The sequence below is a fragment of the Monodelphis domestica genome, chromosome 2 (assembly GCF_027887165.1).
Source record: "Monodelphis domestica isolate mMonDom1 chromosome 2, mMonDom1.pri, whole genome shotgun sequence".
NCBI classification, from domain to species: domain Eukaryota; kingdom Metazoa; phylum Chordata; class Mammalia; order Didelphimorphia; family Didelphidae; genus Monodelphis; species Monodelphis domestica.
Genome location: NC_077228.1, coordinates 482,906,214 through 483,174,417, shown reverse-complemented (window position 1 = coordinate 483,174,417; position 268,204 = coordinate 482,906,214). Strand labels below are relative to the sequence as shown.

General features: G+C 38.8%; 3 protein-coding genes and 1 non-coding gene across 7 annotated transcripts; 2 read left to right on the top strand and 2 right to left on the bottom strand.

The window, feature by feature from the left end:
- Positions 1-8,477: 8,477 nt before the first annotated feature.
- Positions 8,478-8,584, top strand: LOC130457654 (U6 spliceosomal RNA). Its single transcript, XR_008916946.1, has one exon. It is a non-coding gene; the product is annotated as a U6 spliceosomal RNA (small nuclear RNA).
- Positions 8,585-49,473: 40,889 nt separating this feature from the next.
- On the bottom strand, positions 49,474-113,684 carry CAPZA1 (capping actin protein of muscle Z-line subunit alpha 1). The gene is made up of 10 exons (XM_001372931.5): positions 113,508-113,684; positions 82,573-82,636; positions 80,849-80,900; positions 57,349-57,412; positions 56,756-56,962; positions 55,824-55,903; positions 55,265-55,343; positions 53,533-53,604; positions 51,598-51,660; positions 49,474-51,182 (listed from the first exon to the last, which is right to left on the bottom strand). The coding sequence occupies exons 1-10, from the start codon at positions 113,682-113,684 to the stop codon at positions 51,042-51,044; spliced, it is 999 nt and encodes a 332-aa protein (XP_001372968.4). The 3' UTR covers positions 49,474-51,041.
- A 551-nt stretch (positions 113,685-114,235) lies between these two features.
- Positions 114,236-189,965, top strand: ST7L (suppression of tumorigenicity 7 like). Of its 4 annotated transcripts, none has more exons than XM_056819213.1 (16): positions 114,385-114,437; positions 116,877-116,959; positions 117,123-117,357; positions 120,147-120,309; positions 127,166-127,220; positions 128,661-128,776; positions 142,058-142,136; positions 145,937-146,091; positions 147,476-147,573; positions 147,933-148,047; positions 149,205-149,277; positions 149,954-150,056; positions 159,675-159,825; positions 161,967-162,059; positions 169,353-169,492; positions 174,471-174,654. In XM_056819213.1, exons 6-16 carry the CDS (start codon positions 128,704-128,706, stop codon positions 174,519-174,521), a joined length of 1,131 nt encoding a protein of 376 aa, XP_056675191.1. In that variant the 5' UTR covers positions 114,385-114,437; positions 116,877-116,959; positions 117,123-117,357; positions 120,147-120,309; positions 127,166-127,220; positions 128,661-128,703; the 3' UTR covers positions 174,522-174,654. The 4 variants fall into 4 exon arrangements, with proteins under 4 accessions (XP_016284574.1, XP_007485211.1, XP_056675191.1 ...); XM_056819212.1 differs by lacking the exon at positions 114,385-114,437 and adding an exon at positions 114,607-114,789; XM_016429088.2 differs by lacking the exon at positions 117,123-117,357 and having other exon boundaries at positions 114,236-114,437.
- Positions 189,966-203,732: 13,767 nt separating this feature from the next.
- Positions 203,733-220,174, bottom strand: WNT2B (Wnt family member 2B). Its single transcript, XM_001381979.4, has 5 exons — positions 219,972-220,174; positions 214,053-214,273; positions 210,741-211,018; positions 208,509-208,773; positions 203,733-204,470 (listed from the first exon to the last, which is right to left on the bottom strand). Exons 1-5 carry the CDS (start codon positions 220,172-220,174, stop codon positions 204,241-204,243), a joined length of 1,197 nt encoding a protein of 398 aa, XP_001382016.2. The 3' UTR covers positions 203,733-204,240.
- Positions 220,175-268,204: the final 48,030 nt, after the last annotated feature.

Genomic DNA, 268,204 nt, shown 5'->3' with positions numbered 1-268,204 from the left:
TGTCAAAAATTGTTTCTACATGTAATTGAAAAAAAAAGAAAATCTTAAAAAATTTTTTCAAATATCTTTTTTTTTTAATTACATTCTTTTAATAGTTCAATTCGTAATCAAACAACATCTGGTTACAGTCACCTGACTTTCCTGGCTTCCTGTCAGTGTTTTGGGAAAGAGACATCATAAACCCTGTGCTAGTTAGGCTGTTTCCTTGGGGACCATGAGAGATTCTCATCCCGAGAGTTGCCAAGTGTTTGGAACTGATGGGATTGGGTCTTTGCATCCAGAAAAAAATGTCATAACACATAGCTTTCATTGGACCAGACCGAGGGACTGGATGAGATTGCTAAAAGGCTACTTCCTTGTTTGCAGGATTCTCTGGGTCTGAGTTGGCCAGTAGAGATGCCATTGGAAACAAGGAGGAGGAGTGATGGTGAGGACAGGATGAGTGTGCTTGGGTACAGAGAGAAGGTTCTGCTTTCTGAGCAGCTTGATTGTGTCTATGAACAGGGGGAGTGCCTAGTCTTAAAACAGCCTGCATGTTCACATCCACATGGAACCGATGCACCCACTGCACTCCAAAAATCCATTAATGGTATGCTGATTGTTATCGAGGAGGTAAACTCATGATACCATCGCAGAGTATCCAGGGAAGCCAATAATAACATTTAAAGCTGTAGATTATGAGCCCCCACTGATGTATTTGCCTTTATTAGTCAGAAGATATAATTAGTAGACATTTAAAGAAATGGTCTAGAAATTTAAAAAATAAAAATTAAATTAAAAAATAAAATAAATAAATGAATGAATAAAATAAAAACAAAGATAAAACATTTCTCTTTCCAAAGTTGGGGGGTACTCTCTCACAAATATCCCCACTATCCTCTGGAAGAGTAGACCTATGGCAGCAGTACCCTTAGAAATAGACTCAAATAAGAGATATCCAAGGCCAGGGGCACACAGGGAATAAATGGGATCACCATAAGTGCACAGAGAGGCACATTCTGGAAGAATAGGCAGAGATGGGACACATGCATGGAGGGGCAGCTCCAGAGATGGCCAGAGCACAGAAGCTAGTGTCCTCCTCTACACCAGTCACACATAGAAGGTCATGCTTGGAAGTCATACACATAGAATCGTCTATGGCCAGGGCACACATGAAGAATGGCTATTTAAGGCCCTGAGATTTAGGACTGTTGATGTCTTCAGGGATATCCTTGTGCTTCTTCCACCAGGAGTTCTTCTTTTCTATCTCTTCTAGGAAGGCAATATTCACTGGATGCTACTTCACCAGACTTATTATCTCTGTAAGATGTTGCTTCTCCAAACATAGAGTCTCTGCTGCCTGCCAAGCATAACTCCACTAGGCACAGGTTTATGTAGATTTTCTCTGTTTCCATGCTTTGCTTATAGTTAAGTACTCAATAAATGTGCTTTTATTCATTCATTTATTCCAGCTTTGGGCTTCATCCTTGGCTACCCCATTCCTTAGGAGCAGAGTGGGCCCTATCATTATATATTTTTAAACCTTACTTTTTTTTTTTAAAGAATCAACACCACATATTGGTTTCAAGAAGGACTAGGCAATGAGGGTTAAATGACTTGCCCAGGGTCACACAGCTAGGAAGTGTCTTAGACCATATGTGAACCCAGGATCTCCCATCTCCAGGCCTGGCTCTCAATCCACTGAGCCACCCCGCTGTCCCCCTCTACCATGATTTTTAAATTTTAGTTTAGATTTTTTTAGTTTAATTTAGTTTTAGTTGAAAGCCTTGACACTTTTTACAGTTCCTTTAGAGCAGCAGCCCTTAGTTTTGGACTAGGAGGAGTCTTCTTTAGTGGGAGAAACCCAAAGTTCTTTTCCTGCTTTCTTCCTTAAGCACTGATATGTTTGATTTGTTTCAGAGTTTTGGCTAAAAGGCTTTTTTCCCCCAGCAGGAGACTCTTTGTTCCAAGTACTGAACTCTTTAGAACACAGTGGAGGGTCATTTCTAGGTAAACAATCTATCTTTGGATTTAACTTCTTAGTTACCAAAGGCTTGGGTTTCTTCCAGAAAGTATTCTGAAGTTTAAGGTTAGCCAATCTATATGGTTCATTGTTTAATCAAAATGAAGGATCCTGTGCTCCCAAATTCGTGTCAGGGGGGACTCTGCTACAGGAACCTCATGGAGACATCTAGGTTTGATTCAGTCTCTTCAGGGATCCCAAAGACTGGGCTTCCTACACAAAAGAAACATAAAAATTAAGTTCAAGGGTGATAAGGACTATTTCTTAACCTAGGCATCATTCCCATCCTTTCATACACTGATCCAGCTGCAAAGTCTAAAGCCTCTATGTGGTGTTCCTTTATAACTCCATTTAAGTCTCCTTATATATCTTCATATTTGTCATTGCTTAAAGCAATAATATTGTTGTGGGGGGGGCTTGAGGTGAACCCCTGGGGTTTGGGACGAGTACCTTTTTCTTTTTATTTTATTTAGTCAATTTAGAACATTATTCCTTGGTTACAAGAATCGTATTCTATCCCCCCCTCCCCCTCCCTCCCCTTCCCGTAGCTAACACGAAATTTCACTGGGTATTACAGGTGTCCTTGATCAGAACCTATTTCAGTTATGTTGTTTGCACTAGGATGTTCATTTAGAGTCTACCTCCCCAATCATATCCCCTTGACCCATGTATTCAAGCAGTTGTTTTTCTTCTGTGTTTCTATTCCCACAGTTTTTCTTCTGAATGTGGATAGTGTTTTTTCTCATAGATTCCTCCAAGTTGTTCAGGATCGCTGCATTGCCACTAATGGAGAAGTCCATTACATTCAATTGTACCACAGTATATCCATCTCTGTGTACAATGTTTTCCTGGTTCTGCTCCTCTCACTCTGCATCACTTCCTGAAGGTTGTCCCAGTTCCCATGGAATTCCTCCACTTTATTATTCCTTTGAGCACAATAGTATTCCATCACCAACATATACCACAATTTGTTCAGCCATTCCCCAACTGAAGGGCAGCCCCTCATTTTCCAATTTTTTGCCACCACAAAGAGCACAGCTATGAATATTTTCGTACAGGTCTTTTTTCCTTATTATCTCTTTGGAGTACAAACCCAGCAGTGCTATGGCTGGATCAAAGGGCAGACAGTCTTTTAGCACCTTTTGGGCATAGTTTCAAATTGCCCTCCAGAATGGTTGGATCAATTCACAACTCCACCAACAATGCATTGATAGGATGAGTACCTTTTGCAAGGATGCAAGACTCCTAAACTTAGCTTTGAAGTGAGGTACTTCACAAAAGGAGTCCAGACACCCAGAAGTTCAGTTATTGGAACCAATATTTATTTATTAATCTATTGATCAAAAAATGTAGATACAGACTTCCCTAGTGGAAGCTGCCCCAATTTGAAGTTACAGGTGGTTTTTTATAGTGTTTCATATGTGCAAAATGCAGTGTAAGCTTAATTAACAGTGACAGTGACAGATATATTGCTTTATACAATTTCATTAAATGAGTGATGTAGCCTTGAAGTTACTGAAGCAAGCCTTATCTTCCAGAAACCAGATGTATTGTTAGCATTTGAATACAGAAGAGTCCATAGCATATCTTATCCCATGCTGGATTCATCTTTTCCCTGTTAGGAAGAGAACATTTTCCTATGTAACTTGGCCATATAACTGACTTTCCCATGAGAAAATACATTCCTAATGTACATAAGGAGAAACAGGTTATCTGAGTATGTTAACCAATGGATCAATGACTCAGTTTACTCTATTTCAATCCCTCCTTTTTTTTTTTGCGTGAGTCAAACCCTTGACTTCTCATTAGTGGGCACAGGTGGGTAATGAGAGTGCAAGACCAGCAAATTGATGACTTGTAAGTGCCAACTAACATAGGTTATAAGGCAGTTAAACAGGGGCCCTGCAATGGCAATGAGTAGTGTGGTCAGCCAAGGGGACCAAGAGAAAAAGCAAAAATACCAACTGGTATCCGCTTGGGCATTGGTTTGTTCCCACTCCTGAATCCTACTGAGGAGCACTGCGAGAGATTCTGCACCACCCCAGAATGATTGGCATAGAAACAGCAGGCCTTTGGGGAATATGTTTGAAAAGTGGTGACAATGATGACACAATGAGGGGCAAGAAATGAGCCCCTGAGGTCTACCCCCAAATTCACAAAGCAGGTGTCACTACCCCGCAAGTTTCTGAGAGTGAGGATCAGCTCATGTCCCCATTTACATTGGGACTGGGCCTGAACCTCTGTGTTAAGGTCCACAGATCCATGTGCCCCAATATGGATATAATAAGGAGGTTGTCTGGGGAGCACTGGAATTCAAAAAGTTAAAAATCGTTGAGAGCATGTTGAGGAGGAGGGATTGTTTACGAGAGCTCTCCTGCCATGGTCTCATACCAGAAAACTTGTGAGTGGTGTTACCACTTTTTTTCCCAGGAGTTCACAAAGATCAAAATGAATTTTTTGGGCTTATGGGCCCCTATCAAGTTGACATGGCCAGTTCCTTCCCATCCCTCCTTCTATTGATCACCCAGCAGTGACTTAGCTGGAAAGCTCAACCCTCCCATATCCCAAAAACTATGAGCCCAAACATAACCCTAACCCATCAATCCCTCCCCATATTGTTCTTTATCAATGGATCTTAATCTTCAAGGAGTCCTGGGTTCTGGTGACCTTCTGCTCTGCTTCCAGCACTGCAACCTGTGGTGTGACTGATTTTAGTTGAGACACGTGAATCCAGTGCTTCTTTCCTGAAACTTTGATAGCTGTTGGGGTGGTTAAAATACGTATGGCCTGGTCCACCAGAGCTCGAGAGTTCCTGCCAGGATCTTCCAAACCCACATGAGGTCTCCTGATTCACCTAAAAAGTGGGGCAGGTTATGTTCGGGGGAGGGGAGGAAGGGTAGGCTGCTTAGACAGTTTGGTTAATGGTTTTCTTAAGCCTGTCCAAAGCCTTCTGGGATGAGAATAAATATTGCTTATCCTATTCAACCAGCCTTTCTAGGCCCAATTTAGGAAGGATGGAAGGAGGCCGGCCAAACAGAATTTCAAATGGGGTAATACCTTGTACATAGGGGGTGCATTAAGCCCTCAGAATGGCAAAGGGGAGGAGGCTTATTCAGTTTTTACCGGACTCTAGTGCCAATTTGGTCAAGGTTTCTTTCAACGTGCAGTTCATTCTTTCAATCTGTCCCAAGCTTTGGAGCCAAAATGCAATTTTCAATTTCCAATTTATGCCAAGGACCTTGACCAATTGTTGAGTTACCTTTGCTATGAAAGCAGGGCTATTATCTGATGCTGTTCTAAGAGGAAGCCTGAATTTAGGAATAATCTCTGATATCAATTTCTTTACCACTACTGAGGCAGTCTCATGCTTTGTTGGTTATGCTTCCACCCAGCATGAAAAAGTGTCTACCATGACCAACAGATATTTATACCTATACTTTCCTGGTTTGATTTCTGTGAAATCCATCTCCTACTGTTCCCCTGGCTCCAACCCTCTCAATCTGACCCCCCCACCCCAGTTCTTTAGGTCTCCCTTTTTGATTGACTCATGTGCATGTTTCACATCTGGAAGTGATGTCCTTGCAGATTCGGTCCTATAAGCCTCCATAAGGTCCTCAAGGAAAGCTGAAGGTCTTTGGACCATCAGGCCTTTGGAACACTTCACTCACCTTGGATAAATTAGTCGGCCCCATGGCTGCAGCCCGGAGACCCCTTAAGAGAGTCTGGTTATACCATTTGAGAGCCTCCTTACCTTGATCCAAATTAAAATTCCTGTCTGGCCTTCCAGACAGAAAGACAGTCTTTATGAGGTTCAGATTATCAGTTGACTGGCCATCCCACCTTAGGATAGTTTTGATGGCCTCCTGCTTGATCCGATCTCTCCCCTCAAAAGTGAACAGAGAAATCAGACCTTGAGGCCTCTCAGAAAAAAAAAAAGGGAGCCTGATTTCTCCATTTGTAAAGATCTGTTGAAGAGAAAGAGGCATAAACCAGAAATGACTGTAAATCAACAACCATTCCAGGTCCCACCTGGCGTAAGGGCAATTGGGATGACGCAGCCTCTTTTTCTTCAACCTGACTTGAATCCTGGGTAGAATGGTAGGGGGTTCCCAGGTGCGTGTGAGATGGGCTGATAATGGGAGGGATCCCCGTTGGGTTGGGGGGGAAGAGGACTGGGAAGGGGTGCTGATGGAGAGGATGGGGGTTCTGGGGAAGAGGATGGTAGAGAGGTTGCGGGAGGTAAGGGCTCCCTAGCAATGTAGGGAGGTGGATCTTCTGGATCCCTCTGAAGCACCAGAGGAATTTACTATTTTCTGAGAGAGAGAGAGAGAGAGAGAGAGGAGGGGAGGGGGGGGAGAGAGAGAGAGAGAGAGAGAGAGAGAGAGAGAGAGGGAGAGAGAGAGAGAGAGAGAGAGAGAGAGAGAGAGAGAGAGAGAGAGAGAGAGAGAGAGAGAGAGAGAGAGAGAGAGATAGTGAGGTAGTTAGCAAGGCAGCCTCCACTTTAGCAGAATAGCTTAGGCAAGCTTGCAATTTCTTTGGAGTATCAGTGATTAAGTCAATCCAAATATTAATAGACGGGATCTGATCAGGGTGACCTGGAGTTCCATGCACTATTCTCCAAACCACATAGGCTACAGAGAGGTTAGGAGATCCCTCTGGGGCTGTGCAATCCCGAAGGTGGGTCACTCCAATTCACACAAGGTACGGAGCGTACCAAGAGAAACTTGAACTCCATAATCAGCAGATGCCTTTTTTAAAAAACTGAAAGTTCTTAAGGATACATGCTAATGGGGTCTGAGAGTCCGATGATGAGGACTGACCCATTAGAGCAAACCACACAAGAATAAAACAAAGACCCAACAGAAATCTACACAACGTGCATTCAATTACACACTCATACACCTGAACCCAAAGGTTCCTGTGCAGTCCCGGAAGATGTCTCTTCCTGGGACCAGGCTGTGGGATTAGTGCCACATCTGGCAACCCAACAGCTTCTACTGGATCCAGATTTCCAGAACAGAACAGACTTCCAGAGCAAAACAGAACTCCAGGGTGAAACAGACCCCCAGAGTCAAAAACAGACCCTTGGAGCTAAACAGAACTCTGGAGCAAACAGAACTCTGGGAGCAGAACAGAACTAATGTACCGAAAAACAGAACAGAACTAATGTACCGAAATACAGAACAGATGATTCCAATCCTGCTTAAAATTTATCCGAGATCTCAAATAACAGAACCAGGGGCAGACTCTGGAGAGGGCATCATTCACTTCCTCAGATTTCCAACCTAGGCCCTTGTGGGAACTGCATACAGAGAAACAGGTTTTCTGAGTATGTTATCCAATTAATAAATGACTCAGTTTACTCTATTTCAGCTTAAAAATAAAAAGAGAAATTTATTAATTTCCAAGGTAATGCTGAATCTGGCCAGGAGGACAGCACAAGTGGAAGACTGCCTCCTAGGAGGAACAGCATAGATGGAAAGATGTTCCCAGATGACATCAATTCTGGGGTCTTTATGTGACTCTAGAGTGATGTGCACTGAGGCATGGGCAGGGGGGAGGTTTGCCTGAAGACATAGGGGGTGACCCTCATAGTTTAGAGGACAGATGGATGTCTCAGATACAACTTGATGATATCAAGGAGCTGTATCTCTCTGTCCATCTAAAGGAAGATCCAAGAAGGAGAATTCTATCAGGGTCTTATAGGAGTTATCAGATGTTTTAGGATAGGAGTCACAAGGATAGAAGGGAGCAAAGGAATTTCCCTGCCTATAGTTTGCCTGAAAGATTTCTATAGTTTTGGGCGTACAATGCCCATGCCAATATTTCATTACATTCACAAACCCCTAATTTTTTAGCTATTTTCCAATTGTTGAGTATATATTTTATTTTGAATTTTTGTTATTATAATATCTGTGCTATGAAAATTTGTTTAGAGAAGCCTTTTTCTTTGTTATCAATAACTCCATTGAGGTATAAATCAACGGTAGGATTAAAGGATCAACAGGGTATGAATAATTTTATTACTTTTCTTGTATAATTCCAAATTGTTGTTGCAGTTTTCCAAAATAGCTAGATCAATCCACAACTCTATAGTAATGGATTAGTGTATCTGTTTTCTTTCATCCCCACCTATGCTGAATTTTTCAGTTTTCTACTCTTTTTGTCAAATTGACAGGTTTAAGGTGACATCTAATTTTTGTTTTAATTTCCATTTCTCTGAATATTAGTAATTTTGACCTTTTTTGTGGTTGTTAATTAAATAGTTTGCATTTCTTCCTTTGAGAACTATTTGTTTAAATTGACCTTGTCAACGTGGAATCTAGAAACCCCCAAACTTGTAGCCTAGTGAGATTTGATGAACCCCAAGTTTAGGATTAGCTTGTAGGCAAAGACCCCAAATTTCCATGAGAGTTCACTCCAAGGGAAGTTTCAGATTTAGCTAGACTCAGGCTGAACAATAGACTAAAAAATGGTGCTTGCTTCGGCAGCACATATACTAAAATTGGAACAATACAGAGAAGATTAGCATGGCCCCTGCACAAGAATGGCACACACATTTATGAAGTATTCCATATTTTTAAAACAATATGGTACTGGCTAAGAGACAGAAAGGAGGATCAGTGCAATAGACTTGGGGTAAGGGACATCAGCAAGACAGTCTATGACAAGCCCAAAGACCCCAGCTTTTGGGACAAAAATCCACTATTTGATAAAAACTGCTGGGAAAATTGGAAGACAGTGTGGGAGAGATTAGGTTTGGATCAACACCTCACACACTACATGAAGATAAACTCAGAATGGGTGAATGACCTGAATATAAAGAAGGAAACTATAAGGAAATTAGTTGAACACAGAATAGTATACATGTCAGACCTTTGGGAAGGGAAAGATTTTAAAACCAAGTAAGACTTAGAAAGAGTCACAAAAGGGGGGAGGGGGGAGGGAAGAAAAGAAAATGATCTTTGTTTCCAATGAATAATGTTTGGAAATAACCAAATAAAACAATGTTAAAAAAAAATAAAATGAGCTGGAAAAGGAAAAAAAAAGAAATTCTTGAACTAAAACTACATTATCTAAAATTCCTTTCTGTTTTACCTAGAATCCTTTTCCTTTTTCCTGTGTCCTCCCGTTTATGTGATTGTATTTATGTTTGCCATAACTGTTCCCTCACTCTCTTCTCTTGTGACTGGGCTGGATTTAGGTAGTTATTTTACTTTAGTTATTATTAATAAAACTTTTAAAATATAAAAAAAAGTCACAAAATGTAAAATAATTTTGACTACATCAAATTAAAAAGTTTTTTTTACAAACAAAACCAATGTAATTAAAATCAGAAGGGAAGCAACAAATTGGGAAACAATCTTCATAACAAAAACCTCTGACAAAGATCTAATTACTCAAATTTACAAAGAGCTAAATCAATTGTACAAAAAAAATCAAGCCATTCTCCAATTGATAAATGGGCAAGGGACATGAATAGGCAGTTTTCAGACAAAGAAATCAAAACTATTGATAAGCACATGAAAAAGTGTTCTAAATCTCTTATAATCAAAACAACTCTGAGGTATCACCACACACCCAGCAGATTGGCTAACATGACAGCAAAGGAAAGTAATGAATGCTGGAGGAGGTGTGGCAAAGTGGGGACATTAATTCATTGCTGGTGGAGTTGTGAATTGATCCAACCATTCTGGAGGGCAATTTGGAACTATGCCCAAAGGACGCTAAAAGACTGTCTGCCCTTTGATCCAGCCATAGCACTGCTGGGTTTGTACCCACAAAGAGATAATAAGGAAAAAGACTTGTACGAAAATATTCATAGCTGCGCTCTTTGTGGTGGCAAAAAATTGGAAAATGAGGGGCTGCTCTTCAATTGGAGAATGGCTGAACAAATTGTGGTATATGTTGGTGATGGAATACTATTGTGCTCAAAGGAATAATAATGTGGAGGAATTCCATGGAGACTGGAACAACCTCCAGGAAGTGATGCAGAGTGAGAGGAGCAGAACCAGGAGAACATTGTACACAGAGACTGATACACTGTGGCACAATCAAATGTAATGGACTTCTCCATTAGTGGCAATGCAGTGAACCAGAACAACTTGGAGGGATCTATGAGAAAGAACACTATCTGCATCCAGAGGGAAAAACTGTGGGAGTAGAAACACAGAAGAAAAGCAACTGCTTGACTAAACATGGGTTGAGGGAATATGGTTGGGGATGTAGACTCTAAATGAACATCCTAATGCAAACACCAACAACATGGAAATAGGCTCTGATCAAGGACACATGTAATACCCAGTGGAATTGCTTGTTGGCTACATTAGGGAATGGAGGAATAGAATATGATTTTTGTAACCAAGGAATAATGTTTGAAATTGACCCAAAAAATGGAAAAAAAAGAGACTAAGCAAATGCTATGCCAGACTTTTCCAATTTTCCCAGTGGGTCTTACTCAATAAAAGGTGCTTTTCTCAGTACATTATGCTCATGGTTTTATCAAAGAGTAGAATGTTAGTAGTATTTCTCACTAAGTCTTGCTTATCTAATTGATTCCACTCATTCATTCTCCCCATTTTTAATCCAGCACTAAATAGTTTTGATGACTGCTGGTTGATAATGCCATCTTGAAATCTAGCCATGACAACCTCTTGATGCAAAGTCAAGTCCTTCTCCCAGAGGGAGGGAGGAGAGCGTGTAGACAAAAAAACTGTATCTAGGTGACTGATGAATTTATTCACCATTTCATACCAAGGGATTTATTTATTTCTTATTGATCCTTCTCTGAATTTCTGTTGGTGGGTATATTCAAAAGGAATTTCAGTCGACTTCCTCTAGACTCCAATTCCCATTGTCTGCTTTACCATAAAACTGCACAACCCCTAACAACCTGAGACCATCTGGAATCAATCTCTTGTCTGACTAGAGTTTGCTTGGGTAATGGCTTGAGTTGCAGGTACTGAAGTGTGTAGTCTCTTTTTCCAGAAATAGATGAAAGTTGGCCTTGGGATAGTGATGTGATATTTAATATATTCTTTTTGTGTAAGAGTGGTTTCTTTGTTATCATTACATCTTGTAGTTAGTTTAAAGGGAGTGTGAATTTGTCTCTGTTTCTTGAAATCCCAGCCCTGACTTGAAATTAAAGCCCTTACCTTCTGTCTTGGAATCAATACTGTGTATTGGTTCCAAGGCAGAGGAGGGATAAGGACTAGGCAATGGGGGTCAAGTGATTTGCCCAGGGACACAAACTAAGAAGTACCTAGGGCCATATTTGAACCCAGATCCTTCTCTCTCTAGTCCTGGCTCTCTATCCACTGAACCACCTAGCTGCCTCTCATTCCAATATCTTTGCCATGAAAATCCCAAATAAGGTCATGAAGACTTGGATATGACTGAAAATCAAGATTATATGTTATCTCAATTGGTCATGTCCACTATTTTCTTTATTCCTCTGACTAGAGGACTAAATGGTGAAGCAATCATGCAAAACTTGTCCTAAAGTTCCTCTTGAAAGAGGGTCAAAAGCCCTGTCAACTCTTCCTTTTCCACCAGCTTGGTTTTGACTCCACCAGGCACTGACTACCCTCTCCCCATCCTTCTTTTTAGCTTACTTTTGTTTATTGTCTTCCTTCGTTATATTGTAAACTCTTTCAGGGGAGGGATTATTTTATTCTTATTAGTTTTTCAGCACAATGCTTGGCACATAGTAGAGCTTAATAAATGTGTGTTGTATTGAATTATTATCAAACATAACAATCACATACTAAATAAAAACCCTGTTTATAATTATACTATAGTCTAAGATAGTCTCATTGACCATATTTAAATGATATAAATTTGTTCTGTATGCCTATGCAACAATAGGGCCCTCAAATTTTTCTCTAGGGAACTCTGAAACACATAGGAAACCCAAATAGGGATTCAGACAAAATCTTCAGATGTCTTTTCTGTGCAGCGTACACCAATATTTTCTTTTATTTTCTTTTTTTAATTTTAATTCTTTACCCCGATGGTTACATGATTCATGTTGCCTTCCTCCCCTTTTCTCCCCCCTCCTCCCATAGTTGACAAGCAATTCTACTGCATTATATATGTATTATCATTCAAAACCTATTTCCATATTATTCATTTTTGTAATAATCTTTTAAAACCAGGAAAGCTGGGTAGATCAATGAATTGAGAGCTAGTCCTAGAGACAGGAGGACCTAGGTTCAAATCTGGCCTCAGCACTTTCTAGCTGTGTGACCCTGGGCAAGTCACTTAACCCCCATTACCTAGCCCTCACTCTGCTTTGGAACCTTATTGGTTCCAAGACAGAACGTAAGTTTTTATAATAAAATAAATAAATAAATAATCTTTTAAAACCAAAACCCCAAGTCGCATACCCATATAAGCAAGTGATAAATTATATGTTTTCTTCTGGATTTCTGCTCCCACAGTTCTTTCTCCAGATGTAGTTAGTGTTAGATTTAAAATGGTTGAAGGCCTTAAACTGTAACAGTTAAAAGAGTGATGTTGTAAACTGTAGTGAGTTAAAATGATGGAAGATATAAATTGTGATAGATATAAGAGAGAGTGAGTAAATTTGACCGCAGAAAATATGTTTCACTACAGTGTCTTGGTTTTTAAATCAAATATAAGGTGGTCACCAGGGAAATATTCCCAATTATTGAAATACCCAAGTCAACCGGGTTTTATAGAGATTTTAATTAATACAAATGTGGAATTAAAGAAAAGAGAGAAAGAGAGGAAAAGGAAATAAGTATGAAGGGCCTTAAGCCAACATGGCCTAGACCTGAGTCTTAAGAGAGAGAGATCAGTCAGTCAGTCTTTTAACACTCACCACAAGGTCTGTCTAAGCAAGGATTCTAGGGACACCAGGCCAGCTCCATCTCAGCTGACTTCACCAGAGAGAGTTCCAGCCAGAGTCCTCCTTAAAGAGCCTTCCATCCAGAGACTTCCAAAGGGCCTCTCTCCAGAGCCTCCAGAGGGACAGAGTCCCCTTAGAGGAGCTCCAGCGAGACCTCCTTAGAGATTGTCCTCCAAGAACTTCCCTTCTCCAGAGCCTCTCTCAAGAGATTCTTTCCAAGTGATCCTCATCAGAGATCCTCCAAAAGGATTTTTTTCTTTTTTTTTTCAAGAGATTCTGCTTTTTCTTATATAGGGGTTTTTCTCCTATGTCACCTCCCCTAAGTCCTTACATCTACCAATCACTGTAGATGTTTTCCAAAGGACTGCCCATCTGAATTCCTGCTAAGTCGACTAATCTCCTCAGTAAGTCTGAACCAGAAAAAATGTTGCTGTGTCGACTAATCTCCTCTGTAAATCTGAACCAGTGAAAACACAGCTGAGTCAACTAATCTCATTAAGAGAAAACTTGCCCGACCCTTTTAAGTACCTAGCATCTCATTGTATCAATTCTAAAAAACAGGCATGGCTCAAAGAACTCCTTGCCTTATTATAAGCATGGGTCCAAGTACTTTCATTGTTTAGCAAGGATTTTTCTCCCCTAAAGCAGTCTTAAGTACTGGTAGAGTAGGGGTCCTCCCATAGCAAGGAGTTTTTTCCCCTAAAGCAGTCTTAAGTACGGGTGGAGTAGAGGTCCTCCCATTTCTGATCCTGGCGAGTTCTCACATCAAAATGGGGAATGTTTCTCAGTAGGGAATTTGTTCCAATGGAGGATTCCTCAATGTGGAAATTTTTAACATTCACAAGTCTGAGAAATTTCAAGATTTACATTAGCATGCTTTTCATAAGTTTCAGAATTGTCCTGGATCATTGCATTGTTATTAGTAGCAAACTCTATTACATTTGATCATCTCACAATGTTTCAGTTACTGCATATAATGTTCTCCTGTAAATGAACATGTTCTAATGGATCTCTACCATTATAAGGGCAATCCTTACAGAATTCTAAATCCACCCAAGAATAGGACAAACTAGGTCAGTGTGAAAAGAGAATAAGATCAGGTAAGTCTAGAAGAAGTATGAAGAACCCTTAAAAGATGAAGGACTTAATCAGGATTTCTGTTGTTGTTCAATTGTTCAGTCATGCCCAGTACTTCATGACCTCATATTGTCTATGGGGTTTTCTTGGCAAAGATACTGGAGTGGTTTGCCATTTCCTTTTCCAGTGGATTAAGGCAAACAGAGGTTAAGTGCCTTGCTCCAGGTCACACAGCTAATAAATGTCTGATGCCAGATTTGAAATCAGGTCTTCCTGACCCCAAGCCCAGCGCTCCATTGGCTGACCTAACTGCCAACAACATGTAGTCCATAAGGATCTCACAATAAAGCACCTATTACAATGCACATCATCACACATTTCCAGAAACAAGTTCCCTAAAGCCTCCATGGAGATCTTTACCAAGCAGAGCACAGCATGGATGCCCCTAAGGGTTGGGCTCTCCTTCGGTGGTCCTTCCCATTCCCCAACTGCATTTAAGACTGTGTCCCTATCAAGTACAAGCATGCATGACTTTCCTGTGATAAAGACAGATACCATTTCTTCATTAAAAGGAGTGTTTTAACATCAGAAGACATCCAGAATCACAACTGGCCATTGTGCTTGAATTGAATTTTGTTGTCTTTTATGGAAACCTCATTTATATTGTAAAAATTAAAATTAATATGCAGTAATTAAAAATGTTATATTTTTAGAGATTTATTAATGATCATTATAAGTAAAGGAATAAAAAGGAAACAAATAAAAATCATGTGCCCATGGCTAATCTACCTGTTGGAAACCCCCATGCTCCACCACAGTCACTAACAGGAAGCAAAGAGAGCAAGACTAGGAACCCCACCCAATATATCCCCCTGTCTACATCAGCACATAACAATAGGAAGTCAGTGGGCTCCTGGGAAATGTAGTTTTTAGGGTAACAGAATTTCAATTACATAATATTATTGTAGTAGTCATTGTTAATATTGTTCTTTTGGTTCTGCTTAAAATTTTTTTTTCATTTAAAAAAAATATTTTCCCATTGTTACATGATTCATTTTTTCCCCTCCCCTCTTTCTCCCCTACTCCCAGAGCTGATAAGCAATTCCACTGGGTTGTACAAATATTATCACTTGATACCTATTTCCAAATTATTCCTTTTTACCCAAGGGCCAAAATCCAAAATCATATGTCCAAATAAACAAGTGATAAGTGATGAGTCATAAGTTTTTCTTTTGCATTTCTGCTCCCATAGTTCTTTCTCTCAATGTGGGTAGTTTTCTTTCTCATAGGTCCTTCAGGAATGTCCTGGATTATTGTATTGCTACTAGTAGTAAAGTCCATTACATTGAATCCTTTCACAATGTTTCACTTTCAGTGTTCAATGTTCTCATGGTTTTGCTCCTTTCACTCTGCATGAGTTCTTGGAGGTTCTTCCAGTTTAGATAGAAATCCTCCAGTTTATCACTCCTTACAGCACAATAATATTCCATCATCAACAGATACCACAATTTGTTCAGCCATTCCCCAATTGAAGGGCATCCCCTCATTTTCCAATTTTTTGCCACCACAAAAAGTACAGCTATGAATATTTTTGTACAAACATTTTTCATTATTATCTCTTTGGGGGTACAAACCAAGTAGTGGTATTCCTAAATCAAAGGGCAGGCATTATTTTAAAGCCTTTTGCCCATAATTCCAAATTCCCCCCCAGAACGGTTGGATTAATTCACAATTCTACTAGCAATGCATTAGCATCCCAGTTTTGCCACATTGGTTCTGTTTTCTTCATTGTCAGTTCTTAGAAGTTTTCCTAGCTTTCTCTGACTTTTTCATACTCTTTACTCTTTATGGTGCAGTCATATTCAGTTACATTTATTTACCCCAATTTGTTCAGCTATTTTTTTCATTTGATGTGTATGTGTTTCTAGTTTTTTTTGTCTACAATAGAGGACTGCTACATCTCTTTTGGCATATGTACTAACTTATGAGCTTAATTTTTGCCAGTGACATTTTGAGTATAAACATAATGAGACTGTTAGATCAAGTATTAAAGATCATTTAATAAATTTCCTCATATTAATTCTAAATTGTATTCCATAATTTGATATTGGATAACACCAGGCACCCCCTTACTCTTTTTTTTTCAATTGACATTGCAGAACTTCTGTTCCTCCAATTAAATTGTATTGCTTTGTCTAGATCTATCATGTATTTCCTTGCCTGCTTAATTGGAATAGTACTAAATTTGTAGGTTTTAGTAGAATTGTCATTTTTATTATGTCTGCATGCCTCTTCTGTGAATATTAACCATCTCATCAATTATTTTTATTTTATTTTTGTAAATTAATTTTATTTCTGTTAAGACTTTTTTGGGGGAAGTTTTATTTACATATAAGTCCTTCAGGGATCATGGTAAGTAGACTAAAACCCAGGTAGTATATGCCTTTGGTTCTTATTTATTTATTTTTACGTCCATACCTTCTGTCTTAGAATCAATACTGTGTATTGGTTCCAAGGCATAAGAGTGGTAAGGGCTAGACAATGGGGGTTAAGTGACTTACCCAGGGTCACATAGCTAGGAAATGTCTGAGGCCAGATTTGAAACCAGGACCTCCCATCTCTAGATCTGTTTCTCAACCCACTGTGTTCTTATTATGTTCTTTATAGCCATTGCTTATTTTTCTTAGATTTTAATTATATTTTGCCTTTATATTACTTATATTTTCCCCTCTGTATTGATCCTTATCTTCTAACCCAGAAAGCAATCTTTTTAAAAAAAATATATAAAATGAGTAATTTAGACATAAAGGGTGATAACTTACCAAAAGTAAGTTAGGGGAACCTAGAATAGTTTACATATAAAATCTATGGAGAATGGAAGAATTTATAAGCAAACAAGAGATAGAGAACATTAGAAGATATAAAGTGAATAATTTTGATTATATTAAATTTTAGAAGATTTTATACAAACAAAACCAATGTAACCAAGATTAGAAGGGAAACAACAAACTGGAAAAAATCTTATAAAAACTTCTCTTAAAAGGTCTTATTTTTAAAATCTGTAGCTAAGTCAAATTATGAGAATACAAGCCATTCCCCAAATGACAAATGATCAAAGGATATGAATAAGCAGTTTTCAAATGAAGAAATCAAAGCTATTAATTATCATATTAAAAATGTTATAAATCACTCTTGATTAGTGAATGAAAATTAAGGTATCATCTCACACCTATCAGATTGGCCAGTCTAAGATAGTCAAGTAAAAGTGGTAAATGTTGAAGGGGATGTGGCAAAACTGGGTGGAGTTGTGAACTGATCCAACCATTCTGGAGGAATGCCCAAAAGATTATAAAACAATGCATGTTTTTTGATCTCGTAATACCACTACTAGACCTATATTCCACGGAGATAAAAAAAAAAGGGAGGTGGGAGGACCTAGCTATACAAAAATATTTATAACTGTTCTTTTTGTGGTGGCAAAGAATTGAATACTAAAGGGATGTTCATCAATTGGAGAATGATTAAACAAATTATGGCATATGATGGTGATGGAATACTATTGTGCTATAAGAAATGATAAACAGAATGATTTCAAAAAGAGCTGGAAAGACCTACATGAAATGATGCAGACAAAATAAGAACCAGGAGAGAACAATATACAGAATAACAGAAATAATGTATAATGATAAACTGTGAAAGACTTCACTACTCTCAGCAATACAATGATCCAGGACATATCTGAGGGACTTTGGACAAAGAATGCTCTCCACCTCCAGAGAAAGAACTGTTGAAGTTGGGATGTAGATCAAAGCATGCAATTTTTCACTTTAATTTGTGAATCTTAAAAATTCTCAGACCCTACTTCATAAGATTTGGTCAAGACCATTCCCCATTTTAAACAATGAAGGGACTTAGAAATGTGAGAACTCTACTCCACCCATAGGTAAGCATACTTTAGGGGAAGATAAAGTTGCAAACTCTTTACTGAACAATGAAAAGTACTTAACCCATACTTAAAGTAAAGCTAAAAAACCTTAAGCTGGGTCTATTTTTAGATCTAATACAAAAGGGTGCTAAGTACCTATGAAGGTCAAATTAATCACTAAAAGGTCAGGCAGCTTGCAAACTTACAAAGGGCAAAGAGGTGAGAACTTACTCAGAGGTTTTTAGTCTACTCAGGTGTGAATTACTCAAAAGTTTAGTCTACTCAGGTGTGAATTAAGTATGGTCTGTCCTTTGGAAAACGTCTACTGTGATTGGTAGATGTAAGAACTTAGGGGAGGTCACATAGGAGAAAATTTGCTTTAAAAAGGAGCTGAGAAAGGGCTCTGGAATTCATTCAGCTGGAGATTCAGCTGGGAGAGGTTGAGCTGGGAGATTCAGCTTGCCAAAGCTGAATTAGAGAGAGGCAGCTTGCCAGAGCTGCCTTGAAGGGCTTGGTGGCTGAACTTAGTTCAGCTTGCCGAAGTTATACTGGAGGGTCTCTCTGAACACTAGAATCTTGCTTGGGACAAATTTTGTGGTGAGTGGATAAAAGACTGAATGATCTCTCTCTTAAGGCTTAAAAGCCTAGGCTGGCCTATCTCTTTTCTCATTGTTTCCTCTTACCCTCTCTCTTTCTTTAATTCCTTATTTGTATTAATTAAAATTTCCATAAAACCCAGCTGACTTGGGTATATTTCATATTTGGGAATTTTTCTCTGGCGACCACTATATTTTTGATTGAAACCATATTTACGCAGTCACAATTTAAGGCAACCACTCTTTTATCTGTAACAGTTTATGCCATACCACTATTTTAATTGTAACAAGTTCAGATGGGCTTTTATTTGGTGGTTTTGGTTTCATATGATTATTTTCTTACACAAATGAACAATATGGAAATGTTTTGCATGATAATACATGTATAACCCAGATGAAATTGCTTGTCAGTTTGGGAAAGGGAAGGGAGGGAAAGGAAGGAGACAATTTGGATTGTATAACTTTGGAAAACTTATATGGAAATTTGTTATTATATGTAATTAATAATATAAAATAAATTAAAAAGTAAGAAGTAAAAATAATTCAGCCAAAGACATCAATAAATAAGAAAATTGACATTATATACCATATCATCAATAACTTAATAACAATATATAATTTATTACATTTAGTTTCAATTCAGCAACTTCAGCACATTAGCAAAGTTGCAGAAAATAAACCCAGACTTCCAGGCTAAGATGGTTGCAGTGTAGAAGCAAGACACTTCCTCTCCTCACCATCTACCAATATAGAACACCTCAAAGGAACAAAAACCAAAATCAGACAAATAAAGGGGCTCTTCTGTAGGGCACGATCTTGAAGGTAGGCAGGGTTTGGGCATTTCCACACTATAAAGGTGTAAAATTACTCCTACCAAACCATGAACTGATCACCACTCCCCTACTCCACTGACAGTGCCAGAGTCAGAGCTAGCATGGGGAAATTGCTAGGTTCTTGGGTGGGTGGTGAGGGTGCTAATTGAGGACACCACAGACTTAGCCCAGAGAGCAACAAGACTTGGGACATAGGAGGTGAAGGAACAGAGATTGGGCACAGAAATAGGGCAAAGAGGGGCTGCACACAACAGATACTGTGGAGACTGAAAAGTGGCCTCTGTATGGGATTTTCTAATCCCATACAAAGACCTGCCTACCCTCCTCACTCAGACTTCTGACTGGGAAGGGAAGAAAGAACTGGCACAGAAATGACCACCAACACCCAGGAACTACAATCTGCAACTAACAAAAAAAATAAAATAAAATAAAAAAAGAAACTTGACCCTGGATAATTTCTATGGTGAAAAACCCCAGACTTCTGAAGAGATAGCAGAGGAGGACAAACAAGCAAACACATCTAAACCTTCAAAAAATAAAGAAAATTGGTCACAGGCTCTTGAGGAGCTCAGATTTGAGATTATGAAACAAATGAGAAAGATAAAAGAAACTTGGCAAGAAAAGTGGGAAAGCTCAAAAAGAAAATAACAATTTAAAAGAGAGAATTTCCCACTTGGAAAAAGAAGCCTAGAAATAAAATGAAATGATAAGCAATTGAAGACCAAAAATGACCTGCTAGAAGCCATGAAAAGCAGGATAGACCAAACCGAAAAGGAAAATCAAAAGATCATAGGTGAAAACTAGTCTTTAAAAACTAGAATTGGGCAAGTAGAAGCTAATGATCTCACAAGACAGCAAGAATTAATAAAGCAAAGTCAAAAGAATGACAAATTAGAAGGAACCTTGAAATATCTCATTGAGAAGATGACAGACTTGGAAAACAGGTTAAGGAGAGACAATTTGAGAATCATAGGCCTACCTGAACTCCTGGAAATAAACAGAAACTTTGATATCATACTACAAGAAATTATCCAAGAAAACTGCCCTGATATTCTTGATCAAGAGGATAAAATAGACATTGAAAGAGTTCATACATCACCTTGTACATTAAATCCTCAAAAGATGACCCCCAGGAATGTAATTGCCAAATTCAAAAGCTTCCAAGCTAAGGACAAAAATATTACAAGAAGCCAGAAAGAGACAATTCAGATATCAAGGAGCACCAATCAAGATTACATAGGATCTGGCAGCCTCCACACTAAAGGACCACAAGGCTTAGAATATGATATTCAGAAAGGCAAGAGAACTGGGTCTACAACGAAGGATCACCTACCCATCAAAACTGACTATATACTTCCAGGTGAATTTATGGGCATTTAACAAAATAGAATGTTTCCAAGTATTTGGAAAGAAAAGACCAGAACTAAATGGAAAATATAATGTCTAAATACAAAATTCAAAAGAAACATGAAAAGGTAAACAAGAAAGGGGGGGGGGGGATTTTTAAGGGCTTCATAAGATAAAATTGTTTATATTCCTATATAGAAAAATGATATTTGTAACTCTCAAAAACTGTATTAATTAACATAGTAGTTAAAAATTATTTATAGGTAATGGTTGGGGTATATAGGAATGATATTAGAAATTAAGTCTTGTGATATTAGTTTAGAAATAAGTGAAGAAGTTGGCTTGAGAAAGAATTGGAGTTTGAAACAGAGTTAACACAGAGTGTCAGTTTCAAATGTTGACAGTATGTGTGGGAGGGGTAACAGTTTTTCTGTGACACTTGGTCTCTGGGAGTTATACTTTCTTGGAGTTCTGGAAGCAGGTGCCATCTTTTCTCTCTCCTCATTGTCTGAGGTAAAAGGAATGAAGGGACAAATCTGAAGAAGCTAAGTGATTTTCCTTTCCCATCTTGGGAAACAGTAACGACTGTCTATTGCTGTTACATAAATTGTTTTTATATCTGAGAAGACCAAAAAAAGACCTGGTCTTTAGTTTGGACTCTTGAGTCTGCTAAGGCTCAGAGTTCTAACGTGGTCCTTTTTTGTTGTTGTTGTTGAAAATTTTATTTAATTAGTCAATTTAGAACATTATTCCTTGGTTATTTAACTTGGTTCTTGCTGAAGTTCAGCCACTTGGCCTTTGTTATTTTATAACTTGGAGACAAAGTAAAGAATTATATACTTCATATGAGGATAATAGTGTTTATTTTATTGTAGAGTAGTGAAAATTTGGGTTACTCAGATCAAGAAGGATTCATGTAGCCTGTGGAAACAGGAGAAGCCCTTTCTTGAAGAAACAGGGAGTTTTATTTGGGTGGAGTTAGAATCTCTTAGAGTTAGAAATCCTTTTTTATCCTTATATTCTCTAATAAATAGTTTATTTTTATATAACAAGAGTATCCTTAGCATCCTTGTGCCTGGCCCTGAAGAGATGTTCACTTAAGAGCTTCACTTCACTGATATAAACTGAAGATACTTTGTAAGCACAAGAATCAGAGCACCTAATCAGTTTATTTATTTTTTTTTTTTTAATATATTTTATTTGGTCATTTCCAAGCATTATTCGTTAAAGACATAGATCATTTTCTTTTCCTCCCCCCCCCCAACCCCCCATAGCCGACGCGTAAGTCCACTGGGCATTAGATGTTTTCTTGATTTGAACCCATTGCTTTGTTGATAGTATTTGCATTAGAGTGTTCATTTAGAGTCTATCCTCTGTCATGTCCCCTCAATCTTTGTATTCAGGCAGTTGCTTTTTCTCGGTGTTTCCACTCCCATAGTTTATCCTTTGCTTATGAATGGTGTTTTTTTCTCCTGGGTCCCTGCAAGTTGTTCAGGGACATTACACCACCACTAATGGAGAAGTCCATTACGTTCGATGATACCACAGTGTGTTTGTCTCTGTGTACAATGTTCTCCTGGTTCTGCTCCTCTCGCTCTGCATCACTTCCTGGAGGTTGTTCCAGTCTCCATGGAACTTCTCCACTTTATTATTCCTTTTAGCACAATAGTACTCCATCACCAACATATACCACAGTTTGTTCAGCCATTCCCCAATTGATGGGCATCCCCTCATTTTCCAGTTTTGGGCCACCACAAAGAGCGCAGCTATGAATATTTTTGTACAAGTCTTTGTGTCCATTATCTCTTTGGGGTACAGACCCAGCAGTGCTATGGCTCATGGATAGGACGAGCCAATATAATAAAAATGACCATCCTACCCAAACTTATTTATCTATTTAGTGCCATACCCATTGAACTACCAAAATACTTCTTCACTGATTTAGAAAAAACCATAACAAAGTTCATTTGGAAGAACAAAAGATCAAGGATATCCAGGGAAATAATGAAAAAAAACACATATGATGGGGGCCTTGCAGTCCCTGACCTAAAACTATATTACAAAGCAGCAGTCATCAAAACAATTTGGTACTGGCTAAGAAATAGAAAGGAAGATCAGTGGAATAGACTGGGGGAAAGCGACCTCAGCAAGACAGTATACGATAAACCCAAAGATCCCAGCTTTTGGGACAAAAATCCACTATTCGATAAAAACTGCTGGGAAAATTGGAAGACAGTGTGGGAGAGACTAGGAATAGATCAACACCTCACACCCTACACCAAGATAAATTCAAAATGGGTGAGTGACTTAAACATAAAGAAGGAAACCATAAGTAAATTGGGTAAACACAGAATAGTATACATGTCAGACCTTTGGGAGGGGAAAGGCTTTAAAACCAAGCAAGATATAGAAAGAATCACAAAATGTAAAATAAATAATTTTGACTACATCAAACTAAAAAGCTTTTGTACAAACAAAACCAATATAACTAAAATCAGAAGGGAAACAACAAATTGGGAAAAAATCTTCATAGAAACCTCTGACAAAGGTTTAATTACTCATATTTATAAAGAGCTAAATCAATTGTACACAAAATCAAGCCATTCACCTAATCAGTTTATAATCAATACATTTACCTATTATTTTTACACATACTAAATGGTTTAAGACAATATGTAAAAAATAGGAAGAGGGGAATAGAAGATGGCAGCAAGAAAAACTTGAAGGAACAAGAAAAATAGTATAAATTATACTACATAAAAAGGTTCATGGAAGGGGGAGGGAAAGAATAAGAAGGCAAGGAAGAGAGTGCTAACATGTAATACTTAAACTTTACTCTCAGTGGAATCAACACTGAGAGGGAAGAGTATCTAGATCCATTGGGGTATCAAATGCTATCTTACCCTACAGAGAAGTTGAGAGGGAAAAACCAAGGAGGGAGTAGAGTGGGGAGTACCAAAATGGAGGGAAAGAGAGGGGGGAGGGAATTTAATAGACTCTAAGGAAAAATAAGAGAGTAATAAGAAGGGAGGGGATATGAATGGAAGTAAAATAAGGGTGGAAATTAGGGGGACTGATTAAGAGCAAAATACTGGTGTAGAAGGAAATAGTGAAAGAAAGGTGGAACTAGAAGAAGAAATCAAAATAATGGGGAATTGTGACAAGGAAATCACTTTAAAAGACTGATATATATTAATTTAAGGTCACCAAGGAATTCAGCTATGTAATTCCTAAATGAAAACTCAAGTCAGCAGTTAATCTTTTATGGAGTTTAATTACAATAGGAGGAAGAAAGGAATTAGAGATAGAGAGAGAGAAAAAGGGAGAGAAGGGAATAGGGCTTAAATACCCCTTCTGTTTAGGCTGGGCCAAAAGGCCCAAACCCTTAGATAGCTGGGCAAAGAAAAGAGATCAGTCCCTATTACTCACGTGACCAAAATGGAGAAACAGTCTCAGAGGCCCCCACCTTCAGCTTCCTTCAGAGCAAGCTTCTCAGAGCACACACCAACCACACCGACCAACTTCTCCACCCTTCCTTGAGTCTTCAGACTCCCCTATCTTTAAGGAAACCATCCAAGTTGCCTCCCCTCAGTCCTCACATCTACCAATCACCTGTCCATCAATTTCCCTGTGCCAATGGAGGCTCTAGCTTAAACCCAGGACTGCCCAGAGGTCTCTGGCTTTTGCACATGTCTGTTGAAGGTCATATTTTCAAATAATTAAATCTTTGATCCTTTGCTACAGCCCTTTCTAAATCCTGTTAACCTGAGTAGGGTAGAGATTGGAATAATTAAATTTTGATCTAGGCTGCAGCCCTTACTCAATCCTGTTAGGACTGAATAGGGTGGAGATTGATTCCAAGTATCTCCATTGTATCAATTCTAAAATCAATCATGACTCAAAGAAATTCCTGTTCTATGCTTAAGCATAGGTCAAAGTCCTTTCCATTGTTCAGCAAAAGGTTTCTGTCCTAAAGTAATCTTAAGAAGGTAGGAGAAGGAACCTCCCATGCCAATTGGGTTCACATTCCAATAGTCAAGACCCACTATCAATAGGAAATTTTTCAAGTATGAAATTTCCCAATGGTGAAATTTCCAACATTTATAAGTCTAAGAAATTTTGAGGTTTACAGAATACACAGGTGGTAATCATAACTCTGAATGTGAATGGGGTGAACTTACCCATAAAATGGAAGCAAATAGCAGAATGGATTAGAAACCAAAATCCTACCATATTTTGTCTACAAGAAACACACATGAGGTAGGTAGACACACACAGGGTAAAGGTAAGAGGCTGGAACAAAATCTATAGGACATCAATTGAGAAAAAGAAGGCAGGAGATGAAATCATAATATCTAACAAAGCCAAAATAAAAATAGATCTGATTAAAAGAGACAGGGAAGGTAATTATATCCTGATAAAAGGCAGTATAGACAATGAGGAAATAGCAGTAACATGTATATACCAAAAGGTATAGCATCCAAATTTTTAAAGGAGAAACTATTAGAGCTTAAGGAGGAAATATATAGTAAAACTATACTAGTGGGAGACCTGAATCTTCCTCTATCAGATCTAAATAAATGAAACCAAAAAATAAATAAGGAAGAGGTAAGAAGTATGAATGAAATCTTAGAAAAATTAGAGTTAATAGACATATGGAAAAAAATAAACAGGGACAAAAATGAATACACCTTGTTTTCAGCAACACATGCTACATTCACAAAGATTGACCATGTACTAGGGCATAAAAACATGGCAAACAAATGCAAAAGAGCAGAAATAATAAATGTAACTGTTTCAGATCATAATGCAATAAAAGTAATAATTAGTAAGGGTAAATGGAGAAGCAAATAAAAAATCAATTGGAAATTAAATAATATGATTCTCCAAAAGTGTTTGGTTAAAGAAAAAATCACAGAAATAATTAATAATTTCATTGAAGAGCATGACAATGAGGAGACATCATAACAAAATTTATGGGATGCAGCCAAAGAAATACTTAGGGGGAAATTAATTGGGCATGCAAATTAAAAAACTAAAAAGAGAACAAATTAAAAATCCCCAGATAAAAACTAAATTAGAGATCCTAAAAATGAAAAGAGAAATTAATAAAATTGAAAGTGAAAAAACTATTGAATTAATAAATAAGACTAGAAGCTGGTACTTTGAAAAAAAACAAATGAAATAAAGTACTCATTAATCTAATAAAAAAAGGGAAAGAAGAAAACCAAATTAACAGTATCCAAGATGAAAAGAGCAACCTTACCTCTAATGAAGAGGAAATTAAGGTAATTATTAACAACTATTTTGCCCAATCATATGGCAATACATATGGTAACTGAGGTGATATGGATGATTATTTACATTTAAATTGCCTAGGTTAATATAAGGAGAAATAAAATAACCAGATATCAGAAAAAGAAATTGAATAAGACAAGAACTCCCTAAGAAAAAATCCCCAGGGTCAGATGGATTCACAAGTGAATTCTATCAAACATTTAAAGAACAACTAACCCCAATACTAGGCAAACTATTTGACAAAATAAGCAAAGAAGGAATTCTACCAAATCCCTTTTATGAAACAAATATGGTACTTGTTCCTGTAAAAAATAGACTCGAATACAGGACTACAATCCCCACAAGCCTTTGCTCCACTTCCCCAAAATGCTTTGTAATCTCACGGGAATTCTGAGGTGGGCCGAGATCAAGGAAGGTATTTAAGCTGATTCAAAGGCTTTTGAAGGGCTCTCGGACTCTTGGACTTCCGTTTTGGGGTAGGCCTGGCTTTTTTCATAATGTAGGTGAGGTTGTGTCTAGGCCACTCTATGGCCTGGACACATGTTTCTTATCCTGTATTTTCTTTAATCCTTAATCTTCAATAAACCTCTAAAAAATATAATACTCCTTACAGAGAGAAACTAATTTCTACCTGCCTCAGTCTCCCCATATATTCCTAAATTTTAATCTTTACATTCCAAAGCCAAGAAGATCAAAAACAGAGAAAGAAAACGACAGACCAATCTCCTTAATGAACATAGATTCAAAAATCTTAAATAGAATACTAGCAAAAAGACTTCAGCAAGTGATCACAAGGATTATTTATTATGATCAGGTGGGATTTATACCAGGAATGCAAGGATGGTTTAATATTAGGAAAACCAACCACATAATTGACCATATCAACAAACAAGCCAACAGAAATCACATGATTATCTCAAAAGATGCAGAAAAAGCCTTTGTCAAAATACAACACTCATTCCTTTTGAAAACACTAGAAAGTATAGTAATAGAAGGGCCTTTCCTAAAAATAATAAACAGTATATGTTAAAAACCATCAGGAAGCATCATTTGCAATGGAAATAAATTAGAAGTCTTCCCAATAAGATCAGGAGTGAAGGGGGCAGCTAGGTAGCTCAGTGGATTGAGAACCAGGCCTAGAGACAGGAGGTCCTTGGTTCAAATCTGACCTCAGTCACTTCCTAGCTGTGTGACCCTGGGCAAGTCACTTGATCCCCATTGCCTAGCCCTTACCATTCTTCTGCCTTGGAACCAATACACAGTATTGACTCCAAGATGGAAGGTAAAGGTTTTAAAAAAAAAAGATCAGGAGTGAAACAAGGTGCCCATTATCACCTCTATTATTTAACATTGTACTAGAAACACTAGCAGTAGCAATCAGAGAAGAAAAAGAAATTGAAGGTATTAAAATAGGCAATAAGGAGACTAAACTCTCACTCTTTGCAGATGATATGATGGTCTACTTAAAGAATTCTAAAGAATTAATTAAAAAGCTAGTGGAAAGAACCAAAAACTTTAGCAAAGTTGCAGGATACAAAATAAACCCACATAAGTCATCAGCATTTCTATATATTTCCAACACATCTCAGCAGAAAAAGTTAGAATGAGAAATTCCATTTAAAATCACTCTAGATAATATAAAATATTTAGGAATTTATTTGCCAAGAAAAACACAGGAACTGAACTATATGAACACAACTACAAAACACTTTCCACATAATTAAAACTAGATCAAAACAATTGGAAAAACATTAATTACTCCTGGTTAGGATGGGCTAACATAATAAAAATGACAATCCTACCCAAATTAATTTACTTATTCAGTGCCATACCTATCAAACTACCAAGAAACTTTTTTACTGAATTAGAAAAAATTATAACAAAGTTCATTTGGAAAAACAAAAGAGCAAGAATATCAAGGGAAATAATGAAAAAAATGTGAAGGATGGGAGCCTAGCAGTACCAGATCTTAAATTGTACTATAAAGCTGTGGTCATCAAAATAATATGGTACTGGCTAAGAAACAGAAGGAAGGATCAGTGCAATAGGCTTGGGGTAAGTGACCTCAGCAAGGCAGTCTATGATAAACCAAAGATCCCAGCTTTTGGGACAAAAATCCACTATTTGACAAATGTAAGAATTGGAATAATATTTCTACACAGATATAGATTTTATAAAGTTTATTAGGAAGCGTAGACAATCATTTCTAAGTAACCTGACATCATGATTCCTAGCCTGCCAGTCTCTTTCTTCTTTCCCCCCTCACCTGCCTGTTCTGTCCCCGACTTCTTCCTTCTTCCTTTTCTTCTTGATTCTCCTGATTCTCTCTCAATTCTCCCGCGAGAAGCCCCAAACTTTGATCTTTATTGACACACAACACATTGACCAATGCAAAACTGGTGCAACTCAGGAATGTTTGATAGACAGGTAAAGTTACTCAAGTGGGGGAGGGAATAAACTTCCTTGACACACAAAAACTGCTGGGAAAATTGGAAAACAATTTGGGTTTGGATCAACATCTCACACCCTATACCAAGATAAATTCAGAATCAGTGAATGACTTGAACATAAAGAAGGAATAGACTTGGGGTAAATGACCTTAGCAAGACAGTGTGACATATATAAAATCAGAATGGGTGAATTACTTAAATATAAAGAAGAAAACTATAAGTAAATTAGGTGAACAAAGGATAGTTTACCTGTCAGATCTATGGGAAAGGAAGGATTTTAATACCAAGCAAGAGATACAGAATATTACAAAATATAAAATGAATAATTTTGATTACATTAAATTAAAAAGTTTTTGTACAAACAAAATCAGTGCAACCAAAATTAGAAGGAAAGCAACAAATTGGGAAAAAAATCTTTATAACAAAAACCTCTCACAAAAGACTAATTACTCAGATTTATAAGGAGCTAAATCAATTGTACAAAAAATCAAGCCGCTCCACAATTGATAAATGGGTAAGGGACATGAACAGGCAGTTTTTAGATAAAGAAATCAAAACTACCAATAAGCACATGAAAAAGTGTTCTAAATCTCTTATAATCAGAGAAATGCAAATCAAAACAACTATGGGGTATTATCTCACACCTAACAGACTGACTAATATGACAGCAAAGGAATGTAGTAAATGTTGGAGTGGATGTGGAAAAATTGGGACATTAATGCACTGCTGGTGGAGTTGTGAATTGATCCAAGCATTCTGGAAGGCAATTTGGAATTATGCCCAAAGGTTCCTAAAAGACTGCCTGCCCTTTGATCCAGCCATACCACTACTGGGTCTATACCCCAAAGAGATAATAAGAAAAAAGACTTGTACAAAAATATTTATAGCTGCAGTTTTTGTGGTGGTAAAAATTAGAAAAATGAGGGGATGCCCTTCAATTGGGGAATGGCTGAACAAATTTTGGTATCTGTTGGTTATAGAATACTATTTTGCTAAAAGGAATAATGAACTGGAGGAATTCCATGTGAACTGGAATGACCTCTAGGAATTGATGCAGAGTGAAAGGAGTAGAAACAGGAGAATCTTATACACAGAGACTGACACACAGTGGCACAATTGAATATAATAGACTTTTCTACTGGCAGCAATATAATGAATGATCCAGGACAATTCTGAGGAACGTCTGAGAAAGAATGCTGTCCATATCCAGAGGAAGAACTGTGGGAATAGAAACACAGAAGAAAAACAACTGCTTGATCACATGGGTCAATGGAGATATGATTGGGGATGTAGACTCTAAATGATCACCCTGGTGCAAATATTAACAATATGAAAATAGGTCTTGATCAATGACACATGTAAAACCCAGAGGAATTGCTCGTTGGCTATGTGAGGGTGTGGGAGAATGGGAGGGAAAGAACATAATTCATGTAACCATGGAAAAATATTCTAAATCAATTAATTAAATAAATAAACAAAAAATAAAATAAAATTATGGGGTTATTATTTAAAAAGGACAATAAATCTACATAAATGATGAGCAGAACCTTAATATCTATAAAACCCAGCAAGAAGAAATAAAAAGAAAATCTTTATTTACAATAAATACAAAATATATAAAATATTTGAGGTCTACCTACAAAATAAAAATAAGGATTATATACACACAGCTATAATGTTGTACTGTTTAGAAAAATAAAAACAGAACTAAATAACTGGAGAAATATTAATTGCTTATGGGTAAGTCAAACCAACATACCAAAATTACAATAGTACCTAAATATAATTCAGTGCTTTACTGAATTCACCAAACAACAGCTTTAAAGGATTAGATAAAAATAGAAAAAAAATCCATCTGGAGGAACAAAACAATTAAGGATCTTAAGGGAAATAACAAAAAAGTGAAAGAAAGAAGTGAGGTGGGTCTAAAGCACCAGATTTCAAATTATACTATAAAACAGTAATAATCAAAACTCTCTGGTACTGTTTAATAAAGAGACATTGATTAGTGGAACAGATTAGGTACACAACAGACAAAGGCAAACAAACCTAGTAGCCTAGTTTTCAATAAACATAAAGGCGCTAGCACTGGAATAAGGACTCACCATTTGTTTTTTTGTTTGTTTGTTTTTTTCACTGCTAGGAAAATTGGATAGCAGAATGGAAGGAATTAGATTTAGACCAACAGCTCAAGCCTTATATCAAAAGAAACTCCAAATATATATCTGACCTTCATATAAAAGGTGACAACATCCACAAAAAAGAAAAACAAGGAAGATATTATCTATCAGGTCTCTGAATGACCAAAAGAGAGAAAAGATCATGAAAGATAAAATGGTGCAGCTAGGTGTGAACCTTAAAAATTCTCAAACCCTACTTCATAAGGTTGGATTGTGAACCTTAAAAATTCCCAGACCCTACTTCATAAGGTTGGATTAAGACCATTCCCCACTTTAAATAATGAAATAACTTAGATCAGGAATGTGAGAACTCTACTTGATCAGGAATGTGAGAACTCTACTTCACCATACTTAAGCATGCCTTAGGGGAAGATGAAGTTGTAAACTCTTTGCTGAACAATGAAAAGTACTTAAACCCATACTTATAGTAAGACAAAAAGTTCTTAAGCTATGCCTATTTTTGGATATAATACAAAAGGGTGCTAAGTACCTATAAAGGTCAGGCAACTTGTGAACTTACAAGGAGCAAAGAGGTGAGAACTTACTCAGAGATTCTAGTCTACTCAGGTGTGAATTACTCAAAAGATTAGTCTTCTTAGATGTGAACTAAGAATGGTCTGTTGTTGAAAAATGTCTACTATGATTGGTAGATGGGAAAACTTAGGGGAGGTGACATAGGAAAAAATTCCCTTTATAAGGAGATGATCTAAGAGCAAAAAAACAGTCTGTTGAAAACAGTCTCTTAAAAACGGTCTCTTGAGGACAGTGTCTTGGGACAATCTTTTAAGATTTTCTCTTGAAGACAGTCTAAGGGAGGCTGACTCTGGCTGGAACTCCCTCTAAGGAGACTCTGTCCCTCTGAATCCTTGCTTGGACAAATCTTGTGGTGAATGATAAAAGACTGACTGATCTTTCTCTTAAGGCTTAGGCCTGGGTTGGCCAGGGCTGCCCTGGGCTGGCCTATCCTTTTCTCCTTATTTCCTTTTTCTCTCTTTCTCTTTTTCTTAATTCCTCATTGATATGAATTAAAATCTCTATAAAACCCAGCTGACTTGGGTTTATTGAATATTTGGGAATTTTTCCCTGGCGACCACCTTATATATTGATTTAAAAACAAGACACTGTAGTGAAAACATATTTTCTGCAGTCACAATTTACTCATCCACTCTTATATCTACTACAATTTAAGTCTTCCACTATTTTAATCACTACAGTTTATGACAACCAACTATATTTTAACTCTTACATAGGAAGCACAGTAGACAGAGAGTCAAGCCTGGAGGCAGGAGGTGCCTTATTCATATAACCTCAGATACTTCTTAGCTGTGTAACAGCTAAATGGACAAGTCACTTAACCCCAATTAATTGCCTGGCCTTTGAGGCTCTTTTGGTTTGGAACCAGTACTTAGTACCAATTTTAATAGAGAAAGAGTTAAAAAAAAAAGATAAAATGGGTAATTTTGAATACATAAAATTAAAAAAGGTTTTGCCCAAAGAAAACCAACACAACCTACAATTTTTTTTTTGTGATTAAAGGTCTCATTTCCAAAATATATAAAGAATGGATTCAAATTTCTAAGAATAAAAATCATTCCCCAATTGCTAAATGGTCTAAAGACATAAATAGGCAGTTCTCAAGAGAAGAAACTCAGATTACTTATCAATAGTCACATAAAAATGCTCCAAATCATTAATAACTAGAAAATTTAAAATTAAAGAAATTTGGCCTTCTATCCATTAGATTGACCAAATGAAAAAATAAAATGACAGATCTTAGAGGGACTATGGAAAAACAGGCACATTGAAGCACTGTAGGTGGAGCTGTGAATGGATCCAAAGCAATTTGGAATTATGCATCAAAAATTATCAAGCAGTGCCATACCCTTTGTACCAGACATACCACTGCTAAGTCTAAAAGAAGAAGGAGGAAGAAGAGGTGGAGGAGAAAGTCTTATAAGTATAAAAATATTTATAGCAGTTCTTTTTTTTGTGGGGAAAAAAATACTGGAAACTAAATAGATGCCATCACATAATCAAATGTAATGGGCTTCTCTCCTAGCAGCAATGCAATGATCCAGGCCAATTCTGAGGAACTTCTGAGAAAGAACACTATCCACATCCAGAGGAAGAACTATGGGAGTAGAAACACAGAAGAAAAACAACTGCTTGATCACATGGTTTGATGTGGATATGATTGGGGATGTAGACTTTAAGCCAGGGGTCCCTAAACTATGTCTGTGGGCCACATGTAGCCCCCTGAGGCCATGTATCTGGCCCCCACTGCACTTCCAGAAGGGGCACCTCTTTCATTGGTGGTCAGTGAGAGGAGCACTGTATGTGGCGGCACCTCAAAGCACGGTGTCACTCACCTACAGTACTAATTCTGGTGACATAATCCTTTGCATGGCTCCTTAAAAGGAGGTACCACACAACAGATTATGTGGCTGCACAATGGAAGGTGTCAGCATGGTGAACGGTGATGGGGGGGAGCGGATTCTGCACTGTGCATACTGCTGCCTAGTTAGGGTTAGGGTTAGGCTTTTATAGTCTGGCCCTGCAATGGTCTGAGGGACAGTGAACTGGCTCCCTGTGTAAAAAGTTTGGGGATCCCTGCTCTAAGTGATCACCCTGCTGCAAATATTAATAATGTGGAAACAGGTTTTGAACAATGATACATGTAAAACCCAATGGAATTGCTCTTTGGCTACAGGAAGGGGGTGGGAGGTGGAGAGGGAAAGAACATGAATCATGGAATCATGGAAAAATACTCTAAATCAATTAAAGAAAGAAAGAAAGAAAGCAGTTCACCAAAAAATTAAATAAAAAATAAAAAGATGCTCATCAGTTGGGAATGGCCAAACAAATTGTGGTGTATGAATAGAATGGAGTACTATTTTATGGTAAGAAATAAGGGAAAAGATGACTTAAAAAAATACATGGAAAGGAGGCAGCTGGGTGGCTCAGTGGATTGAGAGTCAGGCCTAGAGATGGGAGGTCCTAAATTCAAATCTGGCCTCAGACACTTCCCAGCTGTGTGACCCTGGGCAAGTCACTTAAGCCTCATTGCCTAGCCCTTACCACTCTTCTGCCTTGGAACCAATACACAGTATTAATTCTAGGATGGAAGGTAAGGGTTTAAAAAAAAATACATGGAAAGATCTGTATGAATCAATGCAGAACCAGCAAAATAATTTCTGCTATACATCAATATTATCTAAATTTATAATTTTAAGATTTAAGAATTTTGTTTAATTAAATAATTAACCAGAATAAGAGTACATTTTTAGAATGTCACCTGGGAATTCTCCCCCAACCTCTGCAAAGGATTAGGAGAAGTATATTTTCATAGTTTTTTCTCTAATGCCAAGCTTGTTCTATATAATTTAATATACTTTTTTCTGTCTTGTCTTTTTTTAAAATTAATTTTATTGGTCCCTTATTTTAAATTGTTTAGATGTCTCCCTGTATCTTTCCTCCTTTAACTATACCTTTTAAAAAAGAGAAATCTTTTTTTTTTAAAGAGGGATAAAAAGAAAAACCTCAAAAAAATCAGTCAATACATTAAAAAAATCATTCTTAGTGCTTGGAGCTCCCAGTTTCTGGTCATCCAGAATAGATCCTGGATAATCTCTGACCCAGGAAGGCAGCACGGAGCCATCTCACTGAGGCATGGGGATTATAAATTCAGAACAGAAAGAACTCTGAGGCAGATTAGCATTGCAAGGTTATCCATAACAGATCACCAGAAGAATGACCCTATATATATATATATATAACAGAGAGAGAGAGGAAGAGAGAAATATATATATATATATATATATATATGTAAATATATATGTAGGAAGATGGAGAAGGAGGAAGAGGGAAAGGGAGAGAGAAAGAGAGAGGGAAAGAGAGAGGAGACAGAGAGAGAGAGAAAGGGAAGGAGAGAGAGAGAAAGAGAACAGAGATAGAGAGAGAGGAAGAGAAAGAAAAGGAGAGAAAGGAGACAGAGAGAGAGAGAGAGACAGAGTGGGAGAGGGGGAAGAGAAAGAGAAAGAGAGAGAGAGAGAGAGAGAAAGTGAGTGAGAGAGAGGAGACAGAGAGAAAGGGAGAAACAGAGAGAGAGAGAGGAGACAGAGAGAAAGGGAGAAACAGAGAGAGAGGGAGAGGAGAGAAAGAGAGGGAGGGGGAGAGAGAGGAAGAGAAAGAGAAAAGCAGAGAAAGGAGACAGAGAGAGAGAGAGAGACAGAGTGGGAGAGGGGGAAAAGAAAGAGAGAGAGAGAGAGAGAGAGAGAGAGAGAGAGAGAGAGAGAGAAAGTGAGTGAGAGAGAGGAGACAGAGAAAGGGAGAAACAGAGAGAGAGAGGAGACAGAGAGAAAGGGAGAAACAGAGAGAGAGGGAGAGGAAGAGAGAAAGAGAGGGAGGGGGAGAGAGAGGAAGAGAAAGAGAAAAGGAGAGAAAGGAGACAGAGAGAGAGAGAGACAGAGTGGGAGAGGGGGAAGAGAGAGAGAGAGAGAGAGAGAGAGAGAGAGAGAGAGAGAGAGAGAGAAAGTGAGTGAGAGAGAGGAGACAGAGAGAAAGGGAGAAACAAAGAGAGAGAGGAGACAGAGAGAAAGGGAGAAACAGAGAGAGAGGGAGAGGAAGAGAGAAAGAGAGGGAGGGGGAGAGAGAGGAAGAGAAAGAGAAAAGGAGAGAAAGGAGACAGAGAGAAAGAGAGACAGAGAGGGAGAGGGGAGAGAGAGAGAGAGAGAGAGAGAGAGAGAGAGAGAGAGAGAGAGAGAGAGAGAGAGAGAGAGAGAGAGAAAGAGAGAGAGAGAGAGAGAGAGAGGGAGGGAGGGAGGGAGGAAGAGAGAGAGAGAGGGAGGAAGAGAAAGAGAAAAAGAGAGACAGAGAGCACCAGTATGAGACAAAGAATATCCAAGACAGAAAGCCATAAGGGGAGAAAAACTCCAAAATATCTAAAAAAACAGAACCTCAAAGAAAAATACACATTTCTCAGAAGATCAACTGGAATTCCTAGAAGTGAATTAAGAGTTTTAAAATGGTATTGTAAATGAAATGAGAATGATAGAAGAAAGAATTCGAAATCAGAATTTTGGAGGAGAGATTTGAAGGAAAAGTGATATATATGAGGCACAAAACTTTGTCAAGGTTTTGGACTCCTTAAAAAACAGAATGAATCAAACACATAAATAACTCCATGAGACAATAAGAAATATTAAATAAAACAAAGTCAAACCACTGGGGGGGGGGAGAAGAAAATGTGAGGTATTGTGAGGAGTGGGCTATGTGTTATTCTCAGAATGATGCCCTCCCCACCCCGCCCCCCACTGAGCAATGTGCTATTTCCAAGCATGACAGTTGTGTCACTCCTGGAAACCCCTAACCATGACCCCCACCCTGCTTTTCCTGGGCTGTGCCCCAGTTAGGCTGCAGGTGTTATAAGTCGTGGTTACACTGTTTCCTGATTAGAAAAAACCTTTTCATTAGATTGAAGTTTTGGCTCACCAGGCCCTGGAGGGGCAGACAGAGAAGGGGTTGGGGCTTGTGGTTAAATTCTATAAAAGGCTGGGTTCAGCCATAAGAGGGTGCATTTATTTGCCCATGACCAGAGGGCGATGCCCTTTCTCATGAGAAAGAAATAAAAGCTCTGCTTCTTTTACTCCTACCTTCTGACTCTGAATTTTCATTGGGAAGAGGGGGATCTCCAGGAGGGATCTAAAAAAGCAATTTATTTGGAAATAGATCAAGGGGAAATAATTTCAGAATCAGGGTACTACCTGAAAGCATGACTGAAGCAGGAGCCTGAATATTGTGTTTCAAGAAATCATAAAAGAAAACTTTCCAGATCTCTTAGAATCAGAGGGAAAAGTGAAAACAGAAAGACTAGATCTATGGGTCATCTCCTAAAAGATACCCCAGAATGAAAACTTCCAGGATCATCCATGCAAAATCCTGAGCTTCCAGATCAAAGGGGGAAAGAGCAAACTGTAAGATGCCCAAAGGAGTTTATGTACCCAGGGACCTGCCAGGATTACACAAGCTTTAACAGCTACCCACAATAAACAAGGCTGGAACACTCTATTCCATCAGGCCAGAGATAAAGGCTTATGACTAAGAAAATCTGCCCAGAAAAATGGAGTATAATCCTAAAGGGGAAACAAAAGGCTTCCAGACATTCCTGATGTAAAGACTAGAGCTTCGTGGAAACTTAGAAATATCAACAAAATAGTAAAGAAAAACACAAAATGATAAATACAAGTGGCCAATCAGAAAAGACTTTAGAAGGATGAAGTGTTTGTATTCTAATTCTGTATTTTAGGAAATGATGCAACCAGGCTTTAAAAACAGGAGGGTCAGGGAGTGATTTTTCTTATGTTTTGATTTTTTTTTAACCCTTACCTTCTGCCTTGGAATTAATACTAAGTATTGGTTCCAAGGTAGAAGAGGCATAAGGGCTAAGCAATTTAAGTGACTTGCTCAGAGTCATCCAGCTAGGAAGTGTCAGAAGTCAGATTTGAACCCAGGATTTCTTATCTCCAGGCCTGGAGCTCTATCCACTGAGTCATCTAGAAGCCCTGTTATGGTGTTCTTAAAAAAAGAGAAAAATACAGGAGGGAAGGATTTACCAGGGGAAAAAAAAAGGAGGAATGGAAGGATTTATCTCCCATAATTGGGGTATACAAATAGAAGTGTACCTGAACAAGGAAAGGTCAGGGGAATGAGCATATTTTGAACAGATGCAGAGTGAAATAAGCAGAACCAGGAGAATAATTTACACTATGACAATTATTTTATAAAAATGAATAATTTTGGAAAGACTTAAAACGGATAAATGAAAGCAGGATTCCAGAGAACTGGTGATTAAAAATGTTGGCCATCTCCTAGGAGAGTGGTAATGGACCAGATATGTCTCATCTGGGGGGCATAGACAAGGTGGGAATGCTATTTGTTGCAGGGGCTTTGTTTTTTCTTTCCTCCCACAGAAAGAGAGAAAGGAAGAAAGTGAAAGGGAGAGAAGACTTTACTAACTGGGAAAAAAAATTAATGTGAATAAACAGAAAATACACACATACACTCATAATCATGGCTTACAGGGGCATAGATTGATATAACCTGAAGACAGAGGAAGAGAAAGAAGGGTTTGGACTTGCATTCCCAGAATGCTAGCTGAGAATGGTGGTGGGAAAAGAGAAGAAGAGGACCACCAAGAATTCTGCAAAGGTGAGTGCTCTTTCCTGTCTACAAGAGGGATATTGAGCTTGAATTCTCTTTCCATTTCCCTCAAATACCTCTGGAAAATGAGGGACAGGAGTCTGAGTTCAAAAGGAGAGCCATATCCTTGGGGACTCACAAGGGGCCAGGAAAGCTTATAGCTTATAACTTGTTAGTTTTGCTCCTTCTCACCAGATCCTGGTTCCACAAAAAAAAAAATCACAAATAGCAAATTGTGAGTAAACCCTATCCTGTAAATCTTGAAATTTCTTAGACTTGTGAATGTTAAAAATTTCCACATTGAAGAATCCTCCATTGGAACAAATTCCCTACTGGAAACATTCCCCATTTTGATGTGAGAACTTGCCAGGATCAGAAATGGGAGGACCTCTACTCCACCCGTACTTAAGACTGCTTTAGGGGAGAAAACTCCTTGCTATGGGAGGACCTCTACTCTACCTGTACTTAAGACTGATTTAGGGGAGAAAACTCCTTGCTAAACAATGAAAGTACTTGGTCCCATGTTTATGATGAGGCAAGGAGTTCTTTGAGCCATGCCTGTTTTTAGAATTGATACAATGGGATGCTAGGTACCTATAAAGGTCGGGCAGGTTTTCTCTTAATGAGATTAGTCAACTCAGCAGTGTTTTCTCTGGTTCAGATTTATTGAGGAGATTAGTAGACTTAGCAGGAATTCAGATGGGCAGTCCTTTGGAAAACGTCTATAGTGATTGGTAGATGTAAGGACTTAGGGGAGGTGACATAGGAGAAAAACCCCTATATAAGAAAAAGCAGAATCTCTTGAGGAGACAATCCTTTTGGAGAAAGCTCTTATGAGGATTGCTTGGGAAGAATCTCTTGAGAGAGGCTCTGGAGAAGGGAAACTCTTGGAGGACAATCTCTAAGGAGGTCTCGCTGGAGCTCCTCTGAGGGGACTCTGTCCCTCTGACGGCTCTGGAGAGAGGCCCTTTGGAACAGTCTCCGGCTGGATCTCTCTTTGAGGAGGACTCTGGCTGGAACTCTCTCTGGTGAAATCAGCTGAGATGGAGCTGGCCTGGTGTCCCTAGAATCCTTGCTTAGACAGACCTTGTGGTGAGTGATAAAAGACTAACTGACTGATCTCTCTCTTAAGACTCAGGTCTAGGCCATGTTGGCTTAAGGCCCTTCATACTTATTTCCTTTCTCTCTCTCTCTCTCTCTCTCTCTCTCTCTCTCTTTCTTTGATTACTCATTGTATTATTAATTAAATTCTCTATAAAACCCAGTTGACTTGGGCATATTGAATAATTGGGAATATTTCCCAAATATTGAATAATTGAATAATTCCCAATTATTCAATATTCCCTTATATTTGATTTAAAAACCAAGACACTGTAGTGAAACATATTTTCTGCGGTCACAATTTACTCACCCTCTCTTATATCTAGCATAATTTGTATCTTCCAACATTTTAACTGCTACAGTTTATGGCCTTTGACTACAGTTTAAGGCTCTCAATCATTTTAAAAGTTACAATCCTAGCTAGAGAATAAACTAAAACTGTTTAAATTTATTTGAATTATACCAGATTAAATATACCAGAAAGTACACAAGAGGAATGAGCTTTTGTGTTCTTATTAATCAATCAATTAATTAATTAATTCATTTATTTATTTGTTAATTTATTATTCATTTTTGGAACAATCTTTTAAAAACAGAACCCCAAATCATAAACCCATATAAACAAGTGATGAATCATATATTTTCTTCTGAATTTCTACTACCCCCATTCTTTCTCTAGCTATGAATCCTGTTCTTCCTCATGTCTCAGAATTGTCCTTGATCATTGCATTGCTATTAGTAGCAAAGTCTATTACAATTGATCATCCCACAACATTTCAGTTACTATGTATAATGCTCTCCTGGTTCTGCTTATTTCACTCTGCATCAGTTCATAGAGATCTTTCCAGTTCTTAATGAAATCCGAGCTTTTTAGTTCTTAGCTCAAACCAAAAAGAGTGGTTCTCATCTTACCCAGGAAGGTCAAATAATATTTTTCACTTTGTATTGGTTCATATAGATCTTTTCAGATTTTTCTCTAAAGCTAATTTCTACTAAGCTTCTTTCTAGTTTTCTGATTATTTCTTATTAAATAGGAGGTTCTTCTCTAAGTAATTGATATTTTGGGGGTTCATTATTTCATAGGGAACAGAGTATGTTTAATTATTCCTTAAATGATGGATATCTACTTTGTTTCCATTTATTTGCTACTATATAAACTGCTATTATACATATTTTGTGATATATTGGATCTTTATTTCCATCTTTAGCTTCCTTAGGGTATACCTAGCAGTTATGTGGGTGAGTATCAATTTTAAAGAGTTTTATTAATGCCTTTTGCCTTTGCACAATAGTCATTTCTGTAATAGGAGGGGGAGGGATTAAACTCTTGCCTTGGTACAAAAATAATTAAGCAAAACCATCAAATTTAGTGACTACTTCTGGGAATGTATATGATATTTTATATACTATATTTCATTATCTGGTCTTTGAGATCTTCATTGTCTTTATTGAATGTTAAGCGTTTTCTCAGCAAACCATTCTATTTTTTACAAAAAGGGATGATTTTACCATCTCTTTGCTGATGATACTATATAATTACAAAATTTCAGAGTTGGAAGACATTTCAAAGGCTTTCCCTGCATTTGCAAAAGGATTCCTTCTGCAATAAAGTGTTCTGTACGTGAAAATGAAATCCTTTGGTTTTGTTTCTGACAGTATGGTTCCTGAAAACACTTCATGAAAGAGAAATGACACTAAGGAAAACCAAAAAAGGAAGAACAAATGGATAACACCAACCATATACACAGGAGGTGGCACAAAGCCTTTACAAAAATAATCCACACAAGGGGGAAGCTGGGTATCTCAGTGGATTGAGAGCCAGGCTTAGAGATGGGAGGTCCTAGGTTCAAATCTGGCCTCAGCCACTTCCTGGCTGTGTGACCCTGGGCAAGTCACTTGACCCCCATTGCCTAGCCCTTACCACTCATCTGCCTTTGACTCCAAGATGGAAGGTAAGGGTTTTAAAAAAAATAATCTACACAAGTATCAAGGGCATCTTTGATAAAAATATGAGATGTTAATAGGTAAATTTTCTATAGTAGACCATATTTTTATAGTCATGATTGACTGAAAAGTGCAGAAAATATAAGATGCCTCTATGGTTTGTTGATAATTAAAAAGCACTTCATGGGACAGCTCGGTGATTGAGTAGATAGAGTGCCAGGTCTGGAATCAGGAGGTCCTGGGTTCAAATCTAGTCTCAGATACTTCATAACTGTGTGACCCAGTTCAAGTCACTTAAGCCCCAATTGTCTAGTCCTTAATGTTCAATACTTGTTGAATTGAGAGATTTTTGAAGTCTCTACTGTGTGTAAGACACCGTACTGGGCATTGCAAAACAAAGACAAACATGCAAAATCATCTCTGCTCTCCAGGAATTTACATTCTATTTTAAGATTATAAAAAACTCTGATAGATGCAATAGCAAGATAACATTATTTAGAACCTCTAAGAATACCAAATAGTGTCTCAAAATAAGGACAGGCTAGTTCCAGCAATACCATTGAGTGTCACTCTAGGCAAGCTACTGGGTCAGGTCATGGGGAATCTTGGGTCAGGGAAGGAAAGAAGGATCACTGGTCCCAAACTTCCCTGAGCAAACATTTCTGTAACATTCCTGTTATCTAGCTTCCAACAGAACACAATTAATGACAGGGATTCTCCAACCTCAAGAGGCAGCCTCCTATGTTTAGGAAGTTTCCTCCCTTATATTTCAGTTTGTAGAATCAGGACTTTAGATATGTCTTTATTTTATTGAACTTCCAGAGCCTGATTACTGTAAAGGATTGTGGGTAAACTACGTGTTGATATCCTGATCAATTACTGGAAACTGTCTGTCTCTGCTAAGGAAGAATTTGCTGCCTCCAGGAGGAACAGTCTAAAGCATTTGCTGTACCCAATTGTCTTGTTAATATTTTACCTTTTCCTAGAATATTCCAAATCACAATTTGGTCGATAAGCTTGGCTGACTCAACTTTCTATAGCCTCATTTATTTTCCAACTTTGTACAGTTCCTCTGTGTGTGTGTGTGTGTTTTGTATTCAAAACATTGTAAAAATGTTCAGCCTTGTGCAGCTCTGAGAATAGTTACTTTAAAGATGAGTTTGAGGCTCAGAAAGGTTGAAGTATCTTGTGAATGAATGTCAGAAGTCCACTCTATTAATAACCAAGTTCCTTTTATTCTAGACTTTTTCCCTCTTCTACTCCTTCCTTCTTAGAAAACTCAGAGAACTGCCCGCCTCCTGTCCCATCCCCAGGCACTGCATCCTGGCCATCCTTGCCAGTATTAACTGTCATATCTCTCATGTACCTCTTCCCTTTGTGTAATTGGAAATCTTGTGCCTTTGAACTACATTTCCCAGGAGCCCACTGACTTCCTGCTGAAATAGACAGAAGATAAATAGGGTGGTCTTCCGTGGATAGGCCTCTTTCCTTCTTGGGTCAGCACACTGATGAGAACAGGCTGTTTGAGCAGGTATATTAGCCATGGGCACATGGTTTTATTGTTACCTTTTTATTTTGTTACTTCTAGTATTATTAATAAATCTTATAAAATATAATATTTGAAGTTATTGTATATTAATTTTAACATCTCGATAATGGCTCCCTATTGATGCCCCTTATCTATTCCACCTCCCGCAACTTTTCATTCTTTAGTGATTATTAATACATCTTATAAAATATAACATTTGAAATTACTGCATATTAATTTTAATTTTAACACCTTGATAATTGCTCCATACTGATATCCTTCATCTTCTATTCCATATACTGCAACTTTTAATTCTTTGGGGCTAGTTATGTACCAGATTCACTGGTCATCTACCCTCCTTTCTTTTTCTTCCCTTTATCTATCAATCATGAAAAAAAAGAAAACCTTCCCTTCCAACTTAGAATCAATAGTGTGTTGGGGGTTAAGTGACTTGTTCAGGGTCATCAGGTAGGAAGTACCTTAGGCCAGACTGAACTCAGGACTCTTGTCTCTAGACCTGGCTCTTCATCCAAGGAGCCATCTAGCTGCCCCACCTCTATCATTCATTTTTTAAGAAATTTTAAGAAAATTCAAATTTAAGAAATGTTCCAAATTCTCTTTCTCTCTAGTCTTCCTGATTCCAAGCCCAGTCCTCTATCCACTGCATCACCTTGCTCTCAATTGGCACATAAGGGGGGGGGTCCTAATAAAATGCCCGTTTCCTGCCTTTTTTCACCTAAACTTCATTGTTTGTAATTACTATGGTCTCCAATTTTCCTATGCTCTGCCTTGGAACCAGTCCACAGTATTGATTCTAAGATAGAAGGTAAAGGAGTAAAAAAAATATTTTGTGATTTGTTTTCCAGTTGTTCAGGGTGTCCAATTCTTCATGATCCTGTGGACCTGTCCATGGGGTTTTCCTGGCAAAGATATTAGAATGGTTTACTTTTCCTCCCCAGTCTCAACCCTAAAGTTAACTAATTCAATTATATACCATCCCAAGACCTACAAGGTTATCTCCACCATCTGCTTTCTGTTTTTACTGTTGAATGGTGCTGAATGAACTCACACAACTATGCTAAGTGATCTTATCAGCTCAAGAGGATTAAATTACTCACCTCTATGTAAATGACTTCCAGATCTATGTAACCAGTCTCTTAAGCTTGTCCTGAATTACTGCCTACATAATGGACATTTCCAAAAGGATAGATGTTCTGTAGGCTCCTCAAACTCAACAATTACAATAGAGAACTCATCTTTTCCCCAAAACACAACCTCTTTTCTATTGAAATAAAAATAATTCTATTTCTGTCAAGAATACCAGCATCCTTCTAAATCACCCCAAAGTTTGCAAACCTAGGGTTATCTTTGGTTCCTCACAGTTCCCAACACCACTGTCAACTGAGTTTTTGGAAACCTCAAATTTATCCCTGAGAACTCTTCCAGAGGGAAGTCCCAGACTGAACAGCAGACCTTAAAGGACTTAATGATCCCAGTTTATTTGGGACCAGTAGATCTTAGATGTTTCACCCATTTTATCAGAGATCCTTCCCAAGACCAAACCTGTGCAGGACCCATCTTTTAGCATCCATTGTAGTAGACCACTCCCAGGTACTCCAGCCTCTGGTTACAGCCTCTTTCCCAAGCTGTTTACAACAACCTGCCAATGTATGTTTGATGCCCTGAGTTCCTCAAAAGGTATACAAGATCCCTCTGTTCTCTTCGGAGAATTTCTGTAGTGATCCTCTCAGAGCTACTGTTCCTAGAGTCTCAGAGCCCTTGGTCCTGTGTGGTTTTTAGGTGCTTGATTATGTGACAGCCAAATATTGAGCACTATCTCTTTCTGGATTAAAGATTTATCTGACCACTTTAATAGTTCTGTTTTTCCAGTTTGACACCACATAGCTAATTAGTTGGCAAGTTTTGATTTTTCCTCCATAGCTCAATTATCTCTATCTACTTTACACTTATAGGTTAGTTCAAGCTATCATCCTTTCTAGTTGGGAGTATTTGAATAGCCTTTTAACTGGTCCTCCATTTTTTCAATCTGCATTTTATATTTCTGCTAGTTGCTGAATTCCTTTATTTCAAAATATATTTTATTTCATGAAATATTTTCCAATTAGATTTAAAAAATTTGTTCCAAATTCCCCCCTTCCACTTCTCTCCCCTCCTTGAGAAGGCAATTTGATATCAGTTGTGAAGTATGCAAAACATTTTCATATAAGCCATGTTATAAACAACCAAAAAGAATTAAAGGGGACCTTCACCCAGATGTCACGTCTCATTGGAGAGTCCTATGATATATTAAATTTAGAAAAAAGCCCTTCTACTCAGTATTGCTTCCCTTAAGACCCTTATTAAATAAAGCAAGCTGGGCTGCCTAAATAAGAAACTAAAGTGGGTCTATTGATAAAGCAGACCTGATGATAAAAGTGGGTGGCACAAAAGAGGGGGAGGATGAGCTAATTGCCATACATCCACCTACCTGGTAGCAATCTGACCAGGGAGTGTACCAAGATTTTGGAGTTCCATGAGGTCACTCACTGATGCCTGGACTGACCAGCCATGAGTGGACAGACTGTGTGGAAGGTCTATTTGTTGGAGGGGGCCAAGTCCCTCTAATAGCTACTGGCTTGGAGCTCTGCCTCAATTGCTTGTGGACTGGACAGATTTCTGGCATTACACAGTTCACAACTCCACCAACAACACATTAGTGTCAGTTTTTCCATATTCCTTCCAGTATATCATTTTCCTTTTTTTGTCATGTTAGACAATCTGATAGGTATTAAACAGTATGAGAGTTGTTTTTATCTTGTAATAATTAAAATTATGAGGCTGATAGCAGCTTAATAACTTTATTAAATCAAAGTAGTAGTAAAGAGGGAAAGGTAGGAAAAGAGGTAGAGATACTTAGCTTTCTAATCTATTGGCCACCATGATGGGCCTGTAACTAAACTCCGATGATGGTTCCTTCTACTTTCCATGCTCCTGGTCTGACCTTATAAGCTCTTTTTTCTCCATCCACCAGCTCTCACCTGTCACATCTCAAGAATCAATCATAGTTTCTTAATTTCCTGTGGAATCAGTTTCTGGTCTTGTTGGTTCCTTGGTTCTTTAACTTCCTTTCTCTGAGGGCTTATCTATACCTGAATTTACTCAGTGGTATTTGACCTTCAGGTCACTGAGAGATGTCTTTAAAAATAAATGACATGATGGAGAGAGGAATTTGCTTCTGACAATCTGCATTGATTTGGAGCATTTTTTCATGTGACTATTGATAGTTCTGATTTCTTTAGAAAATTGCTTGTTCATATACTTTATCAACTGGGGAATGGATGAAAAAGAATAAAAAAATTGGCTCAGTTTCCTTTTAAATGTTTGAGAAATGAAGCCTTTATCAGAGGAACTTGAGGCGAGTCCCACTCCCCTCAGCCCCAGTTTCCTGTTTTTCTTATTTTGCTACATTCGTTTTGTTTGTGCAAAAGCTTCTTAATTTCATGTAAGCAAAATGATCTATTTTAATTCCCATGATCTTATCTATCTCGTTTGGTCAAATTCTTCCCTCAACCATAAATATGACAGGTGCATTTTCCAATGCTTCTCTAATTTTACGTATATCAACTTTTATGTCTAAATCACTGATCGATTTTGACTGTATCTTGGTATACAGTGTGAGAGGTTGGTCTATGCCTAATTTCTTCCAAACTGCTTTCCAGTTTTTTCAGTGACTTTTGGCAAATGTTGAGTTCTTATCCCCAAACCTTGGATCTTTGGGTTTATCAAACACTAGATCACGATGGTCATTTACTACTATGTACTGTTTACCTAATCCGTTCCACTGATACACCACTGTTTCTTAAGTCAGTACCAGATTGTTTTGATGATTATAACTTTGTAATATAATTTGGAATCTGGAAGTTCTGCCTTCCTTTACATTTTTTCCTCATTGATTTCTGAAGGGATATATTCCTAAAGCACAGGTCTGATGATGTCACTCTCCTGGTTCAACAGACTCCAGTGACTCCCTATTACCACTTGAATCAAATATAAACTCATTTGGCATTTAAAATCCTTTATAAGCTAGCTTCAACTTACCCTTCTATTATGGATCAGATCCTTTATTCTTCAGTCTAGTAAAAATGGTCTTATTTCTCACATGACATTCCATCTCCCATCTTGATCTTTGCACATGCTGATCCCCAGGTCTAGAATGCAATCCTTTACTTCTGCCTCTTGGAAGTATCTTCTTTTTTTGGAAACTTTAGTTTTCTTTGAAGCTTAGCATAAATGTCATGTCGTACATGAGTTGCCAGTGTCTCCCCTTGTATAATTAGAATCTGCTTCCCAGGACTCAGTATTTCAGCACCTCATTTTCATTCTCACCATAAGTCCTTACATTTTGGAGATGAAATTTTCTGTAGCTTCACCCCCCCCCCCCCCCCTCTCTTTTCCCAGGAGTGGCTGGGGAAAGTTTTCTTTACTTACTCAGGCTTTTATTTTTTCTACTTCAGGTGATTATAATAAATCTTGTAAAATGTGGAGTTATTGGATATTAATTTAAATCTTATACCTCCTACCACTCAGATTACTTGGTATTTATTTTGCACATAGGTGTACATGGTGACTCCCTTAATAGAATGAAAGCTCCTGAAGGGTCGGATTTTCTTTTTTTTGCCTTTGTATCCCCAGTACTGAGTACAATGCAGAGCATAAAGTAGATAATAAAGTTATTGATTTGCTTGGTCAGGGCAGGATACAACAGGGCTGTGTTTGCCCTGGCTTTGAAGTGGGTTTGTTGTTTTAAATTTTCAGACTTGATTTTAAAAGCTAGCTAGCTAGTAGCTGTCTATGAGGAACTTTTAATACCAAAGCAGACCAATAATTTCTCTACAATTTAGTCTCAAGAGTTGGCTGGAGGCATTGAAAAATGAAGGACCTTGCCCAGGGTCTAGGTTTCTTTTTTCACCAATAGCAAGTCCCTGGACCTTTGGAGGAATAGGCACTGTGACTTAGTTTTACAAAGGAATATAGGCCTACAATGCTCAAATGAGTTGTAAAAGGCTAAGAGTAACAGAGCTGGTCAGAACCTAGGTCTTCCAATTTCAAATCCAGTCCTCTCCCATCCAAAGGTGAACCCTAGAAAAGTGTGACTTATGAAGACCTGGTCTTCAACCTGTAGAACTGAGATCAGGATTTGAATAATGTTCCTAGTTGTCTGGACCAGGACCATGTCCTTGAGGTTTTAACCCTGCCATCTCTTGAACTTCCGTGCTTCACTTAAAATGCCATTCTCTAACCATCTTCTTGCTAACCCTATTGCTGCTGACAGGTCCCTTTTCTCTCCTTTTCTGGAACCAGGATCAACTCTGCCAGTGCTTCTGGAAGAGAGGATAATCTACTTCCCTATGATCTCATTCATCATCACTGTAATTTTCCATACCAGAGTGTCCTTCCTTGGCCATCATTAACTGATGGAATAGTCTGCCTTTATTATAGTGTTAGTCCTAAACTGTCTTTGCTTTTGTACATATTCCTGTGCTTAACACATGGTAAAGGCTTAATAAAATGCTTTCTCATCATTCATTTATTAATTTATTTTACCAAGATATAATTATATTCAGGCCCTGGCTAACTAAATAGCTTTCAACATCAGTGCTAAAATCTTAAGTGTAGGGGTAAAGCCTAGGTTTGTGGTTTTCGTCCCAAAAGGAAATCGTTATTTTATGGGTTTTGCCACAACTAGTTCTGTGAACATGAGGAAATCATTCAGATGCTCTGAGTAGCCTAAAGAGGGTTAGACCTCAGTGCTTAGATGAAAATATAAAGCAATTGTTTTTGTTTTAAAATAGGTTTAATTCCTATCTTGCATCAAAGTTTCCTGACCTTTTATGTCATAAACATTCCACATATCTCAAACCAGCATAATGGACTCTTGGTACATTTCTGAATTCCAAAGAGTTCCCATGTGCAAATCAGTTTGGCAATATTTTACCAGCTGTTTTCTACCTTTAAAATTCTATATAGAATAAGTTCATTACCTTAGAATATCATTGTGTAGATTACTTTAAGGATGTAAAAAGTATGCTGAAGGAGATAAAAGGAAACAATAAAATAGCAACATGTAATAAAAAAGCAGAGGGTCGAGTTTCTCATTAGGGAGGGCTTTAAGGGGTTGTCCCTGCAGTTCAAGAGTTCTTACATGAGGTACTGCCAAGGTAAAGAGGAATTAATGGGGCATCCTGGGGCAGGCTGACATGGAGGAATGCAAAGCCAGTGGTAGAAATGTTTGAGGTCAGCACAAGTTACATGTTGCGGAGAGTTACTTTACTAGAAGACATGAAGATCAGAACTGGCCTTGGAATGAGTGAGGCCCAGAAACTCCCCTCTAGTGCTTGTTTGTGAAACATGATAAAAGCAATTCCCATAAATCTGTAGCTAAAGCAGACTGGGAGGGGGGTGAAAACAACCTTCTGAGATAAGCCCATTGTTTACAAATTTCAAAGATTCAGGGACTTATGATGTCAGACCAGAAAGGGCAGGCTATTGAGGTTATCTAGAACAACCCCCACATTTCACAGCTGAGGAAATTCAGGCCCAGAGAAGTGGGGTTAAGGGAAGAAGGAAGGGAATAAATATTTGCCTACCATGTGCCAGGCACTGTGCTAAGTGCTTTACAATTATTATTTTTTTTAATCCTCACAATAACCTCATCAAGTTATGTGCCATGATCCTCATTTTTGCAGCTGAGGAAATTGAGGCAAAGAACACTTAACTGACTTGTCCAAGGTCACAAAGTGAGTCAATCTCTTGGATCTTTCAATTCAGGTCTTTCTGCTTCAAGGTCCTGCAATTGATTTCTGTGCTACCAAGGTCGCACAATTGGCTTTGTCCTGTCCTTTAATAGGAGTTAAGCTATTTAGACAGTTCCTAACTATCCTCAATCAGGGCTAGGTTGATTTCTTTAAGTCTTTCAAAGTTCAGCCAGGGTATAAATATTAGGGGCAGGGATCAGATACAGATAGTCTGAAAATTTTTCCCAAGCTAGATCCAAAACAAACATTTTTATTTCCCAACCTGAGAGCAAAACTGAAGAGATTATAAAGGAGAGACTCAAACAGCTTTAGAACAAAACAGTTGTATTTCTACTAGTAGGTACAGAGAATTTTGTAATATGGATGGATATTATGAATGGCAAATAATACAAATATATTTTATTTTGGAAAAAAAGTTTACGTAAGTAATGGGACACTTTGGAAACACTCTTGCTTAACCATATTACTAAACAAAAATGATGCCACTTTCAGCACAAGCCTCCTCTTCAATGTGTGTTTGGAGATAGAAAGACAGCACTTGTTTTTTTTCCTTTTTAAAAAATGACCTATTGTTAAGGCCTGGTCACCTATGTGTAAACAATGTAGAATAAATTCACCATACATAGTTCTGATACTAACTATAACAAATCCATGGTGGCTCTGTGTTTGGAGAGCTATGGAACACATGCCTTCACTCACCCTCATGGAAGGGCTGCTGCATCACTGTCTGACTTGAGTTCTTGGCAGCAGGACTGAAGAAGAATGTCAAACAAGCTTTACAAACTATTTAGAGTAAATTGCCAGTGTTCCCTTTAAGTACATTAAGAAACAGTTAACAATAGAAAGACACTACTTAGAAGTTATTCCTCTCACTTTGGTGCAAATCTTTTTTGTTTTTATTTGTGATTTATGCACTTGTCTGATTCATACACTTACAGTACAAACTCTAGTCATCTGCCACAAAGCATTAAAGCACAATATGCCTATTATTATTCTTTAGGCATCTGCATTTTTCAAGTTTGAATATTTATTCTTCTACATCCAGACTGTGTCAGCAGTTCTTGAATATAAAAAAATATATAAATGGGGGTAACCATATTCTAAAAATGCAGATGCCTATAACAACCATGTTACTAGGGGGGAAAGGAAGAAAGCAAACAAGTTCACTTGGAGGGAATGTGGTTCAAGTCTTTGGATTAAAAAATAAACAACAACACAAAACCCCCAAATTTTCCCCAGAGAAACTGGTTATCATGGAATTTCCAGAAAACTCCCCTTCCACTAAAGGGACCTTAAAACCCCATTCCAAATATTTAAAAATCTACAGTTACCAGGATGCCATCAAGTGGCAATCGGCATTCAGAAGAGGAAGGATGTATGTAGATATATTTTATAGCATAGCATCTTTAGCTATCAGTTGATCAGTAAAAACCACTGATATACCAGAAGGGCTATTAAGGGTAAGGGTGGGTTAAGTATTGAAAATATTGCCTGCCTGTTTGTGAGAGGGCTTTCATGGCTAGGACATTTTCTAACCAGTATATAAATTCCAGGACATATCTCTTTCTCTTTCTTTTTACAATGTTAAAAATAAATGAATTTTAAAAAATCCTAAAAGTAGATACAATCACAATAGGAAGTTACATGGCAAGGACCACACACACACAAAAAAAAAACCATTAAGACAATGCTATTGGTTCAATAGTATCCCAAGAGGTTAGAAAACCTGTTAACTTTGAAAGCCCTAGCAAAATACCGCACTTGTTTATAAATTGCCTACTTATAAGAGGCCATACTTTGAATCTTTTATTTTTCCTTTCCTTTCTTCTTCTTCTTTTTTTTGCATGTTACAATTGGAGAATTTCACATCCAGCTTTAAGCATTTTGCATTTCTTTGCCAATCTTGTAGCTGAGTATCTTGTTCCAGTCAATTTTGGTGCGGGTGACTGGAAGTTGACGGCGCAAGGCCTTGAATGTGGTGTCTGACATTGTCTGATAGTTTTCACTAATGGCGGTCTGAAATAGATAATTGATTTGTAGATAAGTGTCTAGAACAGAAACTGAAGCTAAATCAGATGGCATTAAAAAAGTAGCTCGAGTAATAAAGGAGGTGCTTGGGTAGCCTCCAAATGACCGGACTTTACTTTTTTTGAGTGTTTCTTCTAATCACTGAAGCAGTTCAAGGAAACATGCTAGTCAGAAGAATTTAAGAACCCCACTTAACTTTATTTTTAAAATGGAGCCAAGGGGAAATACAAACCTAAGAGTTTCAGAAAAGTCAAGATCCTCAAGTCTTAGACTACTGCATTTATGATACATATTAATATTAAAGAAAACAGATGCATGGTAAGGTATTAAGACATACAGATTCAATGTCTCTATATAAATTACTAAAAAAAAAACCCAAAAAAATCCAACAACCTAATCTTACCTGATATTCATTTTCAGCATGCTCTATGATTTTAATAAATTCCTTGGCAGTTTGTACATCATCCTAATAAATGGTGAGAAAAAGCATGAATAAGTTTATCATATATAAGTAGTACATAAAAAATGAATAAAGGAATTTACTCTCCAAAGGAAGAGATCATGAATACACCTTTGTAAATAAATACCCTTGGTTCAAGAAACTGTGACAGAGCAATCAGTTTTTTGAATTAACTTATTAAATCCCAGAATTGCTGCTTATGGTTGATGACAAACAGTCAGATAAAAAAATATGGTGGGGACAGGTGGGTGGCTCAATGAATTAAGAGACAAGGCTAGAGACAGGAGGTCCTAGGTTCAAATTTGACCTCAGATACTAGTGGTGTGACTCTGGGCAAGTCATTTAACTCCCACTGCCTAGCCTTTACCACTCTTCTGCCTTGGAACCAATACACAGTATTGATTCCAAGATGGAAGGTAAAGGTTTTTATTTTTTTTTAATGGTTTTTCTTATCTTTTCATTTTCTTGCTGCCACTGAGTAGAAAAGGACAAAGGTAAAAGATTGAGAATTTGGTCATTAGAGTATTATGAGATTTAGGGCTGGTGGTCTTGAGACTGCAATGACAATCTCCCCTTACGGGAGGCTGTAACTTATAGAATCTCTTCATGGAAAAATCCATGGGGGAAAAAAAAATCATATTTAAGGTTAGTACAGTGGTGGATCTGAAAATATTATCTTTCCAACAGCTTGCTTTTCTCCCTGCACTTGTGTACCCTCAAAATCCTGTATGCATCTAACTTTGACATGTAAAATGGCTTAGCTCCAAGTGTCCACCAAAGTCAGGTAAAAAGTATCCAACTCTCAGAAAAGCCCCTTGAAGCATGTCTTTCCAGCTGAATGGACCTAGGTTTCTGTTTCCTAATGCTATGTTGGCACCATTACATAAGCCTCCATGTTAATGTGTGTGTGTAAGACTTGTATATAGGGTCTCTTCCCTTTCCCCTCCACCCTCTTCCCCATTGCTTGTCAATTAAGCCTTGCACTGAATTGTCTCCCAATTGTTTTACATATTATTCTCAGCAGCCAAACTCATTAAGGGGTTGTTTCCCACAATATCTCTGGCTGGTCCATGGGCTTTCCTTTTAACTTAAATATAAGGAGCAGCTAGGTAGTGAAGGGGATAGAGTGCCAGGTCTAGATCTGGGAGGACCTGTATTCAAATCTGGCCTCAGAAACCTCCTACCTGCGTAACCCTGAGTAAGTCAACTCATCCTGTTTGTCTAGCTCTTGCCCTTCTGTCCTAGAACTGTTACTGGGATAGAAAGGAAGGATTAAAAAATAATTAAACAAACTGGTACCTGGACAAGGACTTAAATTGTTGGTAGCCACACCTAATGCTAGGGGAATAATCGATGGATACAACACTTGTAAAAAATGATTCTGGTTCCCCAAGTCTTTCAGAAGAGTTCTGGGGGATGTAGTTAGTGCTTTGCACATAACAGGTACTGAAGTTTTTTGAACTGAAGAGCAGCTTACTATATTAGTTACCATGTATTTCCCAGTGAAAGGCATTACTGCTTTCTAGCAAGCAATTCTGCTATCTCACTAGTCAACATTTTCTAAGTTTGGCTATGATGGAGAGAAGAGATTTCTGGATTTGTAACATATTGTATGATTATCTCACAGAGAGAAAGAACATCATGTTCTCTAGAGTCATCCCTACTGCTTTAGGTCAAAGATTAAACTGGCAACTGGTGCAACTGGTTTTATGATTGTCCCAGGAACTTTGTGATGCTCTATTCATGGAGACTTCCAAAGTCAAAATCTCCACAGAAAACTTTGTGTTTAAATTTTACTTTTAAGGTCAGCAATGAAGCAGAATACAGATTCCTTCAGGGACAAGAGCAATATTACGAGAGGAGGCATTCCTTACTTACAGTAACAGTTACTGAATCCTGTACATCTTTGTGACTAACCAACTGGACATTGCCATCTTCATAGTAATGCACCTGTAAGAGGGAATGATTGAATAAATTAAACAACAAGCAGTTCATATGGGAACACCATATCTGAGCAAGTTATTCACAATACTGCAAATGGAAATACTTCAAATTTCAAAAGATCTCTGATTTCATTGTTGTGGGGTACTTTCTCAATTGAGGCAGGTTATACCATGTTAGTAGATTAGTGGTCTTTATGAGTTTCTGTGGCTAATATTTGGATGTTTACTGCTGGGTGCAAACTCTGAAATCTTTCCAAGATGGTAGGACCCACTAGAATTTGTATTTGTTCTACAGATTCAAAAAAAGAAGACCCAGAGTTGTCTCCATACCATAATCAGAAATGAGAGAAGCACTTTATTGGAAGCAACTCTTATTAGGGAGTATTGATGAAGCAAAAACATTAAATGACATAACATGCTATTAAAAAAAGACAACCTTGGAATAACATTTAATGAAATATATTTAGATATGTGCACAAGAGCCTTTTCTCTGACCCATAACTGGATAAATTATTGCTTTTTTCCCTTCTTTTCTTGAAAGTGAATCTCCCTATGTCACTCTGATCCTTCTAGGGGCACTTTGACTTGCTCTGTTTCTGAAATGGATGAGTTTGACTCTCTTAAGGCAGCCTAGTACCTCACACTTTAAGAGACTTGCCCTACTGGTGCTAGATTTAGTGAGAATACCTGATTGGCTTTAACTTTCCTATATTTCAGAACTCCCTAGCTCAAATGATTCACCAGCCTCAACCTCCTATTTAATCTAACCCTTGTTTTATCCTTATGCTCAAGCAGAAAATAACTGATGTTGAATCCTTCTTGACACAGACCCTTACTAGGATGGCTGGGGGGAAAAATTGGCTGATCTCAAAAAACCCAGGGCAGCTTTGTCCTTTGATGATTTTTTTTTTTAATTTTATTTACCCTACCTTAGCTGAAGCCATATTTTACCAATTTCTTAGGACCCCTTGCTATTTATACCCTAATTAAATGGCTATCCTTGCCAATCCCATCAAGTTTTTTGCTCTCATCTACTTGGTCCTTTAAGTCTCTTATTATCTGAAGATTTGTTTTTTTCCTCTTTGCATTCCTTACAGCATCTGGCCCATAATAGATACTCTGTAAATATTTACTTAATGAACTCAAAATCTCCCAGTTTTGAGTTTTAGCTCAAAATTAAGACCTCTTTTTATAGTTTCTTTTCTAATTATGGATTAGATATTATTTGCCTATTTATCCTAGGAAAATCTTGATATTCCTTAGAGCCACAATCCATTCCTTCATTACTAAAAATACCTAGATCATTTTCCCCCATAGGCAGAAGTATAAAGAGAAAAATTGGGAGTATGTTCCCTGATTGGGAGTATGTACCTACATTACTATGCTTTTCTCATATGATTCCAATGTTTCCCTAGGAAAGAGAGCTACACTCTCTTGGCTTTCTAGTTGCAACTATTAAAAAAACTAATCCCCACATCAAGAAGCTCTAATTCAGACATAATACAAATTTGCCATTTTCATTCTAAAAAGTCTACACCTATTTTCTTATTACAAATCGAAACTCTGGAATAACTTAAAAGCATATTTAAATATAATTAAATTTCAAAGCAAAGTTACGAAGATGTTTCATGTCCCGAGTTCATTATCATTTGGCCAGCTGACCTCACCTGAATCTTTAGCACTCCAACCACCTGAGCTGTAGGTGGTGTAATGGTAAACTTCCACTCTGATCTCCATCGACCATTCCTATGCAGGACCAAAATTCAATTAAGAGAACAAAGTGAACAGAAAATAAACAGAAAAAAAGGCTGAATTGCCAATGGATAAGGCAAGAAACTTTCTATATTCTATCAGGATTCAAAAAGATTAAGCCATAAATATCAAGTTGCTTTAACACTTCTTTGTGGGGAGCACTATTTAAAAAACTCAAAAAAAAAAAAAACCCACAACTCCCTCTAACCAGTAACTTTGGCATTAGTAACTTTGGTAAGGCATTAAAAACAGAAGACAGCCTCTACCTCCTTCCCCTTGCCTGCCCCCATCCCTCCATGTCCTGTCTTGGAATCAACTCTAAGATAGAAGAGTAGCAGGAGCTGGGCAACTGGGGTTAAGTGACTTACCCAGTGATTTACCCAGTTAGGGAGTGTCTGAGATATGACTTGAACCCAGGTCCACCCCAATTCAAGCCTGGTGTTACTTAGCTGCCTCCAACCTCTATATCCTTACCAGAAGTTTTTAGGCTGAAATTGGTGACTCTCAATACAGGCAATAATAGTCTTCTGCCCATCTATAATTTTAGCATAAACCTATTTGTGAAAGGGAAAAAACAAAAACAAAAACAAAAACCAGACTTTAGAGGCTATATAAAGCTCACCTAGGTATTACCCACATGGTGCTACTTTGGATGTATAAAACTGAAATGACAATATACCACTAAGGCCAAAATATGACAAAAATATTATAGCTAAAAAAAACAGGGGGTCACTAAAACCTCTTCTTCAGGTCTTAAAATTTTATTGCACAACTTCTGGCCTACTGGAATCACTCACATTTATGTAGTATGTTAGATTTCCTCATAATGAGGATACAAGGTAGGTGATACAACAAAATATTTTTACTCCTGATGAGGAATTTGAGATTCAAGGACAATTATTAAGTGATAGAAGTGGGATTCAAAGACTAGGTCTCCCAAATCAATGTCAAGGTTGGATTTCTCTATGACAGCTGTAATTTTAAAATTATTCTTATCACCACCATGTTTTGAAAATACATATAAATAAGATTCTTTTCTGAATAAAATCCTTTTATTTTATCAAGGACAATTATCCTTCAGAGAATTATACATAGGGTCAACGCCTCTTCCAACCTTATTTTGACATATTCTCCATGTCCAAGTATTTTTTAATTTTAGTTAGGGTCTATTAATACCAATGTCAAAATAACACTAATTTGATATGGATTTAAAAATTAATGCAGAAACAAATGTAGTGGTGCCAAATAATTCATACCATTTGTCTCAAAAGTGAGTTGGGTAACAAAAACAAGACTCCTAAATAAGAAGAAATAATTGATATATAGTAAATTATAGTTCCAATGCATGAAGTAAATGTATATGTAGAGAAAGTATTTTATATAAGTAAAATAAACAGATACTTAACAGTACAGAAGCCATTGGAATAATGATCTTTCACATAGGTCCTTAATGTGCTGTCACAGGATTCTCTCCAAGACTTTAGAGCTCCATCTATGTCCTCAGGTTGGGGGTCACCTGCTTCTTTTCGTAAATGATCAAACTTAAAGGAAACTTTATTTCTTGGATCTAAAAATCTGCCACTACCCAGGTCACCATGTTCTGTAATTAAGACCTTTCAAACACAACAAAAATTTATATATATAAGTATATAAAATGAACATTTTGCCCAAAATTTATTTTTGAAAATTCTCATGGGTGCAAGCTAAATCTTTATTATTTTCCAGTTATTCAAGACTCATTTTTAATGGTATATAAGTAGATGGTTAACTAGAAAGTAGACAGTGTTGCAGGGATCCATATCTCTCATCTTACTCATTACTATGGATGTTTCCAGTAGATAATTTGTACAAGGAGTCACAATTAAACCTAATTTTCAAGGAATAATACTGTATGGAGGAACAAAATTTTAGTTTTGCCTAATTTAGGCTGTCCTAATGAGTGACTTTCAAACATCTTTTGCTTTTATCAAGATCTCTCTTGGTCAGGAACAGACATTACCTGATCATCATATCCTTCTATCTTCACTGGAGTGAATTGATCCATATTATATTGGGCAAATGCACTGTTAAAAAAATATAAATAAGTAAACTCAATAAGATTAAGTGCATCACAAACTATGTTTAATAAAGGAAAACTTACTTTTGAAAAATATTGTAATAGTAAAAGCATTGTATAATGCTCTTGCTATCTAAGTCACAGACTTAAGTCTTATCTTTAACAATAATATAAAAATATCAAAGATAAACTTTCAAGCATCTACAATGTGCCCAGGCATTGTGCTAAGCTTAGTTGGTGACAAAAATATAAATAAAAAAAATTTTGCTCACATTCTAATGAGGGACACAACATATGGAAGGTTTCAGTTTTAAGCCAGACGGAAAGAGTTCCATGATCTTTAGGGCACAGAAGCAAAGCAGATAGTAATATCCCATCTCTCCTTCAGGATGCCCCAATGGCTTTAGTTAGTTTGGCTTGACTAATATGTAAGTGGTGGTTGGTCAGAAGTTTGTGGGGATGGCTAAGCCTTTCTCTATAGAACTACCCTAGATCATGGTTACAGGGCTAGAATGTAAAAGAAGAGAGGTCTTTGGTTAAAGGTCCTGTAATGCCTCCTTCTGGAACTCAAGGGAGGTGGTAGTAGCTTCACTTCTCTAGGCACAAGTTTATTCTTGTTTCTCTTGGAATGTTTTTAGGCTTGCTTGCCTGCTCTATAGGTTGTTGGGATAGCTGGCCCCTTCTCCACAGCAAACTGTGCCTTTAATTCCCTTCTTCCTACTTTCTCTATCCTCCTTTGCATTAATCTTCAATTTCTCTCTTTCTTCTGGCTCCTGTTCTGCTGCCCACAAATAAGCTCCAAATGACTAATCCCACCCAAATATCCACCTCTTTTCCATTGAGTAAACACCTAGAAAACAACATCTAAGCTCACTACATCTACTTTCTTTCCTATCTCTTCTAAATTCCTAGCAATCTGGCATCTGATCAAATCATTAAATTGAAATAGGGGAAACCAGCCCTTGAAGGGATGGGTGGTGGTGGTGTCCCAAGATGGTGTGAGGGCTTAGGGGAAAGAAGAAAAGATGGGAGACAGTTAAAGTTTTCGCCAGAAGCGGTCATGGGCATTGTATCCCCAGTAACTCAGGTAAACTATTATCAGGAAAATTCCTCTGCTCCCTTAGGCCTTCATGACTCCCAACCCAAAACACTTGACCTTGAAGATTAAATCTCCTTTGATTGCCCCATAGAATTGAGATGACAAAGAGACACACTTTGTCCATTCATCCTCCAAATCAGGAGAACCATACCCATGCCCTTGGGCTAATCCCCTAGAGTTCCAGAGTCATGTCCCCACAGCTGTAGAAGACAATAAAAACCCCAGAATGAAGGTCTTAGGCAATTGCTGTCTTGTTGGCCAAAAATTCAACATTAGTAATAAATCTCTCTCTTTACTTTTAAGTTAAGTTTTGGAGTCTTGCATCCTTGCAAAAAAGGTGTCCTTCCCGAGCCCCCGGGGTATACCTCTACACCCCACAACAAAGCCAGAGTCACAAGAACTGATTTTTATTTTTATACCTTCAAGTGAATATATATCTACTTGGCACACAGTTTCATTTCCAACATACATGCTTCCTTACAGGTAATGGAATAAGTTGTACATTAACTTTTTTTAAAAAATATATTTTATTTGATCATTTCCAAGCATTATTCGTTAAAGACATAGATCATTTTCTTTTCCTCCCCCCCACCCCCCCATAGCCGACGCGTAAGTCCACTGGGCATTAGATGTTTTCTTGATTTGAACCCATTGCTTTGTTGATAGTATTTGCATTAGAGTGTTCATTTAGAGTCTGTCCTCTGTCATGTCCCCTCAACCTCTTTATTCAGGCAGTTGCTTTTCCTCGGTGTTTCCACTCCCATAGTTTATCCTTTGCTTATGAATGGTGTTTTTTTCTCCTGGATCCCTGAAAGTTGTTCAGGGACATTACACCGCCACTAATGGAGAAGTCCATTACGTTCGATTATACCACAGTGTATTAGTCTCTGTGTACAATGTTCTCCTGGCTCTGCTCCTCTCGCTCTGCATCACTTCCTGGAGGTTGTTCCAGTCTCCATGGAACTCCTCCACTTTATTATTCCTTTTAGCACAATAGTATTCCATCACCAACATATACCACAGTTTGTTCAGCCATTCCCCAATTGAAGGGCATCCCCTCGTTTTCCAGTTTTTGGCCACCACAAAGAGCGCAGCTATGAATATTTTTGTACAAGTCTTTTTGTCCATTATCTCTTTGGGGTACAGACCCAGCAGTGCTATGGCTGGGTCAAAGGGTAGATATTCTTTTGTCGCCCTTTGGGCATAGTTCCAAATTGCCCTCCAGAATGGTTGGATCAGTTCATAACTCCACCAGCAATGAATTAATGTCCCTACTTTGCCACATCCCCTCCAGCATTCATTACTTTCCTTTGCTGTTATGTTAGCCAATCTGCTAGGTGTGAGGTGATACCTCAGAGTTGTTTTGATTTGCATCTCTCTGATTATAAGAGATTTAGAACACTTCTTCATGTGCTTGTTAATAGTTTTGATTTCTTTATCTGAGAACTGCCTATCCATTTCCCTTGCCCATTTATCAATTGGAGAATGGCTTGATTTTTTGTACAATTGATTTAGCTCATTATAAATATGAGTAATTAAACCTTTGTCAGAGGTTTCTATGAAGATTTTTTCCCAATTTGTTGTTTCCCTTCTGATTTTAGTTACATTGGTTTTGTTTGTACAAACGTACATTAACTTTTAACAAACTGTTTGATTGACATTCTATAATTATTCTACATATTTTGATTCCACGGATTCTAACAACAAATGCAAAGCTTGGAAGATATATGCCATGGGGTAGGCTTAACTAGAGGTCACTTTCTCATTAACCGGTGAGGTACCAGACATGCGTTAAGCTAAGAACACTAATGAACTACATAATCAACCAGACTTCAAAAGATACAATTAAGACAACATTGTTACATTGTTGCCTAGTCTTCAGGGTCAAAGGGTATAATCAACATAAGCCAGTTTGAATATTATTCCAGTAATAATTTTTCATTCTCCAATGTTTTACTAAGGTATCCAAGATATATTGCCTTGCCTGCAGAGTTAACAAAACAATCCAGTTAGGTGGGGTGGAGCATACCAGCCTTTCTATGAAAGGTAATTAATATACAGTACAGTTTTGTTGGGGGTACATTCCTAAAGGGGGTTTCCATCTATGTATGATTCCTTATCTAAGTGGGTACATAGGAGTCCTTAGGTCTGATTTTGTAAGTAGAAATCTCTTGGCAATATTCTAAGAGGAATTTCTGTATCATTACATATGTCAACATGGAAATCTAGAGATCCCCAGTTTATTTAGTTTGAGTGTAGAAACCCCAGGTTTTAACCTTGTCACAGGAGAGGTTTCCCCCTGAGGGAAGGTCCCTCTTCACCAGACAGTGAACTTCCTGGTAGTTTGGGTGGGAACAGCTAATCCCATCCAATATTGAACATCCCTATAGTCCCAATGGTTTCTTCCCCCTAGGCTATGGTCCATGACCAAGGTGACCCAGCCCTAGGCTGAGTCTTTCCCTTTTGTGTCCATTGTAGGGCCTCAGCCCCTCACTATTATTCCTGTCTGGAACTCTTCATTTTTCTTTCTTACCATTGTAAAGTCAATCAACTGTCCCTCTATTCCTAAAGCCCCCAGGTCACCTAGAGTGGTATATAAGTTCCCCAAGTTCTTTTGTTCCTCGGAGTCCATCCTGAGTCGGTGGCACTCCCAGGGGCTGGTGACCAGGGCGTCTTGACTCTGTGCAGTCTTGGAAAGCAGCTCTGTTGTTGTATTAGTAGCGCTAACCCCTTAAAGAGTGATTTAAAGAGTGATTTTTGACTATTTAATAGTTCTGTGTTTTTTCTAGTTGACACATATAAAGGTAGAGGTTTCCTGGAGCTGAGTGAGAATAATATTTATAACAATTCCAATAACAGGGGATGTTAATGAGAGAGAAGTCACTGGGGTGGGTGTGGGTGTGGGTAGGTGGGTATTTCCATCCTTCCTGAGGGCCCCTATGCAGTCCCTGGTTTCTACCTGTGACCTGGGTCAGACAGGGTGGATTTGATGGCTCCAGGCAGAAATGGTTCTCTCCAAGGATACCAACAATCCATAATTTATCTAATGGCTTTTTCTCAGTCCTTACACTCCCTAGCTTCCCTTGCAGCATTTGGCCCTGCTAATAACCCTTTTCCTCTTGGGTTATTTTTTTTTCTGGGTTTTTGTGCCTCCAATTTCTCTTGGTTCTTCCCCAACCCGAACACTTTTTCTCAGACTCCTTTGTTCATTCAGCATCCACATCACACCCCATATCTATGGGTATATCCAAAGACTATTTTCAGGACTTTGATATCTCAATGCTATTTTTTTTTGGAGGAGAGTGAATGATCATTTCTATGCAGACTTCCAAATCTATAGAGCTGGCCCTAGTATCTCTCTTAAACTTCAATCTTCAAGCAGTTATCAGATATTTTAAACTGGATGTACCATACACACCTCAAATTCCACATGTTCAAAACAGAACTCACTTGTCTTTTCTCCAAAATCAATCTCTCTTCCAAACACCTTTTTTTTTTTAAATCTTGGACACTCCCATCCTATTAGTGATCTAAGTTCTCAACTGTGGTCTCCCTTCTTGTAACCAATCAGTTGCCAGATCTTGTGTCCACCACTATAACATTTCTCATATCTCTCTCTTCTTTCTCATGGCCACCATCTCAGTTCAATTCTTTCTCACCTTTGGACTGGACTAATGAAATTATCTAATTGATTTCCCTGCCCCAAGTCTATCCTTTTAAAAATCCATCTTCCCTGTATATCACAAAATGATTTTCTTAAAGTACAGATTTGACCATGTCATTAGTCTAATCAAGCTCCATTAAACACCTAGGTTTAAATAAAAACTCCTTTGGCATTTAAATACATTAAAAAAAAAACCCCTTATCTTCTTAGTAGCAATTCTAAAACAGAAAAGCAAGGGCTAGGCCACTGGGGTTAAGTGACTAGAAGCCCACTTAAATGCTTTCTAAACCTGGCCCCACCCTCCATCTCCAGACTAATAATGTTATATTCCCTTCAGGCACTATTCAGTCCAGACAAACTGTTTTCTACCTACATACCTAGCCTCAGTAAGGCTATTCTCGGCCTGCTATTTGCTTCCTTATTTCCTTAATAACTGGAGTCACCTTCTACAGGAAGCATTTTCTGATCTTCCTGATGTGTGGCCCCATCAAATTACCTTGTAATTTATCTTGTATACTCTCACCCACAAAATAAATACTGATGGTATTTTAAAGTACTTGTTTTATAGTAGGCACTTAATTAGATACTTATTATGTGCCAGGTAACCTGATAAATGAGTAAACAAACTTAATCTTTGTTCAGTTACAGTCCCCACCTCCTGTAACAACTGGCGTCCCATGCCTCATGTGCCACAAACTTTGCGCCTCAGTCTTTGGACTCCAAAGCCATATGAGGGTACACCGTAGATGAAAATGTACAAAGACAATTGTCATTCTTGGACACCGAGAGACTACTACTATAGTTACAGTCCTCACTTTTAGGAACAGTTGAGGAAACTGACACAACTTACTCCTTTGGGTGAGATGATTCTTGTAACAAAGGAATAATGTTCTAAATTGACTAATAAAAAAATGAGTTGGGTGAGATGAACAACTATTTTGATATCAGGTAGAGTAAAATAAAATGTGTGTTAATTAATACCCCAATTAGCCCAATAGGGAAAAGTGTGGCTAGTCTTGGAATTTCAAAAGACCTTGTGTTGATTGTTTGTAGAAAGACTCTAAGCCTGGGGAAGAGACTGATAAAAAACAGAAGGCCCCAGGTTCAAGGCCAATAAACTACTCAGTTGCTCCCTTTATCTCTTAAGAATGTTAAATAAGACTGCCTCCAGATTCTTAGTTTGCAATAAGGGGTGGGTAGTCATTTTCATCCCACTCCAGGTGTCTACTACACATGGGTTTGAAGGTCTAGGTGATAGTTATAACTTTATTAATACCTTGAATGCCCTCGCTTCCTCTTACTCCAGAGGTCCGACTCCCTTCCTGCTCCTCTTTTCAAAAGAAAAAGAAAGAGCAAGTTCCTGGTCTGGATGAGGTAAGAAGTGTGATTGCTTTGGACTAGGCTAATTGTTTTATTTGGTATTGGAAAACTCAATTCACTGGCCCCTTCTATTTGGGTCCTTTTCTCTCCCAAGGAAGGAATAGGTGGCTGGTTCCTAGAACTGCCACAAAGAGATGGTCTTTGTATCATTTCCTAGTCAATTCCCAAGGAGCTAGAGATGGTGCTCACATGCTGCCAACCTTCAGTTTTATGCATCATATAACTTTTACTACTTTCTTGTATCTTGTTTGCATACTTTTATACAATTAAAAATAGATTTTGTTTAGCTTGTCCTTCACCAAAAAAGTGCTCCCAAGTTACAAAATGTCCTTTTTCTTCACATCTCACTAGCAAAACTCATGTTCTTAATATACTTATAGCTCCATTGCCGAGGTATTTGATTATCTGATAAAAGTAAAGTAGTTTCAGCCCTCCTGCAGTGTATTTACATTTTAAAAGAGAAGAAATAGGAATAAATCTAGCTGGTGGTTAGAATAAGAAAACACTCTATTCTAGTAGTAGGGGGTGAAGACTTTGTAGTTTTAAAAAACAGAACAAAGAGATCCCATCCTCTCTCCCCCAGTCCTTAAATCTGGTTTGTAGTGAAGAGTGGGACAAACAGGAATGGTCCTATATGTAAAAATTATAAATAGCCAAAATTTACTTTGGCACTCTTAACTCTATCTACATTCTTTCTTACCTCCTACCCACTTACAAAATAAAGTATAAAATAATGACACTGATTATAATGACAAAATTCTAAGTATGAAAGTTAAAGTTCTTAATATTCTTATTTCTTTACTTTTCTATCTTTACCACACGAGTTCAGGCCTTGATAACTTCCCCATTGACAGTCTGGATAAAGAGCCTATTAAATGTACCCCCCCTCTCCCTTCAGTGTATTGGCCTGATAACATTACTCATCTCAAAAGCCTTCCATATTGCCCTATTTAAAAAAAAAAAAGTATAAACTTGTTAGTGTGGTTTTCAAGGTCTTCCAAATTTTGACTCCAGCTACTCTGATGGCTTTCCATTTCCCTTTTCTCCCTCCATGCATCTACACACATTTTCTTTCTCATGCCTGAAGAGTTCTTCCTTCTACTCCCAATCTAAGACTTGTCAACATGGAATCTAGAAACTTTTGGGACTGGATTGTGAGTTGGAAAACCCAAAGCTTGAACTTGTTTCCAGTTCCTGTGAGAATCCACCCTGAAGAGACGGAAGACAATCCACTTAAGGTGGAGGCTAAGAGGAAGCCCAGATACTCTTCTTGTCTCCAGAGGTCTTTTCCAGTATATCACACCTAGATGGAACTCCCCACCTTCTGAGACTGACCTTGCAGTCACTAGGCTTGAGTTTAGCCTTCACATCAAGTGGATTGTCTTTTACCTAAGGGTCCATTATCCAGTCTGAAACTGCTGGACTTGAGATCCCCTTCAGGGTGGATTATTTTGGGAACGGGGAACAAGGATAAGCTTTGGGGTCTCCAACTTACAAGCTAGACCTAAAATTTGGGGTTCATCAGATCTTACTAGGCTACAAGTTTGGGGGTTTCTAGATTCCACGTTGATAAGTTCAACCTTTTCTTTTTACAGTTGAAAAAACTGAGATCTAGAGGTGTGGGATTTGAGCTCAAAGTCCTCTGACTCCAAATCTAGGACTTTTGTTACCATGTCACTTAAATATATTCCTCGTCTCTGCTTCTAAACTGTAAGGACTCGGGGGCGAAGACTTTGTAGTTTTAAATTTAAATCTTTTAAATCTATCCAAAAGTCTCTAGTACTTTTATTTTGGGTCCAGACTTATGATTTCAATAGTTTAGGGAATTCCTAAGTGCTGAATGCTGAGCAGGGAACGCCCTAATGTATAATTTTAGAGAAGCTCTTACTGTTAACAGGGTAGGACCAGATCCCTCCCTTCTAGATTCCTAGGCTGTGCCATGCTGCTTTAAGCTTACAGAGAGCAGTCACTTAAATGCTTGCTGTGTAAAACCATCAAACTTAAATAAATACAAAAGTATTGAACAGACAAGTGGTAAAGGGTTATCAGATAGAATCAAGTTTGAGCTAGGTATATATGGTAGCGAGTGGAATGATAAGGATTTGAAGAAATGCTAAATTTCATCTGTGGGTGTAGGGATTGCTAGTGTCAGCTTGAAACCTAGAGACCCCAAGTCTGCCCCAGTTCCCTAAGAACTGTCCCAGACTTGCCCATTTCAGACAAAACAACAGACCTTTAGGTAGACCTAAATCAAATGTTAAGTACCCTTTTGTCTTAGTAGTTTCTCCCTGGGTACCTCTCCCAGGTAGTCCAGCCTTAGGCTGGACCCTTTACTTTTGTATCCATTATAAAGCATCAGCCCCTCCCAGATAATCTGGGACTTCTCATTTCCTGGTAACCATGGTAATGTCATTCAATCATACTTCCCCAAGTTCTATTGTTCTTTGGAGAAATCATCTATCACAGTGCATTCTCCCAGAGCCCCAGGGTGTGAACTTTTGAGTTAGTTTTTGGCACTTGGCTCTGGGATAGTTAGTGGTAGTCTCTCGGTGACCAAGAATGATGATTGTCTTTGTGCATTATTATCTATTGACGTATCCTCATGTGGCTTTGGAGTCCAAAGGCTGAGGCGCACAGTTTGTGGCACATGGGGCCTGGGACGCCAGTTGTTACGGGAGGTGTGGCTGTGGCCTGGTGTCGGCGTTCATGCGCAGCAGCAAGATGTCGACGCTCATCTTCAAAGGTGGCGGCGGCATGGTTAATGTGGGTTCGCCAGCTGCTTCTGTCAGAGGCAGCAGGTTCTAGTTGCTTTGGTGTAATGCCAGCCCACTTCAAGTTGGACTTTAGCTGATCCTTGAATCTTTTCTTTGGTCAGCCTTGTTTCCTGAGTCCAGCTGGCAATTCACCGTAGAATAGCTGTCTTGGTATTCGCTGTGGGTCCATGCGGATGACGTGTCCAGACCATCGTAGCTGGGCTTTGAGGACTTCGATGCTGGTGGAGTTGGCTCTGTCGAGGACTTCCTGGGTGGTGATTCGGTCCTGCCATCGGATCCTCATGATTGACCGGAGGGAGCGTTGGTGGAATTGCTCCAGCTGTTTCATGTGCTTCCGGTACAGTGTCCATGTCTCACAACCGCACAGGAGCGAGCTAAGGACCACTGCGTTGTACACTTTGAGCTTCGTTGCAGTGCTTACACCGCTGTGTTGGAGGACTTTGCAGCGCAGCCGCCCGAGTGCCTGGCTGGCCTTTTGGATCCTGGCTTTAATCTCATGTTCTAGGGACCCGTCGTTGGCGATGGTGCTGCCCAGGTACTTGAAAGTGTTGACGTTAGAAAGCTGCGTGCCGTCGATTGTAATGCACGGCTGGTTAGTTGGCCTCCCTGGTGCAGGTTGGAACAGCACCTCTGTTTTGCTGAGGCTGATAGTCAGGCCAAACAGTTTTGTTGCTGTAGAGAACCTGTCCACAATGGTTTGAAGATGATTCGACAGGCCGGCTAAACCTTGTGAGGGTAGCCATCAGGTCATCAACCCCTGGTGAACCAGGGCTTTGCTCACCCAGCATATGAAGACTGCTTTGGTGGAACAGGCGGAAGAAACCAATAAGTAGGTTCAACGGCTGAGATGGCTCTGGGATAGCAGTGGATAAATGGACCTATCTCGTTCCTGATTAAAGACTAGGTTTTTCTGACTACTTTAGTAGTTCTGGGTTATTTCCAAGTTAACATTAGCTTAGCTCTATGCTAGTCTGGAAATGGAAGTGATGGGATTGTACAGTGGGAAAGAATGGAAATCTTTGTACAGAAATTGCTCTGAAAATTTCTTGTCATTTCATTGTTATTTTTAAATTCAGATGGAAGAGTTTGTTTTGAGATCAGCAAGCAATTAACAAGTAAAACAGAAGAGATAACTTGAATTATAGAAGGAAGAGGCAATTAAGCACTAAGGTATTTCATAGTCAAGGAAAAGTGTTTATTTGGGCATAATACAAAAGTAAAAATACTTAAGAGTGAAGTTTCTTGAATTATGATGGTGAAAGCATGTAGAAGGTGAGAGAAGTGCTGGATCACTATGTGAAAGAAATAAGTTATTAAGGGACTTTGACCATTTGAAAGTTAAGGGCCTTTTAATTAAAGTCCTTTGGGGGAAATGTAATGTGCAAGTTCTAAATAAAAAAGTGTGAAGAGTTAAGGTAGAAAGTAAGTTGTAATCTGCTTTAAAACATGGTTTTGAGGAAAAAAGGTTTGAATGTTTTAAAATGCTAAAAATAAGTCTGATTTAAGGTTAATTCGTGAATGCCTACCTATTTTGTGATTTATTTGAGTTTTATGAACTGTCTTGTTTCCCTACTACAAAAAGGGAAACTTTTTGAGGGTAAAAGAGGGGTAAAGTCCAAAATCTCCTAAGAATTCCTAGACAGATGGATTGTGATACCATGGGGTACTCAGTTGAGTCCATTACTGAAGGATGAGACTTGGTAAGGAATGGAACAATATGGGGGGGGGTGGGGGGGGGGAGAGGAAGGAAGAAAAGAAAGAAAGATAGGTAACTACGGTGTGGAAAACTAAAGGAAAAATAACTCTGGATATATTTATCTGTTAAGTCTTTGATCTGTGTAAAGCAAGTTCACTAGTCCTGTGAAAAAAGCTTGTTTGAGTTATGGAATTTCTAAAAAATGCAATTAGATTACTGAGAATGTACAAATTTGTTTATAAAACAGGACTGATTTCTAATAATTGGTCTTTAAGTTGGGATGAGTAATAATTTAAGAAGAAAAGAAAAAAAGTTATGGAATGAAATCTCTTCTATGTATGTGAATCCTAGAACATTTTCAGTTCTAAATTATGAGTAGTGAGATTTGCCATTTGAGGGAAAAGCTTTTGGGAATGCAACTAATATTATACTGAGTTTTGAATTCAGGTATTGTTATCTGATGGGTCATTGATAAATCAATTCAAGACAAAAATCAAAGAGTTGCTCAGAAGGAATGTGATTCTGAACTGTCACAGGTAGAGATCTTTATCTGGCAGAGGTCAAGGGGACAATTCTCTGCCCATCTTAGGGTAGGATCTCTTTGTGACTCAGTATCCCCATTTCTACCATTTTTTTAATAGGAACGTTTCCCACCTAATTATTCTTGAGTCTGGCTGTGAATTGGGATTATTACTTTATGACCGACTGATAATTCTGACTCTTACCTGAAGTCAAGCAGTTAATTACTCCATATCTTTGAGGCTTATGCCTAAAAGGACCATTGTTGTTATAATTCTGTCCCTGCTTTCCCCCTATAACATTTTTATAATTGGAGTGAATGACTAGTGGAAGAGAGGAGCATAATGCAAAATTATAAGATTTGACTGTTTTCAATCTAATGTGCAGACATTCACAAACAACAAAGTGAACTGATAACTGAACTATCTGTTAACATTAATCATGTAAAGATCCATGAAATCTGAATGTGGTTAACAACCAAATATGTTTTACTATAGGCAACTCAATAGATATACACTTTTCTGTATAAAATTGGGAACTAATTACTTAAGTATATCTACGCCCCACCCCCAATTTTTGTTTTAAATTAGAGTACTTCATTTTGTGGAATTACTGAACCTGGGAGTGGAGAAATTTATTTGCAAAAAAGTGTTGATACTTATGTATTCATTAATATGTAGAATTAGGTCCCCGATAAAGAAAAAGGGAATTAAATGAAAAATTTTGAGAAAGCAACAAGTTAAATAATCCTGCATGTTAAATGTAAATGATTCTAATGGGATATGTAAAAACCTAAAGTTTCTGAATTTTAAGTGCATGGTGAGTTCCTGGTAGTTTAATGATATTTGAAAAGTTGTACTTATCTCTATTGAGATTTGCTTTATAAAAGATTTTAGCAGGACCATCTAAAGAATCTACACAAGCAATATGGAACCAAGAAGCAAATCTATTAAGGAGACCTATCCCTGACTGTCAGAGAAAAGGTTTTTGGAGTCCAAATAACTATGTGAGACATCTCAGATGGAATTTGTTGACATTGGGGATGGGCTACTAAATTGCAAAGAAGCCTAATGTTAGCTAATGATGTTGACTACTACTGTATTACTGTATCTGTATACTAATTTCTTCTGTTTACAAGCTGAAAGGAAAAAGTGACACTCAAGCCCAAAATCCACCTCAACTGGCCCGATATTTTGCCTTAACTACTCTTCTACCAGAAGTAGAGACAAAAAGAGGGATTGGTGACAAAGGAGTTTCTCTAGCAAGAGCAAGGTTAAGTAAAAAGGGAAGTCAGACATTCATTAATTTGCCTGTCCATCAGAAAGGGTGGAGAAGTAATCCCTAAAGTCCAAGTTGCCTGCAGGTTCTCACACTTCTTGTGAGCAACCTTTATAAATTGGGGAAGTGCCAGAGAAACAGATTGAATGGCAGTTCTGGACCCTTATGGAGCTCCTGTTTACTTTCTATCTGCGCCACCTCTGGATTTCTTTATTGGATTCCTTTATATATCCTCTTCCTGATTTTTGGTCCCTGTCTCCTGAATCTACTATTTTATTTCTTTTTGCTTACATTCTGTTAACTTTCAGATGATGATAGCCATTCGATTATCATCTCTGGCTGCTCTATACTCCCTGGATCAAGTCCCTCAATCCTTTCCCAACCTCAATGAAGGACACTTCTATGCCCCACTTCAGCTTGAAGAAGTTCTAAAAGAAGAGAACTTTGGCCTATATCCCTAGATATAAGGAGGGGAGAATGATGGGACTGTGTGATGGAAAGAATGAGAAATGGTGCTTTAAATAATGTTTTGAAATCCTCTCTAAATGGTGCCTTGAGATCCTAGCTTTTTTTTACTAGTTAGCAGATATTGCCATTTAGAAGTGTAGATTCTAACCCTGTGCTTTCCTCCTGTGTCTTTCTCCTTGCTAATAAGAGTTTGCCTGACATTCCAAGCCTGAAAGGGGGAGGGAACGACAGGGACTATCTGGAAGGTTGACAGATATATGACTTCCTCCCAGCAGATAAGAGCTAGTAAGGCTGAGAGGGGAGGACACCCAAGCAACCTTCAAGGTTGACAAATAGGACATGGGAAGGAATACCACACATGTGCATTGGGGACCTTTGCAATTAAGGGAAGATCTTTATGATTAGAGGAAATCCCCCAAGCCTTGCACATACCCTCTTTCCCTTTTTGTGCCCTAGAAAATTCACGCCATGATGTGTCAGCCCTTAAAGTATACCTCTACCTAAAGATCTTGCCCCTTCTCTAATTTTTGGCCTGGATCACCCAGGGGAAGAATCATCTGAGGAAAGGCAGAGAATTCCCAAGGATGGAGGAGAGAATCCCTAGACACTGTAAGATTAAAATTATATTCAATAACTCCAAGTATTATATTTTATAAGATTTATTAATAATCACTTGAAGTAGAATAAAAGGACAAAAGTAAAAGCCTAAGTAAAGAAAACTTTACCAACCTCATATGCCTGAAAAGAGAAAGGGGCAGAGCCAAACAAAACTTTATCTCTAAAGCGTGAGAACAAAAGTGGGATGCTAGGGATGATTTGGAGTCCTGGGGAGCAGATAGATCCTAATTATACAACACTCAACAAAAATCTAGAAACCTGAATTCCAGCAGCGCAGTGCTCTTTTACCCCCCTCCCTCCAGCAACATTCCCCCCCAGCAAGTTTAGTTTTTCTTCTATCCCTCTAGCCATTCTAAATTTAACTACTACACCCAATAAAACTATAGTGTCTGTCAGAGACAGAAAAGTTAGAGTTTTCATTCTTGGGGCAGACCCATCTTTCATCACTCCCATCTCAACAGAAGCACAGAGAGGTGGATGATAACAGTGAAAAGGGCAAGTTACCACACTAATTAAGCAGAATAAACTACAATCACCAATCAAACGAATACAATTTAAAAGGTATCCTTTGGGGAGAAAGCATGCTGTCTATTTGCTTAGTTGATTTATGGAATTCAATCTGTCCTAATTCTCTTGGCTATCTAGTAACCACTGTAAATGGTGGTAACAAAATCAGATCAATTGATAGAAATAACACTTATGCTCTGAACTGTTTACTGGCAAACACCAGTCCTTTTTCAGAATTCAGTCGTCAAGAATTGCTCTTTTTGTTCCCATTCCTACTCCTACACCCCTCAGAAATTTCTATTTCCTAAAGTCAGTCAGAAGAAACTTAAGGCAATAAATTTTTCCAAGAAGATATTTCTACCTCATCTCTTCTTTAAAAAAGTCTTTATTTTCCCCCCACAGAAACCAATTACTGCCCAAAACATCAAAAATTCCAAACCTTTTAAGTAGGCAAAAAATCAAACAAAAAAGTGATTATTCCATATACATTATTATTTACCAAATGATAAAAGACCCAAAGACCACATCTAGCACCTTCTAGGGTAGGGGTCCCCAAACTTTTTACACAGGGGACCAGTTCACTGCCCCTCAGACCGTTGGAGGGCCGGACTATAAAAAACAAAACAAAACTATGAACAAATCTGTATACCTCTGTCTGGGATAGCAGAGGCTGCAGCGCTGGCTATATAATGGCTTGTCACACCTTGCACAGGCCCATCACCACCACCACTATACTGGGCAGCAGTATGCACATTGCGGAATCCCCTCCCCCAAATCGCCACTCACCATGCTGACTTCTTCCACTGTGCAGCCACATAATCCTTTGTGTGGCATGTTCACCTCTTTCTCCTTCAGTTACTCTCAGAACAAGCCACCAAGCAAAGAATTATGTCATTGGAAGTAGTACTGCATATGAGTGACCCTGTGCTTTGAGGCGCTGTCACATACAGTGATCCTCTCACTGACCACCAATGAAAGAGGTGCCCCTTCTAGAAGTGCGGTGGGGGCCAGATACATGGCCTCAGGGGGCTGCATATGGCCTGTGGGCCATAGTTTGGGGACCCCTGTTCTCGGGTGTCTGTCTCACACCTAAACCTGTTAGTATGGCTTCTAAGCTCAGCAAATTTTAGGGTTTCTACATGAATAATTTAATTTCACTAACCCTAAACAGTAAGCAGAAATGGTCTATAGTATAAAGGAAAAAAAATACAAAAGGGGCCTCAAACACAGCTGCCTTCAAGAATACTTTGTGATAAATTTCATCAAAAAAAGGTGAAAGAGGAATGAACATCAACATTGTTTAAAGCTACAGGAACAGAAATTGATTTTAAAAAATGGTGCTACCCAGGTTATGTTCAAATACTATTTTTGAACATACAGTTTAAATACATCTAAAAATGTGTCTCAACAAGGTATACTTACTATAGGAGCACAGCCTGACAATAAATAGTCTGGCTCCAGCTGAGTTACATGCAACTAAGACTAACATTAAATTTGTACATTACAACCTCAAAAAAAAAATGGATTGAGTCTTATGTTCAAAATTTATTATTTCTCTCTCTTCTCCCCTAAAATTGCCAACAAAATACAAATAACTCCTCAAATGTTAGAGCTTTGCCTGACACAGTGGCTGTACATATATATTGGTTGACTGAATGCAATTCCATACTCATATAGGACCCCACAGAAATTGTTCCACTTGAAACCAAACAACTGCTGACAGGCCATACTAACAAGCCAGATGATATGGGTGGGGGAGAGAAGCACTGATTTCTCATTAATTTAAAAATGTATTTTGTTTGATTGACCCTCATAGCTTATTCTGGTTAATTACTGTGGCACTTTGCCCTTTTCACTGTTACCATCCACCCCTCTGCCTTCTCCTTTGTTGTATTCTTACTTAGCCCAGTTCTACAAGCCCAAAAACACTAGGTCTCTGCATGTTGCAAGAACTATGGGGTTTTGGGAAGATTCTTGGCTTAATAAGCCAGAACCACTGACCAAGTTTTTAAAACAACAACTGTTTTCCATGTTATTAGTTCACCCCTTCTGTGAAATTATTTAAGATAATTTTGAAATGTTTTTAAAACCATATTTGAAAATTGGATTCTTTCTCATTATCTGTGCCTTATTTTTATTATGTTATTTCTTCTAGATTTTACTAGAATCAATCCCTCTAGTAACTTGAAAAACAGAAGGTAGCACCACATGGACTCTCAAGATCCTTCACTACTCTACCCCTAGAAATGCCTATGATATGCTCTTCCACATTTTGGAAGGAAGTAATATGGCAGAAATTCTATACCATAGCTCTATAGCAACTAAACAGACAGTGTTCTGACAAGTCATATTGCTGTGTCATTTGAAATATGCATTGTCTTTTGAGTCTGTTAGGCTCTGGCACAGGAAACTCATATTCAGGGTGGCCCGAGACTATTGAAGTACCTCATTTCTTTGTTTCCTGTCTCTTGCTTTCTCTGACAGGGTCCCCTGCTTCTGCATCTGGACCCCTATCACTATAAACCCATAGTACACTGCCAATGTGGGCAACTAGCTGACAAGAGCAGCTTGTGGGTGGACAACAGATACCACACTCAGGCTCCAGATCCTAGAATGAGTTGTATCAAAGCCTGAGCTGCAGCTGACTGGTACTAGCAACACTAGTCGTCACCTCCAAAACACAGCTGATCCTATTTTGGCATTATCCACATTTCATTGGCCAAGAGGCTCCATAAGGCAGCTAATCTTACCAGCTGCTGGGCTGGCTTCCAGGGTCCCACTATAGAAAACAGCATGACGAGTTGGTCCTTCTCTCTTAGCAGGACCTATAAAAGCTTGGTATACCAAAGGGAAAGGCCTTTCTGTAACACCTAAACATAGGTTGCATTCTCATACCATACCTGATCAATACCATTGTGAGAAGCCATCAAGTCCTGCTGTCTGACATGGTCACACATGAGTTCCAGAGTTGCAAAGTGACTTTCTGGAAAAATGGGGTCCCCATTGATCCCCCTCTGTGACCTCTCTCTTTACATTTACTCCCATTACAAGCCAGGCAAGCCAAGAACATCAATCACCTTCAAGACACACTCCATTGAATTCTGTATATGGATAGAAACCAGGCAACATTGCCAGGTGCACAACACAAGAAAAACAGAACTTATAAATTGAGGAAAACCCCAAATCTGGTTTGTCATTAAATTACCTCCTAACCAGGTACCTAGCTATGAAATGTTTTGTTACCCATCTCCTATATAATTGTGATTGATTGTGAAAGCTGAACAAAAGTAACAACGATTCTCCTAGGTCAGAAGAACTAACCTCTAGATTACTCTGTCTATGTCATTCATCTACAGCAACAATGTTTCATTGACTATCTCCTTAGGCTACACATCTGTTGTTAAGTACTATAGAAACATAATGTACAAAACTGATTGTGTGCCAAAGAAGTATGTAATCACCAGCCTATATAATAAACGAACCTCCATGCTATGGTAGAACACTGTGCGATGCCTATGCATGTGGGACTGAGCTCATTGTGCTTCTCATCTTCATTACTCCACTGGATTGTCACATCTAGACGGAGCAAGCCTGGGTCCTCAGACTGCTGGACAGCTTTCAAAGTACCATCTACTCTACTTGGTAACATCTAGATGGTCCTCAAGTATATGAAGAGAGCAAGTCATTGCTCTCCTGATATCTATTTTGGGTACTATGCTGAGATATCTACCACCATCTGGGCAAACCAGACATATTTACTTGATCCTGTCAGCAGCATCTCCCCTCCCTTTCATGTCACCTACTACACTATAGTCAAATCCTGGCACTATTGGCTTCTTTCTGAAGGAACCCCATTCTGCCCCCACCTGTGTCAGGTGTGGATTCCTGGTACTCAGTCAACTTTATCCTAGGCAGTATGATCATGGGAGCTATAGGCACTAGTGCCCTCCGGGGCTGTCAAGACCCTGCACAAAGCCCAATTGGTCAAAGCACAAGGAATGGTTATACAAATGAATCAAATATTTGTTGCTTTATGTCTACTGGTTGAGGACCAACAAATCATGGGGACTATGGTTTTCAAGAATTACATGGCCTTGGACAAGAATTACATAGAAGATCAAGGTAAGAGCCTGCAAAATGATAAACTCCTTGTGCTCCATGTGGAGTGATTAGACCTGGGAAGTACTAGCCCCAAATATGGAGCTCTGGGAGGAACAACTGCTAGGGATAGGTCACAATTACAGAGGAAACTAAAATCCTAAGTTTCTCTGGAGTCATCAGTCAACCATTCTCATGGAACTGGGGAGCACCATGTGGAATCTTCTTAATCCTGGTTACCGTAGTTGTGGTCCTAGGTAGTAATCTATGTACTATGGAAATGGCTTCACTGCCAAATTTGGAAGCAAACCAGTGACCAAGTAGCTGTCTTGTGTCGTACCTTCAGGACCAAAGAGTGAATTAAGGAAACGTACAGGAATAACAGATAGTTGAGGTATTTATTACAGACCTTGAGCCTGTTCTGTCTTGAAGGTCTTAAGTGAGGTTGTTATAAAAGCTAACCTTTTCTTGGGATGTGGCAAACTACTTCTTTCAAATCAAACCCCCACCCCACTAATACTGAGTGGACACTATAGCCAATGGATAGCTTGTGATATGAAAATTTCAGAATGCCTAGACCTCTAACTCTGTTAAGTAACTACATGTCCCTGGTGTATACCTATAGGAATTTCTGAAACTGCAATCTCTGCATGTCAAACAAGATTAGCATATATATATGTACCCTTTTTTCAGTTCTTCCTATATTGCAAAAAGGAATAATTCTTGACATGGGTTGTACCTTCCTGAGAGAGACTCAGCTATCTTTAGCCTTACTGCAAACAAAGCATATTCTTGCAGGTGGCTTGGCTCCCTGCAGCCAGAATGGGTATACGATCCATGAGAGAGATCATTCCCCCAAAGAGACAGATGGCTTAGCATCACCCATGACAGTAACCTCTCTCCCTGTGAATATGATCATGTAACTTTGACTATTTTTGTCTTTGTAGTTTAGTTCCTTGAGGTTGCCAGCTATACCCTAGGCTTCAACCTCAAGATTCCTACCTCTTCCCCTGATCCCACTGCCAATAAAACGCTTGCTGAAGCATCAAGCATCAATCTAGCAAGTTTCATTTCAGGGAAATCTTGAACCCCTTTGGACTTTCCCCAAAATACTCCTCAGGCTTCAAGAGGCTCATGTAGAAAGGATGACTCTCAAGATGTGGCTTAGACAATCATAACAGCCAGACATAACCTTTTTTATCAAGTCTGTGAGATAGGTGCTATTATTGGTCCCAGTTTGAAGATGAAATGAGTAAATGTCTGAGGCAGGATTTAAACCCAGGTCTTCCTGACTTCCAGGTCCAGCACTGCCTAAGTAGAGCTCCCAATATATAGAGACCAGCTGGGCTCTAGCTAAAGATAATCCAGGAGTTTTAAGCCTTAAAACAACAAAAGACATCTCCATATAAAATGTCTTGGCTAAGATCTAGGGCTCAATTGTTCATAGTGATTAACTAACATGTCTAGTTGTGGTGGGGAGATAGATCAAACTAGGTCTGTAGTTACTGTGGGCAGTTTTTTGACCATTGTTGTTGTTGTTTCCAACTCCATTTAAGGTTTCCTGGGCAAAGATACTAGAGTGGTTTGTGATTTCCTTCTTTAGTTCATTTGACAGATAAAGAAACTGAGGTAAATGGTTAAGCTATTTGCCCAGAGTCACAAAACTAATGATGGTCTGAGTCTGGACTTGAATTTAAGTCTTCCTCACACTAGCTACTGAGCCACCTAGTTGTCCTCTCTTGTTGAATTAAAGTTGATAGTGCAGTTCTGTGGCCAAAGTCATATTAACTTGTTGCCTACTGTGGAGTTTGGTCCTAGAATTAGGGAAGGAGAGGCAAGGGGCTAAAGTAGCTATCATGATATCTCCCTGAAACTTCCTCCACCATTTCCTTTTTCTGTGTGTAACCTTGCAAACAGTCTGGAGAAATTCAGGGCTGGAGTCAGAGAAATCTGGTTCTATGTATAGGCCAGTGTAATTGGGAGGAAAAAATATAGTTTTTGAAAACTTAGAAAAAGCAAACCAGTATAGGTTCACTAAAAATAAGTCATGCCAAATTAATTTCCTTCTCCATTTTAACTGGATTAACAAACTGATAGATCAAGGAAATGAAACAAGTTGTATTTTGATTTCAGCGAGGCATCTAACAACACACAAACTTATTTATAGATAAAATGGAGATGTTTGCATTAGATGATAGAATGACTGGAAAGATTTACAACTATTTAAATGGCTTTTCAAAAGAAGCGGATACTAATATTCAAAATACTAATATTCAAAATAACCTGGAAGATTGTAATCTCTAGAGGCATATCAAATGACTTGGAAAAAATAAAAGGTATAATCAATTCAGCTTAGTTCAAATCACATCAAATACCTAATAAACTTAAGCACTGTGTGAAGTATTAGAAATAAAAAAATTAAAAAGGACAGTTTATGCCCCTTAGGAGACTGTATTACTTTGTAGGGATGCTACATGTTCACAGACAAACAGTGTAAAAAGGGCAATCTCCCCAACACTTTCCACAGGGGGTACCGGGGTAGATTTTATTGATGAAGTTGAGTTGAATGCTGAAGAGAAGGATTTTGAAAGACAGAGATGAAGAGGGAGTACATAACAGATTTGTTTGTGAATTTATGGAATGCTCTCCACTGAGTAGTAAACTTCTATTTTCTCTGTATGAGAGAGTTGCCTGATAACATTCTCCTGCAAAGAGTTTGAGGGGTCTATCAGAAATAGGAACTATTACAACCACTGAAGAGTTGGGATTTCAGATTTTTATTGGAGCAGGTTACCAGCCACTGAGGAATTTTAATGCAATTTTTAAACTTCATTCAGTAAATGAACTTTAGATCTATAATGTAAACATATAATCTTTTGGGTAGCATGAAGTTGGGAAGGAAATAAGAAGCTTAATGAATGGAGCATTTTGATATAAAACAAGTTATTAAGTGACAAATATCTATGAAGTAGCTACAATAGGGAAGATACAGTGCGAGGATCAGGGGATTCAAAAAAGGAAAACAAAACGATCCTTATTCTCAAGAAGCTCATATATGTTAATCTTTGTACTTTCAACACTCTCAAAAGAGAACCCGGAAGTGGGAGAATCTAAAAGTTGGGCTAAGCCTTTGTGAGTGGGTGAAAGGAACTGGAGCAGCTTTGAGCACCACCTGGTGATGCAGGGAGAAACTGCACTTTTAGCAGTCAGGGAGGATCATAGTCCTACACTTTAACATAGGATGGAAAGGAAGAACAAGAAGGCTAGTTTGGCTAGAATGTAGAGGGTGGAAAGAAAAGTAACATGAAAAATAAAACTGGAAAGTAAACTGAAACCATACAATGGAGTGCCTCAAGTAGGAGCACTAAGGAGTCACTGAGGACTTTTCAATACTGGAATGGCATGATCAGAGTTGTCCCTTAGGAAAATTATTTTGGCAGTTCTGTGAAAGATGGGTTGGAGAGAGAGACTGAAGGTAGAGAGAGAAATTATGAAATTATTTTAGTTCAGGTAGGAGGTAAGGAGAATATGATGTTAGAGGTGTTATAGAGACAACAGGATTTCACAATGAACTAATTGGATATAAAGGAAAGAAAAGAGTTTTCTGAGCTTATCAAATGTACAAAAGACACAAAGCTGAAAGGGACAACAATGAATTACTGAATCAAGATTTTAAAGGATTTCTAATGAGTAGGAAGAGAATAAAATTCAATAGGAAAAATGTAAAATTTTTACTTGGGCCCTAAAATTTACTTTGTATAGGACCAATTATAAGAGCAGATATTTGAAAAACACCCTGTGAGCTAAGAAGCAGTTATTGTGACACTGTAGACAGAGCTGGGCTCAAGAGTTGGCAAGAAACAGATTCAGCACTTGTCTCTTAAAACACATAGCTGCCAAAATAGCTGTATATCAAGGCTATTCTACTAGAAAGTTTCCAGAACAGAAGTAATACTTTTGCTGTACTCGGTACTAACTAGACCACATCTGCAACATATACAATTCTAGTAGATACTTAAGAAGTAGGAGTGAAAATAGGGAGCCCAACCAGAAGAATACTATAAGGATGGTAAAGAATCTCTAAGAATGTTTCAGGAGGAAAGGTCAAACAAAGTAAAATTTTAGCCTGGTAAAGAGATCACAAAGAGGACAGAGAACATAATAGATGTTTTCAAATACTAAAAAATTATTTTGTGACATATCTCTATGACTGAAGATAACTTTACATGGCAACAGTTCTCAGATTAAAAAACACATGTAAGGTAATGTTACTACTAATTAAAGTTAAAGCACATTATAATTTTATTCTCTAGTTTGTATATAATGTAATAGCAAAAGCTTTTTTATTTGAAATAAGGATCGACAAATTTCAATAAATGAAGATGAAGGTTGGGGGTGGATTATTCCATTAACAGGGATGTTGTAAAAGATTTTTTGCACTGTGTGAAAGGTTCTCTAAGGCTTATTTCAACTCTGCAATTTTATGAAATCAAACTTAGGTGCTAAAGTTTGAGGTCATTGTGTTCTGTGCCTGAGTTGTAGTGTGTCTTGATGATGATATCTTTAGTGACTCTTTGCAAGGTCTTTATAAACTCTTAAGTAAATGAACAATTTTTAACAGGAATTGCTGAAGGACAATTATCTAAAATGTTTTTGATAGTCTATGTCTGTGCTGGTAAACCTATGGCACTTGTGCTGGAGCATACCAGAGGGGGCTGCTCCCCTCCCCCTCTCCATGTGAACCTGAGACCATTTATCCCATCACCAGTTCCTCTGCACAAAAGAAGCACTTCCTTCCTCCTCTGTCTGGGGTAAGGGGGTGGCTCACACTTGGAGTGAGGGTTACGGTTTGGGTCTCTAAAAGGTTTGCCATCACTTGGTCTATGTGTTACAAGTACACTAAAAGTTCTAGATTTAGTAGTCAGGAACTTTGGGGGAGGTTCTTTAGGAAACTTTAAAATTCTTCTAGATTGAGGAGTAACATCCAATTTTTTCTAAACTAGTAATATAATAAAAAATTTACACTTAAACTAAATATAGTACACAATAATTCACCAGATGGAAATTAACTACTCTCTCTTTAGCCCTGTGCTTGGCCCATAGTAAGTACTTAGTAAATATTTATTATTTACTAATGTAAATGAGAAAAAAAGGGTGGTGCTTATTAAGTTTTTAGTAAATATTCTCACCCTCACCACCCTCCCCATACTGTTTAGTGGCAGACAGATGCTGAAAATCTGCTTTATTTTGTGTAATTTTAGTTTCCCAGAGATCTAGTTCTCTACAAATAATGTATTTAACATTAAGGTGATAGACTAAGGTAGGTTTTGAAAAGTACTTACTGAGCTGCCCCTTCCCTGAGAAGATTGTCATTGTTAAGCAGTAACCGGACATCTGGGGGGGAAATATTAAAAGGGTTGAGCAAATGACAAATATCCTGAATTTTTAGTGATGTCTAAGTTAGTTTGTTAAGCATAAAAAAGGTTATTTATACAGATATGTGACCAGATATGAACAAATATAAGAAAATTTTAAGCATGGGGATAGGCATAGACACTGGATTTGTAATTTTATGTAGGTAAGCACCTTATTTGTAACTTAACAGTTTTAAAAAGTTGACTAAAGCACTGAGTTTAACTGACTTACGAAGGGTCACACAGCCAGGATGGGTCAGAAGCAAGATTTGAACCACGTCCTTGATCTACTATCCCACACTGTGTTTTAGACTCTGTGCTTATTACTTACATAGAAAGTATTGTGTAAATAAAAACCAGCAAAGGCTTCTCTCAAAGGATTTTACAACCAAAGACATTAATACTAGAATTACTTTGCCAGCATGTTATATTGTTCTTGGTCCTCGCATCTTAGAAGATCATGATACAGTCACCTAGATGAAAAAAACAAGATCTTCTGAAAATACTAGGCATAGATTAATGGCAATAATATTGCTCAATATTTTTCTATGCAGGGGTCAGCAGTCTTTTAAATAGGTGTGCTCCAATTCAGCTTACTTTCCTTTGGGTATGTTGAGGAAGGTATTTGTGGATGATGATCTTGGTTGTTCCTGGACTCTTAAATGAGACAGAGGGACTGATTATAAACCCAGAGGCTTAAAAGTTCTTAAGATGTAGGAATTAAGAATCTAGCATGTCAATAAAAACCAGCACTCATGCCACAGGAAAGCTGATAATCTCTGGACTATTATTTTGGACTCATTTATCTTTATGATATTCTAACAAATTAGGTATAACTGAGCTATCAAAAAGGGGACTAAAGAAAGTTTGTTTCAAAAGATTAAGGATTAAAATGAATTAAAGTCAAAGGCTAAGTAGCATTTTCTAGTTTTGCAATTAGTTATTTTAAATTTACATGTGGAAATGATGAAGAGAACTTGGAGAAATAAATATATACTGTTCCATGCCCCTTTTCCCCTTACTATAATCAGCAAATAGTCATGGATCCTAATTCTGCTTTGATAGACTAAGTTGATTCATTCAGTATTAATGAACTGCTGACATGCTTACTAATTTTTTTACTGGTTACATTTTGGCATTCTAATATTATTCAATCCAGAATACTGAAGGAGCTGTGTTGGACTAAGCACTGGAACTTAATTATAGTCAAAGTGCACAGAAAATGCTGGAATTTATAACAACACAGGCTGGTTTGTTTTATTATTATATTTGGATCTCAAGAAATGATCAGATAATGAATTAGTGCAAAGGCATATGCTTTTGTATTACATAATTTATACTGTTTACAGTTTGGGTCCATATTTTGAGTTTCATGTTTTGAGACCAATTATTTCTTTCTGATCCTTGTTAATATCTGATTTTAGCCCGAGTTCTGGTTCTCATTCAATCACTATTTTAGAGATTAGGGTAGTAGGAAAGATGATATAGAATCCTGGTATATGGGTAGTAAGGGTTATAAAATATTTTGACTTAGAGGATTTAAAGTTAATGACTTGTAATGATAAAGAGAAACATACAAAGTCAAGTCATTACATTCTTCTCTAATTAAGCAATCATTAAACAATTTAACCATCTTATGTTTAATTACTCACCATTAAACACTTCATTAAATTCTCCTGGGGGAGCATGAGTGATGAACTTAGCAGCTATCCGTACCTATAGGAAAAGTAGAGAATTAATGATTAGTGATTATTAGTAGTAAGGGTCAAGGTATTAATATACATTTGAATTATGAGTTTGTCTAATCATTCTATCTTTATGAGAAAAGATAAATTTTCATCATAGAATAATAAGCTCAGGAAAATGAACTTCTATTCCTTTTTCTCTTAAGTCTCTAGAACATCATTGGTAAAGGTTTTTAAGTTTGCATGCTCAAACCACAACTTCAAGCTGCCTGTGAGCCCCCTGTTTTTAAGTTTGCATGCCCAAACCACAACTTCAAGCTGCCTGTGAGTCCCCTGCAATATGCCATAGAGTAGAAGGAGGAAGTGCTCATTTTGGACAACTAGACAGAGGGGTGGGGCATGTAAAAAATTTTCCTCCAGCACTGGGAAAACAGGGAACAGAGCATCTCCTCTGTGCTAGCCCCAGCATGCATGCCAATACTTCACCAACACTGCTCTAGAAGAAAATTCCATGTATAACTTTATCTTTTATTTCTTAGGTTTTAAATTTAGAAAATGTCCATAAGTTATTAGTATCCAAATGAATCAGGTACAGTGAAATCCAAGGAATACATTGCCTTCTGCTGTTTGGAAACATTTACTTCAATAATATGCATTTACCATTTTTTTTCCCCAATGAAGTCAAGCTGGGCAAGTATAGAATCCTCCTTTCATGTGGCAGCTTTTCAATTACTTGAAGATAATATATACTCCCTAAGTCTATTTTTCTTAAAGATTGACCTCCCTTTGTTCCTTAACTGATCCACACATGGCATGATCTTTAGTGTTCTCATTCTCCTGCTCATATTCTGCCAACATCATTTTTTTTATTTTTGAAACCCTTACCTTCCACCTTGGAATCAATACTGTGTATTGGCTCCAATGCAGAAGAGTGGTAAGGGCTAGGCAATGGGGGTCAAGTGACTTGCCCAGGGTCACACAGCTGGAATGTGTCTGAGGCCAGATTTGAACCTAGGACCTCCCGTCTCCAGGCCTGGCTCTCAATCCACTGAGCTACCCAGCTGCCCCCTGCCAACATCATTTTTAAAACATGAAACTCCAAGTTTAAGAGACAAGGTCTGACCAAGGCAAGGACTACTATTAGGAGAAAGGGAGTGTGCCTTCCATGCTGGACACAATACTTCTTTTCAGAAGTACATCTGAATGAGAAAGAAGCACTGTTTAAATCTCAACAACTTTCTGGTCTCAAAAACAACTGTAAGTACTGGTTGAACTTCACCAAGTAGGTGTATTGCTTATAAAGTTAAAAACTTTTCCTAATCAGAATGTACACATTTGTTAGGGAGCAAGGTTGGGCATAGTAGCAATGAAGAGTCTTAGGGAAAGGCATGCTAAACATAAACAGAAGACTGTAGAGGACAGAGAAATTTCCCAAACTAGAAGTCCCTGAGTTGATAAAAGTTGAATTCAATAAGCATCCATTCAGTTCTTACTAGGCACCATGCTACAATTGGGGATATAAAGCCAAAAAATAGTGCTTGTCCTCAAAGAACGTATATTCTGTTGGCAGGAAGGATACACAAAAACAAATGAATATAAAATAATTTCAAGAGGGAGAGAGTAGCGATAATTAAGGGGATCAGAGAAGGTTTATTATCAAAAGAGATCACAACAGACTTTAAACTTTGGAGGAAGCTAGGGGTTTTCAAAGGAAGAGATGAGGATCATAGGCTCTTAGTTCTAAATCTGAAAGTCAATTCAAATGCCATTTTGCCCAACCCACACATTTTACAGATGAGGAAACTGAGGTCCAGGAAATTTAATTGAGTTGCTCAAGGTCCCACAAACAGTAAACACCAAATGACAGAATGTTAACTTCTGACTCCTGCAATTGGTTGTTTCCAATCTACTGCACTGTTTTTCTATATTGACTACAACAGTTTAGGGAAGGGATGATATGTTTAGTTAAAGCTAGGAAGAATTTGGTTGGAGCATAAATTGCATGAAGGGGAGTGATAGCACCATTACCTTAGAGCTGCTAGTGCCTTCCCTTCTAAGATTACCTTCTACCTTCTCTGTGTAGTAGATGCTGCCTCCCCCATCAGAATATACATTTCTTGAAGGCAGGTGTTATGTTTGCTTTTTCTTTATATCTCTAGTGCCTGGCACATAGTAAGCCCTCAATAAGTGCTTGTTGATTGATTAATATGAAACAAATCTGGAAAGATACATTGCAGCTAGATTGTAAAGGGCTTTTAAGTACCTGGCTGAGGAGTTTGTTTATTTTAGTAAACTGTCTGATTTAATTGCCACCTTTTCATTAGAGGCTTGAGTTCTCTACCACTGCCTACTCTATATCAATGGGCCCTGACTGGGTATCTTTCATCATGAGGACCAAGAGGAGTTATGAGAATGGTCACTGTTGATGGAAAGCTCATTTTGCTTTCAGTCATACCCTGTTCACTTAGGTATGGCACATTAAATCACATTTCCTCAAAAAGTAAAACATAAAGAGGGCAGTTGGGTAGCTCAGTGGATAGAGAGTCAGGCCTAGAGATGGGAGGTCCTGGGTTCAAATTTGACCTCAGACACTTTCTAGCTGTGTGACTTTGGAAAATTCACTTACCCCCCATTGCCTAGTCCTTGCTACTCTTGCTTTGGAACCAATACATAGTATTGATTCTAAGGCAGAAGATAAGGGTTAAAAAAAAAAGGTAAAACATAATCAAAGTGGCTGAATCATATGGTGTTCTTACTAGTTAGGCAAAGTATTTGGTTTCAACATCAATTAGAACTGCTCTCATGTTCTGAACTTCTACTTAATTCACTTACTGCCCCCTAGAGTTCTTCTCTGGCCATATGAGTTCTTGCCCAATGCTGAGTCACAGAGCCCACCCAGGGTAACTGAGTCTAACTACAACCTACCCTATTCACCTCAGGCACTATTGGCACAATGTTGGCGTTAACACTGGATTGAACACGATCAGAATTGGAATAATGTTTCTATGTAAAACTATTTTAAAGTTCCAAATAGTCAATTTACAAATAAATTGCAGCCCTTTCATAAAAAGGAATTCAATCATTTAGCTTATCCTAGAATCTATCAAACAATTTGTACACTTTCCTTTTCTGCCCCTCATGGTACCTACTGAAGTGGGCAGAACCAAGAGAATGTTGTACACAGTAATGGCAATAATGTATGATAATTGACTGTGAATGAATGAACTATTATCAGCAATGCAAGGATCCAGGGCAACTCTGTCCACTGCCACAGAAGGAACTGATAGTCTGAACAAAGATTGAAGCATGCCATTCTTCACTTTATTTCCTCCATGAGTTTTTCTTTAGTGTAAATTATATGTCTTCTTTCACATGCTGAACATGGAAATATGTATTGTTTGAGAATACATGTACAACCTGTATCATATTACCTGCTGTCTTGGGGAGATGTGGGAAGGATGGAGAACATGATTGCAAATATTAGAAAATGATTATTAAATATTTATTGATGTCTTTTTAAAAATGATAATGATTTATGTGGAAACAGGACCCTAGGCTTGTTGTTATTGTTATGCTTCTAGGAAATTTGACATTACTGTAAAATCTATGGCTAGATCAGTATCACTTAACCTAAAGACCTGAAGAGAAATCTTGCTTCTTTCTAGGTAGAAAAATAAAAGGCTTGTACTACTCACTAATGTAATTTTTGACATCATTTGTTAATATTTTACCTCTTTCTGAACATTCTGGAGAAGGTTATTAAGCCTCAGTCATTCTCCCAAACATCTATGCCCCACTTCTCTCACTACACATTTTTTGATTTTGCATTGTTTGATTTTGCATCTTCTATCCTTTGATTCTCTTTCCACAAGATTATAAAAAGTTTTGCTTTATACCTCTTATGGAGAGATTCGTCCTGTCCTGACCAGACTTGAGATTGATTGAGGTGGGTCTCTCTCATGTACATGTAATCAATAAAGGAAATCTTTTGGCTATTCAGTTAACAGCTATTGGTGAATTAGTTCCTCAACAAATACTTAAAAGGAGCATCATGCTGATAATCACATTTTAGTATTTAAAAAAAATAGTATTTTATCCCCTCCCTCCCAACCACATATAAAAATTCTTAACTTAAAATTTTGGGTTTCAAAATCCTCCCAATCTCCTCCCTGAGAAGGTAAACAATCTGATAAAGAGTGTATACAAGCAACCATTTTCTGATATTTTGAAACTAGGCTAAAAGGTGTGACTTTCATTCTTACAAAGAAGTAGCCTGGGTTAGGGATGGGAGGACACAGTTTGGGACCCAGAAGACTTGATCCCAAGTCCTGCCTCTCTGTCTCCTAGGGTCTATTCATCTGTGTACATGTACACACAGACACATACAAATATATCCAAAGGCCAGAGATAAATCATTTAACTTTTCAGTGCCACAGGCAATTCTATCAGACCACAAATCATAGATGAGTTGTTAATCACGGAATAGTTTTCACACTGGGAATTAGTCAAACTGATGAAATTGCACATCATATAAAGCAGAGAGGCAATAAAAGGTAAAACTAGTTTAAACAAAGTTTTGCAAGATATTCAACTAAGCTAAGCCATCTCAAGGGCATTCAAGGATGGAAATGGAATGAAGTCTACAAATGACAAATGTGATTGGTGAAAATCATTAAAGCAACCATCAAGGAGAGTGGAACCATCACTCATGGTCCTGGATATGTTTAAAGAGGAGGTAGAAATTGCACTGAAGACAACAGAGACAGAATTACAACTAACTTTTCTCCATTAAAGTAGATGGATTAGACCAAGTATATATAAAGAAAATCTGTGGTGGAGGAAACAGTTTGTGAGGATGTCAAGAGACTGATAAGTAAGGCATCTGAATATTTAAACTATGAGAAAAGAGATCTGAACCTCATTTACCCCTTCCCTCCACCAAAAGTAAAAAAAAAGGCAATCAAGAGTAAATTATTAAGTAATATCAGCAATGTTCACTTCTAACCTGGCTGGACTCCTAACTCTGAACTACTTTGCCACCTTTTTTCTAGAAGCTTTCTCATGCAGAAGAGATGGATTCTATCCATAGTTATCCTTAGCTTTTAGCCTACTTAGTTTAGTGAGCTCCTCCCCAGAATCTCCATTTAAGGGAATACCTATACTAGTCATGTTCATTTCTAACCTCCTGACTCTACTTCTTCACTTTCTCTTTTTCATCCTTTAGCTCCATTTTATCTTATTTCTTTAAAATTTAATTAAGAATACTTTTCCATGATTCACATTCTTTCCCTCCTCTCCTCCCTCCCCTGTCCTGTAGCCAAAGAGCAATTCCACTGGGTCTTATATGTATCGTTGATCAAGACCTATTTCCATACTATTAATATTGCACTAGGGTGATTGTTTAGAGTCTATATCCCCAATCATGTCCCCATCTACCTATGTGACCAAGCAGTTGTTTTTCATCTGTGTTTTTACTCCCACAGTTCTTTCTCTAGATGTGGATTACATTGCTGCTAGTAGAGAAATCCATTACATTCAATTGTGCCATAGTGTATCCGTCTCTTTCTCTTTGTACAATGTTCTTCTGGTTCTGCTCCTTTCGCGCTGCATCAATTCCTGGAGGTCTTCCAGTTCTCATGGAATTCCTCCAGTTCATTATTCCTTTGAGCACAATAGTATTCCATCACCAACAGATAAGATACCATAAGGGCAGGCAGTCTTTTAAAGCCCTTTGGGCATAGTTCCAAATTGCCTTCCAGAATGGCTAGATCAATTCATGACTCCACCAGCAACACATTAGTGTCCCAATTTTTCCACATCCACTCCAACATTTATTACTTTCTTTTGCTGTCATATTAGCCAACCTGCTAGTTATGAGGTGGTACCTCAGAACCATTTTGATTTGCATTTTCCTAATTATAAGAGATTTAGGACACTTTTTCATGTGCTTATTGATAATTTTGATTTCTTTATCTGAAAATTGCCTACTCATGTCCCTTGCCCATTTATTAATTGTGGAATGGCTTGATTTTTTGTACAATTGATTTAATTTCTTATATATTTGAGTAATTAGACCTTTGTCAGAAGTTTTTGTTGTAAAGATTTCCCCAATTTATTGCTTCCCTTCTAATTTTGGTTGCATAGGCTTTGTACAAACCCTTTATAATTAAAACTATTCATTTTACATTTTGCTATATTCTCTATCTCTTGCCTGGAAATTCTTTCCTTTCCCACAGATGACAGGTATACTTTTCTATATTCAACTAATTTACTTATAGTTTCCTTCTTTATATTTAAGTCATTTACCCATTTTGAATTTATGTTGGTTATGGGTGTGAGATGTTGATTTAAACCTAATCTTTCTCATACTGTTTTCCAATTTTCCCAGAAGTTTTTATTTTAATCAAATAGTGGGTTTTTGCTCCCAAAGCTGGGATCTTTAGGTTTATTGTACACTATCTTGCTGAGGGCATTTAGCCTAAGTCTATTCCATTGATCCTCCCTTCTGAGTCTTAGCCAGTACCATATTGTTTTGATGACCATTGCTTTATAGTACAGTTTTAAGATCTGGTACTGATAGGCCCCCATCTTTCACATTTTTTCATTATTTCTCTTGGTATTCTTGATCTTTTGTTCCTCCAAATGATTTAGTTCCATTTTATATGATTATATTATTATATGATTTCCCTATTGGAAAGTAAGTTCCTTGAATTCAGGGACTGTCTCTTAGTATTTGTATTTCTAGTGCTTATTAGCACAGTGCCTAGAATGATAGCTGTGCATTTAATGTAATTATTTTAATTAATGCTTTATCTAAATTTTATACCATTTATTGACATATTCATCTATAAATAAAGGCATCATCAATGCAAGGAATATATACACAGGCTTTTCGCAAGTGATAGGCAATAAGGAATCACATCATTTCAAAAATATGTAGGGAATATAAGATCCTTTTAGGATAATTGTTTGTTGATAAGATGGCAGATAAGTAGCAAAACAGCCAAACTCTCTCAACATTTCCCTCATGCAACTTTAAAATAATGACTCAAATCAAATTTTGGAGCAGCAGTCAACAAAATGTCAAGATTAGACATTTCCTCATCTACAAAAATTTAGGAAGTTGGCAGGAGAAATCTGTGACATCAAGGTGTAAACCTGTTCATAATCCAAATTAGTAGCAGCTCTTAATAGCTCTCAGCCCAGAGAAGAGAAGGCAGTTGGAAAACTGATCAGAAAGAGATAAGGAGACTTTTTACTGACAAAACTGGGAATAGTCAGCACTGATTGGCAATTATTCCCGTGCACAGTTCAGTTCCTGAATAAAGAACAGAATAGAGATCAGGAGAGCAATGACCACAAATCTACCCACATCATCCCATCCTGGAAGCACCAAAAGCTTGTGCCTACCCATACCCCAGTTGAGTAGAGTCCAACTTTAACATAAATTCAAGAGATGAATTTATGTTAAATTCTAGTTAAAAGAAACTAGAAAATGAATAAATGACAAAAAAAAGATTTTACAATAAAAATCTGTATAGCAGAGAAGGCCAAGACATAAACTCAGAAGACAATATCGTGAAAACAGCTACAATCAAAGACTCAAAATAAAATTTATAAGAGGTTAATACAGAGTGGAGATGAAACATGGCAAGAGACATGACTGACAGACTGGGAGTCAGAATGTTGGAGAGGGATCTTCTGGGAAGGATATCAGCTTTAAAGCTGTTCACCCAGCAAGGTTCAGAATTGAATCTCCGCCATGTCAACTGATATCCACCCCAGACTCCCAGTCTGTCAATCATATCTCTTGTTATGTTCCATCTCCAAAAAAGTCGGAGGCAGCTGGGTAGCTCAGTGGATTGAGAGCCAGGCCTAGAGAATGGGAGGTCCTAGGTTCAAATCTGGCCTCAAACACTTCCCAGCTGTGTGACCCTGGGCAAGTCACTTGACCCCCATTGCCTAGCCCTTACCACTCTTCTGCCTTCGAACCAATACACAGTATTGATTCCAAGATGGAAGGAAAGGGTTTAAAAAAAATTTAAAAAGTGAAATCACAGCCAATGAAAAAGAAATTAAAGCAATTATTGGGAGTCACTTTGCCCAATGATATATCAGTAAATCTGACAATTTGTGAAACAGATGAATATTTACAAAAACATAAATTCCCCAAATTAACAAAAGAGAAACTACCAACACTGAAAAGGAAACTGAACAAATCATCAAAGAACTCCATTTAAAAAATGTGCCAGGGCTAGTAGATTCTTAAGAGAATTTTACCAAACATTCAAAGAACAATTAACTTCAATACCTCATAAACTATTTGGAAAAAAAGTGGAGGAATTCTTCTTATCACACAAATATAGTATTGATACCTATCACAGGAAGTGCTAAAACAGAAAGAAAACTATAGACCAATCTCCCTAATGAATATTAATGCCAAAATTTAAATAAAACACTAAAAAGGAGATTATAGCATTATATCACAAGTATCATACCATGACCAGGTGGGTTTTATACCAGGTATGCAGGGATGATTCATTATTAGGAAAGTTTTCAGCATAATTGACCAACCAACAAATAACAAAACCAACAGAAACCATATGATTACTTCAATAGATGCAGAAAAAACCTGACAAAATACAACACCCATTTTTTATACAAATATAAGAAACATCTTAATAAAAAGAGCTTTCCTTAAAGTGAATGAAGGGCATCTATCAAAATCCATTAGCAAGCATTATTTGTAATGGGGATAAACTAGAATCCTTCCCAATAAGATGTGGGTGTGAAGCAAGGATGCTGATTATTACCATTAGTATTTAACGTTATGCTAGAACATTAGCTATAGCAATAAAAGCAGAAAAAGAAATTGAAGGAATTAAAATAGGCAATTAAGAAATAAAACTATCATACAGAGAATCCAGAGAATGAACCAAAAAAACTAAGAGAAACAACGAACAACTCTAGCAGTCATATGATACAAAATAAACTCACAAAATTCAATATTTCTATTTACCAATAACAAAGTTCAAGAAGAGTAAGAGATAGGAAAAAAATTCCATTTAAAATAACTGTAGACAATACCAAATACGTTGGAGTATTCTTGCTAAAATGAACAAAACTTCAAAACATTTTTCATACAAATAAAGTCAGACCCAAACACTTGAGAAAATATTAATTGCTCATGGGGTAGACTGAGAGAGAACATAATAAAAATTAGAATACTCCCTAAATTAATTTACCTATTCAGAGTCATACCAAACTATTCAAAAATTATTTTCTAGAACTAGAAAATATAATAACAAAATTCATTTGGAAGAACAAAAGGTCAAGAATATCAAGAGAATTAATGGGGGAAAAAAATGAAAGGAGGCCTAGCCAATCTCTCCCCTTGTCTCTTTAAGAGGCCAAGTATATATAAGAAAGAGTTAAGAGAAAGGGCTCTTTTTCTCCATATCTCGAGGGAGCAGAAAGTTGTCTGTCTTTGTCTCAGCCAGGTGACAGTTGGACAACTTGACAGTTGGGATTAGGAAACCAGATTTATGGAGTGTGTAGGAGATTAATGTTCATTGATTAGCATAGGTAGTTAGTTAGGGAATATATTTCCAGATAGGAACTGTGTAAGTGAGATAGGCCTGTTTTGGCAGGCAAAGACCCTGCCCTTGAAGGCAATTAGAGTTAGGGTTTCTTAGAATTTTTAGTATAGGATTTGGATTTTAGGCATAGTTATAATATATTAGAGTGATAATCTCACCTTCCTTCCTTCTATTTCCTATCCGAACTTCTCCTCAGAATAAACTAAGTGTTTGGTTTTCTCAACCTGCTCTCCTAGCATTTGTCAAACTCCTACTCAGATTTTAACCCTTCACATTATAAATCATTAAAACAATCTGGTACTGGCTAAGAAATACAGTAGTGGATAAACTGAATAGGTTAGGAAATCACACAGTATTACCACAATAACTTAATGTTTAATAAACCCAAAGATCCAAGCTTTTGGAGGAAGAACTCAGTATTTAACAAAAACTTATAGGAATACTGGGAAACAATATGATAGAAAGTAGGTAAATACCAAGATAAAGAAATACTTTATCTAGAAATAAAGGGTGATACCATCAACAAATTAGTAGAACATGAAAAAGTTTATCTATCAGACTTTGGTCATAAACAAGAAATAAAACATTATGAAAAATGAAATAATTATAGATTACATCTAATAAAGTTTTTGTACAAACAAAATCAATACAACAAAGATTAGAAGGAAAATAACAAATTGGGGGGAAATTTTTAAACAAGTATCTCTGACAAAATACCTCATTTCTAAACTATATAGAGGACTAAGCCAAATTTATAAGATTATCTTTCCAAAGTATATGAACAGGCAATTCTCACATGAAGAAATTAAACTATCTACACATGAGGAAATGTTCCAAATCACTGTTGTTTAAAGAAATGCAAGTTAAAACAATTCTGAGATACCAGCTCACCCCTATTAGAGTGGCTAATAAAAAATGAAAATGATAAATGTTGGAGATGATGTGGGAAAATTGTGACATTACTATTGGTACTGTTGGTGCAACTGTGAACTGATACAACCATTCTGGAAAGCAATATGGAATCATGCCCAAAGGGTCTTAACACTATGTGTATCCTTTGCCTCAGCAAAACCACTACTGGGTCTGTATCCCAAAGAGATAAGAGATAGGGGAAAAGGACCTACTTGCACAGTAATTTTAAGCAGTTCTTTTTGTAGTGGCAAAGAATTGGAAGATAAGGGAGTGTCCATCAATTGGGGAATGGCTGAACAAGCTGTGATATATGGTTGTGAAAGAAAACTATTTTGCCATAAGAAATGATAAAAAGGATGAGTTATATGAAAGACATATGGACTAATGCAAACTGAAATAAGCATAACTAGAACACTGTACATAGTAATAGAAATACTGTATGGTGATCAATTGACTAAACTAATAACTGCAAAACAAGGTTCCAAGATAACCCCAAGGGACTCATTATTAAAAAAAAAAAAAACCTCTCAGGAATATTATAGCCAAATTACAGAACTTTCAGGATAAAGAGAAAATACTTTTAGTAGTCAGATATAATTCCAATACTATGGAAACATAGCATCACACACAATTTAGCAATTTCATTGTTAAAGAAGTACAGGGGTTGGAAAATGATAATCTGGAGGACAAAGGAGCTAGGACTATAACCAAGAATAACTTGCCCAGCAAAAATGAACGCAATCAATTCAGGAAGGGAAAAATGGCTATTTAATAAAATAAACGACTTTTAAATACCCTGATGAAAAGACTAGAGTTGAAGAGAAAACTCTGACATAGAATCAGAAGACTCATAAGAAGTCTAAAAAGGTAAACATGAAAGTAATCATAAGGGTCTCAATAAAGTTAAACTGTTTAAATTCCTGTGTGGGAAGACAAATCATATATCTCCTAAGAGCTTTATCATTATTAGGACAGTTAAAAGTAGTTTACACAAACAGAAGACATGAATATGACTTGAGAAGGATCTAAAAAGAAAATGAAGGGGAAGGAAAGATGCATTGGGAGAAGGAAGGGAAAATTTTCTCACATAAAAGGAGCACATAAGAAAGAGCTTTTATAGTGAAGGGGGAAATGGGGATGAAGGGATGTAGCAGGTAATACTTGAACCTCACTATCACCAGAGCTGGTTCAAAAAGGAAAGACCTATATACACTCAACTGTATTATAGAAATGTAATTACTCAAATGGGAAACAGAATGGAAAGAGGATAAGAGAAGGCAGGGAGAGGGAGGTAGGATGAAAAAAAGGAAGACAGATTAAGGAAGATGGTGTATTTAGAAACAAATAATTTTGAGGAGGGACAGGATAAAAAAGAGAGAAGAAAATGGGATTGAGGGGAAAAAGTTTGTAATTATAACTGTGAATGTGAATGGGATGGGCTCACCCCAAAATGGAAGTGGATAACAAAATGTATTAGAATCTAATATGCTCAACTAAACTAAGAAAAGAGGCAGGGTTGGAAATCATGATCTCAGACAAAGCAAAAGCAAAAATAGACCTAATTAAAATTAAAAGGTGGAACTACATTTTGATAAAAGGTACCGCAGATAATGAAGTACTGTCAAAAATTTTTACAAGTTTCTTTGGTAAAGGCCCCATTTCTCAAATATGTACTGAGTATAGAACTTAGTCAATTTTATATAAATAAGAATCATTCTCTTATTCTGTAATTGGTCAAAGGATATAAAAATATGAATATAAAAATACTCTAAATCACTACTGATGAACTATTGGCAAAGTAATAGGTTGGTTTAACCATTCTGGAGAACAATTTGGAACTAGAACTGCCTGAAGGGATATAAAATTGTGCATACTCTTTGACAAAGTAGTAATAACTACTAGGTTTATATCCCAATGACATCAAAGAAAAAGGGTAAGATCCTATAAGTACAAAAATATTTCTAGCAGCTCTTTTTACAGAGGCAAAGAATGGGAAATTGTGGGGATGTTCATCAACTGGGGAATGGCCAAACAAGTTGAGGCATATAAGTGTGATGGATTACTATAAGAAATGATGAGACAAAGAAAAACTTAGGCAAGACTTAAAAAAAAAAAACAGAACGGATGCAAAGTACAGTGAAAAGAACCTGGAGATCACTGTGCATAGGTAACAGCAATGTTGTAATTAGGATCAACTGTGGAAGACTTGGCTACTCTGATTAATACAACCATCCAAGACAATTCCAAAGTACTCATGATGGAAAAAATGTCATCCACTTCCAGAGAGAAAATTGATGAACTTTGAGTACAAAATGAGGTATAATTTTCTTGCTTTATTTGGGAAATAGATTTTGTATGATTTCACATGTATATTGCATGCCTTCTCTAGATAGGGAAGAAGGTGGGAGGGCAGGGACACCTTGGAACTCAAAAATTAAAACATTTAGGGGAGCAGCTGGGTAGCTCAGTGGATTGAGAGCCAGGCCTAGAGAATGGGAGGTCCTAGGTTCAAATCTGGCCTCAAACACTTCCCAGCTGTGTGACCCTGGGCAAGTCACTTGACCCCCATTGCCTAGCCCTTACCACTCTTCTGCCTTAGAACCAATACACAGTATTGATTCCAAGATGGAAGGTAAGGGTTAAAAAAAAAAGTTAAAACATTAAAAATAAATAAAAACAAAAACAAAAGCACAAAACACAAGGTGTCTCCTACTTTTCCACCAAGACCACTCATGACTCCTCATCAGATATGACAACAAAAACAACCCTTTTCAAACACGCTTTAATAATAAAAGTAAAGCATAAAACTGGGATATATATTCTTGCCCAAAGTAGTCCAGGTTAGGGGGCAGCTGGGTGGCTCAGTGGATTGAGAGCCAAGCCTAGAGATGGGAGGTCCTGGGTTCAAATCTGCCCAGACATTTCCCAGCTGTGTGACCTTGGGCAAGTCACTTGATCCCCATTGCCTAGCCCTTACCACTCTTCTGCCTTAGAAACAACACACAGTATTGATTCCAAGACAGAAGGTAAGGGTTTTAAAAAAAAAAAGTAGTTCAGGTTAAAGAGGAATTCCTTATGGATAGAGGGGTACCCCAGATAATTCTATTTGTGGACACTACTATACTAATGGCATCAAGTCCCAGAACATTGTAGAAGAAAGCTGCAATCACTCAAAGGAGTTTGGTTTGTCCATCCACAGAAGGTATAGAGATTGGAAATGTAGCATACCAAATTTTTGCTGTCAACAAAGGCAATATGTTTCTTTAAAACATACAGGATGAAATAAAGAGGGGCTATAATTTTCTTCCATGGATAGTCTATTCACATGAATTAAATTTTGGATCCAAAGGCATAAACAAAATGAACCTTCCATTTGAAAAGGAATCAGTGAGACTGTATATACTGGCAATCTTAGTTGATGTGCTGGTTAGTTGTGTTCAACTGCTTCCTCATCCCCATGCCCACTTTTTTTTTATTATTCTTTTTACTGGGATAACAACATCTCTGATGAGGGGATAGATAAAGAGATATATTTGGAAATGAAAGTGATATAAAAGCAAAAGATATCAATAAAAGTTAAAAAAAAAGGAAAACTATCAGTTTTATAAGTGGCTGATTATTATTTCCAAACAGTTCTGTTCCGAGGTCCTTACAAGGAGCAAAAATCTCCCTCCCTCTATCTCAGTACTTTGCCCCTTGTAGAAGGCACTAAGTTTAGCTGGAGATTCAAACTCAAAAATATACACACACAGTAATGCTGAGATTTGATGGAAGCTAGAGATTCTTCTTTTTTTTTAGTACACATATTTATTTATTTTCATCCCAAATAGAATGTAAGTTCCTTGAGGGCAGATACTTTAATTTTCTTTTCTTTTGCATTCACAGTTCTTAGTATAATGTCTATCACTTAATAGGAACATAATAAATACCTGTTGGTTGATTAACTGATTGTGATTTTGATCAAGTAGATTAACCAGTCTATATTTTAGTCACTGATTGAAGCTAGAGATTCTAAGAATCTATCATAAAGAGAAAGATTCTATTCCACCTGTAGGGCTACAGGATGAAATATTATGTGAAGAAGAGCAGGACCACTAGTTTGGTCTTTGCTGCCAGTTTCTCTGATAAAAGTCAAGGAAATGATAGAACAAGAGCAATTACCCATTAGAAATGCTGTTCTAAAGATACAAACAGACAGTAAGTAGTCAAAGGAAAAAACCCAGGCTATTTATGGCTATATGGAAAAAAGGTACCAAATCACTAATAATTGAAGCTACAAAGTAAACAAATTAAATTGTATGTTAAAGCAACCCTGAGGATACCCCTCATCAGACAAGCAAAGCTGAACAAAAAAGGAAATTAACAAATACTGGGAGGGTAGTGGGGAAACAGGAACTTTAATTTGGAACTATGGGCCTAAAAATTACTAAATTGTGTACCCTTTGACCTAGTGATAATATTACTAAGTTTTTGCCCCCACAAGATCAGAGGAAAAGGACCCAAAATATTTTAGTAGTTCTTTTTGTAGTGGCAAAGAAATAGAAACTAAGGGTGACTCTATCAACTGGGAGGAATGATTTTAAAAATTATGGTATCTGAGTATGAAATACTGTTAAGAAATAGTGAAAGACAGTTTTTGAGAAACCTGGTTAGACTGTATTAATTGGTAACAAGTAAAGTGAGCAGAACTGGGACAACAATCTATACAATAAAAACAATGTAAAAAAAGCAATTTTGAAAAATTTGAGAGCTCTGAACAATTAAATGACCCACTGTGACTCTGGAGCAAGTGTCAAAATCTGCATACAACTCTCAAGAACCAGATTAAAATATGAAGAAAAGTTGATCAAAATACAATATAATGTTAATTTGTGGTTTTCTAAGTCAATATGAAGCCCATTTCTAGTTGAATGTTTTATTTTTATTCATTTTGTTCAACCTTTCCCAACTACATTTTAATCAAATGCCTGCAATGTGCCAAGCACTCGGCCTGTGTGTGTGTGTGTGTGTGCACACGTGTGCACACGTGCGCGCACGCGCGCGCACACACACACACACACACAGATTTGTAAATAATCAACAGAGGGAAGGAATTCAGGGGGATCAAGAAAAGCTTCTTGAAGAAGGTGGGAGTGTAGCTGGGATTTAAAGTCAGGAAGTACAGATGAGGAGAAAGAGCATTCTAAGCATGGAGGACTGCCAATAAAAGGGTCAGGAGATGAAGTACCTTGTTTGAAGAATAGCAAGTAGGTCAGTGTCACTTACTTTAAGACTAAGAGGGAGAGGGGAAGTAAAAGTAAAAAGATTACAAAGGTAGATAGTAGTAGATTATGAAGGGCTTTGAACAGCAAATAAGAGAGTTTTATATTTAAACCTGGAGGTTAGTGGGAGCCAGTGAAATTTATTGAGCAGGAGGAGGGAGGGTGTCATGGTTAGATCTGTGGGACCAGAACCCATGTCTTCATGGTTCAGAGGTCAGATCTCAATATACCATACCATCCTGGTTCTTTCCCTGCCTCTTCCCCAAATGTAACAAGCATTTCAAATAGTTCCATAACTAAATAGACAAAGGATATTAATAAGGGTGTTTTGCATTTGGGAAACTGCTCAGTAGTTGCTACTCACTATTTTTAAACATTTTTCTGGTAATGCTATGGATCATAGAAAATTATGATTTCAATGAAAAGTGTAAGGATAATTTTGGTGTTGTGACTTAAAGTCTAAATAATTGGTCACCAGGGATGATTCCCAAATAATAAAATACCCAAGTCAGCTGGGAATTATGGAGATTTTAATTAATATAGAGAGAAGAAATTAAAGAAAGGAGAGGGAGAGGGAGAGTTAACTTAAGCTGCACTGGCTCAGGCTGAGTCAGGCAGTAGTTAAAGGCCTTGATCAAAGTGGCCTTTCTGAATCTAAAGGAAAGGGAGTCAATCTTATCACTTACCACAAGACTGTCTCCAAGGAAGCTCCAGTCCTCCACTGAACTCAATCTCCTGAACTGAATTCAGAATAATCCTGAACTGACTTTTAGCCTCCTTTTAAAGAGAATTTTTCTCATGTCATCTCCCCTAAATTTTACGTCTACCAATCACAGTAGACACTTTTTCCCAGGACTGCCCATTCTTAGTTCTCACCACTCTTTAGTTCTCACCTTCTCTGGTTAGATTATATCTTTTGAGTACTTCACACTTTTTTGTTAAGCTTGCCTTTTGTGAGTTACTTGACTTTTCTGTGATAAATTTAACCTTTATAGGTACTTAACACCCTTTTGTATTAGTTCTAAAAATAGACTTAACTTAAGGTTCTAGCTTTACTATAAGGTATGATTTAAGTACCTTCATTGTTCAATCAGGAGTTTACAACTTTATCTTCCCCTAAAGTATGTCTAAGTGTGGGTGGAGTAATGTAAAGTTCCCAAGCCATTCCTAATTCTTGTTAGACCAAGTATCTCCATTGTTACAATAAGGAAATAGCTAAATCAAATCTTCTAAAGTACAGTCTGAGTAGTTTTTAAGATTCATAAAAGATACATGGCAATATGATATAGCCTATTTACATTTCCAATGATAATGTAGAAAAGATTAAGTTAAATATAACTATAAAAAGAAAGTAAGGCTTGTCATAATGAAAGTGAAGAAAAAAAGGAAAGTTCAAGTATCACAATAGTACCTGGACAATTTTCAAGGAACCAAAAGATCTCTAGTGGATATACTTTGGAGGACTTATGGAAAAACAAAACAAAACAAAACAAAACCCAACAAAAAAAACCCCCAACAAATGAGAGAATTGGCAAATAAGAAGGTATGGAAGGGTTGTAATTTATACTACTGGTTCTAGAATGAACCAACAAAACCTACATACAGTGCATTCTAAAACTACTAAATTAGAACAGAATAAAATTCTCAGAACCAAAATGATTTCACACTATACAATTCCCTGCCTTACACTATGCAATAAGACTATACTCTAGTAACAGCCAATATTTATTATTGTCATGTCAGGTTTACCAAATACTATTTTCAGCTGCTAAACTACTCTTAATAAATATACCAATTATCTATTCATTTCGGACATTTTCTTTTTAATAACTGATGTCAATTATTGCATATATTACAACAAGCAGGCTAAATTTGTACCTGAATATTCCAACCTCCAAGGTCACAGAATCACAGAATTTCAGATTTAGGAGTCTTGGCTGTCATGTTAAGTCTAATCCACAGCTTTAAAAGAATTGCCATTACAATATACTCTGACTGGGATCTTTCCCCTAATGGTTACATCAAAACTTTTATGTCTTTTTTTCCTTAAGACTGTTGATAATCTGATAAATCAACACAAACATCCCAAAGAGATAATAAAAAAGGGGAAAGGACCCATGTATACAAAAATATTTAGAGCAGCTCTTTTTGTAGTGTCAAAGATTTGAAAATTATGGGGCTATCCATTAATTGGGAAATAACTAGACAAATTGTGGTACATGCTGGTGATGGAATACTATTGTGCTCTAAGAAATGATAAGCAGAATGACAGAAAAAGCTGAAAAGATCTGCAAGAACTGATGCAGAGCGAAATAAGTGGAACTGGGAAAACATTGTACACAATAGCAGTGATATTGTACAATGATTATGTGAGAAAACTTGACAACTTTCAATAATGCAATGATCTGGGACAATCCTGAAAGACTTATAATGGGAAATGCTATCCAACTCAGGAGAAGAACTGTTGGGAGTCATTTTTCACGTCAGTGTAGCTATGGTTTTATTCTGGGGTTTTGGTTATGTATGAGTTTACTCTTACAACAATGACCAATGTGGAAGTGTTTTGCTTGATAATTAAAAAAAAATAGAAATAATGTAAATTTAGGTAGAGTACAGCCTTTGGCTAGATGTTAACTGAGTTTATAAAAAAAATCAACACAAACCTGAACCAATCTCACATAACATTTTTAATTTTAATAGGGACTTTTAAAGACTTCACCAAAAGACATGAATACTGTTGGAAACTGTAGGCACTATAGTAGAAAATACTTATGGGTGAGGTGGACATTCATATGCTGTAAATTATTAATCAATGATTGCTCATTAGATACCTACTATGTACCAGGCACTGAGCTAGATCCTGGAGAATATAATTATACAAAATAAGGTTGACATCTCAAACTGAATGTCCCATAGACATCTTGAACTTAACATGTCCAAAACCAAACTCCTTAATTCCTCTCCCCCAATTCTTCCCTTCTCAATTTACATTTTACTGTTGACACTTCCATCCTTCCCCCTCAGGTAGGCTTGCAACCAAGGTGCCATCCTTGCCTCCTTATTGTCACTGCTGCCTCCCCTTATTCAATCTGTTGCCAAATACTACTTATTGTACCATTACAATCTCTCCCATATATGTACTGTTCTCTCCTCTGACATTGCTATCACCTGACATAGGACCTCATCACGTTTAAGCCTGGATTATTGTAAAAGCCTGCTGGTTTGTCTTCTGTAGTGTCTCACCTTTCTTCAGTCCACTCTTCACTCAGTTATCCAAGCATTCTTACAAAATGGGAAAGAAAATATAAAGTCGAAATGGATATTTGATCTAGAAATAAGGGGCAACACCATAAACAAATTAGGGGACAAAGACCAAACAAGGCAGAGAACATTACAAAAAATGAAATGGATAACTTTTATTACATTAAAAGGTTTCTGTACAAACAAAATCAATACAACCAAGATTAGAAGGAAAACAAATTCAAGGAAAAAATTTTAGAGCCAGTATCATTGACAAAGGTCTAATCTCTCAAATATATAGAAAACTTACTAAAATCTATAATATAAAGCACTTCTCAACTGATAATGGGTCAAAGGATATGAACTGACAATTTTAAAAGTAATTAAAACTATGTATAATCATATAAAAAAAAATGCTTCAAATCACTATTTTTTTTAAAACCCTTACCTTCCATCTTAGAATCAATACTGTGTATTGGTTCTAAGGCAGAAGAGTGTTAAGGGCTAGACAATGGGGGTTAAGTGACTTGCCCAGGATCACACAGCTGGGAAGTGTCTGAGGCCACATTTGAACCTAGGACCTCCCATCTCTAGGCCTGGCTCTCATCTATTGAGCTACCCAGTTGCCTTGTCCAAATCACTATTGACTAGAGAATTGAAAATTAAAATAACCCTGAGATACCACTTCACACCTATCAGAATGACTAATAAAAAAGGGAAATGATAAAGGCTGGAGGGGATGCAGGATAATATAACCATTCTGGAGAGCAATATGGAACCATGCCTTAAGGGCTGTAAAACTATGCATATATCCACTAAAGTTCTGTAACTCAAAGAGATCAGAGAAAGTGGAAAAGAACCTATCTATACAAAAATAGTTTTAGCAGTTTTTTGTAGTGGCAAAGAATTGGAAATCGAGGGGGTGTCCATCAACTGGGGAATGGCCAAACAAGCTATAGAATATGGTTGTAATGGAAAACCATAAGAAATAATGAACAGGCCGAGTTCAGAAAAACCTTGACAGACTTATATGAACTAATGCAAGTAAAGTCAGCAGAACCAAGAAAAGTGTGTACAGTAACAGAAACATTGTATGATGATGAATTGTGAAGGGCTAAACTATTATCAGTGAAGCAAGTTTCTAAGATATCCACAAGGGACTCCTGAAGAAAACTCTATTCAAAGTCAAAGAAGGAACTGTGAGAGTCTAATTGCAGATCAAAGAATGTCATCTTCCACTTTATTTTCTTCATGAGCTTAAAAATTTATTTTATGTGTAGTATGTATCTTGTCACATTAGCAAAACAGAAACATGTACTATATATAAGTATTGGTATAACATATCAGATTAATATTTACTATTCTGGAGGAAAGGAATTGAATTGTGAAATGTCAGAAAAAATAACTGTCAAAGAAAAGTTAAAAACCAAAACCCAACCTTTCAAATACTCCAACTACTTCCATGATCAAATACAAAATTCCATGGCTATTATAGCTCTTCACATCATGGCCCATGTGAATTTTAGATTTACTCCACCCTGCTTAGTCTTTATAATTCTAGCAACCAAGAATGTAAACACCCCCCACTTAAGGATTAACTGTAGGAGAGGATGGCCTATGACTGGCATGTGCTAGCAAGTGACAAATAATAAACTGACTGACCCCCTGGGCTGTCCTAAGCCAAGCTTAAGCTACCATTGGTACATGTGAGACACAAGAAGTGATGTAAAGAACTGCTTATATATTTTGCGTCACTTCCTGTGAGTGCTCTCATGGTGGCATTTGGCATTTTGCAGCTTGGCGGCGAGGTTACTGGGAGAAGCTTTGTAGCCTGGTTTAGGTGAGGCATCTTCCCCGAGTGACCTTGGTGAGTAAACCAAGGTTGATTCCTCCTTTCCTTGACCTCCTGGAAGGCACTATCCTCCGAGGAGGTCTTGTGGCTGGAAGCTGAGCTAGATTTAATCTTCTGAGAAGGCCCCTTAACTCCAGCTTGGCTCAGAGTGGGCCAGAGCAGTCCAATTCCCTTCTCTCTCTTCTTCTTCTTAATTTCTTCCTTCTATTGCAATTAAACCACCATAAAATCCCAAACTGACTTTAGTATTTTACTGAGATTGAATTAAATCCCTGGCGACCATTAACATAATATATTCAGTCAACAACCCTAAATTTTACCATTTACACCCCTCCCTACTTTATCAGTTTTCTTATACTTGGTTCCTACCCACTATGTAGTATATGGCCAAAACACACTGGTCTACTCACTATTTATTGAACAAGACAACCATCTCCATGTATTTTCAATGGCCTGGCTCTCTTGCCTGAAATGCTCTCCTTCCTGCCTCCCTCAAGCCTTCACTAAAATTTTACCTTTGCAAGAAGCCATGCCTCATCTCCCTTAATACTAGTTCCTTCCCTCTGAGGTTGCTTCCAATTTGCCTTACAGATATAACTTGCTTATATAAAGTTGTTTACATGTGGTCTCTTATTAAAATGTGAGCTCCCAAAGGAAAAATGAACTGGAGAAATTCCATGTGAACTGGAAAAACCTCCAGGAATTGATGTAGAGTGAGAGGAGCAAAACCAGAACATTATATACAGAGACTGATACACTGTGGTACAATCGAATGTAATGGATTTCTCTATTAGTGGCAATGCAGTGATCCAGAACAACTCAGAGGGATTTATGAGAAAGAACACTATCCACATTCAAAGGAAAAACTGTGAGAGTAGAAACACAGAAGATAAACTGCTTGATTTCATGGGTTGATGGGGATATGTTTGGGAATGTAGACTCTAAATTATCACCCGAGTGCAAACATCAACAACATGAAAATAGATTTTGATCAAGGACACATGTAAAACCCAGTGGGATTGTGCATCATCTATGGGAAGGGGTGAGGGGTGGGGAGGGAAAGAATATGATTCGTGTAACCAAGGAAAAATGTTCTAGATTGACTAATTAAATAAAATTTAAAAAAAAATAAAATTTCAATAAATAAATGCTTCTTGAGTGAAAAAAAAATGTGAGCTCCCCCAAAGTCACTTTTGCTTTTCTTTGTTTTCTGACCATTTTGTACAGTGCCTGGCACATAGTAAGTGCTTAATGCTCGCTGAGTATTGATTGGTTTTTAAATGTGTAATGTTTCTCAATTGAGATTAAAACTTTATATTTCTTTAAAAAGAGACATATGCTCTCTAAAGAGTTACCATTTATTAAAATGTTAGATCCAGCTCAGAGTTCAATGGAAAAGGCATCTCTAGAGATGGTCTCAGTCTAGCACAACAGCTGACATTTATATAGTGTTTTAAAGCTTGTAAATTGTTTTACATAAATTATCTCATTTGATCCTAACAATAATCCTTTGAAGTATTTTGAATCCTTTGAAGTGCTATTATTGTCTCTATTTACAGATGAGGAAACTGAGGATGGGAAAAATTAAGTGATTTGTCTAGGGTCACACAATGTACCTGAAGCAGAATCTGAACTTATAACTTCTTAACTCCAATTCCATGGTTCTATTTCCTAAACTACAACTCTTCTAATATATGAAATCATGCTGATTAGGGGGTAAGCCCAATATGCTGTGTTTTTCTGGATTAGTTTCATAGCCAGTTGTATTTGGATGAACCATTCAAACAGGAAATATCAAGTGTATGAAAAAGGCCTCATGATCAGTTTATGACATCCACAGATGGACAGCCTACAGGCTTTTATTCAGCAGTACTATCTCTTAGGCAGATCCATTTTGTAAATGGATGATGAATTGTTCCCAGAATTAAATAGGAGGAGGAAAAGTGAGACTTAATTGCCATTAAGAAATGGTAAAAGGGAGCAGCTGAGTAGCTTGGTATATTGAGAATCAGGCCTAGAGATGAGAGATCCTAGGTTCAAATCTGATCCCAGACACTTCCTAGCTGTGTGACCCTGGGTGAGTCAATTAACCCCTATTGCCTAGCCCTTAATTCTCTGTTCTCATGCAGAAGGTAAGGGTTAAAAAAAAAATGAAGCTCCTTTAATGACACCAAGCTTCTTTCTGAAAACAAAGCAAAACAAAAAAACCCCCAAAGGCCCATCTTTATAACCCATATCTTACTAGTGGTGGAGTATGGCTGTAAGTCATGGAACATTACAGTTTCAAAGAATTAAAAGGAGTATTATTCAGAAGGCAATGGAGAGATATATGACAGATAACAGATATGAGTAAGGCTTGTGATATATAACCAGTAAGGAACAATGAAGAACTGGAACATAGGATATTTATTTTTAAAAAATGGTTTGGTCACATGACAAAGGAGAAATTAATTGTAGTCTGATGGTATCCTTGGATGTCAAGATGTACAATTCTAGTACACTAGGTAGAACCCCAAGGGTGAATTTATAGCGGAACATGGATATGGGTTTTGAGGGCTAAACTAGTATGGATAAGCTATGACCATACACTGTTAGAAGGAACATCCACACTGACAAATTCAGAAACTAATGAGTAATATTACTATAGTGAGGAAAAACATTTCTCAGGCACATTACTTTTCAGACTTACCAGGAAATTCAACGGGAAACAGAAAAATCAAACAAAAATTCACTTTATAGTAAATTTTGCTGGCATTCCTCTTTTATATGTCAAAGATGAGAGAACCATGTGATATTGCCACTTGTTTATTTTCATCTGATGGCATCAAACATTCCATCATTAGAACACAAAAGTTTTTACATTCCTCCGTCTTGATAGCTATTTGTAGAATTGTGAATTTCCTATAAAAGATCTGAAAAACTAGTGCTTTGAAAGAGGTTTTAAAGAAGGTTTTATTATCTTAATTTTAAAGTAATATACAGCTATCTTGGAAGCTATAAAAATAATCCCAATAGTTAGAAGAGTGAAGAACTTGGCTAAACTGTCAGGGGTATTTATTTTTGGTCTGATTAGTCACCATTTTCAAACTTAATGTTGTCTCCTTTAAGTTGTATATTTATTTCCAAGAAATTAATTACAAAATAAAGGAAATAAGACAATTTAGTATATAATCTATGAAGTTTCTTCTTTCAAGTAACTTTCTAATTACAATTGGATCTCATTTTACTTAAACTCAACACAAAAGAAATCAAGTATATGTGATTGGCAGTTGAAGAAAATAAAAGGTAGAAAAGTACATAAAATGAAAAAAAAATTAAGAGCTAAATTTCTGCCATTTTCCCAAGCAGCATAAAAGTCTCTAAGCATTGAAACTCCTCATTCTTGCTCTGAGAAGTGTTAGTGAGTCATCAAGACTGTTTTGTTCTAAATATTAAGCCCTCCCATTAGTCTTTGTCCAGAGTTCTCACTTACAAGTGGTGTCTTCATCAGAGCAAGGCTTCTCTTTGTTTCGTTAACACTATTTGGTTTTTACTAATGGCCCCAAAGAATGAAAGTAGTGATAAGAAAAAGGATCTTGGAATGTATTGGTTGTATAAAATAAGGTCCTACTGTACAGTGTTTTGTCCTTTCACTATATTATATAGAATATCTGGACTAAGCAACTATGTTCATTCTCACATCAGTGAAACTAGAAGCGATGCCATACTGTTTTTTAATTGATTAAAAAAAAATTACTATCAATGATGGAACAATGGAACCATCCTTTTAACAAACAAGTCTAGTTAATCGAAATAAATCAACATACAGGCTATGTCTGATAACATGTTTTATTTTGCACCTCATCACTTTGCTAAAAGAAGGTACACCCTCAGTAGACCTATGAAATCAAAAGTAATATTCTTATTTTCCTTTACATTACTGTAGTGTGAATTCTTTTCTTCATTCGGCTCACTTCACTCTGCATCCATTCATACACATCTTTCCAAGTTTTCCTGAATTTTTCATGCTCATGATTTTTTATACTGCCATAATCATCTTCAAATGCTACAATTTGTTAAGCCACATGTCAATGGGCATTTATTTTGCTTCCAAGTTCTTAACCACAAAAAATGCTGCATTTTTTAAAATTTGTATATATTGAACCTTTTCCTTTGTCTCTGACCTCCTTTGGTTATGACTGGATCAAAGTGTATATAAAGTTTAGTGATTGTTCTGGTACAATTCCATAGTACGCTTTTCACAATGGATAGAACAATTCATAGTACCAATATCAGTGCAATACCTCTAACATTTATTTTTATCTTGTCATATTCTTAGTGTGGAAATTGTCAAACTTCAGAGTTGTTAAAATTTTACTTATTAATATTGATTTGTAGCATTCTTCCAAATAGCTGATAGCTTGCATTTTTTCTTTTGAAAAATGCTTGTTCATATATTTCAGCAACATGTATATTGAGGAATCTTACAGTCTTAGGACTCAGACTAGAAGCATTTTTGTAAACTTCTGCACTTTCAGCTTCCTGGTTTATTTGAAAAGATCATCATGACCATTTCAGGTAAAAATGCAGAACTTGAAAGAGCCCACTTCCTCTTTGTTAAAGTCATAAAAACTTCAGCAGTTATAACAGACTCACTGGCTACATTACTACTACTTTTTGACAATATACACAAAAGGTAAGGAAGAAGTCCTTATAAGCCAATAAATCTCAAATTACAAATCTTATGGAAAATAGTTTAGTACTTATCTAAGGAAAAAAACTACATAAATACTAAAGTAGTAATCAAATGTAATCAATATGATCATGTTTGATTACAAAAACCAATCCCTGGTGTTGTTGAATTGTTTTTTCCTTTCTAAATTATTGATAAAAGGGAAGTTTGATTTCAAAACAAAATAATAAAATATATCCTCAACTCTCAAAAACAAACAATACCTCCTCTCTCAAACTTTCTCCATTTATAACACACCAAAGCAAATATAGGAAAAGTCATAATTTAAAAAAGGAAACATCAGAAAACTCAGATTTCCTTCAAAGGAAAAATGGAAAACAAATCGAGGGCTCAAACTTTTTAATAAAACAAGTTTTTAAAAAAATCACAATTGTGAATGACAAGACGAAATAAAGAATATTTATTTGTCAATTTTAAGACATTCATAACCATAATAAAACATGCTAACTGAATATTTTCTTATTTTTCATTTCACTGGCTTCAGAATATAGTTGGAAAATAGAAAACAAAATTTAAAGGCACATGACTAATTACAATAAGACCACAGATGCATTGACCTTTATGCCAGAACTTTGGAAAGAATTATGCATATTCTAATTGAATAAAACTTTAAACAACCTTATCAATGATTTATACAGTGCCCTTGGCACACAGTAGCACTTACTAAATGCTTGTTGACTGACAATATAGGGATGTGACAGTGAACTGATGGCACATGTGCCAAAAAGGGCATGCAGAGCCGCCTCTGTGGGCATCCCTGCAGGCACTTACCAACCTGAGTTTGTTCCTAGAAAGCCAAAGCTGTCCCCCACCCCCACCCCATGTGCCTGATGACATTCCTCACTTCCCCCCACTTCTGCCCAGAAGTCCAAAGGACTTTGGGGTGGGGGAGGGTATTTGTGGGAGGGGAGGTATTACATGCCCTCTGAAGGTGAGTGTGTTGAGTCTGTGGTGAAGGTGATTCTGCTGTGGGGTTGGAGAGGAGCATAGCTTAGAGAGTGGCACATAGCTGAAGGGTAGCTGAGCGCTTGGGCCACTATCCTCATCACCTGCCCCTCTGCCCAATGGCCCTAGGTCTGGGACCTAGATAGGTTGTGTCATGGCACTCTACCTTTAAAAGGTTCACTATCACTGGTATAGGGCCACATGGGCAAGACAGGCATAATTCTCACTTTACAGATGAGGAAACCAAGAGGCTATATAATTGAGGAAGGTCACATAGCTACAACAGATATAATACTTAATATGGCACTTTAAGGTTTGCAAAGCACTTCACAAATATTAGTTCATTTTATCCTCACAACAACCCTAGGAGGGAGTTGCTATTATTATCCACATTTTACAGATGAGGAGACAGAGCCAATTAAGGGGATTGCTAAGGCTCACACAACTATTAAGTATGTAAGGCTGGATTTGAACTCATGTTTTCCTGACACTGGGTCTGTCACCTGCCTATAGCCTGCAATTTGGGCTTGGGTCTTTTGACTCTCAAGACCCCCCCCCCCCCCCCCCCCAATCCATCACACTACATTATAGAGAAGAGTTCTTCCTAAAAAAATTATTTTCCATGCCACTAAGTGTGTCCTGTAACAAGCATTCCTCTGGTCAATGAAATCAATTTGGTGGAAATAATCTCAAATTAAATCCCCGCTCTAGAACAAGCAGTTGTAGAACCATGTATAAGTTACAGAATCTTTCTAATCTTCAGTTCTCTCCTTTGTAAAATGAGGATAATGAGAGTGGACAAGAACGTAGTGAATGCTTACTACATGACAAATAAGCCCTCTGTGAGGCATTGGGGAGAAAGAGAACTCTGCATCAAAGAGTTTCTGCCCTTCAGGAACTGATATTAAAATTCAAATTCACTGCCTCTTACCTACTCCACCAATGGGTTGGTGTGGGGAAAAACAAGCAGTTATTGTTAACAGCCATCTTATTAATAGAATGCTTGATGGTACAAATAAACAATAGTCCAGAGGAGGCTCTGGACTCCACAGCTCAACCCACAAATATTTATGGAGAATATACACGTAAGGCACTGAGCCTGATACAAGTCATTTTTGTGCCAATGAGTATAAATTATCCTTCAAATAGTTCATCTCTTATGGTCTCAAAAATTCCAACCAGAAAATTTCCAAGAGAAAGAAAAAATAACTAATTTCACAATCATATAATGAAACTGAATAAGAGGGTGTAAAAGCCAGATGATTGCTAGCAATGTGTTAATATTATCTATTAGATCAAATCCCCTAGATCAAAATCCTACTAATTTATTAGAATGGCACCTTTGTGGACATTCTCAATTACCCACACTAATGGAGCATAACTAATAATAAATTAACCCGAAAGTCATTTCTACTTATTTTGGAATTTATCATGAAGTGTGTGTGTGTGCTTGTGTTTTAGTCAGATGATATTCATAATTATACTTTGCTTAGTCTGACACTTAAATTAGACAACAGGGATATGCTTGGTGATAGGAAGAAGCAGATCTGATATGAAATCTGTTGTGGAATTTGCAATTGCCATGAAAAGAGCCAATTGTTAACACACTGAATGCACAATCAGAATCCAAAAAGATTCTGACAGGTTAAAACACTGGACCGAACCTAACAACACATTATGGATAAATGCAAAAACTTTGTGCTTTAATTCGATATATCAACTTTACAACTACAAGTGTAAAGACACCAATTCCCATGAAAAAATATTAAAAAAAAATTTTTTTTTAAACCCTTACCTTCCATCTTAGAATCAATACTGTGTATTGGTTCTAAGGCAGAAGAGTGGTAAGGGCTAGGCAATGGGGGTCAAGTGACTTGCCCAGGGTCACAAAGCTAGGAAGTATCTGAGGCCACATTTGAACCCAGAACCTACTGTCTCTAGGCCTGGCTTTCAATCACTAAACCACTCAGCTTCGACACTACCCCCCCCCCCCCCCCGTTTTTTTTAATTTTTTTCTTAACACTTCAAACTTAAGTGAGAAAAAAGGAAATGATATGGCAGAAAAATAAGCTAACTACAATTTAAATCAGGAATAGTGAGGTGACAGGTCAATTGCCCTATGGCTTGGTCAGACCATACCTGTAGTATAATATCCAGTTTTGGACACTGCATATCAGGAAGTCCTAACATATATATTTATACAATTATGGTTTGCAAGGTCTTAAAATATCTCCTGTGATCATATAAGAATCTTGTAAGTTCTAAGGATTCATTATCATCATTTCACAACCTATCAGGAAAGGTTGACAGAATTGTGAATATTTATTTAGCTTAGAGAAGAGAAAACATGGTTATTGTCTTCAAGCATTTGAAGGGTATTACCTAGAAATGTGATTTATGTTTGGTCACAGTAGCAATTCATGGAAATTCCAAAAAAGTAAATTTAGTCCCCATATTAGAAAAAAATTCCAAAAATTAAAGATACCTTAAAGTAAAATGGGGCAATGGATTCTCTGTCACCATAGGTATTTCAGAAGTGGCTGGATGACCATTTATTGGTATACCCTAGAGAAGATGCTTGCTCAGGTATAAATTGAATTAATTAGCCTCTAACTGGATCCTTCTCACTCTTGAGATGGTTATGAATTACAATTTCACCAATAACAATTTAAACATTTGTCAATCCATTATATACAATAATCCTAGATAAATGATTTCTTTAATCTGTTCTTTTAAATCATTCTCTATTGGAAATAATAGATGTTATACTGTATGTATAGCATATTCAAAGATATTTTAATTTGCTGTCATTAAAGAAATTTCCCTAAATTACCATCCTAGATTCTTAATTCATTTTTAATTAAATGAACATATTGACTATATCCATTGTTTGGTACTCTCTAGTACATAGTAGCTGATTAATAAATGCTTGCTGAATGAATTTTTAGACTTAGTATGACAAAAGGCCTCAAAATGCTAAACCACAGAGTATGCTTTGTGTACAACAGAATCCACAAATGTCCAAATCCTTACAGAAATTTTGTTTTAATTCTTATTTTAGAAAATTAAGTTGACCTTTGGGATTTGATAATTTAAAAAAATAATAATTTCTTGTACATTAACTTGTCAAACAAGAAACAATTTCCAAATAGAACTTTTTGGTGCTTAAAGATCAGTTTAAAGATTTAAATCTTTAGTATTAATTCAACTTCTACTATTGAAAAGTGAGTGTCTATCTGTGGAACCCAATCTAAGAAAACTGGTCCTAGTTTTCATTCTTTTACATTTTTGATACCCATCAAAACTTAATAAGGCCCAGTAGCTTGTGAGGACTATTTCAGAAAACATCTAATGCTGCAGACCAAAATAATCAGAAACAACCAGGAATCAACCAGTCATTCTCAGAAAAAAGGTCTCATTCCATCCACACGCTAACATGGCCTACATTTTAATTTTTTAACATTTTCTTAAGTGAAATAGTAAGTTAATTTCAACAGTCGAATCAAAGGTGATAGAAAATGGGACACCGAAAGATGAAAAGGATTCTTCTTTTTGACATGACCCAAGAGTGAAAAACAATAATTCAGTTCGTCTGCCTACACTTTTTCTTGACCCACCAAACTTACTAGACATTAACAAGAATGGCAAAAAAGACTTAAAATTATCTCCACCTAAAAAAAAAAAAGATGCTCAAGAGCTCCATCCCAAGAGTCCGGAACCTGGCCCCCAGAGCATGGCTAGGGCTCCCTGAGGGCAGGCACCCACAGCCTCGCCCAGTCGAGGACGAGTCCGGACAGTCTTAGTCTTTCCTGAGAAAGGAGGGGCAGAAAAAAAAATACGAAAAATAAATATATAAAATAGGCCAACTCGATCAGGAAGTGACTCGCCCAGGAAAACCCATGTCACGCCTAGAAGTTGAGGAGTGGGGTGAGGGGGAGGAGAGAAAACGGGGCGGGGGGAGGGAGATGGAGAAGTGTCACATCACGACTGGTCATGACTTGCCGCCCTCCCCCCAAATTTTAAAATGAAGCCCAAGGACTGTATTCAGCAGGAGAGACCCTAGGCCTTCTGGGGAATGCCAGTGCGCGGTGGCAGGGAGGGACAGCGCCTCAGGCCCGGAAGGAAAGGGGTAGGCAAAGAGGAATAGGGAACTGGGGCCCCCGAGTGGCGGTGGGGAGCCCCTGGGGGAAGCCAGACAAGGTGCGCGCTCCGAGTGCCGCGAGCCTGGAGCATCTTGTCCCGTGCAGACCTTTCTTTCTGGGGACCCCTCCCCATCAAAGTCTGTTGCAGCCGGGTCGAACCCCGATCCTAGAGTGTAGCCACTAGTAGTAGGGGGAGGCGAGGGGCGGTCCGGTCCCTACCTTCTCCTCATCCGACACCCGATCCTCGAAGTCGGCCATCTTGGGCTGCTCTGGCCCAGCCCGGCGGCTGGCGCGAAGCAGGCCGGGAAGGAAGCGGGATGAGTGAACCCAGCGCAAGGGGCGGAGTTGGAGAGGCGGGGAAAATCCTTCCGGAAACTCAGTCTGCTGCTGCGCCATTTTAGTTACGGGCACTAAGCGGAAGGGCCGTGGAAGGCCATGTTTGTTGCGTCTTGCTCTCAAGCCCGTTCATTTTTCTCCTCGCTCTGACAAACGTTGACGGGCCTTTGCCTTTCTCATAGTGACACAGAAGATTCACATCTTGTGTTAACCGACTGACAGTGTCGTGGGTGCTGCTTTTCCCTACCATAACTCCCCAATCCAAAATCTGCTCTACTCCGCGGCTCCTAAGGGGACACTCCCCTTTTGGTTCCTGGGGTAGAGGGGAATGTGGAGGGAGCGGGGCGGGGTGTAATAACAATAACAAAAAATTCTAAAATGGGACGTCAATTCCAGTTCATCCCAATATACACGTTTCTCTTAATACCTCCGTTCCGTTCCTTTCCCCCCACCCCCCTCCCCAGGGCCGGAAGGGAGGGCTCATCTCGTTTTCTCTCTGTTCCCTAGGGTTCCCTCATCACAGCCGGCCCTTCCTCCAGGTCCGCCGCAATCCCAGGATTCCCGCCACCGCCTCCACCTCCCCTTTCCCGAGCGTCCGCGGGGCCTGCAAGATGGCGGACAGCGGCGGTGAAGCGGCGGCTTCGGCGGCGCCCACTCCTCCCCCTCCCGATGGCCGCAGCTCGTGCGCGGCCTGGGTCCAGTTCCTCCGGGCCCGCCTGGCGGGGGCTGGCGCCTCGCTGTGGGTCGCGGTCGGCCTGGGGCTGCTTTACGCTCTCAGGGCGCCCCTGAGGCTGTGTGAGAACCTGGCGGCGGGTGAGAGGCCGCGGCCGCCCGGAGGCGGGGGTGGGGTGGGGTCAGGGAGAGGAAGGCGGGCTGAGGAGGGCTGGCAGGCGCCGAGCCCCTTGTACCAGGGGCCGAAAGTAAGGGGGAGAGAAGCTCCTTCTGTTTTCCCAGGTCCTTCCCCTCCCATCCCCCCAGTTCTGCAGCTGATTGTCAAACCAGAGGAGCGCCTTTGAGCCGGCGTTGGCTCCTCCTCTCCCCTCCCTCCTTCCGCTTTCCGGGATAGCAGTTACTTATAATTACTGACATTTCCACCGTCCTCTCGGTGGCCGAGGGCTTGGCTGGTATCGTTATCCCTATTTTACAGATGAAGATTCAGGGACAGGTGAAGGGATGCCACAACTCATTCGCACGTTGCCCGGCGGGAGTAACTTTTCATAAATGCATATTGATGAGTCTTGGGGCAGAAACCAATTTTGTTATGTTCTTTGACTTCTTCCCACCGTCTAGCATAGAGTCTTGCACGTGGTTCTTAAATAAGAAGTGTCCCCATAGATCAGTGTGCAAGTTTAAAATTTAATGCTTAGATTTAACATGAAACTTTGGGGACACCCAGTATTTATTAAATTGTATCTGTAGCTATATGGGGGGGGGGAGCGCGAGTAAGATGTGTGCATGTCACACCTGTTTTTTTTAATTAGAAATTTTAATAATCAGCAAGAAGCTATCCACCCTCCCGATTCTGGTTGGGGAATAGGGATTGATATCACAGCAGTTCTTAAGTTTCCCTAAAATCTGGCCTCAGACACTTCCTAGATGTGTGTCCCTGGCCAAGTCACTTAACCCCTATCGCCTAGCCCTTAACATTCTTCTGCCTTGGTACCAATACACAATTTTGATTCTAAGACAGAAGGTAAGGATTATTTAAAAAAAAAGTCTTCATAAGGGAGTGTTGCTGTAAGCCAGAAGCATCCGAATGATAGCATATCCAAGTGCCTGAACCAATTAAAATATTGGAACATACTTAACAATATGTTAACCAAGTTAGTGATTTTTTCTGTTTGATAGCATGTACTATCAAAAAATTCATTCAGTAGAAAATTAATGAAGTACTGCCCTGTGTAAGCTAGGTGCAGTGAAAAACCCATTGGATTTATAATTGGAGAACCTGTTTGAATACTTACTGCCTTAAGTGATGTTGAGCACTTATTTAATTTCTCATATATAAATGGTGAGTTTACACCTTTTCTCTCTAAAATCCTTCCATTCTTGCCTTGTAAGGAACTATGTTGAAAAGCTACAAGGTGTGGTCCTTAGAGAGTGGGTTTCAGATTCTGGGCTACCTGGGCTGAAGTCCTGCCTACCAAACATTGCCTGTGTGACATTTGATTTCTCCATGCCCTCAAGAACTCTAAGACCATAGGTTGCTGAGCAACTGGCTACTAACCTCATTTGATAGAGGGAATTTCCTCACCAGGAATTTCCTAAATTGATTAAATCGCAGGCTTTCAACCAAGGCATTGTGGCCAATTCTAAGAAGAATAAAGCATGATCTCCTTTAGGACAAAATCTGTTATAATAAAGCATACACTGTGATACAAGGCAGAATATGAAAGTAAAATAAAAATGACAAGAAGATATTTGTGAAGTTCAAGATCATTTAAACTAGGCTTGGGTAGGAATGGAGGGTGGAGGATACTCCACACAGAGAGAACATAAGAAGCAAGACTCAGGGGTGGAAAATTCAAGACTGAGTTTGAGGAGGAACAAGGACTCTTGTGGCCCAAGAAGCTGTTTTTCTAAGGTTCTTGCCCAGCCTTTATTATTCTTTATTCTGGGCAGTTGTACGATATAATTCAAGAAATGAGCAGGACCACAAACAATAAATGAATTCAGCAAACATTGTTCTGAGGTGTAACCAAGAATAAAATAGTCACATGTTAAAGAATGAATTCATTTTGCTGTAGTCATACACTTATTCTCTGTGGACAGATTTCCATCCCTTATTTTATTTTGTTTTAACTATGGATACTCTGTTTTAGAGATCATATTTGACTTTTAATTTAAAAAAATAGTTCTTTCTTAAAGCTTAAGATATTTAAGAGAAGCAGTTTCCTGATTTATAGTGAATCAAAAGAGAACCAAAGTCAAAATCATTCTCAGAACTTTGTTACGTTTATTATTGAGCTTTTTCGATTCTCTAAACAGTACCCCAAAAAGACTTTTGCAGAATGAATGGTTCTTGATTCATGCCCTCCATCAGTGACATAAAATTCAAAGAAGTTTAGATTTGAATTCCGTGTAAAAATTTAATGTTTCAATTGGTCTTCTTTTTGGAATTTGCAGTTTTTAAAAATGAGACTTATCTACATTAACAACTATCTATACGTACATTTGTGTTTTCAACCTAATTGAATATCTCACTTAGAATTTGAATGTTTTTTTCACTTGGACATTATTTTCTCTTCCTAGTGACAACGTTTTTAAATTCTTTGACTCCAAAATTCTATGTGGCACTAACAGGAACTTCATCTCTAATATCTGGACTCATATTTGTAAGTAGTTTGTATTTTTTCCATTCATCTTTTGTATTCATTAGTCCAAATCTTGGAAAACAAATGATGGCAAAATAAATTATGAATGTATAAAAATCTGAAAAATCAAGAGTGTAGCATGCTTATGCTAGTGAACTCTTCTATTCTTATTTCTCCTCTGTAGGTGGTGCTCTCCAGCTGTAGTAGAAATAATGGCGCTTGTTTAGCTGTATCAGATGTTTCACAGTAACTTTAGTGTACTGACCACTGAATTAAAGTGAAAAGCTGGTCATAAGAAATGGATTACTTTGACTCATTTTTGTGCATTATTGAGGAATCCAGGGTAAAAGCTAAGTGTGAAATATGAGCCTCAAAATGAAATGATTTTTAAATCTTATTCATAGTTAAACATAATCTAGGTAAGCATAAAATATATCTAAAGGTTGTACTTGAAATCAATGGGTTTTTAATATGCAAAAGAAGGGAGATTTAAATGAATTTTCCTGTAGCTTTAAATAAAAACATTTATAAATCTTACTTAAGAGTTAAACATATTTTGTGCTAATTCTAGGTATGCATGAAAAACAACTAAAGGTTGTTCCTAAAGGGAAAGTTTAAGGAAGATTTCTATGGTATCTTTAACTCCCATTCCACATATTGTAAATTAGTAATCATTATATGTGTACATATTTTGAACTAGGTTACTAAAAATTATAATAACGTACCAGTGGAATAATTAAAACAGTATTTTGCATTTTGTTGCCAAAAAAAAAATCACCTGTAGTTCATTTGGGGAAGGACATTTTCTTTTTCTTGATTTGAAGCAAAGTTTAGCTTCCATGTCTCATGAACAATTTGTTTTAAAGAAGTTTCGTCCCACTTCTTAGGAAGACATTAAACTGAGACCACATTCTGTGATAATTAATTCCCTGTTGTTTCAGTAGGAATAAAGGTAGCAAGTCAAGCATGGAACAGCTCTAGTATGGTAACAAAAGGAGAGCTGATCTGTGTTCCAGCTCTGTATACTTTTGCTGCTGGTAATTTATCAACTAGTAGAAGAGTTGAGACACAGAGACAAATAAATATGGTACAAGATGTAATAAAGAAAAATCCTGACAAGATGCTTTAAGAAATTTAAGGAGGAAAAGATTACTTTGGACTAGAGAGAGGAATCCAGAAAAGCTTCATAGGAGGTGACACCTGATCTGAGCTTTGAAAGAAGAGAATGATTTTAAATGGGTGAAGAAGATGAGAAAATATATTCCAGCTATGGGAATAGTATAAGCAAATTCCTGAATGGATGTATTGATGCAGAGAACAGTAGGAGATTGGGGAATAGCTAGTAGTTCTATTTGGTCGAAGTATAGGTATTGGGTATGTGGAGTAGGTTGAAGCTACATTGGGAAAGACCTTCAATGTTAGGCTAAGACATTTGAATTTTATTTCCTGAGCACTGGGAAGCCAATAAATATTTTTGGGTAGCCGTGTTTTGTATAGCAGATTTATACATTGAGATGAATATGTTGATAGCCATATGAAGAATGAAATGTAGGAGGAAAAACTGTAAAAACATTTATCAGATTATTTTAGTATTCTATGCAAGACATAACTTAGGACCTGAACTTGAATGGTAGTCAAGTTAAAAGAGGAAGGGATGGATGTGGGGGATGCTGTGAAGGTAGAATTGATCACATAGGTTTTGGTTGTGGATGGTGAGGGAGAAAGAAAAGTCAAAGATGAGACCAAGTTTTCCAAACTGAGCAATCAGGATATGGGTAGTTGTATCTATGTATATGAATTCCTTTGTATTGTGCTGGAAAATGACAATATGAACCCAGTTTGTCTAATAAATTTGTCACAATGTCTATTAAAGCAAAAAAAAAATTCCTGAAGTTTTGGAAGATTTCATTTTTTTAGGCATGTTCTACCTGCTTGATATATTTGAGGTTATACCAAAAGTTTAAGAAATGGTCATAATGTTACATGATTTTAGGGAGGCTTTATTTTTTTTTTAATAATAGAAAGCATCAAATTGAGCAGAAGAATGTCTTTTCAGTTGTTTTTTTAAAAGAAATTTACGTAAGGGAGTCTCTTATAGTTAAATTCCAGTCAAGATGTAGAAAACTGATCATTTAAAATGTGAATATATGGAATTTGGGGGCAGGATAGAAAATACTTCATGGAACTTTGCCCTTAGACTCAAGAAGACCAGGTTGTGACATTTATTAGCCATATGACCCTAGTTAAGGTAACTTAACCTGTGTGTGCCTCAGATGACTCCTTAGGATTTTTTTTACTAAGTTATATAGATCAATTGCCATCTAAGTGGTAAAGGGAGTTCCCATACTTGGAGTTCCACATGATAGAGAAATCATAGATCCTTTGAACATTCATCTATACACAGGGCCATAGATTTAGAGCTAGAAGACACCTGAGAAATCATCTAGTCCATCTTTCTTTTGAAGTTGAGGATTGAGGACAAGAAAATTGTGACTTGCTAGATAGAGGTTATGAAGTAGCAGAGTTGGGACTTAAGCCTAGGAGCTCTGACTTTGAGCTATTGTGTGTGTGTGTGTGTGTGTGTGTGTGTGTGTGTGTGTGTGTGTGTGATTGGATAAAATTAGTTTGGTAATTTCCAGAATAAAGTGCCAAATGTTGAAATATAAGGCATTGTGATGACTTGTCATGCAGATTTCTGCTTTGGAGTTATTTTTTGTTTTTGATAACCTTACAGAGACAGGAAAACTGTGACTTCTGTGTTTTATAAATGTGTTTAAACTGTTCTGAATTCATACTTGTTTAAAAATAATTCAGTTGTTTAAAAATTATTCATTCTTAATCTTAATCTTTATATACTAATAACAGTATAATATAAAATAATTGGATTATTTAAAAGATAAAAATTTTGAGGGGTGAAATAAATACATTTCCCACTTTTATTGCTTTTAAAGTTTTCATAGATTTAGTATCTTTTTAATTAATTTGAGCTTTTTTAAAACCTGACATTATTATAGCAAAAGAGATGTTTCTTCTTTTTTTAGAGTATTTCATTGGGAAATGTATTTGGCTTTGTTTTTAGAACAAGAACTGGTTTAAAATATTCACTTAAATGGGAACAACTTTAAAAAGACACAGGTCAAATTGTTTTTGTGTGTGTGTGTGTGTAGTCACTAAATCTGTCATAAGTACTATTTTCTCTTTGTTACAGATATTTGAATGGTGGTACTTCAGGAAATATGGTACATCATTTATTGAGCAAGTATCTATAAGCCATTTGCGGCCACTTATTGGAAGGTCAGAGAACAATGTTCCAGAGCCAGGTTCACCTTCTGGTAGTAGGGATGCCGATACCAATAGGCACAATCTGTCAGGTGACTAATATGTCTAATCTTGTTTGTTTTTTTAAATACAACATAGGCAAACATGTTTTTTCCCAATTTCTTTTTTTCACTTAAATTTTATTTTATTTTCAAATAAAGATCAACCTTCTCTCCCTCCCACTTTCCTTCTCCTTACCTTGAGAAATCAAGTAAAACAAACTTTCTGCTAAAAGTAAGTATAGGTAAACAAAACAGAATTTCTCATTGGCTATGTCTGAGCAAAAGGTTTCATTGTGCACTGAGTTCCTCACCTCTCTGTCAAGGGGTGGGCAACATATTTCATTATTTCATCATGATGTTGATTAGAGTTCTCAAGTTTTCTTTTTTCATATATATACACATATGCATATATGCATTTATGCATAGTATATATGGTTTTGTTGATTTTAATCTGCTAAGATCCTTCTTTTTACTCTCCTTTGCCAAATTCCCCATTCTTCCCATTGCAAACACAAGAAAAACAAAACCTATTATATACATATATAATCAATCAAAACAAGTTTCTAGGGGCATGATGGAAAGAGAACCCAGCCAGAGTCAGAAGGTCCTGGGTTCAAATTTGACTTCAAGCACTTCTTAGCTGTGTGATCCTGGGCAAATCACTTAGCCTCAGTTGTCTAGCTCTTACCACTTCCATCTTGGAACTGATACTTAGTATCCATTCTAAAACAGAAGGTAAAAGTTTTTTATGTATTGGTTCTGAGGCAGAAGAGGGGTAAGGGCTAGGCAATGGGGGTTAAGTGGCTTGTCCAGGGTCACACAGCAGGAAAGTGTCTGAGGTCAGATTTGAATTGAGGACCTCCCATTTCTAGGACTGGCTCTCAATCTACTGTGAGCCACCTTGCTGCTCCTGAGAAGGTAAAGTTAAAAAACAAAAACAAGTTTTCACATTGGCCACATCCTAAAAAACCCCTGTCTCATTCTGCACTCCACTCATTTTATACTCTCTTTTAAGAGATGAGTAACATGTTTCATCATTAGTTCTCTGGAATCTTGGTCATTAATACGGTTATTTATTAGAGTTCAGCACAATAGTATTCCATCACATTTCTGTACCGTAACTTGCTCATTTCCAATGAACAAGGATCCTCTAAGGTCCTCATTTCTTGCCACCTCAAAAAAGCTATAATAAATTTTTGAACATCCTTATAATTTGTTTTACTTAGGATTAATGCTTCCCATAATCTATTTTCCTTCTAGTTCCCTCTTCCTCTAATTTCACTTTGAGTGAAATGCATTTCTGTACCTCATTGTGTGTATATATTCTTCCTTCTTCCTTGACCAGTTCAGATGAGAATGTGAGGTTCAAGTGTTAGCCTCTATTCCTACTCCCTCCTCCTTTTTTGTATAGATAGCTACTTGTGCACTCTGATTATGAGAGAATTTTCTCTTAACCTTTCTTTCCTTCCTTTCCCCTTCAGTGTAGTCCTCTTCTTATTTTTCCAATCTTTGCTTAAGATCAGCGGTTCTCAACCTCTCAGTTTGTAGCAATGAGAATACATAATGCATATCAGGTATTTACATTCTGAACCATAACTGTAGCAAAATTACAGTTTTGAAGTAGCCGCCAAAATAATTTTTTGGTTTGGGGTCACTGCAACATGAGGAACTGTATTGCAGGGTCATGGCATTAGAAAGGTTGAGAACCACTGCTTAAGATCAAAACACAGCAGAACCACCCTAAGCCTTGCCTAATTGGATTTCCTTTGTGAACTCTTATGATGAAAGTAGTCAAGGGGACACATGTCAACTCCCTATGTTTAAATGTTAGCACCTTATCCTTGTTTAGTCTTTTATCATTGTTCATTCATATTTACCTTTTTATCTTTCTTTTCACTCCTTCATACTTTAAAATTTCTCTGCAGCTCTTGTCTTTTCATCAGTAGTACTTGGAAGTCCTCTATTTCATTAAAGGATCATTTTTTTTCTCTCTGTAGCATTATACTCAGTTTTGCTGAGTAAGTTATTCTTATCTGTAAGCTCATATCCTTTGCCTTCTGGAATATTGTATTCCAAGCTCTCTGCTCCTTTATAGTGGTGACTCCTGAATTGTATGTGATCCTGAACTTTGGCTCTTTTGTACTTGGAAATCTTACTTAATGGTTGCTTATGGTATTCTTCTGTTTACCTGGAAGTTCTGAATTTTAGTTAATATGTACCTGGGAGTTTTCTTTTTAAGGTTTCTTTTATTTCAAGAGATGCTTGACAGATTCTTTCTATTTCCACTTTGCACTCTGGTTCTAAGATATGTGGAAAATTTTCTTGCATGATTTCTTTAAATATGAAATCTAGCTTCTTTTTTTGATTATAGCATTCAAAATTGAATGATTCTTAAATTTTTTCTCCTTGATCTGTTTTCCAGGTCAGTTGTTTTTGTTATGGGATATTTTATATTTCTTTCTATTTGTTTCAGCTTTTTAACTTTATTTTAATATCTCTTGTTGGCTTATTGAATCATTGGTTTCATTTGGTCTCTTCGGCATTTCAGCAAGTTTGTTGCCTGGGCAAGGTTTCGTACCTTTTGTGCCAAGCTATTAATTTCCTTCTATTTCTTTCTTCCATGGGTTTCGTTTCCTTTCCAGTTTTTCCTTTAAGTGCTCTCATTCCATTTATAAAAATATTTTAAACTCATTTTCCAACTCTTATCTCTTCCAGGAATTCTAGTTGAGTTTGTGCCTAAGCTGTGTTTTTCTCTGAGGTAATGCTTGTATATATTTTGAAGTAATTTTCTTCTGTGTTTATATTTTGAGCATCCTTGACAGATTCATTTTTTGTTTACCCATTCTTTCAGTTTCCTTTCTGACTTTAGATATTAGGGCTGAGCTTTGTGACACTTCAAGAGGGAAGGTTTGGTTTGGTACTGTTGCTGTTTTCTCAGGATAGCAAATATTGTGCTATTCTAGGATCTCAGGGACAGGCTGGGGACTTGTTCTCCAGCTGGTCTGATCCAGGGCAAAGTGTGATGGATGAGCCTGAGTCTGTGCAGGAGTTGAACTCCATCAGCCAGTGGGGAAGCTCTTTTGGTTTCAAAAAACTGAATGGTAGGCTCCCTTTGATCTGGAATTCCCTCCTTGGTTATTCTTCTAGAGACTGAGCTACATGGAGATGAGCCCCTGCTTTGCTCTTGAGGTCTGTGCCAAGTTATTGCTGTTGATTCTGGCTTCTGAACTTCTTCCTTTCTCTATACACTCCCCATAATCCTCCTACTCAGGAATGGGAATGCCACTGCCATGGGCAAATCCTTTTCTTACATCACCTTGGATCTGGGATTAAATACTGGGTGATGGATGATAAAGCTGCCAGTTGACCTCTGTCTCCATCAGAGTATCCCATTGGGTCTGAGACTTCCTCTTGCCCAAGTAGCATCTTTCTGGGTGTTGGAATGCTCACCCCACCCTGTTCCTAGTGTTCTTAGCCCTCTCAGTTTGTCTCCCTATGTGCTGAGCTAGGCTGGACAAAGGACTCACTGTCATTCTTTTTGGATTTCCCTATCTGGATTTGGTCTGATATATTTCCCTCTTGTCCTCCCTTTCCTTTTAGAATCAATACTAAGACTCTGTTCCAAGGTAAAAGAGTGGTAATGGCTAGGCAATGGGGGTTAAGTCAACTGCCCAGGGTCAGACATTTAGGAAGTGTCAGAGGCCTGGTCCTCTGTCCATTGAGCCACTTAGTTATCCCTACATTTTCTAAATCTGTTAGGAATTTGTGGTTAGGAACACTACTTTTTATCACTCCCCCACTTTGGCTCTGTCCTCTGCTTTCTTTAGAGGAGGGGCAATAATTTTCAGTAGTTAGCTTTTTAATCTAGACTCATTATCCCATGTTATAAAATATCTTTCCACTTGCTGTTACTGGCTAAATCAAACATAATTAAAAAGCCAAAATTTATTATGGAATGTGAAAAATGATTGATTCTGTGGTTAGATATAGATGATTTAGGAATTATTGCTTTCTTTCTATTCCACATAGTTAATTATTTTGTAATAATGCTTCAAAAGACTTGAGATTAATTGGGATGGGTATCTTCCTGCCTGTGTAGTCCCATACTTCCTCAGCCACACTTTAGGAGACAGTTTTCTGAATTGCCAAATCTAAGGAGTTCATTGCCTTCTGATCAGCCTCATGGTGATGAGCTTTTCTGAACTTAGGTTGAGCTTCAAACAACAATCTATCTTTGGTCTATATTTGAAATATTTCTAGCTTGTTCAGTCCTGTAAGAACTTGAACACTACTTGCATAGCCTTTTAGAACCCAGGGATGCCATCATATGACAATGAAGCACCAGAATAGAATATTAGTGGAGGATTAAAAAAATAATGAGCTACTTTATAATTGTTAATTTTGATGCACCTAGCTTAATAAAATCAGTTATAGGAACCATATAATTTATTTGGTATAAAAACATTTCAAGGTGAATAGTCTTTCAGAAATACCCTGGTAGCAATTTCGTTTCTTATAGGCCAAACGTTTCATAGATGACCAGAAAGAGAGAAGAGCAATTATTGCATAATGCAAATGGATGTCTGCTATTTGTTCAAAAATTAAGTGAGGGATTTTCACTATAGATCTAATTTCTATGTAAACTTTTCTGTGCTATGTCCTAGCTGTTATTTACTATAAAGCAACTCTAGTTATATTATTCTCCTGTTTAAAAACTTTAAATGGTTTTCCATGTCTACTGAATAATGTCTAAAACTACAGTGTCATACATGAATAAAAAGGGATCCCTGTATTGATTTAGCCTCAGCTTAACATTATATATGTTGTATTGTGTTTTTATTTGTTTTGTTAAACATTTTCCAATTAAATTTTAATTTGATTCAAGCACTAAAGAGTTTTGCAGACTGTTTAAGAGTTTGTAATCTCTGATAAATTGCTTAGCCTGACATTCAAGGCACTTCTGGAGCTGGCCTATCTTTCCAACTTGATTTGTTTTTTGTTATTTCTTTTCTCTAGTCAGATTGAATTATTCCAGAACACACCCTATGTTTTCTGTTTGCCTTTGTTCATAAATATCTACCCTTTTAAGGTCTTACTTTGTTTTTCTCAACCTTCAAAGCACAACTCAAATAATGTTTCCTCCTTTAGACTTCCTGTTTTTTTCCTAACAAGAAGTTAGCTCTCCCTTCAGTGAACTTCTATCATATTTTATCTGTTACTTTTATAGTCTAGGTATCTATTTCCTTGTCTTATCTCTTTTAGAGCATGAGATCTTTAGCAGGGAATCAAATTTTAATCATTTTTATTTTCCCTACAGCACCTAGCATGACAGAAAGTTCTAAGGAAAATGGATAAGGGAAGAATTTATAACCAAACAAGAGATAGAGAGCATTACAAGATATAAAATGGATAATTTTGATTACATTAAATTAAAAAGTATTTGCAGACACAAAACTTATGCAGCCAAGCTTAGTAGAAAAACAGAAAACTGGGAAAAAAATTTTTTACAGCAAGTATCTCTGACAAAGGCCTTATTTCTCAAATATATAGAGAACTGAGTCAGATTATAAGAACACATGTCATTCCCCAATTAATAAATGGCCAAAGGATATAAACAGGCAGTTTTCAGATGAAGAAATCAAAGCTATCTTTTTTTTTTTTAAACCCTTACCTTCCTTCTTGGAGTCAATACTATGTATTGGCTCCAAGGCAGAAGAGTGGTAAGGGCTAGGCAATGGGGGTTAAGTGACTTGGCCACGGTCGCCCAGCTGGGAAGTATCTGAGGCCAGATTTTAACCCAGGACTTCTTGTCTCTAGGCCTGGCTCAATCCCACCCAGCTGCCTCCTCAAAGCTATCTTTAGATGAAAAAAATGCTCCAAACAACTATTAATTAGAGAAATGAAAATGAAAACAATTATGTAGTACCACTTCACACCTATCAGATTGGCTAATATGATAAAAAGAAAATGATAAATGTTGGTGGGGACATGAATGCACTGTTCATGGAGTTGTAAATTGATTCAGCTGTTCTTGAGAGCAATCTAGAGCTATGCCCAAAGGACTATAAAAGTGTGCATACTCTTTGATTTAGCCGTACCACTATTAGATCTGAATCTCAAAAAAATTAAAAAAAAAAAGAGGAAAAGACTTATTTGTACAAAAATGTTTATAGTAGCTCTTCTTGAGGTAGCAAAGGATTGGAAATTGAGGGGATACCCATCAGTTGGAAAATGGGCTGAAGAAATTGTGATATATGATATTGGAATACTTTTATGCTATAAAAATGATGAGCAGGAGGATATCATAAAAACCTGGAAAGACTTGGATGAGCTGATGCCAAATAAAGTGAGCAGAACCAGGAGAATATTGTACATAGGAATAACAATTCTTTAAGATGAACATCTGTTAATTGACTTAGCTATTCTCAGCAATGCAGTGATCTAAGACAATTATGAAGGATTTATGATGAAAAATGCTATCTTTTACCAGAGAAAGAACCAATAGAGTCTGAAAGCATCTTGAAACATACCATTTTTCACTTTTTTCCTTTATTTTTTTAATGTGTCTTCTATGACATGACAAATATGGAAATATATTTTGTATAAAAGTACACATATAATCTATTATTAAATTGCTTACTGTTTCAGGGAGGGGGAGGGGAGAGATATGGAGAATTTAGAACTTAAAATATTAGAAAATGAATGCCAAAAATTCTTTTTACATATAATTGGTAAAAAAAAAATATTGCTGAAGGAAAAAAATGGCAAGCATGAAAATACTATCTTTTTGAAAAAAAATTGAATGAATGAATTAATGGTCATCTTGATGTCCTAGTGTTATTTTTTTAATTGCTGTATATAGTTTTGATTTCAGAATTTTAAATATGTTTTCATTTAATTTTTCTAGAATGCAAAGTATGGCGAAACCCTTTAAATCTTTTCAGAGGAGCTGAATATAGAAGGTACTATATTTTAATTTAATTTTGTACATATTAGTAATAATACTTTATTCTTTTATGAAAAGTGCTAATGAAGTACGATACATTTTGTGGATATTAAAACCACAACTTTTGTGAAAAAGGTTAGCCCCATTTGTGGTTGGGAAAAACTGGAACATATTGAGGTTGTGTGATCTGAAGTTTCAGCTTGTAGAAGCATTACTATTACTGTTTCTTTCAGTTAACATTTATTAAATATCTGCTATATACAAAGTGTTGTTTTATGCATGGAAGGTAAAGAGACAAAATCTTGCCTTTGAAGTGATGATATTCTGCTTAAATCCAATAAGTATTTTCCTTTCAGTAACAATAAGAAGCATCCTTTCAAAACAAATATTCTTTTGATATACAATTAGAAAATAAATATTTTGAATATAGTTTTTATAGAAACTGTTTAGAAGTAATCAGAATAAAAATATTTTAGGGGTTAGCATATTTCACAATTATACATAAACTTCAGAACGGTGGGAAAAATTTACTCTGGTATTTCACTCACTTGGTCTCAGGTCAGGATGCTTTTCCAGTTTTTAAAATTTATACTACTTTGGGGGCAGCTGGGTGGCTCAGTGGATTGAGAGTCAGGCCTAGAGATGGGTGGTCCTAGGTTCAAATTTGGCCTCAGACACTTCTCAGCTGTGTGACCCTGGGCAAGTCACTTGACCCCCATTGCCTAGCCCTTACCATCTTCTGCCTTGGAGCCAATACACAGTATTGATTCCAAGATGGAAGGTAAGGGTTAAAAAAAAATTATACTACATTTTTTTCTTTCCTAATAACAGTGGACATTTTAGACTACATAGAAGAAAATATATTAATTTTGCTATCTTGCTATTACTCTTCAGTTTTGGCCAACGTGTATTTTATTTGACCATTTTTCATTTTATTTGAGATGGAGAAGTGCTGTGGTTCATTTTGAGGCAAATTGAAATAATTTCTTAGGAAATGATAGCAATGTTTTGATGAACCTTTTGATTACTTCTTGGGGAATAGTTCTTGGAGGTTTTTTTTTTGAACTTTGAGAAGGTAAGAAGGATCTAAACTAGTCAATAAACATTTATTACATGCCTACAGTGTGATAGGTACTACAATAATATAATTATTAAGTTTTATACAGCACTTTAAAATTTACAAAATACTTTCCTTACAACTGGCCATGAGATAGGGAGTGTAGATGAGGCTCACAGAGCTTATTTAGCTTTGCTAGGATTACATGGTGAGTCTAGGCATTCAAACTTAGAACTCTGACACCGTGTCCAACATTTTTTCCATTCTACTCTGTTTCTACTTTTATTTTTTTTATGATAATTTAACCAATTATCTTTTTCACATTTAAAACAGTATCTGTTGAAGTTGTCAGATTGTCTGCTATACTCAATTAGAATGTTTTCTTCTGTTTTGGTAAAGATATACATGGGTGACGGGTAAGGAACCACTTACATACTATGACATGAACTTGTCAGCTCAGGATCATCAGACTTTTTTCACTTGTGATACTGACTCTCTACGTCCTTCAGATACAGGTACTTTTTTGTGTGTTCTAAGGGAAGTGATGATTGTGACAGTTACTGAAAAGTTTTTACTCTTTCTTCACAGTTATTGATTATGGTGTACTTATGGAGTTAAGAGTTAAAATTTTGTGTATAAGAAACTCATATCGAGTTGAAACTTTTCTTGAAGTTGGGAACTAATTTGACATCCCTGTTAGTTTCCTTGAGAAAAAGATATTACAGTACTGAATAAACTTTGTGAAGTTGTTTCTTTTATTATCCAAAGAAACTCAACCTTCAGTTAGACTATATCAATGACTTAATTGTATGTCAATTGCATGGAAGTTTGGAATATAAAATGATTATCTAAAATAATAAATTATGAGGTAGGAGGGAGGGAAATAGAGAGAGAGTTAGCCTGTACTTTGCCTAGTGAGTAAATTAGGTATGCAAAATACTAGAAAAAATAAGTAGTTTTCACTGAAGAACTATAAAATAGTTATACTTTATTTTTTAAATTTAGAATATTTTTGCATGGTTACGTGATTCATGATTCCTGCCCACTTTCTTTTCTTTCCTCTCCCAGAGCTGACAGGCAGTTCCACTGGGTTATACATATATAATAGGTTCAAAACCTATTTCCATGTTATTCATATTTGCAGTAGAGTGATCTTTTAACATCAAAACCCTAAGGTAGTTATACTTTAAAAATAATAATGATAAAGATAATACTTGGCATTTATGTAACTCATATATGCCAGGTACTATGCCAAGTGCTTTACAAATATTATTTCATTTGATTTTCACAACAATCTTGAGAGGTTGGTATTATTATTATCCTCATTCTACAGTTAAAGAATTAAGGCAAACAAGTTAAGTGACTTGTCCAGGGTCACACAGCTGATAAATGTATCCATATGAATTTGAGTTGTTTTCCTGGCTCCAGATCTAGTGCTCTATCCACTGTGCCACCTCGATACCCTCAAATAAAGCTCTTCAGAAAACAAACACAAATATATAATCCAAAGATAAAGACAGTTTATCTTCTGAAATAATGTTTACCATAAAACATTTCTGCTTGGCTGAACATATATATGAACCCAAGGCAGTTGGTATATATAGTTAATGAAAACTGTAAATAGAAACATAAGATAAAGGAAATGCCTTAAAGATATGTAGCTTCTAGAGTATGGCATAACTATAGAGTCAGCATTCATTAAAAAAACTCAATAAACATTCACAAAGATATTACACTATTACTAAGCTGGATTTATACTAGGAATGCAAGACTGACTCAATATTAGGAAAACCATAAATATAATTGACTATATTAATAGCAAGAACAATGAAAATCTTATAAGATTATGTTAGTAGATGTAGAAAAAGCTTTTGACAAGACCCTGGGAAAGTCGTTTGACCCCCATTGCCTAGCCCCTATTGCTCTTCTACCTTAGAACCCAAACAAAAGTATTGATTCTAAGATGGAAGGTAAGGGTTTTAAAAAATAATGATAGCAACATTATAAAGACAAACAACTTTGAAAGACTAACAATTTCTGATCAGTCAATCAGTAGACATGTATTAATTAAAAGAGAGAAAGCATTGCAATTAGGAGGAGTTGGGGAAGCTTCCTATAGAAAGTTCCCTTAGTTGGGACTTTAAGGAAGCCAGGAAGGTCAATAGTTGAAGTGAAGGAGGGAGAGCATTCCAGAGACTGAGACAGAGAAAATGCCTGGAGACTGGAGTGTCTTATTGGTGCAATAGCCTGGAAGCCAGTGTCACTGGACTGAAGAATATGGCTGGGGAGTGAAGTATAAGAAGAATAGAAGGAAGGAGGGGGCAAGGTTATGAAGGTCTTTAAATGCCAAACTGATAGAGACCAGCTCTATCAAATAATTGAAGGGACCCCAGGACAGGGTGGGGGAGATGAGAAAATAGATTCTGGTATCAGTAGGGCCAGAGACAAGCTGGTAGCAAATCACAGCAAAGTTTATTGATCACAGCTTCTAATTTATAGAGAGATTTAAATAGGCTGAGGGCTTAAGTAAGCTTTTCACTTACACAGTGGTTGTCAGTGATTTATAAGTTCTGTACAATGGATTTAGTTTACATCATCGAATCTAGACAGAGTTTTCTATAGGCTGATAAATCAATATGTCAATATGTAACCACCTAACCCAGATTCCCAGAGAATGCATGCATCAGTAGGTTTTGGTAGGAAGGTACAGTTTCAGGAAAGGAGGGGTTGAAGCCTCAGGTGAGGAGTGAGCTACAAGTCTGACTTTAGCTGCACTATGGCTACCCCAGAGCTTTGCTGCTGGGGGTCTTTAGGCTTTCCAGAACTTTGCTTGATGGAGGCCCCTGGCTGTTCTCATTCTGTCCTCACACCAAACAGCATTTTTAAAAATTGGCTTCTGAAGGCTATAGGGAGCCATTGGAGTTTATTGAGTAGTAGAGAAGATGCATGATTGGATCAGAGTTTTAGGAAATTCACTTTAGTGATTGAATTGAGGGTGGATTGGAATGGGAGGAGACTTGAAGCAAGCATACTCACTATTATAATAAGTCCAAGTATGAAGTCATGAAGGCCTTCATGGATGGGGGTGGGGGGATAATGTCAGAGGAGAGAAGAGGGAGTATTCAAAGATGCTGCAACAGTGAAATTGAAAGGCCTTGCTAATCAATAGCTTGGACATGGAGAGTGAGAGAGGGAAAAGGATGATGACTTCTGGGTTGTAAATCTGAGGGACAGAGAGGATAGTGCTGCCCTCTACAGGAATAGGGAAGGTGTCTTGGAGGTGGGAAGACATTTAAAGGGAAAGATAATGAGTTACATTTTGGACATTGAGTTTAAAGTGTCTACTGGACATCTAGTTCGAGATATCTAAATGGCACTTGGAGATAGGAGATTGGAAGTAAGTAGAGAAATTGGGACAGGAAAGATAGGTTTGAGAATCATCAGCCTAGCAATGATAATTAAATACATGCAAGTTGATGAGAAGGAAACAGAAGAAGGCCCAGAATTGAACCTTGAAGGACACCTACTGTTAGAAGGCATGGTATGGGGGAGGATCCAACAAAGGAGAAAGAGAAGGAGCAGTCAGATAGGTAGAAGAAAAATCAGGAGAGTGTTGGTATTGTACCCTTAGAGAAGTATCAAGAGGAGAATGATCAATAGTGTCAAAGGCTGCAGAGAAATCAAGGAAGATGAGGATAGAGAAAAAGCCATTAGATTTGGCAGCTTAGAGACAGTCCACCACAATCACAAAGGACTCATGATGAAACATACTCCCACCTCCTGACAAAAGGGATGGACTAAGAGGACAGATAAGACCAATTATTTTTGAACATGGCCAATGCAGGAATTTGTTCTGCTTGTGTATAAAAAATTGTAAAAAGGGTTTTGTTTTTCTTCAATTTAAGGGATAAGAGAGAGGGAGAGAAGGGAGGACTTTTTGAAAATAAAATATAATTTTATTTTTTAAAATTCAATAAACACTTATTAAGTACTTACTATATATGAGGCATTATGTTAGTCACTGAGGACAGAAAAACAAAAATAAACAGTCCCTGTTCTTAAGAATATTCCATTCCATTGGAGGAAAGCAACAAGTACATGCACTTAGAAAATTCAATACAAATTATATATTAAAATAGTTTCTAGAAGAAGGAATCAGGATAAGATTCCTATTGAAGGCAGTGCTTGAGCTGAACTTTGAAACTGGGGATTCTCAGAGGCAGAGGTAAGGAAAGAATGTGCTCCAGAGAGGGACAGCCAATGAAAGATGTCAAGTTGAGAGATGGAATGTTATGTATAGGGAATAAAAGAGGCCAATCTGGCTGGATTTAGAAGGCTTTAGAAGTCAAATAAAGAGGGCAGTTAAGTGATTCAGCTAGCCAGGTCTGGAGATGGGAGGTCCTGGGTTCAAATGTGGCCTGATACTTCCTGGCTGTGTGACTCTAGGCAAGTCACTTAACCCCATTTGTCTAGCCCTTACTGCTCTTCTGACTTAGAACTGATACTTGGTATTGATTCAAAGACAGAAGGTAAAGGTTTTTTTTTTTTTAAAGTCAACTAAAAGAGTTTATATTTTAACCTACAGATAAAAAGTAGTCACTGAGTCAGAGGGACATGGTCAGACTTGTGCTTTAGGAATATCAGTCTGGCAGTTGCATGAAGAAAGGATTGGAGAGTAGAATGACTAGATGCAGGAACACTGCTTTTTTAAAATTTAAAATTTAATTTAAAAAAATTTTCCATGGTTACATGATTTCTTATTGTCTCTTTCCTCCTCACTCTAGGAGTTGACAAGCAATTCCACTGGGTTATACTTATATTATCACTCAAAACCTATTCCATAGTATTTATTTTTGTAATATAGTGATCTTTTAATATATTTTATTTGATCATTTCCAAGCATTATTCGTTAAAGACATAGATCATTTTCTTTTCCTCCCCCCCACCCCCCATAGCCGACGTGTAAGTCCACTGGGCATTAGATGTTTTCTTGATTTGAACCCATTGCTTTGTTGATAGTATTTGCATTAGAGTGTTCATTTAAAGTCTATCCTCTGTCATGTCCCCTCAACCTCTGTATTCAGGCAGTTGCTTTTTCTCGGTGTTTCCACTCCCATAGTTTATCCTTTGCTTATGAATGGTGTTTTTTTTCTCCTGGATCCCTGAAAGTTGTTCAGGGACATTACACCGCCCCTAATGGAGAAGTCCATTACGTTCGATTATACCACAGTGTATTAGTCTCTGTGTACAATGTTCTCCTGGTTCTGCTCCTCTCGCTCTGCATCACTTCCTGGAGGTTGTTCCAGTCTCCATGGAACTTCTCCACTTTATTATTCCTTTGAGCACAATAGTATTCCATCACCAACATATACCACAGTTTGTTCAGCCATTCCCCAATTGATGGGCATCCCCTCGTTTTCCAGTTTTGGGCCACCACAAAGAGCGCAGCTATGAATATTTTTGTACAAGTCTTTGTGTCCATTATCTCTTTGGGATACAGACCCAGCAGTGCTATGGCTGGGTCAAAGGGTAGATATTCTTTTGTCGCCCTTTGGGCATAGTTTATAGTGATCTTTTAAAACCAAAACCCTAAGTCATATACTCATATAAACAAATGATAAATCATATGTTTTCTTCTGCATTTCTATTCCCACAGTTCTTTCTCTAGATGTGGATAGCATTTTTTCTCATAAGTGTCTCAGAGTTGCATTGCTATAAGTAACAAAGTCAATTACTTTTGATCATCCCACAGTGTTTCAGTTACTGTGTGCTTTCCTGGTTCTACTTATTTCACTCCACATCAGTTCATGGAGGTCTTTCCAGATCATATAGAAATCAATAGTTCATGTTTCCTTATAGCACAAAAAGCACAGCCATCAATATTTTTATACAAACATTCTTTTCCATTTTTTTTTATCTCTTTGGGATACAAACATAGTAATGGTGTTGCTGGATCAAAGGGCATGCAAGGGACACTGCTATTGAGAAGGCTACTACACTAGTTTAGGTGAAAGATGATAAGGATCAGGACTGTGGTAATATATAAATAGAAAAAAGGGGATAAATTCAAGTAATAGTGTGGAAATAGAATTGACAAGATTTGGCAATTGATATAGGAAGGGAAGAATTTCAAAATTTAATTCCAACATTCATCTCATTTTTGTCATGGATCTTCGATCTCTTCCTCCTTTCCATAGATTTCTTCCTACTTGACTATAGGGGTTTTTTTTTTTTAATGTTTCTATTATATTCAGTGGCCTTCTTATCTTACTCTTTCCCCCTTTTTAGTAAAACTTCTTTAACATCCATATCTGATTTCATAGCAAAAGATATATAGTCCAGGGATTCTTGTTGAACTGTATTAATTTCCTATGTTTCCAGTTCCTTTTCAGAAGGAATCAAGGGACTATGCCTTAGGGCTTCTACTTCTTATGCTTTTCTTAATTTTTGTATATATCAAAACTCAAGTCTCAAACACCGAACTTAGATCTTCCTAATACCTAAACATAGTTAATTTCCTACATTTTAAAACTTGGCATATATTTACCCCTACCTTCTATTTTTACACATTTGCCATTCATTCCAGTGATAGCAGGGAAGATATTAGTAAAAACTACAAGATGTTCTTTAGTGAGTGTGGAGGGTGAATCTTTCAGTGACCTTTATGGAATGTATAATGTTTGTATTTCTCTTACTGTTAAATGTCTGTCATTTATGCTCAAAGTACAATCTGGCCATTTTCCTAGAAGGTAAGGTGAAGAGGCTTGATAATTGCATTCCAAAAAAGCAGCTACCTACTACCCAAGGAAAGAACATGAGTTCAAAGGAAGTGTCAGGTTTAGAGATCATTCGATAAGAGTTGAGGAAAGAACTGACAAATTGTAGTAGTTAATAACTCCTTGCTGAGGGGAACTGTTGTAACTCTTTAATATTTTTTCCCCCTCTAACTTTTTGTGTTTTTTTTATCTCAGGCAGCTCTTTGTTGAACTGATAACAGTAATAGAGGAGTATGGTATTTTCCCAGATTTTATTCAAGATTTTACAGAAAACTTCCCCAAAATTATAAATCCTGACAACAACTACTCACTTATGTTGAATCACAGACACAAATCATACTGCCAGAAAGAGCCAAGAAAGTATTCCTAGAGATGAAATAGTTTTGGGCAAGAAACTAAATTAGACAATGTAATGTTTTCCTGCTACCTAGTTAAGGCAAAGAATTCAAAATAGAGAAGCAATTGGTAAAGTGAATGGCTGGTTAAGAAGATAGCATATGCTCCAGCTAGGTGGTTCAGTGGATAGAGAGCCAGGCCTGGATATGGGAGGTTCTGGGTTCAAATATGATCTCTGACACTTCTTAGTATGTGACCCTGGGCAAGCCATTTAACTCTGTTTGCTTAACGGTTACTGATCTTCTGCCTTAGAACTTATCAATTCTAAGACAGAAGGTAAGCATTTATAAAACAAAAAAGATAACATTTGAGAACAGGATTTTGAGTTTTGGACTATGGCTTAAAATTAAAAAAAAAGATAGTCTCCTAGTTAGGAATGGAGTACAGGCATACCTTGTTTTATTGTGCTTCACTTTATTGCAATGTTGCATTTTTTATAAAATGTAAGGTTTATGGTAGCAACCTTGTATCCAGCAGTCTTTTGGTGCCATTTTTCCAACAGCATGTGTGTTCTGATGCTTCACCAGCCTGTCATTCCCCATCTCTCTTCCTTTCTTCAGGCCTCTTATTCCCTGAGATATAGAAATATTGAAATTAGGTCAATTAATAACCCTACAATGACCTTGTAAGTATTCAAGTGAAAGGAAGAGCCAATTGATGCCTCAGACCTCATTTTCTTATTTTAAGAAATTGCCATAGCCATCCCAATTTTCAGCAACCACCACTCTGATCCAGACACAGCCATCAACATGGAAGTTAAGACCCTCTACCAGCAAAAAGATTATAACTCACTGAAGGCTCAGATGATAGCATTTTTTAGCACTAAAGCATTTTTTAAAATTAAGGTATATACATTTTTTAGACATAATATTGTTACACACTTAATAGACAATAGCATAATATAAACATAACTTTTATTTGCACTGGGAAACCAAAACATTCATGTTATTCTCTTTATTGTGGTACTCACTTTATTGCTGTGGCCTGGAACTAAACCTGCAGTTTCTCTGGTATGTGATTGTATATTTAGTAAGGCCTTACCAAGAGAGCTAGGTGACAGAATGGATATAGAGCCTACCCAGGGCCCAGGAAAGACCTAAGTTCAAATCCAGCTTCAGAGCCTTACTAGCAGTAGGATCCTAAGCAAGTCACTCAACTGCTATCTGTTTCAGTTTCTTTCTCCATAAAATGAGCATAATAATAGCACCTACCTCCTAGGGATGTTATTTGAAGGAAATATTTGCAAAGTGCTTTGCAAATCTTAAGGTGTTGTATAAATGATAGTTTTATTTTAAGAATCTGTTTGTATGGAGTCTTGAAAATGTAAACAAAAGGTCTTTAAATTGAAGAAAAGCAAGGAGAGAAAAAAACTGCCTGTGTAGATCATTGAGTTAGTTACTGTAGAGAGAAGCTACAGTGGAGGAAGAATAATAATAGAGATACCCAAAAGTACACAGGAGACAAGATCAACACAAGGAAAAACAAGCAGTCTTCTTGTCAGAATAATTTATTAGACTACCTGCCTAGAAAGAGGAGACAGATGAGTCTGGGAAACAGATCACAAGTCTGGCAGAGAAGAAAATAGTAGTGATGGTAGACTTCAGTTATTTAGACATCTGCTAGAGTTTTTTCTCTGCCAAAAGCAGAGTAAAAGTTAATAATTTTTTGACTTAATGATAATTTCATCCTTCCAAAGATGGAGGAACCAACAAGGGGAAATTCTGTTCTGGATCTGATTCACACCAACAAAGAAAACTGGTTGCTAGGTGGAGTGGAAATAATGGGAACTTTGGGAGGACCACTACACTAGAATTTGTAATAAAGAAGGATAGGAAAATTGGGCATAGTTTAATATATAGCTTAGATTCTAGGAGAGCATATTCCAGTGGGTAAAGAGAAAGAATAGGTAGGGTCCAATAGACTAAAATTTTAAAAGGGAAGGCAGCCCAAGGAGGAGTGGAAATTCTTTAAGTATGAAATTCTGAAGAAATTAAGAAAAATAATTCCACTGAGGAAAAATTAAAGTGGTCTAACGAGATCATTATGTGTTCACATGAAACTCACCAGCCAACTTGGATTTTTAAAAGACATGCACAGAAAATAAAGGCAAGGATGAATAATAGAAGATGGATACAAAGGGCATGGTGTCTTCCTCTAAGAACAGTGTTAGAGTGAAGCATAGCAAAAAACAGTTTAGTTAGCAATGCTAGGGCCAAGAAAAGGTCCAAAGAGGAGACAGAACCTCTATTTAGGAGGCAGGACAGTGACATCAGATGTGAGAGAGAAGGTTGGACTTCCCAATTCTTATTTTGTTTGCTTTCTCTATCAGAAGGAATAATTTTTTTACTGGAAAGGATAGAAGAGAAATGTCAAATTAGGGAGTTGATACCCAGCAGAAACAAGAAGCTTGAGAACATAGATCTGCCCTGGATGAGTTCAGGTCACTTGGCTCAGGTGAATCATGTCCTAAAGGCAGTGAAGAACTGGCAGATGTGATTGCTGGGCCCTTTTCAGTGATCTTTGAAAGACTGTCCAGAAATAAAGTGATCTTGTAGGATTGGGAAAGGAAAACAGCCGGTTTTTGGTTTTGTTTTAAGAGAAGAGAATGGAGTTTCCAAAATAAAAGCCAGAGAGCTCCAATTCTAAGCAAAATTCAAGAACAAATTATCATAGACATGGTTAGTGAACATCTAATAAGGAAATCAGCGCTCATAAGAGCCAGAATAATTTTATCAAGAACAGGTTATTTTAGACTAACTTTGTTTCCCTTTTTTAAAGAATTTTTAAACTGATCAAGAGAATCCTGGGAATGTAATTTATTTAGATTTTACCAAAGCATTTGATTAACTTATGCTATTCTTGAGAAAAAACCCATATTGGAATTTACCCACTGAAATATGCTGAATCAAGCTCATTTTCCTGTTCTAAAATTTCAGGCTTATTGTCAGCCAATCAGGAACTTTTCTTAATTGCTTAGTAATTTTTGGTGCTCCTTTCATATTACTGTGTTTTAATAGCCTCTGTCTTTCTAAGGAATTGTTTGCACCTCAAAAAGATGGTTAAATTGAATATTAAAAGCCTAATTTTTTTCCCACACACTTTTGATGTTCAAAGACCTTAAAAACGACAACTAACCAATCTACCCCAAAACATTTGCCATCCTGCTAACCAAACTTTTAAGAACAAAAGACTACTAGAAATGTAGTAATTTAATGTTTGTTGATTTCCCTTAAGTGGTGTGTCTTATTATTGTTGGCAGTTCCCTTCACCAGTGCAGTTTGTAATCCATCTGTGCCTTTTCAACTATATTTCTTGTCTGTATCTTTCCATAAATCTTCTAATGTATTATCTGACTAGTGCACCTGAGGCCCTCATCTAGGTCATTTAGTATTTATATGGATTCTAATGCAACATTCCAACAGTCTTGTTATTCATCTTTCTTACCACATTACAAGTTCATCTCCTTTTCTCACTGCGTATGTTCTTGATGATGTTTGACATATGATCAAGATGGATGTGAATTTTTTTCTTTGTAAAATTACAAATTCTTGCCTTCCTCCCCTTAACACCTTCTCCCCCTCTCCCCTCCAGCTATTGCCCTGGTTTTGAAGAACAGTTTAGAATTCATTTGGTAGATCATTTGGAAAGCTATGAATAACTGCTTGTTTTTTTTTTTTTTTAAGTATTTAGGGACTTGACTGTATCAAATTCTTCCCATACCCAAGTTTATCTTTTCAATTAAATTGCTGTTCAAGTCACATAATTTCTGTCTTTCCCCTCATTCCCTTATGGGAAGGGAAAGAATATATCACTAAATGTATGAAACATATTTGTAACGATTTTGGAAAGCACACATATGACGTCTTTTTAGATTATTTTTGTTCGCTACATCTGTTTGCTACAATACATAACTCACAATTGTTTTCCATAGTAGTGTTCTAAAATATAATTTCCCCTCAACTCTATTATTTGTGAATTGTGTGAATATCTTTTAATAATACTCATTTTGGAATCTGTCAGTATTTTGACTGTTCATTCACGTTTAATAAAGTGTGGAAGGCAAGGGACAGGTAGGTAGTGTAGTGGACAAAGTCAGTACTCTAAGCTTGGAGTCAGGAAGACCTGAGTTCAAATCCAGATTTAGCTCCTCACTAGCTGTGTGACCTTGAGAAAGTCATTTAACCCAGTTTGCCTGAAGGAAAAAGAAAAGAAAAAAGAGGCATCTAGCTAGCTCAGAGATTTGAGAGCCAGGTCCAGGGACAGGAGGTCCTGGATTCAAATTTAACTTCAGCAACTTCCTAGCTTTGTGACCCTGGGCAAATCACTAAACCCCCACTGCCTAGTCCTTACTGTTCTTCTGCTTTGGAACCAATACATAGTATTGATTCTAAGATTGAAAAAAAAAATATGAAAGGCAAACGAACCTCCATAATATGATTTTAGATATTCTAATTGTTTTAATTTTTACAGTTTGATCTGGAAGTACTGTAATATATAAAGGAGAGACCTATAATAGTGTAATATAACTAAATTAGGGTGGAGGATATTATCTATAATTACCTAGTATTATCTATATTGTACCTAGTATTATCTATATTAAGTACTTCCTTCTTGGGTAGTATTTCAATATTTCAACAGAATTGCTATCTTTTACCTAGTCATTGTTAGATAGGTGGTGACTTCCATCAATTTGTCCAGCTCAGGAAGCATTAGCTGTCATCTAGTTGGTGACATGTTTGATATGAGGAATGTATTTTTGTTGCCCAAGTAGAGTATATTGTCTCCTCTTCTAAGCCAAGACTAATATTTTGTTTCCAAAGGAAAATTCAAATATTTTCCACATTATTCTTACTGGACAGTTGCAGGTTTTGTTCCAAAAGAAATATATATAGATTCTCTAGGTTTCTTATCAAACCTGAAATAAGCCAGATAGTTCTAGGGATATCATTTTAAGTTATTGTTTAGAAACTTTTGGTGTGAAGTCTTTATTTTAATCCAATAAATGGTAGTAGCAAAAGGACAGTTCTCTTCTTTTGGTTGAAAGATTTTTTTTGTTAAAAATTAAAGGAAACTACTGACAATTTCTAGAAATGTACAGTGTACAAAATTGATTTTCTTGTCTTTTACAGCAAAAGCAAACTAAAATACGCCTCCTGGATTAAGGCATAGCTTAAATGAAGACTTTTTTTTTTTTAACATTTCAGGTTTCATATGTTTTTGGTAGCTTCTTGTAATCTTTCAGAATGTTAAGAATTGAAGTGGTATATTTCAAATTGATTATAATGTAATAGGTGGCTTGAACTCCATGGATTGTCTTAATACATGACTTTCTATGTATTTGTATGTATTTATATTTTATAGAGGCTTGGTAAACTTAATATTTCACAATAGTGCTTTAAGGGTTAAAATTATTCACGTGTGAGGAAGAAAATATACTTTGTTATGCTTCAGGCTTTCACATTGGAAATTTACATTGGAAATTTAATTCATATAAATGGAAATTTATCTCAGGTAATTGGATTATTATGAGGCATTAAACCCAATTCCATTCGGGTGAGTTTTAAGAATATGCAATTTTACAATATTTGCCTCCATTTTTAGTTATATAGAGTTGCCTAGAGCAATAAGAGATTAAAATATTTGTTTAAGTTCACAGAGTTTCTTTTTTGTTCAATTATATGTAGAAACAATTTTTGATAAATTGTTTTCTGACATTTTGTGATTCAGATTCTCCCCCTCTCTGAGACAGTAAGTTGTCTGATATAGGTCATGTCAGTACTTTCATGCAATACATATTTCCATATTGTTTATGCTATAACATGACACATATCACACATACAATAAACAACCCATGAAGGAAATAAAGTGAAAATTAGAATGTTTTGATCTGTAATCAGACTCCCACAGTTCCTTCTTTGACAGTGGATAGCATTTTTCATCATGGTTCCCCTATGGAGACCTTGGGAATTAGCCTTGCTTGGCTATTAGTCCTTCACAGTTGATCATTATATAATATTTCTTTTACTGTATACACTGTTCTCCTGGTTCTGCTCACTTCACTTTGCATCAGTTCATTTAAGTCTTCCCAGGTTTTTCTGAAACAATCGTATTTGTCTTTCTTATGGCACAATAGTGTTCCATTACAAGCATATACCACAACTTGTTCAGCTATTCCTCAAGTGATAGACATCCCCCTCAGTTTGCCATTATAAAAAGAACTACCAAAAAATATTTTTGTACCTGTAGATCCTTTTCCCTTATTACTGATCTCTTTGGGATACAGACCTGATAGTGATATCGTTGGGCCATAGTTTTATGACCCTTTGAGCCTGTTCTGTGTTGCTCTCCAGAACGGTTGTATCAGTTCACAATTCTATCAACAGTATAATAGTTTTCCAATTTTCCCACATCCTCTCCAACATTTATCATTTTCCTTTCTGGTCATGTTGGCCAGTTTGATAGGTGTGAGGTAGAATCTCAGAGCTGTTTGATTTGCATTTCTCTAATAAGTAGTGATTTGAAGCATTTTTTCATTTGACTAAAGCTCTCCATAGCTTTTGTACATTTTGTATAAGAGAATTTATACTTTAAATTTCGCTTTTTGAAAAAAAATTTTTTTTTTAGTTATGCAGAAGGCTTGGCGAGAGAGAAATCCTCCAGCTCGTATCAAAGCAGCTTATCAAGCTTTAGAACTGAACAATGAGTAAGTTTGAAATATGTGAAAAATAAGTTTGTTTCAAAGGAATACCAAGACAACTGATTTATATCTTGTTTACATTCATTATTTATTTTTCTTGAAGAAACTTGGAATAGTTTTAGAGTTTTTCTCCAAAAATATGCATACCATCAATACAACACAATTTCTTTTTACAACTGGGCTGTGTTTTTAGAAGTGTAGCCTTTGTTTCTTTTGGATAGATGTTGAAAACAGTAACAGTACTTAAAAAAATTTGAGATTGCTAATACATTTGACAGTAATTAATGCTTATTGCATAGTTTCTAGGTCAGTGTGAAAGAACAGAAGCATGTACCCTCTGAAAGATTTTTTTCTATACTGATAGGTTTTTGAACTAAGTTCCCCCATTATTTTGTTCCTTAAAATAATTTCATTTTATTAATAAGCATTTATTAAACACGTAAGTACTCTGAACCAAAATGGTATTTAAGGTATAAGGGGTAGAAATGTGAGGGGCTTTTATAAAAGGTTGGACTGGATTATTTAAGAATAGGGTCACCAAGAATTTAATTAATTTCAAAGAGATTTATTTTAACAATTTATTTCCAAAACATAGAAAGAGTGGAAGTAAGAAAATCAGAATGAGGATAGGGTAAGATCTAGCCTAAGCACTAAGTATTTTGTGCTGGCCTTGGGCTCAACTCAGGCAAGGCTAATTAGTCCCTAGCCAGAGGGGCCTCAGCCTTGAAACGAGGACCTGGGGATACAGGGAGCCTTTCTCAAGAGGGTAGGTCTCTCCTGAGACTAGTCCCTTCAGAAAATCAAGGAAAGGAGTCAGCCTTTTTCACCCACCCCACGTGGTAGTTTGAGGAAAGTAGAAGCAGTCTGAGATCCTCAGTCAGAGCTCCTCCAAAGTCAAGTCGAAGATGAAAAGGCTGAAGGGTCCTCCTCACAGGAAGAGCTTGGCATTTTTAAAGACCATTTCTTTTCGTCACTTCCTATGATTTTCATTTTATATGTACCAATTACAGCTAAAGCTTTGCTTAGGACTCTCCAGTGGGGAAGTCAAATGATTCTAATTTGTCACCCAATGTCACACATGTGGGTCACAGACCTCCCCCATTTAAGTGTAAGTGGGGTGTTTATACTTTTGGTGATTAAATCTAAAAATGGGCAGGGGAGAGTTAATTTAATCTTCACAAAGGAGCAAAAAGTAAATTTGAAGTAAAAGATAGTCCCTGCTCTTAAGAATATTACAGTTGAATTTGAAATGAGATATGTTTTTACAAATTATCTTAATATTAAAAACATCATATTAATAAGTATAAAATATAAATGTATAAATGTCAGGGAATGCCTAATAAAAAGGAATCAGAGTTGATTTGTCAGAGGATATATATCCTGGTGGGGGTAAATTTGAGGTTTCAATTTTTAAGGAGTTAATGCTCCTCAGTGGGTGAGCGATGTTTAAAACAGTATATCTTATTAAAAATATAATTTTAGTACTCCTTTCTGTCTGATTTACATGTATGTCAAAACTCACCAAGTTTATGTATAAGTTCTCTTTTTAAAGTTTTTTTTTTCCTGTTGGTTAGTAGAATCATTAAATATTTCACTTTTATTGAGAGCTCTTACTAGTGTAATATGGAGACTATTTACATAATGTAATTTGTGGTGTCTTGTATGGCCCTAAATTGATTCCCTGACCTAGTGTCATCTTCCCTGTTTACCTAATCAGATATTTCCATTAATTCCATCATTCTTTTGGGTTAAAGAAACAAGGCAGGAACATTGTCTTTATAAGGGTATTGTAAAGACGAACACAGTACCTGGAGGGAACAAGAAGACCTCTAGCTTTTTAAAACACCTTATCAACAAGATTGAGTGTGTCAAATTATGTAGTAGTGCCATTGGGAAATTTAGGGAACCTAACCCCAAAGGAAGAGGAGACATGGGACAGGTAAGTTTCATCAAAGAGGAATTCTAAGATTTATGTTAGGTGTAGGTGACTGGGAATACCAGTATACAGGACAAAGAGAAGATAGATGTATTTTGGATACCATTTGTAAGGCCCTAGACAAAAAGGAAATGGCATGAGAGAAGGCAGATTCAGAGTTAGGGAAGCCCTAGCAATTGGATTGGAGGGCTATTGGGAACATGGTAGTGCTTATCAGGCACAATTATTTTCTTATTTGCCTCACTTTATTTCTCCCTGACCGTGTATATGTTATAATGATGGGGAGTTGTAGTCACTTTTTTTTTAAATTTTAATTAAAAAAAATATTTTTCATGTTTTCATGATACATTTTTTCCCCTCTCTTTTTCCCTCCCCATTCCTGGAGTCATCAAGCAATTCCACTGGGTTATATAAATGTTATCACTTGATATGTATTTCCATAATATTTATTTTTGCAACAGAGCAATCTTGTAGTCACTTTGGAAAAATTTACTAGGACATTAAACAGAAGGTTTTTTTAAAGAGAAATTTATACAAATATCATTTTTGAAAATTTTTATTTATCGGAATTTAAGAATTTTTAAAATTAAATTTAAAATTAGAGAAATTAAGATAGGTGTTGTAATATATACAGAATAAAAACAGGCATAGTTATGACATAATTAATTTATTATCTTACCTCTTCTTTACATAATACATATTATATAATATAAAATAATTTACATAATAATACTATACAATTTTATCTCACATTTTACATTCCTCTCTCTCACTGTTCTCTGTCACCTCAAGAAAAAAATGGAAGATGATAGTTTAGAGAAAGAAACAATACGAGAAAAGATAAATAATGGGAAAGAAAAAATCAGAGTAAATGAATGACAAAGAATTTTGAGCTCTTATGTGCCATTCACTGTGAATATAGATACAAACATGCAAGACAGTCCCTGCTTTCAAAGAACTTATATCATAATGGAGAAAGATAGCATATCACTGAACTAAAAACTGGGGTGTAAGCATAGGCATGTAGCAACATAGCCTGGAAATGCCATGGAATTGATGAAGAGTTCTGATTCTGAGCAAAATGCTACAAAATCTTTCCTAAAAGCAGATGTGCAGTGGATAGAGTATTGTACTTACAGGACAATGACTTAATCTCTTGAAGACTTAGTTTTATCATCTGTTAAATGGAAATAATAACATGTACCTTTCTGGGTTGTTAGGATCAAATGAGATAACTTATGTAAAGTACTTTCTAGATTTAAAAACTATATAAATGCCAGCTATCAGAACCCAGGGACCCAGTGGTGGAATGTAGGTTGTTTTGGTGTGGGAAAGGAAGGAATAAGCATTTATGTAGCAGTTACTGAGTGCTGAGCACTGTACTTGAACAACAACCCAGAAAGGTAGATGCTATTATTTTATGCTTTTTAAAGTTAAAGAAACAGAGGCAGTCAGAGGTTAAGGGACTTGTCTGGGATTATCCAGCTGGTGTTTGAGACCAGAATTGAGTTCAAGGTCTTCCTGACTCTAGGCCCAGTGCTCTGTGAACTATGGTGCCCCCAGCTGCCCTTGGAGCACAGAGTCCAGAGGCCATTGAGGAAGATGGCTGGACTGGGAAGCCAGAGAAGGACAGTGGAGAGAGGGAGAGGGGGCCAAGAGGAAAGGAGAAGAGATGGAAGGAAAACAGGGCTTGGGATGTTTGTGCTGTGGTTACTTCTGTGTGATAGGCCACGAGTGAATTAAAATCCTAACCAGCTCCATTTAAAGCTCAACAGATCGGGCAGGAGGGGGGTCAACATAAGGACATGAGGGGCCAGGAGGGGGGTGTGGAAGATTGACTGTGCCCTTCATCATTTTGCTTTCATTGCAGTTGTGCTACTGCCTATGTTCTATTGGCCGAGGAGGAGGCAACGACAATTGTAGATGCTGAGAAGTTATTTAAACAGGCCCTCAAAGCTGGGGAGACAATTTACAGGAAGTCCCAGCAGCACCAGCACCAGAGCCCTCAGCATGAAGCCCAGCTTAGTAAGCACATCTAAACTGAGTTGAGCATATCTTTCCAAATATTCTTTTTTTTTTTTAAAGGTAAATGCTTATAGGTTAGCTCATTTTCATAGGAAGTGACTAATAAACTACTTAATGTAATCCAGGTTATTTGTGAACTAAAAAAAGAGAAAATGTGTTGAATAAAAGAAAACACTACAGTTTTACTGTGATTATGTGGAAAAAAGATACAATGCCAATTTTTATAATAGTTACTGTCAAAACAAATATAATACATGTCGAGGAAATTGGGAAGACCATTGAAGAAATTCACCTTGGAGTAGTTTGTTGTTCTTAAAAGGAAAGTGCTGTATCAGTATTTTAGAGTTTTTCTTGTTGCTATTGAGATGTTGCGTTTTCCTCTGGCATCCCCTAAAACAAATGCTGTTCTAGCTCTGTATGTCTGCAGTTAAGACCAGGGGACTACAATGAGATATGGATGAATTAATTTTATTAAATTCTTAGCACAATACTTACTCTCATACCTTGTACTGATTGTTTCTGAAATCCTCCATGAAATGCTTGAGGTAGGCCTTTATGAACAACAAAACTGAGACAACTCTTTTTTTCCCACAGGGAGACATTTTTACCAAAGATATTAGAAGCAATAACACTGCTGCTGCCTTCTCTTTGTGGCCAAAGAGCTTCAGTTTCATGATTTTGGCAGTTAGTGGACAATAAATTGAAATGTTTATATATTGCATTATCTGCTAGCAGTTAAATTCTAAATCTTTTTGTTTGTGGAAATTCACGTTTGGATAATGTCCCCTCTCTAGGCTAAATATTGATGTATACAGCATGTTTCATTAATGCATGTTGTTATAACACACAAATGTGGGAATTTATAATTTTGCAGGCTGGAACTAATGAAATTGCATCTGTTAAAAAGTATCATGTTATTTATCCCTATAAAATCTCAAATATGAATATGAGATAGTTAAAGAAACATTTTAAAAACGTTTTCTAGAAGTAGTTTGAGATTTTTAGTCATTGACAGCCTTTTTCTTTTTAAGTTTAATTGTCCATGAAAATTTTATTTTGGAATCTCTTAGCTAGCCAGTCAAAACAACAGTGAAGATTATAATAATATTGTTAAGCAGAAATATAAAATAATGAGTTAATGGCGCTTTGCTCAATTAACGTATGCTTTTTTTTCTGAGAGTCTTAAACATGAACTTGTGACATGCACATGTACTATAGACTTTGCATTATGTTATTGTTTAGCCAATTATTAGTAGGGACAAATTATACACTTATTCCAGTTATGTCTTCAGTGTAAGTAAATAAATGTAATGGATAACATAAAATAAAACTTCAGATTACACTGTTAGCCAATGGTTGTGTTATTCTTTTCTTTTTCATTTAGGAAGAGACACCAATGTATTAGTTTATATTAAACGAAGACTAGCCATGTGTGCAAGAAAATTAGGAAGAATAAGAGAAGCAGTAAAAATAATGAGAGATGTGAGTAATGTTGATGATCATATTGATATTTGTCTTTTACTAATTAAAAGTGTTTTTAACATAAATTTTAGTTAAATAACTGTTTTTAATTGACTCAATAACAAAATGTATATTGAATATACATTTATTTAGCAAATTGTAGGGTATCTTTTCTTCCACAAATTCAATTTTAATAAACGTCTGTTAAGTGTATTCTAGTTCTAGGCACTGGAGACAGATAAAAATGAAATTCTCTGTCTTCAAGAGGCTTACATTCAGCCAGGGAGAAACAATGTGTTGTTATTTTGATAAGCTACAAAAGAACTTCTGTTTTCATAAGTGCTGATTTCCGTGTTTTAACCATTTTTTTTAATATGCAGCTAATGAGAGAGTTCCCTCCTCTTAGTATGTTGAACATACATGAAAATCTCCTAGAATCCCTTCTAGAATTACAGGCTTATGCAGACGTTCAGGCAGTTCTAGCAAAATATGATGGTAAGTGGTATTTAACTAACACTTTTAGTCTGTCTAACACTTTTACCTAGCAATTAATTCAATTACCTAGAAATCTTCTCTTATTTCTCTCTTAATTTATCCATCTGACTGTCCAATTTCAGTATGCATGTAACTCAAGAGAGTCAAGAGAGATTCTTACCCTTCCCGATTCTTTCTTCTAATGTAGTTCATTAATGGTAGCATAAGTACAGACTGGCATGGGTCACCAGAAAGTGTCTTCTTATGGGGGACTTTAATGAATCACAAATCTGAGACGGGTGCTTTTTATCCTGCTAAGGTATCCTGGTCTTGCTACTCCAAAATAGTCACACCAGTTCACTTCACAGAGGAGTTGGAGGGATTAGTACAGAGATACAATCTGTAACTGTTCTTCCCTCCTGGGGATTTGAATCCCCTACCACAAGGGGAAAGTAGCCTAAAGTCACCATGATATCCTTGGGATAAGCATATCAGAATATCCTATCACTTAACCACCCCTGTCCTATTAAGAATTCTTCACCATTCACTTAGAAATATTTGCGACCTGCTCCTTTTTGCCTATTGACTTGGAAAGTTTGAACATCTTCTTTTTGGAGAGAGAAGTTTATTTCTTTTAAACATCTGGAACACTTATGAAGTGCTTTAGAATGATGCACGCACATGAAGAAATTTGTGAGAAATCCTTTCCATATGTTCTTTACCAGATGCTTGGCCTGCTTGGGGTGCATATACTGGACAAGCTTGGGGACTGGATTTAAGAAATCAAAGTGGGCTGATGCTAGAGAAAGCCCAGGACTTGAGATTTAACTGGTTTTAAAATTTTTGATATTTGCTTCTGTGTTCTGAATTCATTATTTAACATTCTAATACTGTTGTGCTATAGACTTTCACTGTTGTAGTCTTCGAAAAAAATAGGAAATCCAGTGCTTTAGTACTGTATTTATTAGTTTCACTCAAGAGCTTTAAGAGTCAAAGAGATAATCTTGATTACTCCAGTTCTGGGCTGGAACTTTGACTTGTTGAAAGTCAACTTTGATACAAAAGAGAAAGAGTTATGGAATTAACCTAAATTCATTTGTTTGTAGTCGTAGTTTTCAAATGATATTTCTTAGGAAATTTAAACTTGATTTCACTGATTTTGGCTCTTTTTATTATAGATATTAGTCTTCCAAAGTCAGCAGCAATTTGTTACACAGCAGCACTGTTGAAGACTAGGACTGTGTCAGATAGGTAAGTAGTTGTAGAATTTAGAACATCTGGAAAAGATACTAACTGTGGACCTGAATATAAGATCATTAATTTTCTTTCTTTACTGGTTTTGAATAATGTTGCTTTCAAAGTTGTTTTTCTGTTAATCATTACTAAAGCAGTAAAACTCTTTGGCCAAGTCTATGAGAATTGATAATGTTCTTCTTTAATTACTTGTCATTTTATATATTGGAATGAAATATCACATGCTATTCCCTAGATTTATGGATAATTATGGATAATTTTGAATTCTCTTCATTGTTGATAATTCTGAATATGTTGACTTGCTAAATGAAGGGAGGCTTTTTCTTTTGCCTCTGTTTCTCTGAAGTGATAATTTGATAAAAGTCTCCTTTTGTAAGGTAGGACTAGGAATGTTCCTTTAGTTTTTCCAATTTTATTATCCTTTCCAAGGGATATAATTTAGCTTCTACGTGCTTCTGTATCAACTATACTTCATATATGTTTGAAGATTTCTGTTCCCTCTGCTTCCTGGTTGTATATGTTAAAACAGGCAACTTTATTTTCAGTATTAGAAATCAATTGCCTTTTTCTATCACCAGAAACCTCTCAATTTTGAGATATTGAATTATGGTCTAAACTCATAATTCTTCTTTAATAGTTTTTTTTTCAATTTGAAGTGTTTCCCCCCTCTTAGATTCTCTCCAGAAACAGCCTCTAGAAGAGGGCTGAGCACTGCAGAAATTAATGCCGTGGAAGCAATTCATAGAGCGGTGGAATTTAACCCTCATGTTCCAAAAGTAAGTGTGTTGTTTTTCTTATAATACTTCAGTTGCTTTTTTTTTTATGACTATCAATCTTACCTAAGGTTATAAAATCATTGGATCAAAAGCTAGATCTTCTGACTGTAGACCAATAATTTTAACTATTCTAGCTTGCTTTTCCTCATTTGACTGAAGGGATTATATTAAGAACATTTATAAAAACCAAGAGGAACAATAATTTTAGGGCTGGTGGTTGTTGGCAGAATAGTCTGAAGCCTATCTCTTCAGTTATTGTTGCTTTCACTATAGCTTTAGGGGAAAAATAGACAAATGGCATGTTTTAATGGAGGGTCATTCATATTTTGAATCATTAAATCAAATTTCCTGTGTTTTACTGTAAGGACGTTTTCTAGACAAATGCCTGAATTTTGGACTGAGCTGGACAAAGACTGGAGACAAATAGATTAAAATAATCAATGATAGGAAACAGATGTGGAAGTTCCCAGAAGAACTGCTGAGTTGATGTTTGTGCAGTCCCTGATGAAACTGTGTACCATTTCATTTTTCCTTGTTGTATACCCTATTGGCATGGTTTGTCAAGTAATAGTTATGTATTTTCACTAAACACTGAATATTAGCTGTTTTTTTGTTAAGAGATATTAAAAATATTTTAAAATTTTAAAAAAGTATATATTCTGTATATTATATTGAGAAGAAGTTTTGGTTACGATTGACTATCATACAAGATAAGATTATGTAACTTGGAAATTGTAAATACTAAAGGGTTTAATTTTCAAGAAATAATTTCCAAAATAGAACCTGCAGATATGAGGCCTTTTCTGAGAGCTCATTGATGCTTTTGTTCCTAGCCAGATGGGCAAAACCCACAACATGGAATACTAACAGTGCATTTGACTTAGAGGTCAGCAGAGTTGGGCTTAAATTCTGATTCTGAGATGAATTGTGTGACTTTGCACAAACCAGTTAACCTCTGAGCTTTTGTTCCCTTATCTATAAAATGGAACTAGATAGTATTACATTCCTCTTTGGACTGTTATTGAGAAAATATTTTATAAACCTTAAAGTGCTATGTATAAATGCAATCTTATTAACAAATGGTAAGCTTGTATGAAGAAGAAATAGCAGTACTAGCCAGTATTGCCATGAAAACTATTGCAAATCTTAGAATTAATTACTTTATATTTTTGTAACTTGATTGACTTATCCCTTTATTAAGTAAAACTAATAATCTTAATTTTAAAATAAAAAAGTAATGCTTTTTCTTATTGCTAATCTGGATTGATAAAACTTGCCCATTTTATATGGGAAGACAAGTAGAATAGTTATTGGAAAATACTATAATTAAGGAAAGTCCACTAAACTATTCAGAGGGTCTCCTTAATACCACTTAACTGAACAAAAATATAAATTATCATTCTGTAGTTTATAAATTAAATTATTAGACATTTTTGTAAGTTCTAGTTTGAATTTGCACTAGAAAAATTGTGCTTCATTAGATAGTTTCTTTTTTTTTCTGTAAAGATATTTTATTTTACCAATTATACGTAATAATAGTTTTCCACTTAAGTTTTCTGATCCAAATTGTCTACCTCCCTCCTTTCCCTCCCCCTTCCTGGAAATGGTAAGCAGTTTGACCTGGGTTATACATGTATTATTATGCAAACATATTTTCATATTGTTCATTTTTTATAAGGGAATAATTATATAAAACCAAAACCCCAAAACAAAAACCTAAGTAAACTAACGTGAAAAATTATGTGCTTTGATCTGCATTCAGACTCCAAAAGTTCTTTCTCTGGAGGTGAACAGCATTTTTTTTTTAACCCTTACCTTCCATCTTGGAATCAATACTGTGTATTGGCTCCAAGGCAGAAGAGCAGTAAGGGCTAGGCAATGGGGGTCAAGTGACTTGCCCAGGGTCACACAGCTGGGAAGTGTCTGAGGTCAGATTTGAACCTAGGACCTACCGTCTCTAGGCCTGATTCTCAATCCACTGAGCCACCCACCTGCCCCCTGAACAGCATTCTTTGTCATAAGTCTGAAGAGATATTTTCCTTTAGATTTTCAACAATAGGCCCTGTTTTAATTTTTTTACTTGAAAATTATTTTTTATTAGTAATTTACTAAAAACAAACAGCCTGCACTTTTTAGTCAGTCCAGCAAATGTCCTGATAGGAAGATGGGATTTAGTTGAATAATGAGTTGATGACCCAACTTTTATTATTATACTCAAATTGTCCTGCAGAATGACATTATTTTAAAAGGGTAGAATCCTTAAACTGAACTCTATCAAACAGAACAATCATTAAGGTACTTCTGAGGAACTCTGAGTCCCAACAATCTGGACAGTGTCCCACTTAAATAACATTAACGTTATATGAACTGACATAGCTCTGGAATTTGCGGCTGTCTGTTTTTGCTACAGTCATACATTGATGAAGTATGTTCAAGCTTCTCGCTCTTTTTCCCCCCCTGTCATGGTCTATATTCCTAACTCTCAGCTGGGGCCAAGCAAACATAAAGGGCTTTGGGGGGTTTCCTTCTCAAACCTCTATTGAGGGTCATGATAACTTCTTTAACCTAATGAACAATGACATTTTCAACATTTTAAAAAATCCTTTCATTTCTTCTTACAAATTTCTTATGCAAATTTGGCATAAATTATCATATGAAAAATAACAGTAAAATGACAAAGGATAAAGTTGATTTAGCAGAGAATGTTTGTTGGCAACTTTCCATATAGTTCCAGCAGAAATGACTGTGGGTCTAGAGCTGTGCAATTTGTTAAAGCTGGAAACTATTAGAAGTGCAATGGAGAAAGATCACATAAATCTTTCCAGGCTATGCATTTACTTTTAGGTATTTCATTAATATTGATTGCTTGTACAGACCTTTGATTCTTCTGAGTAAATTTCAGTACCCAACAGTTATGATAACCCTGTGCATTTGGTTTGGCATTTGCAAGTTCTGTTTATACCAGCCAGGATCTTTGTTTTTTGTTTGGTTATGCAACTTTCATATGTATTATCATTATAGCTGCTATATATTTTACGTCCAGGACAATTGAGGGTACTTTTTATACTTTGGTTCTACAGAGGTCCTAACTCATTCCCCTGTTTTCAGACCTGCTTTAGTTAGGTAATTCTATACAAACAGATGTCTGTCTGATTCTGAAATATCTTTAGAGAAGATTTCATAGCATAACTTATGACCTTATTCATTTGTTTCATATTCCTTGTCACATAGCTATAAGTTTCTTCTTTCCAAGTTTTGAATACAAGATATCTTTAATACCATTAGTGTTTTTAGATGTCTTTTGTTCATGAATCTGATTAGAAAGGAATTATCATCCTCAGTGTTATAAGACCTCCAATGGGCTTCTTTCTAAAGTATCTTGTTATCTTCCTAGGCCTCAATTTTCTCATTTATAAAAAGTAGGGATTAGACTAGACCCAAAGGCTGAACTTGGTTTTTAAAAATATTTTGCTAACTGTATTTCATTATAATTATTTCCCTTTGTAGTTCTCTTTGAACTTGGTTTTAAAAAATATTTTTCTAACTGTATTTCATTTTAATTATTTCAGTTTGTAATTTGTAATCCTAGGTAGTCTATGCATTTTAAATTTATTATATTTAAAAAAAACTCTTACCTTCTGTCTTAGGATTAGTACTATACATTTGTTCTAAGGCAGAAGAATAAGGGCTAGGCAATGGGGGTAAATGACTTGCCCGGGGTCACACAGTTAGGATGTGTCTGAGGCCACAGTTAAACCCAGGGCCTCCCATCTCAAGGCCTGGCTCTTGATCCACTGAGTCACCCAGCTGTTCCCTATTCTACACATTTTTGAAAACATTCTTCTGAGAAGTGGTCCATAGTCTTCACCAAATTGTGAAAGGGGTTCATGACCAAAAAAAGATTAAGAAGCTCTGGACTAAATGATTTCCAGGGTCCCTTTTAGTTTTTCCATAAAATCTGGCCCTTGTTTGGGAAGAGAAAGATCCTCTGGTTAAAATTTTAGTATTTAATTGAAAGATTTCATTTTTCTAATGTTCCTAGGATTGATTGTTTCTGAAGATCAGTGCCTCTTCACTGGCAAGCTCATCTTGTTACTATCTCTTTTCTCTTTTTTTATCTGGAGAGTCCTAGTTCCCTACAAGTGTCATTTTTGTGCTTTTAGTCAGGAATATATGAGATTGGGTGCTCCTCTGTTGAGACCAATGGAAATCTAAGGTGAAGAGCCCAAGAAAAGGGAATTAGCTGTTTTTACATCTTGTCTAACAGAGGAAAGCTTGTTTGTGTCATGCAGAATGCAAGTGATCAATACTTGACAAGCTTTTAATGCCTATTATGTAATAGCCAGGCACAGTGCTAAACACCAGAGATATAAAGCAAAAGCAAAAAACTGCCCCATCTTCTAGGAGGTTATATTCAAATGTGGAAAACAACATGTACATAAATTGGTATATAAAAGTTACATATCGTAGTAAAGCAGATCATTCAAAAGAGAGAGTACATGTTTTGAGTATGTGTTCAGGAGTACATTTTTCTGTTAACTTATTTTTTTTTTAGAATTTCTTGTTTAATCATAAAGCTGCTTTAGTCCAATGTTGGCAAAAAAGCTGATTTTGCCTGGGGCATTTATAGTTGCAAGGGGATTAAAAAAAAAAAGGGCAGATTTGTAGAATATAAAGTCTGTTCTGGTTAGCCTGGAGCACTTTGAAACCTTCCGGACATTGTATATACCCATAACTGAAGAATATTTTGTTAGCAAAGAGAGCACTCTCAAGGTACTGCTTCAATAGGCCAGAGGCCCTGTCCTGCTGTGGCCCATGCCCAAAGTTGCTGCGAGGAATAAAGTGATATCAGGAGTGGAACAGAAAGGAATGACAACAGAAGTGAGATGGTTATTGATGTTGACCTATCCATAGTGCCAGTGGGACCTGCTTCTAGCCCCTTGAGTATCACCTGTTACCCAAATAGGGAAGGCAGTTTAAATGTCAGGTACGCAGATTTAGTGGATAGTGTCCCTTTTTGTCATTCTTTCAGTATTGGATCATATCCCTTGTGTCTTGAGGCTATCAAGAGTATGTATAGCAGCTGCCCCCTATACAGAGCCACGTGGCTCTCTGCATTCAGCTCGCCTGTCCAGTCTCATAGAATGTGCACCAAGAATGATAATTGCAGAGAGAAATTGGCATTTGTGTGCATGACTGATCAAGAGCAAAGCAACTTAATTTCAACTGCTCTCAGACAGATCTGCCTTTACAAGGAAGAAGATTATAGAGTATTACCAGTACTTCAGGTCGGAATTGTATTGCATTTGGCCAAAGACCATTGCAAGACTTAGAGAACTGGGGTTAGATAGAAGGTGATCTTTAAAATAAATTATAGAGATCAAAGCATAATAAACTTTGAGCTAGTTTGAGGTATAATTTTAGAGCTTTTATTATAAAAGCAATCACCAGACCACTATATCACCATGTTATTTTAACCCTAATGTTCAAGGTAGCTATTACTCTAATTTTCAGTTTTATTAGTGCAACTAGATCCCAATGGTTATTTACTCTTTGACATATATGTAACTTAGCTTTTCAAGTATTGTCTAAAGTAGACAGGAGTCACTGTTGCTCCTAGACATTTCTAGTATGCATGGAATAAATTCCAAGTTAACAATGAAGGACCCCTTAGCTCAGAAGGTTTACAAATAATATAGGATAGGTAATCTTAATGGAATTTACTTGGAACATTGCAGCAGGACTGATTTGGGAACAGATTACTATGACAGACTATCCAATTTTGGAGAATCTTTTTTTTTTTTGGAGAATCTTGATTGGCCTGTAACTTTAAAAGATCTGATTTTGTTTAGCTATTCTTTGTTACCTTATTTAAAGATATTCTTACTTTAGCCTTTTCTGGATGGCAAGTAATTCCAGTTTAATATAAAATATAATGGCATTTTTAATTTAGGCTTATTTCTTAGTTTTTAAAATTGAACTTTTAATCCTTTTCATACATATTAAAATAAATTGAATAAAAATTTAAAGCATGCAATCATAGATTAAGAATTGTAAGGTATTAGAAGCAAACTCTAATTCCTTAATTTTATAGCTGAAGAAATAAAGACCCAAGGAGCTGAAAGTCACACAAATTAGTGGTAGGGTCAAGATTTTGATTTCAGGTCCTCTTACTTTAAATTCATCATGCTTTCTAATATACGTGATGGAGTGGCTTTTATTTTACATACATATTTGGAAGGACTTGCCAGAGCTTATGCTTTGCTGGATCCTTTCTTGCATGTAGTTTAGGGATCTTGGATTTCATTAGCGTGGATATTTAGCAATAATATCACAGTGTCCTCTCTGCTTTAGTGACTGGTCCTCTTGAGTTTCTGTAGCAGAAAAGTTACTAAACTCCAAGTGATACACCTCTGCATAGAATTATGTTTGTTCTCCAACAGCAGAAACATAATCCATCACCAGGTCTATACTTGAAGCCTTTCTAGCTTGGTAGGACTTGCCAGAGCTTATGTTTTGCAGGGGTAACCTTCATTAAGAATTTGGCTATGTATGTTAGATAGTCAGCCAATAATTAGAGTAAGTCCTAGAGCAGGATACAAAAAATATGGTCACTTTACCCAAGGAAATCTGTAATTTCAAATCTTAGCTTATCACAGTAGCTTCCTACACTTGTTCATCTGGTTTATCTTTCCCCTTTCCAATTAATTCTACATTGTTCTCATGCCAGACTTATCATCCTAAAACATAAATCTTTCTTCTATTTGGAAATCTTCAGTGGTTCTCCATTTCTTCTAGGATGAAATACAAAATCTTTAGCCTGACACTTTTCCCTGATTGATTTCCTTTTCCACCTCTTAAAGAACTCTCTGTTCTGGTCATAGTGGTTTCTTAGCTGTTTCTGAACAAGCCTCCTGCCTCCATGCAGTTGTATAGGTTGTCTCCCATGTCTAGAATTCACTCCTTCCCCTTCCCTTCTTAGCATCCTTAGCTTATTTCAAGGCTCCTTCATAATTATTAGTGTTGCCTACCTCTTCAAATTATATTTTATTATTCTTTTGAGTGATTTGTGTACATTTCATATCCCCTTAGTAACATGTAGGCTTTTTGAAGGCTGGAGCAGTTTTATTTTGGGGTTTGTATTCCCAGGGCCTTGCATAGTGCTTAATAAATGTTTGTTAGGCTGATTTGATGAAACACACAAGTCAAAGTTGGGTAGGAGATGGAATAAAATGACTTACCCTCTTTTATTTCAGACTTTTTCATTAAGTGAAGAATTTTTCTCAAATTTTAAATCAATTTTTCTTTAAGACCCAGAATAATATGAATTGTTGATATGGAATAATTGTATAGAATATTTTAACTTGAGTCATTAGACAAAATTTAGTAATATGAAAATAAATTATTGCAAGGAAATAACATGGATTTATTTTCTCATAAATATGTCATATGCTTACATATGTGTGTATAGACACACATATGAAAGGTTGTAGATAGAGAGCTGGAGGAAGAAAGATCCAAATTCAAGTCCTATACTTACTTGAACACCAATTAGCCACATAATGCTCTAAACCTGTAAGTTGGAGAAAAGCTGCCAAAGGGAATTTCCTTCTTGCAGTTCTGTACAAAAATTTTAAAATGAACATATGTTTGAGTACCTTTATCACTTGAAATATTAAATATAGCAAATTACTGAGCTGAGAAAATATTATGAATCTTCAAATGATTTGCTTTTTCAAGATAAGAATTATTCTAAAACCTTGGTGTAAGTTGAGTGTCTAGTAATATTTTCTGTAGTTATGTACATTTGGAACTCAAGGTTTTAGTTAATAGTAAACTAAAATCTTTACAAGTGTAAATTTAAAATGATTGCATTATTTTTATAGCCTCATATGAATTGCTATTTGTAAAAACTAAGATGAGCTTTAATGGAAAATTCCCATGTGTTAAGTAGTTCTCCAAATTAAGAAATTAAGGCCTTCTAATTTTTAGGTAGAGACTTTCTTGTGATTGCAGCTTTTTTTTTTGTTTCCTATTGAAGCACTTAGTGCACTTGTGGCATATTCAGCACAGAGAGCATAAGGAGTCATGTCAGAGGTCAGATATTTGAGCCAGTTTTCCCACAGCCGCCTGGTGTGAGTGATCTTTTACTATGTTTAAAAAAAATGGAAGAGGATTAAAGGGGATTAGAAAGAATATTACCCTCCCAAGTATAGGCCCAAGGCACTAAGGGAGAGAACCCAGCCAGGCAGCAAATGGGCTTTGCTTGACCAGGGCACAACCTCTGCTGCATTCCTTTAAGAAACTGAATGGGAAATGTTAAGTCCCCAAACTGGATTAGTAAATAATCTCATAGTTTGTGACATCTGCTGAAATAAATTGATGAGCAGGCTGCATTCTTACACTTTGAGGAGAGAGTCAGAGACATCAAGAGGAAAAATGATTAAAGGTAGGGATTAAGCTTAGTCATTATCCAAGAGGAGTATTTCATAAACAAACTGGAAAAATTCATTTTATATGTATTTAGATGATTGCAGTGAGCTGTACATTAGGTGCATGTTTTAGAAGCCCTTTAGAATACAAGGCTCTTTTTAAGTTTTTTGAAACTGTTGCAACTAAAATGCATTATAAGACTATAGAATCTCAATTTTACAAATTTCTCTCTTAGATTTCTGTTCTTTTTGAAAACCATGTGAACCCCAATGTTGATTCAAAGTAAAAGAATATGTTTCTTATGCAACACATCTGCAAGTAGGAACTTTTTCTCTTGCATTTTATAAAAAAAGTTAGTGTGGTTTGGCTATCATGACTCATATTTTGGTATCAGATTACTTATAACCAACAAGAGTATTCCGAGTCCATTTCTGTGAGAGAAGAGCATTTTCTGAGCATTGAGTGGAGAAAAGCCATATTGGCCAGCTAAATAGTATTGAATAGTTTTTCTTAACTCATTATCATGGATAATAAACATAGCTTATTTCAAATGGACATTTCAGTTTCCATCTTCATTTCAGTTTGATTGATGAATGCATTGGCCATTATTGCTCTGTAGTTGATAATCAATTTAATGTTAAAGCAGGGTTTTTATGTTAGAGAAAGAGATGGATTTCAGAGTGATGCCTGGCAACGCTATTAATCCTGAAAAGACAGGAATAAGAGGAAAAAAGAAGTTCTTTTTGTGTAGTACTCCCCAATATGGTATTTTGTAAATTTCTAACATCATATGTAACTTTACTGTGTGGGTAAGTCCTTCATTTTTGCTTTTCTTGGGAGTTTTCATGGAGAAATTATTTGTCTACTGACTTTCTCAGCTTCTGTTTCCATTTTATTAATCTTGGGGAAGCTTTATTCCTTTGATCATTACTGTGGCCAATAAGGACATTATAAACTTTGAGAATCTTGTATGTGTGTGTGTTTTAATCAGCATGTAACACAACCACATCCCCCAGCTAGATCTTCAGCCTCCCATGAGTCTATCACTCCAAATACCCTGAGGTTTTGTAATAGCAGACAAGCTTCCTAATTTGGTGTCTGTGTTTTTGTGAAGTTTGGGTTTAATCCAAATAACTTTATTCTCTTTTCTTCTCTTATGTGTCTTTGTGGTTGTTATTCTTCCAGTACTTACTTGAAATGAAAAGTTTAATATTACCTCCAGAACATATTCTGAAACGGGGGGACAGTGAGGCAGTTGCCTATGCTTTCTTTCATCTTCAGCACTGGAAACGGATAGAAGGTGCCCTTAATCTGTTGCAGTGTACGTGGGAAGGCAGTAAGTATTTTTTTCCAATCTTACTAGCTAATCTCTCTGACTTTATTCACAGCATTCACAAGCAGTTGGCTTTAATGAGATTGTGTTAGCCTCCTTAAGTCTTTGTTGTTCAGATTAGTTTCAAAGTGAACTCAATACTATTATGTTTGGTTTATTGCTGGAAATGCTTAATTCACTTATCTTGATGCCACATTTGGGGTGGGACAGAAGCAACAGTCTTAAGGTATCCAGTGAAGTGAATGTAGCTAGCTGTAGTGATGTAATTTGCAAATATGTTATTGAAAGTATAGAGTTATAAGGAATTCTACTGAAGATCTCCATGCCACATCCTGGTCCAACATAGTATTATGGTTTGGAGGTGACTGGACTCTCAAAGGCAATGTCCACAGAACTCAAACTCTGGCAGGGCCAGTTGTTAGTTATATCTGTCATCTGAGGACCAGTCTGGCTCAGTTTGCTGAGGCTTTCCCTTAGAGGATTAAACACAAGATGATTTTATTTTTGTTTCTTTGCCATAGCAGTACATGGCATTATCTATTAAGGTATGGCAGGGTAGCAATCTTCATTGGTGAAAAAATTGTCCACATTGATGAAATGATGAATTTTTGAAATATTAATGTAACAGAGAAATGAGAGACAAGCATAGGAGACTTTAGACTAGCAAACTTTTTGCAGTTTGTTTAATTGTTTTAAGGTTTTCTTTGCACGAAGTTATGTAATTGGACTTTTTTTTCTTTTTGACTTTTTTTGGTAATAGACAAGAAAGTAGAGATAAATAATTAAATACCTATTTTTTAGCAGTAGTACTCTTATAATCACTCTCATGCTGCAAAATGAATTCAAATGGCCCCTTCTAGAAACTGTGGCTCTATTTTTAAACAAACATTCCTTCAGAAAATTAAAGCAGGATAAGTAATAAAATGCAACTTAGTTCTATTTTTTCTATTATACCTTCACTATAACATAGAATTCTCTTTTTTTCCCCACAAATGACCATCTTCTTGTAGGACTCCTTAGCTTTGTCACTTGATTTATAACTTTGGATATATCATTTACTCTCTTGTGATTGGTCACACACAAAATGATGTATGTGAATGATATTAAAAGCATTATCAAAATCTAATTAAATAGATATCAAAAAAGATATGAAAGCATTTTCAATGGCCAGCACCCCATAAGAGAAGAAGCTGATACTTCCCCAGTAAAGATTGGGTTAGTGATCCTTTGATTAAGGATTTAGCTGAATTGATGCCCTTGTAACAAGCCCATAACAGTTTTTCAGTTTCCATTTTATGCCCAGCTCCTTAGGGAGCTATTAAAGGCTGCTCCAAGGTGAATCCAAGACCATTAGAAACTCCCTTGAGGTGCTCCCTCAGCAATAACCTTAGGAAATCTCATGTAGGAATCCTTTTGGAATAAAAGAGCTGCCTACAAAAATGGGGAAAATATTCCCAGTCTGCTTTATAGAGTAGTCATATAGAATGTAATAAATAAATGATAGAGTTGATCTTTTCAAAATATGTCCTTCTCTGTGACTTCCTAGCTGCCATTTCCCCAGGGTCTTCATGGTCCCCAATCTCTTCACAAACAAATAACTGCCTCAATGAATATTCATTCACTTTGATAATTTTCCCAAAGGAGCTGCTCCAAATCTTTTCCATTCTCCTCTAACTACTAACCTTAGTCATATCGCTCTCAACAAAAAACTCCAGCTCTTACTTTCTTTTTCTTTCTTTCTTTTTTTTTAAACCCTTACCTTCCATCTTGGAGTCAATACCATGTATTGGCTCCAAGGCAGAAGAGTGGTAAGGGTAGGCAATGGGGGTCAAGTGACTTGCCCAGGGTCACACAGCTGGGAAGTGTCTGAGGTCAGATTTGAACCTAGAGGCCATAACATCTGCTTTGCTACTATATCCTGAGGACCTTAGGACCTTTCTATCTGACTTGTAGCTGAAATCTTCTAAATGAAATCTTCCACTATTGGATTGGTAGCTCCTTGAAAGCAGAGACCATTTTATGTTTCTGTTTGTATCCCCAACATAATACAATGCTTTGTATATAGTAGGCATGTGGATTTTCACTAAAGTATAGAATAAGTTATGCAGTATTGAATGCAACCATTTTGCTTTTGTTTCCCTTAGCCTTTAGAATGATTCCATACCCATTAGAGAAAGGACATCTATTTTATCCTTATCCCAGCTGCACGGAGACAGCTGACAGAGAACTATTACCCAGTAAGTGAATTTTTCTTATTTTTTTTAAACTCAAGCAATTACATTACCCTTCCTATAATCTTGGCCTTCCATTTTAAAAAGAATTTTCAGTTGAATACACTGTGTAATCCTACATTGCTGTCTTTTATTAATCCTCAATGTGCTTAAAAAAAATAAATTATTGTAGGTATCTTTTGTTTTTTCATCATCTATATTTCCCAGTGTATCCATCCCATTCCCCATGCTCCTCATAACAAAGAAGAAAAAAAAGTTTAGCAACACTAACCAGCAATGGTTGTTTCACTGAATAGCATGTAAAAGAATGATTTATCACATCTTTGAATGACAGGATTGTATGCCATCCTAGGCAATAGTATACCTATTCAAGTATAGGTAAACTTTAATTTACCTTCTTTGGGAGAAAACGTTTTGAAAAGTTCAGCAGTAGACTGATTATTTTTTCCATCTAAAGCAGCATGGTTTCAAGTGTAACTTTCATCATTTGTTGATTAAGTCAGGGGGAAAAAAAATCTCACAGAAACTTAGTCTGAAAAAATCAGTAACCTGTCATTAGTCCCATACATAGCTATATTTCCTAATTGACCTTTTATGAACTATGAAATGGTTGAAATTTAGTCTTCCGTATTCTTTATCCTTCCTTTTTATGCCCCATCTCCCAGTTTCCTCATGGTTCTCAGTCACTCTACAAATCACTCTTACCTGCCTTATGGATAGAAACTACAAAACTTATTCATACTTATGATTCTTCTATAGGAGTTATTCAGATGTTGTCTACCATCCTCAGGCTCTTAACTCTACCTTTATCATTCTCAGCAGAAAACTTCAACTTACTTTCCTAAACAAAAATTCGAGGTAGGACATCCATAAGCTCTTAGATTTTCTTTCTTTTAATCTCAAAATTTTATTGTCACCCAGTCTCTGTTCCTCTTCCATAAAGTCCCAGTCCTACCTCTTCTCTTCATTGTTTCCATTCCTTCTTTCTTTGGAACTTTATTCCATCAGTTATCCTTCTCTCTTGAATCTTTAACATCTCATATTGGCTTCTTTCCAGAACCTGTCCTTAAAAACAAAACCAAACCAAACAAAAAAGCTCCTCAAAGCTCAAAACTACTATCACATCCTTTTTGAATTTCTCAAAGAGTAGTTGGTATTTTCTATCTCTCCTATCTCACTAGTCCCTTAACTTCTAGCAACCAGGTTCACACCAGATATACTAGTACTCCCTTTCAGGGTTGCTCATCCACCTTCAGTGTCCACTGTCTCCCAGCTCTGTCACCTGTAGCTCCAAGAAGTTTAACGTGCAGTACCACACACTGGTAAATCTGTTTCAGCAGACAGGCTAAACCAGTCCTCAGATTTGTTGGTGAGTTAAGGGCCATGTCTCCCCTGAGCACGTGAAGACTTCCTCCAGCAGAATGGGTGGATGAGAACAATTCATTTCAGTGGCCATGAAGGCAGATGAAGCAGGTGCTGTGGAGTACTTAGAGCTAGCTTAGACATCAAAGAAGCTAAGGTCATCCACTGTGTCCTGGGCCATTACCAGTCATCTTGACTTTTATCTTGCCATTGGACTTTAATGACTTTGGAAGAAGGAGTGAGATGATGACTTTGGGTAACTCTGCCTCACTTCTATTCAATTCAAGGGACTAGTGAGATAGGAGAGATAGAAAATATCAATTCAATTCAATTTAAGACAAAGACATAACCCCGCGATATTATTGGTCTTTTTTTAAAAACCCTTACCTTCTGCCTTAGAATTGACACTAAGTGTCAGTTCCAAGGAAGAAGAGCACTAAGGGGTAGACAGTTGGAGTTAAGTGACTTGTCCAGGGTCACATAGCTTGGATGTATCTGAGGCCAGATTTGATCCTAGGACCTTCTGTCTCCAGGCTTGTCTCTCAACCTACAGAGTCACCTAGCTGCTCCCTAAAACCAGTCTTTTCAAGATCATCTCATGATAGATGTTGAGCTGGAAGGGAACTCAGAGAGCATTGAATCCAGTTCCCTTAGTTTAAAGATGAGAAAATTGAGGCTTAGAAAGATTAAGTAATGTATCCAAGGTAAGAAGCTAGCAGGTATTCAGGGTAAGAGTCCAATCCAGGCCTTATCAATTCTAGACCAACACTGTTCACTAGACCATACTAATTAACTCTCGTCAATGACCCCCAAATTGCCATATCCAGTGTCCATTTTTTAGGTTTTCTCCTTTCCTTGTTTAAATTCTATTGTGTATTTGTACCTTCCTCAAACTATTTTTCCTTTCCTCAAAAGGCAGAGCTTTTAATAATGGATAAAAAAATTGCATAGAGGCAGAATTCAAGGAAAGGTTATTAATAGAGCTCTTCAAAAATGGAATGGGCTACCTTAGGAGGCAAAGAGTTCTTTCTCACTAGAGGTTTTCATGCCTGTGACAGGATAACCATTTTTTGGTGTTCTAGAAGAGATTATTAGTCACATAAACACTGGACTAGATAACTCCTGAGGTCCCTTCTGATCCTTTGATTCCTTTTCTGGCTTATGTGTTACTGAATTCACTGTTTCCTCTTTTTCTGACCCTGTTTCCTTTACTTTTTTCTTTTTCTTTCTTTTAATTATCTTTCTGACACTGTTTCTTTTACTATTCACCCTGATCTTCCTGCCTGCTTAGTATAGATTTTGCCAGAGAGTTTATCCTTAGCTATCCTTCTCTGGACATCTTGTCCATAGTAAGCTTTAGCTATCACCAGTAAGCAGTTGACTATTGTTATATATATTGGGAAAGGAAATGGGATTGGAAAAATGGGTGATAATGGGGAAGTTTGTATGGGGGTATGGAGGAGAGAGGGGAGAGAGGGAATATTGCTTGGTGATTAGGGGAGGGAGATGCCCCCTGCTGAGAGGAAACAGCAGGGGTCCAATGAGGTTTGTTTGTCTTTGAATGACTGAAACTGAAGTTTAGCTCCCTTTATGACCAGAAAAGATAGTCCACTTATCTGACTGCGAATTCAAATAATATAAAGTTTAATAATCCAGTTGGAATTAGAGTTTTTCTCAGTGTCAGACCTGAGGCCAGGTCTGAGCATGCCACTCCAGACTGGGCTGAACAAGCTCCACTCTCCTCCAACCCCAGGATGCAAGTTGACCTCTCCAAGCAGGAAGGAAGTGCTAGTCACAAGGCCCAACTGCCACTCCCAGTTGGCCCTCCCCCACACAAACTGTTAGTCTAGTTTCCTTTCCACACTATTATGCAGCTAATTCCCAAATTTGTTACCAGCCTATCTCCTTAATTCTGTTCTAGCAACTTCATGTGTATTGTGGGCATTCCTACTTAGTTATCCCATTGGAAGCTCAAATTGAACACAATTACCTGTCTTCTCATCTTATACCTCCCCAAACCAGCTTTTTCTAACTTTTCTTTTCCAGACTCAAAACCTCTGAGACATTTTTGACTTTTTTTTCTTCCATCAGAAGTCAATTGTTAAGTCCTGTTGATTTTTCTTTTGTAGTCTTGTTTAAAACAATTCTCAAAAGAATTTCAGAGAATTCACAACTACATGAAAGAATGCTCCAGATCACTAATAAGAAAATTGCAATTCAAAAAATCCTCAAGTTTCATCTCATATATTGCAGTAGAAGGGTTATGGAAAGATAGGCACACCAATACATTGTTGGTAGAGTTGTGAAATGATATAACCATTTTCTAAAGCAATTTTGAAATTATGCAAATAAAGTGGCAGAAATGTCTATACCCTTTCAACCAGAGACTCCATGGGCTTATACCCCAAGAAAGCCACTGATGAGAAAACATATACTCCAAAATAGCTATAAAAACACTTTCTGTAATAACTAAGAGTTGTAAACAAAAGTAGAGGCACATCAATTGAAAAATAGTTAAACAAAATTGTGGTGCAAAAATGTAATGGAGTATTACTGTGTTGTAAGAAATGATGTGATGAATTCAGAAAAGCATGGAAAGATCTACGTGAACTGATGCAGAGTGAAGTCAAGGAAACAGCAATATAAATGGAAAAAACAGCTCTACAACAAATAATCAAAAGTAAATGTAACCCAATTACAAAGACCAAACAGGACTTGAATAAAGAGATCTAAGAAGACATCCCCAGCTACCCCTTGGTGATGTGGGAAGTGCACAGGTGTTACATAATGCACATATTTTTAGACTTTTTGAGTGTGCAGATCAGTTGTGCTGACATTTTTTTTCCTTTCCAAAAAAATACTGTCATATGGAATGGCTCTTTGGTACAGGAAAGAGGAAGAATAGTCAGTGATACTATGGTGATGCAAGAAACAGAGATGTTAATAAAAATTTATTTTAAAAAAAGTAATTTTGTTTACATTCCAACCTTTATGACCTCCCTTTTTATGCCCTCTTTTCCTTTCACCTGCACTCCTAAAATAGTTTCCTACCACACAGCTGGTAGCAGAGTAGATAGAGTGCTGAATTGGAATCATGAAGACCTGAGTTCCTATCTGTCCTTAGACACTTAACTGACCAAGCCACTTAACCTCTGAGTGCCTCATGCTTCTCAACTGTAAAAAGAAGTTAATTAGAGTACCTATCTCAGGGTTCAAATGTGGGGTTCAAATGAGATACTTCTAAAGTGTTAAGCACAGTGCCTAGCACATAGTAGTTGCTATATAGATGCTTATTTCCTTCCTTCTTCCCTTCCCTCTCTGCTACAAGTATCTTCTCCAGTCTATCCTGCTTGTAATTGCCAGATGAAGCTTCCTAAAGTTCACTAATTATTACATGATTTCCCAACTTCACATCTTTCAGTGGCTTCCCACTAAAAAGTCTTAATTCCCTAACCTAGCATTCCAGGTTATCTCTCTCTAACTTACCCTTCCCCTCTTAACTCCCACCATTCTACTATTGACAACTTAGTCAGTCTAGACCAGTGATGGTGAACCTTTTAGAGACCAAGTGCCAGACAGGGGAGGGAGGAAATGATCCCATTGAACTGCTAGGCAAAGGGGCAGGTGATGAGAGAAATGTCCTCTGGAGCATGCAGAGAAGGGGAGGGGAGAAGCTTGAACGGAAGCCCTCTGGCTTTTTAGAGTAACAAACTCTAGGGGGCGATGGCACGTGTGCCCTCTCTGGCATGTGTGCTATAGTTTCACTGCTACAGGTCTAGACTATTCTTCTACCATCTTTGCCTTTTGACTTAACCTCTTTCTTTTGCCTTGGATGTCTTCCTTTATTTCTGCCTATTTAAAATTTTGAAAGAATTACCTCAAATGCCAGTTTCTCTAGGGGTCTTCCCCCAGCACCTCAACCATTTGCAATCCCTGCTTCCTCTGAGTCCTTATATCACTTTGTACCTCTTTCATAAGATTTACTGGGTGCTGCTATTTGTCATAGTTATCTGTGTACATATCGTATCTTCCCTATTAGAAAAGACATATCTTTTATTCACCCTTAGTGCTCAATAATTTTTTGTTGAACTTGTGAGTGAAATGATGGATGAGATTTAACTTGTTATCATTCCCATAAGAATTTGCTTTTTAACGAAGTTCCAAGCCAAGAGAATGAATTTTTAGTTGTAGAATTTCAGTAAGAGACATAGACAGTATTGGAGGAAGGAATGGGACAGTTTGTTTCCTTGCCTCTGAAATTTCACTACATAAATGATTGTTTTCTCTTCCTAAACATAAAGCCAGGCCTGTATAATAATATAACTAAAACCAGAATTCTCTGCTCAATGAGGCCACAATTTTGGCAGCTTGCCTGTTGGCAAGGCTGAGTTAATGCTAACTCCACAGATATGGATGCTGCCTGCTGATTTACAAATTGGGGGTGGGGTTGCATGCTCTGATGTTTTTTTTTTAAGGTCTATATTGTGTCTCAGTATTGTGTCAGATGACTTGTAGAACAGACAGGTCCTTTTTTTTTTTTAATAACACGAAGTCCTAATGCCTACAAGTGTTTAATACTTTTTGTTTTTAATCCTTCTTCACCCTTGATTTGACTTAATGCATACTGGGATTTACTTGTGAGCTTCAGAATGAAGGTCAGACTGGAACTATTTCCTTTGTTCACTCACATATTTAGTAGAATCTTCTATAAGGCCCCCTGATAAATTTTTCCATGCAAACTAGTGATGAAATCTGAAATTTGGCTCCAAGGGAGTGCTTCTCCCTTAGTCATCTATTATTTTGAGGTATTAACTGAACATTGACTGACAAATGATTTTCTTTAGAAAGCCATCCAAAAAGAAATAATTAGGACCTTCACACAGCATGAACATTTCACATTTTAGAAAATCATGCAGACACAGCTATGCAATAGCTATGACAAGTTTTGGCATCTGTCCCCCTGCTACTAACTTTGTCTAGGAGACCTCATGGGGCTGGAGTGAGAACCCTCAGTATACATCAAACTATACATTCCTTCCCTTCTGAAAGACCAATGTGCTGTCTTTCCCTACATGAATTAGACTAGGAAAATGTTGTGATCAGAAGAGGTATTCTTTAGGAAGCTTTAGCTGATACTTGCATGCAGGATAGATTTGAGGGGAGAAGATATTTGATGTAGAGTTAGGGAAGCTATTTGAGGAGTTCAGGTGAGAGGTAAAGAGGGACCGAATGAGGCTGGTGGCATTGGAAATAGAAAATAAAAGATGACTGTACATGGTTAGGAGAACAAGGGTGAAACCAGATATTCCATCTGCCTAGTGGAGGCAGGTCACAGATGGGTTGCTATGCTGGAGGCATGGGTGCTATAACCTGGCTTGTAGTATAAAATGATTCTTACTTCTAATGTATTGCTCGAATTTTCTTGATATGAACATAGCCTAGATCCCTGTGGATTTACTCTGTCTATAATAGAATTCTGGCTTTTGTAATGTACGTGTTGAATTTAGCAAAGGAGACACAAAAATATTATAATTACTGAAAACAGTAAATTAGAGTACTAGATCCTATAAATGTGTTTAAAGAGATTAAAATTTATCACTGACTTTAAGACTGCATTGAACTAGACATCTTGCACATAATGCAAGGGATTGCCTCAGAAATCTCTGGGTTAATGGCCAATTCTGGGTCTTCAGCTTCGTAGCTCATGAAATCCTAGCACGAGCACTTGCTTCAATACTGGCACTCCCACATTCTTGCATCATTTTAAATAAGCATCCATCAGTAATGTGTGGCCTGGGACTTATTGATTCTTTTTTTGCTTCCTCTTAATTTTTCCACTTTTAAAAATAAAATTTACTTAAAATTACTATTATTTTAGATGAGGTTAGTCTGTCTTTGGGAAAATGTGTAATTTTTCTGACTTTTTCTTTCTTGCAGCATTTCATCATGTTTCTGTTTACCCAAAGAAGGAGCTTCCTTTTTTCATTCACTTTACAGCAGGGCTGTGTTCCTCTACAGCAATGCTTGCCCTTCTCACTCATCAGTTTCCTGAAATCATGGGTGTTTTTGCTAAAGCTGTAAGTATGGTCTCAAGGACTTGCTTAGAATATTTGTGAGACACTCAGGAAACTTTCTGATTTGTCTATGCAAACCAGTTATGATGTAGAAAATGTTAATTTAGAGTAATATGAGTTATGTCTTATACAGTTGTTGCCATGGAGCCATCAAATTTGGGTCTTGGGTTTCTTGACCTATGATTCTGTAACTTTAACAAAAAACTTGAAAGCGTGCAGTGCTGAACATTATAAAGTTGGTCTCTGTAGATCACTCTTCATAGTAATACAGCACTCATTACTAACTTAACAATCCAGCTTTTCTTGGCCTGCTTACCATTATTGTATATTTTGTTTGGCATTTTAAAAAAATTCCATATTTTATGAACAAGGCTTCTGGTTTTCCATTTAATCTAAATCATTAGCCCTAAGATCCACTGAATTTAGGTTAAATTTAGTAGTACAACCAAGGTGATGCAAGAAAGATGATTAGATCAGTTGCCTGGATATAAAATGGGATTTGACCTGAGAGTTACCCCTGGCCACTGCATCTGATTTGCTGTCCTGATTTGAGGGACTCAAGTACACATTAACCCTTAGTTCTAGATTGTGAGCTGAGGTTCAAGGAACTCATAGCTCAGGGTCAGGAGCACCAAGGTTAGAGATGTACAGTTCTTAGATTTGCCAAGTATAAAAATAATATGTTACATCTTTGAATTACCTTATTATACATTAGCATGTGTTGGTGCAAAGATCTCCAAGTCTTCCAATGCTATTTTCTTATGCATCTTTCCATCTTCACAGTGGAGATACAAAAAGATGATAAGAAGTGGAACACACCAAGAAAATGGTGATCTTTCACACTCCAGTAAAGACATTACCTTCTAATATTTAGGTTCTAGTTAAGTTACTGAGCTTTAGTTTAGTAATTCTACCAGCAGTGATACTAGAAGCTAGAAGGTTTTGGGGCATAGTGGAGCAGATCAAGAAACTCTCATTCTGCTTGAAATTTCTATCTCTTCTTCCTCCAGCTTTTTTTCTCCTATTTTCCTTCTATGTTTTAAAACTTATTTTAGTGACATTCTGTCACTTCTGTGCCTTAAAAGTTCAGCTGGCTTTCCTCTAGCATTGGTGGTAAGATGCTGATCTCTCTTTTTTTTTCCTGAAGAATCAGTTTCACAATGTGTTAAGTTGCTACTGGTGGCTGGCCTAGGAATCTGAGTTTGCACTTGATCCTTGGTCAAGCCTCAAGAAGAATGACTCTCCACTGTTGTTGAGGGAGAAGAGGTATTTGGGTTAGAAACAATTTATTCTGTTTCTTTTTAGCGTAACAAGGGAGCTTATTGATCACACTATAGCTCTGTTTCCTGCAATGGTGCTGAGTAGAAGAGAGAGTATTCTATAGTACTCTGAAAAAGCCTTACTGTATTGTCCATCATGGAGAGAAATGGACTCCAAAGATTATCCCATTGTTTTTGTAGTTTGAAAAAAGCTTGTAACTGTGCATGTGGGATCATGGAGGAACAGTGGGAGAAACTGTGGTATATGACGGGATAGTAAGGTCAGGAAGGACAGGAGAGAAATCTGGAATAGACTTATAGAAATCCCTTTTTAAGAAGGGGGCCAAGACCTGGGGTGGAATATACTCTTTCTGCCATCTGTCAGTGTAGTGAGATAGTGTAGTCAGATAGCATGTTAGTGCCTGCCATGACCTGAGAGATCACTTATGGCTGGAAGATCCCATAAGAACCACATGGAATAAATATACTTCTGATAGGGTGTGATCCATATTCATTATTCCTTTATGAATAAATAGTAAAAAAATTTGGAAATGAAACCTCCTTTCATACATAAAAATATGATCAAAACAAGTAACATATATGGCAGAAACTTTTTTGCACTATCAAAGCCTCTAGTTTTGTAGAATAGGCTTTTCACCATTACCTTTTGATTTAAAATATTTATATATTTGTAACTTTATTGGATTTACATAAAAATTTTTGTATGCAATTTTAAAAATGGTATCCTGCCAAAGTGAACTCTATAGGTCATATTTTATCTCAAAGAATTTTACATGTGATCTTTAAAATTCCTAAAGTCAAGACAAAACACAGATTAACTGCAGACTAGTGCTGAGATATTGTCATTTAGAGGGAATTAACTGTTATAGGTAGGGTGGCCACTAAAGTATAGACAGTTGTCAATTTTTAAATAATCAATTTACGAATTTATTAAGAATTGGCCATTTTCTTTATCTGGCACCACTCTACTCTTTCTGCTCATCTGTCCAATGATTTTGGTGTGGCCAGTTTACCTTTGGTGGGGGAGTTTAAGTGAGTAGTATTAATACTAACCTAATCTTTCTTATATAAATGTAAAACTTAGTCTCTCATGCGTAGGTAGAAAGGGAAAATCTAGTTTTGCATTTTCTCTTAGAAACTGCTATTAATGGTGGCTTGGTATTATTGAAACACTGTAGGTATTTAACTTATTAAATAGATTTTTGTGGGGTGGTCTGGAAAATTAACCACTATTTATATCACTTTACTATAAGAAAATCCCTTAAATTCCATACAACTGAATTATAAATGGACTTCTGGAACACAACCCATTTCTATTTTAGGAACTGCCTATTGTCAAGTATTCATTCAGTCATTAAGATATTTGTTAGAAGGGTCAACAGAACAGAAATTGGGGAGAATTCTCTAAAGCATGCTCATTTAGTCAAGGAAAACCTTTCAAAAATTTTTCTTAGTTTCTTTCATTGTTAACATTATTTCTCATTCCCCCCCCCTTTCACTTTAAGCTGTATAAAGTTGTGACAAAAAATTATTTTTTCTAAACTATGTTTAAGACATTTTTATATCTTTCATATTTATAAGTCATAAAATCTTAAAGTTGGAATTGATTTTGGAAGTCATTTAGTCTAACTTCTCTTCAAATCATAAAGTTTCCATATAACATGGATGATCTAGATGATTAGTTACTACTTAAAGACCACCAATGACATGGAATTCAGAACCACGAAAATGAACTACAAGGGTTGGTGTTAACACACTCATTAAAATGATTTTGTACTTTATAGAATGTGACTTCACTTTTACCCAACTATGATTTTTTTTCTTGGATAATATGAAAACTTCATCTAGCATCAGATAAAGAGAGATAAAGAAGATGAGAAGTAGAATGTGCTGATGCCACACCCAATATTCTTCTTTGCCAAAATTCCTGAAAAAGGAAGAACTGTCTTAAACCAGGAGTTTACTTTCTTTCATGCTATGTTAAATATTAAAATTCAGAGTAAGGGTAGTGAACAGACTAGTTGAACTGTAATATGATTCTTGTTATCTGAGAAGAACTTTCTTCAGGAATGATTCTGCATACTCCTTAAAAAGCCAGCTCCAGTTTCCGTGTTTTCATTTTTCTTTCTTGCAAAACAGACTTCCTTTTTAGTCAGTAGCATTTGAGTGGATCTTCTCCTTGACATCAGTGCTTCAAAGAGAAGCTACTTAAAGTGTCACATGCTGCTTCTACCAGCCAGCTAATAATATAATCTTAGATCTAAACCTCTTATATGTGACTTTGGATCTCTGAATCCAGAATTATTTATAAACATAGAGCTATAATTTGGGTTTAACAAAATAAGGAAGCTTACAAAATTGTGGAAGAAGATGCTGAAATGTGTACCATGAAGTGGAGAATGAGAAGATCCCTGCCCCTCTAAATAAAATCCTGACAATTATTTTCACCAAAGCAGCACTTTGTTAAATTTTTGTTCCTGTTACTATGTATTATAGTTATGCTGATCTGGGAGTGGGCCCCGTTTCCACATAGTTCTTCTAATCTTTATGTGGGAAAATGTAGTTGGACATGCCAGTGATGAATTTCTGAGCAACTTATAATTGGCTAGCTCCGGTGTAGCCAGGGCCTAACAATCTGCTTGATTAATTTTTAAGGACTGCATTAGCCAAGTTGTATGATTTCCAAAGAGATAGGTCAAATGTTACACTAACAAAGGACCTCTATGTTTAATATCTCTCTTGGGCTCCTTCAACTGCTTCCCAAAAATAATTAACTTTTTTCTTCCAAAATTATATTTGGTTTTGAATAATGAAGATATGAATGCCAAGTATTGCCTGCCTTGAGTGGTTACTAAACATTTAGGAAGGTCCTTTTGACCATATAATTTTCTCCGGAGTAAAATTAATTTTTGATCCTGGTGTTATCGACAAGATACCAGTGGAAGAAGAAATAGTAAATATAGTTATTAAGTATGCTTAATAAACCATTGTTATAATCAGCATTTAGCCTTGCTTAATTGATATAGTGCTATTTTGACAGAGCACAACTTTAGGATGTTATCTGGATAATTCCTAAATAGGTAGGGAATCTAAAAATAATATCCTCCAATTTCACAAAGACTGAATAGCTATGACTGTTTCCCTCTTTTCCAAGTATAAAGTGTCACAATCAGTCCTTAAATTGACAACTAACATAACTTTCTATGAAAATTGATTATTTTGGAAATGAATTTCTACATTGCATGCAAACATATGGCAAAAATGTGTTTCATACTTACAATTTTCAGCTTACTCCTGAAAGCATTGTTTTGTAACTGCCTGCTGAGGCTATGCTGTACCAGAGATGTTTCCTTGGGACTCTAATGAATAAAATGAGCCTTATAGAAGGCAAATTTGAATTTTCAAGTGTGTGAATTTTCCTTCCATCTCTTGCTTGCCTTCATTTATTTTGTTAATTGTATTGATTTTTTTTTTAAAACCTTCCTATCGTGAGCAAGCTCTTCACATTGTTTTGATTCTCTGGTAATTAGAGAGTTGAAGCAAAATATATTGGTTTTTCTCAGCATTCATGAACAAGGGGAAAAAAAGATACTAAGGTCCTACTCTTCATATGGTATAGGTGTGGATCTCTTCCTTATAGTCTTACTCAAAAAAGATTGATGAATTAATGAAATTACCACTTATTCTCCTCTCTCTTCCAGGTTTCCTTAAGATTAGGCTCTTCTCAGAAAATGATGGAAAAATCAGTGTAGTCTATTCCTAAACAAAGAGCAGAGTCCCTTCCTCAGAGGTCAGTTTGTGGAAAGCACCTCCTTTTCCTGTTATATGTAATCCATTGAGTATTTGCTCATAAAAAAATCTCTAATAAATAAAAAATAAATACAATTTGGTGGTCTATTAAATTTATATTTCCCTCCTCCTAGAGAATACTCCAATTTTGGAATTTATTGATTCTGACCACCGACTAACCAATGTATTACTTAATGAGAGGCAGTGTGGTATGGTGGATGAAGCATTGAACTTGGAGTCAGGAAGACTTGACTTCATATCACACCTCAGACATTCACTATAGCAGTGAACCTTTTACTTCCTAATCATCATTAAACTCAAAATTTTTGATATCTTGGGAAAATCATGTGACCTCTCTACTCTCAGTTTCCTTAATTGTAAAATCAGGGGGTGGGGAATGGGGAGCCAATGAAGTTAGTGGCTTCTGAGGTGCCTTCATGATCTAAATCTATGATCTAGAAAGACCTGGATTAAAATTCTGCCTCCTTTATATAAGTCATGGGGCCCTAGATAAGTCACTTAGTTTTTAGATGCCCTTGCTCAGGAAGGTTCAGGAGCTCTTCATTACCCTTAAGATGAAACACAAGCTCCTCTTTGGCACTTGGCTCCTCTTTCACAATCTAGCTCCAGCCTGTCTTGCCTGGCTGATCACACATCATTCACTTTTCTCTAGCCAAACTGGACTATTTGCTGTGTCCTGTAGAGGAACGTCAGTCCTCTGATTACTACTGTAACATTTCAAGGCTGTGTCCCATGCTTTATATCCTCTCCCTCCTTACTTTTGCTTTGTGAAACCCCCCAGCTCCCTTTGAGGCCAAGACTTAAGTGCCATCTCCTTCAGAAAGTCTTTTTTTTTTTGACTGAAAAAAGAAAGATATACTTTATTTTTTTACATTTTATTTAGTCAATTTAGAACATTTTTCCTTGGTTACAAGAATCATATTCTTTCCTTTCCCTCCTCCTACCCCCTTCCCATAGCCAATGCGCAGGTTTTACATGTGTCCTTGATCAAAATCTATTTCCATGTTGATGATGTTTGCACTAGGATGATCATTTAGAGTCTACATCCCCATTCATATTCCCATCAACCCATGTGATCAAACAGTTGTTTTTCTTCTGTGTTTCTACTCCCACAGTTCTTCCTCTAAATGTGGATAGTGTTCTTTCTTATAAGTCCCTCAGAATTGTTCTGGATCACTGCATTGCTACTAATGGAGAAGTCCATTACATTCAGTTATACCACAGTGTATCAGTCTCTGTGTACAATGTTGTCTTGGCTCTGCTCCTTTCGCTCTGCATCACTTCCTGGAGGTTGTTCCAGTTCCCATGGAATTCCTCTACTTTATTATTCCTTTGAGCACAATAGTATTCCATCAGTAACCTATACCACAATTTGTTCAGCCATTCCCCAATTGGAGGACATCCCCTCATTTTCCAATTTTTTTGCCACCACAAAGCACAGTTATGAATATTCTCATACAAGTCTTTTTCCTTATTATCTCTTTGGGGTACAAATGCAGCAGTGCTATGGCTGGATCAAAGGGCAGACAGTCTTTTAGTGCCCTTTGGGCATAGTTCCAAATTGCCCTCCAGAATGGTTGGATCAATTCACAACTCCACCAGCAATGCATTAATGTCCCAACTTTTCCACATCCCCTCCAGCCTTACTTTCCTCTGCTGTCATGTTAGCCAATCAGCTAGGTGTAAGGTGGTATCTCAGAGTTGTTTTGATTTGCATTTCTCTGATTATAAGAGATTTAGAACACTTTTTCATGTGCTTATTGATAGTTTTGATTTCCTTTATTGAAAATTGCCTATTCATGTCCCTTGCCTATTTATCAATTGGGGAATAGCTTGATTTTTTGTAAAATTGAATTAGGTCTTTATAAATTTGAATAATTAGACCTTTGTCAGAGGTTTTTATTATGAAGTTTTCCCCCCTAATTTGTTGGCTTCCCTTCTAATTTTGGTTGCATTGGTTTTGTTTGTATAAAAACTTTTTAATTTAATGTAATCAAAATTATTTATTTTACATTTTATAATTTTTTTTCCAACTCTTGCTTGGTCTTAAAATCTTTCCTTTCCCAAAGATCTGACAGATACACTATTCTGTGTTCACCTAATTTACTTATAGTTTCCTTCTTTATATTCAAGACATTCACCTATTCTGAGTTTATCTTGGTGTGGGGTGTGAGATGTTGATCTAAACCCAATCTCTCCCATACTGTCTTCCAATTTTCCCAGCAATTTTTGTCAAATAGTGGATTTTTGTCACAAAAGCTGGGATCTTTGGGCTTATCCTAGATTGTCTTGCTGAGGTCACTGACCCCAAGTCTATTCCACTGATCTTCCTTTCTGTCTCTTAGCCAGTATCAAATTGTTTTGATGACCACTGCTTTATAGTATAGTTTGAGATCTGGGACTGCAAGTCCTCTTTCCTTCACATTTTTCCCCCATTATTTCCCTGAATATCTTTGATCTTTTGTTCTTCCAAATGAACTTTGTTATGGTTTTTTCTAATTCAGTAAAAAGGCTTTTTGGTAGTTCGATGGGTATGGAACTAAATAAGTAAATTAGTTTGGGTAGGATTGTCATTTTTACTATGTTAGCTTGTCCTACCCATGAGCAATCAATGTTTTTCCAATTGTTTAGATCTAGTTTTAATTGTGTGGAGAGAGTTTTGTAGTTGTGTTCAAATAGTTCCTGTGTTTGTCTTGGCAGATAGATTCCTAAGTATTTTATATTGTCTAGGGTGATTTTAAATGGAATTTCTCTTTCTAATTCTTGCTGCTGAGATGTGTTGGAGATATATAGAAATGCTGATGACTTTTGTGGGGTTTTTTTTTGTATCCTGCAACTTTGCTAAAGTTGTTGTTTATTTCTACTAGCTTTTTAGTTGATTCTTTAGGATTCTTTAAGTAGACTATCATATCTTCTGCAAAGAGTGATAGCTTGGTCTCCTCATTGCCTATTTTAATACCTTCAATTTCTTTTTCTTTTCTAATTGCTACAGCTAGGGTTTCTAGTACAATGTCAAATAATAGAGGTGATAATGAGCATCCTTGTTTCACTCTTGATCTTACTGGGAAGTCTTCTAGTTTATCCCCATTGCAGATAATGTTTGCTGATCTTTTTAGATATATACTGTTTATTATTTTTAGGAAAGGCCTTTCTATTCCTATGCTTTCTAGTGTTTTCAACAGGAATGAATGTTGTATTTTGTAAAGGCTTTTTCTGCATCTATGTGATTTTTGTTGGTTTGCTTGTTGATATGGTCAATTATGTGGATAGTTTTCCCAATATTGAACCATCCTTGCATTCCTGGTATAAATCCCACCTGATCATAATGAACAACCCTTGTGATCACTTGCTGGAGTCTTTTTGCTAGTATTCTATTTAAGATTTTTGCATCTATGTTCATTCAGAAAGTCTTTCTAATTTCTTAAATTATCAGGGTTCTCCTCTCAGTCACTGTGTATTTTTGTCTATGTTCCATATATATAGTACTTACATATGAACATATATTTCCCCTAGCAGAATGTAAGTTCCTTGTTTCTACAGTGTTAGGCATGAGCATATGAATAGAAATTGGACTTCTTATTTCATTAGAATAGGGAACAGCTATACAAATGATTAATAAAAAAACCTTGGATGAGGTACCTAGATGGTTCAGTGGCTAAGAAGCCAGGAGGACTTGAGTTCAAATCTGGTATCAGATACTTGTGTGGCTCTGGGCAAGTCACTTAATCTTGATTGCCTAGCCCTTACTGCTCTTCTGCCCTGGAATCAATACGTAGAACTGATTCTAAGACAAAAGATAATGGTTAAAAAAATTAAAATAAAAAAAAGAATGCTTAGATCATTCAGAGACACGTGTTTAACCAATTTCCCTATTATAGACTGTCCTTTCACATTACCAGAATAACCTTGCTACAGCCTTGCTGTAATCATTTCTCTGCCTATAATAATACTTAAGTGGCTTCTTAATGTTTACAGAGTAATAACAGAAATGTAGCCTGGAATTCAGAGTCCTCCATCATAATCTTTTTCCAACCTAACTTTCCAGACTTGTCTCCTGCTACCTCCTTTTCACTCTCCCGCCAAACTAAACTACTCATTTCTCAGAGAAATTGGCCCTTGTGTCTGTCTCCTTTTGGGTTTTGCTGCCATGACCTCTCTGCCCAGAATGTCCTTTCCCTCACCTCTACCCCTCAACTTCTCTTGAAATTCTTCCCATTCCTTAAATGTCACCTCTTCCATGAAAACTTTTCTGAGCCAACCCTAATGACATCACGTCTCTACATTCCATCGCATCTCGTTTAGTCCTCTTTTATGGTATTGAGCTCATTCGGCATCGTATTATGATTATTTGTGTACCTGTAATCAGAGCCGAGGTTCCTTGAGGACAGGAGAGTGTCTTATTCATCTCTGTACCCTCCACTTCCACCACTATGCCAATTAGTAACATTTAATAAATGTTTTGTTGACTAGAACAATATATAGCTTCAGAACCTGTATCTCGAGTTGCTTACAAAAATAAGACTGTGGAGTCTCAGAACTTTGTAGCTGTACTCAGGCATGTCTTTAATCATGGAATGGCTACAGCCCTTCAAGTGTTGAAATATTGGAAGGATAAAAAAATGAAGGCTTAATCAGGGAAGTCTTGCTGGAGGAAGTAAATTTGGAGACAAATTTTAAAGAAGCGAATGGATCATCTCCCATTAATCCCCTTCTTACTGGCACACATTGTCACTGCCCTTGTTCTGGCTCTCATTGTCTCTCACCTATACAATCTGAACAACTTTCTAATTGAGTTCCCAACTTTCCATCTCTCTATTTTTCCATCCAGCTGCCAAACTCTTTTTTTTTTTTTTAAAAATATATTTTATTTGATCATTTCCAAGCTTTATTCGTTAAAGACATAGATCATTTTCTTTTCCTCCCCCCCCCACCCCCCATAGCCGACGCGTAAGTCCACTGGGCATTAGATGTTTTCTTGATTTGAACCCATTGCTTTGTTGATAGTATTTGCATTAGAGTGTTCATTTAGAGTCTATCCTCTGTCATGTCCCCTCAACCTCTTTATTCAGGCAGTTGCTTTTTCTCGGTGTTTCCACTCCCATAGTTTATCCTTTGCTTATGAATGGTGTTTTTTTCTCCTGGGTCCCTGCAAGTTGTTCAGGGACATTACACCACCACTAATGGAGAAGTCCATTACGTTTGATGATACCACAGTGTGTTTGTCTCTGTGTACAATGTTCTCCTGGTTCTGCTCCTCTCGCTCTGCATCACTTCCTGGAGGTTGTTCCAGTCTCCATGGAACTTCTCCACTTTATTATTCCTTTTAGCACAATAGTACTCCATTACCAACATATACCACAGTTTGTTCAGCCATTCCCCAATTGATGGGCATCCCCTCATTTTCCAGTTTTGGGCCACCACAAAGAGCGCAGCTATGAATATTTTTGTACAAGTCTTTGTGTCCATTATCTCTTTGGGGTACAGACCCAGCAGTGCTATGGCTGGGTCAAAGGGTAGATATTCTTTTAGCACCCTTTGGGCATAGTTCCAAATTGCCCTCCAGAATGGTTGGATCAGTTCACAGCTCCACCAGCAATGAATTAATGTCCCTATTTTGCCACATCCCCTCCAGCATTCATTACTTTCCTTTGCTGTTATGTTAGCCAATCTGCTAGGTGTGAGGTGATACCTCAGAGTTGTTTTGATTTGCATCTCTCTGATTATAAGAGATGTAGAACACTTCTTCATGTGCTTGTTAATAGTTTTGATTTCTTTATCTGAGAACTGCCTATCCATTTCCAGCTGCCAAACTCTTGCTAAAGCTCATTTGAGGATAGTGCTTTCTTGCTTAAGAACCTTCACTTGCTCCCTATTGCCATTAAGATAATATCCAAATCTTTTAGTCTGACATCAAAAGGCCATCACCATTTGGCTCCAAATAACATTTCTAACCTATTTAATGTTCCTTCCCTTCCTATGGTGTTCTAACCAAAACGACCTTCTTACTTTCTCCAAATTTGGCATTCAAACTAGACTATAGAGGCAGCTAGGTGATACTCTGTATAAGAGCACTGGGCCTGCCATCAGAAAGACCCAAGTTCAAATCCAGTCCCAGTAACTTTGTCTCAGTTTCCCTACAACTGTAGAATGAGAATAATAGCACTACCTTCTAGGATTGTGGGGAGACTCAAATGAGGTATTTGTAAAACACAGGGTCTCACATAGAGAAGGGGATTTATAAATGCTTATTTCCTTCCTCCTGTACCCATTCCTTTCCTCAGTCTTCTATGACATGTACTCCCTCCCCTCGTCTGTCAAGATTCCTGGTTTCTTTTAAGGTTCCACTTGGATGTCACTTGGAGGAAGTTCTTTTGATCACCTAGTTGTTGGAGCTCTCACTCTCTCTCTCAAACATCCATGTATTCACTTGCTTTTCAGCTGAAATATTGTATACCTCCCTTCCCCTGGCCCTGCAATAGAATGCTAGGAAGGGCTGGGGTTTTTTTTAATGATCTTTTCATCCCCAGTGCTTTCCAAACAGTAGGTGCTTAATATACATTTGTGGAATTAGGCGGGAAGAATGGAAGAAGCATTCAGATCTTGACTTCCCAGGAGCAATCTGTTTCCAGGTCTACTGCACTGGAGGAAGCAAAATAGTTTGGCTTTTCTGCCTGTGGCAGGGCAGTGAGGTCTGATTTCAGTCATGTCCTTGCTGGTTTACAATTGTTAGAAAGAATGTCTTTCAGTCATTTACTTCAACAGACACTCGTGCAACTCTATAGGGTTTGTTGGACTCAGCAACTTTTGCCTAAAATGATTAGTGGGGCTGGAGGAACATGTACCCACTGGTTTCCCGACGGTTCAAATTAGATTTCTATTGCCATTCTGACTGACTTTCTGAAATGGTTTACCTTTTTTTTTTAAAGGGTAAAAAAAAATGCATATCTTCTATTCCAACCTCAGGCTTACCACTTTCAAGACCAAAAGGAAAGCTTGTCAGGAACCTTAAGGATAGATTTCACTGAAGTAGAATAAACCTGCTTCTGGCAAAATTCTAGGTATGTTTTCAGATAACTAACTTTAGGGCTGTCTATACATTCATCTCTTGTTGAACAAATCCGTCACAAAGGCCTGCCTGTGGAATTTCAGGGCTTAGAAAAATGGTTCGGAATTTGGCATAACTTAAAGTAGAAGTGCCAATACTACTGGTTCTTAGTAATAATAACCGTACCCTTCCAGTATAGGCACGCTCATTTTCATGATGAAAAGGGAAGAAACTTGACAGTAGGGCTTTGTGGGTGTCTTGCAATTTCACTGATGACTTAAATATCACAATTCATGATTCTTAGCTGCAAAAGTGGGATTTTTAGAGGTCAAGAGTAATTACAGAGGTTGATGTGCTGTCAATTGAGAAACCCAAGGTGTCTTCCTTCAAGCAGAAGAAACTTCAAGGAAAGGTTAAATGGTAATGATATTTGCTCTGACTTAAGCCAGACCTGTACTGTTTAGAGCTGAAAGTGAAACTGCCCCTTTCCCCATCTGTCTTACCATTAGAATCACTGTGGGGTAACCACATTCCTGGTTGGCTGGCTGGATGCTTACTTTCAGGAAACATCCTCTGGGCTTCAGGTGGGACCTGCAGGTAGAGGGAGAAACCAGATGGAGAATTTAAACCACGTTGTTTGTGTAGGTGGGTCCTGCTCTCCTCTCATCCTGGGACCTTTGGCTGAATGAAGGAGACAGACAGACTAGGATTTTAAATCTTTTGATACAGTTCAAAGTGTAGAACAGGTGTGTTCCAGCTAAGCTTCCTCTACACAGCATCAGAGTGATATTCAAGGAAAGAAAAAGCCCTCCAGAGAATATTGCATGTTAGTATGCTCTCTCCCACTGACCAGCTACTTCTTGTTAAGAATGTGCCAGCCCTTGTTCTTCCAGAAATATGCTTGGATCCCAATTCCCATTCTAAAGCCTGGGAGATTTAAGCTTTTTCAAGGTGGCAGGCAGCCCCTTCACAACTAAGTTTTAGTCCATGTGCATTAGAAGCCCTCCAGATGTGAGGTTTAGTTCTTCTTGGCAGGCAAATGCATCACTATTTCCCCCCCTCTAGATACAATGAAATAGAAAAATTTCTCCTACTGGGGCATGGATGAAGAGGCTTCACTAATCTTACATGTAATTTGGCCTTATTTGCTGGGGGCCTCAAAGTCTGAACTTTGCCCTCAGATAAAATTCATCAGGGTTTATTTATTTGACTCTGACCCGTTTGTGTGTGTGTGTGTGTGTGTTTTATTACTTGTTAGGAACCCAGGGATTCTTAATTCAGTTAAGCGCTAACTGTGAGGGCTTTTCTCATTAATCTGGTGGTAGCTATACTTTAGCTATTGTAATGTCCTTAAAAAAAACCCAACCTAAACTAAACTAAAAAATCTACTGTGGTAGAACCTGCATTCATGGGCTTGAATACTTGAAGAACTATTTGTGATTCTTTTAGATCTGTGCTATCAGGGTTGGCTCAGAGTAAAAAAGGTTCCAAGGGAGTGTCTCTTAAATGTGTAAGCCATCACCCAAAGTCTTCATCTTAACTCATTTTCAGACTGTTTTTAAAGAGCTGTTGCTAAATTCATATGCCAAGTGCACTTTAAAATAAAATAACACCATGATTCCAGAACCTGTCTTTCTTGCCTAAAGTGAACAGGTTTTGGAGGCAGAGGACCTGGGCCACATCTTTGCAGCTGTGTCACTTCTAGCTGTGTGTCCTTGTGCAAATAAATCACTTCTCTTCTAGGCCTCACTTCTAAAATGTAGTGTTGTACTAGAGGGCCTTCAATACCCTGTTCACTTCTAAATTTATGGGTCCTTCTTGGTTTAGATTCATTAGGTCCATCTCTGCATACTCATTTGGATAGAGTAGACTAATATTAAGCTATTTTTTAAAAAGTCTTATTTTCTATCTTAGTAACAACTCTCAGAAGGGCAAGGGCTAGGCAAATGGGGTTTAAGTGACTTGCTCAGGGTCACACAGCTAGGAAATGTCTGAGGCCAGATGTGAACTCAGGTCCTCCTGACTCTAGGCCTGGTGCTCTATCCACTGAGCTACTTAGCTGCCCTCATTAAGCTGTTTTTAAAAGTTTTCTTTAGATACCCTAACTTCCTTTGAGTGATATTACACAGAAAAGCATGATGGCTTAAGAAGTCAGTCAGCATTCACTGAGTCCTCTCCTTTTCAAGAACATTATACAGTTGGGGTTCCTCTCAAAGAACTGGACCTCAGGATCAAATCCGGACATTTTTTCCCAAGGTTTTCATGTTTACTGCCACCTGGTTGAACTTGATGGACCTCCAAATAGGTGATATATCATATAATGAGTTTCCTATCTTTTTGGTGGAGATGAATAAAGTGAGATCCTTGCTGCACAGTTATAAGAAATCTAGCTCAGACTTCTTCAGCTGCTGCCCCAGGACGGAAGCCTCCCACAGCCATTTCTATGTTGGTTGCCATCTTTCCACGGTATGTGCTTGTGTTCCTGTGGGTTAAATATAAATATTGTAAGAAATAAAGATCACCTTTGCTTCCTTAAGACCAAAATCGTGCTGTCTTTATGTGACCCAGCCCGAGAAGCCAAGAGTTCAGGTGGTATCCATACTCACTATTGAGACTATGCCTGGATCTTGTAGGTAAGAGACAGCCTCGGAGAAGTTTCAAGCTTATTAATGTCATAGCAGAGTTCCTGCCCTGAGGAACAAGCATGCCACGAGACACATTGGGCACCCTATGGAAGCAGCAATCGGCTTTTTTGCCCAACTAAACTTGGCACAGTAAATTCTGCCTCCTGGAGGATCTTTGGGGTAAGAAAGAAGCCAGTAAGATTATTTTCCAACTACGTCACTGGAACATGAAATGATTTTTCTGTAAGGAAAACTTAAAAACCATACTTAGACCAGGTCAGTTAGTTAATCTAAGTACTGTCTGGGCTACTAGGTTCATAGCCTGATAGTAGGTTCTTGGGATCCATAGGAAAGAATAAGCATGGTTTCTGCCCTAAAGGAATTTCAGGAGATGGGTCGAACCTATAATTAATAGAAATGAATACAGTGGAGTTTTACCAGAAGCAGAATAGGTCAGCTATATTCTATTGACCTTGAGATACATTGAGCTAGTTTAGAGATAAAAGAAAGAAATTTCAAGTTGTGATTTAAAAGAGGACAAGCAAAAGGAGAGAAGTTGTTCTGTAGTTGTGGGATAGCTTGAGCAAGATCTTGAAGGCAGATGATGTTAAAACTGGGCCCCCAGGAAGTCTGGTCAATAATGCCAAAAGTTTCCCTGCAAATTGACAAACATTTATTAAGCATCTTCTATGTGCTAGGCACTGTACTAGCGACTGAGGATATAAAGGCAGGGCAAAAAATGTAAGTTTCTGTAAACAAAGAAACCGCTCCCCCCCTTTTTTAGGAAGATAGAACAACATATATGCAAATAAATATAAATTAATTGTTGGAGGAAGGAACTAACAATTGAGGATCTGATAAGGTTTCATGTAGAACAGAGTTATCAAATGCAAGGCAATGAACCAGATTAAAAAGTAATTAGGAAATAGCTAACAAAATAAGTTAAAACACAGTACAATGTAAAGAGTGTTAATAATATTTTTCTATGTCAACACACAGGCTGCAAGGATCCATCTATTTAAGTCTGATATCACTGGGAGAGAAGATGCTGCTTGGGCTGAGCTTTGGGAGCATCACTTAAGTGGAAGTGTTCAGGATAGGTTGGAGAGACACGGAAGCCAAATTTAGAAGGTTATTGCAATAATGCAAATGAGAAATGAGAATAGCCCAAACTAGGGTGCTTGCTATGTACTGGTGAGAGATGTGGAAATAGAATAACAAGACTCAGCAACTGATTGGGTGCTTCAGGAGAGTGAGGAAGGAATTGAGGATGACTGAAGTCGGAGACCTGAGTGTTTAGAAAGAGGCTAGTTTGGAAGAGAGGGAGGTTTTGGGGAAAAAATAATGAGATCTCTTTTGGATACACTGAATCTGAGATGTCTGCATCCAAGTCTAAACAGCTACCAGAGCTTTAGGGGTAGAATTGAGGCTCAGGAGAAAAACTAAGGTTAGATATATAGATCTGAGAGTTGTCTGCATAGAGAACTAGAATCCATGAACAGAACCCATGTGGCATAGTGGAGAAGGGGCTAGATCTGGAGTTCAGATTCAGCCTCAGATTCTTACTAGCTGTATGACCCTGGGCAAGTCACTTAACCTCTGTCTATCTCTGTTTCCTTATCTGTAAAATGGGGATAATCATAAAGTCATGATGAGGATCAAATGAGATAATATTTGTCAAGCACTTACTTAGCACAGTGCCTGGCACATAAGAGGTGCTTAATAAATTCTTACTTCTTTCTTTCCTCTCTGTCTTCTTTCTTCCTGTTTCCATAGTATCTGTCACATATATTTCCTTCTTTATCCTTTAACCAGTACCTTAGTTCAGACCCTCATCACTTCAAGCCTAGACCATTTGAATAATTCTCATGTGTAGGTCTCCCTGGCTCAAGCTTTTCCCTACTCCAATCAGCTCTTTATGTGGCCTAAAAAGTGATTTTCCAAAAGCACAGAAGCCTCTCTTCCTCATTAAATTTCCCTTGTTCCCAATTATCTCTAGGATCAAAGAAAAACCTATTTGTTTGGCATTTAAAACTCTTTATAACCTGGCTTCTTCCTACCTTTCCAGTGTGGTACCTCACTTGCCTTCTCAAACCCCATGGTCCAGGTATACTGGCCTCCTTACCATTCGTTAGGCACATTGCTTTTGCTGTCTTTGCACTGGCTGTTCTTCATGCCTGAAATGCATCCTCTCCTTCCTTCTGCCTCTGAGCATCTCTGATTTCCTTTAAGACTCAGTTTTTGCACTACTTTTTACATGAAGGCTTTCCTAATTTCCTGGCTTCTACTTCACTCCTTTCCAAAGCTACTTTTGATTTGGATGGATAGCTATCATGTACCCTGATGCCCTCTTTTTTGGTAGATTCTAATAGAGCCTTACCTGGAATTCCTTCATCCTCATGCTCACACTCCTTTGGACATTCATCAGCATCATTAATTCCCCACTTCAAAGGTGGCTCTCAGAATTTAATAAAATACTTAAAAATGTGTTCTGACTAGGGCAAAGACCAATGAGACTAACAACTCTAAACTATGACTGTCTTAACATAACCTAAAATCACATTAGTTTTTTAGACTGCCACATCACACTTACTAACCGTGATTAGGTACCACCTCTCCACGAAACCTTTCTTAATCTCTTTTGTGGGTGCTCCCTCCCCATCCTCCAATTACCTTGAATTTACTTATCCAAGTTATGTTATTTCCTTTCAGTAGAAAATAAGCTCCTTAGGGAGCAGCTGGGTAGCTCAGTGGATTGAGAGTCAGGTCTAGAGACAGGAGGTCTTAGGTTCAAATCTGGCCTCAGCCACTTCCCAGCTGTGTGACCCTGGGCAAGTCACTTGACCCCCATTCCCTAGCCCTTACTGCTCTTCTGCCTTGGAGCCAATACACAGTATTGGCTCCAAGACAGAAGGTAAGGGTTTAAAAAAAAAAGTAAGCTCCTTGAGGGCAGGGAATATTGGGCTTCCTCAGGTTCAAAGCTACTCAAAAGGAATCAGGCTAACAATCCATATGGGATAATCCATATGGGATACCAATCACAGAATTTGAGTTTGAAACTACCTCAGTGTCCATCTGGCTCAACTCATGCATCTTTTCAACACCAACATTATCCCAGCATTGTCAAATGATGGTGAACCATAAACACCCAAATCTCCAAAGATGTGGATGGACAACCCAAATGGCTGGGTTGTGTAAGGATTAAAAATGGTTTGACTAAATTTTTGAGTTAAAAAGAATTATTGTGGTTGCCGTTTATAAAATTAACTGAAGTCATGAGGCTGATTTACTAGTAGCTTTATTACAGCAAGGTAGAGATAATAAAGAGGGAAATGTAAGAAGGAGGTAGAAAATATTGCCTAGCTAAACACCCTATAATTGCCGATCTGAAGAAATCCAGCTCAGCTCCAACAAAGGCTCCCTCAGGTCCCAATTTACAACAAGGAGTCACGGTAGTATCTTCAGCAAGAGTTTTACCAGCGCAGAATCAATCACCAAGGCAGAAGAATCTTTCCAATGCAAAAGTCCTCCCTCAGCAAGAGCCACCAAGGCAGTAGAAATAATCAGAATGTCCACTGCTGGCTTTTATAAGCTGTTTTCTCCATGTCATTTCCTGTCTCTCTGGTTTCTTCTTCCTTTCTCTGTGGGCTGGTCTATCACATCTCAGGAACCACTTTGCCTAGCATTGCCTAGGGCAGGGTGGGGGGCAGTGCTTGTGGTCTTTTAGGATGAACTAAGTGTTAATGACTAAGTTAAGTGTGAACTCTCTTGGTTAGTGACTTACTAAGTATTAAGTAGGGGTACTTCAAGTTCCTGATTAATTAACTTAAAATAGATAAAGGGGGAAAAATTCCCTTTCACAGTTGATGGACCCAAAATGATGGACAGCCCAAAAAGCAATGGAGATATGCACGATGAATGACTGAAGGAAGGACAGAGCATTTATGAAGCATTCACCATATGCCAAGAATTCTGGCACTGTGGGGATACAGATACAAGAAATGAGATTGTGTCTATCCACAAAGTTTCTCATAACATTCATCTCCGATCTTCATGCTTTTACCTTGATGCTCATGGACAGTATGCTTTTCCTCCTTTTAACTGCCCCCAGGAGTTCCTCACTTCCATTCAGTTGCTACTTACATACCACATTCTGCTTGAATGTGTCAGTTTCCCTCTCTCACAAATGACCTTGTATTTAACTATTTTGTATTAATATTCTACTTATGCTACATATTTTTATAGATTATTATGTATTTTTATATCACTATTATTTCCCCTGGTCCCTCTCATTCCCCTTGCAGAGAGCCATCTCATATGACAAATAGTATTTTTTTTGACAATACGTAATGAGAAAAAAATCAGCTTTAATTGATCAATATCATGAAGCAACCTGAAAGTCTGCAATTTATGACACTTGTGGGTCTCTCACCTCTGCAAAGGGTTGAAGTAGGAGTGTTTTCTCATATCTCTTCAAGTTATTCTTTATAATCTTATAACACTGACTTTTGATTTTTTTGTCTGTAGTTTTTCCATTTGTATTATTATAGTTATTGTGCATATTTTCATCTTGGCTTTGCTTACTTCACTCAGCATCAGTTCATGCTTCTTTATATTCATCATTTCGTAGAGTACAGGAATAATCCCTTACATTCATATGCCACAATTTGTTTAACCATTCCCTCATTGATGGGCTTCTACTTTTTCACCAATTCTTAGCTATTACCACAAGAGCTGCTATAAATATTTTGGAGCATTATGAGGATTTTCTTCTTATCAGTGACCCCTTTTGGAGTATAAGCCTAGTAATGGTATTTTTGGGTCAAAGGACTATATATATATATATATGTATATATATATATATATATATATATATATATATATATACGTATATATATATATATAGTCCTTTGACCCAAAGATGTGTGTGTGTGTGTGTGTGTGTGTGTGTATATATATATATATATATATATATGTATACTTGTTGTCTACCTCATTAGAAAATAAAAGCTTTGCATTTAGGGATTATCTCATTCTTTGTACTTCTCTACTCAGTGCTAAGTTCATTGTCTATGTGGCAGAATGGATAGAGTGCTGGACCTGGAATTAGGAAGACCCAAGTTTGAATCCTGTAGCTTGGGACCCTAAGAAAGCCACTCAACTTCTTTTCAGCCTCAGTGTTCTCATCTGTAAGTGAGGGTAATAATAGTACCTACCTCACATTGTTGTTGTAAAAATCAATAAGTTAATCCAGGAAGTGTTTTGCAAACCTTAAAGCTCAACAGATGTTATTGTTACTAATTTTTATTGATTGATAGTAGAAAAAATAAAAAAAAATAAAATTGATAGTAGAAATTTTTTTTAAAAAAAGTCATTCTGATTGAAATAAACTCCAATGGCTATTAGATCTCTAGAATCTAATATCAACTCATTTGTCATTTAAAACTCTTTACAACCTGGTCCCTGCCTCTTTATCCAGTCTCTAGCTTCCAGACTTATTAGCTTACTCACACTTCTCTCATATTCATCTCTTTTATTTGACAGTCTCCCATGCTTGGAATGGGAACCACCTCCTAAAGAAATAAAAGAATAGCTTTTCCTGTCCCTTCCTCCTCAGCAGGAGCTAGTCCTTTCGATTCTAAGTCTACCTTCCATCTACTCTCTTTTTGTATTTATCTGGATTTTCTTTCTTTTCTTTTCTCTTCTTTTCCTCCCTCCCTCCATCCATCCCTCCCTCCCTCCCTCCCTCCCTCCATCCATCCATCCATTCCTCCCTTCCTCCATCCCTCCATTCCTCCATTCCTCCATCCCTCCAAGGGAGAAGAGAGATAACAGATAGGCAGTTGGGGTTAATTGACTTACCCAGGGTCACACAACTAGGAAGTGTCTGGCCAGCTTTAAATTCAGAGCCTCCCATCTCTAGGCCTGGAATCCACTGAGCCATCTAGCTTCCTTCTGGGTTATCTTTCCCACTGGAACATAAGCTCCATAAAGTCAGACTTAAAAAAAATTTTTTTTTTGTATCCCCAGCCTAGTTTAACATATATGAGCAAGTAATAAATGCTTATTAATTGATTGAAATGTTCTCATGTTTGTTACTGGCTTAGGAGATGATAATGACAAGCAAAGTCCTACTTGGAAAATAAATGGAATGAGTCAATTAAATTGTGGAAGTGGTGGGTCCACTATCTAGTGTATTATTTGATGATACCAAATATTGGGTTAGAAATAGCCTTTTAGCAATCCAGAAGTATAATGAACATGTATTAAATGCCTTCTAAGTTTAAAGTATTATGTGAGTTGTTAGGGATACAAAGATTAGTTAGATAAAATCACTCTGACCTAACGGAGCTTGTAAGTTGACTAGGGGATATAGATGACCTTCCTATGTTGCTTGAAAATAGTCATGTAAATTGAGCTATGCTGACTGTAAGATAATGTAAAGTAACTGAAAATAATGGAAAAGAAGATTCAACGTGCTATGAAGAATCAAGAAAGAGGTTGCTTATTCAAGGAGGCAATAGAGTAGAGTGGGAAGAGCTGGGGAGTGGGAGTTGGAGTCCAAAGACCTGGTTTGGAGTCCTGTCTCTGCTACTTATTTTCACAGTCACATTTTCTGGACCTTGGCTTTCTTATCTGTAAGATAGGACTAGATTCTCTCCAAGGCAGCACAGCACTCCATCTGGAGTCAGAGAATCTGGGACGGTAGCCTACGTTGGGCAAATTGCTTCATTTTTGGACCTCAGTACCCACATCTGTAAATTAAAAAACATCTTAGAGACCCTTTTGGCAGTAAATCTCCAGACTGAGGATTGAATACTTGGCTGAAGAACCTTACAGTCTGATAGAGGGGAAAACATGTTTGAAAATAAGTCGACCTAAGGAAGGTGGAGATAAGTATCTAATATAGAGGTCTGGGAGATCTGCTGTTGTGAGAAATTTGAGGGGGACAAAGCCAGCTTTGCTTGGCATTGGGAGGGTCTTCCAGCACCCCTCTGCATTCCTGAGCAAACTGCCCAGGAAAGATAATGAGATTCCTTCCTTAGACTTGGTCTTTTATCTTTCTAATGGAATTGGGAGTAACCATAGCCGCTGTTTGGCCTCAGGCTCCATATTGAATTTTTTAATTGCTTTTCAGCAATAACCCTTTTTTTTTTTTGGTCACTTAACCAGTTGTACAAGTTGAGACTCCTGTCTGTATGTCTATTTTAGAACAGCTGCTCTGGAAGGAATAGCAAAGAATAATAAGTCAGGTAGATATTTTATGAGTATTGAAATCCCTTCCATTCAGAAATGCAAATAAAATAACCAGCATGAGCAATCAGCTTATGTCAGATTCCATGGGCTTATATTACACAGGGAAATTACAGTGCAACCTGAAACATGCTTCTTAATGAATTCAATATTCTCAGTGCTGTCGTGGCTCAGCGTAAAACCTTCTGCCTGATTTTTGTGAGGGACTTCAGAAAACACCTCTTATTAAGTTGCCTAAAGAACAGGAGGCTAAGATGATACCGACAAATGGTTTGCTCACAAGAGTCTGTCGCCGTTAAGTGGTCAACTTTCCTCCCCCACCATGTTCTACCGCTGAATGGGTGAAAAGGACAGAAAGGGGGATTATCCTTCACAACTCTGTTAGGAATTACAGTTTTCAGTCCTTCAACCCAGTAGCACCAAGGGATATATCATGAAAGGGCACTGTGGTTCTCATGGATGTCAACCTCAAAGGGTGCTCCATGACTCCAGAACACCAAAGTTGGGCCCAGGTGCCATGTTCTGTTCTAGACTGTGAAGATGGACCAGGAATGTTTGCCTGTTGTTACAGGGAATAGGAGAGATTAGAGATAGAGAGCAGAAATGGGACCCCTACAAGTGGCCCTACCTTGCTTTGGCTTTAATGCTTTTCTTGAAAACCCTCATCTTCATCTTGGAATCAATATTGTGTATTTGTACCAAAGCAGAAGAACAGTAAAGGCTAGGCAATTGGGGTTAAGTGATAAGTAAGCCTAAGGTCTCACTGGTAGGAAATTTCTGAGATCAGATTTGAAACCAGGACCTCCTGTCTCTAGGTCTGGCTCTCAATCCATTGAGCCACCCATCTGCCCCTTGCTTGAATATTTCTGGTTACTGATACATTAAAAAAAAAAAAAACTTATTAGAATTGACCTTGTGTGACCATCAAGCTTTTGGCTTATCTTCCACTTAGCAGTTAGGAGGTGCAATGGATAGAGCACTGGACCTGGAGTCATGAAGATTTGAGTCCAAATCCTGCCTCTGAGTTACCCTGGGCAAGTCCCTAAACCTCTTTTTGCCTTGCTTTCCTCAACTGTAAAAGGGGAATAATTGTAAGCACTTACCTCCTGGGGTTTTTATGAGGATCAAATAAAATGCTATTGGAAAACCACTCAGCACAGTTTTCAGTAGCTGGTAGGTGCTCAATATTCCCCTCTCCCCCCACCCCCCATTCCCCACTTTCCACAGGCCTCCACCTCTTAAATACATAATAGCCTCCATCCCTTGTATCCCTAGCACATAGTTTATTCTTAGAGTGACTAAGGATTTTATGGGTGCAACCTTAGTGTTAGAGCATCCCTTCTGACACAAGGATCTTGGTACAATTTTGTATCTTTAAAAATAATTGTTTCTATTTAATACCTCCTGAGTGAGGCCTCCACTCAAACAAACCCTGAAAACCTAGGGATTGGGCTAATTTTGCTTTAATATTAATAATAATAATCTTTCTTGCCTCCATCATGAGAGGCAGCCCACTGTAGCAGATAGAACATGGGCCTTAAGAGCTAGCTCAAATCTCCGTCCCGGTTCTCTCCATATATTTATGGCCATGCCACTTAGCCCATCTGTGCTTCAAGTTCCTTATCTTCCCACGAGGGGTCAAATTGCTGTCTCAGTTTCCTTCTAGCCCTTGATTCAACAATCCACCCTGGACCTGAGCAGTCTGTGTGCTTCCTAGTAGCAGCTGAGGGCACGGGTCAGGTTTACTTCTCCACCTCATGGAGCCTGTGCTCCTTATCATGGGCTTCTCTTCCAGTTCTCAGTTCCACAGTGCCCTTCTGCACCCATCTCTCTCGCTTCCAGTGCAGCAGCTGGGCCCGTCAAGATGGTGATGGTGGGCTTGGTGGCAGGGTTGGCACGTGAGTTTAATCCATCTCTTCCTTTGAAGCTGCCTCCAGGCTTGCATCATGTCACTCTGTTCCTGTAGCCCTTGTGGTCTGCCTTGCAGGGACCCCGTCCCCATCACGGACCAGGTGTCTTATGGGCATGACAGTTTCTCTTAGCACATGTGCACCACATGACCCAGACCCTAACCAACTTAATAAATTAGCTCCAGAGGTAATGAATCTGTTAGCTACAAATAACCCAAATCCTGAAAAATAGGACCCATAACTTACAAGTGGTGATGGAGAAGGTCAGATTTTCTATTTTAATTAAATATATTTCTTCTCTTTAAGAAAATAACAAACATGTAATAAGTGTGTGTACAAGATTATTAAAGTAAGCATACTGAAGAGGTGCAGTGGGTCAGATGTTCCCTTAGCTGTTCATTTTGACTTATTCTGGCTCTTCTGAAATTGGCCTGATTCCTTTCCGGACTTCTATCGCAAGTAGGACCCTGGTACCTATGGCTCTGGTCTCTGAAAGGCTAAGGAGCTGAGTGGCTCGGTTGCTGATTCCATCACTTCCTCTTTGGGGATACTCTCCTGGGGAATGAGACCGAGATGTGGGATTCTCAGCAGATGGAAACATCAGCTACCTCCTCTTCCAGACTCGACAGCTTGATATCTTATGACTTCCCAATGCATTTGGCAGTTATCTGATGCTTCCCAAACAGGCCTTATTCTCTCCTGGCTTCCAACTTCCTCTATGGAGGATGCTCTCCACTGCCCCAAGCCATGTCTCCCTTTTCCTTCAGAATCTAATTTAAACTTCATTGCCTCTTCTTGCTTAGCTTCTACTTCAAATAAGCCCAATTGTGAAAAATAAGCCCAATAACTTTTTTATTTTTTAAACCCTTACCTTCTGTCTTGGAGTCAATACTATGTATTGGCTCCAAGGCCGAAGAGTGGTAACGGCTAGGCAATGGGGGTCAAGTGACTTGCCCAGGGTCACACAGCTGGGAAGTGGCTGAGGCCAGATTTGAACCTAGGACCTCCCATCTCTAGGCCTTGCTCTCAATCCACTGAGCTACCCAGCTGCCCCAACTTTTTTTTTTTTAAATAACCTTTACCTTCTGCCTTAGAATCAATACTGTATATTGGTTCCAAGATAGAAGAGCAAGAAGGGCTAGGCAATGTGGGTCAAGTGACTTGTCCAGAGTCACACATTGAGAAAGTGTCTGAGGACAGATTTGAACTTAGGTCTTCCTGTCTCTAGACCTGGCTCTCAGTCTACTGAGCAACCCAACTGCCCCCAAGACCAGTAAGTTTGCTAAGCAAAGCAAGAAAGAAATCCAATGCCAAGAAACCAAATCAAAACAGTCCCCAACATTCATGAGGCATTTTAAAGTTTACAAGGTGCTCTGCATATATCTGAACTCTGGCACTTGCCTGTAACCCCTGGGCAAATTGCTGAATTTTTATGTGCCTGTAGTCAGTCATCCTACTTGGGTGCCGGTACTGTGCTTGGTACCGAGGATACCAAAAAAAGGCAAAAACACATCCCTGCTCCCAGAAAGCTCATCTTCTCATTGGGGAGATAGCATGCAAACAACTATACAAAGGAGAAATGGGAGAAAAATAAACAGAGAAAGCTCTAGAACTAGGGTGATCTGGACAAATTTCCTGTCCTGCAGGCCTTCTCTAGTAACTCACAAATGGGTCTTGATCTGCATTAGAGAAGGAATTCCACACTGGGTGCTCCCCATCCTGATAAAATCACAGGTGCTTCACATTCTCATGTTGCATGCTTGGTCTCATTTGAACCTCACAACAGCCCTCCTGAGGGTCAGCATGGTAGAGTGAAAACAACCAGCCTGGTGAGAGCACCTGAAATTGAGAGAGAAGCAGGCTTTGAATCCAGGGCTCCTGACCCCAAATCTAATCTTGCCTTCTCTATCTCTCCTTGCCTTGCCTTAAAGTCTGGAGAGATCTGGGTTCAGATCCACCTCAGACACTTCTTAAAATTGTCTGACTGTGGCTCAGTGGGTGGAGAGGCAGACCCTGAGATGAAAGGTCCTCAGTTCAAATCTGACCTGGGCCATTTCCTAGCTGACATGGAACCTCCAAAGCCCAGCCCTTACTGCTCTTCTGCCTTGGAACAATCCCCAGTAGTGATTCTAAGACAGACGTATGGGTTAATAATAATAATATAATAAAGATAATAATAACAACAATAATAAATATAAGTATTATATGTGAATGAGACACTCTCTGAGTCGCCATTTCCTCATTCTTCTCCTTTCTTGAAGTCTTCTTTGAGTTAGCCCTTTAAAACCCTCTCAGACTGAACTTCCCGTAATACTGGCTCACATTCACCTTGTCCTTGACAGCTCACAAAGCCCTTCCTCACCACCTACAAGGTACCTTTCCATCACCTGGAAGAAGGAATGTTTCCCTCTTCCTTTCTCCTTCCCTCTGTGCCCTGAGCATTGTACCTCTCCATCACCTGGAAGAAGGAATGTTTCCCTCTTCCTTTCTCCTTCCCTCTGTGCCCTGAGCATTGTACCTCTCCATCACCTGGAAGAAGGAATGTTTCCCTCTTCCTTTCTCCTTCCCTCTGTACCCTGAGCATTGTACCTCTCCATCACCTGGAAGAAGGAATGTTTCCCTCTTCCTTTCTCCTTCCCTCTGTACCCTGAGCATTGTACCTCTCCATCACCTGGAAGAAGGAATGTTTCCCTCTTCCTTTCTCCTTCCCTCTGTGCCCTGAGCATTGTACCTCTCCATCACCTGGAAGAAGGAATGTTTCCCTCTTCCTTTCTCCTTCCCTCTGTACCCTGAGCATTGTACCTCTCCATCACCTGGAAGAAGGAATGTTTCCCTCTTCCTTTCTCCTTCCCTCTGTGCCCTGAGCATTGTGCCTCTCCATCACCTGGAAGAAGGAATGTTTCCCTCTTCCTTTCTCCTTCCCTCTGTGCCCTGAGCATTGTACCTCTCCATCACCTGGAAGAAGGAATGTTTCCCTCTTCCTTTCTCCTTCCCTCTGTACCCTGAGCATTGTACCTCTCCATCACCTGGAAGAAGGAATGTTTCCCTCTTCCTTTCTCCTTCCCTCTGTGCCCTGAGCATTGTACCTCTCCATCACCTGGAAGAAGGAATGTTTCCCTCTTCCTTTCTCCTTCCCTCTGTGCCCTGAGCATTGTACCTCTCCATCACCTGGAAGAAGGAATGTTTCCCTCTTCCTTTCTCCTTCCCTCTGTGCCCTGAGCATTGTACCTCTCCATCACCTGGAAGAAGGAATGTTTCCCTCTTCCTTTCTCCTTCCCTCTGTGCCCTGAGCATAGAATCAGAATTCCTGATGTTCTCACACTCAGCAGGAGCTCATTTCAGGCAGACATTCTCAGTCCCCCTCTCTCCTCTCCTCCTGCCTCCTTGTGTTTCCAGAGAATGAGGGAGTCCATTCAGGGCTTGGACTCCAATCCAGCATGTGTGTGGCAGCCTACTGAGTGCGTCCCTGCAGCTGAGAAGGTTTTAACCCTGAGGTTGGGCTTAATCTCCACATTCCACCCTGACACCTTGGAGAAGTACAAGAGGGAGATCTGGGGGGAGGAGGAGGATGGGGCAACTTCTTGGGAAAGCCAAGTTCACCATCTCCTTTCTGATTAGAAAAGACTTCTGAAGTCACGGCAGTGGCCTTTGTCATTGGTTCCCTGGCCACTCCCCTCCTCTTTGCCTCTTTACTCTGAGAGTCAGGGTTAGTTTAAGAAAAAAAAAAAGGCTTTCCAGAAGCCATGACCTCAGGCTTTTATCCCCTCCATCTGGTGTGCAGCCTTATGGGGCCGTGCTGCTATGCAGGAGGTGAGTGAAAGAATTCTTTAGATGATGCCTCCTAAGCCCACATGTGGAGCTCGAGTGGGGGCTGGGGGAGCGGAGGAAGCCAAGATGGATGGGCCAAAAAAGAGCCAGAATTCTTGGGGGTGGGGCGAGGGGAGCCCCAAGTCCAGGTAGACCTTCTGCATGAGGTGTTTGTCTCTTGGCCAAGGCCAAAGGATTAGAAGCCCAAAAGGAACATCCCCAGACTTTGATTTGTGAGCCCTTGATTCCTGCAGCTTGCTTCCTCTTCTCCATCCACAGTGGGAGTTAGGTAAAGGGTAGGATTGGTAAGGTAAGTGAAAGTACTCATGTTTTGCTCTAGTTAAATATGTTATAGGGCTAGTTAGTGTGAGGCAGAGACTGGGAAGGGCTCATCTCCCAAGCATCATCTCAAGGAGCTGGTTTTTTCCCGCCATTTTTCCTCTGATCCATGACTGGTGGTCCAGACGAGAGAGGGCACTAGCCAGAATTCTCTCTCCTTAGCCTTGCGTCCAAAAGCCATATTTTGCCTTGTTGAAGACCAGAGAACCTTTCTTTGGATGGATGAGAGCCATATGGGCTCATAGATCAATTTTCTTAGTCAGTTACAAAACTGTTTCTAAGCCTCCTCATTCCCATGACTATTTCCCATCCCAGTGACTTGAAGGCCTTAGGAAATCTTTGTACACATTTATTTGTTTGTTTGTTTATTTAAAAACCCTTACCTTCTTTCTTAGAATCAATACAGTATATTGATTCCAAGGCAGAAGAGTGGTAAGGGCTAGGCAATGGGGGTCAAGAGACTTGCCCAGGGTCACACAGCTGGGAAGTGTCTGAGGTCAGATTTGAACCCAGGACCTCTGTCTCTAGGCCCTGGCTTTTAATCCACTGAGCTACTCAGCTTCCCCCTCTTTGTATATATTTAAAAGCCTCTAGCACAAAGAATTTCCCCAGCTCTAACCCACACCAATGGACCACATCTTTAAGACCACTCACAAAGAAAAGACAAGCAATATCTATGTTTTTTAATATAGAGAGCCTTGAACAATGATATTTTTTTGGTGGGTTGGAGAGAGTGAGGCAGTGGTTCCAGGGAGATATTCTGATGGGGTTAGAAGAAATCCAAATCCATTTTTTATATAGGCAATATTCAGATATTCTTATAGGGAAAACTGACCTGAGGCCTTCTATACAAGCTTGGATATTTTTATGCCAAATCCCAATTTCAAAAGAGCTGAGAATCTAGTACCTTTAATCCTGGACATCTTTCTTTTTTTTTTAAAACCCTTATTTTCCATCTTGGAATCACAACTGTGCATTGGTTCCATGGCAGAAGAGTGGTAAGTGCTAGGCAATGGGGGTTAAGTGACTTGCCCAGGGTCACATAGCTAGGAAGTGTCTGAGGTCAGATTTGAACCCAGGACCTCCTGTCTCTGGGCCTGACTCTCAATCCACTGAGCCACCCAGCTGCCCCTTCTTATTGTCTCTTAGAGCAATGCGGGATTACTTTTTCTGAATCTTTCTTGGATACGCTCCACCTTGGGAGTCAGTCTGCCATAGTGTCTGCTAGATATCTCAGTTATGGACACATCCTGAACAGAGTCTCCTTTTTTGTCCATGAGTGAGCATGAGAACAGAAGTAAAGTTACCAGATTCAAGACCATTTGGCTTAGGTGGAAAGGTAGTCCTATTGATTAGTGCAGGTTTTGCAAAGAGATGCACCTCGGCATGAAATTCCCCCTTCCCTCTGGTACTCTATTTCTCAAGATTCTATGTGAATGAACAGTGTGAGAAGCCTCCAAATACTAAATACTTTGAAAAAGGCTTTTTTTTTTAAATCTGGGTCTGTGATTTTTTAAGTTAAATTTTATTTTTTTCAATGAATAAGCATCTATTTTTTCCTCCTTCCTTTCCCCCAATGAAGAAAAACAAAACTTTCATCACAAATATAGTCAAGAAAAACAATATCCTACAGTGCCCGTATCTAAAAAATGAATGAATCGTTCTATGTATTGAGTCCATCACCTCTCTGTTAGAAACAGGCCCGTAGACATAACAGAATGCCAGAAGGGGAAGTAGAGGAATGAGCTTAGAATTACATTCTCCTGAGCCTCTGGATGTTGGAGCTCGGAGCTGCCACGGCCTCAATTCGTATCATCTTCCAACCTGCCAAAGAAAATCGTTTCTCATTTTCTACCCAGTCTAAGTCAAAGCCAGGGTGCCTGCGGCAACCTTTTACACAGGTGAAGCCGCCATCTGTCTGCCCTTCTACAGGGCCTGTGCCTGAGGTCTCGAGCCCTCCTTGGCCATAAAAGAACTGAAAATCGGCCTTGGGAAAGCTCCACTCGTTAAATCTCTTTCCCCAGCTTTCGGGGGACTGAGTGCAAAGCCCCACGCTTCGGAGAGGCAGCCATAAAAGAGGATCCACCCTTCCATTTGCCCCACTGTTTATTTACACCACGTCCAGCCCTACAGTCCCCGTCCGGGGCACGCGTCACACTTGTCTCCCAGCACGCGCCAGCGATGAGATGCAGTTGGGCCTCTGCCGCTCCGGCTCCTTGGGTGGCAATTCTCCACGGCTCCCCACTCCCCCCCCCACCTTCCCATTTCCTCCCCTCATTCCTCCTCCACCACCCACCTCTCCTCCTCCCCAAAACACACACACAATCCCCAGCTGGAATGCACTCGTCACCCTCAACTAAAAATAACCGCCTGCATCTTGATAATGTAACATTTTAAAGATCCAAGTCATCTCTTGGCCGGGGCTGGGGCTCTGTTGTTGGTGCGGCTGCTTGGATGGGGTTGGAGTGAAGGGGAACGGCCTTTCTCTTTTGTTTCTGCATCCTATCTCCATCCCAAGGTGGAGTGTGTGTGTGAGTGTGAGTGCGTGTGCATGCGTGCCTTGGGCACGTCTGGGTGCAGGTGGGAAGGTGGGAGGGCAAGGAGTCTCGGGAAGGGGGCAGCACCCTTTCCTCTTCGTCCCTTCGCAGTCTCCTGGGATTGCTTCAGGGATGCCCGGCCCTCGGTGCAGCAGCAGGATGGGGGCAGAGGCCGCCCCTGGAGCCATCAATAACCAGGTGGGAGCCGCAGGTCTCGGCGTAATGTGAAGCTCTCCCGTATTTCATTTCTGCACCCAGGGGGCGGCTCTGCAGGATTGCTTACGGAGCTCTCTGTGTCTGGCACCTCTCTCCACGAGGCCCAAGAGCCCAGGGTCCCACCGACCTGCCCAGGAATGCGCGGCATTGTTCTCCACTGCTGTAATTTGGCCACAGAACTGGAGGAGGAACAAACTCCACCCCCCCCTCTTCCCCTTCCCCTTCCCCTTCCCCTTGACTACCAGGGGGCTCCCTCCTCACAGCTGGCAGGGACACTGAAATAAAAACTCCAGGAAGCAGGGAGGGGGACCAGGCAGGGAGATCGAGTCATGGATTCTCCTCTAAGGTTCGGGCCCGAACCCTTAGCTGGCATGAAGACCTGGCAGGCATCTCTGTCTCCTTGGAGGGCCAGAAGGGGAAGGGTCTCTCCTATGGAACAAGCAGGTAACACCAGAATGGGGAACAGCTCTTGAGGCACTGGATGCAAGTCAGGAATGGTTGATAAAGAAGGCTGACGTCACCAAGGGCTTCTTGGCATTCCTCTTGGGACAAGGGAGGGCAGGCTGGTAACATGTTCCATGGGTTGGTTGGCTGCTTGGCATCCGGCCCTTTCTAGCAGGTGTGGAGCAAGCGCCTTCCCTCTCCTCCGTAAGAGAGCCAGCTGCCTGTTCTGCTCGCTATTCCTTGGCCAAAGATAAAACTGAGGCACGGCAGTCTCCCGGGCCTTCTCTTCCTTACCAGGGGAGACAATGGCTTACTTGTAGAACTCCGTTCTGAATGGCCTCCAGCCCTCGATGGAGACTCGGTGTTATTTTCTGCACACACAATGATGAAATGACACTTTTTCTGTGTGTGAGTCGGGGAGACTCTGCTCCCTTGGTGAGAGGAGGAACATCTTTGCTGGACCGAGAGAGAAAGAAGCATACGGTTCAGGATGAGCAGGGAGGGAACGAGACGCAGAAGGAGCCCAGTCTGGACGGAGCAAAGAAAGCCTTCGTTGTGGTGCACAAAAAAATAAAACATGGTCCGGCGGCGTTATCTAAAGCTAGTGGGAATTCAGGGCCAGACTAGAGAGAAGGATTGCTCGAGGTCCACTCACCCTCACAATGCAGGGACAGGCCCTGCTTCTCTACCCTCGTCACCTCATTTCCTCCATCCCAACAGCTTGCTTCTCTCAATTTAGGATGGGAACATTGGCAAGTCCAAGCAAGGCTTTGCAATCTGGAATTCTGAAGCTGGGGATGATCTAGAGGGTAAGGCCAAGAGTTGCCAAAGGAGGCCCTCTTTCTTCTAGAATGAGGGTGGAAAATTGGAGGGACTCTGCAAAGCAGCATCTGGGTTAGGACCCAGGTGAGCCAGGGGTCCGAGACTGCCCTCCTCTCGTAGGTCATCCATTTGGGGAAGCATCCCCAAATGAGGCGAGTGGAGCCCTTTTCTAGGAGGCTGCCATTTTCAGGAAATATCCTACTAGCCTGCTCTCCTTTCTGGCTCACCCAGTCCTCCTCCTCAGCACTTTTCTGTAATATTTCCCCAAATCAGGAGCTTTCTCAACCCCATCTCCAACTGTCAGAAGCCCTTTCCTCCTTCCCCTCACTCCCTCCTCCCTAATCCCACTCATCAGTTATCGAGTCGACTCCACCACTCTGCAAGGAAGACATTCCCCTGGTCTGACTCAGCCCTGTTTCTCCACAGGAATCCCCTCACCACAGGCCACAAGGGTCCTGACCAGCTCATGTTTTGTATTAATGGATAGGAAGGCTGAAGCATTTTTACTCTCTCTCAAAAAAAAAAATCCACCCAAAAAACCAAACCCACCCCAAACCCTCCTACACGGGTCTTGGCAGGTTACACAAATATTAGTCCGAACATCCAAATAAATCTGTCCCTGAGGCCCAGGCCCACAGCCCTCATTCCCCCTCCCACCCCAGTGCTTCATGCTGTTTGCATGGAGAGTGGAACCGCTTGGCAATTGTGTAGACTAGGGCAGGGAAAAGAAGCAGAATAGGGTTTGGGGAGAGTGGGAAAAGGGGGGGAGAGCAAGGAAGGCCTGTCTGCAGGCCTTGTAAAAATAAAAATAGACTAGGCTCTTCAGAAAGCTTGCGTCAACATGGAGTGGTCTTCGAGGGATGGAGGGCTCTTGGGCAATATGGGCTACAAGCTACGGGGGAGCCTTGACATGGGATGGAAGTAGGACGGGCAGGTGGGGGGCACAAGGATCAACTCTGGGACAAAGCCAGAGAAAGGCCTGGTCTGCACACACACCAATCACTTCACTCAACCTCCACCCACAGAGTACCATCTTCCTAACCCTCCACTGATCTTCCCTCGAGGTCTTGCTTCCCGATCAATATTTTGTGCCAGAGATGGACACCGTTGATGCTTTCTCGCCATCTGAAATGAGCCTCTCTCTAACTTGGAAAGCTCCAAGCCCTCCCTAACTTCTGCCAGTGCTAGGGAAGACAGTCTAGAAAATCCTAGAAGAAGGGAGGATTTGGTCCAGAGTAGCACGCTAGGTCCTGCCATTTAAGTGGGTTGGGAGGCTGCTGGACGGTGTGTTCCTAGCCAAAATAACACGCGCGTTTCTCCATCGTTTGTCGTTCGATTATCGTAAGGGGGAGGAGAAGGAACCCCATTGGCTTTTATGATTTTTCTTGTTGAATCTTAAATCAGTGGCAAATAAGGCTGTCGTGAAGTCCCCATTTGTCGAGATGTTATAAAGCAGATTTGGATACTGCCTGGACCAGTAGCCTCTGATGCTCCCTTCCGACTCACATTCTGTGAATGGGTCTCTCTCTTCCTAGCACCTATGACACTGATAATAATAATAATTCCTTATACTTAAGCAGGGCAATAGAGCTGGAAGTAAGGGTATCCTTCACCTCCCTTAGGAATCTCTCCCTCTGGCACAGATAAGGTCAGCTCTGGGAAAGGGGCACAATTTAGGGCCACTCGGTGGTACAGGCCTGGAGTGGGGAGGAACTGGGTTCCAGTCTGACCTCAGACGCTTCCTTGCTGGGTGATGCTGGGCAAGTCACCCAACTCCAATTGCTGCTTAAGCCTTTGTCCCTCCTGTCTTAGAATTGATACCAAGACTAATATGAAGGGTTTAAAAAAAAAGAAAAGGGCACACGCTTAGGAAGAACTCTCCCTGCAAAAAAAATCACAGAAATATTGACTTTGATCTGGCTAAGGGAAGCCCTGGGTTGGGCAGAGGGGAGTGTAAGGCTTATCCCCAAAACACAACTACCATCAAGAGCAGGATTAAAAAAACAACAACCCCAAAACAACAAAATTAAAGGCAAAGTACCCAAGTGAAGCAGTTTAAGTATTGGTTGATTCAATGGAGGAAAGGGCCTCCTACTCTTCACCAGGGTGGCCCACTCCCTAAAAACCCAGCAAGTGAGCAAATGAGGCAGAAATATCCGATACAAATTTATAGATACATATTTGGGGAGGGCATGGGTGCACATCTCTCTCTTTCTCCACATATGCAGCAGTACACAACATATGAGCACAGAGCCTCGGAGTCTAATGCTCACTGCCAGGGGGATGGGTGGACTGTCCACACGTCACCCCCTCACTCTGATCCTAAGCCGGGCGGGCATTCTTGGCAGCTCCCCTCACCCCCAGACCAATCCTATGTGCCCAGGAAGTGCCAGGAAGCCAGGGAAAGGAAAGAGAAAAGCGAACCTCCGCCAGGTTCTTAGTGCAACTCTTGTCTCTCCACAGAGCCCCTGGCTCTTCTTCAATGCTGCATTCCCAGGGGCTCCTCCTGTGGGATGCCCACATCTGGGTCCCCTGGGACAAAGGCGACAGTCCAAGTCTTTCGGGTCGGGGAGTCTGGGGTGCTGGGGGGTACATGCGAGGAGGGTCTTGTGCCACTGAGTCTCAGGGTCTGGGACAGAGGGGCTGGCGAAGCGTGCCAGTGCTCAGGTCTGGTCCAGCCACTCTGCCTTCTTGGGGGCCTTGCAGGTGTGGACGTCCACAGTGTCCCGGCACTCCTTACAGCGCACGGCGCAGCACCAGTGGAACTTGCACTCGCACTGGGTGACACGAGTGACTCGGGTCGTGTCATAGCCACGGCCGCAGCACATGACCTCACATCCATCTGTCCCTCGAGACGTCTTGCTGCATACGCGGCCTGCGGTGCCCAGGGACCCTGGGGACAGGGGGAGGAGAAGAAACAGGTCAGCTCTCGCTTCATCCCCCTGGAGTTCTCTTCCCTGGTCCCTGCCTCTCCATTTGTTTATCCTTTATTGATTTGTTTGTCTTTAATTGGATTTTTTATCTTAACAACAAATTTCCACACAAGTTTTCCAAAGTTAGATGACCCAAATTGTCTCCCTTCCTTCTTCCGGAGCTGACAAGCAGTTCAATCTGGGTTAGACATGTGCTATCACAGCCCTTCTCATTTAGTGTAGCCAAGGGAGACAAGGTGAGAGGAGACCTCCGGCTTTAGCTCAGCCTCCTCCCTCTGCCCCAAACTGGCACCTGGGCACTCCCAAGTCTTGGTACAGACCAGATCATCCCAGTTCAACTCCATTTTACAGATGAGGAGCCTGCAGCCCAAAGATACTACTTTTGCTCGTACAAATAAGTTGCCTCCTACCCACCATACTTTTCTCTTCCCAATCAAACCTCATTCGAAATATTACCAAATCTCCCCTTGTCTGGGAAGTCTTGCCTTTATCGCAGGTCCCTTCACACTCTGCTGTTAGTTTGCATAAAGCCATTTTACAAAGAACACAAATGTGTGTGTTATGTACTCCTGAGGGCCCAGACCTTTAGGGAAAGGGGTGCCCTTGGGTCACTCATTGCAATGGGAAATGCCAGAGGGAAGGGACAGTGCCTTCTCTTTGTGCATCCCCCCTGTGTATGCAGGAGAGATGTAACTGGCTTTGTCTTCCCCGTTGTCTCCTGTATCCATGCTTTTGTGGAAGCTGTTCTCATTTCTCACCTCAGCTCTTGGAAGCCTTTGACGCCTTCAAGGGTCACTTTTCCAAAAAAGCATTCCCCAAACCCTCCAAAACTGCTTGTGCCTTTCCCCCTACTAGAAATTACTTTACATATATTTATATTGTTTATCAGGGTGTGTGTGTATGTGGATGAGATAAAAGCTGGATTCCAGGGGCTATTTCATTTTCATTTTCCCTGGTGCCTAGGATGGAGTTGGTGTTTTGTATATATTTCTGGCTCTATCATAGAATTACAGAATAGGAAATTCTTAGGGATTGTCTAAATTGGTCTATGGTTAGCCATCAGGACTACGAAGACCCATGAAGTTGGGTGATTTGCCCAAAGTTACACCATTGGCCAACCTGGGGACCACCATATATGTTGTCCAACATTCTCTCTTTCCTCCTCATCAGATTTGGGTTTTGCTATTGGGTCTGATGGATCAAAAGGACTTGGAATTATTTCTGGGGACCCCCATATATGTTGTCCCACATTTTCTCTTTCCTCCTCATCAGATTTGGGTTTTGCTATTGGATCTGATGGATCAAAAGGACTCGGAATTATTCCTTCTCCCTCCATCCACATTTTCTTCCTCCATATTAAAACTGTACTACTGGGGAAACATCTGGCTCTGAGGTTTTACCCTGTTACATTCTCCATCATTGTTTGTCTATGACCTGCACCCCATCTAGCCCACATTTGCCTTCACTGCACTTTCAAAAACCCATTATCACAATTCCCTAGGAAATTTTTTTTAAATCTTGGATAAATACATAGAACAAAGTCTACTACATTTTAATTATTCCCCTTAGCCCTTACAATCTGGTTCTTTACATGGGTGGTTGACTGTCCTGTGAGAAAGTTATTCAGATCCACTTTGGGGCATTACAAAATAGATCTTGCGGGGGCAGCTGGGTAGCTCAGTGGATGGAGAGCCAGACCTAGAGACGGGAGGTCTTGGGTTCAAATCCGGCCTCAGATACTTCCCAGCTGTGTGACTCTGGGCAAGTCATTTAGCCCCCATTGCCTAGCCCTTACCACTCTCCTACCTTGAAACTAATAAATAGTATTGATTCCAAGATGGAACATAAGGGTTTTTAGAAAAAAAAATAGATCTTGCATTAGAAAGATTCAAGCTTTGCTACTGACATCTAAAGAAACAATCACCCTAGGAAACAGGGGATTGCCTTGGCCTCGAAATAATGAATGCAATAATCTGTAACCTGCCTTATATAGTGTGATTTTTAGGCATGGTTACAACTTGTTCACTAAGACCAGAAAAAGAACTCAACAGCCCAAAATGTTCATCCTCCTGCCTCTAGACCATAACCTAGCATTCAGGACGATGCTCTGCACATAAAGTCCAAAACCAGAGGGCTCTCTCGAGCAGGAAATTCAGAAGAGTTTCCCCACCCCATCCTTCCCTGGGAACCCCCTTTCGGGCACCCTGCAAAGGACAAACACTGCCCTCTCTGTCTCTTGGGCGAGGCTCCACCCTGTTTCTATGCCTAGTTTTGCTCCAAACCATTTCACTCTCCAAGAACGACAGTAATGGGCAAAAACAAACAGAGGCAGGCAGCTAGCAGCCTTCTTCACCTTCACCTCACCCCTCTCCTACTCAAACCAGGGCAGAAAAGATGCTGGTGGCAACAGCCAGGACAGGGAGAGTGTGGATGGTGAGATGCTGTGTCGTCCCAGATTTACGATGACTGAAACTGAGCCAGCATCTTAAAAGGGGTCTCAGGTTCTCCAGATCATGGTAGTTCCCCACTGCTGCATGGAGAGATTGTTGCTTCTTCTTTTCTTAAAAGAAACATCTCTGGGGCAATAGCCCTCCACAATCCCACAAGGGGACAATTCTAGCAACATTCCAACAGTCTAAAAGTCCTACCTGCTAGCTGACCTTAATTCCTAAAGGCATCGAATTAACCCTAGAACTGTTGCAGATGGATAGCAGTTTTTCTCTGCCCATCCCCAGCTGCCCAAAGGGCATTAGAAAGAGGAGATGCCTGGCTTGGATGGATATCATCTCCCTGGATTCCTCTTTTCCCATTATTAAACCTTCAGTGTGTTCTCATTGGGTTGGTTTTTTTTTTTTTAATCTAAGATGTAAAGCCCTTAGAGGATTACTATTCAGGGCCCTCTGCAATATGGTCCGAACTAGTAGCTTTCAGATGATCTCTCCCTGTTCTGCCCAGGAAGTTTCCATTCCAGTCAAACCATTGTATGAGAAATATGTGCATTTTTTTTTTGCTTTTCTAATTCCTAATTTTCTAATTCTAATTTTCTAATTCCTCTTCTAATTCAAATCCTTTAAGGGTCAACTTCTTCTTCTTCCTCCTCCTCCTCCTCCTCCTCCTCTTCCTCCTCCTCCTCTTCCTCCTCCTCCTCCTCCTCCTTCTTCTTCCTCTTACCTTCTGTCCTCTTACTAAATATCAATTCCAAGGCAGAAGAGTGGTAAAGGCTAGGCAATGGGGGTTAAATGACTTGCCCAGGTTCACATAGCTAAGTAGTGTTAGAGGTCAAATTTGAACCCAGGACCTCCGGTCTCCAGACCTGGCTCTCTATCCATTAAACCACCTAGCTGCCCCAACATCCAATTTAACTCTCACCTCCTTCAGGACCATGACCATTTGGGCCCCAAATGAGCTGAATTTTTATAGCACTTAAATTGTATTTGAAGATATTATAGGATAGTGAAAAGAATACTAGTTCTGGATGCTTCCTAGTTGTGTGCCTTTGGGCAAGTTACTTAACCTCCATGATTTTATTTGTAAAATAATGGAGTGGGACCAGATGGCCTCTAAAGTCCATTTTAGTTCTAGATTTAACATTCTGTGATAGGAAGGAAGTTTAGGACTTATTGCAGAGGAACTGAAGACCAAGCCAAGAAGCTCTTTGGCTATGATATCTTCTATAGTTATTTAACTTTGCATGTCTTTCTATCTATTCTCCCTAGCTGAACTCAGAAATATATATATTTTTTGCATCTTCCATGGCACCTAGTACAGAATCTTGGGTGCCATTGTAGGTATTTAATACTTATTAATGCAGGAGGTTGGCTTTCACCTATGGTGCCACCTTCCCTAAATAATTCTTAGGTTTGGTGATAAACTGGTGAATCCTTCAAGTCCCTCTGGAGTTCCAAAAAATGGACTGTTTAGATTCCCCAGTTCAGGAATGGGAAACTGTTCCTTCTTCTTTCCTATTCTCCCTTCACATCTGGCTCCATGTTACTCACCAGCAGCCTTGTCCAGAACACAGTAGTCTGGGGAGTTGTCAAAATAGACAAGGTCGGCCCGAGTGGCATGGCGATAGCCTTGACGGGCAGCAGTAAAGTTGGCGCCATCCTGAGTGGCAGTCACCTGCACAGCTCCATCATAGCGCCTCCGAAGGTAGTCACCAGTCCGGCGGAAGTCGGAGAGTGCATGCCAGCAGGTGCGAAGGGTGCAGGAGCCACTTACTCCATGGCACTTACATTCCAGCTTTAGGAATCGACGTACAGCCTGAGTGGGAAGGGAGAAGGAAGAGGGAAGGGATCAGGGTTCACTGTATCACCTGTAGGATGGACAAATAGGGGATGGGGGGAAGGAGAGGAAGAGAAGGAGAAAGAAAGAAAAGAGGAAAGACAGAGTCACAGATAGAAAAAAAAACAGACACGGGGAGAGGGAAGGGGGGAGAGATAGAAAAGGAGGAAGAAAGATAGAAAAACAGACAGAGAAAGAAGAGGAGGAAGAGAAACAGAACAAGAGACAGAGGCAAGAGAGAGAGAAGCAGAAGATAGAAAGAAAAACAGGCAGAAAGAGAAGAGGAGGAAGAAAAACAGAAAAGGAGACAGAGGCAAAAGAGAGGAGGAAGAAAGATAGAAAGAAAATAGACAGAGAGAGAAGAGGAGGAAGAAAGAAAGAAAACAGGCAGAGAGAGAGAGAAGAGGAGGAAGAGAAACAGAAAGAGACACAGGAAAAAGAGAAGAGGAGGAAGAAAGAAAGAAAAACAGACAGTGAGACAGACAAGAGACAGAAGGATGAGGGTAGGGTGGGAAAGGGAAGGAGAGAGAAAGAATTGGGACACAGGGAGTCTAGAGGTCACCTCCATCCAAGTAATCAACAAACATTAAGAGCCTACTTGTACTAAGCCCTAGAGTAAAAGGTGAAATAGTCCATTTTCAGCCCACTAGATCAAAACCCTATATATCCTTTAAAGCTTCCAGAAAAGTTTTTCCAATAACTTCAACCCATAGATTTCCTTCTCCTTTGAACTCCTTTGGCATCTGTCTCCTGGTGCAGTGGGAAGTGCTGGATTTGGAATCAGAGGACATGGGTTCAAATCTCATCCCAGTTACCATTTTGTTTGAGCTGAAACAAGTCACTGAACTATTCCAGGCTTCAGTTTTCTCTTCTAATGAGCTAGATGATCTCCAGTTTTCCTTCCAGATCTGAATCTATGATCCTATAATCTCTGTCAGATGAATCAGAACTTCATTCTAAACTATCATACTATCTGGGATTGTTCCCTTAACTGTTTCCTGTGCGTTTGTCTTACCTCAACTAGAAAGCCCCAGGGATCACATTTGCTATTACATTTTTTTTAAAGCACCTACAAATTTTATTTGCATTTCTCCAATTATTTCTATTAGAACATAAACTTCTTGAAGGCAAGAACTCTTTTTTTCCATAGCACCCAGGATAGCGCCTGGTACTCAGTAGGTTTTGTTTTTTTAAACCCTCACCTTTCATCTTAGAATCCATACTTGGTATTGGTGCCAAGACCGAAGAATGATAAGGGCTAGGCAGTGGGGGTTAAATGACTTGCCCAGGGTCACCCAGGGAGGCCGTATCTGAGGCTGGTATTGAGCCCAGGACCTCTTTTCTCCAGGTCTAGCTCTCATTGCCTCTCACACAATAGATGGTTAACAAATAGGGAAACTTGGTTTGTCTTCATTCAATAATTAGTCATCAAAGAACATTTGCAGAATTTCTACTCTGTGTACAACACCATCCCTAGAATTTAGTAATTTATACTTTTTGTACTTATTTTCTATATATTTATCATATATAACATATTATATATTTATTAATTTATATAAGGTACTCTTTTATACAAGGCATCGTCCTTTCCCTCCCGGAGCTTAGAAGTTTCTGCTATTTCCTCTGTACCCCGATAACACTCTCCCCCAAGGTGAACCACATAAAAGTCACTTTAAAAACTGCTTTGCTCAACCGCTAAGGTTTTCCTTTCCAAATGCTATAAATCTTAGGACATTTTTCTCTTTCTCTCTCCTCAATCTGATACCGTCCCTTCCAGAGAGTCAAACCTTTCGCACTTAATATCCCAGGCCAAAGTTCTGCGCTTTGGGACAATGATTTCAGAATCTCACATCCCCTCCACTTTTGAATTCTGCCCAAAGTCTTGGCATTCGCACCCTCAGCAGGACCCTGGACAGACACACTCAGACACACATGTATAGACTGACCGTGCGGCCACACCGATTGTTGTGCAAATTCATGAGGGCCCGGGCATCCTTGAGCCTCTTCTCCTTGGCATCCACGAAGGCCTTGGCAAAGCGGACCCCATAGTGGATGTTGTCACTACAACCACCCCAGTCAAAGTCTCCACGCTGGTCTCGGTCCCGACCACGTGTGTAAGGATCGCAGCTGCACACACTCAGCTCTCCCTGGCTGCAGGCCCGAGTGATGGCATGGACCACACCTGCCGAGGAGATGGCATACACGAAAGCCGCCTCCCGGCTGCCTGGAGTGGGGCGTGAAAGGAGGGAGGTCAGAGGAAAGGGTCAGGACGCTCCTCCTAGGAACCCATCCCACTCCCCCCCTTCCAGGAGGCCCCCTGCTCAGCATCCCCTTCTGGCCCCTCTCTAGCCATGTCTGTCCAGCCCTAAATTTGGTGCTAACTCTTTGCTGGCCCTCAGCCCAAGCAGCTAATAGATTAGCTCTGGATTTGGTATCAGAAAATGTTGGTTCAAATCCAGGCTCTGCTCCTTACTAGTTTTGTAATTATCAGTAAATCATTTAACTTTCCTAGACTTGTTTCTCCATATATATATAAAATATGTCTCTCTCTCTCTTTCTCTCTCTCTCTCTCTCTCTCTCTCTCTCTCTCTCTCTCTCTCTCTCTCTATGTATCTAGAAAATATATATCTCCATATGTCTATAAAATATATCTATATATCTATAAAACACATATGTATAGAATATATGTCCATATATCTATAAAATATATTTCCATATGTATCTATAAAATATGTATCTATATATCTCCATATATCATATCATAAAATATCTCCATGTATCTAGAAAATCTCTCTATATAATATATATCTATATCTCCATATACATCTATAAAAATATCTCCATATATATCTATAAAATATGTATCTATATATCTCCATATATCATGCCATAAAATATCTCCATGTATCTAGAAAATCTCTCTATATAATATATATCTATATCTCCATATACATCTATAAAAATATCTCCATATATATCTATAAAACATAATATAATAAACCATATATATTATATCTATAAAATACATATCTCTATATATCTATAAAATATACATCTATATCTCCATATATATCTATAAAAATCTCCATATATTTCTATATATATCTATATATCTTAAAAATATGTATCTCCATATGGATAAAATATATTTATAAAACATATCTCCATATAGATCTAGAAAAGATATCTATAGATCTCCATTTATAGCTATAAAATATGTATCTATAGATCTCTATATATCATCTCCACATATCATAACAAATATATCTCCATAAAATATATATCTATATATCTATAATATATATCTCCATAGGGCTACAAAATATATCTCCATATATCTACAGAATATCTATCCATATAGCCATTAAATATATTTTATCTCTATATATATCTATAACAACATATCTCCATATATGTGTAAATCTCCATATATATCTATAAAATGGGGATGATGCCGTTCCTCTACCTCCCAGGGTTACTGCAGAGATGCTTTGTAAACTTTAAAATACTACATCATGGGACTGTAAGCCCTTGAGGTGCTGAGGACCCCCGAGAGAGCACCCATTTTACAGATAAGAAATCAGAACCAGAGGAAGAAAGGAAGGGGGTCGCCCAGGGTTCCCTAACTAGGAAGGAGGGGAGGGGTAGAATGGAAAGAGGGCCTGAGGTCTCCTCCCAGCTCTTCTAACTTCACTTTTCTTGTAACGGTGTTCTTGTCAGCATATCACACTTGGCTCTGAATTATTTTTAGATGAATCAGACACCTCTCCTCCCCCGGCTCCTTCTCCAGTGCTAGACAGCCCTCTTTGGCTGAGCCCTGGTCTGCAAACTTGAGATTTCCCCAGGTCCCTGTCTCGTCAGCACCCAGGCCATAGTCAGACTTGGAAAGAGGAAGATATCAGACGAGAGAGACTGACACGCTCCCTCTTCCCCTTTAAAAAAACCCCTTACCTTCCATTTTAGAATCAATGCTGTGTATTGGTTCCAAGGCAGAAGAGTGGTGAAGGCTAGGCAATGGGGGTTAAGTGACTTGCCCAGAGTCATACAGCTAGGAAGTGTCAGAGGGCAAATTTGAACCCAGGACTTCCTGGCTCTCTGTCCACTGAGTCAGCTAGCTCCCCCTAACCTTTTCTCTTTTATCTAACTTTTTTTTTGAACCCTTACTTTCCGTCTTGGAATCAATACTATGTATACTATTGTATACATATACAATACTATGTATACTATGTATTGGTTCCAAGGCAGAAGAGTGAATAGTAAGGGCTAGGCAATGGGGGTCAAGTGACTTGTCCAGGGTCACACAGCTGGGAAGTGTCTGAGGCCAGATTTGAACCCAGGACCTCCCATCTCTAGGCCTGGCTCTCAATCCACTGAGCCACCCACCTGCCCCCTCTTTTATCTAACTTTTACCGACTCTTGGAACCCAAGGACTGACTGATCTTTCCTTTTCCCTTCCCATTCTCAGCCTTTCTCCTGGCTCGTAGTCTGCTTTAGCCCAGCCTAGTTTTCCCCGCTGAGCAGGGCCAGGACAGTTCTCCAAATATTTACATATCCCCTTTCTGTTTAGCCCTTGTTCCCATTACTGCCAGGGCTGGGCAAGGGCAGGACCCCCCCCCCCCATCCCTAACCCCGACATGGACGGGGGATTCCAAGGGCCAATAAGGAAGCAGGAAGCATTCTGCTGCCCCCCAATGTTCCTCCCTCTAACTTGGCCCAGAGCTGGGGAGGTCAAGGTAGCCTGTGTCCAGGGGAATACTCAGTCCTTCTTTCAACAGCCCCTGGCATGTCTAGAGGGTCTGTTGTCCAGGAGAGGGAGAAGAGGGCTCATGGCCAAAGGGAAGAAATGCCAGACCCGAGGGTCCTTCCTCAGCCGGATTCATAGTGTGATATCGTCGTCGTCATCATCATCATCATCATCCCCCCTAACACCGACATCGAGTTTAAATCTCTCAATTATATTTCATATTTAATTAAAATTTTAATTTGATAGAATAAGTAATAAACCAAATTTAGTCAAATGTTTAGTGTTCCAATGACTATTTCAAAGAAATTTACGAACGGCTGCATGCCTATACACACACGTGACCTTCAAAGTTGCTTTCGGCTCTTCGCCTGTGATCCACGCTCGCTTTCCACGTTCCCAGTGGGGACACAAAGCGGGGAGAATAAGCTTTGCCACCCCCCACGCCCCCGACTGCAGAGAGAAGGGCAGGATGAGAGGAGAAGAAGAAAGAGTAAAAAAAGAAAGGGCGCCCTACTTCTGAGCATCACCCGGCCAAAGACGGTGTGGTCCCGGTCCAGAGTGGTGCAGTTCCAGCGGTGATGACGGAACTGGTGCTGGCACTCGCGGATCCAGTCTCGGGCCCCCTCGCCCAGGGAACGCATGATGTCGGGGTAGCGCTGGCACAACTGGCGCTGCCGGCTCACCAGCCCGGGGATGTTGTCGCAGATCACCCGGGCCCCCAGCGCCCCGATATACCTGCAGGGAGTGGAGGGCACAGCATGGCTGGGAGGGCCCTGAGTGGGTCAGCTCCAGATTCTTGGCACTGAGTTTTGGGGGCTGAGGGATTAGTTTTATTTTTTTTTAAACCTCACCTTCCATCTAAAATCAATACTGTGTATTGGTTCCAAGGCAGAAGAGCTGAGCAATGGGGGTTGAGTGACTTGCGCAGGGTCACACAGCTGAGAAGTGTCTGAGGTCAAATTGGAACCCAGGTCTTCCTGGCTCTCTGTCCACTGAGTCAGCTAGCTCCCCCTAACCTTTTCTCTTTTATCTAACTTTTTTTTGAACCCTTACCTTCCTCCTTAGAATCAATACTGTGTATTGATTCCAAGGCAGAAGAGTGGTAAGGGCTAGGCAATGGGGGTCAAGTGACTTGCCCAGGGTCACCCAGCTGGGAAGTATCTGAGGCTAGATTTGAACCTAGGACCTCCTATCTCTGGGCCTAGCTCTCAATCCACTGAGCCACCCAGCTACCCCCAGTTCCCTAGCTTTAGAGGGGATGTATTCTCCCTTCCCACTCAAGTCCTGCCCCTATTCCCACCACTGATGGTAGTGGTGACAATAATAATAATCAATAATAATAAATAGCTAGCATTTTAAATTAAATATTTTATATCATATTATATTATATATATATATATTTATAATAAATTAAATAGTTTAAAGTTCTACAGAACTTTAAAGTCTGTGATGCATTTGGTGTATGTTATTTCATTTGATCCTTATGACAGCCTAGTGAGGGAGGGGACTCATTATTCTCCCCATCTTGTAGACCAGGAAACTGAGGAATAATAATGATTATTATTCCCACAACCCTGGGTTACACAGCTAAGCCAGTGTCTGAAACAGAATTTGAACATGGGTCTTCCTGTCTCTAATCCAGCATTTTCGCCACTGCACCACCAAGCTCCTTCGAGGAGAGGATCTATAACGTGGTTTGCAGAATCAAGGCACAATGCTGCCTGGATGGAAACCAAGAGCTGAATTCCCATCAGACAATAAACGAGTAGTCTCGTCTTTTGTCACCCAGCCAAAGGCTTCAGTCTAGCACACAGACTAAAGCCACGGGGCAGGTCACACACATCGACAGGAGTTTTATTTAATAAATGCTAATGATTTTGGAGAAAAATATCATGAAAATAAAAGTCTAGGATGATTCTCCAGCCTACGAAGAACCTGCATTTGGGAAGTGGTCAACTAACATCCTAGTCTCTTTCTTCCTCTGTGAAATGATCTTACAGTGGCCCCCCCTCTCCATCCGTGAACCCATGGGGGCCTTCCCTGAATCCCAGGCCCCTCTCGATCTCCATCTGTGCTGAAAGGCAGAAGGCAACCACAGAGAGGAGAGGGGAAACAGTGTTCATGTGGCAGTCCAGGGGACAAGGTTCACCAAATACTGCTGAGTGACGTTTCTGGTTCTGGATGGACCCACAATGCTGCGTCCAAGCTCCCAGCTGATGAAAAAGGACTTTTTCTTCCTTCCTTCCTTCCTTCCCTTGTCTTCAGGAGACCATCCAAATATCAACCCTACTGCCCGGGATGGCCTTGTGTCCTCCTGCCCTACTTCCCCTCCAATCATTCCAACCATAGGATCTCCACTTCCTGAACAGGGAGATTCCTCCCCCTTATTGTGGTAAAGGAACTTTTTAAAGTCTCCGTCCTTTTCTTCCCAGGCCAAGGCAAAGGGCACCCTGCCCTGGGATTGCTGTACAGGCAGAGATTTAGCTTCAAAGGGACCAAGTGGTTCCCCACACCCCAGATTCCAGTCTTGATTCTCATCGGCTCAGCACTCTACCAGCTATGACATGCCTGAGGCTTGGCCAGGCTGGTGAACGTGGCCAGAGAATAAGACGGAGAGACAGGAAGGTGACTTCCCTTAGGTAGAGGCTTTCCAAAGGCTCTGCTCCTCCTATACCCAAATACATTCAACTCTACACACTCCCAGGGACGATGTCCCACCACACAACGCTGCCCTGCTTCCTTCTGCCCATCGGCCCTGCCCAGACGCCTGGGGTCTGGGGTTCCTTGCTTCTCTTGTTCCCCAAGCACAGCTACCTCAGAGAGCCTTCCATCACTTGGAGGAAGACCCTCTCTCCTCCTTTGTAAGTGAAAAATGACGTGCATCTTATCTCTGCTCTATCCAGAGCAGGTGGGAATCAGGCGTTGTTACAGACATCCCAGGCTGCCAGGGAAGCTGGGGCTGTGAATGAGACTGTGGTTTGGGAGCAGCACCAGAGTTTGGGGGGGAGCCCTGTGTACTCTATCCCCTTCCTTCCCCCTCCTCCACCTCAGGCCCAATCGTTCCCACCATGGGATCTCCACCCCAGAGTTGGGATCACCACTGGTAAAACCAAATCAAACAAACAGAGCCAAAGCCAGATGCCTTCTGGTGAGTGTGGCCGGCTAGGCTGATGGGACCCATCTGTCCCCCAGGGAGGGAAATACAGAGAGGGCCGGCTGCTAACAAATCCCATGGAATCAGCATCCCTGGTTCTGTCCATCAGGGCAAAGGCTTCCAGGAACAAACAAAATAAACTCCCTAGGCCTAGCCTGGGAGGGACTGCTTGACGCACAGACCCAAAGTTACACCCACCACTGAGATGCTTTGTTTGGAGAGGAGAGACATGAGACAGTCAGAGTTGAGGCTAGTTCCTTTCCCAATACCACTTCATTCCCCTAAGTTTAAGGTCTGGAATATTGACCGAGCAACTAGAATTTGGGGGCATCCAAGCTAGGAGACATAATGCAGCTTCTCAGCATGAGGAACTTTGGTTGTAATGGGGGCAATTTATTTCAGGAAAGTTCTTTCTGTTCTCTCGCCTTAATCCCTTTTAATACAGACATGCTGGTCCTTCTTGCTTTGTCTATCCTTAGTGAGGTGGGAAATAGCTATTCCCATTCTCCTCTATCCTTTCCATAAAGAAATTAGTGATTCAGTAGCTCTGAACTCTCCCAGGCCACACCACTGCCCCAGCATTTAGGTTTTCTTCTAAGTATTATGGTTGCTAACCATTCCTTCCCCTTGTCTCCTTTCCACCCCTATCTTCCTAATCTCTAGACCTTTAAAGATGTTCCACCTCCTGATCCTGCCTTCTGATTTCCATGGATTAGGACTCATGTTCCTGTCCTTTAAAACCTGACCCATCACACCTCTTTCAGGAAGTCTAGACAAATCCCATCCTGTATCAAATACCCCCTTTCTGATTCTGTTTCCATCATCCAGAAAATCTTCTCTTTGTAAATGAGACATCCTATACCCCTGAAGACAAACCTTCTACCCTCTTTCTCCTTTCTCAGAATCTTTTTGTGGCCCCTAATACTAGACTCTGCATACAAGATGTATATGAATGTGTGTGCATGTGTGTCTTCAGGACAGTATATGATCCCCCCTCCCATCTTTATCTTCTTTTTCTCACCCTTTCTTGATCTAGCCTTTCCATGGCTTCCTTACCTCTTCCTCCTTTCTATCCCATTATCCTAGGAAAACTCATGATAGCAGACTGCACCTGCTGGGGGTTTATGTCCCCCTTCTCTACTTCCTGTCCAAGTCATAAAAAGGGATACCCTACACAGAGATCTTTTCCCTTCTTTCTACCCTAGAAGAAGAGGTCTCTGGTGCTATGGGAAAATGATTACAAAGTGTGGTCTCCTAGTGAAAATCAGGTGCTTCCCTAATGGCTTGTGGGTGAAGCTATCATTTTTTGTGCTTTTTGAAAGAGAAAGTAATTAGAGCCAGGACTCTTGTAGATTTGCTTTGAAAAAAGTAAATAGCCACCCTAGCTGTTACGGACAGCACCCCAGTCTCTGCAGTCAGAACAAAAAAAGGTGGACAGAAAGGTCAGAAAAGCCAATCCTCCTTGGTAATATCGCCCCCAGCCCCAACCCCTGGCTCCTTTTTCCTTTTCACTGGGGCAGCTGTTGCCCCCTCTGCATCTCTCCTGATTCTTGAGCATGGCTTTCCCCACCCAGGATTCTTCAGAAATCCTTTCATGTGAACCACGTGTAAGAAGAGGAAGAAGGAAGGGAAAAGGGTGCGAATAGATATAAGTTTCTAAGATAGGGTCCCAATGAGGAAACCAACATGGACCTCATCAAGGTCTATATTTTGGAAAAAAAAACACCAGCACAACTGAGAACCATTTAAGTTATGACCCCTCCTTATTCAAACTTTCAGGCTGTGCCTTCTAAGGTAATGTTCCATACTGGCAGGAGCCAGATGGGGGTCCTCAGAAATATAAACGAGACTGGGAGCATCAGTGCTCTCCCCTATTTTTGAGAAAGGTTGCATGTAGGGGAGAACTGAGTTGAGCAAGGCATCTCTGATCTGAGTCTATAGATAGCCTAGGGCCTTCTGGAGGTCCCTTTTGATCAAAATCTAAATTTTCAAAAGCTTTACTCTATGCTACCCCCCCATTTCCATCTTCCCTTTTGCAAAGGAATGTTTCAAGCCTGATGTAAGATACTAATGCAATATGGTTCCCCCCATCCAGAACCTCCTCCTTTTCCAACACACAGAGATAAAAAGATCCAAGAGATATTTTTCTGAAACAGGAAAAAGGGGGGTGGGTGGGTGGATTTGGGGGGTTGAGCATCTTGAAATGATAGGAATCTGTAGCAGAACTCCATGGCCCCTCAGCCTGCTACTCCAACCCCCATCCCAACTCTTCCAGCCAAGACTCAGACAAGGGGGAAAGCCACAGGGGAGAGTATGGTAAGAAAAAGAGGGGTATGCTGGGAGGAAAGGGAAGTGGGTATGGGTAAAGGTGCTATTCCTGTGTAGAGTGCAATTTGGCTTCTATTCCGATGAGAGTTGGGGGGGGGGGGTGAAGACAGAGCAGCTGAAGGGATCTTTGACTGGGAGCAGGGCAGAGAACAGCTTTTCTCCCTGTGAGGAGAGATGTGTGTGTGTGTGCTGGAGGGAGAAGTATGTGGAAAAATGGACATTTAACTGCTTTTAAAAGGGATTGTGCCCTTCATGAAAGGAGGGAGAGAGGAGAGAGATGGACATTGGCAAGAAGAGAGATAGGAAAATGGAGACGGAAGATTTGGACGAGATAGCTTTCCCAGGGGTGAGACACAGATCTCTGCCCTCAAGAAGTAAAGGAGGGTCGAGGGGGAAGACAGTAAAAGAAGGAGGGAAATAGATGGGATAATTTCAACAACTATCCTTGCTGAGAGGACTGAGTCAAATACCCGGATTGTGCAAACCAAAGTGATTTAGGGAAAACAATCTTTCACCACATCATTCTGATTCATTTTCATTTTTCCTCACTCACCAAATTGATTTTGAGAGTGGTTGCTTCACTCGGGAGGTTTCTTTTATAAAGTGGGGCAGATGCTGAGAAGGGGATGCTGAGTTACCCAGCTTTCCCCTTTCTCTGAGGTCTCTGGGTGAAACTGGCAACTTGGGACTTCGGTTCCCAGGCTGAAGAGAAAACCGAGGGGTTCGATCTGCCCCTGGCAAAAGCCCCTGGGATACTAGAGAAACTGAGCCACCCGAAATTCGCTCCTCTTGGACCTGGCTCCTCGAGATAAGGTTTTGGAACCAGGCAAGCCAAGTGCGGTCGGTTCCCAGGGGGCCAGCCTGCGCGTGAGGAGAGAGCAGTCTTCCCTCCTCTCTCCTCTTGTGGTCCCCGCCCCACCTGGTCCCACATCCCTCTCTACCGACACTCACCACCAGGACGCATCTATGCGGGGCGGCAGCGTAAGCAACAGCAGCAGCAGACAGGCGAGGCCGAGTCGGGCAGGGACTCCGGGGCCGTCGGGTGCAGCTGCCCGGACAGGATATCGGTGCGCGGGGGCGAAGGCGGGAACAGGGAGCGGAGCTCGCCTACGGAGGAGCTGGGGGGCTTCCTCCGTTCTGCCCGGGCTCAGCATAGCTCCCCAAAGGCTCTCCCCTTGAGCGTCCCTGGGTGGGGCACAGAGCGGAGATAGGGGTGCGGGGACGGGACCCCAGCGGGGGTGACCCTCAAGCTGCTCCAACCTCCCCCCCGCAGGGGCCCATGGACCGCACTGACAGCGGGGCGCCCTAATGGGCGCCAGTTATCCGGCGTTCAGTGGCCTAGGGCCGCGGAGTGTAGTGGTCAGAGACGCTGTGCCCACCAGGCGGAGGAGAGTGTCCGGGGTGAGCAGCTTGACCTGGACCTCCGTGGATTTGCGTGTCGCGCCAAGGTCTGTCTTGGGGCGTGCTGTCTGGTGCTGTAGGCAGCGAGCTGGCCACGGCTTACAGTGCGCTCTATCCAGAGTGCGGTGTTCGCCGAGTGGGGCTGCGGGGCCGGGCGGTGCGAACAACCCCTCTGGCCGCGGGCTCTCATTGGACGGCGCCGGGCGGGGCTGCGACCAGGGACACGCGCGGCCCTCAGGGCGGCCCCGCCTGGGGCCCCGGGCAGAGGCGCGCTTCACCACCCCAGGTGTCGCCGCAGTTGTCTTTGCCCCCGCCTCCCTCCTCCCTCTCCCCCTTGTCGCTGCGCCCCCCACCTGCTCGGGCGAGACGGGACGGGGCGGTGCAGCTTACTCCACGCGCCCCGAGCGCCTGGGCCGGGTGGACGCCGCGTCCCCGGGTCCTAGCGCCCCTCCCTCCCAAATCTGCACTTGCGGGGAGCGGTGCAGTGCTTGGAGCGGGGCGGGGGCTGTGGGCTTTACTCCATGCCCCCTAAGTCTCCGCGCAACTGGAGAGGAAAGGGGCAGGCGCGCAAGCTTCCTGGCTCTTTCCCTACTCTCACAGTGCAATGGGTAGAATCCGAACTGCCACTGTAGGGGATACGGAAAATCGAGGGGAAAACCGAGTTTGGCACTGCCAACAGGGGCGCTATAGACAAGACGACTATCAGCCCCGGTAACCCGAATCATGAGTCTCCTAGATCCCTTTCCTTTTCTTCAAAGCCACTGGCCATTCTCCTGCACCCGAGCCCTCTGAGTGGCTCTTGACTCCCCCGGGTCTGTCGAAATCCTAAATCCTATAATAATTCTTTCCTCCTTCTCTTCCTCCCACCCTCCAATCCCCCGGCTGAGCTAGGGCTGCGGTTGGGCTGCTCTGTGACCAGAGCGCTGGGAAAGCGGGGAACCCAGGGCGGTCCTGACCTGCCCTCCGGGAGTTGAGCTACTGGGTAGAGTACCAGGATGGTGGTATCCAGAGTAACAACGGCGAATGGGGACTGGGGTGGGGGTCGGGGGGGGTAGGGGGCAACATTGTTTCTTTCCGCGTACAAGGTCTCCCCTCCTCCTCTGGCTCCCAGATTAGCAGCTCTCAGTTTCTCTTAGTCCTCCCCATGATCTACGCCGGTCCCTCACCCCCTCGGGCGGAGCTGCGCTGAGTGTGAAAGAATCAGAAACAGCTGGTCCGCTTTCCCTACACTGGAGGCCGGGTAGGGGTCCTGGGGAAAGAGGGTCCTGGAGCTCGCTTCCCCGTAGTGTTCCCGGACTGTGAAACTCTGGCCCCCTACACCCGCAGCCCACTTGAAAGTACTGGGCCAGGGAGGAGAGATGGATTGAGGCGGGGAAGGGGGAATTACTGACCTATAACTGGTCCTCTCAGCTCATGGAATCGCCGGGAGGGTCCCTGGCAAAAAAAAAAAACGCTACTCCCTCCTCTCCTCCAGTCTTGGAAGTCTCCTTTGGCCCTAAACTTCTAGAAGACCTGGTTCCTGACTTGCTGGGAGATTGCTGGCTGACCCTTCCCCCTTTCCGAGCCTCAGTTTCCCTCTCGTTCTATGTGGTGGACCTCTCTTCTGTCCCCTATCCCATCCTCGCCCAGCCGCAGCGTTGAGCTCTTGATTTATCTCCACTATAAATGTCCTGATGTAAACACTGCACCCCGGCTGGTCTTCCCTCCCCCCCCCCAGCCCTGCCGCCCCTCACCCCAAAGAGGCTCCGCGGGTGTGGGGGGCCGTGGGGACAAGCGCGGGTGTGAACCGACAGGGAGCAGCTGGCTCAGACGGAGCCTGGAGCCGTCCCAGGCAGAGGCGGAGCGGACTGATTTGGGGAGGGGCTCATCCAAGAAGCCCACTGACCTTTTCTTCACTCCCTAAGGTGCTGTGAGCACCCCACCCTTACTCTCAGTTCCAATCTCAGCAAGGACGGTGTACTCAGGAGACCCTACCCTGCCTGGGGGTTGGGGGGGGGAGGCGGAGAGGCAGGGTATAGGAGAGATGGAAAATGGGAAGGTGAAGGAGGGGCCCCCCCGAGAGAGCACTGAATTCGGCCCTTCTCTTCCCCTCCAAGTTTAGGACCAGGACCGGGACAGCGGCTTTGGGGACAGCCCCGCTCTCCCCCTCGTCCGCGCTTTAAGCTTCAGTTGCTCTGGAGAAGTTGGGAGAATTATTCTATTAAAGTCCTTGTCATTTTCCTCGGGAGTTCGGCTCCTTGTTCCCATCCTTTCCTTCCTCTAACTCCTCCCCCCTTTACAGCTCCTGGCGGGACACGCAGTTTGCATCTCTAGGCTCCTGGCAGCCTTTCCCACACTCACCCCATGTGGTCAGAACTGGGTGTGACCCTGGAGCTATCCGCTTCGTTTTTGCACTTGGGTGGGGGTGGGGGCTGCCGATGATCACATCGGCGCTAACCTTGGGCTGGCCCCATCCACACTGGCCAAGAATGCACTTGTGAAACCTCTTTGGTTCTTGCTGTCTACACAACCTGCTAACATCACTAGCTAAAGAACAGACAGGCAAACATACCTGTAGAGCCAGGCAGTGGGAAAGGTTTAACTCACTTTGCAAACATTTGCCTTATCCTTTCTATTGCGAGGGAATAACCTTGAAGCCAGTGTCCTGCTCACTCCCTTCGCTGCCTCCAGCCCACAGTTCCCCATCTGGGACCCCATACTGGAGGAGCCAGGATGGCTGAGGGAACAGCACTCAGCCACTTAAACTGGACACAAATACAGAGCCAGAGAAGAGGGTTTCTGGGATCTGCCACTTTGGAGCTTCAACTCTGAAAATAAACTTTCAGCCTGAGCTCCTCACGCAAAGAGGGTCACTGCCAGGGATTCTGGCTCCACACCCACCAGAAAAAAGGCTCTGAACCAGCCGGGATTTCGTCCTTACTGGGGAGCCAGCAGCTCAAGCCCCTCCAGAGGCTTGTTGTCACTGGTTGTCATTCTCCTGCCAAACCTATACTCTCTACCCTTTCTCTCTTTACCGGGGCAGCAAGGTGGCACAATGGATAGAGTACCAGGCTTGGAGCCAAGAGGACTTGAGTTTAGATCTGGATTCACACACTAGCTGTGTAACCCTGGGAAAGTAACTTTAACTCTGTTTGCCTCAGTTTCCTCATCTGAGAAATGGGACCTCCTACCTCTCAGGGTTGTTGTCGAGATCAAATGAGATCCCTGGAAAGCACTTAGTCCAATGCCTGGCACATAGTAAAGACTATCTAAACGTTAGCTATGATTATTATTCTCCCATCTTCTCTTTGCTTTCCATTTCCTACCCCTATACAATCCCTGGTTTTAAGCATTAGAAAGCTAAATACCAGTCTACTGGAAGCTATCAAGGTTCAATACAATTCTACAGTTATTAAGTGTCTACTACATGCAAGGCTTTGTGCTAAATTGTGGGATTTCCAAGAGAAACAATAATGACACTGACTCCCAAGGAGCTTCTGATGCAGGAAGAAAGAAGCATGATGTGTAGCATGAATGCCACACAAGCAGGCGCCATGAAGAGCTTGGTCAGAGATCAAAGACTCCAAGGTCATCCACTGCATCCTGGGCCATCGCCAGTGGTCCTGACTTTTGTCTTGCCACTGTGTCAAGGAAGTTCATCCCCTCCCCCTCCGGAGTAGAGTAGCTTGATCTGTCCATCAAAAATTCCTGAGATAACACAGTTGCGCCAGGTTTGCGTTGCTCTACGTGTTATACGTCAATAAAAGTCAAGGCTTTGGGCTTGTGAGGGAGAATGGAGAAGAGAACGAAAAAGAAAGAACTCAGAAACAGAGCAGGCAGGTGAAGGGAATGAGGAAGAGACTTGCAGGCTAGGGACCACGTGGTCAGGTTACTTACAGGAATGATTGTCTACCCTTCCTAATAAACTTTAGAAAATATATATCTGGGTAGAAATATTATCCCAATTCTTATACTACTGGACTTTGATGGCTTGGAAAAAGAGTGAACTTTGCATAACCACCTCACTTAAATGCAATTCCCAAACAAGTCGATACGTTGCCCCATGATGTCATTGGTCCTCTTCAAAAACGAAGGACAGAAGAACAAGAATACTACAAGAAAGTGTGTGGTTAACGCAAAGGAGAGATCCAGGAATGTACTCAAGGAAATTTGTATAGGGGAGAGGTTACTTTCAGCTGGGGGATATGAAGGAGGAGGCCAGGGAAGGCTTCAAAGAGGAAGAGGCATCAGCCCCTACTTTGAGGGAAGAAAATTCTCCAGACAGATGAGGAGAGGGGGCATTCCAGTTCAGAGAACTGGACCCTTTGAAGGTCTGAGCAGTGCTGGCTCTGAGGACCTTTGACCCTCCCATTACTTTCCTCTTTTTCTTCTTGCTTTTCCCTAGCATCACACCAAGTGCTTTTTGGGGCTCACTCTATCCTTGCTGTGCTCCCAGAACCAGATTATTTGATGTGGAGAAAAAAAGAACCAGAAAACAGGCTTCTTGCCTTCATGATTTAGTGGGGATGAAATTTACTTCCTTCTATGCTGACTCTAACAAGGTTGTTCATTCATTTATTTATTTACTTATTCATTCATTCAACAAGCATTTATTAAGCACCCACTATACATCAGGCAATACACATTTATGTTTGTTGTGCCAGGCACTTTGCTAAGCACAGGAATACAGAGGCATTGTGGGAGTCAGATGGGTCATAGATGGAAAGTGCTCTGGAAATTCAAGAAAGATTTTTGTTAGATCCTAGAAGTAGTGAAACAGTTACAGAACAATATTAGAGAGTTCCTAATCCACTGTCCAATTACATGGTATATTCTTGGACTGACCAAGAGAAAGAGAATCATAGACTCTCATTTTAAGGGTCTGTGGAGGGCTTTATTATTCTGTCTTTAGAAAGGATGTCCCCAGGGGCAGCTGGGTAGCTCAGTGGATTGAGAGCCAGGCCTAGAGATGGGAGGTCCTGGGTTCAAATCTGGCCTCAGACACTTCCCAGCTGTGTGACCCTGGGCAAGTCACTTAACCCCCATTGCCTAGCCCTTACCACTCTTCTGCCTTGGAGCCAATACACAGTACTAACTCCAAGATGAAAGGTAAGGGTTTAAAGAAAAAAAGAAAGGATGGCCCCCAACCCAGACCAGGCACTGCAATACTTCCTAATCAGGAAGATGGTTTCACCCACCCTTTTCATCCTTGAGGAAACACTATGGTTTAGAGGCCAATAGCATAAGGGCAGCTAGATGACAGAGTGGATAGATTGCTGGAGTCAGGAAGATCTGAGTTCAAATTCAGCCTCAGCCACTAGCTGTGTGACCCTGAGCAAGTTACTTAATCCTGTTTGCCTCAGTTTCCTCAACCATAAATTGAGCTAGAGAAGGAAATAACCAAAACTACTCCAATATCTTTTGCCAAGGAAAATGCCCAAAGGGGTCATGACTGAAAACGATTAACCAACAAGCTGTAGTGGAAAGAACTGAGTGTGAATCTCACTTTTATGTTCTATATCACTTTGGGGAAATTACTGCATTCTAGACTTTAGATTTCTCTTCTATAAATGGGGATAATATTTACTTCACCCAGAAATAGCTTTGTAAATATTATAAATGTAAGATATTATCATTCGGAGAGCCTAAACTCAGTCACTTCAGCTTAAGATTCACTTTTCTCTTGCCCCAACCTCTATTTTGTGGTGTGTCTGAAAGCATTTGGATTTTTGCTGGAACTGGTGTGGGGATGGTGGGGTGGGGGTGAGGGGGCTGGGCTTTAGCAGCTCCCTACTCTGCTCTGGGATGACCTTACTGAAGGGGCCCCTCTCTCAGCTATGACCTTCCCCCCTCTCCCAGGGAGGAGGGGAGGAGGAGGTGGTATCCAAGAAATGGGAAGGGCCCAGTAGGGACTGGGGGGAGGATTGGATATGATTCAAGGAATTCCTGAGCCTGCTGCTCATACAGGTTCCTTGAGACTTTCCAGGGATTTCTTTGCAAACCAGAAAAGGTTTCAATAGAAACAACACCAACCCCACCCAGCCCCTTCCCTGTTTATTCAGTCTCCTGTCGGAGGCAGTAGATGGGTCTCTCTCAGGAAGGACCTACGTCAGTGGTTCCCAAATTTTGAGTGTGAGAACCCCATTTTAAAATGTTTCTAAAAGTCATATACCTCCCCCGCCCCCCCCCCCCCGTGAAAGAAATGACGTTATTAATATCATTGAATGAGAAAATGCATAATGAAAATCTGCTATGAACTTCAATGGGTCTGGGATTTCCTGGATTTGGCCATTCCTTTCATTGATACATTTACAGCCCATCCAGACCATCTTATCATTTATTACTCTTATTTATTATGCCTTCCCCTATATCCTCTATAGGGGAAGTCTGTCCAGCAAGATAGGGGTTTTCATCTAGATCTCTTGTCATTGCATACCTCTATGGGCATGTAGCCTAACCCATTTATTAACACTTACTCACACTATAGTATTGGCTTACTTCTTTTTCCCACCATACATTTCTTTGATAATGTTTTTTTTTTTAAACCCTTACCTTCCGTCTTGGAGTCAATAGGCTCCAAGGCAGAAGAGTGGTCAGGGCTAGGCAATGGGGGTCAAGTGACTTGCCCAGGGTCACCCATCTAGGAAGTGTCTGAGGTCAGATTTGAACCCAGGACCTCCCATCTCTAGGCCTGGCTCTCAATCCACTGAGCTACTCAGCTGCCCCCTTTGATAATGTTTTTATGCTACTTTTTTACATACCATTATTTCTTGGTAATATTCTGCAGCCTATTTATGCCCACCATGTATCTCTCTATTGCACTTTGGATGACCCATAATTCTTTTTTTAATTAAAAAAATATTTTCCCATGGTTACATAATGCATATCCTCTCCCTCCCCTCTTCCCTCCCTGCTTCCAGAGCTGACAAGCAATTCCACTGGGTTATACTTATATATATTATCACTCATATATATTCTATTATGGCCCATTTCTATATTATTCATTTTCATAAAAGAGTAATCTTTTAAAAACCAAAACCCCCAAATCATATATATACCTATCTCTATCTATCTATCTATCTATCTATCTATCTATCTATCTATCTATCTATCTATCTATCTATCTACCAAGTGATAAATCATGTTTTCTTCTGAATTTCTACTCCCACAGTTCTTCCTCTGGATGTGGATAGTGTTCTTTCTCTTAAGTACCTCAGAATTGTGCTGGATTATTGCATTGCTGCTAGTAACAAAGTCTATTACATTTGATCATTCTACAATGTTTCAGTTTTGTTCCACAATGTTTCAGTTGATGACCCACAATTCTGAATCTTTAGAGATTGTAGTGTTCCAAGACCAGGCAGTGTCCCATAGCATTACTTAAAGAATATTGATACTTAAAAGTTGGGGTTTTATTTCTGTAATTTTTTACAAAATCCTTACTTTTTGTCTCAATACTAATCAATTCTAAGTATTCGTTCTGAGGCAGAAGAGTGGTAAGGGCAATTGGAGTTAAGTGGCTTGCCCAGGGTCACACACCCAGGAAATGTCTAAGGTCAGATTTGAACCCAGGACCTCCTGGCTCTCAGTCCACTGAGCCACCTAGTTGCCTCTTCTGTAATGCTTTCATTTGTTTATTTAATTTATTATTACTAACAAAAATAAAGTCCAAAAACCCCCCTTACCTTCTGTCTTGGAATCAATACTGTGTGTTGGTTCCAAGGCAGAAGAGCAGTAAGTGCTAGGCAATGGGGGTTAAGTAACTTGCCCAGGGTCACCCAGCTAGGAAGTATCTGAGGCCACATTTGAACCCAGGACTTCCTCTCTCTAGGTCTGGTTTTCAATACACTGAGCCACCTAGCTGCCCCTATCTGTAATGTTTTTAAATGAATTTGCATTTTATTACCACTAGTCTAAAAGTGTATTTCAGTTTGATTGGAGTTGTCTCCCTGATTAAAAAGGGCAATTAGAGGACAGCTAAGTGGTACTGTGGATACAGCTCTAGATGTGGAGTTAGGAGGACCTGAGTTCAAAACTGGCCTCAGATATTTCCTAGCTGTGTGACCCTGGGCAAGTCACTTAATCCTATTTGTCTCAGTTTCCTCATTTGCAAAATCAGCTGGACAAGGAAATGGCAAACCTCTCCAGTATCTTTGCCAAGAAAACAAGAAAACCCCAAATGGGGTCATGAAGAGTTGGACACACTGAACACAAACTCTGATGGGAATGTAGATCTCCTTGAGATAAGGCTATATCTTTTCTACTTGTATCCCCAGAGTTTAGTGCAATGCTTTGAACAAAGTAAGCAGTTAATACTTTTTTTTTATTCATTCATTTATTCTAAGGAGAGTCACTTGAAGGTGGTTTGGGGGTGGAGGTAGGTCTATACTCTTCCTCCAACAGATTCAGACTCACCAATACCTGCCCAAACTCACCAGGATCTCCTTTGTCCAATAGTCATAAGCCCAGGCTCCATCATCTACCCTGTGCTCCATATTTCTGGGGAAAGCGGAACACATGTTGCCTCCTCCATTTAGAAGGTGAGTTCTTGGGAGAGTAGGAATTGTCCCAATTTTCCATACGTATTCCCAGTGCTTGGCCCATAGTAAAGACTTGATAAGTGTTTTTCCATTTTGCACTCTGACTTTTGACCTCATCCCTCAATGGAAACTGATGGTCTTTTATCAGTCCTCATCCACCTTGACCTTTCTGCAGTGTTGGCCATTGTTGATCGCACTCTCCTCTTGGAAGTTCCCTCTTCTCTGGTTTTTGTGACCCTCCTCTCTCTGCTGGTCTCCTCCTACCTGTCTGACTCAGTCTCCTTTGCTGGCTCTTCATTCATATTAAATACCCTCCCCTCCAATGGTGAGTGTACATCAAGGCTCTGTTATGGGCCCCCACCATGGCCCACCTCATCATGTCATTTCTATGCAGATGAATCCCAGTTCTGTAGATCCAGCCCCAGTATTTCTCCTGAGCTCTACAATTCCCTAAATGGACATTTCAGACTGTTTTGAACATAACAATACATACTTTGTATGTGTTATAATTATATTTTAATATAATTATATTTTGATATAATTATATTGACATAATATAATTATAATATTACAAAAAATATCTCAAACTCTACTTAGCTTCCCCTCAGCAAACCCATGCCTCTGCTAAACTTTCCTATTATTGTTGGGGCTACTGCCAGCCCACACCAGCCCATCAACAAGATTTGCAATCTTGGCATCATCCTAGACTTCTCATTCTCCCTCACTCAGATAGCCAATCAATGACCAACATCTCCCACATCTGATATCTTCTCACTATTCCCATATCCATTAGCTGACTTCTGACTGTCACTTCTTGATTAGACTATTACAATAGTCTCTTATTAGTCTCCCTATCTTAATTTTTTTCCTTCATCCAATCAATCCTTCACACTTCTTCAGCCAAAGTGATCTTCTTTAACACAGATCCCTGGATGTCAGTTATCTACTCAATAAATTCCAGCAGCTCCCTATTGTTGCTAGAATTGCTTCGGGTTTTTTTTCCCCCCATTTGAATAAGTTTATTTAGTCAATTTAGAACATTATTCCTTGGTTACAATAATCACATTCTTTCCCTCCCTCCCCTCCATCCACCCTTCCCGAAGCCAACAGGCAATTTCATTGGATATTACTTGTGTCCTTGATCAGGCTTCGGTTTTTGGAAACTCTTTTAACCTGGCTGCAAACCGACCTTTCCAGCCTCATTACATATTGATCTCCTTCCACACCCTAAGGTCTAGCCAAACTGACCGTCTTACTGCTTGCTGCTCACATAGAGCACGCCACCTCTTGTCTTTATGCTTCTGCACTGGCATCATCATTCATGTCTAGAAAGCTCTCCTTCCACCTCCTAGAACCCACTACTTCCTTCATGACTCAGTTCAAGAACTGTCTTCTTGGATAGGAAAAGATGCATGTGGTCCACAATTCTCCAGAGTAGGCAAGAACCAGATTAAAATGAAATTGTGAAATACTTAAAATAAATAAAAATGCTTAGAACCTTGATAATGTCAACATGTGGTTTTCTAAGTCAATATGCAGCTCCCAGGATTCTTCTGTGTGTTTGCTTCCTTTTCTATTTATTTTGACACCACTGTTCTACATGAAATATGTCCTGATCTCTCAGCTACTAGTGGTCAATGTTAAGTAAAAATTGTATGAATGAAAAGAACACTGACCTCCCACCCCAAAATATACTGCATTTGGGGGGCAGGTGAGAATCAGGCCTAGAGATGGGAGGTCTTGGGTTCAAATCTGTCCTTAGACATCTCCTAACTGGATGACCTTGGGCAAGTCACTTAACCCCCATTGCCTAGCCCTTATTGCTCTTCTGCCTTGGATGGAAGGTAAAGGTTCGAGAAAAAAAACCCAACCACATTGCATTTATTTATTCTGTATATACTTATATCACAGATGCTAGCTTCTTGTGAGGAAGGATTGTTTTGCTATTGTTTTTGTTGTCTGAGAGCCTAGTATATATTAGGTGCTTCATAAACGTTTGCTGAATGATTAATTTGTTGGTTTTGCATTGTTTATGGATTCTTGAGAGTCCTTTAGGTCTTCTTCATTTTCTGAGAGATACAATAAGAGCTATCCAGGATTTAATACAGTCATTGTTTCCTTGGATGCCTGTATGACACTTGAGGAACCTAGACGAGAACAATTTGAGATTTACCAGAGGAAATTCGGGGAGGAGACAATATCAGTCAAATACTTAAAATAGAGAGATAGACAAATAAACAAATAACTAAATGAAAATGCTTCGAACATTGATAATGTCAACACGTGGTTTGATATTTGGGGTGGCCCTCAAGATTGGAATCAGTCCAGGTAAATCTGGAATTAGAGGGTCCTGGACCGTAGCTTACATATCACTCACATTGCAGTTTTCCCCTTTGTGGTCTTGATACATTGTGGGCAGGCACAAAAAATTAAATGGGAATTTTGGAGGAATTTTGTGGTAACTGCAAAGGCCGGCAGATGACACAGAAATTTAGAAATTCATTTTTACTTAACATTGACCTACATATGAGCAAATATTAACTTAAATTTTACAATAAGGTACTGTAAACACTGAGGAAAAAAATAGACTTCTCTGATTTGAAGAGAGGGCCAAAAAAATGTTAAGCCATGCTTCGAACTCCTGAGATATGGAAGGGATGCCTGTTATCTATGTTTCTTAGACCCTCACCTTCCATCTTAGAATCCATAGAGTATTAGTTCCAAGGCAGAAGAGCAGTAAGGACTAGGAAATGGGGGCTAAGGGACTTGCTAACGGGGGTCGGAAGCACATATTTTTGAAAATGTAGTAATGCATATTTGTGGGAGACTTTAGTCTACAAAGGGTGCAGTAGGTCCCAAGTAAAGCTGAAAATGACAATACTTGGTTCATATAAGGATTCAAGGACCCCTTAAAATAAGCCTTTGCCCACCTGCCTCAGTCCATAGGTTGAGAACCATTGATCAGGAGCCTTTTAGGGGCATGGGGTCAGTGATTTGCCTTTCAACCTGGTCAGCCTCACCCAATTACTGATGTGAGTAGCAGAGATAGAGGCTTGACGAACTATAGGGGGAAGGGGTGGCTAGGAGAAGGGACCTGAGGCAGGGGAGTCTCTGAATTAGGATCTCCTACTATTGTCCCTGGCTTATGTATTCTAGCTCCTATAACCACAAGGGACAGAGAGAAATAGGAATGAAGAGACGAGAAAGAGATGGGAGGGAGGAAAGGAGATGGAGAGAAATTATGGCGGGAAGGAAAATAAAGGAAGAGGTAAGCAAGGAAAGGGAGATGGGAAGAGAGACGAACTTTGGGAGAGGAGGGACCAGTTGGGAGGAGGAGTGGGGGAAGGAAAAGGAAGATCTGGAACCTGTTAACACTTTGGCTGTAAACAGACTGGAGCCGGGCAGTGGGCGGGCAGGCAGCTATACTGGGCTGTCAGCCACTGGCTCTGGGGACTGTGTGTGAGTTGAATGGGCATGACTCAGGAATACTGGGTGGTCACTGATCAGCTCCTTTCCCAGTGGAGAAGGTTCTATGCTTATCCCATGGGTCCCTACTACTGTTCCTTTCCCTTGTAAATCCTGTCTCCACCTGCCACAGATTCTGAACTGACCTGGGAGTCAGACCTGCAGAGTGTAGCAATCAAAGAACATGGGATAATATGATGTAACAAAAGTCTTCAAAACCTGGTTTTTCTCTCCCTGTCTCAATTTTAATTCTACTAACTAGCTCTATGACCTCAGGCAGGATATTGAACCTCTCCAGGCCTCAGTTTCTCCACCTGCACAATGGACTTCATGACCACTACATTCCTTCCCACTGCCAACAGTCTTTGATTTAATATTATTCTATAATTTTTCAGGCTCTGTTTGCTGTCTTTTTATGCTTTTCATTTTTCTTTTTACCTGATAGATCAATGCCACCAATCCCTCTGAAGCTACTGATCCTTTATAACTTTCCTAAATTTACCTCTGAGCTCCTGTTTCTATCTCTCTGTGGCATATCTCTATGGGGTCCCCAGTTGTGGGGTTAGAGGTTCTTTGGCATGGTCAGGCAGTGTGTAGGGCCCCCAAGGACAAGCTTCTTATTCCTGCCCCCTTCCATATTAAGGTGAAATGGGTTCCCTTCTGGGGCCATGTCTGGGATGCAAACCAGATTAGCTCATCTCTCTAATCCTCTCTGTGCTGGGGCCTCTGCCAGGCAGGGACACCCACAGAGTTGAGCTGGGAAGGGAGGGAAAGGGAGGGGAGAAGATTCTTGGGGAAGGACAGCAAAGGTCCTCTTTCCTCTTACGGCATCCCTCTGCCTTCCACCACCATCTCCCTCTGGTTCCTGGCCCTCACTCTGTGATCAACCCTGAGAAGCTAGGTTTGGGTTCAAGTAGGATTCACATTATCCCAGACTTTGTTCCCAAGCCTCACCCCCAAACTCCAGAAGTCATCCTGTATGTCCCTCAGTTCTTGGAAATTCTGACTCCCAACTCAGATATGGTCTCTGCTCTCTTAGATAAGGTATTCTGAAGAGGAAAGAGCATAAATACCACCCCCTTTTCTCCTCCTCCTCCTCTCTGTACCCTTAAAACTGGGGTACAGAAGGAACAGAGTAGGAAGACCTCTAGAAGAACACAGTCACCCAGTTCCCATGCTCCCTCTGGTTTTGGGGATGAGCCAAGTCAGACGCCCCCAGCCCCTCTCTAAGGTCTTATTTGGAGCATCTCTCTTGGCTGATAAGATCAAAGCATTCCCGGGGCCAAATCATTACCTTATTTTCAAGGCAATTACAGAACTTATTGCATCAATTAACTTGGTCTCCAGCTGCAGCCGTTTATCTCTGTCTGTCATTGAGCCTGAAGAGGAAGGGGGCCACCTTGGCCCAGCAGCTAGCTCAGTGTTTGGGTGAGGGGGGATTGGGATTTGAAGGTTCTAGCGCTTAATTGGCCTGAAAACGGGGGATGGGGACAAGGACCTCAGTTTTCCCAGGAGTCTTAACTAAGCGGGCCACTTAGGAAGGAGCGTATCTTCTTCCATCTCTTCTTCATCTTTGTCCAGGAGAAGACAGAATGGCGTTCCCCACCGTGGTTGCCCCGAGATCCTGCCCACACCCCCTATCCCTCCAAGTTCCTCACCCGGTCCTAGGCTCAACACCTGCCTGCCAGATGTGGCTCTGGGGCCAGCCAGCCGGCGCAGTCACAAGAGGAGGGATGGGGGAGGTGGGAGAGGCCAGGGTCCTGGGCTAGCAGAGAAAGGGGTCAGGCTGGGAGCTAGACCTCCTGGGCTTCTTTCCCAGATCAGCAGCGGAATGAGTCATCTTCCTTCTGCAGCCAGAGGGGGTGAGCGGCAGAACCCCGGGTCAGAATTCCAGCTGGGGCCACGGGAAGTGGGAGACAGGAAAGGGGGAAGCCGGACCTGGGCTGAGAGGGTGGTCCGAGCTACCTGCAGCCAGCGGTCACCTCCAGCACCTGGGAAGCGGCCCGGGCCGCCACGCCTCCGCGGTCCAGCTGCGGTACGCTGGTTGTCCCGTCGGTGGTCCGCGGGGGCCGTGCGCCCTCCCGTGGTGTTTTGGGCGCACTGCTCCGAGAGAGCCGAACACCTTGGTGGGCCCCAGTTGAAAGGTCGGGGGATATAGCAGCCCCAGCAGACGACCTTGAGAGCAGTAATTCGTCCCCCTGTAGCCAGCCTGGGGTCGTGTAGGGAGACTGCATTTGCCGGGACTTCAAAAAGTATGACCGGTATTAGGGTTCAGAGACTTTGCTGACCAGAGAGAACCCGCGGGGGTTTGTTTTCCCAGGCAAAACCTCCAGGGACCCACTTCACGTCGGGGCACAAGAGGACTTTGTGGAGGAGAAAATAATAACAATCTATGTATACATAACAACAACAATAATAAGAGTGAGGTTGATGAGAACTTTTTACACCGATCTGGTAAGTAGGGTAGTGCAGGAGAGAGTAAGATTTGGAAACAGGAAAACCTGGGTTCAGAATCTGCCTCCGTTGTAGCATCGTGAATGAATCCATCACTTTAGTTATTTTTCTGAGAATCAACATGGCATAGATTCTGATCAAGAAAGAAACTCGGAAATCTTCGAGGACAGATTCCATATTGTAGAGCTGAGGCGAGACATCTGTGGCCCAATAAGGCTGTGACTTACTTAAGTGTCAGAGGTGGAGATTTGAATCCAGTACCTTCAGTTTCAGAGCCCTACTTTCCCATTGCATTCCAAATGAATCTTTTTAGTGGAGAGAAAATTGACCTTGGAATCAGGGCAATCTGAGTTGTATTGGTAAATAGTTTCCTGGAGAATTCACCACAAGAACAGATTCAAAAATGGGGACAAAAAAAGTACCCACTTTGTTGTATGATAAATGGGGGACACCACAACCTTCTAAGAATCAAGAATGAGTATCATTCAGAAGGCATTTGAGAGACAAATTGGGGGGGGGAAGGGAAGGGTGAATAGGCTGCAACACACAACAACCCCCCCATGTTTTCTGCTTTCCTCTTCAAGTCTCAGCTAAAATCCCATCTTCTGCAAAAAGTCCTTCCTAATCCCTTTTGATGCTTGTGCTTTATCTCCAATTCATTATAGATGTATATTTTATTTATAGTTATACCATTTATTTTACATTATGTATGTAATATATGTGATTGTACATTGTTCTTTGCCTGTCATCTCCTTTGACCTCCCCATAACATTCTGATTTCAAAAAAGAATGAGAAAAAATAAATTAATGAAAGAATGAGGAAAACTGTCAGCCTTTAAGAGCTCTCAGTTCCCACCTCAAGGTGAACTTATTAAAAGATAGGTATATGGGTTAAGGATAAGAAGCAGGCAGAGATGACCTTAGGTCTGCATTATTGGAGGGGATATTTATATCAATGAAATTTTGTCACACCCCACTGTACTGATGGGAAAACTGAGACTCAGAGGAGTCAAGGAACTTGTCCAAGCCATGTCATATCACTAGTAGGTCTATGGTAGGATTTGAACTTTTGATAGCTCTTCCATTTCATTAATGTGGGTACTACCTTTCGATGTAGAACAGGGGTCCCCAAACTTTTTACACAGGGGGCCAGTTCAATGTCCTTCAGACCATTGAAGGGCCAGACTATAAAAAAAAACCAAACAACTTTGAACAAATCCCTATGCACACTGCACATATCTTATATTAAAAATAAATGGGAACAAATACAATATTTAAAATAAAGAACAAGCAAATTTAAATCAACAAACTTACCAGTATTTCAATGGGAACTATGGGCCTGCTTTTGGCCAATGAGATGATCAATGTCCAGTTCCATATTTGTCACCACTAGCCTTAACAAGTGATGCAAGTATGCATCAGTTAGTCTAGATCTGGTTGGAGATTTTAGATGTTTCATTCTGGAAAAAGTCTGTTCACAGACATAAGTGCTGCCAAAGATGGTTGCCATGTTGAGTGCATGGTTCTTGAGATTAGGATATGTCTCAGAGGAGAGAGATGCATAGAAATTAGGCAAGCTTCTTGACTTGAATGCGTCTTTCAGAGAGTCACAATTCTGCAGTTCAGCCAGTTCCATTTGGTAAATTATAGCCACATTTTCAATGTCAATAGAAAATGGGTTATGGAAAAGCTGTATGTCCTGCTCATGGAGATGAAGCTCTTTAAATCTGAATTGGAACTCCTTTTGCAACTTTTCCAGTGAATCCACACATTTTTCTTTTGGGAATGCAATCAAGGGTTTTCCACTAACAGATTTTGAGTTAAGGGGAGATGGCAGAAATTTTCCTCCTTAAACACTGTGGGAGTAAAAACACTGAAGAAAAACAACTGCTTGAATACATGGGTCGAAGGGATATGGTTGGGGATGTAGACTCTAAATGAACATCCTAGTGCAAACAACAACATGGAAATGGGTTCTGATCAAGGACACAAGTAATACCCAATGAAATTGCAGGTTGGCTGCGGGAAGAGTGGGTGGAGGGGAGGGAGGGAAATAATGTGATTATTGTAACCAAGGAATAATGTTTTAAATTGACTAAATAAACTTATTCAAATGGAAAAAAAAGAAATTTTCCTCCTTCACTTGTTTGATAAGGAGGCCTAATTTTACTTCAAATGCTTTCACATGTGATTGCATATCACAGATGAGCTTCCCTTTTCCTTGAAGTTGCACATTGAAACTGTTGAGTAGCTCTGTTACATCTGTCAGAAAGGTGAGGTGTCATTTCCATTCTGCATCATTGAGCTCTGGTACTTCTTTGTTTTTTGAAAGCATAAAAGCTGTAATCTGTGGAAGTAAGTCATAGAAATGTCTCAAAACTCTCCCTCCACTCAGCCAATGGACTTCTGTGTGATACCGAACATCTTCATAGGCAACATCAGACAGAAATTCCTGAAATTGTCTGTGGTTTAGTGCATTAGCTCTAATGAAGTTAACACAAGATACCCCAATTTTCATAACAGAGTCCCACTTCAGAAATTTACTACATAGCAGTGCTTGTTGGTGGATGAGGTAGGGTATGGCTATTGTATGAGGATTGTTATTTTGTCTATCTCTTGGTTAATGTGAGCAATTATTCCTTACTTAGACCCCCACCATGCTAGGAGCACCATCAGTTGTCACACTGACTAGTTTAGCCCAGTCCAGCTACAAATCCTTCACAGTTTGGAAAGCCTTTTCATAGATATCCTCTCCTGTAGTTGTTCCTTTGATGTGTTGCAGTACAGCAAGATCTTCTGTGACTTCAAAATTTTCATTTGTCCCATGAATAAAAATTAGAAGTTATGCAGAATCATGAGCATCATTGCTCTTGTAGAGTGCCAAGGAAAAATAGGAAAGTTTTCTTGTGGAGTTTTGCAAATGCTGATGCAAATTGTCTCCCATTTCTTCAATCCTTCATGTAATTGTAGATCCGGGAAGACTAATTGTACTAAATAAGTCTGCCTTTTCTGGATACATCTCTTTGGCAATAGAAAGAAGGCACTCTTTAACAAATTCTCCCTCCACAAATGGTCTGCGAGTGCATGCTATTCACTTGGCAACTTGAAAACTTGCTCACAGTGATGAAATATTTAGCTGCTTCTGATTCACAAAAGTATTTTGTTGAGTTTTCAATGTATTTTTCAGTTTTAATATTTTATCTTTTCTCACATCTCTGACCAAACAATCATATTTATCTTCATGTTCAGTTTGATAGTGTCAACACAAATTGTATTTTTTGAACACAGACACTATATTCTGGCATATCAAACACAAAGCTCTTTCCTTGTACTGCATGAAAAAGTAATGTCCACTGTTCTTTGAATATCCTACACTCTGAGTCAATTTTTTTCTTTCTTGATGTCATTGTTTCCTAGGGATTCCAAATTGCTATTAGTAAAATACATACATATATATGTATCTATATCTATATATATATATATATTCAGTCCTACAAAAACAATATACCAACAATAATTTTGCCCACACAGAGGCATACAGACTGCACTGCCCTCAATGCAGTCTGATCTGTGTCCAATAATGCAGCCTTCCCAGTCCACATCATTTCAGCCTCACCAGTGGCCATATTGGTGGAACTCCACTATTACTTCAGGCTCACATGGGTGCAGTGCGGGAACTGGCACAATTACAGAGCTGGTTCCTCCACCACCTTTCCAGTTCACACTACCCTGTGCGAACTGCATTGCGATCTGTGAACTCACACAGGAATCTGATCACATGGGTAAGACCCATGCAATCAGTTTCCATGGCAGGAAAAAAGAGGGGCCATTATATTGTGTGTCTGGGGGAGTATGGGGGCCATTGTACTACTGTGTTTCCCCCAAAATAAGACACTGTCTTATATTAATTTGACCCCCCCCAAAACAGGGGGTGTCTTATAAAACACCCAGTGGCAGTGGTGGGCCTCTCGCTGATGTCACAGGCCAAATCACCACTATCCAATGCCTGTATACAGTACTGGAACCTGTGCCACTGTATACCGCTGTCTGGGATAGCAGAGGCTGCAGTGCTGGTGTGAATTTTAGATTTACTCCACCTTGCTTAGTCTTTAGAATTCTAGCAACCAGGAATGTATACACTCCTACTTAAGGATTAAACGTTGAGGAGGATGGCCTATGACTGACATGTGCTAGCAAGTGACAAATAAGAAACAACTGACAGACTCCCTGGGCTGCCCTAAGTCAAGCTTAAGCTACCATATGAGATGCAGTGATGTAAAGTGATGTAAAGAACTGTCTATATATTTTGCGTCACTTCCTCTCTCCTGGGTCTCTCTTGTGGAGACATTGGGGTTCTTTCAGTGTTGGTAGCTCATGGTGACATTTTGGTGTGCTTGCAGCTCTTGTCGGGTTTTGGTGTTTGCGGCTTGCCAGTGAGGTGACTGGGAGAAGCTCTGTAGCATGGGTTAGGTGAGGCGTCTTCCCTCTGATTCCTCTTTTCCTCCTTTCCTTGACCTCCAACTCCCATCTGGCTTGCCAGAGCAATCCAATGCCCTTTTCTCTCTGTATTCTCCTTAATTTCTTCCTACTATTGTAATTAAACCACCATAAAAATCCCAAACTGACTTGAGTATTTTATTGAGATTGAATTTTAATCCCTGGCAACCACTAGTATAATATATTCAGTCAATAACCCTAATTTTACCTTTAATACTGGCTGTGATGGGCCTGTCACACCTTGCATAGGCCCATCACTGCCACTACTGTACGGGCCAGCAGAATACACAGTGCAGAATCCCCCCCCCCCCCATTACCATGTGTCTTCCATTGTGCAGCCACATAATCCTTTGCATGGCACCTTGTTCTTAGAACAATTAGGATTGACAAAAAGGATTATGTCACCGGAAGTAGTACTGTACATGAGTGATGCCACGCTTTGTGGCACCACCACATTACAGTTCTCCGCTCAATGACCACCAATGAAAGAGGTGCCCCATCCGGAAGTGTGATGGGGGCTGGATAAATGGCCTGGGGGCGGGCACATGTGGCCCATAGGCCACAGTTTGGGGATCCTTGGTGTAGAATCATGACCTCTCATCTTGGATGACTCTCCCCCATTCTCCTTGAAATCCTTCACAAGTGGTCCTCTCAATGCATTGGAGCAGGGGGCCTTCCTCTAGAGTTCTTGGCATTGGATTGATACTAGGTGACTCTTGACAAGTCTCTGGTTGCCCCAACTGTAAAATGGGAATATTAATAGCACTTACCTTGGAAAAAAATGAAATAATATTGTTTGTGATTTTTAAATATATATATATATATATATATATTCTAGCTTTTATTATTACTCTCAGGATGCCCATAGGAGCCTGTGATCTCACTGATGACTATTTTTTCCTTCCTTCCTTCCTTCCTTCCTTCCTTCCTTCCTTCCTTCCTTCCTTCCTTCCTTCCTTCCTTCCTTCCTTCCTTCCTTCCTTCCTTCCTTCCTTCCTTCCTTCCTTCCTTCCTTCCTTCCTTCCTTCCTTCCTTCCTTCCTTCCTTCCTTCCTTCCTTCCTTCCTTCCTTCCTTCCTTCTTTTTCTTTCTTCCTTTATATATATAAATATATGTGTATATATATATATATATACACACACACATATATGTATATATATATATATCACACACACACATACAAGGCATCAATTTGGATATTCTCTCCATCTATGCCCTCCCAACCCACGCAAAGCTTGTCTATGTCCTTCCATGAATATTTATCTTTTAATCTCTTATTGTTCTAGGCAACTCTATATAACGAAAAATTGTAAAACAGATGCAAATTTTCATTGATAGAAGACATTTCCTCACCAGAATTTCCCCATTCCACTGAAATCATTGACCTAGTCCAAAAAACTGAAACAAAACAAATATATGCATAGATATACTAATAGATGCATGTCATAATTTGGATAATAATCATTCTTCATTTATTTGGTTTTGACTTTGAGTATACTTGGGCCCAAAGATCACTTCCAGGAATCTCTTCCATGTTCTGAGACACAATGCAGAGTGCAATGTTATGTGCAAACAAGAGTATCTGGAGGACCTCACCATCCCCAGGGGAGTCTATCTTCAATCAGGACTCAACTGGATCTATTTCCTGATTCATGGCAAAACCTTTGGTGAATGTCTCCTTGTTTTTGTTTTTAAACCCTTACCTTCCATCTTGGAATCAGTACTGTGTATTGGTTCCAAGGCAGAAGAGTGGTAAGGGCTAGGCAATGGGGGTTAAGCGACTTGGCTAGGGTCACACAGCTAGGAAATGGCTGAGGCCAAATTTGAACCTAGGACCTTCCATCTCTAGGCCTGACTCTCAATCCACTGAGCTACCAGCTGCCACCAATATCTCCTTGTTTTGAGTTTTAGCTAGCAGTAACAACAAGAGGGTCATTAATAATTTTGATATATCCATGGCAAACACCATGTTGAAAGAAAGGTTAAATGAATGCCTTACTGCTTTTAACATGCTCTTTTGGATCAAATACATTAAAAAAAAAAACTCTACTTTTTGTCTTAGTAACAATTTTAAAAGAGAAGGGCAAGGGCTGGGTAAATGGAGTTAAGTGACTTGCCCTGGGTCATATAGCTAGAAAGTATCTGAGGTCAGATTTGACCCCTGGTCCTCACAACTCTGGATCTGGTGCTCTATTCCCTGAGCCACCTACCTGCCCCTCAAATGATAGTTATAGTGGTTAAATGAAACCATATTGGGATCTTATATTTTCTACACCTATGGTTCTTAACCTAGAGTCCTTGGCTATATAAATAAACACATATTCATATATGAATGTTTATGTACACATATAAAGAGAGCCCTATATTTAAATATTATTGTTTTCCTTTGTTATTCTATGTATTTCATTTTATGCACTCAAACACATTATTCTGGAAAGGGATCTTTCTATAGGCTTCCTTACATTGTTAAAGGGCTCTATGCCACAAAGAAGGAATGGGGACAGAAACAAACATTTATTAAGTGCCTACTATGTGCCTTCAAATGTTATCTCATTTAATTTTCACAACAATTCTAGAAGGTAGATACTATTATTATCCCCATTTCATAGTTCCGGAAACGAAGGCAGACAGAAGTTAAATAACTTGCCCAGTAATTTGACACAATTAGTAAGTATCAGAGGTCAAATCTGAACCCAGATCCTCCTGACTCCAGCCCAGCATCCTATCCACTCTACCATCTAGTAGGATTAAAAATCCTTGCTTTGCATTTTTCAGCCAATTGTGTGACAGTAGGAATGTATTCTGCTATGGAATATTGTTTGCAAAAGATTTTTTGTGCTCTCAGCAGAACTGTATATTATTCTCAGACAATTTTTTGTATAAATGGAAAAGTAGGCATAAGTTGGCAGTGGCTAATGATGCTTTTTCTCTTGTTGCTTTTTTGTTATTTGCAAGGTCAGAGATTTTTTTCCCATCTCTTTGACATCTTCCCTTTCTTCAGTTACCTTGTGTGTCAGTCCTTCAATACTTTCCCATTTGTGTCTCCTTCAGCATGAATCACTTCTATGTTTATTTGGTCTAGCGCAGCTGCCATTTCTATCTCCTCCAAATGCACACCCAAGACTGTGATGAGAGTCCAGGAATGACTGCTTCACAAAAACGAGTTGGTTCTAAAATGAGTTAGATGGCCAAAAGAGTTGGGGATAGAAATCTTTGTCTATGCTTTCTCTCTTCTGTTTGCTGTCTTCCTTTTAGCTTCATCCTTAAATTGTCAGGCTGACTGTCCTTGGTTGGGTTTCTCCCTAAGCTTTCTTTAAATGAGTTTTATGAGGCAAAACTGCTCATTAGCTAAGCTCCTTCTCTGTAAGATTTTACAAGCAAGTTCATATTTCAGCCATTGGCTACCATATCTCTCTGCTTGGCCAACTGATCAAATCTTTGCTAAGTTCCTTTTTTGGCTCTTTTGATCTCATCATGACAATTAATTTATATTGGTAAACATCCACATATAATCATGGTAACTGGTTTCTATGTCCTTTGTTCCATCCATAACCCATTTTTCTGCCTCAAGTCTCTCTCCATCTCTCTCCCATTCAGTTATCAAAGTAATCTTTCTAAAGAACAGGTCTAACCATGCCATTCTCCTATTCTTTAAACTCTCATGGCTCCACATTTTTTCCAGTATTAAATATGACATCTTCCATTTGACTTTTATTTTATTTATTTTTTCCATTTGGCTTTTAAAGTTGTTCATCATCAGAACTTCCTACCTTTCCAGTTCTTATACTTAGCACACTCCATCTATGTTCTGTCCTTCAGTGATTCTGGCCTTCCTGCTCTTCTTGGAAAAGACCCTCCATCTTGAAACTTCTTATATTTTCACTTGGCTTTAATCTATTCCTAGAACTCTCCCCTCTTTATTGCTGGTTCCTAGTTTCCTTGGATCCCTTCAAGTCTCAGCTAAAATCCTACTTTTTGCAAGTAGTCTTTCCCAGTCCCCCCAAATGTTAGTGACTTCCCTCCCAATTTATCTTATGTACACTGTATCTCATTTTCACATGGTTAGGGGTATACTGGAGCCCTATTGTTAAATTCTGTGTGAACATTTACACCTCAGAAATTAGCAGACAGTACAAAGGAGGCCTAAATGTTTGTTTATTGTCTAGACTTAAGGAAGTGATGGGAAAATGTTAATAATGAAGCTTAAATTTAAATTTTTTCCCAATTATATGCAAAAACAATTTTCTAGATATGTTTTCTGAAGTTATAAGATCCAAATTGTCTCCTTCCCTTTCTTTCTTCTCACCTCCCAGAGATGGTAAGCAATTTGATTGAGGTTATACATATATTATCATGCAAAGTATATTTCTACATTTTTCATTGTTTGAGAGAATACTCATATAAAACCAAAAACCCCAAACAAAAATCCAGATAAACTAAAGTGAAAAATCATATGCTTTGATCTGCATTTTGACTCCAACAGTTGCTTTCTCTGAAGGTAGATAGCATTCTTTGTCCCTCAGAATTGTTCTGAATCATTGTGTTGCTGAAAGTTGCAAAATCTTTCACAGTTGGTCATTCCATTATATTACGGTCACTTTGTACAATATTCTTCTGGTTCTGCTTATTTCAGTTTACATCAGTTCATGTAGGTCTTTCTAGCTTTTTCTGAAATCATCTTGTTCATCATTTCTTACAGCACAATAGTCATGACAACTTCTTTTGAGAGCTCAATCCATGTACATAGCTGTTTACCCATTGTTCCCCCTCTTAGACTGTGAGCTCCTTGAGGACAGGGACTGTTTTTGCTTTTCTTTTTTATTTCCAACACCAAGCACAATCCACCACATTATAATCAATGAGCATTCATTAAATGTACCAGGCACTGTTCTAAGTACTGGGCATACAAATATAAGAAGAAAGAAAAATATTTCCTGCCCTCAGGAAACTGACTTTTCAGTGGGGAAAAAACACAAAAAAGAAGCTGAAAAGAAAAGGAAGGAGAAAGACAAAAATACCCAAAAGCCAGATCCACCAGATCCACCAGATCCACTGAGAAGGAAATAGCAAGCTCCTCCAGGATCCTTGCCCAGAAAACCCCATGGATATCTATGGTCCATGGAGTCATGAAGAGTTGGACATGACTGAAGAACCTAGAGCTGAGGTACAATAGAAGAAGTCCAAGGTACAGCTTGGAAATAAATGAGCCAGGATTGGATGGGGCACCCTCCTTAAGTGGAGGATCTAGGAGGAGCAATCCTATCAGAGTGACCTGAGGAAAGGGTAGAGCTTACTTACAAAGGGTGAATTTCAGGGCTTTAGCAAGCTTCTAGGATGAAGAGGTTTCTGGGGCATCCTCCTAGAGAGGAATGAGACCATAAACAATTATAGGCATTTGATAAATGATCATGGACAACTTCGCTTGACTTCATCATCAATAATATTTAACTAGGTCAGAGTGGAGTAGTTTTAACCACATGCCAAATCTTTCCTCATTTTTATTATTTTGCCTAATTTTATGATAATTTTGATATTTGCTTTATTAAGTTGGTAGTCTGCTTGAACATAGGTGGTGGATTCAGACAAATTCCACACTTTTTTATCTCTTAAAAAATAGAATCAATTTCACTTTTTTGGTGTTCACTAAATCTTTTTTTGGTTTTACCAGGCTCACTTCACATACATAGCTGTTTGCCTGTTGTTTCTTCCTTTTAGACTGTGAGCTCCTTGAGGTCAGGAACTGTTTGTACTTTTTTCTTTTTCTTTTCAATACAGAGCACAGTAGGGCACATTATATCAATGAACACACTACGCAATCCTCAGTAAAAGCCATTTGTGCACTAGAAACTTCAACATAAGAAGACATCAACCTCAATGAGTTATTTTTATTAGGCTCTTCTAATTTTGGTTTGATTCTTTTTTCCCAAGAAAGTATTCATGATTTACAGGCATTGAGACTTCTGTGTAGCTTACAAGTTTTTGGCCTTTTCCTGACCCATTTTTTTCCAGTGTATTTTTCCTCCAAGTAATCTATCTACCTATTCATATTATAGGAATTTCAATATTAAAAGGAAGGAAAAGCTCAGTGTCATTAAAACCACTGTGTAATTTTGCAAAATAAATCTAGCTTGATCTCTTCACTTTCAATTCTTTTTATTTTTTTATTTATTTGTAAAAAACCTTACCTTCTGTCTTAGAATTAATACTCTGTATTGGTTCCAAGGCTGGGAGATCCATAGATGAAGCCTGAAAGCCGGAATCAGGCCTGTTCAGGGAAGGACCAGCCTAGACCACCCCACAAAATGGAGGATCCAGGAGAAATTCACTGACAAGGCTTATGTGTTCCAGGGTAATTGGAGGTACCAGAATGAGGTGACTCCAGGAGCTGATGGAAATTCCAGGATGAGACAATATGGTTTGGCAATCTAGGGACCACAAAGAGGTCTGGGAAGGAAATGATGGAATTTCAGGGTTACTTTAATTAGCATTTTTCTAATTATTACTGATTTGGAATATTTTAAAATATGGCTGCAAATGACTTGGATTTCTTTCCTTGAGACCTGCTTGAATATTCTTTGACCATTTATTAATTGGAGAATGGGTCTTATTCTCATAAATTTGAATTGGTTCCTTATATATCTTAGAAATGAGACCTTTATTAGAGAAAGTTGCTGCAAAGTTGTTTTTCTTCACAGCAGTTAGAAACAGTTAATGGTTTCCTTTCTAATCTTAGCTGCACTGGATTTATTTGTACGAAATCTTTTTAATTCGATGTAATCAAAATTGTCCATTTTATCTTCTGTGATCGTCTCTATCCCTTGTTTGGTCATGAACTCTTACTCTTGGCTCTCCATTTTACATAGCTACTATTTACCATATTAAGACATGGACTATTTATTCCTAGCCTTTGTATTTTTTATTTTTAGAAGTGGGCGTTGTATTTTGTCAAATGCTTTTCCTGCCTTTATTGATATATTCATGTGATTGTTATTTTTTTTATTAACAATATGATCTATTATGTTTATAGTTTTCTTGATTTTGAATTAACTTCATTTCTGGTATGAATTCAGTATAATCATAATGTGTAATCTTTTTGCCTCTTTGTTAACATTTTATTTAAAAATTTTTGCATCAATATTCTTTAGGCACATGGGTCCATAATTATTTTTCTCTATTTTGTCTTTCTCTGATTTAGGTATTGAAGACATTTGTGCCACAAAAGAAGTTTGGTAGGATTCCTTCTTTTTGTATTTTTGCAAACTGTTTATGTAATATTGTAATTAATACTTATTTAAATATTTAATAGAATTAACTTGTAAATACATTTGATCCCGAGGTGATGTTTCTTCTTCCTTTATGAGTTCACTTCTGGCTTGTTTAATTTATTTTTTTATGAAAGTTTCTTATTTAAATGTCAATTTCTTATGTAATTAATCTGGATATTTTATATTTTTGTAGATAGTTATCTACTTCATATAGGTTACAGTTGTGTTAACATAGAATTGAGCAAAATAACTTCTTTTTTATTTGTCGTGAATTCTCCTTTTTAATTTTTGACACTAGAAACTTGATTTTCCTTTCTCTTAAAAAAAACCAACAAACAAACCCAACATACTGGGTTGTGAGTTATCTGTTGTATTGCTTCCTCATACCAAAAATTAAACCCCAAACAAATAAAAAATCCAACCTCAACCTAGTTTGTAATTTTAGGTATCTATTAAGTGGGATTTTAAATGTCAGTTTATGATGTCAGTTTCTCACATCTTTTTCAGTTTTGAGATTTCTATTTTGGTGTTTAATTAAAGTTTCTGGTTTGTTGGTTTCCTAGTTCTTTCTTTTTTTTGGGGGGGGGAGGGTGGGTGCAGTACATGCCCAATTCATTATTCTATTCCTTTTCTCTTCTGTTTATGATTAAAAGCAAAACAAAACCTTACCTTTCATCTTAGAATCAATACTGGATTGGTTGGTTCCAAGGCAGAAGGATGGTAAAAGCTAGGCAATGGGTTAAGTGATTTGGTCACATAGCTAGGAAGTGTCTGAGGCCATATTTGAATCCAGGATCTCTTGTCTCTAAATTTATTCTTAATCCATTGAGTCACCTAGCTGTTCCTTGTTTCTGAAGTTTTTTACAGATACACATTTTCTCCTAAGAACTGCTTTGGCTGCATCCCAAATGTTTTGGTGTATTGACTCTCTGTTGTCAATTTATTTGATGAAATTATCCATTGTTCCCAGGATTTGTTCTTTCACCCACCAGTCCTTAGAATTAAGTTACTTAATCCCCAATTAAAAAATTTTTTTTGGTAGCAAAATTTTAAAAATTCAATTTTATTTTATTTCAAGCTCCAAATTCTCTTTCTCCCTCTTCCCTCTCCCTTACCCAGTAAGAAATAAAGAAAAACAAAACCCATTACAAATATGTATTGTAATGCAAAACAAATTCTCACATTAGCAATGTACAGAAAAAAGAAAGAGAAGAAAATATGATTCAGTCTGAACGCTGAGTTAATCAATTTCCTCTCTAGATGTGGAGAGCATTTTATCATGTGTCCTTTGGAATTGTGGTTGGTCATTAAATTTGATCAGAGTTAGTAAATATTTCAAAGTCAATTATTTCTATGATATTATTTTTATTGTATAAATATATACAATAAATTGTAAAATGTATTGTATAAATTTATATGACAAATTTCTGCCCACTTCACTTTGCATAAATTCATACAAATCTTTCTCAGTTTTTCTGAAACCATCCTCTTCATCCTTTTTTTATAGTACAACAATATTTTATTACATTCATATACCATAGCTTATTCAGCTATTTCCCAATCGAAGGAATCTCTCCAATTTTCAACTTTTTATGACTACAAAAAGAGCTTCCCAAAATATTTTTGTTTATTAGGATCCTTATTTTTGTTGTTGATCTCTTCAGGATATGGATCTCAGAGTGGTATCTAAGGCCAAAGGATATGCATAGTTTAATAGCTTTTCTGGCATAGTTCCAAATTATTTTTCAGAAAAATTGGTCTAGTTCATAATTCCACCAATAGTGCATTAGTCTACCTGTTTCTCCATGACTTCATTCAGCATTTGTCATTTTAGCTGAGCTGACTGGTGTGAGGTGGTTCCTTCAGATATTTAAATGTGCATTTTCCTAATTATTAGTGATCTGAAGCATTTTTTAAAAATATGGGTATTGATAGCTTGAATTTCTTCCTCTGAAAACTACCCATACATATCATTTGAGGATTTATCAATTGAGAAAAAAATCCTTATTCTTGAAATTTTTACTTTATCAGAGTAAAAAAAAAACCCCAAGATTCCTACTTTTCTTCTAATTTAGTGGCATTTATTTTGCTTGTACAAAAACAATTTTGGTGTACTCAAAATTATTTATTTTACTTTATGTGAATTCTTTTTTTTTTTTAAACCCTTACCTTCCGTCTTGGAGTCAATACTGTGTATTGGCTTCCAGGCAGAAGAGTGGTAAAGGCTAGGCAATGGGGGTCAAGTGACTTGCCCAGGGTCACACAGCTGGGAAGTGTCTGAGGTCAGATTTGAACCTAAGACCTCCCATCTCTAGACCTGGCTCTTAATCCACTGAGCTACCCAGCTGCCCCCCTTTCTGTGAATTCTATAGCTCATTTGGTCATGATTTTTTTTTCTCCTATTCATGCTCCACTAATTTGTTTATGATGTTACTCTGTATATGTATATTGGATGAGTCTACCCATGATTATTTAATATTTCTCCAATTATTTAGATCTCTCTTAATTTGTGTGAAATGTTTTGTAATTGTGTTTATATAGTTCCTGTGTGTGTCTTGATGTCTCAGATATTTTATACTATCCATGATTATTTTAAAGGGAATTTCTCTTTCTACTTCTCCCTGCTGGGTTTTGTAGTTAATTCACAGAAATGCTGATGTTTGATGTGGGTTTTTTATATCCTATAACTTTGCTAAACATTGTTAATTATTTTGATTAGTTTTTTAGCTGACTCTAAGATCCTCAAAGTAAACCATCCTGTCATCCACAAAAAAGTGATAGTTTTGTTTTTGCTTTGTCTATGCTTATTCCTTCCATTTCTTTTTTTCTTGTCTTATTGCTACAGCTAGTATTTCTATTAGAATATTGAAGAGTAATTGTGATAATGAACATCCTTGCTTAACTCCAGATTTTATTGGAAAGGTTTCTGCTTTATCCTCATCACAGCCTATGCTTACCCTTAGTTTTAAATAAATATTACTTATCATTTTAAGGGAAGCTCTATTTATTTCTATACTTTCTAGTGCTTTTAAGGGGAAATGGGCATTGTTTTTGTCAAAGTCTTTTTCTATATCTATTGAAGTTTTTCTGATATTGAGCTAGTCCTGTATTCATGGTACAAATTCAGTTTGGTATGATCTTGTGATATATTGCAATAATCTTGCTAGTGTTTTATTAAAAATTACATAAATATTTATTAGGGAAATGAGTCTATAATTTTCTTTCTTTGTTTGGATCTTTTCTGATTTAGGTATCAAGACTATTTGTATCATAAAAGGAATTTGTTAAGACTCCTTTTCTTTTCTTTTTTTTTCTCTTTCAAAGAGTTATGTAATATTGGAATTGTCATTTAAATGTTTGGTAGAATTCACTTGTAAATCCACCTGATCCTCTGATTTTCTCCTTTAGGAATTTATTTGTGACTTGTTCAGTTTCTTTTTTCCAAGATAGGATATTCTATTTCTAGTTCTATTAATCCAGGCAATTTATATGTTTGTAAATATTTATCTAATTCATTTAGAGTGTTAGTTTTATTGGCCTATAATTAGGTGAAGTAGCTCCTAAATAATTGCTGTTATTTATCCTTCATTGGTTGTAAAGTCACTGTTTTCATTTTTTAATACTGGCAATTTAGTTTCTTTCTTTCTTTCTTTCTTTCTTTCTTTCTTTCTTTCTTTCTTTCTTTCTTTCTTTCTTTCTTTCTTTCTCTTTCTTTCTTTCTTTCTTTCTTTCTTTCTTTCTTTCTTTCTTTCTTTCTTTCTTTCTTTCTTTCTTTCTTTCTTTCTTTCTTTCTTTCTTTCTTTCTTTCTTTCTTTCTTTCTTTCTTTCTTTCTTTCTTTCTTTCTTTCTTTCTTTCTTTCTTTCTTTCTTTCTTTCTTTCTTTCTTTCTTTCTTTCTTTCTTTCTTTCTTTCTTTCTTTCTTTCTTTCTTTCTTTCTTTCCTTACCCTTATCTTCCATCTTACAATCAATACTGTGTATAGGTTCTAAGGCAGAAGAGTGGTAAGGGCTAGGCAATGGGAGTTAAGTAATTTGCCCAGGGTCACACAACTAGGAAGTGTCCAAGAGTAGATTGGAACCCAGGACTTCCTGTCTCTGGGCCTAGCTCCCAATCCACCGAGTCACCTAGCTGCCCCCAGTTTTTTTCTTTCTTAAAACAAAATTAGCTATTGGATGATTTTTTTTAATTACCCCCCCCCAAAAAAAACCAACTCCTAGTTCATTGCCCCCCCCCCCCATTTTTGTGTTTATTAACTTTGTTAATCTCTTATTTGATTTCCAGGATTTCTATTTTGGTGTTTAGTTGGAAGGGAGAATTTGTTGTTCTAGGGTTTTTTTTTTAGTTGTATGACTAATTTTTTTATTTGCTCTTTCTCTTTCATTGCTGTAGGCATGAAGAGATATAGAATTTCCTTTAAGTATTATTAATTTAGCTACAAGTCAAAAATTTTAGTATTTTGTTTCATTGTTATTATTATCTTTAATGAAATTATTGACAATTTCTATGATTTGTCTTTTGATCTACCCAGACTTTAGGATTAATTTAATTATTTAGTTATTATTTAATTTCTAATTAATTTTTAATCTTTACTTCAAAAATCCTTTATTTAATGCAGTTTTATTGCATGATGGTTGGCAAAAAATGCATTTAATATTTCTACATTTGTTTATAAGGTTTCTATGCTCTATTTTTTGTCAATTTTTGATAAAGTGCAATACCCAGTTGAGAAATAAGTACATTCTCTTCTTTTCCTATTCAGTATTCTCCAGAAATATAACATATTTAAATTTTTTTGAATTCTATTTAGGTTCTTAATTTTTTTCTTCTTTATTTTTGGTTCATTTTATCTAGGTCTGAGAGGGAATAAATTCAGGCTCTCTACTATAATAGTTTTACTAAAGTGGAGTATCTTAACTTCTGTGTGCAGTGCTTAGTATTTTGTTAGACCCTGAATGAACTAAGGTCATCCACTGAATCCCTGAGCTATCACTAGTTATTATGCCTTTTGTCTTGCCACTGGGCTGAGATGACTGGAAGAGAGAGTGAAGTTGTCCATTTCATGTGCAAGTTTAAAGTCATCACTTGGTACTCAGCAAGTATGAAGGAAAACAACCAACTAATCAGTCTTTCTGCCCTTTTCTTCCTTTAGTTCATTTAACTTTTCCTTTAATATAAATGCTATGTCATTTGGTGCATATGTGTTCAGTATTGACATTAATATTCTTAAGGTTTCCTTTTAGGAAAATGTAGTTTCCTCATATTTTTGTTTTTGTTTTTCTGAGATCAAGATTACTACCTCTGCTTTTTTTAAACTTTAGCTGTTTTGAAACAGAATAAATTTTGCCCCAGCTCCCAATTTTAATTTTTCATGCATTATCTGATTCATGTAGGTTTCTTGTAAATAACATATTGTTGGATTCTGGTTTCTAATTCATTCTATCTTCATTTTATGAGTGAATTCATTCCATTCACATTCAGTTATTATTGCTACTTCTGCATTTTCCTTTATCCTGTTCTCTCATACTTACCTTTCTCTTTCCCCCCCTATATACTGTTTGAATGTTTGTTCTGCTTTTGACTAATGCTTCCCTTAATCTACTATCAGTCTTATTCTCCCCTTTTTTCCTGATCTCTTTTCTTTCCCATTTCTCAGTGTGCTAAGATGTATTTCTGTCCCTGACTGTATAAGTATGTTTTTTCTTCCCTACTTTTAATCAGTTCAGATGAGATTGAGGTTCAAATGTTACCCGTTTCTCCTCCCACACCTTACTTGTTGTATAAACTCCTCTTTGCACCTTGCATATATATTTCCTCCATTATTTCTTTCTCTTCTCCCTTGTCCCAATGCATTCCTCTCCCTACCCATTCCATTTGTCTTTTGAGACCATCCAAACACAACAGAATCACACCCAGGCTCTCTGTTTAATTAGACTCCTTCTAAGACCCATAGTCATGTAAAGTTCTGGACTACATGTATCATCTTCCCATTATAGAATATAAGCAGTTAACTTTGACTAATTCCTTATGATTTCTCAGTTATATTTATCTTTTTATGCTTCTTGGGACCCCTGTGTTTGAATTTCAAATTTTCTACTCATCTCTGGTCTTTTCATTAGGAATGCTTTGAAGTCCTCTTTCATTAAAATCCAGTTTTCCCTATGTAGGAGATCATATTCCAAGCTCTCAATTTTTTTTTTTTAAATTGTGGTGGCTGCTAAGTTTTGTGTGATCCTGATTGTGGTTCCCCTTGAATTCTTTATGGCTTCTTATGTTATTTTTTTTAAAACTCTTGCCTTCTGGCTAAGCATTGATACTAAACACCAGTTCTAAGGCAGAAGAATGGTAAAGGCTGGGCAATTGGAGTTACAAGACTTGCCCAGGGTCACACAGCTAGGAAGTATCTGAGGCCAGATTTGAACCCAGGACCTCCTGCTCCTAGGCCTGGCTCTTTATTTACTGAGCCACCTAGCTGCCCTTTATTATGGTATTTTGAACTTGATCTGGGAGCTCTGGATTTTGGCTATGATATTCTTGAGATTTCATTTTGGGTTTCTTTTGGGAGTTGATCAATAGATAATTTCAATTTCTACTTTGTTCTCTGGTTCTAAGATATCTATGCAATTCTCTTTTATGATTTCTTGAAATATGATGTCTTGCCTCTTTTTTAGTTCTTGACTTTCAGATAGTTTAATTATTATTATATACTCTTTCCTCAATCTGTTTTCTAGGTCAGTTGTTTTTTTTTTCTGTGAGATTTAAAGTTTCTTTGATTTTTTCAGTTTTTCAGCTTCATTATTTATTGATACATCATGGAATTAATATTAGCTTCCATTTGACCAATTCTAATTTTTATGGAGTTATTTTTCAGTAAGCCTTTGTACCTATTTTTCCAAGCTGTTAATTCTCTTTTCATATCTTTCTTCCATAGCACTTGACTCTTTCCCCAGTCTTTCTTCTACTTATCTCATTTGATTTAAAATTTATTTATTTTTATTTTTTGTTTCTTGCACTAACTCTTCTAGGAATTCTTGCTGAACTTGTGTCTAAACTACATTTATCTTTGAAACTTTGCTTGTACATCCTTTTAAGTCATTCTTTTTTTGTGTTTGTGTCTTGAGCTTCACTGTTTGTATAACAGTTCTTGATGTTTGCATTCTTTTTTTTTTGTTTGTTTGTTCATTCTTCTAGCCTACTTCTTGAATTTGGACTTTATGTTAGTGCTGGGAGCTGTAGACTTCTGGGAAGGGGAATGTTGGATCTGATCTGTCCTTTTATGTCCTGTTGTTTTCATAGCTCTGGCTAGGGCTCTGCAAAGTTTCAATGCTCCAAAAGTGGCATGATCCAGTGGGAGGTCTAGTCACTTTCCTCCTTGTCTGAACTCCAGAAGTTCTTAGCCCAGATTTGCGTCTACTGACTTTTTTTTTCTGGTTGAGTTTTTCAGTTGACTATTGCTTGACTCAGGAGCTATTTGCCCACTGGGAAGCTCTTTTGTTTTAGAGTATCTGAACTGCTGTATCCTCTTTGATCTGGGATACTGTCTTCTGTCCCTTTGGATCAGAGCCACACAACTACTGTTTGCTTCCTGGAAACTCTTACACACTCAGTACAGCTAGGTCCAATGCTCACAATGACTTCGTTCCAATCTGGAACTATAACCTGAAACTAAGAAGTAGGTAACAGAACTGCCAAAAAGCACCTTTGTGCGTTGCCACTACTTGCCCTGGGATTCCCTGAGATCTTTTTCTGCCCAAGTGATTCCAGCCCTGGTGTCCAGTCTCAGCCCTTTCTCAGTCACTAGAATTCTTTGCACTATTGGGCATAATTTTGGCCAGACCCCCTCCCTAGTGTTCACAGACCTCTTCATTTCCCTAACACACTTTGGGCTGGAAAAGTAATTTGCTGTGACTTCTTGGTTTTTCCAATCAGAATTCAATCTTTTTTGAAAATGTATGAGGGGCAAGCTAAACTTTAATGCTTCCGATCACTTCATTGTCTTAATTCTACCTTTACAATTAATTTTTAATAATTCATCCAACAATCCTTTGTTAAATATGCTTTCATTACATTGTATTCAGTAAGAATATAGTTAATACTTTAGCTTTTTCTGTATATTGTGAGGTTTTTTTGGTCAAATATATTACCAATTTTTGTAAAGGTGCTTTGCATAGTTGATGAATGTGTACATTCCTTTCTCTTCCCATTTGATCATATCTAACTTATACATTTTTATTCAGGTTCCCAAAATTTTTTCCTCATTTTTTTGGGGGGGTTAAATGTGTCTAGTTCTGAAAGGGTACATTGAAGTCTCCCTCAGTTAAAGTTTTATTAAAACTTTTTACTATTTTTCCTTCTGTCAATTGATGATCTTTTCCTAAAAATAGAGGCTAGATCATAAGGTAATATGTTATTATTATTATTTATTAATTAACTATACTGTCTTTAAGCATAATATAGTTTTCCTATATGTCCCCTTTAGTCAAATTTATTTTTATACAGTTGACTTATTTGAGATCATTATTGCTACCCTAGTTTTTTTTTTAGTTTAGCTGGCACATAATATATTTTGTTCTAGTTCTATATTTTAACTATCAATCTTTTTTCAAGTCTTTCTTATAAATAGATATTGTTGGATTTTGCTTTTTAGTCTATTCTATTATTATTTTTCACTTTATGGATAAGTTTATCTTATTCATGTTGATAGGTATGATTGTTAATTGTGTATTTCATTCCATCCTCAGAGCTTATACTTTTTTCTTTTTTTGCTTCCATACTCCCTTTAAAATGAATAAAATGGTGCTGAGAAAGAAGTATGCCCCAAACTAATGATCTATAATTGTTGCAATCTATATTCATATACTATCCTTACTCCTCCCCTTTTACAGATACCAATTTTAGTTTCTTCTACAATTTTTTCTTTCCTTTTAGTCTTCTCTTCATAATCCAACCTCTGAAGATGGAATTTGTTTTGCTTATTACTAATCCCTCCATAAATCTACCCTTTTTTTAAAGTTCTCTTTCACCTCCCCTCTTACTATTACCCATTTCTCCATAGACTTTGATGTATATTGACACCAAATTATTAGTGTGTATTATAAACCTATTTTTGGTTCAGATGAAAATGGGGTTACATAATGATTGTTTTCCTAGTCCCTTCCTTAATTCTTCTAGAGTTTCCATATATTCCTTGATTATATGATATAAGTTCTATCCCCTTTCTCCCTTAGTATAATTGTCTTTCCTCCATTTTCATTCTTCACTTAAGATCAAAACATAATGAAACTACTCTTAAGTTGTCTGTCTTATTTAACTCCCTCTATGACTTTGAAAATATTAGGATTCTGAAGGGACATTTATTTTTTCTGCCTCTTTTTGAATGTAAACACTTCATCATCATATAGACCCTTCTAATTGCTCAAATGTTCCTGTTTTTCTTGATTCCTGTATTTGCATTTCAAAGTTTTTACTGAATTATGGTCTTTTCACCAGGAAGACATGGAAATCATGTATTTCATTAAAGTTCATTTTATCTCCTTTAAGGATCATAGTCCATTTTTTCTGGGCAAGCTAACTTGTTTGTAAACCTTTATTGTTTGCCGTTTGAAATACATTCCAACTTTTCTCCTGTTCTTGATTTGTAGCTACCAAGTCTTGTGTAATCCTGTTTTCCAAGTCAATTGTTTTTGTTAGGGGATACTTTTTTCTCATATCTCTTCCTTCAGCTTTTTTATCTTGTCCTAGTACGTCTTACTGTATTATGGAGTCATTGATTTGTGTTTGATCCATTCTAATTGTCAGGGATTTTGTTACTTGGTAAGGTTTTTCATCCTCTTGACCAAGTTTTATTCTTTTCCCAATTATTTCCTCTAGGGCTCTCATTTCATTTCCAGTGATTTTCTTGGAATTCCCTTTTCATTTATAATTTTTCTGCCCTTCTTTCATTTCTTCCAGGAATTTTAGTAGATCTGGGACTGTGCTATATTTTTGTTGAAGTCTTTCCTTATAGATACTGTAGAATTATTCCCTTCTTCTGGGTTTGTGTTTTTGGTATCCTTGGATCCAAACTATTTCTTCACTGCCAGTATCTTCTGTTTGCTCACTTTTTATCAGAATTGAGATCTTGTTTTGGGGAAGATAAATGCACTTCTGAAAGAAATTGTGGGTTCTTTTTGGTCCTGAATATATATTCTACTCTTGCTTCCTATGGGTACTAAACACTATTTTTCAAGGACCTCAGGGGTGACTCAGGCCAATGACCTGTAAACTTTTAGGATTTTAGAACACAATTCTATTTATGGGACAATTTGATTGCTGCTCTCTAGGTCTGAGTTTTGCAAGCTCCTGCCCCACATTTAGAGTCAGGTCAACACTGACACAAGCTCTAGCTATCCCTGGTTCACTCTTGCACTGAAAACCTTTTGTGTGTCATTATCCTGAGACACAATGCTCTGACAGCACTCTATTCCTAGGGCCTGTAGACTTTTGGCAATCACTTTGTGCACATCTGGGTAGGAAAAATATATTTAATCTAGCTTTTTTCTTGGGTTTATTTATTTTTATTTTAAATTAATTTTAATCAGCCAAGATCTATTTTCCCCCACACCCTTGCCATAACTCTTTCTTCACATTAAGAACCCAAGAAAAACAAAACTCATAAACAACAAAACACATTTTCACTTTAGTCCCATCCTAGAAATATATTTGTCTCATTCTGTGTTCTAAGTCCTTCATCTCTTTATTAAGAGGTGGATAGCATGTTTCATCATCCATCCTTGGGAATCTTGGTTGGCTATTATGCAGAGAAGAATTCGGCATAATAATCTACCAGATTGTTATTCCATTCCCCAATTTATGAGCATCCTTTCAGATTCCAATTCTTTGCCCTCTCAAAAAGAATTAAAAGTATTGTTCTACATACTTAGATTTTGTTTTGTTAAGGAATAAATCTCACTATCTTCTCTTTAATTCCCTCTTCCCACCTTTTCCCCTTTCCCTTTAATTTTCTTTTTGAGTAAAATGTATTTCTGTGACCAACTATATATGTGCCTGTGCATATTTTTCCTTCATTTGAATAATTTGGATAAGATGAGGTTCCAGTATCAACTGATCCTCCCACTCATCATTGTAAAGATGTTAACCTATATGCCTTGATAATGTGAGATAATTTTCTTTAACCTTCCTTCCCTTCCCCAACCCCTCCCCACTGTATTCCTCTTCCCCTCTCTTTCCATTTTTTTAAAAGATCATCAAGAAATAATAGAATCATTCTCAGGCCTTGGTTAATTGGATTCCTTCTATGAATCCTGATGATGAGATCAGAGGAAACTTTATTATCTCCTTATATTTGAATAGAGATAGATGATCTTTATTGTTGTTCAATCATTTAGTCTGTCCAACTCTTTGTGTTCCTTGGACCACCAGTGCCCATGGGTTTTTTTTGGAAAAGATACTGAATTAAGGTAAATAGATTAAATGACTTGCCTAGGGTCACATAGCCATAAGTGTCTGTAGCCAGATTTGAATTTAAGGTCTTCCTGACTCCAGGCTAATCACCCTATCCTGTCCACTGAGCCATCTAGCTGCATGTTATCTTCATTTAGTTCCCCGCCCCCCACTTTAACCTTTTTATGTTTAAATTTCAAAGTTTCTCAATAGCTTTGGGTTTTTTTTTTTCATCAGGAATGCTTGGAAGTCCTCTATTTAATTAATGACCCATTTCCTCCCTGTTGCATTATACTCAATTTTGTTGAATAACTTACTTTTGGCAGTAAGCCCATATCCTTTAACTTCTAGAATTTTGTATTCCAGATTCTCTGCTCCTTTATAGTGATGGCTGCTAAATCATGTGTGATGGCTTCTCAGTATTTGAATTTTTTTTCTGGCTGCTTGTATTTTTTTCTTTGACCTAGAGGCTTTGGATTTTGATTATGATGTTCTTGGGAGTTTCTATTTGGAATTCTCTCAGGAGATGACTGGTAGATTCTTTCTATTTCTACTTTGCCCTCTGGTTCTAAGATATCTGGGCAGTTTTCTTGAAATGCAATGATCTCTGCTCTCCTTTGGGTCATGGTGTTCAGAGAGTCTAGTGACTCATATTTTTATTCCTTGAATTATTTTCCAGGTCAGTTATTTTTGTTATAAAATATCCTTCATTTCCTTTTATTTTCAGCCTTTTGATTTTGATTGAACATTTTCTGTTGCCTTATGAAATTATTAACTTCCATTGGTCCATTCTAATTTTCAAGGAGATTGTTGCTTGGACAAATTTTTTGTCATTTGTCCAAGCTTTTAATTCTCTTTCCAATTCTTCCTTGTATAGTTTTCATTTCTTTTCCATCCCCCCCCCCCTTAAATGCTCTCGTTCCATTTATAAAAAATGTATTTAGCTCCTTTTCTGGAAAACTCTTGCTTCATCTCTTTGAGGAATTCTACTTGAGCTCATGCTGTGTTTTCTCTGAAATGTTGTTTATAGATATTTTGGAGTCATTCTCTTTGTATCTTGAAAGTCCCTGAACTTTTATAAGCTCAATAGGGAAAGGGGAAGAAGGCTTTCTCTAAACTTTGGAGTTTATCTTTGGGCTAGGATCTACCATACTTTTGGAGGGAAGGTCTTGTTGCTGCTTTCTTGGAATAGTGAGTGTTGTGTGGTTCCAGGATTTCAGGAAGAACCAGGGGACCTGCAAGCATTCAGTGCTTCCAGAGCAATCTGATCTAGGGCAAAGTCTTGTGGCTGCTCCCCCCTCCCCTCAATCTGAACTCTGTAAGTGCCTGACCTGACCTGGGTTTGGGTCTGTACAACAGTAGACTGATGCTTGACTCTTTATCAGCCATCTAGAAAGCTCTATTGGTTCAAAGGGGGAGAATTGTGGATTCCCATATAGTCTGGGATTCTGGCCTCAGTAGTTTTTCTGAAGGTGGGTTAGATGCTGGAAGAGAGACCCTACTATGAGCTTGGAGTTTGAGCCACACTGCTGCTACTGTTAATTTCTGAACCTTCTCATTCCTTTTTACACAACCCAAGTCCTTACCTGAGCAAGTCATCCCCCTGCAAAGGTCCCCTTCTCATTCCTCACTGGATCTATGTCCTGAAACTGAGTAGTGGATAAGAAACTGCCATTTGTCAACTGTTCCCATCATGGCGTCCAGTTACTGATATGGTGAAACCCTGATATGGTCTTGAATCTTTTTTGTTTTTTTCAAACCCTTACCTTCTGTTTTATAATCCGTATTAAGTATGAATTTCAAGGCAGAAGAATAGTAAGGGCTAGGCAGTTGGGATTAAGTGACTTGCCCAGGGCCATAAAACTAGGAAATATCTGAGGCCAGATTTGAATTTAGGTTCCCCCAACTCCAGGACTGGCATTCTATCTATTGTGCCCCCTGGAATCTCCTCTTACACAGCCATTCCCTGGGTGCTGGAATGCTCCACCTAAGCATGCTTTTGGTCTAATCTTCTCAGTGTCCACAGAAAAGTCCCTGTCTAACTTCCTATGTCGGATTGGGCTAGACAAATGATTCATTGGGACTTTTTCTGGATTTCCCCATCAGAATTTGGTCTGATGCATTTTCTAGATCTTTTTGGAGAAGTGTGTAGAGGAGATTCTATCTTCTGCAATGCTTTCTATCCTTATCATTCTGCCATCTTGATTCTGCCTCTGTTTCTTGGATTAATTGATCATTTCTTAGTCTGGTACCCTTTTTTTTTCATTTTTTTGGGAGTAGTTATATGGGAACTGAGTGGTTCTCCTCCCTCTTTGCCAGAACTAGAGATAAGGATATTTGCACTACCTTCCTTACAGGGCTACTCTGAGGTTCCAAATGAGGTAATTGTATAAAAGCAGCTATTCTCTTTCTTAGGATGAGCTCTCCATTTTGTTAGTGCTCTAAGGTGTGCACTGAATTGTCATTCAAGGTATGTATGATAGAAACAACACAGGTGGACTGAACAGAGATATACCTAGAAAAGGAGCTTGGCTAATGTGACAAATTGCTGATCACTGCTGCATATTGTTATTTAGTTGTTTCAGGCACTTCTGACTCTTTGTGACCCCATTTGGGGTTTTTCTTAACAAAAAGAATGGAATGGTTTGCCATTGGTCCAGCTCATTTTAGATATTTGGAAACTGAGGCAGACAGGGTTAAGCGACTTTTCCACACACAGGGTCACACACAGCTAGGAAGTGTCTGGGGCTTGATTTGAATCCAGGATCCCAGATCTCCAGGTTTAGCTCTTTATTTCCAGACCATCTAGCATGGTTTTGCAGAGAGTGACCAACAGGAGGTGACTCTCATCCTGGTTCTACTACTTATGAACTCTATGATTTGGGACAAGCGATTTACATTCTTGGTGACTCCATTTCCCCATCTATGGAATGAAGGATTTGAGCTAAATAATCTTTGGGATCCCCTGCCACCATCAAGGAGCCAGATCTTAGTCTCTGCTCTCAGGAGTTTGAATTGTGAGGACTTGAACACAATTTCTGAGGATTGTACCACTAGGGGGCGGTGGTGCCTCAGGTTTCCCTGGATTAGATGTCTATTTCCAGTGACATTGACACGCCTCTCCAGGTTGGGGGCAGAACCTAGAAAATCAGGGGGAGGGACCCCCGCCTCCCTTCCCATCCCCATTCTGCCCCACCCCCAATTCAATTAGAAAATGGACCAATTAGAATTTATTGAGAGCTCAGTTCTGTATACTTACCCAGCTTCTCTGGTTCTTCCCTCTTCAATTGAATATATAAAAATTGGATGTAAACACACACACACACACACATAAATATGTATAAATCATTGGGCTGTTCCTCTTTCCTGTCACACACACATATCCACACCTCTCTCCTTCCAAATCTTCTTCCAGATCCAGCCCTGATCCCAATCCTTCTTACAGAATTTTAGAGGTAGGAAGGAATCTATTTAGAATATCTCCTTGTATCAGTAATGAAATACAAGGATCTGAGTTCAGATCTCATGTCGGTCATTTACCTGTGTCCATCCTCTGGTCAGTTTTCAAACTGATTTTTCTAAAGCAAAGATCTGGCCATGTCACCTCCCCTATTCAATAAACGCTGGTAGCTCCCTATTACCTCGAAGATCAAATATCAAATCATCTGCTTGGTTTAGAAAGCCCATTCATGACTTGAGCCCCCTCCGACCTTTTCAGCTTTCTTGTGCCTTACTCCCATCCAAGTAGTCTGAGATCTGGTGAAGCGGATCCTGTCCCTGTGTGTGTGTGTTCTTCCTTCTTTTGAATAGTGCAGATGAGCGTGAGGTTCAAGTGTCAGCGTTCCTTCCCTCCTCCTTCCTCTGGTTTGCAGAGATGCCTCCTCCTGCTGCCCCCTGAAGATGTGAAATCACTTTCTTTAATCTGCCCTTTCCTCCTCACTCTTTGCTACTTCTCTCACCAGACATTCCCTCTCCCATCTCCAAAGGACTAGCGTTTTTCAGTGCTCTGGAGTCAATTGATTTAGGTATGCCTGTATGTGTCTATGCTGTCTCCTCCATTAGAATTTAGCTCTTAGAGAAGAGGGACTGGCCTACTTTTGTTCTGATATCTGAAACACTTAACGCTGTGCAAGAGCACAGTGGATCCCCTCCCCCCCCCCCCAATAAAAACCCCCACCTTCCATCTTGGAATCAGTACTGTGTATTGGTTCCAAGGCAGAAGAGAGGTAAGGGCTAGGCATTGGGAGTTAAGTGTGACTTGGCCAGGATCACACAGCTAGGAAGAGTCTGAGGCCAGATTTGAACCTAGGACCTTACGTCTCTAGGCCTGGCTCTCAATCCACTGAGCCACCTAGCTGCCCCCATAATAAGCATTTATTAAGAGCCCATTATTGGAGGGCTTATCATTCTTCTGCCTTGGAACCAATACACAGTATTGATTCTAAGGTGGAAGGTCAGGATTTTTGTTTGTTTGTTTTGTTTAGTTTTATTTTTTAAAATGCTTATTGCATCAACATTCCCAGTAATGAATCATTCTTCAAGAACTCCAGCATTGGGATACAGTGTGGTACAGTGAACAAGGGATAATAGTCAGGAAGATGCAGGTGGAACAGTACTGAATTTGGGAGTCAGCAAGTTCTGAGTTCAAATTCTGCCTCAGACACTTATTAGCTATAACCTTGGGCAAGTCAATCTCTGTCTGCTTCATTTCCTCATCAATAAAAAGAAGATAATAATAGCATTCTGCCTCCTAGTTATTGTGAGGATCAAAAGGGATCCTCACAAAAGTCTAGGCAAAATGCTCTGCAAACCTCAAGTGGCTCTAAATGCTTCTGAAGTTCAAATAGTAGGTAAATCATTTGATCTCCCAGTGCCCTGGCAGCTCTCTAAATTACAGACCAGAAAGGCAGTTTTCCACAGCCAGAGTTCTCTACTCACTAATGAAGCCGCAGATCAACTCTGATTCTACCAGAAAAAAAGAAGTCTTGGAAAGCTCTTGGCTTCTCCAGCCACTCACTCACTGAAGTCCAAAGTGGCCAAAGTGGGGGTGATTTCATCCAGCTTTCTCATTGTGTGGAGCAGTCCCTTAAGAAGCCTTTACTTGTGCCTACAACGTGCCAGGCACTGTGCTAGGGATACAACACAATAAATGAGGCAACCCCTATTCAGGAGTTCATATTCTAAGGGGAAGACAAGAAGTACATATGTACACGTATAGAACAATTAGAAAGAGGCTGAATGTAACATCATTGGAGCTGGGCTGAGGTCTGTCTTGAAGAAAGAGAAGAATTCTGAGAATTGGCAGGGAGGGGAAATGCATTCTAGAAATGGGGGACAGCCAGTATGGAGGCCCAGAAACACAAGATGGACCTTTGTGTTCAAGGGAGGAGGGAGGAAGGGAGAGGGAGAGAAAGGAGAAAGACAGACAGAGAGACAGAAAGGAAAGAGAAGAAAATTAGAGAGGAGAGGTTAGAAGGAGAGGAGGGAGAGGAGAGAGAGACAGAGAGAAAGAGTGAGACAGAGACAGAAAGGAGAGAAGAAAATTAGAGAGGAGAGATTAGGAGAGGAGGGAGAGGAGAGAGAGACAGAGACAGACAGAGACAGAGAGACAGAAAGGAGAGAGAAGATTAGAGAGGAGAAATTAGGAGAGAAGGGAGAGGAGAGAGAGAGACAGAGAGAGACAGAGAGACAGAGACAGAAAGGAGAGAGAAGAAAATTAGAGAGATTAGAATGAGAGGAGGGAGAGGAGAGGAGAGAGAGAGACAGACAGAGACAGAGACAGAGAGAAAGAGAGAGACAGAGAGACAGACAGAGACAGAAAGGAGAGAAGAAAATTAGAGAGGAGAGACAGAGACAGACCCATACACAAAATCCAAGTGAGATAGGGAGGTCAAGAACGAGGGAGACTAGAAGTAAAATGAACCCTCAATGGGAGCCTTGTGTGTGACTACAAGACGGCTCACTGAGCCTCTGTCTTTGAGAGAGAAAACACTCTAGGGATGAAGAAAAGGCCTGTTTGTTTGCTGGGAAATTTCCCACCATCCTAAGTGAATTCTCTGTGTGTGTATGTGTGTGTGTGTGTTGGGGGAAGGATGAGAAGGAGGATTGAGAGAGAATGGGACTAACAGCTCCAGGGTGGGCACATATTCTGAGGCAAGATGGATTCTGGAAGGTTTTGCTTTTGGATAACTATAACATATGACATGACATAGAAAAAGAGTGTAGTGGATAAAGTGTCAAGGCTTGCTTCTGACCCAGACTATATGATCATGAGAGTCCTTCAGCATCCCAGGAACTCTCTAAGGTTATAATTTATAAATACTTGTCTGGATCAGCAGAGGGCTTTTCCACACCAGACCTTCCCCACACTGGTCAGTACTCTTAGGTCCAGATTTAAAAAACAAAATAAATAAAGGTACTTTACATGCATTATCTTTTGTTGTATCTTTGTGATCCCATTTGGGGTTTTCTTGGCAAAAGGTATTGGAGTGGTTTGCCATTTCCTTCTCTAGCTCATTTGACAGATGAGGAAAGTGAGGCAAAAAAGGTTAAGTGATTTGTCACCCAGCTAATAAGTGTCTGAGGCCAGATTTGAATACAGGAAGATGAGTCTTTTGACTCCAGATCCAGTACTCTCTGTTCACTGTACCACCTAGCTGAAACCTTGCAATAACCCTGTGATCTCTCTCTCTCTCTCTCTCTCTCTCTCATTAATCCCACTTTACAGATAAGGAAACTGAGGCCCAGAGCAGTAATGTGACTTAAGGTCACACAACTGGTGCTAGAACTTTGGATTTGAATCCAGGTTCTTTCATTCCAAACTAAGGATTTGATTTGGAAGTCAGAAGATCTGAGTTAAACTTCCAACTTGGTTATTTAGTGTGTGACCTTGGGCAAGGCTTTGGCCCTCACTATACCTCAGTTTTCTCATCTGTAAAGTGGGGGTGATAGATCTCTAACAACTCAATCTACGATCCCATGATCAGCCCTTAGCATGGTGCCTGCCACACAATAGGTACCTAATAAATGCTTATGAATTGATTGATTTACCACAGCCGATGGACTGAGAGGCAAGTGAAACTCTCCGTACTGCAAAAGGTGATTCTTGTGAGGGCTCTGCATGCCGACCCTCAAGGCACAGCCACCACCAGAGTGAGTGGCAAAGGCAGAGGTCCAGGGAGCATGAGGGGATTGAAGAATGAAGAGAATCATTTGGGAATACTGGCAGAGAGGAGCTTCCCTTTTTTCATATATGGGAGGGCCTCTCCCATGGGAGAGGGCTTAGGCTTGTTCTGCTCTTGGCCCAGGACAAGAGAACTGGAAGCTCTAAGTAGAAGGTTGGGATGAGCAGATTTCACCTTAATAGGAGGAATGCCTGACCCCTAATGGAATGGGATGTCCACTGGAGGTCTTCAGGTAGAGCCTGTTGGAGACAGTGGAAAGGGAATTAATTCATTCTTCTCTTTGAGGTCTTTTCCAGCACTGGGAAGGAGAGAAAGGGACTGGATTTTCCATTGTTTTCATCTCCCACAGTCTTGGGGAGCAGTTTTTGTGCCAATGTTTTCCAAAGCCCATAAAGCCTGGGCAAGAGCCCAGTGGACAATGCTTCTCTTCCTTGGCCCCCTCTCCTCTCCCCACTCTACCCTGCAGAGTGGTCAAACCAGTCCAGGGATGAGGGCAGAATCTTTGTGGCAAGGAGCAGGGGCAGGGGCCAGGAGCTGGAATGTGAGACGATCTAGGTGTGTGAGATCAAATCCCAGACACCCTGGGAAGGAAGTGGGTTAGTGGAGAAAGGAGGGGCTGGAGGTACAGTCAGGGGAAGCTGAGAACGAGCCAGGCTTTGGGCAACAACTTGAGAAAACATCCCTGAGCAGGAAGGCACTAGAAGGGAGTGAGGCTAATTCAATATGGTGCCTCCAAATAGAAGCTGTGCTCTCAATGGAACCCCTGACCCTATCATGCTTCAAAGGACTTCTCTAGACCAGTTTAAATGGAAGATCCCATTCCTCAGTTCCCTCAGAAGAAGGGAAGACAACATCTGCTCTTATTTGTATCTTTGACTGTCATTAGCAGGGCTCACACCTTGAGGTGGAGACAGCTGCCCTCAGTCTCAATAGGAGCCTCTGGTGCAACATGACCTTCTCCCCAGGACTGTGCCCTGATGTTCCAAAAAGGACCCACCCCTCTCATTTTTCTCTTTAAAAAATCAACCTATGTTGTCTTATAACTCTTAAGACAGAAGAGTGGTAAAAGGCGAGGGAATTGGGGCGAAGTAACATGCCCATGACTAGCTGTCCCCCAGCTAGGAAGTGTCTGAGGCCACATTTGAACCCAAGATTTCCCTGTCTTTTAGGCCTGGTTTTCTATCCACTGAGCCACCTGACTTCCCCCAGAAGTGTCTTAATGTTGAGGGCCATCCTAGAGTCACTCTCCTCAGTCTTTTCTCCTTTTAAAGTTCCTCTAATATTTGTTAGTTATTGGTGTTTGCCAGAAAATTACCTTGTATGTTTATTTATCTTGTATCCTACCTACTCGAGAGCAGAGATGCTCTTGTTTTTGTCTTTGAAACTCCAGTTCTGGGAGTCTGATTTGTTGTTTTCTGTGGGATCAATGACCGATTTAAACTTCTGCCATGTTACCGCCTATCCCGTAGGTATTATGTCCTGCATGCGTACATGTTTGCTGAACACGTGCATCTGCTTTCAGCTGGCGATTTTCGGTAGAGTAAGAGTAGCTGATAGCCTGCCTCATTCACGAGCTACGTGACCCTGGACAAGTCTACCTTCCTGTGCTGGCTTTCCTCCTTCCTAAGTGGAGGGGAGATGGATTGGATGATCTCTAAAGTTCCTTCTATTTCTAAACATCACAAATGCTTCAGAGTAGCTGCTCCATGCGAGAATGACTGCCCCAAATGATTCCTCCTTGTTGCTTCTCAAACTGAATGGTCAGAATGATGTATTTGTAGGGAAAAGGAAGGGACCAGTCAGATGAGAAATGCTGCCCTGAATACTATTTCCAAGACTTTCTACTTCTCTAAAGATTGATTCTTGATGCTTGTGGATAATTGGGAGTTGGGCTGTATAGGATCACAGGTCCCAGAGGGGAAGGGAATCTTTCGTTTGCCTTTAAATCATTCCTGGGTTGTTTTTCCGTGTTTTAAGAACAGAAGTATGTGGGGGTACTTGGATGGCTCACTGGGTGGATTGAGTCAGGTTTAGAGATGGGAGGTCTTAGGTTTAAATCTGTCCTCAGATTAATTGTGGGACCCTGGATAAATCACTTAACTCCCATTGCCTAGCCTTTATCACTCTTCTGCCTTGGAACCAATGGTTAGTGTCAGTGCTAAGAGAGAAGGTAAGGGTTAAAAAAATGAGAAAAGAAAGGAATGGAAGTATGCCGCCCACATACCTGCTCCAAGAGTTTTCATTCAAAGATAGGTTGATTCATTGTTATTTCTAGGGTTTATCAGGCAAAAAAAAAAAATTGGATAAATACTTGCTAGGATTTTGTAGTTACATTGTAGGCAACAGTTGTTCTATCTGCCCTCTGAGGCTCCTTCCAGCTTTGGATTCTGTGAGTTAGCTGTGTATTAAAGAAACATTAAAGAAAAGGTTTCCATTGGTGGAAACTCTTTAGTTAGACTTGGCCCAACTCCAGAGGATAACAAAAAAAGCAGGAAATAGTGTGGGTGCCTCAGAAGACTGGGGGTGAGGGATGGTTTGGAAAGGAAGATCGGAGCCCATCTCCTGGGTGTGTGTGGGGTCTTCTCTGCCCACTCTGCCTCCTCTAAGCTTCTTGACTACATAGCTGTAATCCTCACTTGGTCATTGATGCAGTATCACCTTGTGGCATTTTTTCAGATTGCCTGGAGCCTTTATTTGGTCCTGGGCTCCTTGGGAACCATGTCTACTTTTATTCTTCCCAAGACTTCTCAGTGCCTGGGCGATAGGTGCTTACTTTGATGGCAAAGAACAATGATTTCATTTTTTTGTCCAGGATGAGGGCCCTACACTAAGATGCTGGTGCCTCATCATGGCACGGAGCTGATATTGGGTTCCTGAAGGCTATGTTGCCTGGTGATAAATTTGGGCAGGTCCCACCGGGTAGGTGTCTTTGGGCATGGGTCTGACGCCCTGGCTAGCCTAG

What these genes read in the sequence shown, in the direction of transcription:
- CAPZA1 (XM_001372931.5), bottom strand. Translation starts at nt 113,684, where the DNA reads ATGGCGCAGCAGCAGACTGAGTTTCCGGAAGGATTTTCCCCGCCTCTC. An exon ending in GGGTGTCGGATGAGGAGAAG is followed by an intron (nt 82,637 to 113,507) that starts GTAGGGACCGGA and finishes CTTTTCCTATAG; the next exon opens with GTACGGATAGCTGCTAAGTT. An exon ending in ATGCTGAAAATGAATATCAG is followed by an intron (nt 51,183 to 51,597) that starts GTAAGATTAGGT and finishes TATCTATTTCAG; the next exon opens with ACCGCCATTAGTGAAAACTA.
- ST7L (XM_016429088.2), top strand. Translation starts at nt 114,236, where the DNA reads ATGGCGGACAGCGGCGGTGAAGCGGCGGCTTCGGCGGCGCCCACTCCT. An exon ending in AGAGGAGCTGAATATAGAAG is followed by an intron (nt 127,221 to 128,660) that starts GTACTATATTTT and finishes GTTTTGGTAAAG; the next exon opens with ATATACATGGGTGACGGGTA. An exon ending in TCTACGTCCTTCAGATACAG is followed by an intron (nt 128,777 to 142,057) that starts GTACTTTTTTGT and finishes TTTTTTTTTTAG; the next exon opens with TTATGCAGAAGGCTTGGCGA.
- WNT2B (XM_001381979.4), bottom strand. Translation starts at nt 220,174, where the DNA reads ATGCTGAGCCCGGGCAGAACGGAGGAAGCCCCCCAGCTCCTCCGTAGG. An exon ending in CGCATAGATGCGTCCTGGTG is followed by an intron (nt 214,274 to 219,971) that starts GTGAGTGTCGGT and finishes CACTCCCTGCAG; the next exon opens with GTATATCGGGGCGCTGGGGG. An exon ending in TGTTCTGGACAAGGCTGCTG is followed by an intron (nt 204,471 to 208,508) that starts GTGAGTAACATG and finishes CCCTGTCCCCAG; the next exon opens with GGTCCCTGGGCACCGCAGGC.